The sequence below is a fragment of the Camelus ferus genome, chromosome 3 (genome assembly GCF_009834535.1).
Source record: "Camelus ferus isolate YT-003-E chromosome 3, BCGSAC_Cfer_1.0, whole genome shotgun sequence".
NCBI classification, from domain to species: Eukaryota; Metazoa; Chordata; class Mammalia; order Artiodactyla; family Camelidae; genus Camelus; species Camelus ferus.
Window position 1 is genome coordinate 20,433,105 of NC_045698.1, and position 288,358 is coordinate 20,721,462.

General features: G+C 33.3%; 1 long non-coding RNA gene across 4 annotated transcripts; it reads left to right on the plus strand.

The window, feature by feature from the left end:
- The first annotated feature begins 32,966 nt into the window (after positions 1-32,966).
- Positions 32,967-220,018, plus strand: LOC116660619. 4 transcript variants are annotated; one of them, XR_004316196.1, is made up of 5 exons: positions 32,967-33,083; positions 68,274-68,407; positions 75,641-75,688; positions 213,406-213,519; positions 219,124-220,018. It is a non-coding gene; the product is annotated as an uncharacterized LOC116660619 (long non-coding RNA). The 4 variants fall into 4 exon arrangements; XR_004316193.1 differs by lacking the exon at positions 32,967-33,083 and adding an exon at positions 33,771-33,842; XR_004316192.1 differs by lacking the exons at positions 32,967-33,083; positions 68,274-68,407 and adding an exon at positions 33,779-33,842.
- The last annotated feature ends 68,340 nt before the right edge of the window (positions 220,019-288,358 follow it).

Genomic DNA, 288,358 nt, shown 5'->3' on the forward strand with positions numbered 1-288,358 from the left:
GATCTGGGAATAATAAACAAAAGGGGAAAGGGCTGGTATTGATTCATCTGTGTAATAGCATTTCATGCATTTCTTAAAGTGGAGCAGTTTATTGTCTTTCCACTTTAACAACTTGATGAGGTGATTAGAAACAGAAAAAAAAAATTCACGCTAAAGTGATAGCTAAGTATATTTTTCATCTTCCTCTGACCAGATAATAATACCCTAAGTGAATTTCCTTCTGTTTGTTTCTACATTTAATCTAGAAGAATCTTCTCTTTTTCTAGTCCATGTTAGCTTTTAATTCAACATATTCTAACTTGTTGACTTAATAATATTTATTTTGTAGCTTGTGTCCTCTAAAAGCTTATATTCCTCCAATACCTATAAATCTAGTGGGATGCAAATAATGTAACAAATTGTTTAATATTCAAAACCTTTACTTAAAAGTCCATATACCAAGCTTATGGTGAAGTCCATGTTTTCTTTTGTGAAGCCATAAACTCTAACCAAATCCAATCCCTCAGTGTGAGTCCTTCTTCTTACTTCCAAATAATCCTGGGTCAAGTTTCTGCCATCATCATTTCTGTTTTTCTAAGACACTGTTAAATTTAAAACAAGCTTCATAGGACCCTAATACTGTCCTTGTTATTCCAAGAACTGATTCTTTTTTTATGGAAAGGAGGAAAATTAACCTTTTCACAATTCTTCTACATGAAAATAAATCTTAATTCCCACTTTTTAAACAACGATGTCATAAGAAACCTTAGCATAATCCACTGTGGTTTAGCAAATGATGGTGAGAGGCCTTATGCTAAATATTACTTGGGACACTAAATCTATGGCTTGTTATTTTGAAAATACAAAGAAGATCAAAACTTAGAAAGCTTGTCCATCATGTCAGTGGGAAGGTGCCAGCTACTAGCATTACACTGTACCCAGAATTCATGCTGGTTCATCTGGCTTCTGGGTGGTTACTTTGAGCCAGAGTTATTTGATAATAATGCCTGCTTCCTCTGATGAGGCTTATTTCAGAAGGTGTGGTTAAAGATAACCTTGGTGTTTACTGTTGCCAAACATTTCAACTGGGCCATGTGAAATCATTGGACAACATTCAGTAACCTTAAATTCCAAAGTGAAAATAGAGTCTTGATGATTCTCTTCCCTGGAGACTCCTGGACCTCTATGAAAATGAGCCTTTTGTTTCACAATATCATTCTTGAGCTATAAAAATCAAGGTGTTTGAGAAGTATAACATTTTGCCAAAACAAAAAATAATGTCTTAGATGGAAAAAAAGTAAAACAACGAATGACAACTGAAAAGGATGTTGACAAAAATTTTCTCTGTTAACTAGACTTACTGTGGTGATCCTTTAAAAATATTTGTGAAAATATCTCCCTAGATTTTGAAATTTTTAAGATAGAAGAAAATATATATGCAATCAGTATCAAACTACATATCTAAATCACCTTATTAAAAAACTATCCACCATCCCCCAGAATCTTTATGAGTATTTGGAATTTTGGTCTTAGCAAAACATCACAATAGTATATTATTAATCTAAAAAGAATTATTGTCAATGAACATTTCAGAATTACAGAAAAGTTCGCATATAATTTTCTGCAATTTTCAGGCACACATGTGTAACTTAAGTAAAAGCTTCCCTTTTTTTTCAAATTTATTCAATTCTTATGTGTAAAGTAATTTCTAACATAAGTTTTTTTATTGAGTATATCTTTGTGATTTTAATTTTTATATCTTATTGGAAGGAAAAGCAGCAAGGTAAATGTATCAATTTTCTTGCTCTTGACTTACAAACTACTATATCACTTTAAAACCTATATTAAATAGTTGCTATTATTAATTATAAGTGAAAAATAATTATATTACATATATACTAAGCTCATTAAGAAATTTTTAAAATTTTACTGTAAAATAAATTCCACATAATAATGCCCTCAAAGAAACCTCAGCACACTGAGTTGTTCTGCCAAAAAACTGTGATTTGAATAACAATCCATATCTAATTTTCATATTTCTCAGCAGATTTTGTTTGTATTTATGATCTTCAGAAACTCGATTGTCCTTTGTGTGGTTTTTGTCAACAATTCTAATCTTTATTTTTGGAAGGATAATGTCTTATGTGATGATTTATTTCATGATGCTTATTTTAGGTAATTCTTAATCAGTTGAAACATTTAGAGTCATATAAGCTACATCCAATCAAAAGAACATAATAAAATCCAGAGACATGAGATCACCCCATATCTTGGATTAAAGAGAGAGTGAATGTTTGATCAGGGATGGTATCAAGGAGAGTGTGAAACAAGCTGCAGCCTGTACAGGCTGTCTGCAGGTCTATGGTCATAGGAAGCCCTGGTCTAATAGGCGATTCCAGCTCGCAGAATAGAATTCTTCTGGCACTAAGAACTGTATTCAGTTCAAGCCAATTGATCTATATTTCCATGAAGTTTATAAAATTTAGTTTTAAAAGTAGCATTATTTGGCAGTTAGAACGTGTGGGGAAGACAAAGTAACATGGGGCCATACCTCCATTCTTGTGGACTTAATGCAGTCATACTCTAGAGTTAGCTTTGTTATAGTCTATTGTCAAAACCTTGATGTTCTTCATTAAGTTTCATTCCTAGCTCATTGATGCAGTTAACCCTATTGATTATGATATTGAATTCTTGCATTTGCATAATAGCCATTAACTGTGTTTCCCACTTATGTAATATCTTTATTGAAAATCTAGGTTAAAAATAATAGATGGAAATCAATATTTGGTGTAAAGAAAGTTTATGGAAGTATGAAAGTTGAAAACAAACATATTAATGATTTGTTTCTCTAAGTTGCATTTTTAAAATAATTTTCATTGGCCTATTGTTATTTATTTGATTACATTTTAGCTATTACAAATATTGTAAGAAAAATAGAAATTATCATTTTAAGGAGAATACATTTTAATTTAATTTACATTGTTTGCTAAGCTTGTTCCTAAAAATTAAATCAGGAAATATAATGTAACATAAAAAAATACATTTAACACATGCATGTGAATACACACATACAAGCACACACACACACACATTGAAAACCATATAAAAAGTCATAAAGTCCAGTTTATACAGTAACTCAAAAGGTACCATAAAATGAAAATATAAAATAATGTCAGGTTGGATTAATCAGAGAACTTTTCATAGAGAAGAAGAAACTAAAAAACAAAACAAAACAAAACAAAAAAACTGGACCTTGGAGAAGTAACATAATTTTGAAAGCTGGTTGAAAAAAAAAAAAAAGCAACAATAATAGGTACCTTATGTAGTGTGATAAAGAGCATACTGGTGGAATCTCCAGAAAATTTGGATAGTTAAATTTGTTTTGAGATTTGAATGCATTCAGTGGTTGGCAGTTGCCTTTTCTTGACAATAGTGGAGTTAGGATAATCAGTAGATTATTGTTGAAAGGGCAAGTGGAGAGGTCTTCGTACAGTATAGCAGAATTTTCTACATCACAATAAAGGGAACTGGTGAATCATTACAAATGAAGAAAAATACCCTTTTCCAAGATCTTAATTTCCATAAACAGGATTTTCTCAAAGTATAGTATGAGCCATTGACCTCCTTTGTTATTTATTTCCTTCCTAGTGAGGTAGAATATTATGTCTAAGGGTGTGTAAAGAAAAACTGGATTTTTATGGCACACTCCCACTCCTTCTTAGCTCCTCTTAGCAATTATTGCCCTCAGAAAGTACCAGTTCTCTGTTCCATCATGACTGTTTTAAATGTGCAGATCCCCTGCCTTCAAGCGGACAGGTAAATCAGCCTTATTCTACTGGTTGTATCAGCAGGTACATTTATCTTATATTAACTTAGTCATCCAGTTAAGCTTCTATCTTCAATAAAAGTGAGTTTTAAACTCCATGTTATACTTTCTGTTATATCTCAAATTGTATAGATGGAGAAGTTTTAATAAATGAGAACTCCCAGTTAGACTCCAACAAAAAGCTTACATTCCCAGAAGAGGGTGGATTTGAGCTTTTCAGGTAGTATGAGGTCAGTTAGTAGTGTCTGTGGTTTTGGATGGGAATGATAAAGGATCTGAAGAAACAGGCGTTAAAACCCTTCACATTCTAGAGATATCAGACCTTAAGTGGAATATGAAAGTTAATTTCATATTTCAATATCATCATTGGCTGTTAAAGCCAAGATGTTAGAGATTTGGCTAAAATGCTAGCAGTAAGAAGCAAATTTGTTACAATCTTTTGATAAATTTGGCAGTGTTATATGTAATTGAATTAGTCATATTTCTTTGCAAACTTGTAAGGTGTAACTCTCCAGATTTTCTCCATATCACAGCATCTACTATATCTGAGTGTTCAGCAAGTCACTGAATTCATACATAGCTGCCCTACATCTCATGTTGTTACAGTTTGTTTGACATTCCTTCTTCCTGCTGTATGAATTGTGATGTACTCATCTACACATATCTGATATTTTCTAAGAAATGTATTTCCAATGTCCAGACTATCTAGATTTTCTTCCTTTTGAATTTCTTCTGTTTCTTATTTATATAGCAAATCTTGACATTTAATTTAAAATAGTCTTGCATTTTCATAAAATTATTTAATGGGGACATTTTTCTCTTTCTTAAACTGATGAAAAATGTTCCTAAACTACATTATATAGTATGCTATATTTATAAATATATATTTATAGTAAAGAATGAATATATGTAGATACAAATGGTAGGAGTTACAAAGTTTAGAAAAAATTTTTAGAGAACACTTAATTAGAATATTTTATCCCTAATATTATTGCCTCATCTTTTTTTAGGCTCGTATAATTTGGAGGTTGAAGAGAGCTATCTTCACAAAGCAAAATTTTTACTGTTGTTGGTATTTTGCTTACATACTGAATGAATCACAGTAATAACGCTTGGGAATGTAACAAAAAGTGGTTAATGTGTAAATTTTTACACATTTTGATTTTGTTTCTTTTTTAAAGGGGCCTATATTCAAACAATGCCTCACACATATTTTTAGTTTTTTTCTTTAAATGAAAAATAGTATTCATTAATGTACAAAAGAAACATATTTATTTGCCATGGATCTCTACATGGATATTTCACTCATAACTTTGAATTATAACAAAAATAATATTATTAAGAAAACTAAGTCTTCTATGTTCTATTTAAATATCTAAGGAATAGAACCACTGGGAAAAATGTGCAATTTTACATTTTGATAGTATTTGTCAAATTGTCTTCCCCAGAGCATGAGAGTTAAATTTCCCACAATACATAAATATCCATTAATTGCCCACACTCTTGATAACACAGTGTGCTATCATTATCTATCTGACAAGAGAAAAAGGTATGATCTTTTGAAATTACATATGTCATCCCATGCAAAACTCGTTATTAAGTTTTCATCATTTACTTTTATTTATCTCTCCAGTAAAGCTAAAATACCATTGATTCCTATGTGTCATGCTTTCTCAAACCCTCATAGATAACTGTAATAAAGCCTAAAAGTCAACTCAACAGAATAATCTTTTAGCTATGATTAATATATTTGAATTTTTTCTTTTGAATTCAGTTAGTATAAGATATATACAGGAATAAAAATTACAGTAATTGTCCTGTAAATGTGATATGTACTTATATTCCTCTAGTTGCTTAAAATGTTTTCTTTGATTTTTATTAGTTTTATTATTATTATTTTGTTTCCCAGATTTTTATTGAGGTATAGTTTATGATTATGATTATGATTATTAGTTCTACAAATTCTTTTTGTTTTTATATTTTCTAATTCTTTGCCAAAATTATCAATATTGCACTTCAATTCCTTATACATTTTAAGCATATTTATTTTAAATTCTTGTGTAATATCTATCATTTAAAATCTTTGGGAGTGTTTTTCTATTATCTTTTGACATCACTTGTCAGTGAATAATCAAGTTGTATGTTCATTTGCCTCCTTTTTAAATTAAATTGCATACATATCTATCAACTTACTAAAGATAATTTGAGTATCTGAATATTCTTCTTTTCCTTCAGATTTATTTATTTTTAATTTTAGATGGCTATTGGCATAGGAGGATGTACAAACTGGATCACTGTATTTTAAGGAGGGGTTAATAAGCTTCTATACTGCCCCAAAAATCTTTCAAATATAAAGGTGGAAAATAGACATTTTCAGTCATATAAAAGTTGAAAAATTTCATCACCAGGAGATGAATACCATAAAAAAGCTAAAGAAGTTCCTTGAGGCCAAAGGAAATAATTTTACCAAATATATTAATGGAACTGTTAAATGAATTTTACAGTCTTTCTGAGAATTAAAGAGAAGTGAATGCTTTTTATATATTATGAGGTCAACATTACCATGATTAAAAAAACCCTTACAATATTATAAGTAAATAAAACTACAGATGAGTTCATCTTATCAGTATAGAGGCAAAATATATGTGCACAATTTTATCACAAGTCTAATCCAACAATATATAAAACTAAATTCATTTTGACCAAGTGTGGTTTATCATGAGAATGCAAAATATCAATTTAATATACCATATTAATAAATTTAAAGATAAGAAAGAAAAATCTTAAGATTATTTCAATACATAGAAAAGACATTTGATGGATGTAATTATCTAGCATTAATAATAAAATTCTAGCAGAGTGAAAATAAGAAGAAATATTGTCAACCATATGCAGCATCTATGAAAAACCTACACTCATACACTACTGATAAGAATGTAAGTTGGTGAGTCCATATTGGAAAATAATTGGCAGTATCTTAAAAATTTAAGATGTATTATTATTTTATGTTTCAGATATTTCACTCCTGGATATTTACTCAAGAGAAGTAAAAGCATGTCTATAAAAGATTCATAAATATTCATAGCAGCTTTATTTGTAATAGGCAAAACTAGAAATAAACCAAATGGCCACCAATGAGTGAATGGACAACCAAACTTGGAATATCCATACAATGTACTACTATTCAACAATACAAAAGAGTAAAGGAGTGCAGTGTTGATACCAGCTACAATATGGATGAGTTTCAAACAATTACAGTTGAATGAAAGAAACTGGGCAAAAAAATAGTACATGCTGTAAGTTTCTAATTATATCACTTTATAAAGCCTAACGGTATGAGTGGGAGAGACTACAAAAGTGTATTAGGAAATATTTGGGCACAGTAGTTTTGTTTATTTTCCTGATTGTGGTATGGTTTCACAAGTTCATATGAACTCTTTTGCGTGTTAATTATACTTTAATAAATGTAGTTAAAAAAAGTATCTGTACTGTTGGTAAGTGATATTGAATTTTTAAACACTGATTTTAGAAATATTGTCCAATATTTGAAAGTTCTACGGATGTTTTATAATGAAATGCTATTATATTTTTCAGTTCTTCATAAGAAACATTTATTTTACCATGTTGTAGTTTTTCTTTTCTACTGAGGGCCAGTGAACCTTAAAAAATTAAATATCCATATTTATAAAATGCAGATGTATTTCAGAGAGATATATAAAGTATATGACTCACTTATTCTTTAATAGTAGGATGAACAAATATCTCTTTTTTGCCAAGTAGAGAAAAAAATACAGGCTTATTTTAATTGAAGACAATGGCTAATTATGTAGAAAGAACATGGTTTAGGAAGCTGTAAAAGCAGAAAGAAAAACAGACTGAAGGGGGAGGAGAAAGAGGTTATGATTATAATAGTAAAAATGAATGGAGAGTAAGAGCTAGACTCACAAATGCAAACACAATCACATGCGTGCATATATACAAACATAATAATATACAGCCTCATAAAGAAAAGAAATACACAGAATCCGACACATACACAATGCTTCATCAATGTATGCAAATAAGAAAATAATAGAAAGTTGTTTGAGTCTTCTTTTGGTGCCCATTAGGATCCTAGAGCTCAATATTTTTAAAGCCAGATTTTGTTATCACAACTGCAGGCATGTGGATTATAACCATAATTATTTTCCCTGTGAGCCACAAATATTTTCCTCTCCTTATGTCTCTATTGTTTGGCAAACAGCAAGTTTGCATTTAACTTAAATTTTAGGAAATTTAACATCTACTCACAGGACAGAGAAAAAGATTATATTTTAAGCCATTAAAATGTTCAGATTTTTCTCTATATAACACTGATTTTAATGCTATCTATTATTTGTATATGCCTATATATGTTGTATGTTATTTCAGGTTTTATATAGAAATAACTTTAAAAAATCACTGCTAATGTAAGAAAATACTTAAATTTATCTTATTTAACTGGGAATTAGAATATTTTTGTTTGTGTCTGTATGTTTCACTTTTTAAAAGATGGCTTGTACCATATATTTTACTGACGTGTAACAGAATTGTGACTATCGCAGATCTGTGGAAACAACTTTCTTCTGCTCCCGCAGGTGCCCATGAATTCATTCCCTGTCTCACGTTTTCTCTCAGAATCTGTATACAGAGCTTTTCTAGGTTATGTTTATGCAACCACTTCAAATCAGAAATTGGTTTTTACTTTACGTATTTACCAGTTTGTATTTTATGTAACATATCTTAAACAGTAAATGGAAAAATTTGCCCAGATGACTTGGGACACTCCTTAAAAAATGTTATATTTAAAGGTTTTCTATGGAAATAAGATCTTGTAATACTGTTTCCCATCTTGAAATTTCTCTCTTAACCTATCGATATTAAAATAATCTAGTTTTACACTCAAATCAAGTGTCATTTCCTCTAAGAATTATTTCTGCCCTCAAGCCCAGATAAAAAATACGATTTCTTGTGCTTTTATCCTTATCCCACTTATTCTCATATTGCAAAGACATGTGTCTCTGACCCATTATATGAAAAGCTCTTTTAGAGTAGTGTCTTTCTTGAGATATGTAAATCTCATAAGACAGGGAAAAACTTTTGATGAAAGAATCTTTGAATGAATAAAATTCCCTCAAGTCATTTATACCATTTGGGTTTTCTTTTTGAAGAATGTTTCAAGTGTTGTTCACATAGTTGCATTTTACCTGAAACAGTTATTATGTATAACTGCATATCAAATATGTAGCATCCAGTTTTACAAAGTTAATACCACAAGGAACACTAATATTTTGCTAAGCAATTTTTCCTCAAGTAAGATTTTGAGGGGAGATATTCTAAATTGCTTTAGATAGTGAGTCTATACTCATATGTTTACTTAAATGTTTTAGTTTATGAAGTTAAGATTCAGAAATTCTTATTATGAATATGCTCAATAGGCAGATAGAGTTTTGTTTTTCTCCTCTTTCCAATCTCAGTTGAAAAATGTATACATGTATGCATGTGTATTTGTGTGCCTGTGTATGTGCAGTATCTGTATCTGTGCATGTATATACATATGTTACTATCTATGCATAAAAGTAAATTTTATATTATTATAAAATATATATATAATATATGTTACATAGTTTATAATATGTACATTATATATTTAAAATTGTATGATATAAAAGGAATAGATATGATATTTATGATTATATATAATATATAATGTTACATTAGAGTGGTGAGAGTGGGCAACTTTGTTCCTGATCTTAGCGGAGAAGCTGTCAAACATTCACCACTGAGTATGATGTTAGCTGTGGGCTTAAAATGTGTATCCTTAATCAAGTTGAGGTAGAGTCCTTCTATACCCAGTTTGTTGAGAATGTTATCATGAAAGATAAGCAATTGCTTTTTCTGCATCTGTTGAGATGATCATATGATTTTTTCTTTCATTCTATTAAAGTGGTGTATCACAGTTATTGATCAATGTATGTTGTTAGAATCTAAGGAAAAGTCCTACTGGGTCATAATGTATGATCCTTTAAATGCTCTGTTGAATCTGTCTGCTAATAGTTTTTCAATATTTGTATTTATATACATCAGGGATATTTTCTTGTAGTGTCCTTATCTGGCTTTGGTATCAGGGTAATGCTGGCCTGAAAAATGAGTTTGGGAGTGTCCCTTTCTCTTCATGTTTTTGGAAGAGTTTGTGAAGGGTTGGCTTTAATTCTTTAAGTGTTTGGTATAACTCACCACAGAAACCATCTAGTCCAGGGCTTTTCTGTTTTGGGAGATTTTAAATCACTGATTCAATCTGCTTGCTTGTTATTGGATGGTTCAGCTTTTCTATTTATTCATGACTCCTTTGTGCCTTAAAAATTATTTAGTTAGCCAGTAATTCTACTGTTTTTTTCTGGCTTAGGCTGGACTTGGTAGATAACAGACTATTCACTCATCTATCTGCAGAAACTTGAAAGTTTTACTGGTGAATGGCTTATTCAGATAGTCACTTTCACATGTTGGGCAGTGATGGAAGGTGACTGGGATGTACCACAGACAATTTGAGAATGGTTCAGATAGCAGTTGAATTATAAGAAAGAAAAGTCTGCAAGTCCTTATGAATTGTATGAACTGGCACAGTGTCATTTCTGCTGTGTTCTACTGGTCAAACTAAGTAGCAAAGCCAGTCTTGATTCAAAGGTTGGGAAAATAGATAATCACTTCTTGATGGGAGAAGCTGCAAAGTATGTCATCCTTTTTGAAAGATACTACATTTCATTTCTCTGTGTTTCTAATTCCTGATTCTCCTCATCACCTTTAATATTTTCTCTGGTCCCCTTTATTGTCACAAAACATTAGATACCCCTCTGACCTGTTTGAACATTAAATCACCTCTAAGCCCAACTCAGAACATTGTTATAGTTCCTTCCTTTGTTGCAAGTAAGACTCTCCTGCTGCCAGCTTCGTGGTCCAAAACAGCTCTATAAATTAGACCAGTCATATGAAAGAGGGATATTTGAATTCAAGTGTGATTTTTTTCAGGTCTTTTTACTTGCAATATCATGAAGGGGGTATACAATATTCATATCCTTTTGGAACAATACAGGAAACAAACACATTTCATGGATTTACTTATTTTTATCTCCACTTACGTAACTGCAAAAATTAGACACCCTGTCCCTGCTTCTAGGAAAACTATATATTAAAGTATAAGAACGGAAGCTTATATTCTTATTTAACTCACTAGGCAAAGTTAACTCTATTAAAGGTTGGTAATTTTTCAACATGTACCAAGTGTAAAATTGGCGCCAGTTTTATGTCAAATAAATTTCATGTTAATTTGTTTTTGTTCTTGGGTTTTGTTGTTGTTGTTCTGATTTTTTAGTAGCATTAAATGTATTCCTGTATTCAGAAGTTAACGTAAATCTATGTTTATCCAAGTCAACTATTGACTCTTAGATCATTTCCCAAAGAGTTTTCTTCCCTGTCATTATATTTCCCTAATAAATGCAAATTAAGTAATTATCTAGTTAAATTTTGACTAGGCATTATTCATTTGAGAAATTGTTGCTTTATAGTGCAAAGGAAGCATTTTTACCACCTTTGGCACTTTACAATAAACTCATTCTGATCTAAATTGATTGCTGTGGGATTATCTTGGAGTCATTAAAATATTGCTGTATTGACATTCACTAATGTCTTTAATTAGCTATTTCAAATTCCAGTGTTTGGCATTAAATATAAACAGATACAATTTGTTATATCCCTATAGCTGTTTATTCAGTTTTGTTTGTTTACCCACCGAGTATGTTAAACACTTATTTGACATGCTTTGTGTTATATTTAAGCAGTCAATGTTTATAGTATATTCAGATTAGTCTGTCTTCCTTTACAATAAAGATATAGCTGAGATTCTGAACCTCTCTGAATCTGGATTAAGGTAAAATATATATTTTTATTTTGTTTTATTACTTACAAATAATTCAACAAAATATTGAATTTTTCACAAATTAAAAATCTACACATACACATAAAGCAAGGATGTCTCATTCTTCAGAAATTGTTATGTTTTGAAAGACAGAGAGTTTTGCTCAGAGAGTTGAAATGTTTGAGTTTGCAATCCATGTACACATTGTAAAGTTATTCTCAACTAGCTTGACACTTTCTCTTTTTGGTAACTGTCATATTCACTGCATTGCTTCTAAATTCCTACAGAGGAAAAGCCTGAAAAAGAAAAGCCAGTAACAAAAGTATAAGAGCAATCAATTAATCATTATGAAGAGACAAGAGAACATCATTAGGGTAATGGGATAAGAGTGCCTTTTCTCCCTCTACATCCTCATCGGTTTGAATAATGTAAATTAGAGACTGCATACTTTGTATTACTGCTGAATGTGTGTCTCCACGTGATCACCCCGCCTATCTGTTAACTTGGTCTGTTCCCACTGTAAACCAACTTCCTGGATATAAAACAGGCAAAACAATATTAATTACCTAGTTGTTCTGAGAAATAGACAAAATAAGACCCATAAGGTGATATGGATATACACAGTTGGTGTTCATTACATACAGTTTCTTTCTTTACATTCTGTATATGCTTTCCAGCAAGAATGGCAAAATGCCCCGTATCTCTGTGAAATATTAGAACTTCATAAAAAAGGAAAATTTATCAATTCTTTCAAAAGTGGGTATAACATAAAGTATATGATTACAGGGTATCATTTTACATACCCTTCAGCTCTAAGAAACTTTAGTTTGAATATGTTAAAATTCATTTCTTAATGATTTAATATAACCTGGAAACCACTGTAACTCTGAAATGAACCTAGGGTAAAAGTCCACACTAGTGACCTTGTGGTCTTTATAACCCCTGAGGATTTCAGGTCTCTTCTTAACCAGGGTCCTTTCCTGTTGTGTTCCTTCTGCTTGGAATATTCTTCTTCAAGATATTTTTACTGCTGCCTCCTCATTATTTATCACTTTAATTTCCTGACAACACTAGCTAAAGGAAAAATCCCTACAGTCACTGTTCACCATATCACCATATATTCTTATTCTTAGCGCTCATAAGAACAAGAAACCATCTTGCTTGTCTATGTATGGATGTTTAACATCTCTTTTTAAAATATGCAAAATTTTGGAGGTTAGAACTCTATTTTTTTCTTTTCCACTCCTATATCTTCTGTGTACAGAATAAAGTTTGATAAATAATATTCACTTGGCATGTGTTCATGTATGTTAACTGATGAACAAGTGAGAGTTTTCTACTCTGTAACCTTTTCATTTCTTTATATTCTCTCTGGGTTTTTACTGTCCGTGAACTATTGACAGCTCTAGATGAGTCCGTGTGCCTTTCATCTTGGAACCTGAACTGGCAATTGTTTATAATTTATCTGTGCCCAACAATGAAAACATGCCTTTATCATTCTGGGCCTACCGAGGCTACCTAACCGGTGTGTAAGGAGTCCAGTCCCAAATGAGGAGTAACATGAAGCAACATCAAATACCAGCCGCTTCCATTGCTAAAAGGAAAAGAATATGTGGCATTTTATGGTAAACTCTAATGTATAAAATAGGAAGAATATTTTGAAAGTTTAAAATTGAGGATTATACTTTTTAGAGAGTCAGCCTCAGTGTGCATGATAAAGCATCTATATTCAAACTTCATTTCTACACCGGTAGCTTTGGATATTACATGGATTGATACATTTGAAAAGGAGTTCCTATAGCTATTTTAGTTCTCTGTCCCATTACACTTCATCTTCTTACTGCTTAGTTTTGAGCTCAGAATTTGATACAGGCTCTTCCTGTATGAATATTAGAGGATCTAATAATTATAGTCTAATAAAATGAAACTCAAGGGTGAGATTCATCAACTAGAGAAATGTAGGGTTTTTTTCATGCAATTTAATAACATCAAATGGCCTCAATAATCATTTCCATATAAAGCATCAAAAAATGGCTTAACTGGGCTCATGCAGGTAGTTAAAAATATGCTCAGACAGATCATACGCAAGTATAGCAATTTTATTTAAACCACATTTTATTATTCTTTTGTATATAGTAAAAACTAGATGGGCTGTTTGACATTTGGTATATAACTTTCCTAGGGTTGGACATAGATACTTGAAACAGAGGGATGAGAGGAATGTTTAGGCTATTTATACACACTAGACTTAGGACTGGCAATACCTAACCCTGTGAAGAATAGTTGTTAATACTACAGTTAGAGACCCTTCAGGTAGAAGTGTTAACAGTATTCCATAAAATTTCAGTAAGGTGATCATTATATGTACACGTATGAAGGTATCATTGAGGCAAGTCCTGAGCAAATATAAATTTTGCAAAGTAAAGACTCAAAAGGGGCTGCCCCAGTGGCAGCCTTTAATAGGAAAAACTGACTTTCTGTTAACAGGGGATGTTCAATGAGAATTTTAAAAGGAAATTATACACTGAGAACATTTGAATAAAATGTATTTCCAATTAAACTTGAAATTAAATGGCATGGTAAGAGTAGAAAAAGAAAATCACAAGTATTACAATGAGCTAACTGAGTTTTAGAGCTACTTTGCCCACATAGGAACAGGTTTACTTTGAAGTAGTGAGAATAATTCACCGAGCCTCGTTTTCTCACCTGTAAAATAGCAATAGCACTAATTTCACCTGAACGATATGATCAGGATTAATTTTTCAAGATTATAGATAAACATTCTAGAGTGTTAGTCAATGTTTAGTTTTCAAAAATTTACTGGAGGACTAATCTAGTGAAAAATGAGGTATGAAAAATAAATAAAAGATACAAAGATTGGAAGGAAAATTAACTTATTTTTTGCAGATAATAAAGTTTTATAAATATTAAATTCACCAAACTATTAGAAATAATGAATAAATAGTGAATTAATCAAAGGTAATAGATGCAAAGTTAATATGCAAATATCAAAACAAAACTAAAAAACCTTGTCTTTCTAAACACTAGCAATGATGTAGAAGTGAATTTACATGTAATTCAGAAGGAGAAGAAAACAAAATCCCAGCACTATATCTGATGGTTTATGTACCAAACGTCTCCAGTAAAATAGTAAGAGCATTTTTTGAAAAAAATCCAATCAATTGAGAGACATATGATATTAATTGATTATAGCACTCAGTATTATAAAGATGTCAATTCACTACAAATTAAATTACATCAAGGCAACATCTCTCAAAACAACAGCAGAGTCTTTTGTGGAAAATGAGAAGCTGATTCTAAAATTTATATTGAAATACAAAATACTGGTAAGAGTCATGACAATTTTGAATAAAAAAGTTTGAGTGCCTTTACAATCAGAAATCGACCTACTAGAACTTACCAATAAAATGACCAAGAGATCCTGGTTGAGTGCTAAATAAAATACATTGATGGAAGAGATTAAAGACACTAAAAATACCCTATGGATTTTCCTGCAATCATAATATGAAATGCTATAAAATAATAAAAATGAATTAGATACTCTTATGGCACACTATTTGGAAATTTCTCCAAAATATTTTATTAAAGTATATGAACAATACAGAATTCACCAAGTGTATATTGATCTGACATAAAGAATTGGATTGCCAAGTGAAACTCTTATGAATTAAGGATCTTACCTATATTACTAATAATTTTAAGATTACAAAATGTCAAGAGATAATTGTAAGTCCAACTTAGTTCTCCCCAGGTCTTTCCTTCCATCACTGGATGTGGACTCTCTTGCCTAGAGTGGATAAGATCTCTTATGAAGCACATGAATTATCTGACACATCAAGAAGCGCCTAGGTTATAAGATATCTCTTTTTAATAACTCCAGAAAGTTATGTATCCACTTTTAATGAAGGTATATTCTTCATATCTCTATAGACTGAAGTTTTGCTTACCATCAGCAATCATAAAGCAGGGTGTGATGCTACAAGCATTGCCTAGATTTGAACTCTCCTCTTAGCAATTACCTTTATCCCCTTTACTTGTAGATCAATAATCAACATGCTTACAAGGATATTAATCAGGCTTCCTATCTTCTTTCTTTTCCCAAGAGCAAATTCCAATAATCGAGTGAGGACTGGATCACAAGCCAATTGGGTTGGTTTCTTCATACGTATATACATATATACATACTTAGACTTTGTGCGCATAAAAGTATAATTTCTCTGGAAGGACCCATGAAAAATAGTAATTGTAGTTGCTTCTGAAGAAAATAACTGAACTTGTGGTTGACATATAGGAGAATTTTTTTTTTATGGTATATCCTTTCTTAGCTTTTGTACCATGGGTATTAATATTTAGAAAATAATTTAATCTTTGCGTTTTGAAAAATGTTCTTCTTGAAAGTGAAATTAAAACCAAACAAAAACTATTTGCACAGCAAATTTATGATAATTGTATATGGATTGTGCATTGCTGTGATAACCATAAAGTTATGCTATTCACATCTTGCTTTAAGAAAGAATTTATTTAGCTGCAAAGAATGAAAGTAGTGGATTATCTCTGGTTGCAGTATTTTCAGGCTCTACCTCAGCTTTCCAGGACAGTCCCTAGTTGATGACTGACTAGTTCAAGAGTTTCAGTGCCTGTCTATCTCAGCTGAATACGGGACTTCTCAGAAGAGTCATGTTTACTTTAGAATTCCCCGTTGGTTTTGTGAAGTCTTTGTCAAATATGTGTCACTGTTGGTGGGTCTTCTTGACTAATTTCACTTCCTTCCCACATTCCTTTAAGGTTTCAGATTTAGTCTGAAGCTTAGTCTGAAAGCATTTTCTCATAATTATTTCTCCTGTCCCTTTTATCTTTCATAATAAAATGCTTACGTCCCTAATTCTCTCTCATTTTCTGCTTCCCAAAGAGCCAAACTAATACAGCTGGTATGAGGAATGGTTCAAGTTGGTAAAATGAGGATTTAGGATTGTATATCTCAAGGTCTGGCTGATAGTGAAGACTAGTCATATAAAGTATGTGGAGCATGGATAATCCTTGATAAAAGATTGTAATTCAGTTTTTGAAATTTTCACCTGAGTTGATTTGATTATGTTCCAATGGAGATGAATACCCAGCCTGTTACAATGATTCAGCCATTTGAAAAGTGAAGGGAGAGGAATAAAATATATAAGAACCATGGGATTGATGGGTTGTTATTAAATTTTATTGATGTGATTTAGAGAGATAGTGAAAGGGTAGGGGTGGTTAAGGACTCATTGGCAACTAAATTTGAGGTCCAAGAGGGTCTCTGTGTTAGCTTGCACAGGGTCCTTATCTTTCAAAAGAAAAAGAAAAAAAAAAAATCAAAACAAAGATCAAATCCAGAATTCATTAGTTGGAGTCCTTGAGCTTTAAAGACTATTGCAACTTCAGCCCATGCAGGTCTGCAATGCCAAGTTCGTGCCCTTGTTTGAAAACCTGGAACTTTTATGTTTGGGCCAGGAACATGTAAGTGGATACCCCTGGAGACCAAAAGTGCCATGATCTCCCCACTTGTGCCCCTCCCTTGTTAGAAGAAAATTACATAGGAACAAGGTAATGAATAGAATCTTGGGTAAAGTCATCTTGAGAGTATATCTTCTGGGTTTTCAAATGTATAATTCAGGGTGACAATTGGCACTTGTAGGACTTCTCAACATTTGTCCTTATATTGTGGGGTAAAAGCTATTACAGAGAGAAAGGTAAAGAGGAAGCCTCTGAAACTCACTTCTCCATCTCAATCAATGACCAATATAGCAAATCACAAACAATATTACAACCTGGGTTGAGTAGTGAGGAAGTGCTAGGCTTGGGAATCTTAAGAATGCAGGAATAGAGATGCTTATTATACCTCAAGTTTTATTCAGTGTTCTGGCCACTGAAGAAAAATATCCTGAAACATGATTCAAAGACTAACAGTACATCAGCTAAGTAGTTTTCTGGCTAGCAGCTGCTGTGCAGTAGATAATACACTTGCTAGAACAGATTAATGAGGTTTCAAGGTACAAAGGCATTCACTGCCTAATTCTGCTTCTCTCCACTCCTATCTTTCAAAGGCTTTACCCACTAATATACCCTCTAACATAATAATATACTTCATTTCAGCATCTCCCTACCGAAGGACTCAACAAGCACAATTTTCAAACATGACAACAGTCAAAGAATGACTAACACTATTTTGAGTATGAGAATTTTGAACTGTGTGACCCTGCTGTAGATCAAAAAAGTTAGACGAGGAGTGGAGTTCTCATTGGGTAGAAGTGAACATCTCCAACTAAAAAGATTTGCAACCAAATATTTGAGATTAGTTTTCCAGGGCATGTGGACTAAAGAATATGCTTCTCCTGAGGTTGGGTGTGAGCACCTTTGTTCCTCGTGTTTGATAGTTACAGATCTTTGCTTACTGTGCTGAAGATCCCTGGGAGAACCTTATGAGACTCACAGGTAAAGGTGCTGATCTGAGGTTGTTTTAAGCTGCTGTATTCATGCTAATTTGTTACGAAGCAATAGAAGACTAATATACTCCAGGGTAACTATATAATGAATAATGTCTTGTAAGTGCTTAACTCAATGGCCATCTTTTTACTTTTGTGAATCTGAGAACTAGGAGAGTTTGGCATTTAACATTCCTGTTCACTTACATGTGGGTAGGTATCCATATCTAGTGAAATCTATTTCTGCACCTTGGTAAATACTTGCTATTTTATTTACCTCATTTTTCCATCACTGATCCTGCTCTTTTTTAATTGCAAATATTATATTAGAGCCATCTTAATATTTTTGGTTTATATTTAATTCACCCATTGGCATCTTCTGTTTGATATATTCTAACAATATTACAGAAGCTTCTTTAGTTATAAAAATTCACAGAGATTTTGTTATTCAGGATTAAGTGTTCCAGCAGAGGACACTTAATAATATTAAGCATGCTATTGCTCCATATCCTCATTATTTCCTCTGGATAGACATTGTTTTGGAAACATTATTTGTAATCTTTTAAAAGCAATTCTCCCCCCCAAAATGTATAACATTATGCTGAGATTGTGTGAGGCTGTTGGAATTCATTAGAGGAATAATAACTTAATTTTAAAAAAATCCTCCTGTTAAGTAATAATGTCAAGACTAAATATAACCTCTTTTCTTAATTAACATATTTCTTTTGTTATTAAATGAAAATTTAAGAATGATCACAGTATGCTGAAAAGAATGTTAGAGCTATTCCACATCCACTGTAGGAAATTTGCCCATGACTAGGGAAAGGATGGAGAGGAAAGACATATTTTCAAACCACATAAAGACTTCTTTGAGACTTACAGGTCACAACCACAGAGGCTATCACCATGTAATTAATTGCCCACCACTGAGAATATTTAAGTGAGCTAGCTATCATTTAAAGAGACTTTAGAATTCAATCTGCTGCATTGGGTAGGGTAACATTAATACATCTTTTAACTTTTATACAGCTTATAACACCTTCTAACTCTTATTACATGTAACTCAGTGTAGGACTGCCTTGAGGAATACAAGATGATTCAGGGAATCTCTAGTAGTTAGGTATTGAGAGATGCTTCTGTGAATCTGCATTTTATAACTAAGAATACTAAGGAGTGAAGATTGGGGGGAGAGGCACTGATTTCTAACCAGTTCTAAGAATCACCACCCCTTATACACAGGTGTGTACAATCATTTGTATTTTTAACCCTGGAACAACAGAATATAAGTGTAAACTCTTCATAACTAAGAATGGGAAAATAAAGCATTTTTCTGCAAAGCACACTGCTGAAGTCAGGCAGTCCATGGCACAGATTTCTACCTTTAACCATGACTTGAAAAAGAATTGGTAACTCTACTTCTACCCATAACCTGCCATGACAACTAATGACGACATGTGACTTTTGCTTACATTTTATTGACCAGATTAGCCACATGGCTTATCAAGGGGACTGGGAATAGATGAGAAAATGTAATAGTCCATATGCTCTGTTATCTATCACAAGTATCTTCATAAAACACTGCCACTTAATACATTTCAGAATTTAAAAGATAAAAATTATGTTAACAGAAAAAAAGTTCCTTAAAAATGGGTCCTAAAGGACAATTTTTTAATCATAGAGTAAAGACATCCCAAAATCCACTTCATGTAAAAGCAATGAGAGCACAAAAGGAATTTGTCAAAATCAATGTCTTCAGAACTTAGGAAATTAAATTAGAAGCTTGCAACAATCCTAAGAGTATTTAATCAAGGAAAAAAATGCTTAATCTTTGTAATAATGGTGAGCTTTGCAATACTTAACTTACCCTAATCCCATCCTTTTGATCCTAAATTTGCAGTAGCCTGAAAACCAATAACTTCATAATTATGTCAAATGAAAAAAATGCATAACGTAAAAGTTGAGAATTATGTTTTATTCAGATAATTTTCTGAGCACTTCAAGCCCTGGAGACAGCCTCTCAGAGAGCTCTAAAGACTGCTCTGAAGAGGTAAGGGAGGAGCCAGGATATATGCCTTTTGCAACAAAGAGCAGGTAGTTGGAACATCAAAAGTTCACTTCAATTAAAGAAAACCAGATATCTCAAGTTGGGGATTTAGTGCTCTTCTATGTGTGAGAAGATGCAAGGGCCTGGGCTCATTGAAATTATTCCTTTGATATGCACGTCTAGGTATTTATTTATGTAAGGAATGTCACTGAGAATTAGATAGGGATTGTAGTGAATATGAATATCACTTTGGGTAGTATGGACATTTTAACAATACTAATTCTTCCAATTCATGAGCGTGGATTTTTTTTCTATTTGTCTGTGTTTTATCTAATTTATTTAATCAGTGTTATATAATTTTTAGTGTACTAGACTTTTGCTTCTTTGGTTAAGTTATTCTTAAGTATTTCATTATTTTTGTTGCTATTTGAATGGGATATTTTCTTAATTTCATTTTTGGAAGGTTCATTGTATATAGAAATACAACTGATTTTTGTATGTTGATTTGTATCATGCAACCTTACTGAATTTATTTATTAGTTTTAACAGCTTTTTGTTGTTGAAAAGTCAAGGTTTTCTATGTATATGACCATGTCATCTGCAAATGGAGATAATTTTGCTTCTTCCTTTCCAGTTCTGATGGCTTTTAACTGTTTACTTGTCTAATTGCTCTGAGAGAGACATCCAAGAGAGTGTCCATTCTTGTCTTGTTTCTGATTTTTTAAGAGAATATTTCAACTGTTTACCTTCATGTGTGATGTTAGCTGTGAGCTTACCATTTATGATCTTCATTGTGTTGAGACATGTCTTTTAAATGTATCTCATATTTTGCTGAGAATTTTTTAAAAAATTGTTTTTGAGAAGGAGAGGTAATTAGGTTTCTTCATGTATTTTTTAATTAATTTTTTATTTTATTTTATTTTTTAGTGGAGGTACTGGAGACTGAACTCAGGACCTTGTGCATGCTAATCATGCACTCTACCACCGAGCAATACCCTCCCCCTGTTGAGAATTTTTATCATGAAAGTATGTTGAATTTTATCAGATATTTTGTTTCTGCAGCTGTTGAGATGATAATGGCTTTATCTTTAATTTTGTTAATGTGGTACATCATACTGATTTATTTGCATATGTTAAGCCATTCTTGCATCCCAGGGAATAAATCCCACTTGGTCATAATATATGATACTTTTAATGTGCTGTTGAATTCAATTTCTAGTGTTTTATTGATGATTTTTGTTTCTGTGTTCCTCAAGGATATTAACTTGTAGTTTTATTTTTTCATAGTGTCTTTGGCTTTGGTATCAGTCTGATGCTGGTCCCATAAAATGAGTTTGGATGCATTCCTTCCTTTTTACTTTTTGGAAGGGCTTAAGGGTTATTTTATTAATTCTTCTTTGAATGTTTAGTTGAATTCACCCATGAAGACATCTGGTCCTGAGTTTCTCTTTGGGAGGTTTTTATTACTGATTCAGTCTAGTTATTTGATATTGGTGGGTGTTAAGTTTTTTATTTCATCTAAATTCAGGTTTTTTGATAAGTTGCATATTTCTAGGAATTTATCCATTTCTTCTAGGTTATCCAATTTGTTGATATTTATTTGTTCATAATAGTCCTTTCTGATGTTTATTTTTAAATTTCTGTGGCATTTGTTTTAATATGTCCTGATTTATTTCTGAGTTTATTTATTTGAATAGTATCTCTTTTTGTTTTTTGTTTTTTTTTCTTGGCAAATCTAGCCAAGGGGTTGCTAATTTTGTTTGTCTTTTCAAAAACCGACTCTTGGTTTCTTGTTTTATTTCAATTGTTTTCTATTCTTGATTTATTTATTCTCTAATCTTTAATATTTCTTTTTTCTACTAACTTTGGGCTAACATTTTTCCTTTTTCTAGTTCCTTGAAGTGTAAAATTACACTGTTTATTTGAGATTATCCTTCTATTTGAATGTAGGCACTTACCGTAAACTTTGCTCTTACAGTTTTGCTGGATCATATAAGTTTTGGTATGTTGTGATTTGTTTTCTTTTGCTTTGTGATTTTTTGAAAAATTTCCTTTTGATTTCCTTTTTGATCTGTTGACTGTTCAAGAGAATGTTCTTTGGTTTTTACGTATTTATGAATTTTTCTATTTTCTTAATGTTATTGATTACTAGTTTACTTAATTGTGATTAGAAAAGATAACCACGTGATTTTGATCTTTCTAAATTTGTTAAGGTTTTTTTTGTTACCTAAAATGTGATTTTTTCATTGGAAATATTCCACAAGCGTTTAAGAAGAATGTGTTGTCTTCTGCTGCTGGGTGGAAAGTTCTGAATATGTCAGTAAGGTCAATTTGAACTATGTTGTACACGTCAACTTTTTTTTTTAATTAATTTTTGTCTGGATGTTCTATTCATACTGAAAGTATTTTATCCGTTATTGAAATCTTCAACTATTATGCTATTTCTTTCAAATTTTCACTTCAGATCTGGCAATATGTGCTTATATAATTGGGTGCATACCGATTTATAATTGTTATATCTTTTTGTTGAATTGACCCTTTCTTTTGCCATTATGTAGTAACCTTTCTTCTCTCTACAAAAGCTTTGACCTAAAGTCTAGCTTGTGTGTGTTAAGTATAGACACCCCTGCTTTCTCTTGTTACCATTTCCATAGGATATATTTTTCTCTCTTCACTTTTAGCCTTTGTATATCCTTACATATAAAGTCAGTCTTTTGTGGATGGAATATTACTGGATCTTCATTTTTTAATTCATTCAGCCAGTCTGTGCCTTTTGATTGGAGAGTTTAATGCATTTACATTTAAAATAATGTGTGATTGTTTAGGACTTCCTGTTGACATTTTGTTAACTATTTTCTGTCAGTTTTACAGTTTAATTTCTCTCCTTGCCTCATGCTGTTTTCTTTGTTATTTGAAAATTTTTTGAAGCAATTCCATTTTATTCTCATCTCATTCATATATATATATATATATATATATATATATATATATATAATATAATAGTTCTTTTTTTCTTTTTAGGTAAATTGAGGCTTGTATAAAGTTATCTTACATATCTATTTTAAGTTGAATGCAAAGGCTCTGCACTTTTGCTCCCTGCTCCTAGCACTTTGTGTTCTTGTAGCAATATTTGATTCTTTTTGTATTATGTAACCACCAACAAAATTTTATCTTCTAATTTTATATTAGTGTTAAAATTAATTTATGCCTCAATATTACAAGTGTTACATTGCTCTGTATGTGTCTGTTTATTTATATTTACCAGTGAGATTTATGCTTTCATATGCTTTATATTGCTTTTTTGCAACAAGGCTTTCATTTTAATTTAATGAACTCCCTTAGCTTTTCTTGTAAGGTAGGTCAGTTTTTTTTTTTTTTTTTTTTTTTATCTAGAATAGATTTTATCTCTCATTAATTTTTAGAGGACAGTTTTGTCACATATAATATTCTTGGTTGGCAGGGTTTTTTTGCCTGTTTGTTTGTATCATTACTTTAAGTATATCATTTTAATCTTTCCTGGCTTGCAGTGTTCCTGTTAAGAAATCCACTGATAGTCTTATGGTGGCATGGACGCTTTTAAAATTATCTCTTTTTCCTTGACACTTGACAATGTGATTATAATGTTCCATGTGCTATAGTCTTTTTTGAGCTGATCTTATTTCAGATCTTTAGAACTTCCCGAATCTGGATATTTATTTCCCTCCCAATATTTTGTAAGTTTCTAGGCATTATTTCTCTAAAGAAGTATTCTGCCTCTTCCTTTTCTGTGTCTGTCTGACACTCACATTATATGTGTATTGATTTATTTAATAATGTCGCATAAATCTTTTTAGCTTTCTTCATTATTTTCCATTTTTTTTCCTTTTTCTGCTCTAATTCAATAATTTCAAATGACTTTTCTTCAAATTTGTGTTCTTTCTTCTGTCTCCTTGAATTTTCTATTGAAGTTCTTTACTGCATTTTTCAATAAATTGTATTCTTCAGCACCAGAATTTTTGTTCTTTTCTGTGATTTTTATCTCTTTATTGAAGTTCTATTTTTGTTCAAGTATTGCTTTTTTCATTTTGTTAAATATTCTATCTGTGTTTCTTTGTAGTGCACTGAACTTCTTTAAAATAGTTATTTTGATTTTTTTGTCAGGCAATTTCTACAGTTACTAGAAATGTATTGTACTCCTTTAATGATGTCTAAGTTCCTTGATTTGTCATTTCCTTGGTGCCTTGCATTGGTGTCTGTGCATTTGAATAAGTCACCTCTTTTATACTTACAGGTTGATTTTAGTGGGAAAATACATTATCTATGAGTAGGCATGAAGGCAGCAGTTGATTGGGGCATGTGCAGTGCCAGATCTGGTGTCAGGTCCAGGGACATTGGTTACAAGACTGCCATTAGGAGGGGCACACAGCAGTGCCAGTACCAAGCCAAGTGTGTGGGTATGGAAACTGTGACTCTGAAGGGTTGCAGTGACAGCTCCAGTCTCAGGGGGCTTAGTAAAGGCTTTTTTTCCAGAGGTAGTAATCGTGGCTCTGGCTCAAGGGTTGGTGCAGCAGTGACTCACACTCCAGCAGGCACAGTAGCATGAACTTCAGGCAGCTCTGTCTATGGGTGTAATGTTAGCCAAGAATGCAGGGTTATTTGTGGCAAAGGCCGTGTGTATCCTCTTGTTCCTCTTTTCTCCAATGGGGGAAGCCATGGCCAAGGGTTTCTATCTTGATGCCAAACTATGCTGGCCTGGGGCTCAGGTGACTCAGGTTAAATGCTTCCTAAATATTTCTATGAGGCTGTTGTCATTTTTAATCCTCCACTGAGTTGCTGCATCTTCTTAACTGTGCATCCAGCAGTAGTTGTTAAATCATTGTTTTTTGTTTTCTTGAGGGGGAAGTGAGGGCTAGGATCTCCTAGTCTGCCATCTCGCTGTCACCCTCTCTGACAGCCTTATCCTTTAATAGGGGTAGAATTTTGTATCAGTTGAATACAATTTAAAGTTAAAAACACATCATTATGTTTATAGTTGATCAATTTTTAACAAAGATGTCATGACAATTTAATGGGAAAAGAATAATCATTTTAACAAATAGTACTGGTACCACTGGATCTCCATATATAAAAAGTGAAAAAGAACCCTTACCTCATCCCCTGTACAAAAATTAACTCAAAATCTGTCACATACATAAATGTAAGAGCTACAATAATACAACTCTTAGAAGAAAACATGAGTAAATCTTTATGATCTTGAGTTAAACAATGTTTGTTTTGGATATGATATCCAAAGCACAAACTAAAGCACAGAAGAAACTATTGGACAGACTGGACCTTTTCAAAGTCAAAAAACTGTTTTGCTTTAAGAAAACTATCAAGAAATTAAAAAGACAACTCACAGAATTGGGGTATATATTTCCAAATCTTATATATGGCAAGAGGCCTGTATCTAGTATATGTAAAGAACTCTTAAAACTTAACAATAAAAAAGTAAATAACCCCATTTTAAGAAAAAAGATAAAAAATGTGGACATATATTCTTATAAAAGATGTGTAAAAATAGACAATAAACATGGAAAGATGCTCATCATTATACCTAGAAGAAGTGCAAATCAGTCCTCTATAAAATGTTACTTCACATCTGCTAGGATGGCTAGAAGCAAAAAGGCAGAATAAGTTTTGGCAAAAATGCCAGAAATTAAGACTCATACAATGCTGATAGGAATTTAAAATGGTATAGCCACTTTGGAAAACAATTTGGCTATTTCTGAAAATGTTAAACATGTTCCTATATGATCCGGCAAATCTACTCCTAGGTATATACCCAAGAGAACTGAAAATATGTGTCCACGCTAAAATTGCAACAAATGATGATAGCATTCTTAATAGTAGCCCAAAGTGTAAACAACCCAAATATCCATCACCTGTGAAATAGATTAGAAAATAGAAATGGATTAGAAAAATGTGGTGTATCTATTCAGCAATACAAATGAATAAAGTTCTGATACCATCCACAAATGGGTGAACCATGAGAAAAGCAGGCTCAGTGAAAGAAGTCAGCACAAAAGAAATATATTTTATGAATTCTTTTTTATGAGAGGTCAAAATAAGCAAATTACTAGAGACAGAAGTTTGCTCATGTTTGCCAGGGACTAGGGAGAGTGAGAGCATGCATAAGGACTGCTCATGGGTGTGAGACTTCTCTGTGAGGCTTTGAAAATATTCTGAAATTAGATAGTGATGATTGCCTCATAACACTATGACTATACTAGAAATCACTGATTAGTACATTTTAAAAGTTAAATTTGTGAAATGTGGATTATATCTCTGTATGCTTTTACAAAATTAAAATGGGACCCAGGGTTGAAAATATGTGTAGACAGACAAAAATATGAACTGACAAATTCTTAATTCATAAATTTAAATTGATTTAGGGGTTGCACCTAATAAAATCCTAACCTGTCTGTAAAACACTTTGCAAATATGGACCATTTCAAGTTACTATTAAGTTGAACAACAGTGAATTCCTGAAACTGCAAAAAGTACAATTCTTTCTACACTTCACCATCAGATATAGTTCTGCCTTTGTAATAATTTACTGTGTTTCTCTGGTGAATGATTAAAGTAAAAATCTAGATTTCAATCTTCAAGATGAAATACTTACTTTCCATTAGGCAGCAGAGCCATGTGTTCAGAAAGCAGAGTAAGATGATTGTAGAAATAAGTCTAGCTGGTGAATTTAGAGTGCTTAAAGTTAGGGAAACATTTTCTCCACACCAAATATTTTCATTTGATCATGAAATGGATGATGATTCACTTGCTTCGATACTTTTTATTTATACAGAGAAAGTAAATAGGCATTCATTCCAAGCTTAGTAACATTGTATCTTTTTAAAAATTTAGCTATTTTATGTGAACTATTTTGTGCTTATTGAAACATACTCAGCAAATGACTAGTGTTGCATTTTTTGAGATATTTTTTTTCTCCCTTTAAGTTTTACTCTGTTTTTTGCTTTGAGGTAAAGAAAGTATAAGTCTGCTTACATTGAAGGTAAAAAAATGCCACCTTTCAAATATATCATAAATAACTGTCTGTGCCTTATCTACAGCTGGTCCATAGCCAGAGTACTTTTCTTCAATAAAATGTTTACTAATAACTTATTCTCTACTAAATACAGTTTATTCTGCTAAAGATGAATTTGACTTTTTATCTCTGATAAATTTTAATTTATTCTGAATAAGAGTAAATATATATATATATATATATGTAATGTGTGTGTGTATATATATATATATGTGATTGACCCTTGAGCAACATGGGAGTTTGGGGCTCTGACCTTCCACACAGTCGAAATTCCATGTACTGTTATCTCTGACCCCAAAACAAAGGAATTTCTAAATGTCTCATTCAAAGGCAGTAAGTTCAAACAGTCTGGCTATAATCAGGATTCAAACCCTAGTTCTTTTGATTCCACATATTGTGTTTTCATATGAACACAAACTTTTCCTCATACTTAATTTAAAGATCATTAAATGAAAATATAGGTACTATATTTATTGAAAAAAAAATCCTCATTTGCATATAAGTGGACCTATGCAATTTAAATCCAGATTGTTCTAGAATAAGATGTATATGTAAATGTTAAATCATTCTAAGCCACTCTTTTGGTATAACCATTTTTATTATTGTTTTTATTCACTGTATTTTGACAATAACCTCCACTTATTCAAATGAAAGAACCTACACCTCTTCTATGTTGCCTGTAGTTATTTACATATTATCTCATATTTACATATTTAGGGTTCAGGAAGAAATGCATAAATTAAAAAGTAAGAGTGTGGTCTCTCTGATTGCTAAGAGTTTTGTGTTTATTAATGATTATATTTGCCTGTGAATGTTTTCATGCTTCTACTTTTTTTGTTTAGAAGGAAATGATATTTTTTAATTTCTAGGTATCATGAGAACGGGTTTCCCTGTGAACGTCTGCACTCTTGCTGCAACCCTTATTCCTCTCCACTCCAGTTAGAGAGGTCTCCTGTTTGGGGAGCAACTGCCAGGGGTATCGGTTCTAAATGGGAAACATCTACTGTCTTGAGATAGGACATCTGGTACCTTTACTCCTTCGCTTCTTTCTCCTGCACTGATCCAGTGGGGGAGAGTGATCCAGGCAAAACGTTAAATTTAACGTTTTTCTCAGGTGTGCTGCCGCAAGGCCTGGACTTCAGGGAATTTTGTTAGTGAGTAGATCCAGTCAGTTGTCACACCAGCTGAGTGGCGGGGACTGTTCACCAGAAAGGCCAAGGTATGATTAGAAGCTTGGAATTTCCAGCCCCAACTCCCATTTTCTGAAGAGGGAACAAGGGCTGGAAACTGAGTTTATGATCCATCATGCCTACGTGATGACACCTCCATAAAAATCCCCAAAGTACAATGTTCTGAGAGCTTCCAGGTTGATGAACACACATATTGAGAGGGCCATTACCCCAACTCCCTAGGGACAGTCCTGAGCTCAGGACACTCCCAGACCTCATCCTGTGTATCTCTTCATCTAGCTGTTCTTCTATATCCTTTATCATATCCTTTAATAAACTGGTAAATAGAAGTAACTATTTTCCTCAATTCTGTGAGCCACTCTAGCAAATTAATCAAACCTGACTGGGTGGAGTGGTCATAAGAACCTCAGACTTGTAGCCAGTTGGTCAGAAGCATAGCTGACAACTTGGACTAGAGTGACTGGCACCTGAAGTGGGGTGGGAGCAGTCTTACGGTGCTGAGCCCTTAACCCATGGGGTTTTATGCTGTCTCCACACTAGGCAGTGTCAGAATTGACACCAATGTTGGAAATGATTGCTTGGTAAAAGAAAACCTCCACACATTTCTTGTCAGAAGTGATGTGAGTGTGGTAGTAGTGTGAAATTAAAAAAGAAATGCAGATGGAAAACCTACTTTTCTTAACATAAGGTGGGAGAGATTGTGGGAGAATCAGTCTTTCCCATTATTCCATCCCTTAAGTCTAATAGGGAAGCACAGGGTTATCAAACATCTGTGAACAGTTGAAGGTAATTAAGAAAAAAAAAGCAGAATGACAACAGGAAAATTAAGTATCTATATCTTTATATCAAAATACAAATGTCCTCATAAACATGCAAAGGCAAAAATAAGAAGGAAAAAAAAAAAAAAACGACACTTGCATCTGAGTCCTTTGGAGAAAAACCCCAGTTCTTATCCTTACTCCCCTCTTAGCAAGTTTCTGGTGTCTTTCAGGAGAATTCATTACTCTCAGACCTCAGTGGTACACCCCTCTCTTTTCTGTTCCTTCCCACAGAGACTGGTCTGCTCTAGGATTCATCTTTCCTTCCCCATCTTTAAAATTCCAGAACACCGAAGTTGAATTTCCTCTCAAAATCTGGCAATTCAAGAACAAAAGAAAAATTAGGGGTCAGTTTTGATATCCTAATACATAGTCCCTTTTGAGATTCTTAATAAATGTTACCGTAAAAAATAGAAATGAGTAAATTTTACGATATTTTAGTGAGAAAATATTGAACCAGACCGAAATGCACACATTTATAAATGCACAGCTCCCAAAGACAAATATTGGATCATCGAAGAGTATTTAGATGTATTATTAATGTGTATAATACTGTTTGTGGATGCTTTAAAAGTAGATTTCCAAATCCAACTTTCAGATACTCTTGTTTTTTTTTTCTGTATCAAGATCCAATATTTTGCTTTTTAAGTAAGCCCTCCAAGTATTTATGATGCGAGTACTCTGGATCACACACTTATATCCTAGCCTAACTCTACCCGCAGTGTCCATGGTGCTTGGCATTATTCAAGTGAGTAGTATCAGTCCCCTTCGACTTATATCGTCTAAGTTTAAGTTGTACCCAGATGCCTGTCTACACAAGGATTTTGTTTTAGTTTTGTTTTAACATTTAATTTAATTTGTTTATTTATTGCTTTTGTTTTGTTTTGGGGGGAGGTAATTAAGTGCTTATTTTAACGGAGGTACTAGGGATTGAACCCATGCTAAGCACACACTCTGCCACTGAGCTATACCCTTCCCCTCTACATGAGGATTTTAATAATCCACAGAGGATCAAATGATGACCCAGGAAAGATGTGCAACAATGACAGTTCTAGGCCTCAGGTGAGACTGCATCCTGTGCCATGACAAGGCATCCCCCCAGCTGTACTTAGAATGGAAGCAATATAGTGATTTCTGATTCTCTTATAAAAGTAGTTGCCCTGTTTGTGGAAAGTTTCGGTGACGTACTCTCTCCAGGTATGTGTATTTGTGTGTAGGCAAATGCTTGCGCATACATACCAATAATATTATATGTTGTTAAAAAAATTAAAGTCAGGGCAGAATTTCAGCTTGAATCTGGAATCCCTGGGTTTATTGTTTTAATCTATATTTAATATTTGATACAGATGTAATTTATCAGAAAGTAGATCAGTGTTATTGACTTTTCTTAATTTTGCATGATCTTTAATAAACAGCTTTCTCATCTATTAAATTTCAGCTTTTGAGATAATCCTTCTCTGTTCCATTAAAGCATTAGTGTTTGCACACTAATAGCAAGTTTATTTATTTATTTACTGTCCTAAATGAAGGTAATTTTTATTCCAGTGGCTCACACATTATTTTCTGCTCCAAAACACATGGGCTGAAACAGCACCACATCATTAGTAACACTACCTCAGCAAGGAAACAATCCTTATTGGCAGGGGAAACAAGGGAGTGAAGGCACCCATTGTTTTCAGCAAATGCATGCAGTTTGAAAAGCACCCCATGGATTCAGTTTTCTCATCAATTCAAAACTGAATACTAACAAACATGCTGCCTGGAGATATGGAGGTAGGATGAATGCAGGGTCATACTCAGCATTTGGAGCAAAACTGTAAGAAAACTGCAGGGGATGACATGTTTAGTCTGATGTATAGGAAAAAGAGAAACTGCAAGACCTAGTAAGAGTTAGAAACAGATGTGACTTTACCAAATTTAGGCTATTAGGTCTGTTATTTGCTCTAGCCCTTTCCAAGGACCTTGATGGGACACTAGCAAAGTATTCACATGACCATATGTATAAATTTGCATTAAGTATTCTATGTGCCTCTCTTTTAATTGTATAAGTTTCAGGCTTAGAGGTGGCTTAGGAAAGATGTCTCTAGCTGCATCTCTCTGCCCAGCATTATTACTTAGCAAGATCTTAATTGAGAGCAAATCTGTTACTAAACAGGGTCTGCCTGCTTGCTCCTCAAAAAATCAATACTTGAGAGAGAGAGACTCTTGATAGAAAGGAAAGTTGCTTTTAATCAGAATGCTGGGGAGAATCTGGGGAGATGGTGGACTTAGTGTCTCCCAAAAAACATATCTGAAGATTCTGCTCAGCTCTGAAAGCTTTTAAAGGGAAAAGAGGAGACATAATCTTAGATGATCATTGAGATAAAGGGGGTTGGAGTCCTTGCCACCATCCACTACATGCAAGCTTGTCAACTCCTTGTGAATTTTCCTTAGATGCTTTCACACAGTGTGTTCACGAAATTACTGAAGGGAAAGCTACGGAAAAGATCTGATCGTTTGTTAATTGCTTATTCTCCATGTCTGCTTTTTTGATCTGCAGGAAAAGACCAGCAGTTTAGGTGAGGTACTGTGTGGTCAAAAGATTTGAAAGATGTGCTTAGGCTGGAGATGAGTAGGGCTTGGGAGGGTGTCAGGTTTAAGGTTAGTTACAATATAGTTTTGCTAAAGTAACAAGAAAAGGGGTTTCCTGCTGGGGCGGTTTCTTGCAAAGAGCTGCTTATAATCTTCTTTATTGATATATATTATATCTAACATATATATCAAATATATGATATCCTGAAAAGAGTAAAATGAAAATAGAAATGGCAGAGGAGGTAAATAATGAACTGGGAGGTCAAATTGGAAAACTCATCTAGAAGGTACTGATAAAGTATAGTAATTGCTATCATAGTTAAGATATAGAGAAGTAATATTGAAAACTCCACATTTTAGAAGTCTCAGTTAAAAACTGAAGAAACTGTAGTCAAGAATCTTCAGTAATTAAACTAAAACATAAGTTGACATGCTGAAAAATTACAGTGGGTTGAAACAAAACAAACAAAAGTATCAACAACAAAATACTTCTATATCATTGATATTTGTTAAAATTATTAAAGACAGTAAGGGTAAGCTTTCAGAAAGACAAAAACAATTATAAATGAGTCAGATTCAGATTAACATAAAAATGCAAGGAAACTATGTAATATAACATTAGATATCATATCTAATATATTGGTAATATATTGTATATACATATATATATAAAATATAATATAAGAACAATGTCTTGGTTGTTCCCAAAATACTATAATGCAATGAATTTTCCTATAACTTGTATGTTGGTTAGCCACATTAAATATGGTGGTAAATAAAAGTACTTCTATATTTTCAGATATGTAATGACTCTAAAATAACTCTTGAAAGAAGTTTTTGGATCAAAAGGTAAATAAATCCAGAAGGCATCAATGAAATATACTCTGCCCATTAGCTATGACTGAGTAACAAACCACACCAAAACGTAGCAGCATTAAACAATAATCATTTGCTATTTCTCAGGTTTCTGTGCGTTACCTTGATAGTTCTGCTGATACGAGCTTGACTTGGCTGACCTACAGTGATATGTTAAAGATCTTTACTGAGACTACTGAAATCCGCTCTGTGTTTTCAGTGATCCTTCAACTTACGATGGTGGCAGGGCTGCAAGAAGAAAAGCAGAAAAAAACTCCAAGGCTGTCTGAAGACTAAGCTGTTTGATTCTGAAGTTAGTCAGCATCAAAAGGTAGGGAAAAAAAATGACTCTTTGCTTGTTTGGAAGAAGTGAAAAGTCACAGTACAAAGAGAGTGGATGCAGGGAGTGATGGAGACTTGTTGCCATTTATTACAATCTATCAATAAGATACAGTAAGCCAGAGTGACTAAAGTTATTAGTAAACTAAAACTGTCTTGTAATTGTTACACTCCAATTCTAGGGTTACCTTCTGGACCTACACAGAAAACATTTCTGTAGAATGGCTTCAGAATATCTAAAATAGTTCTTATTCCTCACCGTACTTTCTTTTATCCATACTAAGCCAAGAATCCTCAAATGTTTGCAGACCTTTTGAAATATTGATTTTTAGAATGTTGACATTCCAAAAGAGTTATATACATGCCTTCAGTAAACTCTGAAATGTACTGATTCTCTATAGGTCAAAACATTCATGGATTTTAATATACAAACACATAGGTATTTGAGGGTCTACTGGTAATTAGCAAATCTCTACATTTACAAATTATTCCAGCAATATATTCCGATATTTTTAATAACAGATTTATTGAGATATAATTCATATATCATAAGCTTCACTCTTTTAAAGTGTGCTCTTCAGTGGTTTTGAGAATATGCAGAGTTGTGCAACCATCACAAATATCTAATTTTAGAAAATTTCATAACTGTGTAAAGAAACAAGCACTCATTCTTCATTCCCCCGTCACCCATTTTCTGAGAACTACTAATACACTTTCTATCTTTATGGATTTTCCTACTCTGAACTTTTACGTAAGTGGAATCATGTTGTATGTGGTCTGTTTTGTCTTGCTTCTTTCATTTAGCGTATTTTCAAGGTTCATCAATGTCAGCATGTATCAGTGCTTCATTCTTTGTATTGCTAAATAATATTCAATTGTCTAAATATTACAGTTTCAGTGTTCAATTTCAAATATTTGTCATAAGTTTACACCTGTGAAATTATACCATAATCAAGAAGCTAAACATTTCTACTCCACAACCCAAAGTTTTCTTAGGCCCCTTTGTAACCTCCCCATCACCCTTCCCCCATCAACCCAGGCAATCACAGTTCTGCTTTCTATCACTATAGATTATTATTGCTTTTCTAGAATTTTACATAAATATAATCATACACTATATACTGCTTTTGTCTACTTTTAACCCGAAGAAACTGTTTTGAGACTCACCCATGCTGTTGTGTGTATTACTATTTTATTCATTTTTATTGTTTGATAGTGTTTCAATTTTTGTATGTACAATAGTTTGTTTATATATTCACCTATTTATGAACATCTGGGTAACCTGTAGTTCTCAGATACTATAATATACATATCATGTACAATTCATCATGTGACCATAGTTATTTTCTCTTATACAAATAACCAGGTGTGGAATGGATGGATTATATGATAAATGCATGTTTATCTACTTTTTGAAAAACTATTAATTTTCAGTTAATTGTGGATTCACATGTAGTTGAAAGCAATAATGTCAAGAGGTCCTGCATACAGATTACCTTGGTTGTCCCAATGGTATTATCTTGCAAAACTATATAGTACAATATGAGAACCAGGATATTGACATTGACAGTTAAGATAAAGAACATTTCAATCACTACAAGTATACTTTATTTTGTCATTTGATAGACACACATAGTCATCTCTGACTCTGGAAACCAGAGTTAGAGATATAATTGGTATAATTTTGTTTAATGTTTTAAGAAATTGTTGAAAGTTTTACTATGTATAAGAAAGTGTTTTCCTATTTGTACCATTTTACATTCAGACCAGCAGTGTTCAAGAGTGACAGTTTTCCAAAATTTTCAGCAACATTGGTATGAATAGTTATTTTAATTTTAGTTACTGTAATAGACATATACTGTTACCTTATTGTGGTTTTAATTACAGAATCACTCAAACATTCTTTAAACTTATAATTAAATTATTTTAAAAAAACTGCCAGACTAACAGTGCCTCTATCATTCCAATTTCTGACTGGCGTTTTGTGAGGCTCTGGTTTCTCCATGTCCCAGCTGATGCTTTGTGTTGTTGGTATTGTATCTCTTTTTAATATACATATTCTATTGGGTATGAAGTGTATGTCATTGTGGCATTAATTTGTACTTCCTAATGACTAATGATCTTGAGCAATTTTTAATGTGCTTATTAATTATTCCTGTATCTTTTGGGTAAAATTCAATTTGGTCTATTCAAATCTCTTGCCAAAATTTTAATAGTCTTATTTGTCATTTTATGAGTGGCTTCTAAGATTTCTCTATATATTGTGGCTATAAGTTCTTTTTGAGATATATGTTGTTCAGATATTTCCTTCCAGTGTATGGTTTATCTTTTTATTTTATTAATAGTGTCTTTTGAAACACAATAGTTTTTAATTTTGATGAAGTCCAAATTATTACTTCTCTTTTTATCTTATGGATTGTGCTTTTGGTGTCATAAATAAAATGTTCATATCCAAAGTCATGATTATGACTTGGAATATAATAAGTTGATAGTTGAAATATAATAAATTTACTGAACTCATAGCACTGTTCAATCACTTTAGGTAAACTTTTTGATATAGAAATATATCAAAACAAATTTGTTAAAAACGTATACCTAAGATAAATACTGGCTTCAGTTTCTTAAACTAATGTACATTTCCTCATATCAATAACCATAGTCCTAGTTAATTGTCTTTCTCTTCATTTGTCCCTCTGTAACTGAGTGTGCCGTCCCCAAACTTTGATGTTATAATTCTAGTTTTAAAAACATTTCATAGCACGAAAGTGGAAACAAACACCCCATCACTTGTAAATTAATAAACATTTTGTGGTATATCCACACAGTGAAATACTAATCATCAATAAAAAATGTGCAAACTACTAATGCATCTACCAATCAATAAACATAACATGAGGGAGACCAAAATGTAATTTACTAAGTAAAACAAGGCAGATTTAAAAGTCACATACTTTATCATTTCATTTATATGAAATTCTGGAAAAAACCCAAAATTATAGAAACAGAAATAAGAACAGTGGTTATAACAGACTGTGGAGAAGGAGAAGAAACTGACTAAAATTGGATAAAGGAATTTTCTTAGAGGTGATGAAAAGATTCTTATCTTGATTGTACTGGTGGTTTTATGTATGTACATTAGTAGAACTATACACTTTAAAAGGTAAAATTTACTGTATGTAAAAAATATCTGAGTAAACTTGGCTAAAATTTTTTAAATTCACATTTCTAAATGGCAAAAATAAATGTGTAGAAAACATTTTCTTAAATTACCTTTACTAATATCAAAAAATATTAAGGCCCTACAAATAAACATTAGTTTGTTTATGTATGTATAAGACCTCTGCAAAAACTTTTGCAATAAGATCAATAATAAATAAATGTAAATATATATGATGTTTACATTGTGGAAAACAATATTCTAAAGATGTCAGTCATTACCATATTAATGGTCAAAATTTCATTAGATACAGTTTTCATAATTAGAAGAATGAATTCTCAAATAGATATGAAAAAATCAATTTATAGCCAATATACTCTATTAAAAATATCATAGATAACTTAAAAACAATAAGCTTTATACATTTGCAAAACATAATGTATGATATTGAATACAGACACACCAATGAACTCAAATGATTATCATTAAAATAGACTTACAAATGTATGAAAGTGTGGTTTATAATAAAGAGAATACTGCAGAGCAGTAAGGAAAGAATTCTATTTTCAAAATATTTTCAGACAAGGCATACATGTAGAAAACAATTAATTATATGTAAGTATACCATTATATATATGTAGTATTTCCCTTCTAATTTGGATATATATATGTATATGTGTATATATATAGATAGAGAGAAAGGGAGAGAGAGAACCATAATTTAAAAATTGGATGAAAATGCAGGAAAATATCTTATTGATGTTTGAATAGTGAAATGTTCCTTAATAATAATAAGTGTTGTAATAAGTACAGATAACTGCATTAAAGTTGAAAACATCTGTTTATCAACAATAAGCAAAATAAAATTTTTAAAAGGCACAGATCAGGCTTATAAACAAGAAAAAAAGACAAGAGAGAAAGAAAAAAACCCTCCTACAAATCATTAAGGAAAAAGATAATCCAATAGAAAAATGAGCAAGAGAATTGAACATACAATTTCATGAAAGAAGGACTCTGTATGGTTCATAAGTGCCTAAAAAGATTTAAACTTTATTATTAACAAAAGAAAGGCAAATTCACACTATAATAAGATTTCAGCTTCTTTCTCTAATAGAACTGCTTGTATTAAATTAACCCTCCCACTGAAAATAATTAGGAAAGCTCAATTTCACACCAAAAGAAACAAACACAAAACAGTAGATGAGGTTATAGGAGAATAAGAAAGACAACCAGGATTTTAGGTGTCAAGAGGCAAAAGAGGACAGAGAAAGAGAACAGATTTGCTGTAAAATCCAGGCCAGTAGTTAACAATGGAGTGAGGGAGAAAGGTGATGAATGGGCAGCAAAACTTACCTGAGTCCAGTGTACTAGCAGATTCTATTTTCTGACTTGAGTACTGAGTACTGATCACACAGGTGTTAGCTTGTGATACGTTGTTACACTATACAGTTTTTGTTTGATCTTTTATGTACATAACATCTCAAATATAAAGGATAAAGATAAAGTAAACATTTTCTCTACTCCAAGAGTAATCACTGTCAAGAGATTCAGAATTATCCTTCTAGACATTCCCTGCACATACCCCTACAGGCATATTCATACATTTTTACAACAGCATAACAGCATCTTGCATGTTGAGGTTTTTTTTTTTTTTTCAGTTAATGTAACTTAGTGATGATTGTATATTGGCATATACATAACTTTCTCAGTCTTTTCAATAGGAGTGTGTATTTCATTGGATATAAATGTAATGCATACAACAATGTATGGTAATAGTCTGCAACAACAAGGTATGAAATTAAGCTTAGTTTATTCATGTCACAATAGGTGTACCACATGCAGATTAAAATCAATATGCCATTTCTTTTTAAGTGCATTCTTTGTAACACTGAAAAATAAACAAAAATTATGGAGCAAAAATATATTTAAAAGAAAAAACAATCTCCATTTCTCAGACAAACAGTATACTGATTCCGGGCTGTAGAGACTACCAAGATAAAATGCCAGGGAATTTTTAATGGAGCATAATAAATCAAATAGCTAGTTTATAATTTTGATCAAGGAGAAACTTTGATAACTGCCAAAAAATCAGTTCTTCCTTTCCTTCTCTATATGCTAAAAAAAATCAAAAAAGTATTAAAGCCTTAAATGTATTTACCAAACTAAGAAAGCATGTCTAGAGAACTTCATAATATTTTTGAAAATATAGTATGATAATTCTCTTGGAAAATAGTATTTGGAAAGTTTGATTCAAATTACTAGGAATTTTGCACCTGAAAAATATTTTGTTCACTGAAGATTCAGTTTAGAAAAATATGCCTTTAGCCTTTCTAAATGAAATACATTCAATTTTATTTTGGCAGCCTTGAATCTCAATTTATATGATGCTTCCAAATAGACACTTACATTAGTTAAGATGATGAAATATTAGTTTACACTCATTACCTAAATTATTCCTAAGCACCTCATTATAAAGCATATTTATTGTATCACAAAGTCGTGGGGGATAATTGGGTAATAAGAATCCTCAAATAGTTCTCTTGATAAGGAGTTGAAATTCAAAATTTTGTTTGTTATTTTTGCTAAGGGAGTTCACATCATGTCCTTTAAGAAGTTCGTCTCCTAACTGAAAAGCTTTAATGGTTGGTGCCTCGTCACCAGTGTTGCTAAAAAGTGTTATTGCTAATGGGGCTGCTGCTACTATTCCCCCAGTGAACTAGTAAATATTAGCCAACACCCCAGTCTTTCTACAATGTGAATTCCTGCTTTCTCCAATATTAGCGTTTCACCTGAGAGAATCTACTCCCAGTATGTTTGTCTAATAAAGATACTTTTACTAATATAGTTACCTCCCAAAGTTTGGTATTGCCACTGCTGATGTTGACTGCTAATGTCAACATCATTATTGAGGGAGGACAGACAATACAGGTCATCATCAATATCAGTGTTTTTGCAAGCAGTGTAATTGATGCTTTTATTATTATTGCCATAATCTGGTTTTGCTTCTTAATATTATTTATTTATTTAGCTAGCTGCAATCTCGTTTTAATTAAAAATCATAAATGCACAAGACAGAATACACTTCACATGCCTAAGCAAAAGATAATTCATTTGTCATGCACATGCAGCCTGGGTTAAGTAGTAAAGCAGTGGGAAGGGCTAGGATGCAGGTACCATCAGATATGAGAAGCAGCAGAAGTAAAAAATTTATTAGGCTTTGTCTCAGGTTTTACATTTTCCATATGTTGCAGCTTCCTCATTTTCCATGGCAGTCATATTTTCTTCATGTAGTGGAAGATCCCTGCTTATACTTTCTGAAATGTGTGTATTCAAGCTCTAGCCACTATAGAGAGACTCTCAAGCTTTTTCCATATTAATTTTTTTTCCAAATTAAAATTTTAGAAGATGTACTCATTGGCACACTTGAGTCAACTTCTGGTTCTGCTTTAGTGAATTATGGCTAAATTGGATTAAACATGTCAGTTTAACAGATAATCCCATATTTCCTATAATAGCTATAAATCTAGGTCCTAAACATGAGCACCATAGGGACAATTTGAATTACAGAATTCATGTTGAATATAAAATTATCTCTTCCCTGTGATGCTATTACATTCTTTAAATTGAGATTTACTCCTGTTATGGACTATTTCCTAGCAGATTCCTTATTTCCTCAAAAAAAAAAAAAAACTATGACAAAGTTTTAAAAGTTTTCACATTTCTGTTCTTTTATCTCTTTTGTCATTCTACATTATCTTTCAGAAGAGTGAGTTCCATATAAACAGATTTACTCCTAAAAGCTTGTGGTTTAAATATCTGTAGTTCTAACCTGGACTTTTACACTTAATTCTTGATATCCACTTAGATGTATCCAGTCCTTGCCTGCTGTGAATCTCCAAATGAATGCCCCCACTTAATAAGGTGAAATAAAAATGCATTTCCCAACTTATCTATGCCAGTTAGTGAAACAACAAGAATCAGATGACTATATAAATTATGGAAAGTCAAACTCAAGAGAAAAGAAATCAGTAAGCTATCTATATTCTACCTCCTTCTCAAGTTTGTCTTGCCCATCTTCCTTTTAGACAGATGCATTATTTTTGTCATCATTATTTTTAAATAGAAATTATTTGATTCTTTAAAAGCATTCAAAATCTTGATTTATCTTTTACTTACTCATTCATTCATTCATTTTTTTGGGGAGAAGGTAATTAGGTTTATTTATTTATTTTTAGAGGAGGTACTGGGGATTGAACCCAGAATTTATCTTTTTGAAAGCATAGTACACATTCTGGTTAACTATTGCTAAAGGGTATAAGGAGCAATGATATGTTATTTTACTGTCTTTCCTTCCTTTGCTCTGCACAATTTCAGTCTCTCTACACATGTATGAGATCTAACACGTTCTAGGAAGCAGTTTGACAACACTCTTCTCCTCTTTAACAGATCTGTTCCAATTCAGGTAAGTCCTGTGATAATTTTAGTTTTGTTGCTGCATTCTTGGGAAAAATGTAAAATTTCAGAGCCATGTAATAACTGGAGAATGTAAGAGTTCAAAGAGAGAGACAGAGAGAAGATACGATGGCCAAACCAGATAAGTAAATAAATAAATAAATAAATATTGGATAAAGTCAAGAAAATCTTAGAGAAAATAGCCTCAAAGATAATGAAATGTGAAAAAGGAAAAAAAGTGAAAGAAAAAAACACAAGGGCAACAGTAAAAACATAGTAGATATTATTCCAACTAGATCAATAACTTAAACCTCAATGATCTACATGTATCAATTAAAAGACAGAAACTGTAGAGTAGATAAAAAACAAAAGACAAGTATATATTATCTGCAAAAGACCCACTTTAAACATAAAGACATACATAGATTAAAAGTAAAGGGATGGAGAAAGATATACCATGTCAATACTGATCAAAAGAAAGTAATTACATGAATTTCAGACAAAGCTGACTTAAGGGCAAGGAAAATTATTAGTGTTAAAGGGGAACATTACATAATAATGAAGGGATAATTCTAAAAAAATAAAAGTAGCACCCTTATTATGTAAGTGCCTAACAACAGAATGTCAAATATGTAGGACAAAAACTAATAGAACTGACAGGAAAAATAGATGAACCCACTATTATAGTTAGTGACTTCAGTTGTACTCTATCAGTAATTAAAAGATCCAGCAGGCAGAAAGTCAATAAAGATGTAATTGAACTGAAGAATACTGTCCATCAACTGGATCTAATTGATATTTATAGAACTCTTCACCCAACAACACAGAATATCATCTTTTCAAGCTCACATAGGACAGTCACTGGAATAGACCATGTTCCCAGCCATAATAAAACACACCTTTAGAATTTAAGAGAGTAGAAATAATAAAAAGTGTGTACTCAAACCTCAAAGGAATTAAACTAAAAATAACAGAAAGATAGCTGGAAAACCCCAAAATATTTGGAGATTCAACTGTACATTTCCAAAAAACACATGGCTCAAAGGAAGAAATCTTAAGGGATAGTTTAAAATATTTTGAACCGAATGAAAATAAAAAAATAACTTATCAAACTTTGCAAGATGCAGTAAAAGCCGTGCTTATATAGAAATTTATACTATTGAATGAATGCCTATAAAAGAAGAAAGAAGATAGATCTATAATTAATAACCCATCTTCCACCTTAGGAAACAAGAAAAAGAAGTGCAAGTTAAAACCAAAGTAAACAGAAGTAAAGAAATAATTTTTAAAATTAGAGCAGAAATCAGTGAAATTTAAGCAGCATGTCATGAGAGAAAATCAACAAAACCTAAAGCTGGTTCTTTGACAAGAAGAAAACTGATATGCCTCAAACAGGTAAATTAAGTAAAGATACAAATTACCAATGTCAGAAATGGAAGAGGAGCCATTACTACTGATATCATGGACATTGGAAATAAAGAAATATGCTGAACAATGCTATGGCTCCAAATTTGAAAACCTAAATAAAATGGAATAATTCCTTGAAAAATGCAATAGAACAATACTCACACAATGAGAAGCAGATAACCTGAATAGGACTCTCTATGTTAAAGAATCTGAAACTGAAAGCGCCAGCTGCAAAGGGATTCACTGTATGTATATATGTGAGTATATCTTTAAAGTGTTAACACAGCGATCAATTACTTCCAGTGCTTTGTGAAAAGTGGCAGTGCTTTATTTTTCATTACTATTTGGAGACAACATAAACGTAGTGGGAAAAAAAAAAGAGAATTTTTGGTATCAAAGACCAGGTTTCCCAGCCCAATTGTAGCACTCTCAATTTGTGACTATAAGTAACATAAATTATATGCGCTCACATCACCGTGTATTACTAGCTGGGAGTAATAATTGCTCCTAGCTGAGCCATTTCTGGATCCATCTTTAACTTACAATTCAATGTTTTGCATCTTAATAATATCTAAACTGATAGGTTGAGTTTTGCCCTGAAATTCCTGTTACCATATCCATTGAAGTGTTGATAGGATTTAACACTGTTACTGTGTTGCTCAGAATTCTTATAAATATGAACCAGCATTCCCAAATGAGTTCTCCAGTTGGCCTATGATCCACATAGTTTCACCATGTTTTAGGGCCTATGCCACTTCCATTTAATTTCATAAATTTTCTGGATAAACCAGATGCGACCTCTCCATGGTGGTGACTAAAATCACATGGCTAACTCCACAGTGAAAAATAACATTTTTGACGTAATTTATATTTCAAATCTCTGCGGAAAACACATAGTGTGCATATTGTGCTGAAAACAGATCAATTTCTTCTTTATTTAATGATAACTGGTTTGGATCTGACTGAATGGGTTAAACCTTTAAGTCAGAATTTTCATTGCCAGCCATTTCTTTTACCCATAAACTAGATACTTATAAAACTAATTTTGGAAAAATGAAGCCTTATAAGAAACTATAATTTAATAGGCTTTAGGATATTTCCACTTTATTTTCATTGTTTCTATATTTTAGAGCAAACTAAAAATTGAGCAAAAGTGGACAAATATCTATTTAAATCAAGAAGGCTTTATGTTTACAAATTTAGATTTTGATCTTGTTTAAGAAGCCTAAAGAAGTTATCATTTATACTAACAAAGTTCCTATTTAATGTTTTAAGTAACATTATACTATAAATTTTAGAAAATAATTCTGTAAGTCAAAAACACTTTATTTTATCTGAAGGCGGTAATTTTCACTCAGTGAGGAAAACTCTTCTTAGTACTCAGAGATATACTTTCAGAAATGGTCAAATTAAAGTTACAAATTTACAAATCATTATTTTTATCAGAAAAGGCTATAGAAATCATCGATTTATTGAGGTATTTCATTCCAAACCAGTAATCTAATTTATCACAACATAGATAATACTTTACTGCTAAAAATCTGTCTACATTTGTATAAGCAATAATGTGATTGAAACCACTGAATGTTTCTCTAAACCATAATCTACAGCACATTTCCTCTGAAGCTCACTGCACTTCAGTCACATTGGACTGAGTTCTGCTTACCAAAACCTGGCCAACTCAGTACCACAGCATGGTTTTGCCATTGTTTTTTCCTACTTTTTTAAAAATACCATTTCCATAGTGCATGCAGCTATTGGAAATTATATATATATTTTTATGTATAAAATTACTTCCCTGGTACCAGTCTCATCAAATTTTCCATTTCAAATTGATGCTTTGTCTGTATCCCCTGTTCTATGAACATGACCTACCAAACGGTAGATATTCAGTAAATCATTTTAGACTGACTAGCATTTTTATATCTTGCTCTAATCTCTAAATCTTTTGTTGCTGTTGTTCTTACTTTATCTCAGTAATTGCCAATTCTCTGTGCAATGGGAAATATTTACTTAAAACAACAATAAGAACAACAAAACCAACAAAATAACAAAATTTCCTTGTGTCTCAAGTGACATTTTCTATTCTGTTTTAAGACAGAACTTTCTTGGAGACAAAGAAGGCTTGTTCTATGTGACATCCCTCTAAGAAATCCTGAGCTTTGTTTAAAAAATGACATATTTCAATTTTTCTGCATGTAATTTCATCATCCCATGGAGTTTAGATTGAGTTCCTGAGGTTCTCAGTTATTCCACATGGGTATAATTCCATTACAACTTTAGCCTGTGTCAATTAATTTTCTTTTCTCAGATAATAAATTTACACTTCTATTCCTCTTCTGAGCAGTTAGACATTTTCAGTGTGGAGCATTCTGTTAAAATAAAGTGACAAATTGCCCTGGAGCACATAAATTTTCAAAGGCTGTTTGATCTGATAATATAGTTCATAGTAGTTTCTTCCCAAAGTAATACATGTACACAAAAGACAGTATTAATTTTGTGCATTTACAAACCACACATAATTTAAAAGTGGTGTCACTGTTCCACAAATACATCTAGGTTTCAGGATGATTGATTAAATTCTGTTTAAAAGTTTACACATAAGTACCATATATAATCACATTTTATATTCCTCTGTGCAGGGTCTGGTTTTCTAAATCATACTCTATTGTCATGTGCATGTTCATCTTCCATACAGAACACACTGACTGAAAATAAGATCAAGTCTGCACATTTTGGGATATAAATTTTTGAGATTACTGCAGTTGGTACTATATATCTCTCTTGTACTAGAGCCTCTAAATCTTGCTGTTTTTACCACTTTTGTGTTTGCAAGATTTATGCTGCTCTATACTTTGTTTATATTCAGCAGCTAAGTATTATTTGTCCTATTATCATGACTTATCTGGTAATTTATTTTAAAATACCAGTAAAGTTTTAAGCATAATTATAGTATGATTTTTTTGCTGCCTAGTAATCAGAATGAGAAAAAACAAAATTAAAAATGTGTACACACACACACACACACACATTCTTCAAACATATAAAGTTAGGCAGCATATTGTAATAGATTCATCATTAACTTTGGCTTGAAATTTGGAAATGGAATATGATTCTAATTCTTACATGATTAGTTACAAATATATACTATTCTTACAAGTTACTTAACCATTCAATGTGTTAGCTTCTTTCTAATTCCTAATTATTACAGAAGAAATATTGGATCTTTCGCCTTTAAAGAGTGGTTATATAATCAAAAGTATGTAAAGGCAATTAGTACATTTTGTAAGTTTTAATATTAATTTTTATTATTGTGTTCCAAAAAATACATTCTATGGTAAGTCTAATTTTCACACAAAATTGTTTAATATGAAATAACATAAATGGTAGAAGTTTTGATGTTTTTTTTTAATAAAACTGCTGAAAACCATATAAAACAAAATGTAATGTTCTGTAATATATTACATGAGTCCTCTCTAACTTAGTTATGCACAGTAACTCATTATTTGACACTGTAATTTCTTTTTTTCAACTTCTTTATTTGTAAATGGAAGCTATTGATGTATGAGAGTTCTAGGGTTTCTTCTAACTTGCATTGTCATTTTAAATTTAATTAAATTAAGAAATATGTGGAATTAAGGATGCCAAAAATTAGATTCAAGCTTGAGACTGGAATCTAGACAATCTTTTAAAATGGGAGGAATAAAAATATGGGAGAAGCTGTAAAAAGCAAACAAACAGACAAACGAGGACAGCGTATAATGAAAAAAAGCTGAAGAACATTTAGAAAACAGCTAAGAACTTTAGACATAGAATTATTATAGGTTTAAAAAGAAGACTAGATATTGGTATGAGAGGAATCAGACTCACTGTACAACACAATGTGCAGAATGTCTGCAGAAGAACTCTTGATATCTAAGTTGGCATCTCCAAGAGGGCAGAATGAGAATCATAGCAAGGTGAATCATGGTAAAGAGTCACATGGTTGTTTCTATCTGATTTTGATATTGACATTTTACTATTGCAGCAAAGAAAATCTCTTTTCCTTAATGCTTTATTCCTTCCGGAAAGCAATAAGTTTAATATTTCAGACACAATGGAAAGTTATTAGCCAAATTATTTATTTGGCTACATTTTAATGAGCTTACATTTATTTATAGAATTCCAAAATAGGTGATTATTTAAATTTATTTTAATTGTGGAATATTCAAATATAGATTTATGAATATTCATTGATATTTCCCAAAATTATAGCCAGAATAAGAAAATAAATACTATCGCATTTACTGTCATTATTTTTTATAATTGTAGTTGGTAGTATTGGGAAATTTCCCTAAATATTAAGTTTCAGTTTCCACTTTCAGTTCAATGAAATGACAATTTGAAAAAGCCTCTGGAGACACACAGCACAACATTTTCAACAAGTTATTTAACATTTGTTAACTCATAACCCATGTTTCAAAGACCTCACAGTGACCTCTGAAGGTCTACAGGGTAGTCACTTGATTCAAAAAAATAATATTAGCCTGAATGAGAGAAGATGGGAAATGGCATGTTGAATGAATCACTTCAACTGTATGTGATCAAATAGCACTCGTGATGAAACAACACTGAATTTATATTAGAATTTATATTTCTCAAAATCCAAACCTTGAATTTTGAAAAAAAGTAGAGTAAAAGCCAAGAGTTATCTGTGCTTCCATATTTCATAAAGAAAAACAATAAATAAAAGCTGACAAAATGATTTAATATCTTTGATAACAAAAGATAAACTCAATAAACAAACGTATATGATTCTTCTCTCTGTGCACATATTGTTTTGATCTCTACCTCTAACATCACTTCATCTTTTTAAGACTGAATGAGGAGTAGGTACTAGGTGGATAAGGTCTGAGCACATATTTGCTCCCAAGTGCCTCCAAAAAGATTCTAGAGGAGCTTGTAAAACAGGGTCCGCTTCCTTACTAGAAAACAACCTAGAAGTCTTATGGAGACCTGGAATAATTTAATATGAACCCTGTATTAAGTGATACATTTTTTGGAGATGCTGAACAGTTCTCAAACTCAATTATTAAGTCATGGACTATTTCCATAAAGTTTTTTGGAAGCAGTGAGTGGTTCTTGGCAGTTTATCATTCTCTGATGATGTTTTTCAATGCCAGTTACCTGAGAACTAGTTTCTTGGGAATAACTTGCCAACAATAGCTCATTATCCTTTGAAAGATGTATCAACCAATAGTTCATCTTATTGATGGACAGATGGACACTGGATATGAAAAATAAAAATTAGAAAAAATAAATGGCCAAACATTACCCTCAGGAAAAGCTAGTATTAATAATTTCAGACATACATAGAAAGGTCTCAAAATCTTCCAAAACATTTATACTATGAACAGCTGAGGGGAAATAAAGCTACAGTGAATGAAATATGTAGAGTTTTAGTAAGTTTACTAAATGTTCAACACCTACTATTTACTGGGCAGTATATTAAACTTTAAAACTGATATATATTCTACACATGTGAAGAACCATGAGTTCTGTGCCCATCTGCTCTATTCTCAGTCTTAGTGGACTCCATCACCCAGTTTCTCCTGCCATCACTCTTCTGATTGGGTTTGCTAGTAGGGGGAATGAGAGAGAGATTGATAAACTTCTTCCACATCTTTCCTACTTCAGACACAAAGATCTGCTATTTGCTGCATTCTTCCACAATTATTCTTTCCCTCTTGCTGTTCTCCTCAGTGCCTTTCATCTTTCACTGGACTTCCATAACACCATTTCCTTCCCTTGCCCTGTCATGTCTAGGGTATCTTCCTTCCATTGCTCCTTATTGGGTATTCCTTTGTCTGTCCCCTCACACCTACCCATACCTCTGTAAAAGTCTGTTCATTAAAATTTCCTCATGATCCAAGGTGATTTTTTCCTTCTATCTCTTACCAGAACTGTAGTAAATACAATAGAATTCAAAAATATTTGTGAACAGTGTAATTGGGCAAATTACACTTAATATTAAAAGTTTGCTGAGGAGAGAACAATTTTTTATGAGATGAGAGATGGAGTAGTATTCATTAAATGATGTATCAACTGGGCTTAAGACCTGTATTGGATTTCAACAGCTATTTAAATTTATATTAACTTGTTTGGGATGATAATATGTGATTATTGATTACACTAAGTATCACCTGAATAGATCATTAGAATTTTTCAATATCCTTAAATTGAAATAAATGATGTAGAAAAAATTCATGTAGTCACTACACATGACCACTAGTAGAAGATTTTCAATAATGTAATAAACTATAATTGTTCTTCCCCAGCCACAAATCCTTTTTATGTCCCTCTTTCTGTGTAACTTTTACCCCAGCTCTCGTGGTAATCGTTTTCTTGCAATTCTGTATAGTTTCATTATCTAAGTTTCCGTACAGAAACATGGTGGGGTTTTATTTGGTAGTGGACTTTATATTTGTTTACATATTTTGTTGTATATTATCCCACTGTATGAACCATCTTCAGTTACCAATTTTATTGTTACAGCTGTATTTGTCCCCAAATTTTGCTATTGTTAGTAGTTCTGTGATGGATATTATTATACATGTATTCAGGTAGATGTATAGCTAGGAATGAAATTGCTCCCTTGAAGAATATGTACATTTTTAGCTATATGACTGTATAATACAGTGGTTGTATTGATTTATATGAATGATATTCCACATCATTGTTGGTATCTGGTATTGTCAGACATTTGGTGTTTGCCAAACTAATAAAATGTGTTGATACTTTTTTGGCCCAATATAGTTCTGCTTTTACAAATAGTCCTTGTATTCTCAAGCAAGAATGCATTGAGTATTTATTGGCTGCACTTATTGTGAGATATGTATCTTCACGATTTGGTCTGACTCAGATACGATTCAAATATAAATTAAATAAATAAGGAAAACTATTTTGCTTCTGAAAAAGATATCAAAAGATTCATAAATGTGAAATGAAAAAGGTAGTTAAAAAGGGATCGTCAATAAATATTCATTTTTATTAATAGCAAAATGCTGAAACACAGACCTAAATTATATACATGTGCATTTGTCCATAGAATATACTTTATTATATATAATAGATGAATATTTTAAAATGTGCAAGCCAAATTTTTAAATTTTAATTTTACGTGCAATAAGGGCTTGCACTATTTATCACTTTTTAGTTCATTTTTAATGCAAATCCCTTACCAAGTGTAATTTCATTGACAATATAGATTTTTGATAATTAAGATTTGGTTACAGTGGTCACACCTGTGTTCAAGATTTGAGTGCCACTCACTGATAATTCTCTTTTTCTCTATTCTGGAAATTGAGTTTGCAGTAGTAGAAAAATAAAAACAAGTTGAGGCATTCAGAAAGCAAAAAATATGTTCATTAATGTCACCACTTATAAATGATTTACAATGCATGTGTTTTACAACAGATCTTATTATTTCTCAATAAGTATAAAATACCTCCCTAATTATCACAGTCAGGTGTCTGCAGATGTAAGGTTCTGTGTATATGCCTGATGATTTTAAAATAAATTTAATTTATATTAAATAATGTAAAGGGTTTCCTTGGCACCACCCACATAGGTTCTTTCCTTTATGCACAAAACAAGCCGCGTTAATTTGCATCTGTAGCAGAGAAAAAAGCTACTATAGTAAATGCTATGTAAATGGTTTCATATTCCAAAAAAACCCCTCATTTTATGGCTTTCACCAGCCCACCTTTTGTCTACAAGATCCAACAAGCTGCACTGCTCTCACCTTGCCCCTGGCAGGTCCTTCTACACAGGAAACAGCTGTGCTTGGTGACCTGCAGAAGCTTTGGCTCACATAGTCATCCTGGGAGGTGGTACCCATTTCCCATCATGCTTCTCTTCCTGCAGTTCATCATCCCATCACCTGCAGACCCATACTCACTCACACTGGGACTCTGAGTCAGAGAAGGAACTGGAGGAGCTGGAGGAATTGGCGCCAAAGATATGATGCAGGAAAAATGGATGTGGGGTGTGAGGAGGGCCATGTCCCAGGCTTTGGTTGAGCCCCTGGGACGTGCCCCGCTAAGTGTAGATCCTTGGCTTCATGCAAGAAAGAATTCAAGAGCCAGCCACAGTTGAGTAAATGTAGATTTATTTAGAGAGATACATCAAAAGGCACGAGAAAGGCCATGAGGTGTGAGGGTGCTCAGATTAGAGTAAAAGTAGGTACATACTCCATAGACAGAGTGTGGCAGAAGGGGAGAGAGGGCAGCAGCAGTGAGGCTCCATGTTGACAGTTTTTGTGGGCTCAGTGGCTTCATATGCTAATAAGTGAAAGGATCCAGTCTAACTAGTCTGGGGAAGGGGCTGGGATTCCCAGGAAGTTGGCCATTTCCCACTCTTTGACCTTTTGCACCTAGCCTTGGGACTGCCATGGTGCCTGTGGGCATGTTATTTACCATGTTAATATATTACAATGGGCATATAATGAAGCTCAAGGTCTGCTAGAAGTCAAATCTCCCACCATCTTGAGCCTCAAGGCCTACTGGGGATTGAATCTTCCACCATTTTGATGTTAATTGCTGTATCTTTCCTTGAATGGCTGTGCCCTGCCCTCTTCCTGTCTCATTCCCCCCTCAGGGATTTTACTCCCAGAATTTTATGGGGTTGCAGAGGGGTGAAGGTCAGTCTTCTGAAACTGCTTCCAGGCTGAGCAGGGGCGTTGGCCCTGCCTGTCGGGGAGCAAAAATCTCTGAATGTCTAATCTAGGGCAAAAATCTCTGAATGTCTAATCTAGGGGCCCCAGGGGCAGGACAGCCTTTTGTTTTTACATCCAAGGGCTGAGGGTATGGGCTGGAATCCTCACATAGCCATCATCTGACGTGGAGCTGCTGTAACCCACTGTTTTCATTGACTTCTGATGAATTTTCTTAAAGATGAAGCATTTTGTAACAATAGTTTGACAGTCTGTAATGACAAAAAGACTTAAAAGTCACGGTTAAACATCTGCAATCGACAAAGAGACTTGTTTGTAATTACTAGAATTATGACTGATTATATTTAACTTAACATATTAAATAATCCTAGTTAACTTAATATCTAAGATGTCTCAGTTTTTTTTTTTAAGCATCTCAAATTTAGGTGGAGCTACAAAGAACTTTTAGAATTCGTTAAATATTTAAAATCCCTGATTATCCATTAAATTTTTGTATTTTTTTAATGAAAGTCTTTTACTGAAAACATACATACTTTCCCATTGTATATTAAAATACTTATTTTAGGAGCTTTAATTGGATATATTTAAGCAATTATAAACTGTTGTAATCATTGCTACATGGTGTCGTTTTTCTTAAACAGGTACCTGAGGTCTTGTATTGCCTCGCAAGTGTAGGTTTTTCCTGGTTCCTGTTGGGGCTTATAAGTTACAGGTTTTATTCTGGACAGATGTACCCAACTAGCACTTCCTCGTAGCTTAATGGTAGTTGGGCTGCTTAGTAGAATCACTGGAGTTGTTCAAGTGGCAAAACTGCTACGTGGTGTTGGTCTCGTTTCTGATTGTTAGACAGCAACCATTGGAAGTTTTATTCCAATGATAAAACTGTACAAAATATTTTTATTAATGCCTTTCATTTTTTATTTATTTCTAAGTAAGATGGAAACCTTTGCCAATCACTCTCCCTAGTACTCACATTTAAGTAACTGTACTCCCCATTCAGGATAACTTGGCTGACCTAGTAGGAGCTATTGGCTTGGTGTTCCTAACAACATTCATTGTCATAACAAGAATGGATCCCAAGGTTATAAGAGTTTTTTTTTTACTCAATCCTCAAATAACTATTAACTAGGGACCATATATGTTCCTGACCTTTAGCTAAATCTGGGCCTTCACTCTTAACCAGAATAGACAAAGCACCTTTATTCTATCTGAAAGTTTACAGTTAGACAATAAACAATTAGAAAAATAAGTTAAATGTTTAGTGTATGATAGCAGGTTATTGATAATTGTTGCATAGTCTAATCTGGTTGAAATGACAATGAATTAGTTATTGGTTGATTAGAAAGTCACTCTAAAGAAGAATTATCTTGTAGCAGTGTGTTCCCCACAAATGAAGCACTAAGTATAAAGGCCCTGTACCAAGGAAAGCAAGATGTTGACATAGGGCAGAGTGATCAAGGCAGATGGTGGTAAGAGACAAGGACAGTGAAGCAGCTAGGGGCCAGATTAGATCTTTGGCTTTTGTAAAAGTGTGACAGGGATACTTTGGAGAAATGAGACTACAATCTGAATTATGCTATGAAAGATGACTTAGGTTGCTTTCTGGAAAAGAGATTGAAGGAAGAATAGATAATGGAAGGACATAGATGTACAAAAAAGGTATTTTAGTGATCACATATGAGATGATAGATTTGCAGTCTATCTAAAGGTGAAGTAAAATACATTTTCTAATTGATTAGAGTTGTGTATATGATGGTGTAAATGGGGTAATGATAGAACAAATTACGAAGTGAAAAATCACTGGAATAGAAGCAGAATTGGGAGGATACTTTTACTTGTTAAGTCTGAGATGTATATCTGACATTCAGGGCAGTTGCAAAGCTGAGGTTTCAGAGAGGAGAGATCAGTTATAAATTTGGGAATCATGTGCCCACATGTTAGTTGCAAGAGAGGAGTTTAGCAACTTCTTGTAAGAATGTAAATCAGTACAATCAATTTAGAGGAAAACAAAGATGTACATATGCTCTGTTATCCTGGAACCACCCCCTCCCTCCCACGCAGAGCACAGACTGTGTGAGAAATTTATTTAGGAATGTAATTGTAGAGGAGGAATGGGGAACAGGATGAATGAACCAGGGAAAGAGAGCATGCAATCTAGAATATATTATCAAGTTAGGTAATTGGATACTCTAGGACCATTCACTGCTGAAGTGAAACAAAGGGGAAATATTTATCCATTAGCTCTAGGTGTTCCATTATTCAGGGGCTGCCACATGGATGTTAACTCATCAATATGTCTACATGGAGTATATGTGAGCACAAACAAATTTCCTCCAGCAGTCCACACATCATTGTTCAAGAAGTTCCAAAGCAGAAAGTGAAATGCTCCCAGAGCCTGAAGACTGGAACTACCTGTTGCATCTTTATGAAGCTGAACCAAATCTACACAAAAATGGTAAATAAGGCCATGGCTGAACAAGGGTTGAGGCTGAGAGGATTTGCAGCGGTGTAAGAGGCATCCAGGGCATCCTATGATGTTGAAATTACATTCCTATATGTATATCTGTAATGATACGAACATTTTCTGTCCTCCCAAAACTCATATATTGAAATCTTAACTCCAAAGACGATGGTTTTAGGAGGTTGGGGCCTTTGGGACGTGATTATGAATGGGATTAGTACCCTTATAAAAGAGATGCCAGAGAGACTTCCTACTCCCTGTCAAGTTAAGGTACAAGGAGGAGTTGAAAGTTTGCAACCTGGAAGATGGTTATCATCATACTCAAGTTTATCTCAGACTTCTAGACTCTAGAACTATGAGAAATAAATTTCTGTTGTTTATAGGCCACTGAATCTGTGAAACTTTGTTTTAGCATCCTGAACTGACTGTGACAATATCCTAGAGAAATTCTGACCCATATGTATAAGAATATATGCTCATAGAAGCTATTTTTTAAAATAGCGAAACACTAAACAGATCACATTAATGTAAATAAGCCTTTCAATCTGCTTTTTAAGGGGAGATTTTTAGACAAAATAGAAATGATAAAGTAAAAATGTATGGCAGAAATCAACAAAAGGGTTTTGTTCTTTTTGATAAGTACAGTAGTTTAGTTTCAAGAGAATCATCTCCTGGAAATGAGACCATAGGTATCAGTTGTTGGGTCTCTCCTTATACACAGTATAAAGAAAATCACCTGTCACTGAAAGGCCCTAAGTAGGTCATATGCATCCCCGTGTGAGGTTATCTAAAACAGGCACTGGGATAGAGTATGTGAATAACTCATTTATTCATATGTTTACTGAGAATATCCCTGGCAGCAAGGCATTAGAGGAACAATAGAGACAGCAGGCATGGGCCATGCTTTTATACAATCTAGTAGAGAATAGGCAACTTAAATAATCCAAGGAAGTAAATAAGTATTCAAATTTTGATAAAGACTGTAAACACACAAACAGGAAACTCTAGTAGGGAATGATGGGTTGAAAGCAGGAACTAATTCAAATAAGGGTTTCTCTGAGAAGCAACATTTAAGTAGAGACTGAAAAAAGGGGGAGTCAGCCATTTTGAAAAGACTGATTAAAAATGGTTCAGGCAGAAGACTCAACATCAGTGATGGCTGTAGGCAAGGAAGACCTTAGCCAATTCTGAATTCAACTTGTGTTGCCAGACAAAACTGAACCATGGGTGACACTGCCTGGGAAATGGTAAACTGATAAGTGAGGACCAAAATCACATAGATGTTATAATATGATAAAAGTTAGAATTGTGCATTCAGTCTTGATTGCGTTTAGAAGATCAAAGTCTTTGGGGCTAGAACGAGACAATATTTAGTTTTGTTTGGTTTGGCTTTAACAAATTATTCTGGCTTCGGTCCGTAATATACTGAGAGATAATGGTAGGTAAAAACACATGGTAAGAGGTTATTGCAGAGACACAAGCTTGGAGAACAATTTTGTAATAAATTCAAATCCTCTGGTTAAGAAAAGTTAGTTACTAAATGTCGTCACTCTTCAGAAGCAAGCTGTAGACAAGGGGTGTTCTCTCCACCATACGCAGGTTTCGCTCCTTGGGTTAGAGTGTTGTAAGGATACCATCTAGATTTTTCTTCATTTTTTTCCGGCATATTTTGTGATCTTCATTCCTATTCGATCTTCACTATTTCTAGCAAAAAATATGTTAAATTGTTTATATTTAATAGAAATCATGTATTGACTTTGACAGTATGCTAAACATTGTATTTTATCTTAATATTACTCTTGGCAGTACTCTGAGGCAGATGATATTTCCAACATATGAGGAAGGGAGAGTGTAAATGATTTGTTTAGAGTAGAACAATTGTAATTTTGAAGATGGGATGCAAATTCTAGTATCTGGGACTCTAAAATTCATGCTTTTTTTAAAACCATGATACTATACTGCCTCTCTGATCTGTGAGTCCACCTATTCTTAATTCATTTCTTAGTCAAGTAATTGTCTAGGCTTGAAATACAGCACTAAAAAAGTCAATAGAAATCCCTGTCCTTATGGAACTAATATTCCAGTGAGAAAGCAATATAATAAGCAAAAACGTAAAACTGATAGTATGTAAAATGATAATAATGCCCTGGTAAAAAATTAAGTATGGCAACTGTCTACAGAGCACAGAGGGTTTGAATAGTTTATTAAAATGGCTGCGGAAAGCCTCATGGGGAAGATGGTATCTGATCAAAGTTATCCAGAAGATTTGGGGCAAACCATATCTGTTGCCATGTTCAGTAATAATAAAGAGGCACCTGAAACTGAGTAAGAAAATGACCAAGGATAAGGAAAGAAGTCCATAGAGAAATTGGAGAGTCCATACAATGTAGGACCTGTAAAATATTTGTATTAACTCTGGCTTTTACAATGAGTGAAATGAAAATAAATTGAAGAGTTTTACCCCAAAGAGGCTCACAATCTGATTTTTAAGGTGATTACATCAGTTGCTATTTTGAGAATATGCTGAAGGGTACCTGATGCAGTATCATAGACACCTGTTTGCTAGCCATTGCAATAATCCAGGTAATAAACAATGGCAGGATGCTAGTAACAGAAGTAGCAAAAATGTGGTCAGAATCTCTCTGTATTTTGAAGTTACAATCAATGGCATGTGATAATAGATTCTGAGGTATGGGAGAAAAAGGATTCCATGATTTGGGGATGGAGCAACCTTGTCAATTTATTATTTAAAATTAAGTCATAATTTAAAATCATACAGGAATGTCAATAAAAATATGGCTCAAGAAAAAAAAAATAGCTCCCATTCTGTACCCAGAGATCTCTTCTACTGTTTTGAGATGGTACAATGGACAGAGAAAACAACATATGGGTTTGGGAGACAGTTATCTATCCACAGTTCAGTCTCATTGACAGATTCATTGACTTAAATGTGATAGGGCAATGAAGTGGAAAGAGAAATAGAAAAGAATTCTGGAAGCCAAGACCTTAGATTTATTCTTTCCACAAAAAGGGTAGCTAATATTTATAAAGTGATAAAATGTGCCAGATGCTTTTACTTGCATTATCTCATTCTCCCAGCAAATCTTCCAGGGTTGACACTGTTTTCATTTGTATATATGAGAAAAATCATGACATTGAGAGTTTAAGTAACATTTTTCATGAGACAGCTGATATGTACACTGTAGAAACCTTGGACAAGCCTTTTAAAGTTACTGGAATTAAAGTATCTGATTTTTTTTGAAAACTTCAGAATACATGCTTATATCAAGTTAAAGTTGAAATATTTCACTTATGCTTAGTATGTATATAATTCCAAAATGCGATTTGACTCAAGTTACCTTGATTCTTTCAATGGTCATAAGATGTTTAACAGATATCTGGTATAATGTTACAAGGAAGGACCAACTTTCTCTAAAACTGAAAAGGACTGCTTTCAGAGTATTTCTAATGAGTATACAGAGGAAAAGTATTTTGGCTCCTTTAATTTTATAAAATCTCTCTCTTGTACATAATTCAAATTCCTTTTTTTTTGCCCATAGGAATAGTGAGGCAGGTATGCATTAATTCATGTCATAGTACAAGAATAGGTAGTAATAAAACACTGGCATTTTCCAAATTGCCAGTATAAAGAATTGTCAGAAGAACATGAGTATTATCTTCAGATTCTCCAAGGGGTTAACCTTTATGTTATCTGTTAAATATGAATTATGTATTAGCTCCTCATATTTCCATATATAAAACTTTGTGCCTTGGTCCTGTTCCTTGGGATGACCTTGATGCAATCAAAGATAATAGTGTTCTTTACCAAAGACATTAATCAATAACTTTATAATATGAAGCACTATGAATATTTAATAGCTTCAGCTTGAATAATTCAAATTTTGTATCACTAAAAAATAAAGTCAATTGAGTGATTAAGATTTCTATATCCCCTGTATCCCTGTTCTGTCTACTGCTCCTTACTTGAGAAGGGCATGGAATTATATATGTTGGTGACATAATGCCTCTTGTGCTCACTTTTTGTGTATGTATGATTTTTATTTGTTTTTAGTTTGTTGAATATGAGAAGCCCTTTTGGTGAGTTCACAGTTCAAGCCAAGAGTTCATATGGAAAGCAATAAACTTAATTCATTGAAAGATAGTCTGCTAAAAACATACTTTAAAATTATATATGAGAGCACCAAATAACTATTGTAAAGTAAAAATAGAGAATCATAAATGTCTAATAACATTGAGTTGAAATTTTAAAAAGTGAAAATAAACTGTCATAATTGCAGGTAATATTCAAATTCAGTATATAATTCATCTAACGAAAGGCTTTGTAGAATATTATTGAAATAGAATGCCAATATGAAATATGCAGGAAACTCATTAATAAATGGAAATATATGCATATATATATATATATATTATATGCACATGTATTCATTCTAAGCCATATGCAGCCCTTGTGTTCAGAAAAAACTCTTTTCAAAGGTTCAAGATTAATTGATTTAATTTTTTTTTTACCAAAGCAAATTACCATTGCCCATAGCAGAAGGTAGAAAATAAATGCCAGCTATACATAGGATTTATACATAACCACACAATAACCCTAGTCCCTCCATAATCTATTCCAAATTTTTCAGTAAAACCTTAATAAAACTGGGGATCTATATGTGTTGTAGGAATATGAATATACAAGGAATAGTCATAGTTCACTAAAATGTTTATTTGCATATGAACATTGTGTTTGTGAAGAAGCTCTGAGAATATTAGTTATATACGGGGATCCAGTTGTGCAGACCTCCACTGATAAGCTTCAAGTTCACTAAGATGGATAATAGTACTAATTTAAAAATTAGTACTAACTTACATACATATATCAGTAATTAACTGTCAAAAAGTGGAAATGACCTCCAACATGCTTTTTTCTTCTGAATTGCTTTTGCTACCTAAAGTTGTAATTTTGTTTAAAAAGTTGTTTACTTTTCTATTTCTCCCTAGTAGATTTTATGATTCATTAGAACAGAGTTAATTCTTACTATTATGAGTAGTTTTGTGAACCTATATTGGAGCTTAACTTTGAAAGAGAGCAAATATAATAATAGCATTGCTGTATATTTAAGTATTTGTGCAGTTAAAGAATACTGCATATCTTTGTTTTGGGCAAGAAACACGTAACAAATGACAGAATATTACAAAGGCCTCTTAATGAATGTTAGAAATATGTAACTAAAGAGGATGAAAATAAGTACCTAAGGAAAAGCACTTTGAATATAGAATCACCCAGGAGCATGAGGTCAAAGTGCTCCTTCTTCGTTTTGCGTAATGTATACGTCAGTAAGTACGCGGTGGCTACAAAGTGCCTTTCCTGCTCCAAAATGTCCTGAGCAGCTTATCATTTAATACTGATGAGAGAGAGAGAGAGAGAAGGAAGAGACAGAGATTAGAGTGTGTGTGTAAGTGTGTGTGCACGTGTGTGTGCGTGCGTGCTTGTGAAACAGAACAGCTCAGAAAAGTTCCCTTTTCCAACTTTTTGCTATGCTCTATTTCTATTACTGAAGAGTGAAACAGGACCAAAAAATAGATTATGTGTCATTTTCCGTTTGCTTGTTTTCTTAATTTTCAACACACTGAAAACTTCAAGCTGGAGAAATGAGGAGATCTATATGGGTAGGGAGACACTTGCTAATCTCTACAATATTGTCTTTATAGAGTAGAAGATTAGATCAAACACATGGCTTCCAATAATGAGACTCTATAAAGACAAAAAGTGACCCTTTGTAATGAATAATGATCTAAATATTCAGCTGAGGATTTATCTCTTTGTTACAGGTTTTTGGGATGGGCTATATGGTTTGAATCATAACTGATGTATGTTGCCATAAACAAGAGATTTTTCAAGCTAGCTCCATGTAACCTAAAATTATTTTATTTATTACTAAAAGGAATGCCTTAGACAGGTCCTGTGGTAAAAATAGATTTATTGTCTGTGCTATTCACCTGTGTTATTTCTCCATATATTACCATTGATACATATTATCCATTCTTCACAGCAATGGCTTTGCCGTGGTAAATTAAATATCTCATTGTCCTTCTCTGTCCATTTTACATTATAATGTTTCTGAGCAGACTTTTATAGTTCTCTCACAGAATTATAGCAGGTCTTTAAATAAAAACAAAGTTAAAGCAAAAATCTTAGACTCAGTTGAAAATCCTTTTTATTTTATGGGTGGAATGTTTAAGTAAAATATGCTTTCTTCTATTTTTAAGAAGAAAACAAATATGTAGTATGTCAATGAATTATCTAAAGCTTATTTTGTCTTGAATAAAAGCTAGACTAGAAACAGTCTGAAATAGACCTGATGAATATGAAAACAAAACCAAGAAAAAGGATGCTTTATTTTGCATTTCTTCTATTCTAATATTTTAATCTATTCTATACTATACTAAATTATATAAGATGTGAAAATAAATAAAACCTCATTGAAAATGGTATCAGGAAGTTCTGAAGGGAGCACTCTCATGCACTCACCACTCTTTGCAGCCTGCATAACCAGCAGGAAGAAGGAAGATAAGTGATTTTAACAAGATATCTTTGTATAGAATTCTTTGTATGACATTCTCAAGGTTTCAAGTTCTTATCCATGTTGATAAGAATGTTACTTTTCCTCTGGTACAAAGGAGGACTTTTTTTTTTTCACCTGGGAATTTTATTTCCTGCTTTTAAGAAAGGGAAAGAAGATCCTTCCCTGCCCAGTAACAATGTACTAACTAGCAACCAGTCAGAAACTGCTACAACCTCCAACCCTGTTCTTCTCCAATGACCTTTAATTCAAAACAGCCCTCCCCAATTTCCTCCTAAAAGCTAATGAAAGTTGACCCTCCCTTTGTCTCTTCAGACTTGCCAATGATTCAAGCATAGCTTGCCTGCACCAAATTGCAGTTCTCTGCTATTCCCGCTTATACCCATTTTCCCAGTAAAGTAACTGGCTACGCTGCTTTCTGAGGTTAATGAGAGTAACATTAATCACTTTCAAAGCCGTGCTTTCTGTGGGAAATGAAAACTTTTCACTTTATTGGGAAGGTATCTTAAAATATAAGATTGAGAATGATATTAAAGAGTAAACTGATCCAAATTCTCCCAGATAAATGTGAAATAAACAAGAAATAAAAGAGAAAGGTAGATAGGTTTATTCCTTTATAGAGTATATCTTAGACTCCATTACCATATGCTAGATGGACATATAATTTACAATAATTTGAAACGTATATGAATACATTTTCTTATCACAGCATTCTGATTTCTGATAATTAGAAATCAGGTGATAATTTTATATCAATTATTATATTGACTTTGATATTTTTAAAAAGACCGAAGAGTTTGCCTTCATTTCCCAGCATTTATGTTACCATTTTAATTGTTAGGTACTGGGTGATTTCTAAAGTTGTTTATAGGTGATATATAGCCCTAAAAAAAGTGAAAATAAGTTTACCATCCATTAATAAGGGAATGCACTATTATATTTTGTTGTATTCATACAATAAAAACAATGAGAGCTACTTTGAAAATGAACAACAGTAAAAATGAATGTTGAGTTAGCAAAGGAAAGATAAATACCAAAATTAGAACAGTAACTTTTTCACTGGTTAAAGAAAGAAAAGCTTGTCGTATGAGCCTTGAGCACCTTTCATATTTATTTCTAAACAAAAAACACTTGTAGCAACTATTGTAAAGTATTGATACCTGATAATTATAGATAAGTAGTGCTATATCATTTTATGTACTTTTATGCATATTTGAAATATATAATTAAATTCTTTTAAAAATAACAACTTTGTATTTCAAAGCTTGCTTTGGAAATTTCCAGCTCAAACTGAATTTTAAGGATGATAGTAATGATTTTTCAGTGTGAAAACCTACACACTCCATTAGATAAACAGTAGATATTCCTGGATACATCTGCACCAATAGCATTTCCTGATATGTGTGCAAAGCCTCTTGGCTAGCTTTACCTTTATCTCTAGGGGATGTATAATCATTCTAAATTAAAAAAAAAAAGTACTCGTTCACAATATATACCTCTTCTATATACCATGATGTTAAAATATTTTAAATTTATATACAAAAAAATGAATTGAACTGTAAGTATACAGTTCAATTAATTTCCACATAGTGAAGAACACCTACACGGGTGATAGAATAGTACCTCAAGATATTTCTCCCACTCCTCCCTCCAAATAACCATTATCTTTATTTCTGATAGCTTAGAAAGTTTTGTTTGGTTGTATTTGATCTGTATGTGTGTGTGTGTGTGTGTGCGCGCGCGCATGGCGGGGAAGTTGTTGTGTATGTATGTGTGTGCATGTGAGTATGTGAATGTCTTCTTTAGCCCAATTTTGTGTTAATATTCATCAGGGATTGCTTGTAGCAATAGTTCATTCATTTATATTGATTTATAATTTCATGTTATAGGAATATATTACAATTGATTTCTTTATTATATTGTTGATAGATATTTGGGTTTTTTCCATGTGCTTTTCTTGTTTTGTCTCTTGATGAACATGTGTATGCATTTCTGTTTGGTACAATTGAGGAGAATTGTAGGTTCATGGGTATCAACAATAGATAGTGCCAGTTTTCCATTTTTACCTACCACATTGCAGCTCCATCAGTGATATATGAGTTATTGTCAACCCTATTTATTTTAGCAACCTTATGGGTGTGTAGTTATCCTGTTTATTTATTTATTTTTCTTCACAGTGACTCTGTCTGGTATTGCCCTTGTGATTAATGGGCACATTTTCATACAGTAATGGGCCATTTGGATGTCCTTTCTATTTAATGCCTCATCAACCATTTTATCCACTGCTTATGGGATTCTTTATTTGCTTATTGATTTGTAAGAGTTTATATATTTTTTTCTGGAAATGAGCTTTTGTCAGTTATGTGTGCAAATACTGTTTCTCAGTTTGTGACTTGAATGTTTACTTTAATACATATATACAGTATTATCTTAACTAACATTATTATATAATATATATGTGTATGTGTGTGTGTGTGTGCATGTTTAACAAATTGACAAAACACTATTTATTGAACAGATCATCCTTTCCCTATTGTCATATATCAAGGGTTCATATACATGTGAGTGTTTCTGTACCATTGTACCATTGATTTTTTTTTGGCTTCCTTAATTCAAAACATATCTTCCTAATTTATTTTCCAAAACATGTGATAGTCATTAGAATAATCTACCAACTCTTTAATTCTTTTTAATTAATTGCTTTTGCATTACTTATACTTAATATTTTACTATATATTTTATGATATCCACAAAAAGAGCACAGTTGTCATTTTGCTTGTGATTGTGCTGCACGTTTAGAACAATCTGAGCAGAGTAACATTTATTGAATGTTATTGTTATTGAATGTTATTCAATATTGGATCATTGATCGTGGGAATAAGATATCGTCCTCCATTTACTTAGGTCTTTTCCAATGTATATCAGTAAGTTTATAGTCTTCAGTGCAGAGGACTTGTACGTTTAATATGAATATATTTCATGCTTCTTGGTTTTACTGTCAGTGATATAATTTTCTCTCTTTATGGTTCATATCTGGTGTACAGATACTCAGTCAATACTTGCAAATTACTCTTGCATATATTCAGGAAACTTAATAAGTTCATTTTATAAATCAAATGGCATATCTGTAGCTTATCTGAATATTGTATCAATATTATATTTCTGAATAATAGTTTTATAATTATCCATTTTTGCTTTATTCCATGAGTTCTAAAAAATAAGTCTACTAGAGATTGTGGTAACAGCCTCCTTTGTTTTCTTCCTTTATTCAGAGAGAAAATTTAAAAGATTTTTTTCAGTTTTATTGTGATATTGTTGCTGGATTTTGTAAATGTGCTTTATCAGGTTATGGAAATTCTCCTGTTACTAGTTTTTTTTTTTTTTAATTTAGATTGGTAAATAAGTTTTACCTTATGCTTTCATTGGTGTTTAATGTTATGATCACATATGTTTTCTCCTGATTCAGTCATGATGCAATTATACTGACAAAGTTTTGAATTTCAAAGGACTCTTCATTCATGGACTAAATTCAATGTGTTCATAATGAATTGTTGTTTATATATATTATTCAAAATATTTTATTTAAGATTTAGGCATAGCCATATAAGTGAGAGATTGACCTGAGTTTAACAAGTATTTCTTCTTTTGTCTAATCTTGGCAGAATTTTTATAAGATTCATGTTGTTTTCTTCACTGTAAAGTTTCAAAGAATTCACCAGAGAAATGCATTGGTCTTCTTAAGGAAATTTAATGATATTCAATTTCTTCATTGGTTATAGGACCATATTAAACTTCTGTCCTTTTTCACCACTTTTAATGAGCTGTGGGTTACTTTTTTTTTGAAGTTTTTCAATTTACTGAGATACCTAATTCAAAATCTCCTTAATCTTATTTAGATCTGAATGTGACAAAATTGAAAGAGCTATTGTAATAAAAAGTAGAGCTATATCCAGCGTTAGTCCTAGGAGATGCTTTTTATCCAATTCCTTTAAATTTCCCCACAATTAGTTTTTTTCTGTGCTTTTGTATTTATGCCTCATCATTTAAGTGTGATTTAATATATATATAAAATGCCTCTATCAAAGGTGATCATTATTTCTAGGTTATCAAGGCAAATCACTAATAATTTACAGATATTTGGACGTATGGTTTTGACTCCAGCTTTTACCTAAACTGATTAATTAACACTTTGATAGAAAAAAAGTAAAATAATTATATATTTATTGAAAAAGTATGAAATAATATTTAAAATTAATTTCTCAATTACTTCAAGTGATGATGGAGATCTTTGCTTGCATATCACAGAAAACGGGACAAAGGATGTCATCTATATCATTTGAAGTTAACATCAAAGAGGAATCCTTTGAAATATTAACAGGAACAGAATTAAAGTATATATAGGTAGTTTCTAAAGATTCTGTTGTTCCCTGTAATCTAATAATTGGATAGACATCAGCATTATTATTTCTCCAACATTAAAAAATTAATGATTCAAAATGTAAACAGAGTAACTTCTGAAGTAAAAAGGTCCCATTATGATTGACCACTGAAGGGTAGATTGCATGAGGCACAATGACGTAAGTCCAAGTGCCGACTTACTCCCCCCACTCCCCTTAAAGCAATTTTACAGGGAGTGTTAGTCACACGTATAAGCTGTTGACACATATTTTTCTGCTGACCAATCATTTAATTATAGAGAAGCCCACCATTAATCATCATTCTAATCATAATATAAAATAAAAGCAGGGTGAAAATTCAGTGGCTTCATTCAGAATATGGAAACAATATTCCTTATAATATTAAGGAAACTATAAAGCACACCTAGATCTCATCACACTTACAAGCTGCAACAGTAAATGTAACTGCTCTGTGTCATGGCAATTACTTTAAATCATTTAGCTTTCAGTCCATGTGAGGGTTTGTTTTTTTTTTAAACAGTATCAGACCATTAAATGTGCTGACCAGTGTTGTCACTGCATTTTCCTTTCTTCCTGAAGCTCATGACAATGAAAGCATTTCTGCAGAGTCTATACAAAGTCACAAACAAAGTCACCGGGCTGGAGCTTGTCACCCAATAATAGACTCCGTCATTTATGAGTTCCCACTTCATGGCACTCCTGAAATGCTTTCAGCTGAACCATTACTGAGCAACCTGAATCGTGGGGATAAATCTGCCAGTGTGTTCTGCATACAGTGACAGATCATCTAAGGGTGAAAGAGTCTCCTGAAGAGAGCCACTTCTGTCACTCCTCCCCTCTGCCTATGTATATGCATGCCTGAGTAGGACGAAACTCAGCTTCCTCACAGTATTTATTGGAAGCTGTTACTCCATTGCATTTTTCACTCACAGTTTGACAATTCACAGTGTAGTTGCTGCAGCGAACACATACTTTTCTTCTGTTGTAACTGCCGTCAGTAAAGGAGAGTTAATTTCCTTCTTGCTGAGTCTCAATTTGAGCACCTATGTGCCAGGTATTCTGCCTGCATTCTGCATTCATTATTTCATTTAGTTCTTGTGGCAGCCCTATGAAATGGATATTATTATCTCCCTTTTTAAAAATATCTAGGTCACAAACCTAGTAAGTGGTGTAACAACTGTTCAGCTCTGGTTTTCTCTAATTCCAAACTCTCTGCCCTTTTAATGGGCTGTGTCTCTGGTGTTTGTGCACATAATGTATTATTAGCATTGTATTCTTTTTATTTTTGTAAATCATGAAATATACATCCAACTTCTGTATATAACTTAGATGTACAATTAAATCATCATTGTAAACCAAACAATATATTCAGAAGTCAGCTTAATACTTTAAAAGCCCTGTTTGTTCCCTGTCAACTTCATTCACCCAGGAGTAATAACCACTTATTCCAAATTATGTGTCATTAAATCTGTTTCTTTAGAGTTTTACTATCCATCTAATATATATATATATACACACACACACACACATGCACAATTATTTAGTTTTTATTGCATTTTCAATTTCTTTAAATGAAATTATTGTATATTCTTTTGGGGCTTGCTATTTTCAGTTAATGTTATGCTTTTGAGATTTATCCAATTTGATACATGAAGCTACAGTTTTTTCCACTGTTGATGGACATTTGGGTGGTTTCCAGTGTTTTACTATTATGAACAGGGCTGCTAGGAAAACTCTGATTTCATGTCTCAGAAGCACATGTGCAATATTGTCTCAAGGGTATATAAAGTAGTGGGATTGCTGGGTCCTAAAATATGCATGTGCCCACTTTGTCAAGTACGGCCAAGTTATCTTCCAAACTGGCTGCACCAATTTTCAATAAGATAAGCAGTTGTAGGTAGTTAATTGAAGGTGCCCTTTGCTCCGTATCTTTGCCAGGATTTGGTTTATCCAACTTTGGAATGTTTACCAGATTGCTCACTGTGGTTTGGATTCACATTTCTCTCTAATGTCCTTTCATTATTCATGTTTCATCTAGGAAATCTTTATTTATATATTTTTACCATTTTAAAGTTTTGCTAGTGGTCTTTTTCTTACACACATACACACACACATTTACTCACTCACTTACGTATCATGAATATTCTCTCAGAATAGTAAGTCTTTGTGAGTTATATTTGTGGAAAATATTTTCCACTTTGGCCTATTATTTCATTTCTAATATCTATAGACCAAGAAAAATTCTTAAATTTACTGAATTATTGTGTAGAAAAATTAGCAGTTACTGATTCGGATTCTCTGCAGTTAAATATCCATTTAAATTACATCTTAGTCAAATTATTCAGGGAATTTATCCACTTAATAAGTTTTCAAAACTATTAGCATACTAATATTCAATTTTAGCATCTAGTATTTAATACTTTTGTATTTTTATTTATATCTTATTCCTATTACAGTTCATTTGTATATTCTCTTTTTTGATCTTTATTTATCTGGCCAAAATTTGTCTATTTGTCTCAAATGTAACCCAGGCATTCCTAAGTCAATATATCATTTTAAAATAAAAAGCCTTAGGTATTTAAAATTACTCACCAATAGATATAATAAGAAAAATGTCTAGAAAACTATAATTTATAAGATCCTAGTTTCACATTTAAATTAAAAAAACGAAAAACATAAGTAATTATAAACTTTGGTTTATAATTTCATAAACAAAAAGTTTATACTTCTAAAGATTGAGACATAAATATACAGTAAAAATTAAAGCTTTAGCTTAAAATAGTGAATGCTCAATTGCTATTGTAGGTAAAAGATATTATCACATGGTTTTGCTTTAGAGTGGTACCTCCATCTCAAGGCCTACTTCTTTTTTTACTTGAAGTACAATTACAATGTGTCAGTTTCTGGTGTACAGCACAATGTCCCAGTCATGCATATACATGCATATATTCCTTTTCATATTCTTTTTCATTAAAGATTATTACAAGATAGTGAACATAGTTCCCTGTGCTATACTGAAGCAACTTTTTTTTAAATCTGTTTTTATATATACTGGCTAACATTTGTAAATCTCAAACTCCCAAATTTATCCCTTCCCACCTCCTTTCCCTGGTAAATATGAGATGTGTACTATGTCTACGAGTCTATTTCTGTTTTGTAGATGAGTTCGGAGTGTCCTTTTTTTTTTCAGACTCCACATATGAGTGACAATATATGGTATTTTTCTTTCTCTTTCTGGCTTACTTCACTTAGAATGATGGTCTCCAGATCCATCCATGTTGCTGCAAATGGATTACTCTTATTTTTCTAAGATATTATGAAAAAAGGGGGATACTTATGAGTCAGCCATTCCTTTAAGCTATTGAAACTCATCATGGTGGCAGAAAGTGTAATGTTTACTAATGGAAAATGTCATGACTGCTATAAAGCAAGTCATTTCATTCCAAATTTAAGAGGCATAAATATTGTACCAATACATAGAACCTTTGTTTTTAAACAATGCTTTTATGGTATACATCTTGTAATAAAATTTTGAATCCTTTTTAAAGAAGGAAGAGGCATATGATTTCCATTTTTTTAAGTACAATTTTATAAGTATACTTGCAGGAAATTGCAGTTACTAAATGATAATGAGCAACATGTTGTGGTATAGTAACTCAGGAAATCGTTGCTTCTTCAGGAAAGTATACATGTCTTGAATTATTTAAATATTAGTAGAATAGTGGTGAGTGAGTAAAGATTGAATTGCTTTGAAATGGCAGAAAAAGCTATTTGACATTCATATTGCAAGGGTGAATATTTTGGGTTATTAAAGAAATATTTCATCTTTTGCTATCCTTAGTTAAAAATTGTACATTGACCCCCCCCAGTAAAAATTATACCATAGAGAAACTGAGATCATAGAGTTTCATACATACTGCAGAATTTTTCAATGCCCCTTACATAATATTTCCAATAACCCTTCAATATGTTTGTTGCCATAAGGTGGAAGGAGGATACAGCAAGAAGAAAAACGAGAAAGATGACTGTCCTTTCTGACCTGGAGAAACTGAAGGAGACAGAGTGAACTATGAGAGGTCGTTTCTCATACTTCTGCTACCTCAAAATGAAAGCACAAGGTGGGACTTGGAGTTTTAGGAGAGGCCTCAAACAAGTAGAGAAACCTGAAGCTGCATATCAGGAGCCTGAGTAACAGAGCATCCAGGAGGGCAGATTCAGTGTAGAGAGACGGTAATGTTTGGCAAAGGAAATGATAGCCTGTTGACCTTGAAGCAGCACAATTGTACCATTTGACCTGTACTTTATTTAGTGGATCTAGCATTTTCTTTAATTCCTGTTTGTGGACAAATACCAGAGCCCCAATGAATGGCAAAAGCTAAAATACCGGAATCGAACAGTCACTAGCAATGAAGTCTTTAGTGCAGTGAGCTATAGGTTTTGGTGGTAGCGTTGCACAGCTTAAACCAGGTGGAATTAGTTATAGCAAAAAGCTCCCCCCAATCAAGGGACAAGCACAGATCCTCATCTGAAAGCAGGGAGAATTTAGCGGTTACAGCTCGGATCTCAGGAGTCCTGCCCTCTCCCTACAAAATGGAAGGTCACATAAGCCACAGAGCTTTAATCTCACTTGTATTTGGAACATTATGTAAAAGTAAAATTAGAGGCTAAGCATTAATATAGATGATATTCCAAGATAATCCCACTGAGCTAAATTTATCAGTGTCCAAGATAAACTAATGCCCCACCCAAAGATGTACCTGTCCCAGTTCCCAGAACAGATGGAAATGTTACATTACATGGTAAAGAGGAATTTACGTTGTTGTTGGAATTGTTTACTGTCAGCCGCTGGAGGCTGGAGAGGGATCCGAGGAGGTGAGCTGCCCAACTGGAAGAAGGCGCAAGGAGCCGACATAGAGCAAAACAGCACTTTATTGCAGTACAAGCGGGTGGCGCACGTGCTCAGCTGTGCGCACTTGTCATGTCATTATGCCTGCGCATGCGTATTGTTCATAATGCTGACTCATGCTACTCGCGCACTCGTGCATTTACTTCTTACCTCCTACACGTGCAAGTTATTGTGAACTTTGACCTGGGTCCCATGGCCTACTCACTTAAGACTGCTGACTTTTACTAATCATTGACCTTCAAGTAGGGAGACCGGCTTAAATGATCCACGTGTGTCCGATTAAATCACAAGAGTTTTTAAAAGTGAATGTGGGTGGCAGAAGTCAGAGCAATGTGAGATGGGAAGAGCTCCGTCAGTTAGAAAAAGCCTCTCCTGCAGAATCTCCAGAAAGGAACACAGCCTTGCCAGTCCCTTGGTTTTAGCCCAGGAAAACGTCCAACCTACAGGACAGTAAGAAAGTAAGTTCGTGTTGTGGTAATTTGTTACAGCAGCCATAGAAAACTAAAACAATGAGTTAAACCAAAATTTTGCTGATTTTTTGTTTATTTGCTGCTTTTTTCTCTCTATTCAGTGGTGGAGAGTTTATAGGGGAAAAATCAACTCAGTTATAAAGTAGTAGAAAGAAATGTGGTGTGAATATACTTGCAACTCCACCGAGCAGTTCTCAGAGGTTGAGCAGTGACTGAATTTACATTTTCTGATAACTCCTTTCAAGTGGCTAGTGTAATTTGAGTTTTTTCGTACAACTTTTATAAATGATATATTTCATTTGTTCCCTTCAAAATCTACCCACTCTGTAAGTTTTACTTATATTATCTTTATCTCCAGGCTTTTGTTTTTTTTTAAACCTTAAAAGCAATTTCTTACTGATCTTGGGTATCCAGCTGGTTTCTGAAACTCATTTTCTCTGATACTTAGCGAATTGCATTATTTTCCAACCTGTTTCGCACCTATGTGTACTCCTAATCTTTGTTATTGTCTTCATTATTTACCCAGCCATTGAATTTAAAACTTTGGGGACATCCTTTACTGATAACTTCTTTCATGCCCTCTGGTCTCCAAGCCTTTTGAATCTGGCTTTATTCTTTCTTTCACCTTTGCCACAGTCTTATTTTTATAATTTCTCCCCTAGACTATTGCAATAACATCGTAGTTAGTTAATCTCAACGTTGCCATTCTATTTCCCAACTAGACATTTTCATGCTCCTGTGAAACTCTCCTTTTAAAAAACTGTTTTTGACATTAATTTGTCAGAAGTCGCATTTTATTTCTGCTCCCTATTGACCCCAAGCCACACTCTATAAGTTGTCTAATTGTGATCTACTCATACTAATTTTTTGACTGTCCTGTATAATAAAGAGCTTGGAAAACTTCATGTGCCAAATAATATATATAAACAAATAAATGTCAAAATAGTTGAAGCCAGCAATTTCGGCAGTAATGGATCAGCGAAATTATGTGGTCTTTGCTGGTAATCCACTGACAGAGAGGAAAGGAAAGGAATCTTGTTATCTCCTGGGGCTGAAATTGCTTTAATCACCATCAACTGCTTGATTAGTACATCCAGTTTTTTTGACAAACTCAAATCTGATCTATGCATTAAAAGACTGATATAATTATTTGAAAGGCTGTTGTTAATTAACCTAGGACCAAGGAGATTAAAATTAGTACTAAAAGAATATACCTTCTGTCCAATGACTTCTCTTTATGGATAATTTTTTAGCACTTTAATTGAAAGCACTCAGTTTATTCAATCTTTGAATACAGAGACTGATACGATCTACTGATTATAAAATTATCAAAATTCTTAAATTGATGTTAATTCACCTTTAAAAGAATTTTCCCTAGGGTAAAAATGTATGAAACGTATAAGAACGCAGTTCACCATGTGTTTCGGTCCTTAATCATTGTTCCCCACCTCATTATTCCTAAGGGACCATTATTTTTCCCTCTCCAAATTGACTTTTTTTTTTTTATTTGCTATTACTGCTATTTGTTTCATGTTTGATTAGTGTAACTATTTTTAATTTTAATTATGGCACACTGCCTTGCATGGAACCTGGTCAAACTGGCACTTACTCAGATATTAAATGGATTCTCCCTCAGCTCTTTGTGAGGGCTAGAAAAACACAAGGGTGTTATAAAATTGTTGCCTTGTTACAAAACCTCTCCTTTTATAAATTAGAGTATTTCAAGAAGCATTATACTATCTTTCATATTCCTTTACTAAGCATCGACATTAATATAAAGTAGTATTTAAAAGGCACATGCTGTTGATGAAAAAGCTGAGGTTTATAACGGAAATGTAAGTTTTCTAGGTCATTCTGTGTATGCTCTCTTGAAAATGGAAAAGAGGAGTGTTTCTACTTAGGGAATTTGGAGATTCCACCCTTTTGTGAGGTGCTTGTGAAGATGACAAAAGACATCTACATTTATGTTTAAGTTGGGATGATGGTATGTATCAGTGAAATGAGCTAGTTTGGACTGAAAATATCTAGACCCTTTTAAGGTTCTGTACATTAGGTAAAACCTAACACAATTTAGTTTCCATGGAAAATGCTAATAAAGTAGTAAATTCAAAGGAGAAGAGTTTGAAATTCTGGGTTTTTCATTTTTATTAAGGTGCTTAGCTCTCGTGCATTTTTAAGAAACTTTTTGCTATGCTATCTTATCCTTAGAGAACTCTCTCTTGATTGAGAAATAATGTTTTGTTATTTATAATGTTTTGTTATTTATTTGGCCCTATTATAAGCCAACACCTCTCAAAATGTTAGGTCATTAAGTTGCCAATGAAGATGTAGAAACTAACAAACTTTATTGATTTACCCCAGTCCCCAAATCTAGGAAGGAGCAGAATTAGTCTTCAAGACCAGTTTTCCCAACTACAAATCTGTAATCTTTTCACTACAAAACATGATGCGTTAGTTTCCTAGGGCTGCCAAAACAGAGTGCTACAAACTGTGTGCCTTAAACAAGAGGAATGCTTTCTTCCACAGCTCTGGAGGCTGGAAGTCCAAGATCAAATTGTCAACAGAGTTGGTTCCTTCTGAGGGTTGTGAGGGAAAAACTCTTCCATGCCTCTTTCCTAGATTCTGGTGGTTTGCTGGGAATTTTTGATTCAGGTCCCTGCCCTTATCATCACGTAGCATTCTCCCTGTGTGCATGTATGTCTCTGTGCCCAAATTTCCCCCAGTTAAAGATTCTAATTAAACTGGATTAAAGCTGTTAAATAAAAACTGCACCAGATAAGATGAACAGTCAAAGAAGATTTTATTCAAGAATATCACAAGGTCTCCCGACTATTATAATAAAGAGATTGAACCCAACTCTGCTGAGACAAATGGCAAGAAAATTTTTAAGCTCTGGGGTGAGCTAATGGAAAAGTACTGGAGGATGTTAGTGGGGAGTTTGGCGACTAGGGTTAGGCCAATTTTGTTTGCTAATTAGTTCTTATTGAAGTTGGGCTCCTACCCTTTCACAGAGATTAGGAGAAAGGGACTCTCTTCATGATGACCTTTCAAAGGGATGGCTCCCAGGTCCTTGAGAAAGACGTTTCTGAGTTATAAAACTGGCAACAGTCTGGGAGAAGATTTACATAGTAAAAGGGCAGAGAAAGAATTTACAACTGCAAGTTTTTTTTGATGCTCTAAAGAGAGGGAGATGAGGGGCCCAGAGTCTGGAAGAAGCCTGTTTAAAGCTTAATCAGGCTAAACAGAACTGTTAAGGCCCCTCAGTGAGAGCTCAGCCTAATGACATCTTTTTAACTTTATTCCCAACATAAAGACCCTCTTTCCAAATACCCTCACGTTGAGTTTTTAAGATTAGAACTTCAGCATATTTGGGAAGGAACACTATTCAGCTCAAAACATGTAGATACGTAACTCACCAATAACTGAAAAAAGAGAAATATTTCTAAAATATTTTTGATTCTTGAAGTATGATTGTTTTAATCGGTCAGTCTGAAAAGTTTAATATAAAAGTATAAATTCTATTGTCAAATTAAACGTGATTTTTGAAGCCTTCTGATGTATGTAAGTAGAAGTTTTATGAAAAGAGTAATAACCATGCAATAATGTCAGGTGAGTATTTACCCATTACATCTTAGATATCAAAAATAAGCTGTATAAAAGACAATAATTTAGGAAAAACAAAATGTTGGGTGTATTAAAATAGAAGAATATTCTTCTATAATAAACTTAGCCAAACTTTTTAAGATGAACAAATACAAGCAAAATAAATATAATTAGTTTTTTGTATACTTATATAGTTATGATTGTTAAAAAAATCAACTAAATTATTTCTAAAACCATCAGATTTCTAGGCCTCATATAAATTTCAATTCAAAAGTTATGTGTATAAGATTTGTAATGTGTATGTAATTATATCCCCATGTGATTATTATTGGAGTTTTGAACAAAGCAAAATTCAAAGCCCTTTAAAAAGATAAAAACACATGCAAAAGGAAAACTGTATTTTTTAAATGGTAAGAAAATGGATCAACATTGGGAGAAATTTATTTCTACAAAAAAATCATGAATTCATTCATCTCAAATATTGCTGAAGCTAGCTTGGATATTTGAAAAATAGCTATTTCATGCAGTAGGAAACCATGAGATTTTGTAAAGAATGATGGTCTTTGGGTCTGAGTTAGTGTAACCTTGAAAAATCCTTTGCATCCAATGTATGTATTAAGTACTTAAAATATGATAAGCATGAAAACCCAAGTACTGTCACCTCTTCCTAGCCAGTCTTCTGCATTGCTTGATAGGTAATTTAGAACCTGGCAGCTTTTTCATAGGTAGAAGCAGAGTAGTAATGAGTAATAACTCATATATCTGTGCATAGTTCTAGATTACTGGCTATTATAATTACTGTAAGATATATGTTTGTGGACTTATTTTGGAGTATATATGTATGTAGAATACAAACCTATCCTCTGAAGTTGATAATTCAATGGTACAAACCCAAGGAGTGGTACAAATCACTCAGCTCAGAAAATGAACTTGAGTTGGTGGTCCCTAAACTGGAAACAACATGAAATCAGTGTCCAATTTCTTGGGGGCTAGTTTCACTGTGGTGGTAAGAAGCTGGAGATAGACATATGAAGGATGGACTGAACATTAAGAAATAAGCAAGACAAGGAGCTTGCAAAGTTGTACCACTCCTGAGGCCTCAGCAGGTTAATCATATTTTTTTCTTGGACTTTCAAAGCATAAAATAGCATTGAAAATACAATCCAAGTTATAAGCATATCATTTTTATAATAAAGGCATGCTACCGTAAATTGGGCATTTTATAGTGAAATTCATGAAACAATAAAATAATAAAAAGGACACTGAGGAAAAATTACCTTAATATCAGTGAAAGACTCGTAGAATCATGTAACATATTTAAAGTAAACACATAAATTCCATTTTCATTCCCTGCACACACTTACATTTTTGCTTAACATACTGAGCTCTCAAACATATAATATTTATAATGCCTTTGTCATGTCTTCCCCTCATCTTTATTCTAAAAGTTATATTAAAAGTTTCATCAAATACTGTAGCCTTATGTAACTTATCGTCAATAATAACAGCAAATGCTTATTGAATGCTTATGTAAAAGATAGCATTATAAAGATTTTCCATTTTTTATTGACATATAGTCGGTTTACAGTGTTAATTTTTGTAGTACAGCGTAGTGATTCAGTCACACATATATATTCCTTTTTATATTCTTTTTCATTACAGGCTATTACAAGGTATTGAATATAATTCCCTGTGCTATACAGTAGGACCTCATTATTTGTATTATGTTGTTTAATTTATAATATTTTATATAGCTCCTCATAAATGAATAAAAATGACACATGGAGAATTTGAATGTCTTTCTTAAGGTCAAGCATCTGGTTAATGTCATAAGATTAACAGCCAGGTAATCTGGTTTGTTCTATCAGGGATCCTTAAATTTATGGTGTTTAATGTTCACAAGTATAACACACATACACATACATACGCATACATACATACATATACATATACATATACATATACATATACATGTATATAAACATACATATTGTGAAAAACACAACAGCCCACATTTTAGGCAGGTGAATCAGTAGTACGAAAACTTTTAATCCTGATGATTCTTAACACTATATCAACTTATTACAGGCCTCTAAGCTGTTCTGTGTATAATTCTGATTTACTATTTGCAACTACATATTTCCCTCAATGAGAAATAGTATATATAAAGTATAATAGCAGTATATTAGAAGTACATGGGGGAGGCAATATTTCAGAGGTAATTATATATCACCTGAAAGTTATGTTGAAATATAATTTATTTGCCATACTATGCAAGCAAGATATGTTTTTAGTGTCTCAAGATGATTCCCCATTCTTTATGGAATTCATCAGTAAGACTGATTCTGTTACCTTCTGGCATTTTTTTCTAGTTTTGACCAATGGGGAGCAGCAGATGGCTCTAGGCGGGAATGAGAATGGTAAGTCTGGATATTTATCTACTTGACTTACTGCCTATGGCGTTACCACAGGCAGATTACTGCCTAGATCCAGGAACACAGCTTAGGTCGGTCTGTTGTTTAGATGCAGTTCATTACTGTGTGCCAGTCATGTCTCTCCCACTTGTCTCTTGAGAGCCATGAGTGTTAAAAGCCCTGCTTTTGCTAGCCCCAAACTACTGCACCATCTTTGTGTTTTTTCTACATCCCGGCTTCATCTTTTAAATTTTCCCTTTATTAAACACTTCCAAATTACAAAATTTCCACTTGCCATCTGTTTCCTGTAGGACTCCTGCCCGATACCCACACTATAATTGAAAATAAGTTAATTATGGAACCACTTTTATTTTCCTTCAGTCATACGTTTAAAGCATTCACTCTTCTGCTCCTGTATTATCCATAATTGTATACTTTCATGCATTCCACTGCGTAATAGATTGGATTAATATTAAACAAATGGTCAATCTTCTCCCCTACCACAATAATCCTCCTTTGGGTAACGTCTACCTCCATGCATAGTGTATAGCCTACTACTTGGGCTTAATCATTGTAATAAGATTTAGCCAGTGAAGGATCAACAGATGTGATGAAACCAGAGCTTCTAAATATTTAAGAGGGTTTACCTATTCTCCTGTGTGTGTGTGTTAAGAACATGTCGTAAGTGTTAAGGTGATCTGAATACTATCTAGTACCTACCAAATTGGTTTAGTAATTTAAAATGTTTATTGTATAGTCATTGCCTAAGAGTGTTTATTACTATGCTGTGTTTTTGATCTATAGTGAAGACTAGAAAATGGTCTTTGCTTTGAAGGAGTATCTGATCCATTCTGTAAGAGTTACATGAGTAGTTCTATGTAATTCAGTATAACAGATTTAGTAAATGAATATGAATTATAAAGGCACAGAACAATGCACTAATCCCTTAATATTGGCACAATACTAATCTGATTTGAATGGCATATTTCTTGTTGGACTCAACTTTGCAATCCTTACATCTTTAAAAATGACATCAATAAGTTGCTTTACCTTTGCAACTTCTCAATCTTCCTCAATAGATTTATGTATTCTAAGTTATAATAAAAACTGTGCAGTCAGCTTTGAAATACCTAAGATATAAGTAGACCAATCACAGTCCCTAATGATTTGAACTCTCACCATCTTGGTCTTTAGTTTTAGTGGAATAAATGTATTCTCTCTTGTCTGGGATTAATAAGCATTTATTTTATGACCCCTAGCCCTTTCTCTGTATTTCTTTACAAATCTTACATAAATTTCTTCAGCAAATATTTATTGGTATTACTGTGCTAGACGACAAGTCTATAAAAGTTTACAAAACAGATATAATGCAGTTTATATTCTACTAGGGGAAACCAACGTTAAAATATAAAATAATAATATAATTTGATTACACTTGTGAAAATTAAATAGAAACCAGTTTACTTTTCACATTTCTTTATTCTATTTTCATTGTGTATAGGGTTCCATTTTTTCGTTATACAAGTGTGTTCTTATTTTCTGTCATAAGCAAACTATTCATTTACTGCAAAGGAAAAAAATAAAAAATGAAACAAATGACACTTCACTTTCCTGTCTCTGTGCTTCCCTTCAAACCACTCATCAGACTTGCTGACTCTGATCACCTTCTGTGCCTGATTCATTGGACCTCTTTTTTTCTCCAACGCTCCCTGGAAATCACTCTTACTAAAGCAACCTATGGTCTATGATTTTCTCAGTCTGTGAGCACTGTGATCTTTAGAATTTAGGTTGCATATAATTTCTGCATATTAAATATAATTCCATCTTCTTGTTTCTAACTGAAGAAATCGTAATAGAATCAAAGAGAAAATTATAACAGATAGCTCAAATCAGCTGTAAATTCTATTTGAAAATGAAGTTGCAAAATTACAGTAGAAAAACAATGACTTAAGGAAAAGAATGCATTACCCGTTGCCAAATACTCAGAACACTTCATGAAATAATCTTCCTTTTGAATCCTACTTTAACTATCACTGTCATTTATAACATGTTACCATTAACTCCTGGAAAAAATTCATGCTCATGGTGTGTGTGTGCGCACACGTGCATATTGTGTATCACAGTAGCTGTCACCTTTAATAGTGAATAGGTGCATAAACTTTATTTTTGCATCTCATAATAGCATAGCTACAAATTTATAAAGGATGTTTAACAGTTAATGTTTTTATCTGAGAATGGAAATTAAAATATGTCAGTCACCTCTATTGAAGCAAGGCTAAGAATAAGCTCTCAAAAATGGCGATTTTTTGTACAGTGATTAGGTTTTTGCAATATGATTATGAAGAATATTTTTAAATACCTCTAAACTGATGTTTTTTTCTGGAAATGTTTTGTTTTTATTTCACTGATAGCTTGCCCTCATTTAGAACTTTGACTTCAGGGTTCCAGGGAAAGTTATGCTAGTTGCACTTCAAATAAAAGAAAGAAAATTAACCATTATTTTTAGTAGGGAGTGAAATTGAGAATTGAGGGGATGGTAAATCTTATTTCCCTTAAGGAAACTAATGCGCATCTACTGAGTCCCAGGGACAAGGATGTGGTAAACTACAGATACAGTCAGCCCTCCATATCTGTGGGCTCTGCATCCACAAATTCAACCAAACTCTGATTGAAATTTTTTTTTAATTCAGAAAGTTCCAAAAAGTAAAATTTGAATTTGCTGTATGCTAGACCATTGACATAGCATTTACATTGTGTTAAGTATTATAAGTAATGTAGAGATGATTTAAAGTATACAGACAGGTATGCATAGGTTATATGCAAATATTAAACCATTTTATACAAGGGACTGGAGCATCTGAAGATTTTGATATCTGGGGGTGGGTCCTGGAACTAATCCCTCCTAGGTACATAATACTTAATGCAGAGTAAAGTGAAATCTCAAAAGAGTGAATGCTTTCCCTATTTGCCCTTTAAAACTCTTCAGGGAAATAATGAACCAATATATGTATGTTATGTTTATAAAATAATAAAATGATGGCAAAGCACGTACAGAAGTTAATCACTTGAACTGGCTGTATATCATGTTTAGAAAGAGATGTAGTACGTTTAGGAAGATAAGCAATCAGAAATACTCTTTCTGAACTAACACTTTTTTCCTACATTTTAATTTTTGAAAAAGTTATAATTGACATACATTTCATGTATACAGCATGAATCAATATTGGTATACATTCTGAAATGATCACCACAATAAGTCAGATAACATCTATCACCTTACAGTTACACATTTTTTCCTGTGATGAGAACTTCAAGATCTACTCTTTTTTTAGCAACTTTCAAATATATAACACAGTATTATTAACTATAATCACTAATGTACATTATATCCCATGACTTATTTTATAATTGAAAGTTTGTGTCTTTTGACCTACTTCACTCATTTCTCCCACCTCCATCCCCTGCCTCTAGCAACCACCAATTTGTTCTCATTATTTATAAGCTTAGTTGTTTGTTTTTGTTTGTTAGTATACATATAACTGAGATCATTTGGTATTTGTTTTTCTCTGAGTTACTTTACTTGGCATAATACCCTTGAGGTCCATCCATGTTGTCACAAATGAGAAGATTTTATTCTTCTTTATTACTGAATATATTCCATTGTATAAATATACTACCTGTTTATTCCATTCACCTGTAGGTGAACACAGGTGGCTTCCATATCTTGGCTATTGTAAATATTGCTGCAATGAACATTTCTGTGCATATCTTTTTGAATGAGTGTTTTTGTTTTCTTCAGGTAGATAACCATAAGTGAAATTGCTGGATCACATAGTAACTCTATTTTTGCTTTTTGAGGAACCACCACACTGTTTTCCATAGTGACTGCACCAATTTACAATACCACAAAAAGTGCATATGGGTTCCCTTTTTATACTTCCTCATCAACACTTCTTACTGTCTTTTTGTTGATAGACGTTCTGACAGGTGTGAGGTAGGTATCTCATTGGGGTTTTGATTTGCATTTACCTGATGATTAACGATGATGAGCATTTTTTTTATGTTTCTATTGGACATCTGTATGTCATCTTTGGAAGAATGTCTATTCAAGTCTTGTGCCCATTAAAAAATGTTTATTTGTATAAGTTCATTATATATTTTGGGTGTTAATCCCTTATAGAATGTATCATTTGCAAACACCTTCTATTCAGTAGGGGGAATTTTTATTTTGTTGATAGTTTCCTTCACTACTTAAAAGCTTCCTACTTTGATATGGTCCCATATCTTTATTTTTGTTTTTGTCTCCCTTGCCAGAAGAGATAGATCCAAAAATATTGTTGCTAAGACCAATGTCAAAGAGCACACTGCCTAGAACTTTTTAGTTAGGAGTTCAGTGGTTTCAGGTCTTACATTGAAGTCTTTAATGTATTTTGAAATTATTTTTGGATATAATGGGAGAAACTATTCCAGTTAGATTATTTTTGCATGTAACTGTTCTATTACATGTTGCATGTAGTTTTCCTAGCACCATTAACTAAAGAGGCTATTGTTGCCCATTGTAAAATCTTTCCTCCTTTGTTACAGATTAATTGACCATATAAGAGCGGGTTTATTTTGTTCCATTGATCTATGTGTCTGATTTTGTGTCAGGACCTCACTGTTTCGAATACTGGAGCTTTGTAGTATTGCTTGAAATTAGGGAGCATGATACCTTCCATGTTTGTTCTCCTTAAAATTGCTTTGGCTATTCAGAACTTTTGTGTTTCCATACAAATCTTAGAATTACTTGTTGTAGTTCTGTGAGAAATGCCTTTCATATTTTGAAAGGATTGTATTGAATCTGTAGATGGCCTTGGGGAGTATGGTCACCTTAACAATTTTTTTTTAATCCATGAGCACAGTATATCTTTTCATTTGTTGGTGTCTTCAGTTTCCTTCATCAGTATCATAGTTTTCCAAGTACAAGTCTTTTACCTCTTTGGTTACATTTATTCCGAGGTATTTATATCTTTTTGATGCAATTTCTGATATTTTGCTGTTAGTGTATAAAAATGCATATTGTGTACCTTGCAGTTTTACTGAATTTGTTATGAATTCTAAAAGTTCTTGGATGGAGACTTTAGGGTTTTCTGTATATAAAATCATGTTCAAAGATACTGACAGTTTTACTTCTCCAATTTTACTTTCTTTTTCCTTGGATGCATTTTCTTTTCCTTGTCTAATTGCCTTACCTAGGACTCTCAATACTATGTTGAATAAAAGTGGCAGGAGTGGGCATCCTTGTCTTGTTCCTGATCTTAGAGAAAATGCTTTCAGGTTTTTGCAGTTGAATACGATGTGAACTTGAGTTTGTTATGTGTGGGTTTTCTTATGTTAAGGTATGTTTCTCTGTACCCACTTGTTGTTTTTATCCTAAATGAATAATTTTGTCAAAATCTTTTTACATCTATTGAGATAATTATATAAATATTATCCAATTTGTTAATGTGGTTAATCATTGATTTGCAGATCCTGAATCTTCCTTGAATCCTTGGAATAAATTCTACCTGATTATGGTGTGGATGATCCTTTAAATGTATTGTTGAATTTGGTTTACTAATATTTTATTGAGTATTTTTGCATCTGTGTTCATCAGGGATATTGGCCTGTAGTTTGTGTGTGTGGTGTCTGGTTTTGAGATCATAGTGATGCTGGCATAGCAGAATGACTTTAGAAGTGTTCCTTCCTCTTAGATTTTGAGAAAGACAGGGGTTAAATTTTCTTTAAATGTTTTATAGAAATCACCTGTGAAGTTGTCTGGTCCTGGATTTTTGTTTGTTGGGCTTTTTTAAAATTTTAACTGATTCAATTTCATTTCTAGTAATCAGTTTGTTTATATTATTTTTTCCTGATACAATCTTGGGAGATTTTACATTTCTAGGAATTTACCTATTTCTTCTGGATTCTCCATTTTAGTGGCATATAATTGTTCTTAGTAATCTCTTATAATCATTTGTTTTTCTGTGGTGTTGGTTGTAATTTCTCTTATTTCTAGATTTTATTTACACCTCTTTTTCTTAATGGACTTTTGCTAAAGCTTTATTCCATTTTCAAAGTAACAGTTTGTTCTTTTATTGATTTTTTCCCCCTATTTTATTAAGGCTCTACTTTATTTCCACTCTGATCTTTATTATTTATTTCCTTCTATAAACAGTGGATTTTGTTTGTCCAAATTTTTTTAGTACCTTGGGAGGTAAGATAGGTTGCTTGAGGTTGTTTCCTGAGGTAGGCTTGTGTGACTATAAACTTACCTCTAAGAACTGCTTTTGCTGCATCCCATAGAGTTTGGATCATTGTGTTTTTGTTTTCATTTGTCTCCAGATATTTATTAACTCTTGTATGTCTTCAGTGACCCATTAGTTGTTTAGCAGCACATTATTTAGATACCATGTGTCTGTGATTTTGCAATTGTTTTTCTTGTAGTTAATATTTAGTCTCATACTGTTGTGGTTGGAAGACATGCTTGGTATTTCAATCTTCCCAAATTTATTAAGACATGCTTTGTAGCCTAACATATGATCTACCTTGGAGAATGTTCCATGTGCACTTAAAAATAATGTGTATTCTGCTGTTTTTGGTGAATATGTCTATTAATTTTATCTGTTAATTACATGCCGATTAATTCAGTCTGACCTAATGTGTCATTTAAGGCCAGTGTTTCCTCATTGATTTATCTTTTTTTGTGTGCATGGTATGTCTATTGATGTAAGTGGGATGTTAAAATCCCCTGCTATTATTGTAGTGGTGTCAATTTCTCCGAAGTTTTGCTGCCCAGTTTTCTTTCCATTTCCTTTGGCATGGAATATTCTTTTCTATCCCCTCACTTTCAGTCTCTGTGTTTTTAAATCTGCAGCAATTCTCTTATAAGCAGCATTTATATATCTTGTTTTTTTTTTAATTCATCCTCTCTATCTTTTGATTTGACTTAGGCCATTTACATTTAATTACTGATAAGTATGTACTTATTGCCATTTTTTACATTGTTTTCTGGGGGTTTTTAGTAGGTTATTTTGTACCTTTTCTTCTTGTGATTTAATGGCTACCTTTAGTGTTACATTTGGATTCCTTTTTCATGTTGCATGTATGTATCTATTACAAGTTTTGGATGGTTGTTACCATGAGGTTCATATATAGCTATATACACATATGATTATTTTAAGTTAAGATTTCAAGTTTGAACACATTCTAATCAACCCAAATTTTCATTCCTTCCACTAAGTTTAATCTTTCTGATGTCATATTTTAACATCCTTTTGTGTGTGTATTCCTTAACTACTCAAAGTAAATATAGATGATTTTAAAACTTTTGTTCTTTAACCTTCCTATTAGCTTTATAATTAGTTGATCTTCTACCTTTAATGTATGTTTGCTTTTACCAGTGAGATATTTTTCCTTTCATAATTTTCAATTTCCAAGTGTAGCCTTTTCCACTTAGAGAAGTTATTTTTATCATTTCTTGTAAAGCCTGTTTATTGGTGCTGAACGCTTAGCTTTTGCCTGTCCGTAAAATTGTTTATCTCTACTTCAAATCTGAAAAATAATCTTGCTAGGTAGAATATTCTTGCTTCTAGAATTTTCCCTTTCATCACTTTGAATATATTGTTTCACTCCCTTCTGGCCTGCAAAGTTTCTGCTGAAAAGTCAGCCGATAGCCCAATGGGAGTTCCCTTATATGTAACTCATTATTTTATTCTTGCTGCTTTTAAGATTCTATTTTTAATTTTTGCCACTTTATAATACATCTTGGTGAGGACTACTTTGGGTTCATGTTTGGGACTCTCTGCTTCCTGGACTTAGATATCTCTTTCTTTCTTCAGGTTAGGGAAGTGTTCAGCTCTTATTTCTTCAAATAAGTTATCTTGCCTTTTCTCTCTCTTCCTTCCCCTCATATAATGCAAATGTTATTAGGTTAGATGTTGTCCTAAGTGTCTTTTAAACTCTTCTCATTTTTTAATTTTTTTTTTTCTGTTCAGCTCAAGTGAACAAGATGAGTGAACAGTTTTGAGTGTCTTCCTGGTGACTAACCAGTTCCTCCTTATCATCTAATCTATTATTGATTCCATCTAGTGCGTTTTATTTCAGTTATTGTATTCTTCAGCTCTGTTTAATAGTTCTTTATGTTAAAAAGAAGAATTTTCTCCTTTTTAAAATTCTGCCTGTTTCCATCTATTCTTTTGAGTTCAGTGAGCGTTGTTGTAATGATTACCTTGAACTCTATCAGATAGATTGCTTTTCTCCATTTAATTATTTTTCTGATGTTTTATCTTTCCCTTAGTTTGGAACATATTTTTTCATCTCCTCATTTTGCCCAATTCTGTGTTTATTTGTATGTGTTATGTAGATCAGTTACATTTCCCAATCTTGGAGAATTGGCCTTATGTAGGAAATGTCCTACATTTGTTGACCCTAAAGGAACCAATTAATTCATATAGAAAAAGATAATTATAAAAATATGAATATAGTTTTATTACACTTTAGTAGAAGCTGTATCTGTGAGAAATTTGTGCTATGAAGTTGCTTCACTTACTCATTCAACTTAGGAAACTGCAGCCCATGGTTCTGGAAATAATGTAATAGTTTTTTTCCCCCCCAAGTTTCAACTGTCCCTATCCCATTTTCACTGTGTATGCATGGACATGTATTCACACATATATATGCTAGCACACATACATAACTTACAATAACCCATACAGTTACAAGACAACAGAAGAGAATTATAATCACTCATTTTTCTTTCCAAAATTGGTAAAATTCAAAATTATTGATTTATTTACATATCTAACATGCATTTGGAAGAATTAGTTATTCTTGGAAACTAGTCCAGTAATAACTAGAAAAAAACTGTTTTTGTTTTTCCATTGCCCACTAACTTTGAAGCTTATAACATAATACTTACTGATTGACGACTGGTATACAGTCCCTCCAGTGGTGAACTTACTGACTTTTTATTATCTAATTTTAGAAGGGTATTCTATAATCCTAAGTCACTCTGAAATACGTACTTGGAACAAAATCCCAGAAGTTGTACCCATGACATTGTAATACAAATAACAAAGAATTCAAAATAAAATAACAAATAATTTTAAAATAAGATAGCTAGCAAAGACATAAAATTTCAATACAATATAAGGATTTGGGGTACTTACAAATTGTAGAAGTAATATATTAGGAACCAGGAAGGATTAAACCATATGCAGCTAGAAATATTTGCCTCTAATGATGGAACATTTCATTTACAGTGGGAAATGGCACTTTCCATACCCACAAAAATAATTGATTCAGATCTAAAAACTCTAAGACATATAGAGCTAATTTTTTGACATTGAAAGAAAAAAAATTCTGGAGACATCTGAACAGGAGAAGAAAAAATCTCATAGTATTCAATGCACAAAGGAAATGAACCAGTTCTATAGCTGTTGAAAGAATAAATGTGTTGGCTAAGAAAAATATAAATCACTTTTGCTCAAATAGTGGAGCAATGAATAGAAATTCTAAAGCTGCAAAAACGAAGTACATGCAGCATTTTTGTTCTCCCTAAAAAAATAGACAAGCTAAGATTAAAAAAAAAAAACTCAGGAATGTATAAACTTTGAAACTATAGTGGTATAAATACCATATTTATTTAATTATAGAAAAATCTAAGTTACATTTAAAAATATAAACATTATAGGCATAAGAATACAAAATAATATGAAACAACACTGAGATGTGCAGATGGGATAAGTAGTGAATTATTATATTTCTAATTGTCTTATTTTTCATATTAAGTATCTGATTAAATTTTAAATGTAATTCAAAACCATGATAAAAGATAACTATTTTTTATATTTTGGTATTTTAGAAGAGACAAATTATAGTAAAAATGTTACTAAGTTTTCTCCAATTTTTTTTAGTTCATTCTGTTTGGTAGTTATATTCTGCTACTTTGATCTCTATCAAATATAAATGTATCTTGGGAAATCTTTTGACCTACACATACTTTAAAATTGTTAAATGTTACTATTTCTATCTTCTAAGCCCCTGTGGAATTTGATCTATGAAAGAAATAATCCTGCTTTTTTTCACTCTATTAATTATGCTAGTGTATAATATAGGACACTTTTCATACTGGAGTTTTTCAAACACATTATTGACCCTGGAATAAAAAAGATGATCCATAGTATTTTTACTTCTAAACTCATTTTATTGGCAATTTTTGTCATAAAATGGGTATTGAATCTTGTCAGATGCTTTTTCTGCATCAGTTGAGATGATCAGATTTTTATGTTTCATTTTGTTAATATGGTATACAACATTGATTTGCAGATGTTGAACCATCCTTGCATCCCTGAGATAAATCTCACTTGATCATAGTGTATGATCCTTTTAATGTATTGTTGAATTCAGTTTTTTGTACTTTATTGAGAATTCTGTGTTCATCAGAGATATTGGCCTGTAACGTATGTGTGTTGTTTTTATCTGGTTCTTGTATCAAGATAATTTTGGCCTCATAACATAACTCCTAAAATGAGTTAGGAAGTGTTCCTTCCTCTTTAGAGTTTTGGAAGGTTTTGAGAAGGGTAGTGTTATCCAAAGAAGAGAAGTTAAATTCTTCTTTGAATCTTTGGTAGAATTGAACTGTGTAGCTGTCTCATTCTGGATTTTTGTGTTTTGGAAGGTGTTTGATTACTGTTTCAGTCTCCTTACAAGTGATCAGTCTATTCAGACTATCTACTTTCTCATCTCCTTTTAGTGATTTAGTCTTGAACGATCGTATGATTCTAAGAATTTATCAGTTTCTTCTAGGTTGGCAAATTTGTTGGCTTATAGCTGTTTACAATATTCTTATTATCCTTTGTATTCCTGTGTTATGTGTTATTTCTCCTTTCATTTCTGATTTTATTTATAAAAATCTTCTCTAGTTTTCTTTCCTAATAAGTCTAGCTAAAGCTTGTCAATTGTGTTCATCTTTTCAAAGAACCAGCTAGAAGTTTTATTTATCTTTTCTGTTGTCTCTTCAGTATCTAAATCCACTCTAATCTCTGCTATTTCTTCCCTTCTGCTGACTTTGGTTGGGCTTCATTTCTTCTCTTTCTAGTTCCTTTTGGTTTAAGGTTAGAATGAGACTTTTCTTATTTCTTGAGGCAATCCTGTATTGCTGTTAGCTTCCTTCTTAGTACCATTTTTGATGCATTCCATAGATTTTGATATGTTTTTTCATTTTGTTTTGTCTTCAGATAGTTTTTGATTTCTCCTTTGATTTCTTTCTTAACCCAGTAGTTGTTCAGTCTCACATATTTGTGACTTTTCCAGCTTTCTCCTTGTAATTGATTTTTAGTTAAATACCATATGAGCAGAAGAGATGCTTGATATAATTTAAATCTTCTTAAATTTATTTAGACTTATTTTGCATTCCAGCATATGGTCTATTCCTTGATAATGTTCCATGTGCCCTTGGAAAGAATGTGTATTCTATTGCATTTGGATGGAATGTTCTGTATAAATCTATTAAGTCTCTCTGGTCTAATGTTTCATTTAAGGCCACTATTTTCTTGTGGACTTTTCCCTCTGAATGACCTATCTATTGATGTAAATAGGTCATAAAAAGTCTCCTATGATTATTTGCTGTCAATTTCTCCTTTATTTATGTTCATAATTGATTTATATACTTTGGTGCTCCTCTGGTGCACATATATTAATAACTTATATCTTGATAAATTGTGCCCTTTATTGTTATATAATGTTCATCTTTGTCTCTTGCTATGTTGTTTACTGGAAGTCTAATTTTTATGAGTATGACTACACTCACTTTCTTTTGGCTGCCATTTACTGGAGTATTATCTTCATCCCTTCACCTGGAGCCTATGTTTTTTTTTTCTTCAGAGCTGGTATGAATCTCTTGGAAACAGCATATAGTTGGGTCTTGTTTTTTAATCCATTCAGCCACTTTGTGTCTTTTGATTGGTTAATTCAATCCATTTACATTTAGGGTGACTATTGATAGAAGAGGACTTACTATCTCTTGTTTTCTGATTGCTCTATATCTGCATTGTTCCTTTTTCCTTGTGTTTGTCTGCCATTTTAGTTTGGTCATTTTCTGTTTTTCTGTTTCCTCTTTTTCTAAATGTTTCATATCTTTTCTTTCAATTTGTTTTGTGGTTATCATAAGGTTTGTATAAAATATCTCAGATAAAATTGTTACTTTCTACTGATAGCATCTTATCTTCATTTGCTATATAAGTCCCATATTTTTCCTCTTTCCCTTAGTTTTATCAAATTATCAAATTCTATCTTTTAACATTGTGTGTTTCTTACCAAACTGAAGTAGCTAGTTATTTTTACTGTTTTTTCCCTTAACCTTTTTGTTACAATTAAGTATTTAATAACCTTTTCTGATATAAAGTTGTAATTTTCTGATTCTATCACCTTACTCAAATTTTTTCTGTACTTTTGCCTTTTTTGTTTCAGGTAGAAGAGCTTCTTTTAACATTTTGTATAAGCTAGGTCTAGTGTTGATGAATTCCTAACCACTTGTTTGTCTGGGAAAGACTTTATTTCTCCTTCATATCTGAATAACTTTGCTTAATACAGTTTTCTTGGCTGAAAGTTTTTATCTTTCCATATCTTGAATGTCATCTTGTGCTCTCCTGGCCTGTAGAGTTTCTGCTGAGAAATGTGCTGACAGCCTAATGGGGGTTCCTTTGTAGGTTACCATCCTTTTTTCCCCTACTGTCTAAAATTCTTTGTCATTAACTTTTGACATTTTTAGTATGTGTCTCAGAGAAACTCGTTTTATAGTGAAGTAATTAGGAGTTCTCTTAGCTTCATAGACCTGTAATATCTAGTTTGCACCTCTGATGTGGGACATTCTCATCTGTTGTGTCTTTAAATATACTTTCTGCTCCTTTCTTCCCCTCTCTCTTCTAGGATACCCATTATTCCAGTATTGCCCTTCCTAATAGAGTGAGATAGTCCTCATAGAATTTTTTTTCCACTTTAATTCTGCCTTCTCTTCTACCTGTATCATTTCAAGATTCCCATCTTTGAGCTCACTAATTCTCTCTTCTGTATGTTCCACTCTATTTCCAATGCTTTTTAATACGTTCTTCATCTCATTGAGTTCTTCAGCTCCAGAAATTGGTTCTTTTTTTAGAGTGTCAATATTTTCAGTAAAGGATTTATTTTCTTTCATCATATTTTTGAGCTCATTGAACTGTCTTTCTGAGTTTTCTTTGAGTTTCTTTATGACAGCTATTTTGAATTCTCTATCAGTTATATCACAATATTCCATGATTTTAAGCTTGTTTTCTAGAGAATTATTTTTTGTATAATACCATGTTATTGTGGCTCTTCATGTTTGATGGGTTGTTCCTCTGTTGGCACATTTGAAGTAGCGAACACCTTTCACCTTTCTTCTTTATGTAAAACTTTTTTTTTTTTTATTCTAAGAAATCATCATGCTAGGAATTAGAGGTCTTTCCCTTGTTCTTCAGTAGGTAGTGGTATAATACAGATTTTAAGCTTCTCTTACCTAAGCTGCTTCTGGCTGTATTTTAGAATGGGTACTTTACACCCACCACCATCTGTGTCAGAGATACTGTCTGGAACTCTTGTTGTCATTCCTTTTACCTCTGGAATCACAGTGTCTTGCCGCTGATAGTGTTGCTGGTGTTGCCACCTGGGGCACTGGGATGGTGGGCACCTTTACTGCATCTAGGGTCTCCTGGGTCGTAAGCTCTTTCACTGCAGGGAAAGGGGGAGTGTGGAAGGAAAGCGAGGGTAGGGGCATCTCTTCTGTGACCAGGGTTGTCAGGTTTGTGGACACCACCACTGCAGGTCGGGGAGGTCGGAGTTGCAGCTGCCTCCGTGGCTGGAGAGATGGAATTGTGGGTCCTACTGCCATCTGATTCCCTGTGGCCACAGGCACCTCTGAATCAGGAGGCTGGTATTGTGTACACTACCTCCCCTGATGCTTCCTGTTTCTCTGGAACTGTGACCCACCCACCTTTTAGATGTACAGATGTGTGGAATTCTCTGGTGTCTATGTGCATTGAGCTAAGACACTTTTTGAATTACAGATATTTTATTGCTTGTAGATTGAAGGGAATAAACAAAGGATATCATCATGTTGTTGTCACTCTTGAAAAGCTTTTATTAAAAAGTCATATACATGGCATTTTCTAAATCAAAAACTGTTTTTTCCTTTAGTTGTTTAACTCCAGTTAGTCACTTACTCTTTATTGTTTTCTTACCCCTTTTTTTGAAGTGACTGCATTGAAGTAGGCTTTGGACTTAGGAAAATATTCATGGGAACTAAAATATATATGTATTTAAAATATTCCCTTCATTAATATTTAAAATTTAAAAATGTATCTTTCAGTATTATGAAATATTCAGGAATGATTAAGGTTTGTGTGTTTCAGAGGTAGAATACAGTGATGGATTTAAGGGAAGAAAATTTTCAATTATACTATACCACTCCTCCACCACCACCCATCCTTCCTCATTGAAGGGTAGTGTGTACTGGTATGAATTCTTAAATGAATTCCAAGATATTTCAGGAGCCTGGGTTTTGCCCTCTTGGGATATGTCCCTGGTGTCTACTAGGAAAGGATATTGGATCAAAACAAAATTTTTGTCATTTGGGCATTCCTAGGTCTGTGACTTAACCTCTTAATCATAATCCATTTTGATAAAACTTCATAGGTCAGAAAGGGTGTGTAAGCTAGAGATGGGATAACATTCATAATGTCCCTTGTGGACTTTATTTCTTAATTTAAAAATTCATAAAGAAAGTAACCAGTTCAAAACAACTATTCCAAAATATTGTCTTAACTCATTGTGACTGCCCCTCCTCTCTTTATTGCTGAATAACTTTGTGATTACATGATCTCATCGCATCTTCTCCTTCTCTTAGGTCTAAACATCACTCATTTCTAGCCATGCCACTCCTCTATTTAAAAACCTTCAGTTACTCCTCATGTCCTACAGAATGAATTCTGAAAGACTTAGATTTTCAAAACCATTTGCATTCTGACTCCAGGCTGCCTATATAGTTGATTCTCTGTTAGGATCTCTCTTCCTCAATAGCACTGAACATAGGTGTTCTTTTAGCCCAGTGTAGCTTTTCTGGGCCCATAATTCTATTTTTATTTTCCTTCCTAATGGCATGTACCACCTTCACTAATTCTGTAATATTAAATGTTGTTTATTATGCTAGGTACATATCATATGTGATAACCTATATGAACTTCTAAAAGTCACTTCAACATATTCAATTTTATTTCATGTAGTCTATTTTTATATAGTTTTTGCTATGTGACCTACACATCAAATTCTTCCAGTGATGGTTAGGTGGCTTGTTCCCTTTCACTGAAAATATGTAAGAAGAGAATAGATACTTGATGGAACGCTATGGAAGGAATACAACATTGCCTCTTGCCTGGGGATTTAGATTAAAAGAATAACCATGTGCCTTTTGATTCACTCAGCCCTCTCTGCTTAGATGATTTCACACATTTTTATACAGAGTTCCTATCCATTCCAGGATCTGACTACTTCCCTCCTGGATTTAATTGTGCTTTCTGAAATGTTGATTTAAAACAAAGCAAATAAAAATATGCAAAAAAATCTAGAAAATTAATCCTATAGAAATGTTCTTCATAATCTACTCTTAATTAATTCTGTCTTAGAAAACTGCCTATGATTGATTGCTAAGAATAAACCTGGTACTCTCTGGTATATACTGCTTCCCAGTGCTTCCCCAGTAGTCTTATGAATTACATAGCTGATATGGTTACACCTAAAGCAGCTGGGCATGTGGAAGCAAAGACTGCCTGTATCAATTCCCTGATGTTATTTGTAGAGCTATATAATGCTGATGTCACATATACCTGAAACCCCAAAGTATCTATTTTTCTATGTGGCTGGAAAAGTGACAGTAATCACCTTCTTCTTGTGATAATTCTATTCTTCCAATTACTCCTGTCCTTTTATTAACATCATAGAATCTAGTGACTTGATCTCTTCCCCCTGGTTTTCTAATTCTTTCTGGCCTTCACTTCCTTTATTTATACAAACTAGTTAATTATTTTAATGCTAGCAAACTCTAAACCTTGATCAGTCTATGTGTTATCCTGGTACAAATTTCTAGACTCTGTGGTAGTAGTATAAACTGTCAGTGTGCTCTGCAAGATGAAGGCAACCTACTGAATACCTGTAATCTTTGTCTAACGATATTTTTCTGGCCTGAGAAGTACAGTGGTCCAAATTCAGGGCAAAACACAGTTCTGGAGCATAAGTGCCTCAGAAGAGACCCTCGTCCAATGACATTAGTGATTTGGTGGATAAACATCACATAATTCTTGCTCCTTAGTTGGGAGAACTAAGGCATACATATATTATACTGTCCCCAGACTACCCCAGAGAAACTGACCTTCAGGTGTACACAGTGGTAACTACTTTTATAATGCATACTGTAATGATCCATTTTTTTCCCTTCCCATTGTTACTTCCCTACTCCCCTATCAATGTTTTATCAAATCACTTTCTAAAGAAACAAAGTGTACTCAAATTATTGTTGTCTTATTTTTGCTTATAGGAAAACTCAAATCAAGAGTATTGGAAACAAAAGAGGTCTTAGAAGGTAGATCCTGAGGATGGGGTTGGAAGATTAGATCACTTGCTAGCCAGATGACATTAAAGACTGCGCTAAAGATAGTAAGTGGGGTATTGAAAATCCTTGGCTTTTTGACATACCTCAGTTCCGAAGAATTTATAAAAGTGTAAATTATGATAAGATGCTGGTGGAAAGGTATCAACCAATCTAATAAATAATTTAAGCACATAAGAGATGTAGTGAATGCTGTTATATGAGTCATGATGTTGTCTGGCTACCATTAAAACAATCAAACCTTAGTCACAAAAACAGTTGCTCAGTTGCAGGTAGTACGATTAACTAGAAAAGTTCAGCACAACTTCTAGCACATGGGATACTGCTGTTGATAATTGTAAATACATTCCTTCCAATCCCTGTTTGGAAGCAGGAATATTTCACGTTTATCTGACATGGGCAGTAGTTAATATTTATGACAATGCCCCCATGGACATACTTATTTTCCATGGTACAAATGGACTTTCATTATAGACATTACACAGACGAGTACATTACTCCACTCTGTTGATGATATAATATGAATTGGACCTGGTAAGCAAGAAGGGACAAATAGTTTGGATGCCCTCATAAGAGTTGTGTATATGAGAAAATGGGAGATAAATCTTAAAAGATTCAGAAGGCTATCATTTTGGGTAATTGCAGGGGTAGGGCGGTTATTTGTCTGGAGCATGCTGGAACATCCAAGGTAAAGACACTGCTTTGCATCCTCAACAACAACCAAAAGAACACTTACCAGGCTTCTTTACTTTTTGGAGAGAGGTCATAGCAAATTTTGGAATACAGATTGGACCTATTCAGTAAGTGATTTGGTAACTTCTCAGTTTTAAATGGAGCCAGAACAAAAGAGAGATGTGTAGCAAGTTAATGCCTCAGTGTACATGACCCTCACTGTTAGATTATTTAAGTCATGAGATCCCATGGTGCTGGAAGTACCTATGGTAGGTAAAAATATAGTCTAGAGTTTCTCATAGCCTTAGAGTTTCAGTGGCAACTCTAGCCACCTAGGTTTCTGGCCTTAGATCATGCCTTCTGCAATTGATAATTACTATCTGTAAAGCAGCTTTAAACCTGCCACAAGGCCCTAGTAAAAACTAAACTTTTTATAACATGACTGCAAATGACTACACAATCAGAGGTGCCCATCATGAACTGTGTAGCCAGACCTAACAAGTCATGACATTGATCAAAAATACCACCAGTCTGTTGTGCAATGGAAATAGTTTATTTGGGATAGGCGTGAAAAAGGTCCAGGGGTATCAGTGAGTTACTGTTTCAAAGAGAAATAACCAGAGTCAGATGGGTTACTGAAGTGAACAAGCAAATAGACTGTCTTCTTCAGTGGAGGTCATTTTCTGTCTTCAGCCACCCTAACAGATGTACAATTAACACTTGAAATTAATGAGATAAGGAAGCAATACATGGGACTTCTACTGCCGTATGTTGGACCTGATAGCAGCAGAGACCATCCAACTTAGGACTTAGGAAATTCCAACTTAGGACTCAGAAAGCATTCAACTAGCAACATAGCATCTTGCATAATACCACCAGAAATTCCAACTTGGGACTCAGAAAGCATTCAACTAGCAACATAGCATCTTGCATAATACCACCTCAGAGTAAGGGTGCATGAGATATGACAATGGCACATGTCCATGGGATAGTCTGGTCCTATCATATACTGTATTGCCTTGAAGCTGACAGATAATAGAAAATTAGAATGACCTTAAAACACACCCAAGGTATTAGGAAGACACCCTGAAATGTTTGACTGCTGTCCTCAAATGAAGCATAAACATTTAACTGTTGGCCATTACATGGTTATGTGATCACAATAGGCAATTAATTAATTAATAATGAGCCTAGAATCTAAAGGCTGAAGTAGGAGTTGCTGACGCCACCCTGACTCCATTTACTCACAGGGGAAATTTTCACTTTCCATCCTTGTTAATTTAGGCTCTAAGGTACTAGAGATTCTGGTTCCCAAGAGTGGATGCATCTAGCAGGAGGCAGAAAGTTACCTGTAATCTTATAGATACCCCTACTTTCTGGTCACAATCTGGGTACTTATACCAGCAGATGAGTGGCAGTTACTCACTCTAACTGTCATGAGAAAATAATATGCTGCCACTAATTTGTACTAGAGAGGAAGAATTATATAAAAATCCATAGATTTTTACTGGGATATCTCATGATGCTTAATGCCCAGTAATAACATAAAAGGACAGTTGTAACCATGACCTGACAAGAACATGGTAACTCAGATTTACTACAGAGGTAATGATTGTGTTGTTAATTACAAATGAAAGAAAATAACAAAATGCCCTTTCAAATAAATTTAAACAACTCAGTGGAATGGATACAGTTTAATGCTTTTCTCCCACACTTTACCCTTTGATTTGATTCTTTTTCAAATTATAGAAATAATGCATGTAAATAATGAATATAAAAGTGACATGGGAGCACAAAATGGCAAGTAACAAATTTTCTCCTTTACCTTTGCACCAATGGTGAGAAATAGCCCCCTTGAACTCCATTTCTAGTGCTTCTGGAAAGTATCATTTTAACTTTATAAAATCTATCTGCATAAAAAATTGTTTAACTAAATATCTTAGATTATATCCATTATTTACCATTTATAAATTACGAAAAATTATGCTCATGATTCAGTACCATTCACTGTATTTAAAGAAATATTTAATGAACTAGAGGAGTCTCTTTCTGGTTCCTAGAGCTTGATGGATGCATGGTTAGAGGGTAGATGGGGAGTAGATTAGTGAATGGGTGAATGGGTAGATTGGTAGATGTGTAGATTCCTTAGACATTTTAAGAAACCTTTTATTTCAAAAGGGAGACATATTTAGACATACTATCAGGGCTTCACTTGGAATTAGATTCAGTACTAGTCTTGAACATCTTTCCTCTTATTTAATCTAAGAACTTGTTCTGTCAGTAATTTTTCTCAATATTCTGAATGTCTTTTCCTCCTGGCCTTAATAATCTATCCCACAAATATATTCAAGTTTTTTATGTTAAAATTTCAAAATAGAATCTCCCCCTTTGTTCTAAGTGCTTTCTAGATACTACCCTAAGGCTCTCCCCATCTTACTTAAGTTTCTCAAAAATTAGTCTAGTTCAGATCCTATCACATCTATATTCTTGACCTCCTGATGTTCAGCTCCTGAATTTCATTATGCCTTTTACTCAGCTGTCACTGGAATAATTAATGACCAAATCCAACATTTGCTTGTGAAGTCTTTATTTAATCTTTTTTCAGCATTTGACATAGGAAATTGATTTAACCTTTTAAAAATTCTCTCCACCTTAGCTTCCAGAGTGAAGATAAACATACCCTCCTTGATCAGTTATTTTTATTTGCACTCTTTCCTAACTCCATTGTTCATACCTGCAATTAGTGTTCCCTGGGTTGGCACAAGTCTGCCTCTTTTGACCATCTGAATAGTCATCTTATACAAATTTATACCAAAAATGTATATGACTGACCAAAAGCTGATGAATCTTCATTCTTTGTGTACCTGTATGTATAATTTTCTCCTCTAGTTGGCATAATTCTACAAATTGTCTTCAACCCTTCCAAGATATCTACCCCTTGGTTATTCAGTTAAATAGTAATATAGGTACTGCTGTGAAGGGATTTTTGTGGATATAATTAAATTCCAAAGTCAATCTTAAAATACAGATTAACTGGGTTGGGCTTGTCTAATAACATGAGCCCATGAAAGTAGAGACATTTCTTTGGCCTATAGCAGAAAAGGAAGTCAGATGCAGTAAAAGCAGAAGTCAAACAAATCTGAAACATGAGAAGGACTTGGTGTATATTGCTGGCATTGAATGCAGGGATGACACATAAAAGAAATGCAGACAGCGTCTAAGCAGAGAGGGTTTCCCAGCCAATAGCAAGGAAACAGGGACCTACAACCTACAGCCACAGAAACAGAATTAAACAAACAGAAGGAATGAGCTTATAGTCTGATTCTTCCTCAGATCCTTCAGATAAGAGCCCAGCTGGGTACACCATAATTTTTGACCATATAAGATCCAATCCAACTACTTGGAGCTAGACTTCCGAACCACTTACAGTTGACCCTTGAATGATGCAAGAATTAGAGGTGCAGATCCTCCATGCAGACAAAAACTCACATGTAATTTACAGTGGACCCTTCATGTACCTGGATCCTCCCTAGCCACATTCCTGAATCTGCAGATTTAATCAACCAGAGATCATGTATTACTGCTGTATTTACTACTGAAAAACTTTAGCATATAAGTGGACCAGCGCAATTCAAACTCATGTTGTTCACGGGTTAGCTGTAAGGTAATTTGTTTTAAGCCACTGTTTGAGTTAATTTGCTGTACAGCAGTAGAAAACTAATACACCTGCCATCCCTGCTTCTTTCTATATGGTCCCCCCTTATTTTCTCTGACTAAAGGAGAAAATTTTTTAAAGTAAATAAAATAATGGTTAACAACCTGCACTTCAGATTTATGAGAACTAGAGCTTGAACATTTATAGCCTCTGAGACTTGGCATCAGTAAATTAGCATTAATATTAATAGAAATACCATTATTTAATTATAATATCATATACTCATTCATATAAATTAGAAACTTGTTTCTCCAAATAAATCAAATTTCCCAATTTAACTTAATACAAATATATACACAGACATATATAGTTTTCTCTTTCTCACTGTCTTCATTCTTATTCTTAATTCAGATCATACTGCCTCTCATTTATGGTATTATAAAAATTCCAGATGAGGTATTTCCCAATCTAACTCTCCAAATGCAACCACAACTTCTGTGAGAAATTTCAACCTAATACTTCTGCCATTCTTTTACTGGAAATCCTTATATTCTTTTCTATTGTCTACAGTAAAAGCCTAGTCTCTAAATATTTAATACAAATTTTTCTGCTCTTCTTGTTCAGCTTCATCTCCCTATACTCTGCTTCCCTCCACCACCATGATATGGCAGTACTTGTAAAGTTTCGTGTCTATCTTTTAAGGTGCTTTCCCTCCCATCTGGTTAGAAATTCTCATTTTCTTCATCTGGCTAAATTTTATTTCTCGCACTAGCCACATTTCCAAACTATCTGATGTGAGGTGCTTTTGAAAATCTTCATGCCTGGGACACATCTCAAAATAACCAAATTGTTTAGGTTATGTCTATGTCTCTCCAGGTGATTTTCATACACACAGGGTTGGGAAATACTAGTGTAACTAAACTGAAATATACTTAGGCATCACTCAGATCCATAGGAGTCACTCATTGCTTTTAGTGTCTATATTAGAGTCACTGGATCTGCTTTTTCCAAACTAATTACAGAAAACCTAGGAGCAGGGTTAAAAAAATCACTTTGTTTTAAAATATAAACCATCTTATCAGTATGTTCTGTACTTCCTCATCTGTCCTATTCACAGATCTTTTGACTTCATTGCTTTTTATACAGGTGAAATCTTCTCCTAAATTCAGTCATTGCTTTATACACTAATTTTAAAATGCTTACTAGGTTTGTAGGGGATTTTAGGCATCGGGCCTGGAACTGGCAATATACTATGGGGAAAAATAGAAGTATGTGCCTAATTGTGCATTAGTGAACCATGATGAGTATATTTGATCCTTTTTATATGCAATTAGCCTCAGTAATTCTAAGTGATTTTGACATCTTGATATTACTCGTTATTATGTGATTAACTTAGCCCTGGTAATGAGCAATGAGCACGATTTTGATATTTAGTATTAACTAAATTGAGATGGTCTAATTAGGGACACAGGTGGTATTAACATTGTTATAACTCAGTAAACCACATGTTTCCCAGAGGAATTTTGTCAATAAACTTACAGTGACATAGGCAGAATATTTACAGACCAAACTGAAATAGGACATATTTTCCTTACTATGGTCATACTACTTCCATGAAGCTTGAATTCAACGTGCATGATCTGCCCACATAGTTAAGATTTCAGAATTCAATTATCTTAAAGCTCTTTCCATAATTTCTTTATGAGGCATGCTTAAATAAAGGGTACATTAATTTTATTGAAGTTTCATTTTTAAGTTTTTTTGTAGTCTCTTCCAAATCCAACTTTTTTCTTTCACATTTTCCTTTTTTCCTCTTATTTGTGGTATTACCATGATCACAAAAAACTGGGTAGAGAAGGAAGTGACTCTCAAACCTTGAAGATAACTGATCTTATTTATTTTGACATATTTGTAACTATCGCTGGAAGTAAAGATTTGCCAGTAACAGAATTAAATGATGCTCTCAAAGGATATATCAAAGATTATATTTTCTTTTATTTGCTCTTACTCACAAAGATGAGATTTTCCACAAAGTTCAAGAGAGACTATATTTGTCATGACATTTTGATTATAAGTTGGGCCACTGCAACCAGATGAACAGTGTTTATTCTACAGAATAGATATAATAAATTTATTTTCTCCATATATTAGCTAATCAAGATATTGAGAAAAGAAAGTTTGGTAACTGATAATACACTTTTTTCTTTCTTTCTCTATCTCTCCCACCACAAATTGATAGATACCTCTTTCTCTAGAAATACAATCTCTCTGTACATCTGTATATAGTGATTATATGTAATCTCTATATCTAGGTCTCTCTTTCTATCTACATTTATGTATGGATATATTGATCTCTCTTTATATATGTAGGTAGATATAGACATATAGGTAGATACTTGCATTGAATCAATATATCCAGACAGATAAATAGATAAGGAAATAGGTAGGTAGATAAATAGATAAAATTATAGATACTATTTGTAAGCATAGCAGCAATAATTAAGAGCCTATAAATGCTTATATATCCATAGTGTCCAAAAAAAAGAAATTTGTTGCTAAAATATAAAGGTATATTTTCAAACTTCTACGTATTTCCAACTTTAAGTGAATGGTATTACTAGATGTGTTTTCTCCTGATAGTGTTTTGATCAAATTGAATAGCATTGTTTGCCATGGACGATATTAACCTTAATATTACCAAAGATTGACTTTCGTACAAATATGTATCACTTATTATACTATATTTGGTTTAGAAAGTTTTTTTTAATCATACCATCATTAAAAAATACTTGCTTCTATCTATATGAATTGAATAAAATGTATGAAATACTAATTATTACATATATAAAGTGAATTATCATTCCATTAGACAACATTTGGGATCTCAATATAAAGCTGCCATTTAAATATACATATATATATATATATATATATATATGTATATATATATATGTATATATGTATAAACTCATTCAGTTATCTCAACAATCCAAATTTACAGATCAGGAATCTAAGTACAAATAAATGCTTTCAAGGTCATATACATTAAAAGTGATAAAGTTAGAACTGATGACTCCTAGAACGGTACTTTCCAAGGCAGGCTTATTACTATCAATTTAGAACACCCATGAAGGTTAGACTATCTTTCTTGATAAAAATATTTTAAATAATATATTTTACTACTATTCAGAAAATCTTAATTAAGCAACAAGAAGTTGAATGTGAAAGTATTTTTACTGTAGTATTTTCAAAATATGTATGCCTCCAAATTTTATTAAATTAGTTTAGAAATCTGACATAGGCCAAATAGATTCAACAAATCTGAAGTATTTTACACATATTGTTAAGCAACATTTTATGGAACAATATGTGCATCTTTCTTCTCAGTTTTAACATAAAAATCCTAAATACTTATGTGCCTAACAAAGAGTGCTTCAGCATTTCTGAAAGCAAACTGAACTCATTCCGTGAGGCCATCATCACCCTGATACCTACACCAGATGACGATATCACAGAAAGAAGAAAATTATAGGCCACTATCACTGATAAATGTAGATGCAAAAATCCTCAACAAAATACTAGCAAACCAACTCCAACAATACACTTAAAGGATCACACACCAAGATCAAGCGGGATTTATCCCAGAGATGCAAGGAGTTTTCAGTATCCATGTATCAAGTAATGTGATAAAACACATCAACAAATTGAAGAATAAAAGCTACATGATCATCTCAATAGATGCAGAAAAATCTTCCAATAAATTCCAACATCCATTTACAATAAAAACTCTCCAGAAAGTGGGTTTTGAGGGAATACCTCAACATAATTGGCCATATATGACAAACCCACAGCTAATATCATACTCAATGGTGAAAAGCTGAAAGCAGTCCTTCTAAGATCAGGAACAAAACAAGGATGCCTACTCTTGTCACTTTTATTCAACAAAGGTTTGGAAGCTCATACCAATCAGAAGACAAGGAAGTAAAAGTGATCCAAATTGGAAAGGAAGAAGTAAAATATCACTGTTTGCAGATGACATGATACCACACATAGAAAATCCTAAGGATGCCACCAGAAAACTACTAGAGCTCACCAATAATTCCAGTGAAGTTGCAGGATACAAAATTAATATATAGAATTCTGTTGCATTTCTATACACTGACAACAAAATATCAGAGAAATTAAGGAAACAATCCCATTTACGTTGCATCAAAAAGAATAAAATACCTAGGAATAAACCTACCTAAGATGGCAAAAGACCTGTACTCGAAGTAGACCCATGCACTTAGTCAGTTAGTCTAAAAAAAGGGCAATAAGAATATACAATGGAGAAATGACAGTCTGTTCAGTAAATGTTGTTGGGAAAACCAGATAGCTACATGTAAAAGCATGAAATTAGAACATTTTCTAACACCATATACAAAAATAAACTCAAAATTGATTAAAGACCTAAATGTAAGGCCGGATACTATAAAACTCCTAGAGGGAAGCATAGGCAGGGCACTCTTTGATACAAATCACAGTAACACTTTTTTTGTATCCATCTCCTACAGTAATGGAAACAAAGCAAAAATAAATAAATGGAGCATAATTAAATGTAAAAGTTTTTGTACAGCAATGGAAACCATAAACAAAATGAAAAGACAGCTACAGAATGGGAGAAAATATTTGCAAATGATGAAACCAAAAAGAGCTTAATTTCCAAAATATACAAACAGTTCATACAGCTCAATAAAAAAAAAAAAAAAACTAATCAAAAATGGACAAAAGACTGAAAGACCTAAGTGGACATATTTCCAAAGACATACAAATGGCCAACAGGCACATGAAAAGATGCTCAATATAACTAATTATTACAGAAATGTACATCAAAACTACAATGAGGTCTCACAACAGTCAGAATGGCCATCATGAAAAAGTCTACAAATAATAAATACTGGAGCGGATTTGGAGAAAAATGGAACACTTCTACACTGTGGGAATGTAAGTTGTTGCCCCTACTATGGAGAACAGTTTGGAGGTTCCTTCAAAACCTTAAAATACTGTTACCATATGATCTAGCAATCCCACTCCTGGGCATATATCCAGAGGGAACTCTAATTTGAAAAGATACATGCACCCTAATGTTCATAGCAACACTGTTTACAATAGTCAAAATGTGTATACACACACATACACATTCAATGGAATATTACTCGGTCATAAAAATAAATGAAATAATGCCATTTGCTGCAACATGGATGGATGTAGAGATAGCATTCTACATGAAGTAAGTCAGTCAGAGAAAGAAATATTTCATTTATATGTGGAACCTTAAAATCATTTGCTGGTAATAAAAAAAGCAATGATAGCAATGATAAATGTTTCTACATTAAGAGTGTTTAGAAGAGCAACTTAAATCATAGTAAATACAAGGAAAGAAATAATAATAAAAGCAGTCATAAGTGGAATAGAAGGAAAAATGTTTTAAGGAGAAAACAAAGGCAAAGAGTAGTTATTTGAAAAGGTAAATAAAGTTGATAAACTCCTTACAAGACTACTAGATAAACAAGTGGTCACACAGACACATTGTCAGTAGTAGGAATAAATGAGAGGAAATCATTGCACATCCTCAGAGTTAAAAGGAGAATAATGGGGATTAAAGAACAACATTAAGTCAATAAAATAGATAATAAATTTAATGGGTAATTTATAAAATTTGACAGTTTCAAAACTTTTAGGAAAAGTGTTTCAAAACTAACTCAAAAACCTAGAATTCCAGATTAACCTATGTCTATTAGAGGCATTTAATGTTTATCCATAAACTTTCCCACAAAGAAAATATTAAAATGATTTTACAGATTAAAATCTAAATGAGAGAATACATACTCAATTTTGAAGCTAGCATATCTTTGACACCCAAGTCTGACATAAGTGTTACAAGAAAAAAAAATTACAGACCAATACCAGTTTTGAAACCGATACAATGATCCTCCACAAAACATTACAATTGTATGACAATATATAATTGTTAAGTTGAATTTATACCAAGGGATGCAATATTTCTTCAATATTTGAGAAGCAATATGATTTACCACGTTAACAGAATAAAGGAAAAGTAACTCATAAAGCCATCTCAGCAGGTGCAAAGAAAGCATTTGCAATACTCGAGACCTATTCATGATTGTTAAAAGATCAGTCAACCAAGACTAGGACAAACGTTTTTCAGTTTGGTAAGTCATTTATGAAAAGCCTAGAACTAGTACCATATTTAATGTTGAAGGACCGAACACTTTCATTCTAAGTTTCACAGCAGGACAAAGGTATCCCACTCTGAAACTATCTCTAAACCATATAATAATCTCTGTAAAAAAATAAAAACTGAAAGAAGTCTAAATATATAGAATAAAGTAAAGAAGTGATCGTGACATGATTCAAAATGCAAGGTTAATATATTGTTTAATTGCACTTTTAGACATCATGGACAAAATATTTCAATATAAAATTAAAGACATCACTTACAATAGTATGAAAACCAAAATACTTAGGAATGAATTTGGCAAAATAACTACACTATAAATTATAAAATTTCTTTAAAAATTAAAATTTAAATAGATTATTGAGCGAAATATATAGACTGGTAGACTTCATAACTTCATTTCAATCCCAATCATAACCCCAGCAAGAAATTTTATAAACTCAACAGCAAACTTTACAATCTATTGGAAATGCCATTTACCTAGACTAGTCAAAAGTATTTTGAATAATTTAAAGGTGGTCAGACACTTAACTATTCACTTTCAAGACTTAGATGAAACTGTGGTAATCATAGCATTGGCATGAGAACATTTTATTGTATTTGAACTATATTAAGATGTTTAACTGAAAAATCTTAGGAATAGTGATGTGTAATTACAGCGACAGCTTCTCTCCTATAATATAGCAAATGAACATTCGTTACATTTAAAACATGTCAGAAATACTATGTTTCAGCTGAATTGCATACTCTTGCTGGAATGGGTGTCCTCTAATGCTTCCCTTGAATGACTCTTTTTCCCACCCATTATATTGTGCTTCTCTCATAAAACACTAAAAATGAGACTGCCTTCCTATCCTCCAACATTCATTAGTAGTTTATTCTCCCTTGTATACTCATCCACCAATGATATACTGGTTGGACAAAGAATTAATGGTCCCGAGCACTGCAAGCTGCAAACAGCATATGGAGACTGAAGAGAGCAAAATAGGGCAACTTTCTATAACAGGGCAACTTAGAGAACTGCTGAACCTGTGGCCAGAGCAATAGCCAACTCTTCTTTTTTTTTTTTTTTTTTTTTTTTTTTTTTTTTTGCCTGGAGCTATAGAGAAACAGTTCACTTTTTAAAATAAAATATAAAATTTTACTGTAACTCATATGTTACATCACGATAAAGTAGAAACAGCCAACCTATAAGGCCGTGGAAGATGATTTATCAGGGAAAGACTGAATTGTGAAATTAGTCTAATTTCAGTTCATATTTAACTAATCTTCACGTACTTTTGTGTAGTTTTTTCCCCCTGTGCCTCGGGACCTGGTCCCTCAGATTTCCAAATGTTGCTGCTACCAGATTGTTACAGAAAACCTGTTTTGCCCCAGGTCCCTTCATCCTGTCCTCATTCCACCACTGCAGGTCCTGACCATCTGGGAGGCTGCTTCTAAACAGTGTCAATGTGTCATCTGTCACATCCCACGTCCCCAGGGGATATCTTGAATAATTGCTCATTCTAAGCAATAATCACACCTCTTAAGGCCCAGAAGAAGTTGTTTATGTATCTGCACTGCCCCCGGCATTAAACAAGGCATTTAAACTGAAAAATTAAATAAGCATTCTACAGCTAGCTATTAACTACTACTCGATAGACCAGTAACCTCCAGGTACGTAGGCTGGATAATATTAATGCAGACTGCGAGAGACCACCCCAGATTGTTTTGTTCTGGTGGACACTAATCAAGAAAAGTGATCACTTTGGGTGCAAGGATAAACTATGTGGAAACGCTAGGTCATCTTTGTATAAAAAGTTTCCTCTTCAAATGCCATCTTCTCCTGAGCAATGAGAATGTTCAGTAATGAGCACAGATTTCATGGAATTTTAAGAGAGAAAATTAAATTTAGGAGATAATGGGTCCAAATGTCCTCACCTAGTTCCCTCCTATGTAGTAAAGCAAATCGTTAAATCTGACCTCGTGTGATCTTCTAAGAGTTTTTATAAATTCCCCAAATTGAGAATGAGAAGGTATCCTAGCAAATCTATGAATTCAGAGAATGTATCCTTTAAAGAAGTTTCTTAAACACTAGAAAATGCTGGTGCCATTTTAGACAGGGTTAGTATGTGAGCATATGTGTCAGGCTTGGGAAACCATTGGCTATCGCTGTAAAGTATGTCACCTAAAAGCTGGGACCCCCTTGGTAGAACTAACGGCATATCGTAAAAGAAAGTGAATATGTATGTGCATATGTAATTACGTGTCTGTATGTTGTGCTCTAACACAGACTGTACTTTTCAACAGTGGAACAATGAATTCTTTTCCACTGGATTTACTCATATTTGATTTTAAAACTAAATGCCAACAATTTGCTGCTTGGTTTGCATCCAGTTGCAAAATTTACTACCTGTAAAATGAGTTTCAGGCTGCACAGAGTGGGCTATCCAGTTGTGTCTTCCTTTCACACCTGCACTCCACCCCCCTGCCACACACACACACACGCAGACCCACACCACTGTATTCTTCATCTCCATAAGCTGACAAAAAATTTTTCAGGTAGAATCTCCAATTGCTGAGTGTGAGTTGAACACAGATTTTTTTTTTTTTTAACAGAAGGCAGGACATACATAATTTTAACCCCTCTTAATCGATTTACTCATTATAAAATATTTGGTAATTAGGAATTGAGTAACAAAATATTCTTTTTAGTTTTGCCAATTAATTTAGATATCATTAGCCAGATTATGGGAAAGGAGAATTGTATGTCAAAGCTATTTTGCAACATTAAAATCCTCCCTTTAGAGGTTAATCCTTAATTTTATTAATATTTACTTGGTTTTATAACTCTCCAGCAATGGTATGATCAGAGGTCTTGGTGACAGCATTAGGCAATATGGTTTTGTGAGCAGCCATATTACGATGATCATGCAATGACTACATTGTCTGATCTGCCAGTTTCCTAAATCAATTTATCTTGAATGACTGATTCATTAATTCACAGTAAAATGAATTATTAAAATATTGTATCCTTCTGCAATTTTAATTACATGTTTCCTCAATTGTAAGATGCACAGTTTTCCATATTTTTTTGGTATCTGTAGGTGGAACATATATTAAGTTCAATGCATATTACAATTGTCATTGGCCAGATGGTAGTCACAATGATGCTGGTGTCATAGCCTGCACATGGGTGAATCTTACTATTTTTCTTAGTGTGACTACGTACCCTTAGTCATTTGAAATTTCAGTCAACAATAATTTAAGGATGACATGTAGAAAAAAATATGAGTCTTGCTCACTGTTCTGCAAACTTTCATTGTTACCTTTAGAGGGGGTCAAAACAGCAGGATCTCAAAAGCTGGGGGACAGATGCAAATGTAGTGGGGAAAAAGTTTCAGATATTATTAAAAAAAGACAATTCTTAAATGCCATATCACTAACACTACTGGTGGCACAAAGGAGGATACTGAGTGAAAAACAGACCTTAATCATCTAGGAAAAAAAATTATTTGGAAGAATTGGATTCTGTAAGTGAAAAAATATACAAGAATTACAGAAATCTGTCTAAATACAAATGAGCTCTTTTGTAAAAAAAAAGTCATATTGATAATGTTACCGGGAAAAGGGAAATAAGAATTACCTTGGTTCTTAGTCACCCAAAAAATAAAAGAATTTTTAATGAGAGACAGAAAGCATGATATAAGCAAGATTTTTATTAGTGAAGTGGAAAAAAAAAAAACAAACAGTAAAGGTAGCACACTCCCGAGAACTGGGAGCTGGCCGATCCAAGAGAGGAAAAATGGTGCCACTCCTTTGTTTTTCCATCTTGTATCCTGGCTTAGGGGCGTTTTTGTGATTGATTGATTGATTAATAGCTCAGGTTCTTTGAGTGACCAGGTTGATTGACAGCCCAGGTTCCTTGTGCTCTGGCACGCCCATCCCCTTTGGGGCAGGTTCATTGGGTCAAGTTACGGGGCCTTCTCTTATGTGCAGCTGCAGTTTTTTTTTTTTTTTTTTATTTTAACTGGCTTCTTTTGCTGGCCCTCATTTAGGGAAAGTGAAACTTTCTGGAGTCCCTTTTCCTGACTGTAGACACACTGCCGTTTTCTGGGTTGTTCCGTTCCTCTTCCTCTCCCCCTTCCTGATGCTCATTTCTATCTAAACTGCCTAACAATAAGAAAACACCATGTTATAGCTAATTGTCATTTTTTGCTTTTTTCAATACTCTTGTTGCCAAATAATCAGCCTCTGCACCTCTAAAAGTGAATTCAAATTCGGAGGCAGAGTTTTGGGAGCAAAGAAAAGAGCAGCTTTATTGCTTTGCCCGGCAAAGGGAGTCACAGCAGGCCAGTGCCTTAAAGACTGTGAGCCCATCCTAGGGTTGGGATCTCGAGGTTTTGTAGAAAAACTAGATGAACAGAAAAGATGATAACAATTAGGGGGCTTTACAGGGTGTTACATTCTTTTCATCTTGATAAGAATTTGCTGTTGTTATGGAGGAACTTAGAAGGATCTGCCCATTTTCTTGAGGTTCAGTCCATGACCTTCTTCCAAGACCTCTAGGGTGAAAAAGGATTAAGTTAGTCTAAGAAAAGAGTGCACAGGGAGGGGAGCTTGTTAATCATAAGATCAGTTTAGCTAAAAGTACAGGCCTGAACAACTCAGTAGCCATCTTGTTAGTTTTCTACTCTTTCACTCTTAACCCTACATAAATGTGTGTATTAAAATGATGGTGTCTATGATTTGATAAAATGCTTGTAACAGCCTTGAATTTTTCTCTCAGGAAACTGTTTCAAATTCATATAAGTACAAATACAGCAGTCAGAAAGCAAGAAGAAGAGTGCTGACTAAAGAAAAAAGCACAACCTGAAAATTGCATGTTGAGTTTTATTTGGGGATCTTACTGGTCTATAGCCCAGGAGACAGCCTCTCAGGTGCCTCTTTGTAGCAGTTCCTTAGAGTTAAGGCAAGAGCCAGGATATGTGAGTGTTTTGCTGGGGAAAAAACGTAGTTGAAGATGAAAAGATTATTGCTAATCACAAAGAACAGATATGTCTAAAGTTAATAATTTTAGTGCCTTTCTATGTATGGAAAATGCAAGAGTCTGGACTCATTGAAATTACTCCTTAGATATGCAGTTTAACTATCTAGGGACTGTATGTAAAGTAAAGAATGCTTCCTGTTTGTCCCCATCCTGAATTCCCCTCAGGGAATCCTCATCTCTTTTGTTTGACAATTTTTATTGTACATTTTATTTTCAGAAACACCTAGGTAATTATTACAGGGGAGAAAAATTGCCACCCCAACATGTCTCTTTGGCATGCGTTTTAAGTTGAAAACAGTCACGGCCTAAAAGACTCAGGAAGAGACTTCGACCTTTCCCCTAACGGCCTAAAGAATGTAGATAGAGGGCTTGTTCCAGGGAGAGTGCTATCACCATACGTAAGTATAGGTTGGACTAGGTGTTTAGACAGGGAAGAACCTAGCGAAGTCGGTTTATTAAAATTCAGATGTCCCATTGTCTTTGCATGGCCCACCACTTATTTACCAAATACTTGCTTAACAAACATTTGCTTTTCCATCTCCTTGTCAATTGCCTTCCTCCTCTTTGAAATTCCAAACCACTACCCCCAAATCCTCTTTTGTCTTTAGCTAAAGATGGTATTTAAGGTGAGTGTTTCTGTCATTTTGATGAGTTTTTCTGGGTCGAAAGTGAACTCATGTCCAAAAACCAACTTCAAAGATTCTGCTTGACAATGAAAGTTTTTTAAGGGAAAATCATTTGGGGAGGGGTCAGAGTCTTCGGTACCTTCCATTTTGTGCAGACTTTCTTCTGATTGGTTGGTGGTAAAGTGACAGGGCATGTTCCAGGAGTCATGTGTTCAGCTGGAACTTACCATCCTCCACCTGGACGAGGGCCTTAGTTCCTACAGAAGAACTCAAAGATACTGTTATGTATATTCCTTGAGTAGGAACCAGGACCCTGCCCCATCACTGCACTCTTGTTTCTTGACTGTTCCTTTTTTGTTTCTGCATTCCCTCCCTTCCTTGACAAGCAACTGTTTAAATCTGCCCTTTGGAACTCAGGGAAAGTCAAGGAGGCTGAAACTTTTTTTCCTGCAAATGATAAATAAGGGAAATGGAAAGGATTTGTACCCAGGAATGCCCCACAGACACTGTGGGCATTTTATTTCTTCAACAATTTATTTCTGCTCCATTTTATTTCTTCAACAATTTCAGAACTTTTATTTTTATCTCACTTTCTCTCTTTTAAGAGTATGAAGGGATTGGATAGGACCAAACTTTAGGAAGCCGCACACATAGTGATTTATCTTTTGTTTGCAGCATGTGTGTTCCCAGCCCCAGTGAGGAAGAGAATAAAGCAAGTGATTTGTCAAATTGACTTGATTCACCTGATTGTCTTTTCCTACTTTTCCTAGGGGTTGACCATTCTTAAAGTCAGGTAGGTAATACAGTACAGGAAGCTAATTTTTCAATGTCAATTCAAATTCCTCTGTTGGAAGTTTTAGGCAGTGATTGTATATCCCACATCTGCTGTCATTTCTTTGCTTCCCTGTTTTTATTCCCTTCTTTGCCAATGAATCAAGTAAACAATATGAAAGCAACATGAATTTGTTTTATTCTAGGTTCCCAGCTTGGCCATTCATTTCAATTCAAGGAATGAATAGGTCAAGGTAGTAAAAAGAAATACCTAATTTTACTGAAAGGCTGTCTTAGCAATCATCATATAAAACACACATCAAGAAGATAATGGATGATTGATCCACTAGTTTGGAGTGTCAGAACTACTGTACCATAGTGTATAAGAGAGTTTATATTAGGGTTTTTCTGTTACAGTATCACTGCAGAGAAAATATTTGCATAATTCTTTATGAATTCTTTATGAAGTGTTTCTACACTTCAGTAAATATGAATTTATGCATTCCAAAATTGTGTTTAAAAGTGTTAAAATTCTTTGAACCAATATAAATTGTCATGGCTATTGATTAAAATTTTACTATTAGGATATGCAAGGCCCTTCATGAACTACTGTCTCTTTTTTCCAAGCTGACCTCACCTCACGTTGTATGAAATCTTATCTTTCAAGACATGGCTCAGGTATCCCATCTTTCACATCTTCTGCAAAGTAGAATGGATTGTCAATTTTGACATTTAATCTGTGACCCCTTTGAATTCTTCTCCTGACTTTATACTCTTTAGATGTTTTATAAATGTCTTTTCCTGCTATACAGCCTTTAAACTATTGCATCCTAACCCTCTTTGGTCGTGTGGTTGGCAATGTGTTTATCTGAGATAGCCATCCTTGAAGTGGATGCCTTTTTGAACTGGATGCCTTAGCAATCAAGGCATAAGTCAGGCACTTGAATTACCCACCCTCCCTAAAAAAAAAAATACCCAAAACAAAATCCTGTCAAGGCTTACACTACAACCATGCAATTCTCTTTTGAAAACACGACACTAAAAAGAATCCCAGGGGCAGGAAGTACTGTTTTTCTAAATAAATACTGGAAAAGAAGTTTTGATTTCCACTAATTGACATTTCAAGAACACTGTATGGCCAGTACATAACCAAAATGATTTGAAAAGTTATTTGATTGCTTCAGTTTTACCTTTTACGTAAAAGCTCTCTCAGGAAATGCAACAAACCAAGAGGAACTGGTAATCTAATCTTTAAAGCCTGACTAATGCCTTCTTTGTAGTCTAAATTTCAGAGTCCAGCATGGCAAAGTATTTATTGCCATAGAATGGAAATCAGTATACATGTACTACTTTGCCACAACAGGATTTGAATTTGCCGGCATGTGGCCGTGATTTAGTGACGCCTGCTTCAAACTTACTAATTATTAAGAGTACTTCAGTGAGAATCTCCTCCTATTGAAGGTGAAAGAATCCAGAAGAAAAATTCTCTACATTTTAACAGTGAGAAGAAAGCAGTTAATCTACGGAATCATAAGTTTCCTTGAACCTATGAGAGAACTGATATTTCAAGGCAAACAAGCAAAATTCCAGAGGGTGATGAATGTCCTCAAAGATAAGGCACATAAGCTGTTTCACTTTGGTAGATAACGGGCCTGCCTAAGGCTGGAGAAGGAAAACCAAGGAACCACTCCTGTCTCACCATGAGCCTTCCAACAGGAAACAAGCAACCATTATCCACTGTTGGGGTAGGTACAAGAATGCGGGAGAACGGCTCTAAGCTGCAGGTGTGTCAGACCTGCTGAAAGCTGAGGGTAGAAAAGCAAAAGCGAGAAAATCCTCTGGAACTCTAGAACTCCACAAAACATAATGTAAAGCAGAATTTTAAAATAGCAATTTTCCTTAATATATATATATATAGAGAGAGAGTATTATAATTAGTTTACAATGTTGTGTCTATTTCTGGTGTACAGCATACTGTTTCAGTCATATGAAAACATACATGTATTCATTTTCATATTCTTTTTCACCATAAGTTACTACAAGATATGGAATACAGTTTCCTGTGCCATACAGTATACACCTATGTTTATCTGCATTTATATATATTAGTTAGTATCTGCAAATCTTAAAGCAGTTATAGCCCACACCATCTCCTCCCAATTAAAAAGTTTCCCTACTGACAATATTGACATTGCACTTCATGAAAATGTTCCATCAAAGAAGAGATGTGGGTGCACATCACCAAATATAAACAATATTTTTCTCAGTGTCTAAAAAACTTTTATACACACTTTTGACAATCCAGCAAAACTGAACACTGAAAAAGCAAAAACCAGACATCAGAACTGACTCATTAAGATATAAAGCCATTAACAGTACTAGAGCCATAGAGGACAGGTTTTGGAAGTAACCGACAAGAAAATTAAAATGCCTCTGAGTACCATGTTAAAATAACTAGTAGGAAAGATGGGAGGAAAAAAAGAATGAAGAGAAGGGGAGTTTTTAGTGAAACAGAAATTGTAAATAAAGAACAGAATGAAAACACAATTTTTTTAAAGCACTATATCAGAGACATATCCCTACCATGGATTATTTTGGATACCTCAGAGAAAGTTAGTGTACTTGAAAACAGGACAATAGAAACTCTAAAAACGAACACAAAAGAGAGGGAAAAGAAAAATAAACCAATGAAGAGCATCCAGGAGATGTGGGACATAATCAGATATTAAACAACATGCATGTAATTGAAGTACAAGAAGGTGAGGAATAGGAGCACAAGCAGACTAAGGCAGCAGGCACGTATTTTTGTAGAAACTGCTGAACTATCTCCAGAAGTGCCTGTGCCATTTTGCATTCCCACCAGCAGTGAATGAAAAAGAGTTCTTTTGCTCTGAATCTTTGCTAGCATTTGATGTCAGTGTCCTATATTTGGGCTATTCTAAAAGATGTGTATGGGTATCTCATTGTTTTAATTGGCATTTTTGTAATGACATATGATGTGGAGCATCTTTTCATGTGCTTGTCATCTGTATATCTTCTTTGGTGAGGTGTCTGTTAAAGTACTGGGCCCATTTTTAAATGGGGTAGATTGTTTTCTCATGGTTGGTTTTAAGAGTTTTTATATTTTGAATGAGCTCTTTCTGTAGATACTTTCTCCCAGCCTATGGCTTGTCTTTACATTTTCTTAACATTGTATTTTGTAGAACAGACGCTAAAGGTATAATGAAATTCAGTTTATCTGTTCTTTTTTTTGTGGATTGTACCTTTGGTGTCATATCTAAGAAGTATCTCCATTCCCAAGGTCCTCTAGATTTTCTGTTACCTTCCATGAGTTTTACAGTTTTGCATTTTACATTTAGGTTTCTTTATCCATTTTGAGTTAATTTTTGGAAAGGCTATAAATTCTGTATCTTTATTTTGGAATGTTGATGTCCAGTTGTTTCAGCACAATTTTTGAAAGATTATCTGCACCATTATATTGCCTTTTTTCCTTTGTCAAAGATCAGTTTACTGTGTTAATAGGGGTTTATTTCTGGGCTTTCTATTCTGTGCAGTTGATCTGTTTGTTCTTTTGCTAACACCACAGTGTCTTGATAAGTTTTGCATTTGGGTGCCATTGACTTTCCAACTTTGTTCTTTGTGTTGTCTATTCTGGGTCTTTTGCTTCTTCATATCAACTTTAGAGTCAATTTATCAGTATTCACAAAGTAACTTGATTGGGTTTTTATTGGGATGCACTGATGCTATGGATCAAGCTCAGAAGAACTGACATCTTGACAGCATTGAGACAACATCTAGAGTATCTCTCCAGTTATTTAGTTCTTTTTATTTATTTTGATAGTTTTGAAGTTTTCCTAGAAAAGATCTTATTTTCAATTTTGTTAGATTTTTACATAAGTATTTCATTTGAAGGGAGGTGCTAATACAAATGATATTGTGTTTAAATGTCAGATTGTTTTTGTTCACGTCTCATCTATAGGAAAGTGATTGACTTTTGTAACTTAACCTGGCATCTTGCAATCTTGATATAATTGCTTTTTAATTCTGGAAGTTGTTTGCTGATTCTTTCAAACAGATAATCATTTGTGTTGTGAACAAAGACATTTATTCATTTCTTCCCAATATGTGTAAGTTTTATTCCTTTTCTTTTCTTTCTGCATTAGCTAGTCCTTCCACTATGATGTTGAAGGATAGTAATAAGAAGGGATATCCTTGTCTTGTTCCTGATATTAGTAGGAAAACTTGAAACTTCTCATCATTAAAGGTGATGTCAACTATAAGTCTTTAGTAGGTATTCTTTTCAAGTTAAGGAGTTTACTAAATTTTTCTTCATGAATGAATATTGGATTTTGTCCAATACTGTTTCTCCATCTATTGGTATAATCATGTAATTTTTCTTCTTTAGTGTGTTGATAGGATGTATTACATTAATTGATATTCAAATATTGAGCCAGTCTTGCATACCTGGAATAAACTTCATTTGTTTGTAGTGTATAATTCTTTTTATATATTGTTGCATTCAATTTGCTAATATTTTATTGAGGATTTTGCATCTATGTTAATTTTATTATAACATCTTTGTCAGGTTTGGGTATTAGGATAATATTGGTCTCATCAAATGAGTCAGGGAATATATTATCTGCTTCTATCTTGTTACAGAGGTTATAGGGAATTGGTAAATTTCTTAAAGTGTTTGGTGGGATTATCAGTGAACCCATCTGGACCTGGTGCTTTCTGTTGTGGAAGGTTATTAATTGGTTAAATTTCTTTAACAATTATAGGCCTACTCAGATTGTCTATTTTTATGTGTACTTGTCAGATTGTGTCTTTTAAGAAATTAATCCACTTTACATTATTAAAAAATTTTGGCATGGAATTTTTTATAATATAACTTTATTATCCTTCTAATATCCATAGAATCTGTAGTGATGTCCCCTCTTTCATTTCTGATATTAGTAATTTGTGTCCTTTTTTTTTTTCTTAGTTGCCTGGCTGAAGGCTTACTGATTTTTATTCTTCTTTTCAAAGAGCCAACTTTTGGTTTTATTGATCTTTCTCAACTGATTTCCTTTTTTTCAATTTTATTTATTTCTTGTCTAATTTTATCAGTTCTTCTGCTTATTTTGGATTTAATTTGCTCTTCATTTTCCCGTTGCCTAAGGTAGAAGTTTAGATTATAGATTTCAGATCTCTCTTCTTTTCTAATATATTTTCAATGCTTTCAGTTTCCTACTAAGTACTGACTTTGCTGCATTCCATTTTTCTTGGATTTTTCCAAGGTTCATACAGATGCAAAAGACATTCCATTCCAAAATTAAAAGTTTTTGACTAATTCAGATTACCAATGCAAATTTTGGTTTATCCATGTTAGGAAGTTGAGTACTTTCCTCTTTCCCCACCTCCCAAAAAAATCAAGTACATTTGAATTGAAAAAGGTCTCTCATACCACCATGTGTTCTTTCTGTTACCTGGCATGTCACAAAAATTTGGTCCTGTATCAGCTTTCTACCCTTAAGTTAATGGATATGTTGATTCTTGATGCTTTAGAAAGCCCACTCAAGTTTTTGCCAGTGTTCTCTTATTTATTACATTCATAAAGTTAACTGGGAGGGAAAAGGGTGTCTTGACTGCAGTTTAGTTTGTTTTTTCCAGACTATGCTTTAATGAAATTAATTCACTTGGTGTATTATTTCATTTGCTGTTATAATACATTTTCACAAACTTAGTGTCTGAAAAAAACCACGAATTTATTTTCTTACTGTTCTATAGGTAGTAAGTCTGATGTGAGTCTCACTGGGCTATACTCAAGGTGTCTGTGGGGCTGCATTCTTTCCTAGAGTTTCTGGGGGAAAATCTGTTTCCCTGTCTTTTCCAGTTTCTAGAGTCCCCTTCCTCCACTTTTGAAACCAGAAATGCTGCATCATTCTCTGCCTTTCTCCCACAGTCACATCTTCTGAATCTACTCTTCTGCTTCCCTCTTCCACTTTTAAATAAGCTTGTGATTAAAATAGTTTCATCTGAATAATCTGTGATAATCTCCCTATTTCCAGGTCAACTGATTATCAATCTTAATTTCATTTAAAACCTTAATTATTTTGTCATGTAATGTAAAGTATTCACAATTATAAGGATTAGCAGATAGGCCATTTCAGGAAGCCATTATTCTCACTATCACACTTTAATTTTGAAATATATTTGTGTATAACACACACATATACATACATATATATGTGACTTATATAATCATAATTTGTGTAAAGTAATTATACTGTATTTAAATTGGTTAAAAGTATAGATTTAAAAATTGAAACTATAACATGAATGTATAAGTAGTTAATATTTATGGGCTGGAAAATTATATATTATAAAAAATATCACTAATATAGAGAGTTCAAATTACCTTTCTCAAAATCATAAAATTTTCTCTATAGTTCAGTTTAATCACTCATAATTTTTACTTTATTTCTCTTTGTCAATTTTCCTATTTTTAAATACAGGAAATTAATAAAATAATATTTAAAAGAAATTATTTATAAATAGTCAACTTAGCCTAAAAAATGTAACTTTAATAGTTTATTTTAAAATTTGTAGATAGTTATTGGTAAAAGACTTTTCTTTACTCAAAGCTGATAATTTATAAAAATAAAACATTATGTGCTTACTTTTATTGCTTGACACTTCCTAATTTATGATAAATGGTAAGTCACAAACCATATCAAACATAGCATCAACATTGCAGTTTTTAACAAAATAAAAATATGTAAAAATAACTTTATTTGGCATTGATGTTGTGCTTTCAGCATTTGTTAAGAAAATGTAATTTAAAAGCTCATGAATTACATTGTTAACAAAAGAGCATGTTTAAAGTTTCCCAGGAGTAGCAAATGCAGGTAATATATTGGAGAGAACAACAGCATATATTGAAGAATAATTGGATTATCTTCATTAGCTCATTGGGGTTAGACTAATTATATCTGCTAATTCTGTTGACATTTAAAAAAAAATGAAAACATCAATACTAATTAGATACTTAAAAAAATTGTAAACCTGAAGGAGATAAAGGCCATTACCTCTTTTACATTGCTATTTCCCTAATCCCTTGACTTTCCTATGTGTAACACTGTAGGATTATATGGAGAATTTGAAGTTCAGTGGATGAAAAGAAGAATTTAATAAAACATCCCTCATTATTTAAGAATGTCAACCACAGTTTCAGGTTATTTATAGTTCTAATTTGATCTGTTGGATTTGACACCATTTTGGCAGTATGGCACTGAACTTCTCTCCTATTGTGAATGGCATTCCAAGGAATTACTATGGACATCATTTTGTGTCAGGTGTACTAGTTAGAAATGGGCATCCTGAAAGAAAATGGCAGAAAATAAATGTAATTATGTATCAAAAAATCAGTGAATAGACAGGAAATTTTTATTGATTATCCAAATATTTACACATAATGTGGAATTATTTAAAACTTTAACTTAAGAAAATCTTTTTTTATATATAATAAAATGTTATTATTACCTAATAGGATATATATTATATATTTATTTATTGACCTCAAATTTGATTAGGGAAAATGTTTCTGAAAAATAAATGAAAATCTAGATTGTATGCAGAGGTTCATTTTTTAGCTGACTGTTTTTCGGTTAGTTGGAAGTTAAAGTACCATAAACATTGTAGACTGTAACAATACACCATTCTTAAAACTGAGATATTAATTGACATGTAACATTATACAAGTTTCAGGTGTACAACATGATGATTCAATATTTGTACGTATTGTGAATGATCATCACACTAAGTAGTTAATATCCATCACCTTACATAGTTACGAAAGTTTTTTTTCTTGAGATGAGGACATTTAAGATTTACTCTCTTAGCAACTTTCAATATGCAATACAATATTAGCTATAGTCACTATGCTGTACATTTTCAGGACTTACTTTTTATAACTGGAAGTTTGTAACTTTCATTCCCTTTACTCATTTTACGTATATCCTACCCCCTGCCCCTGGCAACCAGCAATCTATTCTCTGTATCTATAAGCTTATTTTTGTAGTTGTTGTTGTTTGTTCATTTGTTTTAAGTGAAGAATTCAAAGTTATGTCATAAGGATGCTCACTGAACTGGAGACAAGAATAAATGAGAATATCAACAAAGAGATGGGCAATATAAGAAAGAACCAAACAGAAACCACATAGCTAAAGAATACCGTAATATCTCCATTTCATTAAGGTGTTGTTTTTTTTTTTTTTCCTGAATTTTGTCTTGTTCTTTCAGTTGGAACATCTTCCTTTGTTTCTTCATTTTGCTTGAATCTCTGTTTCTGTGTGTTAAGTGGAATAGCTACCTTTCCCAGACTTGGAGTGGCTTTGTGTAGGAGATGAAACTTTTCGTTCAACCTTGCTCTAACTCTTGTTTGTCTCTGAAATCTATGTGATTGTCTAAGCAGCCTAATTTATTCTTCATTAGGTCCCCAATCCTTAAGGATGTGCAAGATGTGACAGTGTTCCAAAAAAAAAAAAAACAAAGGATCTCGGCACCTAATTTCAGTCTGTTTGGGAGCCAGATTTTCAGGCAGCAGCTTCTAAATTATATAAATAGATAAAGTCCCCTGGGGACCTCAGTTGTAAACCCTGCTGAGCTCCAGATCAAGTGATCTGAGAGTGCTTGCTTGGTTATGGTTGCAAAAATCAGGGCTTCATACAAGTGTAAGAGCTCATTTCTGGGAGGTACCAGTGAGATGTATCAAGGCCAAGGGAGAGGGCAAAATGATGTTTCCTGCGCTGTTTCCTAAAGAACAACTCTGTGGCCTCTAGATGTGTAGTAAACCTGAAGATTGTCCCTTAGGCCGAATCTCCAGGACAAGTAAATAGGTCTTTTTCACAGGAAGTCTGGGGTTGTACCTTAGTCTGCTTTCTGTGCTGTGCCCTGGGGTGGTAGCCTGCCAAGGACTGTCTCTTCAATTGTTTTAGTCCTACTGAGTTCAGAAAAGTAAGCTCCCTGGCCACCAATGCCAGGAGCTCAAAGAACACTCCCTGTGTGAACTGTGTGTGCCTGCCAGCTCTAGCACTGCTGCAGAAAAATGTGGAGACAGAGCCTGTCTGCTGGGTTTAGCAAGGCTGCAAGAGAGTGTGGGCACAGGGCAATTCTCTGCTTAAGCAGGGCTGCAGGAGAGTGTGGGCAAGGGCACGCCTGCAGGTGCTAGCAAGGGAGGAGAGTGTGAAAAATGGCACCACCACCACCTCCATTCCCAGAGAGAGTCCCAACAGGCCCCTGCCCCTCCAGCACATACTTTAAGATTAGCAAATGAATCTCCTTCGCATATTGTCTACGTGATTTTCAAATTGCTGTTTTTGCACTAAGTCTTATGACCTTAAGAGTAGAAGCTCAATTCCTTAGGGCTCTTTGGGTCTTCTGGATGTAAGCCCTATTGGTTTTCAAAGCCAGGCAATTTGGGGGCTGATCTCTGCAGTGCAGTTACCAAGGCCTGGGGTGTCTGATGTTAGGTACAAACTCTCAGTCCTCAAGTAAAAGCTCTCTATTTGAGATTTGTCCTGGTTGTAGGTCACTGTGCTGGAGGTGGGGTTTTGGCAAAGCCTCTTTTACCTGTCTCAGTGGGGCATTTTTATCCTTATGGAAAAACTGCTTAGCTAGTTTTTCAGGTTTTAAAGAAGCAATTGTTTTATAAGCAACTGTAGATTTAGCGTTCCCATGGGAGGAGTTCAGGATGTTCTACACTCCCATCTTGAACAGCCACCTCTATGACTGAAAGTTTACTCAGGCATTGTGGAGTATGTGTGTGGGTAGATCACAGTTCATTCTGGGTCTCTGGGTCCCTTCAACCATTGGTGACCTATAATGGACATGTAACATAAGTAAAAAGTAAGTTTTTGGGTCACTGAGATTTTGGGGTTTATCACTCAGCCTACTCTAGCCCATTCTGAGTGCTAAAGTTGGTGATGCTAGTTTGAAATACTAAAGCCAAAATGGCCCCCATATTTCAGAGGCTAGAAGAATTTCACAGTGACAGACATCCATTAGTGAGAACCAACTCTTAGGGATGAAGTGAATGTAGATACCAAGTAGCCAGTAGAGTTTCAGATGGTCATAATAGTCTGAACCAGAAATATTTTGTGGGTATTCACTGACTGTGGAGTCCCCAGGACCAAAAGTTATGAATGGCCAATTAAGTCTCATGGCTGCAAATTTCCATGTGTGCAAGATACATCCTGAGCCACCAAATAGACTCATGACCTGTAAGCCAATTCCTAGCTTGATGTAAGTGGTAATTTCTCAAATGAAGGAGACCACACAATAACACTACAGATATATACTAAGATTATTTCTCTTAATAATTACCAAGGAACTCTAGATAACTATCAATGTCATTGCATATGGGGAAAAAAACCAACACTCTGAGGAAATATTAGATCTGAAGTCTCAGCTATTACAGATTCATGTGAACTAAAGAAAATTTTTAGTTTATAAGGAAGTTTGAGGGCATATGGGAGTTAGGTGATAATTACAGTTTTGACAGAAATGCCTCAGAGTATGTCCAAGTGGATCATTACCTTTATTCTCACTGTTATTTCTGGGATTTTATAAATTTAAACAAACAAAATATATACATTATATATGTATTTTAAATGTATGTGTATGTGTGTATATATGTATATGTGTGTGTGTATATATATATACACATATACAACTTATTTTGGAATCTGAATTTTGTAAGAAGTGTTGGGTAGAAGTCCCTAGAATTTACAGTCTGTTTAAAAGAAAAATAACAAATCAAAACAAAGAACACAAACAACACAAACACAACCATCTACAAATGGATTCTTCTTGGTGAAACTGCGGTGATCTGTCCATATTGAAACCTTGAAATACACAAAAAGTGAGATTGCTGACACATTCTCATTAAATTATCCACTTCAATTGGCTCAATAGACAGATGGGACTTAGATAATGACAGATAATCATCAGTTTAATTGGGTGATGAATCTGGATACAGATGCTATCCAGATGTAGTCTCCCTACTTGAGCAAATTAATAAAGCTACTTGTATCTTGTGTATTTATTGATGAGATCAGTTTTTTCCTCCCTTGTGATGAAAATTAATAAGAGAATGAAATGTTTTCAAGACAGTGACAAAAGTACAAATTTTATTCTAGTCTTACGGAATGAATTGCCACTCTACTTTTGTACCAAAATTGAGCCTCTTGGAAGCATAAGTGCTCATTATCTCAGATACTCTGTTCAACATGTTGATGACATCATCCCTCTTACCACTTGAAGAGCAAGCATCTGAACCTTCTGAGAGAACCATGGTTAAGTCAATTGCCACAAAAGAAAGACGCTCTAGGGATAATTCAATGGTCTACAAGTTCTTCAAAGTTTCTTGTCTAACCAGTGGTGTACAGAGCGTAGAATAGTACCTTTTAATTGAAGAAAAACTGTGTATACTCTATTCCCTCTGGTTCTAAGAGCACTAAGCTTTAGTGGAACTGATTCCTGAAGAGAAATATATTCTATTTAGGTATGATATTTTACCTATGTCGTGAATAACTTAAGTTCCCAGCTCTAAATGCATTCGGAGTGTAAGAAGGGTTTCCATCTTTTCACACAGTGGTGGAAGCATTTGACTCTGGACTATATGGACTAGTTGTGGAAACACGATTAGTTCGGTATCTAAGGCAAATTATAATGCAGCTTGGAACTGATGGCAACGCATACAATTGTGCCTTACTGCTATTGGATAATAATGTTCTCTTTTTTAATTTTTATTACCTGGCTTTCCACTGGCCCTGATGTAAAGTGAAGCTGAAGTGAACATGAAATCCAAGCTGCCTATTTCAAACTCAGTCTGACCCACCTAGCCATTAAATTAGGTAAATCTAATTACAATGCCAGTTAAAGTGTTCAAAGAGATTGGGCCCAAGCATATCTTGAAGCCATATGTATGCTGCATAAACAGATTCTTTACCTTCCTATGGTGACTTCTCTTGCTGAACAATACTATGTGTCTGCTGCAGTGGGATTTATTTTTAACTAGTTGACTGCTGAGGCTAAAAAACAATTGAAGTTTGGTGAACAAAGAGATCAGTTTAATTTACTCATGTTAGCCATAGTGGCCTGCTACAGATTTATAACCCAGCTCATTATATCCCAATTCTGAAGAACACAAAGATGTCAAATACAAAGATTTATCTTCAGGCAGTATATCTCTACTCTGCTTACAATGTTAGATTATGTGTATAAAGAACAAATAATTCCATAGGAGGGTTGAATTTGGGGACATCTCGGAATAATAGATTCTGCCCCTCAAGCCTGCTATAGTGAAGATAGCTTGAATAGAAAGGTTGACAAAATGGCTTTCTTTCTGAATGCTAGTCAGATTTTATCCCAATTCTAGGCAATCTTGCCCAATGACCTCATGATCAAATTGTCATGATGGTAAAAAATGAATACTGAATACTATGTATGGGTTAAGTCCATTTAACTTGGATTTAATTTTACTGCTAAATGTTTCATATGCCAGCAGAAAGACCATTGGCTCCTATATTTCATCAAACCTTGGAAATGCCAGACATTTACCTACCAGCAAATTGACAATATCAAACTCTTCCCATTGTAAAATGGAGTATTATTTGCTCTCATTGAAACAGGTCCTTATTCTGAACTAAGGTATGCTTTCCATGTGTGCATTGATTCTACCATCTATGAACATACTATCACTAGTACAAAATATATTTTTCCATATGACTTTTCCCTGACCAAAGATCTGTAAAGTGGCCAATTAAGGAAACCATTAATTGATGGCTTGGATGTAGTATTTTGTGCAGTTGAGATACACACACAAATGTATGCTAAGCTCTGAACCAACAAACAATACAAGATTTTCTTTCTCCATTATCAGAATATTTAGGTATGGAACAAAGGAGCATAAATAGTGGGAAATCTCATAAGACTACATTTAATGACCCACTTTAAAAAGTGCTTTTGTTTTCCAATACTCTGGAATTTGGTAATTTCAATATTTGAAGTTTTAATAAATGATTAATGTTTTATTAAATAAATGCAAGCATTCAAGGAGAAAAATATTGCCAAGGGTCTAAGAATAGAGATGTATAAAAATTCTTGCCCAGTTTAAAAATTCTGAAGTACTTCAGTATTGATAGATGAGAGTTTCTTTTTTTTTTTTTTTTTTAAATCTTTTTAAAAAAATAGACTTTATTCCTTTGGAGCAGTTTCAGGTTTACAACAGCATTGAGCAGAAAATACAGAGAGTTCGTGCATAGCCCCCCCCCAACATAAACACTCCCCTACCCTCAACATCCTCATCAGTGTGTCATAGAGACCTAGATTATTTCATTCAAAATATGTATTGAATGCATGATCAATGAGAGACACTCTTAGATGTTTAGATGCTTAAAAATTATCACTGAACAAAAGCTATCGAAGAGCCACATCTGTTAGAATAATAAAAATTGTTTTATACCCCTTAAGTTTGGCATGGTTTTTCATGCAGCATTAGAGTTAAATAAAAACTTCATTGAGGTAATGAAAAACCATCATTTATCAAAACACTTATTTTATGTATGGGATAATAGGCAAATTGAATATGGTTGTGATAGAAATCACCACTCTTGCATCTTTCAGGTCCTCGATGGCAGCATTAATCTCTGGAGTCCTTTTCTATAATATTGCCTTTAACTTTTGTGGATAAAGGCATTGGGCTTTCCTGCAGTATAAGTCATCATTCCATGGATTATAAAAACTAATGTGGACTTTCTGCCAGTTGTTGAGTATATCTGTTGAAACTCTACATTCTGGAATTAAGGAAATAACCACAGAGAGATCTGGGGAAGAGCTGGGCCAATTATAAAATAAACCCAAGTCAAAACTCTGTTGATTACCTGATATTCATAAAGCTATATCTAATTGGTGGAATACAATGACATTTTTGGTTTGCAGGTACTAGTTTCAGTTTAAAGCCATTACTTCATAAAGTCTAATTCCCCTTTGCCAACGTGTAATTACCCTGGTAAATGGTCTCAGGTATCTCTTTTGTGGTAAGAACTTTGGACGTGAAATCTATCCTGTTAAAAAATTTAAGTGCCTCATCCAGTGTTGTTAACTGTAGGCACAGTGTTGCACAGCAGTTCTCTAAAACTTCCTCATATTGCATAATTGGAATTTTGTACATGTTGAATAGCAACTGCCCATTTTTACCTCCCCTAGCAACCACTATTCTACTCTCTGCTGCTATGATTTTGATTATTTTAGATACCTCATGTAAATGAGTCATGTAATATTTGTCCCTCTGTGACTGGCTAATTTCACTTAACATAATGCTCTCAGGATTCATCAGTGTTGTCAGCTATGGCTGGGTTTTCTTTTAAGGATTATTAAAGGGGAAAATTGCAGGGTAACACTTGGTTAAGCAGTAGGATACTTCTGTAAGAGGATATAACCTCACCTTTACTTAATTTCTCTGACTCTGTACACTGGCTAGGCCTGGGAGTCGATTAAGGGCTATAATTGTAACTATTAAGGTGATTCCAATCAACTCTGTTCAACAGATATAGCTATTTCCAGAATATGCAAAACAAATACAACTTTTGTAGGTTGCCAGTCTATTTCCATTGATGGGATCTTGATCAACCAGCCACATCAAAAATCTCTGTGACCCAAACAATTCTAATTCTTTGATTCTGCTGCCCATTACAGTAACCATACTTCTCTTACAAATGACATTCAGGTCATGCCATTTGACCACAGCCACCACAGATCCTGACATCTCCATTTAGTTAGTGAGCTGAGTTCCATGGCATCGCTTCCTCTGACATTCTCTGCCTGCAGATAATAACCACCACATTGTTTGAAAATACTAAGACCATCTCGGTCACAGTCTTTATAAAGAAATGTCTTTTTTTTCCTTCCAGAGAATATTGGTAGAGGATAAGTAAACATGTTTTACATAATACATCCACTATAAATTTCTGATCTCTCTCTCCTCTTACCATCTTTTTCTATGGAATACCAAAGAAGTTTAGGAGTTTCAGTTTTATTTTGTTAAATCACCTTTGATTTTATGATTGTATAAACCAACCTAGCAAAATGTTACTCATTCTCAGGCACTTGATTCAACACATGGAAACCAGAACCTCTCCTTACTCTGCACAAATCAGCACATTCAAGCTGATCCAGCACTACATGCATCAGATCCTGCTGCATCTCCTTTAAGACTTATTCCCATACTTTACCCATAGGCTTAGTATTAAAAACATACTCAAAAAAAGGTAAAGACTGAAATAAATTATTGATTGTAATTTCATAAATTTGGATAAATAAGCAAATTACATCCCAGGGAAGTAGAAAAATGGGAAAAATAATTATACAACTAAGAATTAAAAGAATTTTAAAATAAGAGGTAAAGGAAAAATAATCAAAAACATCAAAATGTCTTTAAAATACATTTTAAATTGGAATTTTAAATTAAACTGAAAAAGATGATCAAAATACCAAACTCAGGAATACAAAGTTCATTCCTCCTGATTCTACAGATACTAAAAAGATACAAAATAATAGTAAATAAGTGTAAGCTAATCAACTAAATAAAATTAAATATGAGAAATCCAGAAAAAAAGATGGCTTAAAGCCAACAAAATAACAAATTTAACACATATATGTGCATGCATTTATACTCACACACATGTATACTTCCAGACTAAGTTTTAAATGATTTAAAGGTAAGTTATGTCAAGTATTTAATAAACAAATAACACAACTTAATAATGAAATATAGAAAATGAAGCATTTCCCAAATAATTTTATGAAAAACCAGTAACTTTCCCAAAACTAAACTAAAAATATTAACAAAAAACAAACCTGAAAAAGGCAAACCATTATGATTAATAGTTCAATCCCTGTCATGGACATGATATAAAAATCCTAAACAAAATGCTAACATATGAAACCTATTGATACTTAGGATGCTATTCCATGGCAACACTATTGCCACGAACCTCAAGAAACTTAAAGAACCTCAAGAACCTAACACCATTGAGAATATCTAAGTAAACAGAATATATGAAGTTCATAAAGTTGAAAATTTTAAATGGAAATGTCAGTTCTAATCAAATTCATGAATAATTAGTTTAGTCCCAGTAAAATTCCTGAAAGGGTGTGTGTGTGTGTGTATAAATTCAAAATCCAAATTGTATACTTAATGGCAAGTATCCAGTTATAACCTAAATATTCTCAAATAAAAGAAAAAATTTAAAGATTTAAATAGATATTAGCAATTATTAAAGAGCCAATCTAGTTAAGATAGGGTTGTTATTCCCACAAGAATATCTAATTGGACAAAAGTCACTAAATATAGAGGTTAGTGCACATAAAATGCCACTACAATGCATTATGAAGGGGATGTTTTTTCAAATGGTACTAATAAATTGGATTTCCATATAGAAAAACTAGTATGTCAGAGTTTCTAGAAGGCAATAGAATAGCTTCATGAAGTTAAGATGGGCAAGTATTTCTTTATTTTAAAGGACTCTAGAATTTCTTGCTGTTAAAAAAAAAAAAAAGGACCTTCAAATTCCACTAAAAATTTTTAAAGAATTTTAGTGCATCAAAAGGCATACAGAAAAAAATAAGGGCAAAGTATGAAAGTAGAAGAAACCATATATATGTAATGCTATGTATAGATATATATGTTATGTTATATATGTGTATATATACATACACACACACACACACACACACACACACACACACACACACACAAATGGGGAAAATGATTATTGCTTTAATTTTTTCTCATCCCCACACCCTCCTCTTTCTCGGTTTCCCATCACAAATATGTTGGACAAATTGAAATTTCCTCACGGATTACTGAGGCTCTGGTACTTTTTTTTTTTTTTTTAAGCACTTTTATTTCATTTAATTATCTTGCTATGCCTCCAAACTTGCTGAGACACTTTTTGGAAAATTTTTGCTTCTTGTCACGTTTTGGTAGGATGCTGGTAATTGTATTTTCTTGTTGAGTGACTGGATTGTTTTCTTTCTTAAGGAGTGTTGGAGTTTGTTTTGGCTAACTGCTAAGTTCCTTGCAAGTCACTGAGATACTAGTTTTCTAGTGAATATAAACTGTAACATTTATTCCAGGGATAGTTCAGCCCTATTACTAAGAAGTGAGATTTCTAATATCTCTACTAAATGGCCCAGTTGGTCACTGAAAGCTATTCATTTTGCCTGTACATCCCTCAGATAGCTCTGTGGCCTATGTGATTAATGGATAGTTTTAAGTTTACAATTTTTCACGTTTTCTTTTCCTTGCCTTTTAGAATTATTCTCCACAAGTGCATAGTTTCATACTCAGCAAATATTAATTGGGATGCTATGCATATTTTTTAGATTTATTTTTATTTGTAGTTCCCCTTTTCTAGAACTTAGCTCTGTAAGTTTCAGACATCCCAGCCTCTCCAGATTTCCAGTCTACCTTTTCATCTCAGTAAGGGTTTTAAACCCTGTTTGATTTCCCAAAACTGATTCTACAAGTAAAAAAAATGTAATAGGCATATAATCTGAGCTAATATCAAGGATATCTCATTTGTTTTCTTCATGTCTGTAATCTAAGTCTTAAACTTTTTAGTGTCTAATGTGTGAAACATTTGTTCATCTCTTGCCAAGATTTTTGTTTGCTTGGTTTTTTGTTTTTATTTTAGTTATGTTTATGGCATAAGGATAAGTTTTTCTTCTTACTTCATTGTGATTAGAAGTGGAAAAATAAGTTAACTTAAAATGTAGACAAGTAAAATGGGAATAAAGAGTTTGGTTTCATAATATTTTATACTCTATAAATACAGGTATATGTAGTCATTATTCTCCACATAAATATTATTAATTCTCCTAAAATCTAGCATGGTAGAATTTTGGCAATTGGAATATCACCTAAGTAAATAAATGACACCTGATGCATATTAATTGTTTTGGTTTTTAATGAAAGTAACAAAAAACCTATAAGTAGTTTGGTGGTAAAGAATTTTAAAAGTGAATTATTACTATATTTTATGTGATTTTCATGTGAAGAGAAACTATATCATTTTCTGTTCTATATTATATTTGAATGAGGTCATGAAAAAATAAGAAGCATAACACTGATTAAAGAAGTAATTATTCTTTTAAAAATCTTCAAGTTAATTTATAGATTTTTTACTGGAGTCAAATACAGACATAAATATATTTGAAATGTCAGGATAACCCAGAACAGTACACAGATAGGCAAACTACATTATTCTTATTGTTAAAATATCAGTTTCCTCCTTAATAACATATTTAAGGGTCTTATTTAGTTCCTCATAATTTTGAGCGAATGTATAATTTTTTCTGATGGTTTGATAAACATGATGATTTAAAGTATTTAAACCAACACATTTCTTCTCTTTGGATTAAAATGTCATTTTTTTTCTTAAATTTATTTAACATGCTGGTAAAAGTAAGAAATCATCTTGTGTAGCATGCTGGTAAAAGTAAGAAAAGCTCAGTTTGAAGGAATTATGTTATTTTACATTAATGTTTTCAAGAAGCCAGTTCTATAAAAAGTTGCTAAGCCTTTCAGCTCTGCTACCCGGGGCAGATTGATTCATCTCATTTTAAAGAGCATAATGAGATATTATAAGCATTCCTTTTAAGAAAAGAAGGATAGGCTAGCTTATTTCTCATATGTATGGCATGACTAACAGCAATTTATTATCTTTTAAATATTTGAGTATTAAAATTTATAAAACCCTAACATGATGTAGATTTATGGTAACTTTTATGCCATTGGCACCTAAGTGTGGGTAAAATCTTTGAGGAGAAATAGCCATAGGGTATAGAAGTATAATCCCTTAGGATGTCAAAGAGAAGAGAGGAAAAGTTCAGCAGGACAGAAGCAAAAATTTATTTTACCAACAGGGCATCTTTGTTAAAAATTGAATTGATTTTAAATCTAGAGAATTCTAATTGCTGACTGGAAACTTTAAAGAGAAATAGGGATGTATATAATGAGTCTCATTTAGCTTTGAAATATCTCAAAATTAATCAAAATTATAAAAATTATGAAAAAGGTATTTTTCTACAAATATAATTGTATATTGCTTTCAAACTTTAAAGAACAAATGTGAACCAAAATAATATTTGAACAAAATAAGAAAATAACACAGAAGCCTATAAAAGAAAAACAGGCTACCAATACTAGGCTGTACTAAATATGATTTTTTATTCTGTGAAAAATATGACTTGGATATATTTTAGCCATTTAAAGAGTAGAAAAATGCTTTAAAAGCTCATATAAGCTTTTAGAATAAGCAGTGATACAAATAAAACACTAAGAATAAACATTAACCCTTTGATAGTCTACCAAGGAAATACATTGTTCTATTCTAGATGTTGTGTTCCACTGAATTCTGAGCTAATAGAAAATGCCAGATAAGTGTGTTAAGTGTATGGGTGTGTGTACACACACCCAGAGACTTGCACACATTCATGCACAGAGACCTAAATATAATGTATTTTTTGTAAAATTTTAATATCTTAGTGTGTATTTTTCAAATCATTTTTTCATTTCTAAATGCAAGCTTCTCACATATAGTATAAATATATGGCACAAGAAAATAATTCAACAATTGGCATTCCAAATTTCTCAATAATTAAAATATTTTTTCATAATGAAGTTGTTATATTATTTAAATGTTAATTAGATTAATTCAGTGTTACATGATATTCCAAATATTGTGTGTGTTTATATTTAGCTTTAATATTGGTTATCTATCTCTATCTCTATTTCTGAAGGGCAGCGTATTACTATGATTACATTTTAATGAACATTTTCATGTTTTCATGATTTCATGTTCTTCAATGTCTCAGATTTTTCTTTAGAAATAAATTAGTCATTTGTTTTTATATGTAGTCTAGGACTTTTTCACAAGTAAATCATTTATATTAGAATATTGCTGTTCCCATCAGCATAAAGTAAAGGGGATGCCTTATGATATTTGGCTACTCATTGAATGTTTCACAAAGGTATTGGAATCTATGACATTTTCTCTGTGTCTTGCACCCTTACGAATTGTAGATAATTCTGTCTGTCTGGATAACTGTAATTATAATGGTGATGATTCTGATGGTGATGACAGCATTTATGAATGTACACTGTCTGTCAGATGCTACTCTGCCTGTTTGATATTAATTTAATTTTCAAGACTAAAGTTGATACTACTGTTACCCTCATTTAACATGTATGTCTGATTTTGGGGGGAGGAGGAGAATGGATAAGCAGGTTTCTGACCCTAATGCCAATCCTCCTTAACAAACATAGTTTATTCTTTCTTAATTTATTCATACTCTGATTGCTTTCAGATTTATCCAGCATATGTATATATGTATAATGGCACTTGGATAAAACAATATGAGCCCTGTGCTGTCTAGGTGGCTTATTCTCTGGGAGGAAAGAATTGTGAACAGAAATGATTTTTTCCTTGAATTTTTACAAAAGGAGCATTTCAGAACAAAAAATTTAATGTAATTTAATGGACATATATGGTTATAAAATTTAAAAATCAATACTCATTGAAAAAGAATGATTAAATTAATGGAAGAAAACTCAGAATTAGTTACTGACACTAAAAATAAAATGTATACATACAAATCTTATTATACAAGGCATAAAGGAAAATACATGACTAAATTCTGATTGTAAATATTCTAATGGAAACCTAAATCTCATTTTCCCCAAAGCCTTGTGGTCTTTATGGCATAATTTTGGATGACACATTAATTGTTATCAGCACACATGTCACATTATAGCAAAACTGACTGCAGTTACTATGAATTTGTTAAAATGATGTGAGGAAGGAAAGAAGTTAGAAGGTTAAGAGGTTGAAGCAGAATGGAAAACAGGAGAGACGAATGGAGGGAAATATAGAAACTTCAAGCACTGTGGTAGGGAACTTAGCACATATTAGTGTTTAGAGATGAAGGGATGAATAACTTAAGAATTGATGGATACCTATTGTACACGTAAAGAGTAAAGTGGAGGATGTTTGTGGTAGGTTGAGCATCATGGTGAATATTTGGGAGTAGAAATGAATAGTGTAGAAAGATGAGCTCTCTGATCAACCCACCTTACTCCCAAAGCATGTGATTTATCAAAAAGCAATTATTAAGCTTTGAAAAAATTGTTGATTTAGCTTTGTCTTCCTGTTGAATATAAGCTTTCTGAAGGAGTAACACACTTATTTGAATTTCTGTCTTCAATGGGCAACAGTTCAGTGTCTATGTAAAATCAGTGTCTGATGTATCAATGGATTCATCTTGAGCAAATTCATGGGATAGTCAACATAGGACACCAATGTTGAATAACTTTGAAATGCAAACTGACTTCTAGTTTTGGAGGTGTTTAATTTTAAATGTTTAGCTCAGTCAGTCTATGACAATTGACCAACTGACGTATATTGAGACTCTGATGAATCAAGCACCTGACTACTAGACAAAGTTAAAGAGAAAATAAGATTTTATTCTAGAGTAGAGGGAAAAGAAATAGAGAAGTTTAATAAGCCCCCATATGGGCTATAAGTCATTTATGTACTTCCCACTTTGGGACACTCTTGTAGGTTGTCCTAATCCACAGTATCTGAGAATGTGACTTTATCTGGAGATAAGATCTTTACAGACTTAATCAAATTAAAATGAGGTCATTAGGATGGGCCCATTCAGTATGACCTGTGTCCTTACAAGAAGGAAAAACTTGGGCACAGACACACTTAAAGGGAAGATTCTGTGAGAGAGAGAGGAGACAGCGCTCTACAAGTCAAGGAGAGACAGCTAGAACAGAACCTTCCCTCCCAGCCTGCAGGAGGAGCTAACCCTGCCAACACCTAGATTTTGAACTTCTGGTTTCCAGAACTGTGAGAAAATAAATTTCTGTTGTTTAAGGCCACATGGTCTGCAGTAATTCGTCACACCAGCCCTAGCAAACTAGCACAGGCACTCTGACAGATACAGTACATTGGTCCCAAGTCCTACTCCCACCCTTTCACAGGGGACCTGGGAATCTAGAAACCATGTTGCCTAGATTCCTTCAACAGCTGATTTCTAGTCAGTTGCTGTTTTAGGATTCCATGATGGAAAATTAGCAGGAAATATAAAAGAGGAAAGTTCATTTTGCACTCTGACTGCAGTGGAAGAATCAGTGGCAGATTTGGGCACCTCCAGGTAACTGGGGGCTCCAACGCCATTGGCAGCAGTGCAACGGGGAGGCTTCCAATGCCATCGTAGACTTGTGGGCTCCAGCTAGGGTGGAAGCATCTTTCATGTTTCTGTGAAATCTGTTTTTTTTGTTTGTTTGTTTGTTTGTTTTTGTTTTTTTTTTTTTTTTTTTTTGCAATTTTAGGCCACCTGAAATAATTTGTAACTAAATACGTGCTTGAAACATTCAGAAAGTGTTTTCGTTTTCCTGTCTGTACACTGACTGGTACAGAATAGGCTACAGATATGAGTAGAACAGAGATGCATTAAGATGAAGAGACACCTTCAAAGGGGAAACAGGCACACAGGCTAGGTGGTATGATAGTTCTTAATTGGTTGTGGTAATAGTGTGTAATATAGTAAAATTGCAATAGCCTACTTTGTTTAATAGAATGGGTTTGGAGGTGAGTATTGGTAGCACAGGTGTAGGTGACATTAAACAGGGCAGTGCAAAGAGATGAAGGAGGTTGAATTTCTCCATAATAGTTTGCATTTCTCACTTGTCAATTCCTTTGATGTTACCAAGTCTTTGTAAAGAAGGATAGGCGGACATTATTATCTCCATGTTACACATCAGCAAATTACAGGTCACTTGCTGTTAGCCAATTATACTGCTAGTTTAATATTTGGCTATACTGTAGCTTTTTTTTTTTAATTTAAAAAAAATTAACATTTTTTTTGAGGCATCACAGCTATGTCTTACGTTGATTTGAATATCTGAATACAATCCTCTGTAATGTTACCCATCATGTTTTAACCCAGTTACTTTTCTCAATATTATGTTTTAAGAAGATAACGCAGCTTCTTTCTTATTCACTTGGATAAAGACTCTAAAGAATAATTTCAACATTTTAACCATTTATACTTGACAAGATACACATTAATGTGAGCTAAACTATATGCATATTTTTTTCTCAAGTGCAGGGCCTTCCTTGATGACACAGTATCTCACCTGTAAATCATATAATTTTCCAATCAGAGCAAGGAAGTAAAAATGTAGTTGAAACATGTTAATCTTAAATCTCAATTCTGTATTTTTCTTCAAATTTTATTTAAAAAACTTTTATAAATATGATAAATTAAAATACAACATATTTTAATATTAATAGAATATAGAAGTTTTAGAACAGAGAGGTACTTTTTGCTAATAATGAATGTCTAGGTATTAGTCTGTTCAATAAATAGCTGTATTCCAAATGAATTTATGGTGGCATTCAAGAAACGCTGTGGAAGCTAAAAGTCTTTCTGCTTTACAAACTTCAATCCACCATAGGTAAGCTTACTTGAGAGGATATAGTTTGACAAGGAATATCCTTGAAAATCAGAGACCATAAAATACATACCTGGGGAGAACAACCTCAACAGAATTTCAGGGCATAAGAAGTATATAAAAATGAGCAAGAATTAATTGCATTTCTGTAATTGTGTGTATGACTGCCAACATATACTGCCTCACATTTGAATCTCCTTTATAAATCATGTCAGTGTACATTAGAAAACACATTTGATTTCCTGGGAAGAAGTTAAATCATTAGAAAAAGTAATAATTATATTAGACTTACGCCAATATTTAAAAACATTTAAGAAGGTACATAATTCCTTGATAAAAATGGTCATTAGCTACAGTAGTAAATATTCTTAGGTTAACTGATATGTGCACGAGTTTTCATTTCTCAATAATGAGAATAGGGGGAAAATTTCAGGGGTGTCAGTGGGCCATGCAGCCATTCTCTATCAGAAGGGAATTTTGAATTTATATTCTAGATATATCACTTACTAACTGGATAAACTTGAGACATATAAACTTTGCAAATTGAATTCCTTATTTATAAAAATATGGGATAGAATAGAATCTCATAAGCATTTGTGATGATTAAGATCTTATATTAGCATATTAAGATTTAGCAAATGCTCAATAAATATTTGTTAATAGCATACTTTCAAAATGCTTTTTATCTTTTATGAAAGGAGTTATATATTGTGAAAATTGCTTGGAGAAGAAATAACAGTGAGGCTGATAATGATAATAAAAATGTCAATTGCTAATGTTCATTATATTTATTTTTGCCTCTAAAGTCAGCCTTAGAAAATTTGAAATTTCTATTTTAATATATCCTTAACTTTGAGCTACAAATTCAAATGTATTTTCACTTATCACAGTTTAGAATTGTCAGTAAATATTTCACAATAATCTCAGAATAAGGCAGTACATAAATTGAAGAGTGACTAAGATATATAAAATTTAACTTTCATTATTCCCTAAATCAGTAATTTTATTTTTCCTCTCTGTTCTATATGACACCAAAATAAACTAAGTGCAATTAATTAGGAAGTAAATTTAGAGGGGAGGGGTATAGCTCAGTGGAAGAATGAGTGCTTAGCATGCATGAGGTCTTAGGTCTAATCCCCAGTACCTCCGTCAAAATAAATACGTAAATAAATAAACCTACCTACTTCCCCCAGAAACAACAACAAAAATAAATGAATAAGTAAAATATAAAGCAAAATTCCAAACAAAATTAGGAGGTAAATTTAATGGTAGGTTAGAGACTGATAGGTTTATGGACAAACAGTGAGTGGATCTACAGCAGTGTAAGGCCATGGGGAAGGATGTTTAAATTTTTAGTAAAGGCAGGATATGTCTGAATGAGAAAGTAGTCTTTGACAATCAAATTTCTGGAAGAGTAGAGCTCTAGAGGAAGGGAAGAGCCAGTGCAGAGGGCCTGGTGCCGAATTAATACCTGGAATCTTTGGGGAATATCAGCAAGTTCAGTTTGAACAAAATGGGAGACTAAAAGGAGAAGAAGTAGAGAAGTCAGTGGGAAATAGCAGGGAGAATGGGTACAAAAGTCTTCTTAGATACCTATTGCTGAGAGATAACAGGTTATTGTGGTTAAAAGCACAGACTCTTATAAAAGACTTCTGGCCTCAAATCTTATTCTACCACTGTTAGCCAGATAATATGGGTCAAGAAACGGACCCTTTTGTGCTTTTGTTACTCCGTTTGTAAAATTGTGATAATACTGCCAATATTATAAGATTGCTCCTAGCAATTATTTTATACTAGTGACATGGGGAGCCATAGACTTTTGAGCAGAGCAGCAATATAATCTGACTTACTAAAAATTTACTCTGGATAGAGTATTGATAATGTGTAGTAGGAGGAAAGCATTAAAAAAGTGAAAGTAAGAACACTTAGGGGGCTGTGACAATAATTCATGTGAGAGACAGTTGAATATCTTGTGCTAGTAGTGGTTTGTCAAGAAGTTTTAGATTTTAGACGTATTTTGATGATTTGTCAACAGAAATTAATGACTGATTGGGTTTGGGACTGTGATAGACAAAAGTCAAGGGAAACGTCAGGATTTTTCACCTGAGTAATGGAAAGGATGGGATCACCTAGAATGGGGAAGGCTGGTATAGGAAAAACTGAGAAATAAAACCAGTAAGTTTTGAAAGTGGAAAATTTAGGCTTTCTATGACATACTGATTGGATAGTCGGGTATAAATATTGAATAGACGGTTGGATTTGTGTGAATAGAAAAGGAATGAGGCTTGAAAAAATAAATATTTAAATGTCAGGATATAGATGATGTTTAAACCATAAAACTAGATGAGTTCACCAAAGGAGTAAATAGACATATGCACACATATATATTATTTGTAATATATAATATATATGTATAATTTCATAAGGAGCTATATACACACATATGCACACACTTACTTGAACATAATTGATGAACTGCTGTTTTGTATAATATACACCTGGAAGCAAACCCTTGACAATATAAGGATTCTGTTATGAATCAGAAATGTCATTAAATTACACAAGTTTCTTCTCAGGCAACCTTGTCATGTGGTATATTTGGCAAGTGGTAAATACTTGAAAAACAGAGAGCCAGCATCTATTTCTGAATCATGGCTTATGGCATGAGAGGACAAATTGAGCGAAGGGTCAGTAGAGCAGAGCTGAGCACAAAATCTTTCCTGCTGTGAACACAGACTTGCCATCAATGTCACATTTAGCTTTTTGAGGAGCTTCAAAGTGTCACTGTGAGCCATCTTCATGATCAACTGAAAAACACAGCCTCACAAATCAATCAGACCTCTAATGCTGAATTCCTAAGGAGATGTATGAAAGTAGGAAAAGGTAGCAGTTGTTTCTTAGTTTATTACAAAGAATATGCTTAAGAATAAGCTAGGAGCACAATGTCAAGCAGAAAGATGTAACCTAAGACAAATTAGGAAATTTCCACCTGGCAGGCAGATGAGAAGATAGAAAAAAAGCAGAAAGTTTATTTTGAGGACTGAGAAAATCTTTGCCTAGTGCAGCAAACCAATAACCAATGTAAATATAGGTCTAAAGGATTGACTGGGACATGAACACAACAGTAGCACTGAATGCTTTGAGATTTTTATAAAAGAAAACACTAGAAAAGAAAATACACACACCCCAGTCCTATTTAGTAAGTCCTTTATCTTGATGAACATATATCACTATTAAGAGACATGTATTACAGTTTCTTTATAGCATTACTTAAAATGTGTAGTGAACTTAAGTAATGCAATTGCAATTATTGCATTTCTCCTGAAAAAGAAAAATTAGATTTTAGATAAAATATGATTAACACATTTATGCAGTAGTTTGGGAAGAAAAAAAAAAGAAAATGAAACTAGATGCCAGGAATGAAAAATACACTGAGAACTAGACAGAGAAGTAAAGAATATGATATAGCAATAGTGCTGTGAAGTTATTGAAGCAGTCATGGCTTGAGTATTGCACTTTCAGGCCTGTGAAATTTCTATAGAGTGGGTACCATCAAAGGCCTTTACTATTAGGGATAGGAGAACTAACTAAAGCTGTCACCAGAGAAAATTAAGCTTCCCTTTGTCATGACTCTGTGTGTAGAACAAAAAATTCTTACAAGAAATCAAAAGAATAGCCGTGCAACTTTGGTGTGTTTGAACATGAATTTCACTATACTTATAATATGGGGATATTCCAAGCTGAGAAAGTAGCAATTAAAAAATGATCTTGGTGTGGTGAAAACCCTCGGGAGTCTAGAAATCAAACACAAAATTGCTCTGGAGGGACACATTAGTCCATGTAGAGTTACAAAGGGGAAAATCAAAAAAGGCCAGATTAAGATAAGCTCACAAGCTCAAAATCAGAAATTACAAAGTTCATGATAAGTGAAAAGCAATAGTCAAAAGCACCAGGAGAACTCAAGCTATTGGATTTAAAACCTCAAAGTAAAACCCAAGAGCATGAAATCTTAGGATGATAGAAAAATTAAATATGCATGCATACACACCCATAGCCTAAGTGTATTTAAAAGGATTAAAGAGGTGGCAGTGCCTTCTGGTTACATGCAGTAAGCTTGACAAGACAAAAATCTTAATTTAGCAGTAGGGAAATTTAAGAATGAAGTTAATATATCCCCATAGAGCTTCCAGAAGCCATAGTAATTGGTGGCAGTAAACTTTGAAAGGTGAAAGAAGGTGACCTTTACAGCAGGTGTACTTGTTGAAAGTCTAACTGAGAAGAAATTATTCCCAAGTATCCTCTCTCCACTCCAAGCAGGCAGGAGATTGTAGCTTTTTTACTTAAGAGAAGACTGAGAATTTTACTCTAGAGAGTGTAAAAATACAAATTTTCTTGCCTCAGAGGAAAAGTTGAAGGTTGAGAGATGATACTGATAACATGAGAAGTAAGGGATCCCCAAGGACTTTGCCTACTATGTGGTGTTCTAACTGGGACAAAGGTGTTCATGCTTCAGCAGGAGATGGGCATCTTCTCTATAATGTCTAGGAAGTTCAACCAGATGGAAAAAAAAAAAACAACTAAGAAATATTATCACCAGTGATTTCCACAATAAGTACCAGCAAGATCAATCTACAGTAAAATAGAGAGGGCAAGTATTCCCACGTGCCTGTTCGTTGAACTTGCTTTTTAGTACCCCCATTCTTACACATAAGATCAAGATCACCAAGAAAGCAAGTAATACCAGAACAAACCAGAACAATTTGAGAGAGTCAGTTTATTTACGGGGAAGGAATACTACTCTGACCCTTAAAGATAAGAGAGAACACTGCACCCATCAGAAATCAGATGTAATATACCTTTATATTAATATATATGGCATAAAAATATGTGTATGTATATAGACAAACACTTCTAGAACAATGTTGGATAGAAAAGGTGAAAGCAGAGAGTCTTGTTTTTGAGCTCACGGGGAAAGTATTCAATCTTCCATCATAAGGAAGATACGGTTGTAGCCTTAACAAGGATGTCGTGTATCAGGATAAGGATGTCTCCTTCTGTGGCAGCTATGGGAGTGCTCCACTCAGAACTCTTTCAGGAGAGAATCTGTATTGGAAAGAGTAAAATTAGTCGACAGCCTCCAGTTGCCACAACTTCAGGAACCACCAGAACGTTTTATCAAACCACACTCTTCCCAGACTACTCCCAGCCAGTGACTGCACATAGTGGAGATACTTGAACTAGGATATATATTCCTGCATAATGTGTGGCTCTAATAGGATATCTTTATTCTGAGGCTCCCATTATCCTGGCCAATAATTTGTCAGAGCTGCATTGCAGGCAGAAGCTCTTTCTAGCCAGTTCACCTTCTTTTCCTCTCTCCCTGCATTGTGGTTTGAGGGTCTCCTCACCAATGCTCCCTTTTTCTTCTATGCTTCCCAGAGTAAAATTCTATAACCAGTTAAGATATCATTTAAAATAAAAACAAAATATTGTTATAACATACGAAATATGAGACAACTATCTCCAAAAGACCTGTACTAAAAAAAAAAGTTACATGCAATTTTCCAAACAAAAAATAACAAGCAGGTGGAAATAACAATCCAAAAAATGAATCAAAATTATGTGGAATAAACACAGGTTAGAAAATATACTCTGCTTAACTTAATTTCTACTCTTTTAGAACTGTTTTTATGTTCTGCTTTATGACTTATCTTAGTTAATGTTTGAGAGGACTATTTATGCTTCAGTGGTGGGTTGTATTTGTCCTTTAAATATCAAGTCAGTTAGATCCAAAGAACTTTAGTTGGTTCACAGTATTGATCAAATATCTGTATCTTCACTGATTTTTATAAACTTGCTCTGTCAATTACTGAAAGAGTAATATTGAGATATTTAACATTTATTGTGGATTTGTCTAATTTCTTCAGTTCTGTCAAATTTTTCTTCATGTATCTTGTAGCTCTGTTGATAAGTACACATTTAGGATTGTTAGATCTCCTTGAACAGTTGATCCTTTTTTATTATAAAATGCCCTTTTTAAACTCTGCTAATACATTTGACTTGAAATCTACCTTGTCAGATATTATTTTAGTCATTTCAGCCTACTTTAGCTTACTGTTTGCATAGTATGTAATTTTTCATTTTAATTTCAGCCACTATTTCTTTTTTTTAATGTGTTTCTTACAAGCAACATGTAGTGTGGTCTTACCTGATCATCTAGTCTGACAGTATTTACCTTTTCATTGAGAATCTTAATTCAAGCATATAAAGTTAATAATTCATATGTCATGGTTAAGACTCCCATCTTGATATTTGGTTTTTATTTATCCCATTTGTTCTTTGTCCTCTGTCTGTTTTTGGTGAATGTGCCCTATATTGACTTATTTTCTATATATTTTGGAAAGATTTGTCATAGTAACACAATTCCTTTGATCTTTATTAAACTACCAAATTCTTTAGGAGAGGGTATAGTTCAAGTGGTAGAGTGCATTCTTAGCATACACAAGGTCCTGGGTTCAATCCCCAGTACCTCTTCCAAAAATAAATAAATAAACAAACCTACCTACCTCTCCCCCATCAAAAGAAAAAAGATTTTTTTAATTGTTGATCCAGGAAGTAGTATAAATCTCTGAAAAATAATGTTGCACCAAGCATGCATAAATATTTACGCCTGTGTTAGAAAACAAAAAAAGGTGAAAGGTGAATGCAAAAAAGAAAAAAAAGATAACTTTTTAGAACAAAAGCATAGGTTATTTGTTTTTATCACATTCTTTCAGACTTGAGTCTTCTGAGATAACGTGGAGTTGTATATCTGGTATCAAACAGAATGAAGATGCTGATTGTATAAAGCAAAGTACATGAGACAGTGGGTGGTATCAGATTTCCCTCCTGTCTCCTCAGGGAGCAAACGTTACAATATCATATGAAAGCTAGTGGAATGATTCCAAAGTTGACAGCATTCAAGTAGTTCATGTAAACACGGCACATAATCCTCCTGCCTCCTCTGCCAAAATTGACTTGTCTGACATATATATGTGTGTACATTTTCAGGTTGAGTAGTTTAAGCTGTATTCTCAGAGGCTGTTGCAATAAGCTTTATAGTTAGTGTTTTATGGGGTAGTTACACACCTGGAAAAATAAGATTCCGGATGTGGAAATGCCATCTGTGTACAAAACCCAGAAATTTCAGAGAATTCTTTAGTAGACAAAGTGTAGAATAAGGTATCTGAGGGAATTATTTTTAGACCATACTATTTGACTTTAAAGTATTCAGTAAACAAACAAAATGGGAGCTGTTGCCACCCACAGAGTACAAAAAATACCAAATAACTGTTTACAATTTGTTTTGCCTCTGTGCCTTTTGTGTGCCTTAATCTATCATTTTCAAGTGGATTTAAAATATGTCTTTCACCTCATTTGATTCTTAACCAATGATGTGAGATAAACTGTGTGTTGGTATTACTAGCCACATTTTGCACATTAAATAAAAACAAAACTAAACAAAGACAAGTGAAGCTTTAATAGGCTGCCTTAGTGAAAGAAGGAAAACAGGGTTGCAGACATAATTGCTTCTAGGTAACTTTCCACTGCTGCCTCTCTTTCTTGGGAATAAAATGAGAACAAGTGCTCTTTTTTGAGAAATATTTGGATAAAATATGTAGCCAGATTTTAAAATTTATACTTATTACATCTATTGCTATTGTTATTTTGTTTTTAGTAGGCTACAGTTGAATATATGGGAGAACTGTTTTTATGTATTCTTGTTTCAGTTATTTCATTCAGGATTTCTTCCTTCCAGAGTGTGATCTTAGTCAAAGAGAAATAGTCCATCATCTCAGCACTTAACCCTAATATAATATGCATCATCAGCAAACAAAATATAAAACATGATGCCAGTGTAATGTATACTGGTTGCTATTATGAGAATAATGTCACAGAAAAGGAGAAATGCTGATGTTTTGAGTGCTTACCGTATGCCAGGATATTTCTGTCTTTTATATACATTAGATTGTTAAATTCTAAAAAAAAAAAAGAAAGAGCAAAATAAATTAGAAAGGTACTATTGATTGGTATCGATCCTCTAGAGACGAGGAATCATATTTGGGAGGAAATTAAATAATTTACCCAAGGTCATCCAGCTAGGAACAAGGCTGGAATAAAAACCCATCAGTCTGGCCCCTGTTCCTTTCCTCCTAACCTTCACACTCATCCACATTTCCACATCCAACTCCCAAATGTGCTTCTTTCCAACCTGTCATATAAGCAGGTTGAAATGAGATTCCTCTGTACGCCTATAAAACTCAGCAATTTCCTCTAGCTTACATCAAGATGTGTTATATTTCCTGTTGTTTGACTGCATCACTCTAAGCTCCGTGACCTTATTTATATTTTGTAGCCCTAGCACATACTTAGTTAGGTAAGAATGTCTACTCAATAAACTGTGGTTGAATCATAAATGATAGGATGGACACATTATCAAATTTTATTGACCATCTGCTGTGTGCTAAGTATAATTGAAATACCATGAAAACAGCATTAAACAAAAGCTAGCAAAATATCATGTTGCCATGGAGTGTGTATTTGTTACAAAGATCTAAAACACCTTTATATACTCCCAAAAGACTAAATCTTATTTCAATTTAGTTGAGTTTCTTGGGATCTAAGGTTGAAGTAGACAATATTTTTTATTTTCAGAATGATGTAAATGTCAATCCAACTAATTTTTTTAAAAGTTTAAACATTTGAACTGAACTTCTCAAGAGGGTGCCAACACAAAGCTTTCTCCATAAGTTTAACTAGATTTTGTTAAGTAGAGTCATTTATGATTTACTTACCACTTTTTTCCCAAACTATACAGGGCTACCTACTTTTTCTTTTTGTATTCTGTTTCCACTCTGAATAAATATCTAGTCTTTGACTATTTTAATCTAACCATAGACTGAAATAGTTAAAAATCTTCCTTTGCATGATCAAACCTGTTTGATGTGCAAGAATCAGAAATTATTATCCTGATCAATCTTATAGTTTTTGTCAGAAGTAAATTTACCTGAGAAGGGAGCCAAATGATTCATTGAAATATTATATCGTTGTCTCCTAAGAACTTCAGTATACTTTTGTAATTTAACTCATCATAAAATCATCTATTACTTTAAAAATACATGTACTTACCAAAGAAAATATTTTATTATATAATCTCTGAATAAATTCAGCTTTTACCACACTTAGTGTTGCTAGCATATATGTGAACATTTGCTAATTTATTAACAAAAATACATTTAAAAAGGATGCTTTATTTTAATTTTTCTAGTCTTTGTCATTTTATGTTCTGTAGCAACAGGTTGCTACAAACTACAAGCCAAATTATGAGTCAGAATTTAAAGTTTGTATATTTTCTGTGATAGCATGCATTTTATTTTATTTTTTTTAAGTTTTCTAGATGATCCCCGTTAGTGTATTTGAAAGACTTACCATTCCTCCACTGTATAATTTTAGGTCTTTTAATTAATATCTTAGTGGCTTATCCCCTCCTACCACCTCTAACGTACAGATAATAATACTTTAAAAGGTTATGGAAAATTAGTCATAATATTAAATAATTAAATTGTACAGTACATTACCTGTGCAGTTAAATATTTATTATAAGTCTAATTTTATTTTCATATTCTGATTTCATTCACTCATTTATGAAATCTTTTTGGATAACTTTTTATGCCAAGAACTGCACAAGGATTGGAAATTTTAAAAAATCAGATTTAATAAAACATTCTCTACTTCAAGAGGCTTCTGGAGGTCAGTCATAGGAATTTAGGACGATGACACAATACAGTATGCTGAATGTCAGAATGAGACTGCAGATAATTCCACAAGTATGCAGCTCCACGTGTGTGGGCATACAAAGAAGGGGCGTCAATCCCACTTCAAAAGAGAACTAGAGGGAAAGGAAGGAGAGGAATCGTGGTTGGTAAGAAAGGACAGGAAAAGTAGGTATACAAGGAAGGAGATAATGCAATAACCACTGAAATCACTGATGTAAGTAGAGAAATCTAGAAGACAGTTGAGATCCATGTCAGAATCTAGAGGATTGTCTGAACCGTGAAATAAACTTAGGCATGTTATCAACATCTGGAGTGAATAACAGCATCAAGGGAGGAGGGCCAGTAGAGTGAAACAGCCAGTTAGTGGCTAACGAAAGGAATGCGAGGGAACCCTAGCCTTCAAGGAGCATGGACGGGGGTTACTCTTGAAGACTGAGAAGCCAGAGCTACCTCAAAACTCTGTGCTGGGTATAAAGTCTCCAAATGTGTAAGAACTGAGGAATGAAACATTTTGCAAAGACCTCAATCTGTTTACATAAGGGTTAAAAACCTTTTTGGATTTAGAAGTTCTCCAGAGGTTTCAAAGACAGAAAATTTTAGTAGATTGTTTCAGTAAGATTATTTTATGATTACTTCAGTAGATTTTAGTACAATTTCATGGTACTAAATGTAAACGCCTCTGTCAAAACATAAGATAAAAAGAAAGACAGTATGATGATTGATAACTGCCAGGTCCTTTACTTGGCAATAATAACCCATCCTTCTATACATATAATTATATCATTTTTTCATGAATGCCATATCTTACACTTTCCTCTTTTGACTTATTTTTCCACTACACAGGCCATTCACAGAGTCTCTACACATCTTTTTTCCCAAAGAAATTTGATGCTTTTGTATTTATCATCATGCAATGTGTTTTCCTCATGTAATCCCTTTCTCAGAGACTTTATAATATAGAAAACATATAAGCTCTCAATGTAATCCTTGGAGAACATATAGGTAAATTCTTCCATTTGGATTGGCAGTCACTAAATATTGACTACATACAATTTAAAGGCCTGCCTGTATTATTTTTCCTATTTAATATTTCTGAATATGTAAATTATAAATGTATAAGATGTAAATTTAAAAAACTTGTTATTAAATAATCTAGACATTTTTCTGAAAAATGAGGACATTGCCTTTAAGTTCCATGCTCAAACTCTCCTAATGATAAATTCTCTAGTTGGGTTTTAATTGAATTTTACTTCCAAATATTGCATTATTTTCCTATATAAAATTCAGATCATTGTCTTTCATTTCTGCATTAAATTTCTGAATCTTAGAAAATATTTTCATTTAAAAATTAATAACTGGTCTTCTATATAATATTCACAATCAGTTTTTCAAGATGAATAAAAATTGAAGTATATTAGGACTTCAAATTGTAAAAATTTACATATATACCTTTTTTTGAAGTGTAGTCAGTTGCAGTGTGTCAATTTCTGGTGTACAGCTTAATGTTTCAGTCATACATATACATACACATGATTGTGTTCATATTGTTTTTCATTATAGGTTACTACAAGATATTGAACATAGTTCCCTGTGTTATACAGAAGAAATCTTTTTATCTATTTTATATATAGTAGTTAGTATTTGCACATCTTAAACTCCCAATTTATCACTTCCCTCCCCTTTTCTGTCAGTAACCATAAGTTTGTTTACTATGTGAGTCTGTTTCTGTTTTGTAGGTAAGTCCATTAGTGTCTTCTTTTATCTTTTTTTTTTTTTTTTAAGATTCCACATATAAGTGATATCATATGATATTTTTCTTTCTCTTTCTGACTTACTTCACTTAGAATGACGATCTCCAGGTCTGTCCATGTTGCTGGACATGGCATTATTTTATTCCCTTTTGTGGCTGAGTAGTATTCCATTGTATAGATATACCACTACTTTATCCAGTCATCTGTCCATGGACATTTAGGTTGTTTCCACATCTTGGCTATTGTGTATAGTGCTGCTGTGAACATTGGGGTGCATGTATCTTTTCAAATTTGAGTTCCCTCCAGATATGTGCCCAGCAGTGGGATTGCTGGATCATATGGTAAGTCTATTTGTAGTTTTTTAAAGGAATCTCCATACTGTCTTCCATAACAGCTGCACCAAATTACATTCCCATCAGCAGTGTAGGATGGTTCCATTTTCTTCACACCCTCTCCAGCATTTATCATTTGTGGACTCTTTAATGATGACCACTCTGGCTGATGTGAGGTGTTATTTCATTGTAGTTTTGATTTGCATTTCTCTGATAATTAGTGCCTTTGAGCATTTTTTTTTTCATGTGCCTATTGGCCATTTGTATATCTTCATTGGAGAATTGCTTGTTTAGGTCTTCTGCCCATTTTTGGATTGGGTTGTTTGTTTTTTTATTAAGTTGTATGAGCTGTTTATATATTCTGGAAATTAAACCTTTGTCAGTTGCATCATTTGCACATATTTTCCCCCATTCCATAGGTTGTCTTTTTGTTTTGCTTATGATTTCCTTTGCTGTGCAAAAGCTTATAAGTTTAATTAGATCCCATTTGTTTATTTTTGCTTTTATTTCCATTACCTGGGTGGACTGCCCTAGGAGAACATTGCTAAGATTTATGTCAGATAATGTTTTGCCTAGATTTTCTTCTAGGAGGTTTATAGTGTTTTGTGTTATGTTAAAGTCTTTAAAGCATTTGAGTTTATTTTTGTGTATGGTGTGAGGGAGTGTTCTAACTTCATTGATTTACATGCTGCTGTCCAGTTTTCCCAACACCAATTCCTGAAGAGACTGTCTTTCTTCCATTGCATATTCTTGCCCCCTTTGTTGAAGATTAAGTGACATAGGCCTGTGGGGTTTATTTCTGGGCTCTCTATTCTGTACTTTTGATCCATATGTCTGTTTTTGTGCCAGTACCACACTGTTTTGATTACTGTAGCTCTGTAATTTGTCTGAAGTCTGGGAGGGTTATTCCTTCAGCTTTATTCTTTTCCTTCAGTATTGTTTTGGCAACTCTGGCAATTTTGTGATTCTATATAAATTTTAGGATTATTTGTTATTTTTGCTATGATGTTTTTCATATTGTTTTTTTTTATGCACCCACTCACTTCCTGACCCAGTAATGCATCCATTTTATTTCATAGATAAATGCAGAGAAGAAGGATGAACAAATCTAAAATTCTAATTCTATGTTCTTAAAAAGTCAAAAAGAGTTAAATAATTTTCTGCTCAGATTTCAGCTCTGTGACCCTAATTTTGGCCTTTTAGGCAGTTACTTTCTGTCTTAATGTCAAGTATGCTGAGTTGATAGTCATTGATTTATTAAAATTACAAACCACTCAGATGATTGTTGGCTTCCACACTTATTCTGCAAATATCATTTCTATATTTTACCCTGTCTTAATTTTCTATCTTTAGTTATAAATGATACTCTTTATATCATTTCTATATCACTTCTATCTCCCATGTCTACTTCTAACCCTCCATGTCTTTCTCCATCTGTATTGTCACTCAATTTAAGCCTCTACTTATGTCCTTTCTGTGCTTTTTCTTTCACTTCTACCTGTCTCTTCATGTCAGCCCTTTGCACCAGAACTTTCTAAAATAATGAAAATGACCTCCATCTGCACTGCTCAAAATGGTAATCACTAGCTGTATGTAACTATTGTGCACTTGAAATGAGACTAGCATGGGTGAGAGAGCGAATGTTTGTTTAATTTTAATTAATTGAAATGTGAATAATTTCTTGTGACTAACAGTTACTGTACAGGATAGTGTAATTCTATATCCCTTACTCTTCTCATTTTCTCATTCTCTTTCTCCTCTGCCTTGGTATCTTTTACTTCCTTGTCTCTGTCTCTGTCTCTAATTGCAGCATTTTTTTTTCCTTCAGAACATAAGGTCATTTTCTTAACTCAAATAAAAGGCAGAAGCTATACTTCAAGTAAAACCACAAGGCACTGATCTTACTCATAACATTAACTCCTCTTCCAGCTCCTCTGGGGGCTGCTGACTGGAGCTGTTTGAATCTTTTGCTGGTTCAGCTGTGATAAACTCTGAGGGGGTTTATCATACACACTTTATTTATTTATTTATTTATTTGGTTATTGTTCCTGAACTCCACAAAAATCAGAAGCCTTCAGGGCACTTTCAAGTTCATGATTCTTGAAGTGAGCTGAAGGCAAGGCAATCTTGAAAATGACTTTAAACTTGAGCAATGTAGGCCTTTACTTTTGTCTTCTTTCTTTCTTTCTTTTTTATTTTTACTATTGCCAACATTGTTCTTCACATTATTTGACCTAGTTTAGTCGTCAGTCTTACAAATTTTGCATCTTCTTATCTGTCAGAGACTACATCCATTAAAATGTATCTTCAGTTTGTTCTTACATTACTTAAGCCATGTCCAAAATTTGATATATCCCATATTTTAGAGATTAGGTGAAGCCTTAACTGAAGCAATCACTATTTAGTTTTAATTTTAGAGCATTATTTCTAACAACACTGTGTTACAACGCTGTTTATTTTTCAAATTTTTAGATCCATGGGAAATTATATTCTTAATTATATGCATTGTAGAATTTACTACTTAGGGAAAGAAATAGTTAACCTATTAATCGGGCAGATGAATCAATAAAAGCATTTAAATATTTTATCTAACACTAACAAGAATATGCTAAGGATTTTAAAAGGGCCAGCTAAGCTTGGTCCCAGAAAACTTGTGAACATGTAACAATTTCATGTTGAATTGTGATCTCCGTTAACTGATTCTATCATTTTAAATTGTGTGACTCTGTGCCTCCTAATGATTTTATTTTTCTTCGTGATAAAATGTCCCCTTTTCCCTTTCTATCACACACACACACACACACACACACACACACACACACACACACACACACACACTTGTACAGACACACATATAGATCTTCAAACTCTTGTGTTGGATTGGAAATGCTCTGAAAGCCAACCGAACTAGTTTCACTCCCTTTGAAATAAAATAAGCAACCTATCATCTACTGAGTTTAAAGCACTGTTCCAAGAATTTGTTCAGTATAATTTATATCTTTTAAAGTTTAACTTCTTGTTTTTCTTTTCTTTTTGGCTTTGTTTTGTGGCTTTTAGGTGTGTGTTTTACAAAATAGAGACATTGGTATTTCATGGCTTTGGAGGGAAGAATTTTCAGAAATATTTTAAAGAAGAAACTAAATTTAATTCAAAATTAATTTATCTATACATTTGCATTTATAGACAAGTTTTAAGATTCCTGAGAAGCCCCAATATCCCAAATAAAACTAACACATTATGTTCACCATTAAATGAAATTGATCCTAAAAATGACTTTAATGATTCTATAAAACTCCAGTGTTTATCATCTTATCAACAATGACTGAAACTATATTTGCATTTACAAAAGCTAAAGTGATGTACAGTGTTTTGCTGCTCTAATGTCAGGTTGTGGGTAAATAAGAATGACAATAAAATACAGTGTGTGACAGGATACAGTTGGGTAACAGAAATCTGGTAGATCTTCCTGAAGTCACCATTCATCCTGCTCATACAGGTAACGAAGATCTGTTGACATGCAGTTGATAGATGGCTGGCTCTGTTCACTCACCAAGTGGAATATGTAGATGAATAACCATGATTCAGATTTGTGCCTTAGTTATTTAACAAGTTACTATGTATTCAGGGGTTTCTTATAGGTATCAGAAGAAATAAACAAAAAGGTAAAATCTGCCAATATTAAATATATACATTCTATTTTTTTCTTATCTGGACTATTGTCACTTGTGAATAAGAACATTTTAAAACTGCCAATGGTGGCCGAGAGAGATTCCTATGTACTACTAATCCACACTTATCTGTATTCTACACTTTTTGTGCTCTTATTGCTATTTTAAGATTTTATGATTTTTCTTGCTTCTGTTAAACAACTCAGGCCAATTGGAGCAATTCTTTCTGTAGGCAGTTGGGTCATTGTTTTCAAGTTTATGAACAATTCTATTCAATAAATATTTGTGAGAAATCACTTCCTGTCATGCTCTATGCCAAATGCTGTCAAAATAAAGATAAATGAAGCACAGTTACTGTGATGAAGGAAGTAACTGGATACCACACTAGGTGATGGAGTTTTATAACTTGAATGCAGAAGAGAACTGGAATCTGCCCTACCTCATTACCCACAGAACTAGGAAGGCAGAACACATCAGGGTGGACATTTTGGTGTTTATATTAGATGTCACCTCCAGAGAGAATTTCAGTCTTTATTTATTTTTTTTTCCAGTTTGTCTAGTGCCATTAAGAAAGTACAGGTCCATTGAACTCTGAATATTAATCTTATGACAAAGTACTTTCAAAATGGATGGTAACTATAGGTTTCATTATGTGGGCAGCTTGGCTACAAAGCACTAAGCTAAATGGAGAGCCTAAGTACAGTGACCGTAGGTGGGAAAACTTGTGCTTGGCTGAGAATAGAGCGATAAGTATCCACACAGATCTGCACTGGTATCAAGGAGCCAGACTCACAATCTGATTGATGTCATTGTCCAATTCTTGATTGCAAGTCTGTTTTATAAAAATTATAGGCTGTCTTAGATACATCATATGCTGTGCAGGATATTAACTTTCAATTCCTTTTCCCATAAAGTTGGCATATTTTTATACTATACCATAAAAAATTCTTTGTCTCTAGCAGAAGCCAATCACACATATAGGAAAGAGAAGATATTTAATATTATAAAAAGGATGTAAAGTTAAAGGCAAGGTTGTTGGCAAACAGACTGCTATTTATGCTGAATACTTCCTTTATCTTCAAATTTTGATTTTAGATTTTAAGGATTTTTAGTTTAGCAACATCATATCCAGGTTTTCTCCTATTTTTGTATTTCAACAAGATTTCACACTTCTTAATACTTTATGATTTTAGACATTTGTGTTTTGAGTACCCTCCAAAATAGAATTTGGGTATTGAAATTCTAGGTTTCAAAGTCACAGAATAGAAACAATATCTTATTTTCCTTTGTATCCCCTACAGATTGCTTTATAAATAGCTATTTCTTTACAAAGATACAAGGTTTAATAAATATTATCTGAGTGGTAAGTGAAAAACAAATCAGTATCTTTTTTCTAATTTGTCCATAGAGGAAAAATTCTCACTGACAATTTGTAGCTTAACACCAAATGTAATGTGAAGGGAACCATAATACGTATAAAAAAGCATAGAACATATTTAAATGCTATGTAAGTGGGATTATACATGCATTTTCCATGGAAAGACCACATCTTCCTTAATTTGCAATCTCTAGGTACTTGTTATTTATTATTATTACAATATGAAACATAATGTTCTAACACTTTTTCCAAATAGTCTCAGACTTAGTAGGTAAATTACATTTCATTGGTGCTACTTCCACTGGTCCCAGTCTTTCCTACTTACAACTCACACTTCTGTTTCTTGAATTCAGCGCTGCCCACAGCCCAGGGTTATGCTTTTGTTATTTGATAAAATAATTGCCACATTATTGAGGAATAAATATCTAAGTCCCTAAACTAAGCTCATATTATTCTCCAGTTATCCAAAATCATAACTATTGTATAATGTAATAGAGGCTGAAGAACAGAACATTTCCCACTGACCCTTGCTAAACGACCCCCACTATTCCTTACCACCCCTCTCTTGTTAAACCTCAGTTGACTTGCCAGTGGAGGCTAAGCATGGCACCAGACATGATGTCTCTATATATGACCCTGTGCTTGTCATAACCTCATACAAATACTTGGCACAAAACAAATCTGACCAATCTTCCTCAATCTGAGGTATATACTCTAGTACAGAAAACTATATTATACTATATCTATACTGCACTCAGAAGAATCATCTTGAAATAATCTAATGTTACTGCATTTAATAACACTTAAGCCAATTAATTCTGGATGTTGTTTCTTCTTACACGGTATGTAACTACTCTATATACATATCTTTGTCCTCAAATCAAGAGAGATCAGAAACTTATCCTCAGGTTTTCTACCTTTGTGATTTTTAAAAAATGTCTGTCTATACATTGTAATTATAATCATCACATTATTATTTGGATATAAATTCACAGTAAGAAAGGCATTACTAGGCATAGCAATTTATAAATTTTTAAAAGGCCCAAGTAAAACTTGTCATTGATTCTACTTTAAGTTACTAGTTCTATTTTAGAAATAGAAACACAGGCTATTGGTTTTAAGTAATCTTATTCGCTACAAATTTGTAACATTTTCTCTAAATTTTTATAAGATAAATTATTAGAATAAAAATAAAATAAAAAACAATTTCCCTGTATTTATTAAATCATTTTATCACTTTCTTAATTCCAGGTGGTAAAATAATATATGTTAATTGAGATAATATTAGTTCTGTTTATAAGAAGTTTCAAATATTAATAAAAATATGACATAAAATACAAGGAAAGCCAGGTATTAAAAACTCTAGGACTGCATGCTCCAGGGTGGTGTGGAGGCCAGCCACATAATGATGCCATGAGGCTCTGCTACTCTGTTCAGGATGTCCCCTATGCAGTCGTCCTGAACACCATCAAACTTCATGTCCCAGTAAGAATTATCCTAGTTTTGGAAATGGGAAAATTGAAGTTCACAGAAATGTAGTGATTTTCTCAAAGTTGAGTATCAAGTTAATGATGGGATCAGAAATAGAAAACAATTTTGTACTCCACCCCTCAGTAGATCACTCCTCTTTTTAATAAGGTAGTGACTATATATGGATGATAGCCACATACTTCTTCAAGGAAGGCTAGAATATGAGGTCCATGTTAAATCCCTTTCGTAGCACTGACAATCATGTCCAGTGCCATTTTAGACAACCTTAAGGTAAATCCTCCATCATGGCATGTTGGACTTACTTGGTAAGTGGGGGTATGACATACTCTAGCAATGGTTTAATAAGTACTGTCAGTTCTACACTTTCTGTGAGAGAGTAGTAGATTTAGTCAGGCTATTGCTTCTGCTGATCAAAAAGCACGGAAAATTACAAAACTTATACTTTATAGGCACAGAGAGCTAAAGGAATAAAGAACAGTCATTAGAATAAAATTCCATATTGGAAAGAATCATGTAGAAGTAAATTCACAGTCTCTCTAGATGTCTAACATCCTATGGATACTTGTGTTTTCATAGTCAAAAATAGTTCAAATCAACAGAACTCTGTAGCAAAAAAAACATACATAGTTGCCGGGTCTTGGTTTGTAATACCATTCTCCAAAACAGAACTACAGCTCTTTGGACAAATGGCTGATTCTAGGACTGGGACAGCAAATATGTGAGATAAGCCTGGAATATTTTTTAGTGCCCAGAAGTAAGGAAGTCTTACACATGCACGCACGTACACGCACACACACACACACAAAATGATGAGGAAATACAAAAGTGATACAGGCGTCAACCGAAGGAGCTGGCACAATTTGAGAAACAAAATAAAGTAGGCTTAGATTATAAGTATAAAATATCCATGCATTCATATTGATAAAAAGAAGTGATTGAGTAAATAAATGAAGAATAATAGACAAGTTTCCTGTGCAGGAGATTTAAAGCCAACCATGTAGATACACTACTCTCCAGGAGGTACTGATTAATTCCCCACACCTTGAGTGTGAGCTGTGCGTAGTGACTTTCTTAGAAGTACAGTATGGAAAGGGAAAAAAAGAGTTACCTGACAAAGGAGAAACCTGAAAAATATTACCTCAAGTTACACAATCAGGCTTAGCATCAAAAATGGTGTCGTACTGATAGTATGGACACATGATACAAAGTGCTACGAATGGCATTTTACCTCTGAGGTCTTCCTCCAAAAAACACAAAGCCTCAGTGTAATCAGGGGACAAAAATTAGACAAATCCTAATTGAGAGACATTCTACAAAATGGCGAACAGTAATCAAAATTGTCAAGATCCTCAAAAACAAGTGTGAGAAACTGTCATTGGACTTGGTTTGTCCAATGATCTGTGAGTAGTTTTGGTTCTTGGGTGGTTTGTCTTACACTCTTTTACTCCTGGGCCAACTGTGAAAGTAATATGCCCTGGTTGGTGCTTGCCAAGGAGAATGTGGACACCTGTGGAGTATATCTGAACTCTACTCAAAGCCCAGAGCCAAGTCAAGCTCCCTGATGTCTGATGCAGTGTCACCCAGTTGTTAAACAGAGCATGAGTGAGAAAAATAAATGCTTGCTAGATAGACCACTGAATTTTTTTGGTAGTCTACTTACTGCAACAGTAGCAGAATAATTTAGTGTGTAACTCAAATTTTCATGTAGATGACCACTGCTCTTTGCTTATGTGAGTCTCTGTTTACTAATTTTGTGTGTGTGTTCAGTATCCCCATAAGTCAAACTTCTTTAAAAAAAAAAAAAAGTAGTTCTATAGGAAACTATTATATTGGGAAAATACCAGCTAAGTGTTTAATGCTATTTTAACTAGTATTCAAGAAATCAGTAAAACCATATGTAACTGACACATATTGATTATAATATTTAGGGAATAATTTTAGTTCGTCACAGTTAGGTGTTTTTTTCAAGATTTTGTGAAGCCGACTCAGTCCAATTTCCCAGTCACACCAAAATGGTTAAAAATGGGGTGAGTCAATGAGTTATGAATATTGGAATGACTTCATATATTAGGGGCTCTCTCTGTTATTGTGAATACTGAAACATGTATTTTGCTGATATCAAGTCAATTTTTAAATGGAAATTTAACAGCATCAGCAGTAAATGTAGTACTACTTGAAAATATGTATATGTCTTGATTTTTTTAATACATGGTGTATATTCATGATTTTTTGTATATATACAACATCATGCATATACCACACACACAGATACAACAAAATCTCATGTATACACCCCCATTCACAGACACAAATACATATAAATGGGTAAATACCTAGGCAGTGAGCTAGATGGCGATATAGCATATAAAGATGTAATTTTACTTCAGGGTCCATGGATTATGATCCCATTTAGGTCTTGAGAAACTCTAGCAACAATAATCTGTATGTAATACATTACATATAATTCTTATTTAACATAATTTATTTGTAAATATATGGAATTTAATCTTCCTAAGTCACTTATGAAAGTAGCACTGATAATAAAGGAAACTGTTTTAGCAGAGCACATTTCTATTATGCTCCTTATATGTTGGAACATTTTCAGAAGAGTTTGCATAGCTAAACACTGAACTATCAAAAACGTGTCCCTATTTTTGGTAATGTGCTTTGCTGACTAGGTAGGAATATGTTTATTTTTTAAATATATGTATTTTTTTTAATTTTTATAAGCTCATTTCTTTCTTTGAATAATGAAAAAAATTAGCATAATGTTTCATTTAATATATGATATTACATTGAATAGCAAATAGTTCTTTTAAAAGTTTTTCTTATTGTGGTTATTAGCCATAATTTCAGGTTTCAGTGTCAGATGAGGGTTATTTTAAAAAGCATAGAATGTTTCACAGCTTTTTGTCTATCCTATGTTATCCTCCTAGTAACACATCACGTATCAGGAGATCATTAGGCAAATACAGGTAATTGGCAATTTTGATTAAACATTTAAAAAACTATTTTATTTTGTAAACAAATAAAAACATGTATGACAGTGAAATAAGTACCCTAATAATTGTGACTAGGCTGAAACATACAGTGATTAGAAAATGACTCTAAAATAAGACATCCTGCACACACAAACACACACACACGACAATTAGTTCCATTAATTTTTAAGTTACACCCAGCATCCTGAAGTCAGTAAGTCAGTTCTTGTTTTAGCAAAGATCTGAATGTCTGAGGGACAAACCTTAACAGCAACAGCAATATGCTACATCAAATGCATATGTGCAAAGCATTTCCTGAGCAGAAAGAAAAGAAAAGGCATGTTGAGAATAGATTGGGGGTGGAATAATGCTATTTTATTGAGTATGGGAAAGTTATTTGTGCAATCCTGGGTAAGTGTTCTTAATATTGAATATAATTGTATCAAAACCTCTCTCAGATTTATTTTCTAGCCATCTTTCAAACATGCCACTAAGAATTTAAACTATTCCCAAAGTGATTGTTAACATATTTATTGAGATGCCACAGACCATACAATTTGTGGTCCTTGTTTTCTAGCAATCACTGTCATGGAGAGTAAAGTAGGAGATATAAACCACCCTTCCCCCCACCCCCACCCCCACCTTTTAAAAACCCATTCTATTATCTTGTCTTTCTATCTTACTCTTCAGTTAGCTCCATACTTAGGGCCACACAGAGACGATGTAAGTATGACTTTTAAGCCACTGGTTGCACCCTATTAACAGAGTCTACTGAATTGAGAAGTTGGAGAGTAAGACCAATTAATAATCAATTGCTTTCACTTTTTGTTTTTGTTCTTATTTGCTGTTTTTCTCTGTTGAGAATCTCAGGAGAAGGAGTGCTGTCTTATCTGGTACCAATTCAGTATTCAGGAGTCTTCAGATCATCATATCTTATATTACATTATGTCTAAAGTGTATAATTATGGGCTCTAAAAATAAATCTTTCTGAGATTAAAATGATTGAAGGGAAAAACATTTTTGAATGCCAGAGACAACTTAATTTTCTTAAATGATTTCCTCTAAAAGAGAATAATACTAATGGTTGAAAATGCCATTCATGATCTGGGCAATGCAGTAAAGCAAAAATTTTAAATTGCTTAGAAAATAACAAATTGATTAGAATTAAAACAGTTTTATTTTTTGCTTTTTTAAAAAAATTTTGGTGTTTAGTTTCTTCACTCCTTTATGTGCCTTGCCTACTTCTTTTTTTTTTTTCATCTTAGATTCAACTGTCATCTCTCCTAGTTGAACCAGTCTTGATACGTAAACAAGTTACTCTTAATTAATTAGTTGTAATACCCACATTGTATTAGTGTTACAAGCTGAATTAATGTTCTACCAAATCTGTATGTTCAAGTCCTAACCCCTAGTACCTCAGAATGTGACTATATTTGGTGATACATTCTTTAAAGATGTAATTCAGTTAAAAATGAGGCTGATTTTGTGGATGCTAATCTATTCTGACTGATGTCTTTATAAGAAGAGATTAGGACACACAGAGAGACCCTGGGGGCACATGTGCAGAGAGGGAGGACAGAGAGAAGGTGGCCACCTACAAGCCGAAGAGAGAGACCTCAGAAGAAATAAGACTTGCCCATACATGGATCATGGACTTCTAGCCTCCAGGACTGAAAAACATTAATTAATCTTGTGTAAGCTGCCTAGTCGGTGGTTTGTTGCTATGGCAGCCCTAGCAAGCTAATGCGAAGAGTAAGCATTACACTTAACCTTTTAGAATTCTGGCGAGTATTTTAAGCATTTTAGGAGTCAAAACTCATGTGAAAAGTAGTTTTTCAATCACATAGCACATTTATCTTCTCAGGAAGTAGTAAGATGGGTTGTTTTACACAAGAGTCACAATAATTAAATATGGGTAATCAGGGTCCAGTGACATGGAAGCAAAGGACCTTCAGAGAGCATGGTTCGCATTTGAGCATACTCTTGAGTTTCCTCCAGTTAAATATTATAAAAATATGTATCTTCAACATGAATAATGACATCACTAGTTTATTCCTTTCATATGTCCTGAGATTATAGTTTATAATTTGATTGTATTAGTCAATAAAAATTTATTAATTTCTCTCTTTATATAGATACAGATAGGTAATAGTTTTAATACTTTCAAAGCAAACAAAAACCCTGCCCCCTACACATAAAAAATAATTTGTTTCCTTAGTGAACAATTTATTTTCTGTTTTGTTTACTAAGTTATTAAAATATCACAATAATATGACAGGTCATAGAAAAATTAATTTCTGATACAGCAAAATTAACTTTAGTGTTAAATAAAATCCACCAATATTCATTTATTTGTCAATTCATCCATTTATTCAAAAAATACTCAGCATCTACAAGTACTAAGAACTGTGTCTTACACTGCAAATACAATTTTGAACTGGACAGAAATGGCCCTTAATCCCCTAGAATACAAACTATATTGATTGAATAGAGTATGTAATTTTTTTTTCCTGACACTGGCAAGTAAAAAGTTTTGAAACAGTAACATTGTTCAATAGTCATTTACAGCTAATGATTATCTAATTCATAGATAAATTTTAGAAAACCAAATATTAATAATTTAACCTCAGTTACTATGATTTAATAGGAGAGACTGCAAAATTTAGAATGAAGACATTCCTTAATTTACATCCTAGCTTTGCTGTGTCATAGTTTTCTTATTTTGAGTGGTTTCTTAAACTATGCAAACATGTTTGCTTGTGTGTAAACTCTCATTATTAATATTATTTTGAAGCTTGATTCAAAGTCAGAGATTGTAAAGAACTATATGATACATGGTAGGCATGTAATAATTGCTTATAACCTTTATTTTAATTAAAATTAATAGTATTGGGTTTAATCAGATAAAAATTCTGTCAGAACACATATGTCAGCATTATTTACAAAGCAATCTTGGGTTCCAGATCAAGCTACTTCTTTTTTGAGGATCTGGCTTTTAACCATGGTGCATTTTACTTAGCAAATATACAAAATTTTTATTTTTAAGAAACAAGAAGGCTTTTACTATGTTCACCAGAGTTAAACACAGTATCCCATTTGGCCATGTGGTTCTAGTTTTTGATTTCTAAGTATCATTGGAATAGATTCTAATAGGATAATATTTGTTTGTGAGGTGCTATATAAATTCACTAAGAAGGAATGATTGTGCTGTTTCAGCTTATTTTTTGTCTCACATTATGCCTAAGAATTTTTTTTTTTTTATTCTTATGTGGTGTGTGGTTGTGTGTGTGTATATGTATGTGTTTAAAGTGTCCTGTTCTTTTATCTGATTTCACTACCCTCAGGCTCGCTTTTCCTTTGTAAGGTTTAACATTCCTTAGAAAGAGGACTGCTTTCTACATGCAAATGCTTCTGCGACTTTGCATTTAGTAAAGCAGGTTCAGTTTTAACTTCCTTCCAGCAGTAAGATTGATTGTTTTCGTGAGTTTTGGAATAGGCTGATTGCTTAAAAAGACCCATGTTCATCATGTGCAATTTTACTTTGGGTATTAAGAAGAATATAGAACACATTCAGCAATAAAATCTCAGTCAAGTGATTGAATCTATAAGAAACATAAGCCATAACCTTAAAATGCTTTTAAATTTGTCTTTTTCCTTGTTTAGGGGCATGAGGGAAATGTCCTTGTTACTAGAGAGCTTTAACCAATTCTGACAAATCTGTAAAAGGATGGTTCATTACAAGATTATGCAAATTAACTATCTTAATGGAAATACTTAAAGTTTCTAATTTAGGATAAATGATAATAAAACAAATCACAGCACTCATAGTCATCCCACGTAAAGTTATGCTGTGATCACTAATCTTTCCTCAATCTCCTCTGGAAAGGGATATCAACATCACTGACGCATTAAAAAGGAAAGATTAACCACAAGCACTTGATGAGTTAAAGTGACAACAGCTGGCATCACACTGTTCATTTAAAAGTATTTTGAAAAGCATTAAAAATACTCAGAAACCTAGCCACCCCTATATGAGGCTCCCAAGCTGCCTTTAAGCAAACTGGCTGTGCCTTAAGCGTCACATGAAGCCCCCTTTACCATCATACGACTGTAGGGGCACATACATATAACTACACACTTGGAAAACTCCATCTGAATTTAAGTTTTAAATGACATTAAAATGGTACCAATTTAAATGGTGCCAAGTACAATTCTTGAAAGAATAGGTATAAAATATTTGGGAGGTAATCTGCACTTCTCTAATTTAGGATTATGTTTCTAATTCTTTTTGTATAGTTTCTTGAATAGTCTTGTTTTTCTTATCTTCCAAGCGATGTTTCACTTGTTCTTGTTTTGGATTTTTGTATTACCTTTACTCATTTTAGTGACTCTAATTCTTTTAGAAATAAAAGCTACATACCTTCTAATAAAAAAAAAAAAGGACTTCCCAAAAAAGATAAATGGACACCCTGGATCAAGAATCCTAACTTTGAAAAGCTTTAATAAATTTAGAAAATAATTCATTTGTCTTAATATATTTATTCTAATATTTTCTACAATATACTTTTTGAAACTATATATATATAATATATAATACATAATATATAATTATATATATAATTTCTGAGGTTAAATTTGACCAGCTTCTAAATCTGAGATTTGGAAGATGTTGAATATACTTTTCTCTTTATTTTTTAAAATGAAATTCCCTTTGCAAGCTCTGGATAAATACATAAATCCCAGGCTTTTTAAATACTACATCCCATATAGTAGGATTTACTGATTTATTACAAAATAAAATTTCTACTTCATTGAATGGACATTTATTACTATTTAGCCCTCAAGCCAATTTCAGTGCTATCACTAAGTCTGTTTTAACTTTTTGCACAGAATGTGAGCCTAAATACCTTATTGGATGTCACTGAAGATTCTAAAGGTATAATCTGGCCTTTGAATATGAAAAGAGGTTTGCTTTTCATCCTTTCAGTGCTGTTAAACCAAAACATTTTGCACTTCCATGGTAATTTAACTGTATGTTTTTTACTTGATGTTTTTACTATGATTTTATTAAAAATTGAGCTTCATAATATGTCTGCCATCAGAGTCATCCAAAAACCTATCTCTACCAGACTCAAATGGATACAATTATTTTCCTGGAAAAAATGAGCCTGGAATCTGTCCACCTGCTTCAGCTTGAGTTAATCCAAGGTATTACAGTTTTAAAGTTCTCCATGGTCATTCTCTGGCAAGTGAGAAATCTTTTACCTTTGTTTATCAGTATATGTTGCTGTAAGTTGGTTCTGGTTTGTTAAGCAATTTCAAGAAAGGGAAAGGTTTAAACTCTATAAAGTGAATAAAGAGCATCCTATAAGATAGTAGGCTTGATTGTTATCCATGGTTTGACTTCAGTTTTAACTTTACCTTTCAAGTATTTGTCTATTTATATGAGTGAATTTAACAATATCTGCAGTCAATAATCAGCTCTGGAAGTATACAAAGATGGGTTGAGAACATTAACTGAACATTTTACGACTGTTTGACCAATGTGAAATTGTACTTGGCTAAAGACACTTCATTTTCTGGCTTCTAAATTTTGAACTAAAGAATTTTAAACATAGAAGCATATTTAAAATTGGCTCTTAAATAGGCAGAAGAAGATTGAACACACAATGTAAAATATCTCAATTAATTTAGGCATGATTACAGAAATTCCTGAAAAAAAAAAACAAGTGATTTCACAAGAAAAATAATAGTTGCAGAGTATCTTGGTCTGAATTTCTCTGATCTTTATTTGCATAAGGAAAACAGCTAGGAGTGAATTTTGATATGAAAAAAAGACAGCTTGCTGAAGCACTATTTTTTAAAATACAGTCTTACGCCACCACTCAGTATGGTGTTAAAATAATTGAACTTTTTTATTTAGGTGAATCTCTGAAAAGAATAGATTTCCTGTGTCCTCACCAAGCTCTGCAGTGTCAAGGTTACTTTTCTTAAGAAAGAAAGGAGGTGAAATTTATCCCAAGCATCCCTACCAGTTTTATCTTACTTTGGCTTTCCTGTGTCCAGGGACATCCATTTCTGTCTGCTGTACCCTGCACTGAGTGGCATTATTTTCTATTGATTGTTTATTCTACCTAGAATTATTTCTTTAAATGATACAAAGAAAAAACATTAGATATATTTTATCTTCTGCTTTGCTAACTTCGGTCTGTAAGATTATATTTCGAGTAATCCAACTATTTGTTATTTATGTTAAACTTTGGCAAGTCAGTTTGCCCAAATAAGGGTAACTTGGATGCCTTAGGATCTGGGAAAAAGTATATGAAAAATGTGTTAAGAGTTGGATATGAGCTTAACCAAAAACGTGTGATGTAAAAAAATAAATTTTATTATCAGAAATCCTAAATTCCTACTTTCTTCCAGCCCCGCTATTAAAGCCAAACCTGGCTAATTCAAATCAGACAGGTTTTGATTTTTCCCATGTTGTGGAAAGATGTATGCCTATGAAGTTCAGTAAGAGATTGTGATGCAAAATAAAATCTCACCACATGGTGAGGGATATGAATAAATTGTGTGTTGAATAAGTAGGAAGATATGTTAAGCAAACAGTAAAATAGCACTGCTTGCCTGTGCTCGTTACCTTTGTAATGTGGAAGAGAAGTATAAGTTATCAAATTTTTTGTCTTCAGTATCCTATTCAAAATCAGTGGTTCTAATTGTCTTAGTGGCAGAGTATCTACTCCCATTTACCAAACATAGGTCATAGAAGGGCAATGGTGCCATGCATTTAAACACAGCTGCACAATAATACTTACTAGTTTATGATTCAATATTAGCCACCTGAATGACAGGATTCATTAGGATTACTTAGAAACTCTAATTAGGATTGCTTAAAAACTCTACTTGGTTTTAGCATATATTACACTAAAGGCACAGAGTCAAAATACTGTGTTCTAAAATCATTTGATGTAATTATATTTTGTGTATTTGTTTAGGACCCCAATATTGTATACGGTTGGACTCATTTGCTTTAGTTTTCAATTAGAGAAAGTTGGTTTTGTATTTCATTTGGTTTTTATTTTATTTTTTATTGAAATATATTTGACATACGTTGTTTAAATTTAAGGTATAGTAACATACTGATTTGACACATTTATATATTGTAATATGATTGCCATTGTAGCAGTAATTAGCACTTCTATCACATCATATAATTTTTTTAAGTTGGAATAATTAAGATCTAGTCTATTAGCAAGTTTGATGACTGTAATACAATATTGAGGTCTATATTGACTGTAGTGTGAACTAGATCTCTTCGAGTTATTTATTACTTGTTGCAAGTTTATACCTTTAAGCTACATCTGTCCTATTTCTCCTCCCTCCATCCTTACCCTAATCTTCTGCTAACCACCATTCCATTCTCTGGTTTTACAAGTTTGGCTTTTTTAGATCTCATATATAAGTGATATTACACAGTATTTATCCTTCTCTGTCTGACTTATTTTACTTAGAAAAATGTCCTCAAGATTCATCTATGTCACAAATATTAGGATGTTCTCCTTTCTCATGGCTGAAGTATATGTGCGCACGCATGTGTGTGTGTATATACATATATACATACATATACCACAAAGATGCGGTATTCATACTTCCATTGATGTACACTTAGATTGTTTCCATATCTTTGCTATTGTAAGTAATGCTGCATTCAACATGGGAATGCAGATATATCTTTCATATCATGTTTTCATTTCCTTTGGGTATATACCCAGAAGTGAAACTGCTGGATCATATGGTAGATCTATTTAATTTTTTGATGAACCTCCATATTATTTTCCATAGTGGTTGAATTAGTTTATATTCCCACCAACAGCATAAAAGGGCTTCCTTTTCTCCACATCCTTACCAACATTTGTTATCTCTTGTCATTTTGATGATAGCCATTCTATCAGGTGTGAGGTGATATCATTGTGGTTTTGATTTGCATTTCCCTGATGATTAATGATATTGAACATCTTTTCATGTACCTGTTGGCCATTTGGAGGTCTTCTTTGGGAAATGTCTATTTAGTTCTTCAGCCCATTAAAATTTTTCTTTGTTGTTGTAGAAGCATATGAGTCCTTTATATATTTTGGATATTAATCCATTATCTGATATAGGTTTGCAAATATTTTCTTCCATTATGTAGGCTGCCTTTTCATTTTGTTGATTGTTTCTTTGGCTGTGCAGAAGATTTGAGATTTTATATAGTCCCACCTGTTGATTTTTGCTTTTGTTATTTGTGCTTTTGGCATCATATCCAAAAAATCATAGCCAAGATCAACTCTCTGTATTTTCTTCTAGGAGTTTTATGGTATTAGGTCTTACATTTAAGTATTTGGCATTTTGAGTTAATTTTTGTAAGTGGTGTAATACAGGGGTCCAATTTTATTTTTCTGCATGTTTATCCAGTTTTCCCAGCATCATTTGTTGAAGAGATTAGGTTCCCCACTAGGTTCTTGGTTCTCTCATCAAATATTAGTTGACTATATGTGGGGGTTTAATTCTGGGTTCTCTATTCTGTTTATTTGTCTGTGTGTCTATTTTTATGCCAGTATCATACTGTTCAATTGCTATGTCTTTATAGTATAGCTTGAAATCAGAAAGTATAACAGAATAATTTGGTTTTTAAATATGTAAAATCATTATAATATTCCAAAAGCAGAATTGTAAAGTGACAAATATTTAGGGAAAAAAATCTTACTTCTATTCCTGTTCTTTCCAAACTATACCCTTCACTTCTTAAAAGAAACATTTGTATTATAATTAGTGGTTATTTCAATGTTGCCTTTTGCAAATATGTATTTGCATGTTTTCCTTCATTTTTTTCACAAATTGCAGCAAATAAGTGTGTGTCCATATATACATATTCTCCTGCACCTTTTCCTTGTCTTCAGAATATTTGCATGACTCCGTATCAATTCATAAAACTTTTCCTCATTCATTTTTATGGATTCATTATATTCCTTTGTGCAGATATAACAAAACTTATTCATTCAAGCTTTTCCATTAAATTTTGGGTTGTTTTAAATTTTTGATGTTATAAATGATGCTAAAATCAACACATTTGTGTATAAGTCATTCTTGGGGAGGAAATCAGTATTATCTTCTTTTATAGCTTAAAATTTTTAATTCACTTCAGGTTTGTAAAGAGAAAATAAGATGTATATACTTGGGGCCAGTCTGTATGCACAAAAATGGTTAACAGGCTGATTTTATATCTTACAGTTAAGTTGGAGGACCAGTCTGTAGGTGGACACTGTGATACGATTTTTTTTTTTTTTTGCATTTTACTTATGTCTCCACTGTTACACTATAATATTCACATATTGAGTAGAAGTACTCATATAATTTTCATATATTTAGTATAAGTACCAAAGAATAGCTAGTCTAAGAATAAAAGTTAAGCAGTGTTCAATTGTCAAAGACACTTCTAAAGTAAACATTAAATGTCCTAACATAAAAATGATGAGGTCACGGTGTTGAATCCAGAAATGCCCTATCCATTAAATCATTTACAAGATTATATTTAGCTGATTCTTGCTTTTATAAAAGGAAGTTTTCAAGAAAAGATCAAGAAACCACTGCACAAATATATCTTATTATTAAAAGCAGATCTTAAGCAATGGGTAGAATCTTAGAGTTAAAATTGCTCAAAGAGTAAATGTACATATTCTTGATATTGTCAGATTTCCCTCCATATGAGAATGTAACATTTTCATTTCATTGTGGGAAAATGCCTATTTTCCCATAGTCATATCAGTAAAATATGTTCTTAAGCTTGAATTTTGCCAGTCACATAGGTAAATTACCTCATGGTAGTTTGGGTGATTTGTCTCTTAATTTTTTCTCTTAGTATGAGTTTAATATTTTTAAGTTCCATGTTCAGTTCTAAATATATACTTGATTTAAATAATCTCATTTTCTTTATTGTTATTACAGATTATAAGTGTGTGATATAAATTATAAATGCTCTTCGTTTGTTTCCCATTTGTGATTCCCTTTGAGTTGTATTTGTAATGCATTTAAAATCGATTTGGTTTGTTTATTAGTTTGCTTTTTAAATAAGTTGCATTTATCAATCACTACAATTATTGCTTTCTAGTTTCACAATGGTATTGCCCTTTCCAAGATTATAAAGAAATTTAACCATTTTGCTTAACATCTGTATCATTTTGTTGTTGTTATTTAGATCACTGATCTATCCGGAATTTATCCTTTAATATATAATACAGGTTTGTTTCTATACTCATCCCAATAGCTATTAAATCATTTATTTATTTAAAAAATTAATCTTCCCTCATTATTTGGTGCCAAGTTTATCAGATAGCAAATTTTATTATCTTCTGTGTATATTCCTGGTCTTTTAATTTTGATATATTGCTCTTACATTTGTGCATTAATACCACACTCAATTAATTATAGAGGCTATATTAGAAGTTAAAAATGCTGGAAGAACAACTCTCAATATTCTTTTCTATTTTTTGTTTGTGTATTTATTTTGCTTATTCATGTTTTTCCAAGTGAACATCATAATCAAGTTAGCTGGCTCCATAAAAAGCAATTGTTAGACTTTTTATTTTATATGAATTTAATTAAATTTATAAATTAGTTCATAAAAAATTGACAGTTTATCAAGTTACAGATTCCTATTCAAGAACATGGACATTTCTTTCTATTTGATAATACATACTCTATGCTTTCAAGTTTTGATACTTAGCATTTTTAGCAATAAAGTATTTTTTAATTAAGATATATATATATTTTTTTAGACATAATGCTATTGCCACTTAAAAGACTACATTATTGTAGTGTAAAAATAACTTTTACATGCACTGGGAAATAAAAACAATTGTGGGACTCACTTTATTGTGATACATGCTTTACTGCAGTGGCCTGGAACCAAACCCGCAAGACTTCCAAGGTATGCCTGTACGTGTTCCAGTCACTTTGATCTAAAGACAATCACAAACTCTAAACCATAGAACCGTATATACATTTTTAACTCAAATCTAACTTCCTGAAGGCACTGTTTCCATTTAGGGTCTGGCCGCTGACTGCCTCACCTCCCATTTACAACCTCATCTCCTTCTCCATTTTTCCCATCTCTCTAATGAAGATGTCTCCATCCCTTCCTTCACATAATTACTCCCTCTTGCAATCCTTTCTTCCCTTGATGATTGCAACACTAGAGTCTCTTACTTTTCCTCCAAATGTTATGTCTGAACTTCCTGAGTCCCTAAGTTTGTCTTACAGATCTCCATGGCCTGATTTTGTAAACTGAGCCTCTCATCTCACCAAAAATGGTTCAATGAAGACAGGCTGAAGTATAGTATAGCATCTGGCCCAGTGTAGACAAGAAATACTTGTTGAAATATTTCTTGTGAAAGAAAAAAGGAAGGCAGATAGGAAGACAAGTAAGGGAAGGGAAGAATTAATGAAATTAATTTCTTAATTATCTTATCTAAATAGAAAATGCATTTCCTTTTCTTTTTAGAAAAAGTATGTTTTTTTCCTATTAATTACTGTAATTGAATGTGCATATTGTTATTGCATTGAACCAAACACTAGTGAGGGCCCCAAAATTTATTTCCTTACCATTGACAAATGGAAAATTTTAATTACTAGTGACATGTTTACTGAAGTTGGACATACAGAGTTCATGAATTGTAATTTCCACAAGGAAGGACACGTATCTAGTCATAACAGATGAAGAAATAGCTTATAACCAGTATGCCACATTCCTCTCACATGAATCCTCCCATGATCTAAACCTCATTCTCTCTCAAATAATTATTCTTTTACCAACATAAAATATTTTTACATTTATATAAATCATATCTTATGTGTTCTTTCCTGTCTAGAATCTTCTGTCTAACATTTCATTGGCTATGGTGGTCAGATAGATCCATGTTGTTAAGTTTTGATAATTTGGCTTATGAATTGGCAATCACAATTTTGAGTGAAAAACGGTGCAGGCTCTCAACAATGCACATCCTTCTTTTAGGATTTAGTCCATCAAATCCACTCTAGCTTGTACCTCTCTGATGCCCACAGATAATACTCTTTTAATTTAACCGACTTTCCTATTTTGTTCCAGCAGTTGAGTTAATCTGTTACAAGCTAATCCATTATTATAAAAAGCAGAAAATACCTAAATCGATTTTTGCCTCCACAATTTTGCTATGTATCTTCCTCCCTGAAATGCTTTCTATGCAAGTCCTTAATGTTAACTGCTTTCTGAAATGACATCATTTAGTATGAGAAAAGGAAAGGCTGGTGCAGTTTTATATTAAACACATTCTTAGAAATAATATAATGATGTATTCTTGCCCTTTGAGAAAGAAAAGCACGGCTCATACCAGAGAGGATTCAAACCTGCAGTAGGTTTAAGTTTAGAAAACACAATATATTAGACATAACTTGCCTAGAGAAATGTTGTTTTGTCATTGTCATAATGACTTCTGAGAAACTTTGAACGATTTGAACCAAAGAATAAGCTCTCTCTATTTATAATAGTAATATGATAAAGTTAAAGAGGATATTGTATCCAGCCATTAGAAAAAGGAGGTAAAGATAGAAATACGGCACAATGACTAAGACACATCCCATGAATGCGATTATTCTCTTACTTGTATTGAGCATGCCAGACACTCTTACAAAGATTTTACTTTTATTAACTCCTTTGCATGCGTTTAATCTTCCAAATAATACTATGAATTTGCTACTGTTGTTGTGCCCATTTTGCAGATAGGAAAAAAAATGGTGCAGAGACAGACTTTAAAGTCAGAGCTGGGATTAAAACCAGTTTCAGGGATTGTAACCACTATGACATACTAAAGCTGGCATTGTTTTGAGACAAAATTAAACCAATAAGCTGACCCTTTGAGAGCAGATCTAACAAATGAAGTAGTGAAACCAGCAGAGATAAAATAATGACCCAGTGAGGCCACAACACTGACATACACCTCCAGTAATATCCATCCTAAGGGAGAATTCTGGAAGCATGAAGCTTATCTACCTTGTCATCAAGTGGAAAAGGCATTTTACTTATTTGCTGAATTTAATGGATATCTTTATTTACTAGATCTTCAGTGCCAAGTTTCAGAATACTTAATTCAGTTAAAATATTTGAAAATCTCAAAGGAAATAAAATAACATTTCTCAGTTTATACTATATTAAACTCCCTTCCCTGATCGTTATATCAACTTGCAAGTCAAATTCAAAGTAATTTCTTTCTCAAAATGTCTCCCCTCTTTGCATTGGCCATCGTGGAAATCACTCTATAAAATGTGTCTACATATTTTTGTTCCCATTTGAATGTACATTCCAATCTTATAAAATAATATTCAAATAAATACAAAAGCATTGCTGGTATACTTCATGTACATATTTACCAACTATGAGGTTTTAAAAATTATTAGGATTTTTATGCCTGCAAGGAAAAAGACAAATTAGAGTTAGCAGTTACAGTTTCTTTCATTCCCATGGATATTAGATGTTAAGTACTGTTTTATAATTCCTCTCATTTCTATAAATTTCCATGTTTCTCATCTTATTGGGAGTTCATTCAGATCATTTATATATTATTATTATCATAAATGTATACTGATGTTAATAAATATGAACTAATATTTTCATATATAAAATATGTTAAAATATATAGTAAGCTTCCATTTATTTATAAACTTCACATGAATAATACTTCCTTCTAGAACATGTTTTTCTTTTCGTTATAATATCAAGCTGTGCACATGTTATTTTACATGAGTATATTTTGATTTACTTTTTTTTTTTTTTAAAACAAATGGATATTTGGGTTCTGGCCATTATTTTAAATATATGTCTCAATCATTTCATCATATATGGTTCTTAAAGCTCATGTGCACATCTTCACTACACAGTTATAATTGCAAGTGTTCTGCTGTAGGGAGGGCCTGTGAATCTTCACCTAAATTCTGTTAACAATTGTTCTCCAGCATGTAAGTGATCTATGGGCCCCTGTCTCTTTATCTCCATGGCAGTGCTTTGTATTGGAGAGACTATTAGAACACTGGAGTATTACTGTATATGTATTAATGGGTGTGGCCTGGTTACTTTTTAAACTGCATGTAACAAATTTTGTTTTCATATGTTTAACTAGTGATTAGGTTTTCCTCTTATACAATTTGCATTCACAAGATGTTCTTCACTTGTTTCTCTGTTGAATTTTGAATCATCGTCTATGAGCTTTTGTAAATTCTTTGTATTGCTGGATACTAACCTTCTGTCACATTTATGAGCTATTTGAATTTCTTTCTATTTGCTGCTAGTCTTTTAATAGACGTTTTATTTTTTGGTCAGTTAAAAAAAACTTAACTCTCATAACACCGTTTTCTACATTCTAAATTTTATTGTTCATATTCAAGTATTTAGAGAAAAATATATACTTAACATGAGAAGGATATTTAATTATATTTGTTTGCCATATGGATAACCAATTATCCTATCATGGTTTATCGAAAATTCTGTTTTCTCTACTGATTTGCAATGCCAAATATGTTGTATATCACACATACCATCTGCAGGGTCCATCTGTTTTTGAGTTACACTTTCTTTTCCGTGAGTATCACTATTACATGACAGTTTTACTATTCTAGCTTTTAAAATCCTACTTATTATTTTATATTGTTTTAATTATTCTTGATAATTTATTTTAATAAGAATTTCATTACCACCTTGTCAACTTATAAATAATGCCCCATTGGAGGTTTTAAAATACTGGTATTGCATAATGACTTAAAGAATAAACTCCTTTGTTTGACTCTATCTTTAAATGATTCCTCACATACAAACTTATATGTGCTTTCTGCATTTGTTTTCCAAGTAAGGAAAGTTTCTAGATATAAAAACTTTTATTATTTGATGCGTGTCAACTATATATAAAAATTTCAACTAAATATTTTTAAAAAACAAAGTACCTAATTTTTCAAAAGATGAGCAAAAGATTTGAAAAGACAATTCACAAAAAAGATAAACATAAATAGCACATAAGCGGATGCTCAACATCACGACTCTAGTAACACAATCTAAAACATTAAGCTATTACTACACGTTTTTATAATAACAAAGCAAACAATGCTTAGTATTTACTAGAATTTAGAACAACTAGAACTCTCATAAAACCTTGATAGGAATGTAGAAGGGTATAACTACTTTGAAGAATTGTCTGGCAATCTTTGAAAAAAAGTATAACAGTTGTCTTATGACACAGCCATTCCACTCTTAAGTGTATAAACAAGTGAATCGGCAAGGTATGTTCTCGCAAAGACTTGTACACTTGCCTGCAACAACCGAAATCAAAACTGAAATACCTTTCAAAAGATGAATAGATGAACAAAATGTGTATTGGACAATGGAATAATAGTAAACAATAAAAAGAATAATAAATTACTTATGTACTTGATTACACTGATAAATTATGTTAATGAAAGACAGACATAAATGAATACATGTTGTGTGATTCCATTTATATAAAATTCTAGAATACACAAATTGCCTCTGGTCAGAAAAGCTTACCAGTGGTTGTTCCAGGCATGGAGGGTGGTAGGGATGATCTACGATGTGAGAGTAATGTTCTATACGTGATTGTGTCATAGATTTCAGTGGACATTCGTCAAACTGAAAGAATTGCTGAACATAAAGCCTAGCAGGATATAGGTGTTACCCTTGTTCTGAGATTAAATATCCTAAATATTGAATCTGAGTTTGAACAAATTGCAGTATTTCCTTTGTGTCCTTGTGTCCCTTACTGGCTAAGAGGTTTAGCAGGTAAAATCTGCCTTCTTGTGAGGGGGCTTGAGATTATAAGCAGAGACTGCCTATTATAATATGGTAGAGCCTCCATAAAATTTTGTATCATCTAGGTCAGCTTTTAGATTTTGTGGCAAGTAAGAAGGACTTTTAGTAAAACCCTGGGCCATTTCTGTCCAGGTATATTGTTGTCCTCCCCAGGTAAAGGCCAGAATATATTGGCCATCCTTATCAAACTGGAATACTAAACAATGCACTGCATAAATTGATCACGGTGAAAAATTTGCTTTCAGTATGGATGGATGCTAATAACGTATGGGGATTAGGAACAACAGGATGGTGAGAAACAATAATGTTATTTATTGCTTCAATATCTTCAGCAAACCTTTTTCTGTACCATTAGGTTTTCTTACAGGTAAAACAGGGGTATTACAGGATTAGTGCAAGGGATAAGTTCCTGTGCTTTATAGTCTTCTGTGATGGGTCTTATACCATGTAAAGCTTTTTTGTTTATATGGTATTAATTCTGGAGATGTTTTGAGGGATCAGTTTGTGTCTTAATGTGGGGGGGTATGAATTCTGTCTATGTCTGTGGAGGATTTTTCTCATAGACTAGGGTACACTAAATTTAGTATTGGAGAGGTGTCTGAAATTTGATCTTCTCTGGCTTATAAAGTACATATGAAAAAAATAGTTTGGATTTTCTTGGTGATTCAATTCAAAGGACTTAAATTCAAGGGGTTTTGACTCCAGATTTATTTCTCTCTCAAGAGAAGGAAACAGCAGCATATTTTTCTAGGAAATCTCTTCCTAATAAGTGATCAGGAGTCAAAGCACTAAGGAGAAACAGCTGATTATCTTGCAAAGGTCCCAAGCAAAAGGGTATAGGTTTAGAAACAGAGACACATTGTGGTTTATTTGAGCCCCCCACTGTTTGAATAAATATATTAATCCAAAGAAGGGACTGTTTAATTGTAGTGAAGTTGAGAATCCATAGCGTAGCTCCTGTGTCAATTAATATGTAAGGGATTTGTCCCTGATCTGAAGAGTATTTCCCCCAGCCTATTTAATGGTAGAATAGGAAGTAGTCCCTGTGCTTGTTTGGAGTCCCGTCATTGGGATGAGTTTGAACATTGACTCTTGGAAAACTATAATTGTGTAGACTTAAAAAAAAATAAATGTGGTGGTCTCTCTTCCAGTGGCCAGATTTTTTACAATAATGACAGAATCTGTTAGGAAGAGTTTGCTTGGGAGATTCCATCTGTTGAAGTTGGAGACTTAAATTTTTAGTTGCCCCTCTTTTGGAATCATCTTCTAGGGTGCAGGCTATGTGCGTTAGCTATATTGGCAAGATCAGGGTGGACATTGTTTTTCATTCTATTTGGCTTCTCTTGACTAACAAAGATAGATCTCTAAACTATTTATAAACATTGAATTAAAGTCTACCCTGGTAGATGCAATTTATATAGGGAGTCCAGATTTTCTTTGAAAACAATTTGGAGCCTGCTGCAGTAATCATAAACAGATTCACCAGGCTTTTGGGTGCATGCCTGAATTTTGTCCTCATCTTCTGGTTTAGGGAAAGCCCTCAGACTGGCAAGATGTAGCATTTTGGGTGTGGCAGGAGCTTGGTCCTATCAATGACTTACTTGGAATCCTAATGATTGTTTGTGGCTTTCCCAGTTATCAGTTTTCATTCAATGTTGGGCTTGACCTTCTCCAATAAGCATGTAGATTAATTGATAAAGATCAAAAAAACCAGATAAATTTGAATTACAATATTGAATTCTTTGGCAAATCTATGAGGATCTTCACTTATCTTGGGAAAGTATTTTACTGTAGCTCCAAGTTCAGCTTTGGTCCATAGAACAAAATTAATTAATGTTTTGCAGGATCCTCAGAAGACCTAATTTTAAAAGGAAGAGTTTTAATAGGCTTGATTGGTAAGGTTAGGGCAGTAGAGAAGAGAGAGAGAGTTTAGATATTAAAAAAAGGGGAGGGGGATTGAAGAGGGCAAATGTGGACATAGAGGAGGAGGTGGGACAATGGGGTTAGAGGAAACTGGCTTCTGCCACCAAGGAAGAGGTCTTACCTACCTGTTTATCTCCTTTCAGTTGTTTATTTCCTTCAGTTAACTTAGAAATAGCATTTGTAAAGGTAATTTTAAAACCCTAAATATGTTTAGAAGCCTCTAGGTCCCAATTAAAATAGTTACCCCATTCAGGTTTAGTCCTATTGTTGTAGTCTTCTAAGTCAGTCTAGAGTTAAATATGATTGGGGAGACTGAAAGTTTCTCCTAATGGCCAGTGAAGTTCTCAATTATCTTTAGTAAGATTGGACCATTTAGCCAAAAATATGCATGAGGAGAGACCATAATTATTTAACATAAAACTGGACAGGATCCCTGAAGAAGGCCCACTGTTAGATGACTAGAATCTCGTATTTCAGAGGTTTTCTTGAGAACAAAGAAAAATTCCTCAATAGCCTGATGGGTATGTTCTCAGAGTTGGGAGTTGTGCTTTGTTTTCCTCTGTGCCTTTCATAGGATTTTCTCTCTCTTTTTTTAATCCTGGAAGACAGCCTTTGCCCCAGTTGTCTGACCTGTGACCAGTTGTCCCTTTTGGCATGGAAATTGTCTTGCAGTTGGAAGATGATCTAATGTCTGTCTGGCCTGTGACCAATTTATGCTTTCACCAGGAATCTTTGCTTTAGAGACCAAAGTCTCTAAAGGGAGGTGGCAGGCACTCAGCATTTATTTGCTCAACCTTTGCTCATTGATATATATGTTTTTTAAAATTTTGCTCTCAAAAATTCCAAAGGCATTATACCAAAATTCTAGCATGCTTCCAGTAAGAATACAAGTATTCATGAAAAAGGAAAAAACCTTTAAACAGATCCCAAATAAAGTCAGAAAGCTCACCCAAAGGGAGGAAGACCGGAATCTAAGAGGAGACTCACCGAAGCAAAAGTAGACAATGACTCAGAAGCAATGACTCACGGGCTTCGTTGGGGGTACCTCACTCAGTTCCAAGGGTAGTCACCCTTTGCGGGGTCATCTAATTTGAATCCCACTTCTGATGCCAAAGAATGTCTACCTAAATAAAAAGGTAAAATGAAGCAAGTTCAAAATTGCTAAAAAGCCGAGTTATATTTGGGAATAACAGAGGAATTTCAATTCAGGACACACAAACTGTAGCAAGGAACAGGGGAGTCTGTTGAGGATTTGGGATAGGTCACGGTTATGGACAGGGAATGTAAAGAAGGGAGAGTTCAGTTAGAATCTGTGGAAATAAAAAACGGAGACAAGCTTTGGAATTCCCCAAGGAGACAAAACCAGTCTAGTCCCACAAATAGAGCTCAATCCAGTTTATTTTAGGAGAACAACCTTTCCAGAGTCATTTCTTGTTCGTATGTCTGGAAAACATAAGCAAAATTTCCCAAGGTTCCCTGACCAACTCCCTATCATTTAAGAACATTCCAGTACTATCAGTTTTCTGTAAATCAGGCATTTATGGAAAACCAGTCCCTTAGTCCTTAAATTTTGTTTTCCTGAGGGCACATGCGTAACATTTTCTATTTAATATCCTCTGGTTCCAATTTAGATTGACATTCTTTCACATGGCATATGTAGGATTTTGGGGTGCTTATTAAAAATGGAGAATAATTTTGGAAGGTTATTAAAACATCTTTTTAAGAATGATAAGAAAAATGAGTCACTTTATAACACACATACCATAAAAATGTTTTTAGTGCTCACAATTTTTCTGTTGTATTATTTTGGCATTGCCTTAAAAAGGTGAAAAATATGCTATAAAGATTTTCAAATGGGGAGTTTGAGTGATTTAAGATATTTTAATTGCAATCACATAAAAAAAGACTATAGACAGAGTGACCTTACCATGCCTTCCAGCTTTATGCTTCTTTATAGCTTTGGAATAAATATATTTTGATTATTATTCCCTTACAAATAGCGAGTGGGAGTGTGAATATTGACATTCCATGCATAGTAATCAAGGTAATATCTATTTTATGAGGGTATAGTTCTTAATTAAAGTTGGTTCAAGTGGGTCACCTCAGGAAAATAATGACAAGTCAAAATGCCAGTGCTCAAGGTCATACTACCTTATAAACAGTTTCTTACTGGTTTGTACTCTTTCTATTAGTGTAACTCGTATGGCTATCTTTACACGTTAGCAAAATTTTTATTTTATTCTCATATTCAAGTGGCATTTTTATTGTTGTTGTCAACCCTTATAAAAACACCTAATTATTCAATAGATATTCAGAATAACATCAGATTTTCTTGAGGAAAGAAAAACAGTGGATAAAGGGGAAATATGTGATTTCGATTATCTCCTACCTCGCAACTTTCTTTTCATAGATAATCTCAAACTGTGGACATATTCCCTTAGAATAGACATATTCCTTTATGACTTATGTGTCTAGTGATAAGTTCAGTGTTTTTGCTTGGACTATGCTTGGTTACCTTGGGGCCACTTATTTCTAATGCCTGTTTGTTGGAAGATAAGGAATGAAGTCGGGTGTCACACTGTTACCCAACCAGCAGGCCGTTAAGCCCAATGCTAGGACTAGGGCTCAGTTCTCCCATTGTCCACTGCTTCTTAATACATGTCATTGTTTTGCAAGGTTAGATTTTATAGGTCTATTTGACCAGCCTATGTAGTTGAATAGAAAAGACTATGACAAGTTGTTTTCTTTTTTTTCCAAAGTCCCTCATCAGACCTGTACCTTTAATTGGCTTAGGGTTTAATTAGAGCTGATAGCTATTAATATCTTCATCTTGTTAATGAGTAAACAACTGTTTAGGAATATTAAGCAACTGCCAAATAAGTTACTAAATCAATCCAGCTTTAACTCAGCCTAGGATTCTTTGTCTCAAAGGTGTCAGTGTTTTCATTCAGTCAATTAGTGAGTAAATCATCAACAGATATTAATCAAAAGATACTATTGTAAGGAAGAAAGATGAGAGACATGTAAGATTAAAGAATCCTCTACAAGGATTCAAATGCATGCATATCTTAGAATTAGTTGGGTTTCATCACTAGGTATAAGCCAATTTGGACAACTTTTATTGCTTTACCTTAAAGTGATTTAAATCTAAAGGGTAGAAGAAAATAAACAGAACACCTGTCTCCTTTCCCTCATCTCTCCTTAAACCTGTAATCAGAAACTTTAAACGTCACCTAACAGTTTCACAGAATTTGCTTCAAATGTCCAGAGCGTTGAATTCCAAAGGAAAGTTTTTGATGATTCTTGTAAAACAGCAAAGTTTGGATTGCATAGTTCTGAAATAAGCCTAAGAGAAAGGATGCAATGTCTTTGAGGTTTATGTTTTCACCTTCATGATTTTCATTTGCTTTCAATTTTTAAGATTTCAACTTTAAAAACTTCCTTTAAAAACTTTTGCTCAGGAAGGAATTCAGTAACTGCTTTCTTGACTCTCAAGTTTTTCTACAAATTGTAGACACGCAGAGGTAGAGCAGGGGACAGAATGAGGAAACAGCTTGCTCACACAGTTAATGGAAGGCAGATGGAAGGGGGCCGTGAAGAATAGCAACGCACTGGATGTGGAGTATTGTTAGCCTGCCCATTGACGGTTAGCACTTTCTTTTCGCCTGGATAGGATAAAATGTAGTTGCCATAACACTTTATATACATACAATTTACATGCATGCATTACTTTTGCAGATAAAATTAACTTATTTGGATCCCTCTATACACTGAATTATGTCTTTTTTTTTTTTCTTTCATTTTCTTGTTGTGGAAACAGAAGTTCAGAGAAATTTAGCTACTTATCCCAGGAGGCACAGCTGGGAAAATACAGAGTTTGCCTCATTCCAGGTGTCTCTTTATAATTCCTGAAGGTTTTAAACATACTGCACTCTCTGTTCAAACATTCATGCATGAACTGCACCTGAAAAGTTCTTGTTTCATAGAAGAAAACACAGTGAGATGGAGGAATGTTGGGAAGAAAGCAAATGCTGTTGTAAAGTTTTATTTTATAAACACCTGTGAAGGATAGAGGAAACTCCTTATTACAAATGTTAACTTCCCAAGGAAAAAAAAAATACAATATATGCTTTCAAATACAGGAATAAACATAAGACCCTATTTCCAGAAGAACCTGACTTTGCACTGAATATGTTGTATACTTATCAGAAACAGTTCTCATTTGCAATACAAAAAAGATGCTATTATTTTAGTTCATATATAACACACGACAGAAGGAGTGATGCTGTGACTGATTTGGGCCTCATGGTTCTTTTTCCCACCCAAACAAATTCATATGTTAGGCCATTTAATTTTTGCAAATCTACTGTTTCAAATTTCACAGTTCATTTTCAAGTTAGAAAAAAAAAATGCTGATGGGTTTCCTTTCTGTTTCTTCCTGAATCTATTTGTGTTGTTATCTTTTTCTGCAATAATGAATCATTTTTGACACATTCCAATATTTCTTTCTCACATGCCTTTCCTTTTTTCAGCTCCAAGTAATGAAATCATCACTGACCCCACTGGCAATCATTTCCACTCTGATTTGTGTGAAGAACTCTTAGATTGAAGTTTTACACTGTCAACAACTAGAGGGGTTTGCTATGATCTTGTCACAGTCTATTTGTTTTACTCTGTTTCTCTTTTCCCTCCACACATTTCTTCAATGTAATTTCATGTGAAAATACGGTTTAGTGGGCTGCTTTATTCATTTTTGTAGATAATCAATGGAAATATTAACTCTGACAGGAATAAATATAGAGCTCTACACCACCCAACGAGATACTTGCTATCATGAGTTTATTATTTTTTGTCAAGCATTTTAAAACTCTTCCAGTTGCTTTTATGAAATGTGCGTTCATTTTACTGTAAGACCCTCCTATTAAGTTTGCTATTAAAATTTAGGCTCGTCTATAATTTGACACATTTATAAGAAGTGAAGAAAAGTAGCTGTTGCTCTTCAAAATCAGACTCAACTTCTAGAACTGAGAAGCAGTTTTCTTTACCACATGATACAGGCTTTGCTGGGTAACTTTAGAAAGGCACAGATAGTTATATGTGTGTCAAATGTATTTGTTATCACAATATTCCATTTTTATAGTTAGGTATTATTTACCTCAGAGAAAGCTCAAATGTTTTTAAACACTTAAAAATTTAAGATTAGTATAAAACACCAATAGATTTTTCTTTCCAAAAAGATCTTCAGAAGTCATTGTTGGCAAACTTCCAAATACAAATTAAATAGTGGATTTTTATGACACTTTTATCATATTAATTATATATTTATTGCTCTTTTGGTGCACGCTATTTTGTACATTATATGTCTGTTGCTGGTGTCTGTGGATGGTATAAAGTTACAGAAAAGTGGTAAATGCCAAGTTTTAATGGGGCTCTGAAAGTTATAGGAAATGACCATTGAGAATCATTCTCTGAATATTTACTAATCAAAAAGTAATAGAATGTTGGATTTGGACGTAAAGATTTAATTTAGGACAGTGTTGTTTTTTCTTTTGCAGAAGAGAAAATTGATTTACAACAGTGAAGTGCGTAGATTAAAAAAAGATTTAAACGCTACACCTCAGACTAGAACTCAGCTCTGTAGATCTCTGATGTGCACCATCCACATTGTTTAAGTGGAAAAGCCTGTTTATTTCTCTGTTGCTGTGTTACAGATGAGCACAGACTTGGTGATTTTAAACAATCTAAACTTACTATCTCACAGTATTTGTGGGTCAGGATTCTGGATGTGGCTTCACCTGCTACTCTGCTGAGGGTTTCAAAAGGTTACCAGCAGGCTGTTGGCCAGATAACACTCTCATCTGGAGGCTCATCTAGGAAAGAGTCCACTTCCAAGGTCATTTTCTTGTGACTGTGTAACTGAGGGCATTGGCTTTCTGCTGGTCCAAGGCTGGAGACCACGCTTTAAGTCTTTGAGGCTAATAAATGTTCCAAGAGGCCACCCACAAGTGGCCAGAGGTCTTCCTTGGTGTGACTACCTACTTCATCAAGCCAGCAAGGGCAGTATCTCACCTCAAGGAGGTCCTGGCCCTTCTTTTAAATTAACAGCTTTTACCTGATTAATTTTACTAGACTTATTGGGGAATTTAATTTCTTTGACAAAAATCTCTCCACCTTTATTATACTCTGTTAGCTAGAAGCAAGTCACAGATCCCACCCACACCAAAGGAAGTTATCATAAAAGGTGTGAACACTAGGGCATGGGAATCATGAGGGACCATCCTAGGATATGTCCACCACACCCCACATCTTGGATCCAAACCATATAAAAGCAACCCACTGAAACACTGGTGCATATATCACACACAGAATGCATACATAAACCTTTGACTTTCCCCCAGTAATTCAACAAGCCTTCTTGTATCTATATGCATTCTCTACCTTCTCTCAAAAGATTGAATCCAATCAACTTTCTTAATAACCTCATCTTCTCTTTGTCTTGAGAATTTGAGAGAAACTATTTTCCTCTTCCTTTCCTATCCTCCCACTGAGTCAGGCATTCAGATATATTCTACATCATCTCTGTCCAGTATCATGCAAGCCACATATGTAACCACATTAAAAAGTAAAAACAACATGTAAAACTAATTTTCTTAATATATTTAATTCAGTATGTTAAAGATATTATCACCTTGATATGTACTCAGAATAAAATATGTGTAAGAAACAATTTATATTACTTTCTTCCTACCCAGTCTGCAAAATTGTGTGTGCATTTTATACTTATGGCACATCTCAATTTGGACTTTTTCCAGTCCTTAAAAGTCATGTGTGAACAGTTCTTACCTAATTGACCAGGGTAGTTCTCTCTTATTAGAAACATTATTATAAAAAAAAATCCTCCTCTAGCCATGGCCCTATTGATTGGCTCTATTTTACTATTCTAAAAAAATGTTTTTCTACAAATACTTTCTACTTCCTAATCTATTGCTTACTCTTCTACCCTTTCTCAGCTGGCTTCCACCCTTACAAATCCATCATCACTACTGTTGCTCATATCTCCATGTTGCTAAACCAAATAGAAACATTTCTAACTAGAATTCTCATTACCTTATTAACACAGCTGATGTCTTATGTCCTTATAATTTCTTCCTCTTTAAATAACGTGCCAGCAGTCATGCCTAGTTTTATCCCTCCATCTCTGATATTTTCTTAATCCTATCCTTAGTTATACTTAACAAACCAGATCCAAAACAAAGCTCTTACTCTTGCCTTAAAACCTGGTCCTCTTCCACCATCTCCCGTGGCAACAAACAACACAGCTGTTATCCCAGGTGAAGAGCAAGAGAGAAAATAATTTTATATGTATATAAAAAATGATTAACATATCATGATGATATAGATATAATTATATAATTTCATATAGAAAAATAAATAAAACATGATATCATTATGAGAATGACTATAACTTAGAATTACAGTGTGTGTTTTGGTCAAATATTCCAAATTATCTTTGTATGTGTGTACCACAGATAGCAAATCTGTACATAAATATTCATATATGAATAGACATATCTTTCATGTATATACACACATGAATATGTGCATATATATGCATGTATAAATATACTGATTTAATTCTCATACTAATCATATGAGAAAAAATCCCCCAATTACAGAAAGTTAAATAATATCGCTCCCACAGTCATATTGTTGTAAATGACAGAGCCTGGATTTGAGCCGCACTCCTACTCAGTGGCTTAAAAAAAGGCAAGATACTGGGGCAGAGGTCCTATGATGGGAGCAGTGCAGAAACTAAGGGGATGCATCTTCTGTACACAATGTAAAAACAGCATAAAGTCAAATAAAGCTGGTCTACTTTTTGTTATCAGCATTACTGGTAAATCTAAATAAAGTTATTATCAGTGGTAGAATACTATCTCCTGCAAGAAAACTTTTGGTATCCTAACTTCTAAACAATTGTCAGTAATGTTGATTTTAGTAATATATCATACAGGCAAGTTATAGTAATACATTTTACTTATCCCTTAATAAATATTGTAATCTATGTGAAAACTGATTTAGAGAACTCCCAGTTATAAACCTACCCCCAAAATTACCATTTTTAGCTACAGACCTTTGTTTTCAGAGCCAGTATATAATAATTTTATACTATTCCACTTGGTTTCAGTCATCTGAAGTTCTTGTCCCCACACCCTATAGTGTGATATTTAAACATGCTTAAGCAGTAGTTTTCAAAGAAAGGATAATAGCTCAGTGTTTATGAAGATGAAGAAACAATTTGATTTGCACTAAAGCTGTCAGTGTATGTGCAAATCATTTTCTGAGCTTTGTGGAGGTTATTCTTTAAAAAACACTTGTTCATGTTTGTTTAAACCCTGTTATTGATATTTGATTTATATACAAAAGCTGTACATATTCAATGTATACACATTGGTGAGTTTGGTGACAGGTACGCATCTCTGAAACCATAACCACAGTCTGTGACATAAACATATCCATTACTTCCAAAAGGTTCCTCACCAGATCTTTATTATTACTATCATTGTTTTGTGATAAGAACATTTAACATAAGATCTACCCTCTTAGAAATTGTAAAGTGTGCAATACAGTAGTTAACTACAGGCTCTATGATGTACAGTGGATCTCTAGGACTCATACAACTGAAATGTTGTATCCTTTACCTAATGCTTCCTATTTCCCGTCTCCCTCCAGCCTCTGGCAATCCTTATTCTACTCTCAGCTTCTGTGAGTTGACTATCTTAGAATCCTCACCTAAGTGGTATAAAGTATATTTGTCCTTCTGTTTCTGGCTTACCTAACTTAGCATAATGTCCTTCAGGATCATCCACGCTGATGCAAGTGACAGGATTTCCTTCTTTGTTAAAGCTGACTAATATACTATTGTATGTACATACTCCATTTCCTTTATACATTCATCTACCTATAGGTGCTTAGGTTGTTTCCCTATCTTGGCTACAGTGAATAGTGCCGAAATGAACAAGGGAGTTCAGATATCTTTTCAAAATTCTGATTTCAATTCCTTTGAATACCAGAAGTGAGATTGCTATATTAGGTGGTAGTTCCAATGCATAAACACAGAATACTTCTCCACTTACTTGTGTCTGCTTAGATTTCTCTTATCAGGTAGTTTGCTCTTAGTGTGTAGAAATGAAACTGGATTTTCCGTGTTGGTTTTGTATAAAGAAACTATACTGAATTCATTTATTTTGGTCTTTTTTTTTTTTTTTTGGTGGTCTTAAGGGTTTTCTGTATATAAGATCATGTCACATACAAAGAGAAATAATTTTACTTCTTCCTTTCCAATTCTGATTTTTATTTTCTTACATAATCACTCTGGCTAGTTCTTCTAGTACTGTGTTGAATAGAAGTGGTGAGAGTGGGTATACTTCAGTTGTTCTAGATCTTAAAGGAAAAGCCTTCAGTTTTTCACCATTGAGTATAAGGTTAGCTGTAAGCTTTTTATATATGACCTTAATTATGTTGAGATAAGTTCCTTCTATACCTAATTTGCTGAGTTTTTTTTTTTTTAATCATGAAAAGGTGTGGAATTTTTTCAGATGCTTTTTCTACATCTATCAAGATAATTATCTGATTTTCTGGTAATGTGGTATATCACATTGATTGCTTTGTGTATGTTGAACCATTCTTGCATCCTAGAGATAAATCCCACTTGGTCATGGTGTATGTTAATGCACTGTTGAATTCAGTTTGCTAGTATTTTGTTGAAGAATTTTTGAATGCATGTTTATCAGGGATATTGGTTTACAGTTTTATTTTCTTATAATGTACATTAGTATCAGTTATATATAGTGTGTGTGTATATATATGTATTTTTTTATCTTCCTGTTGATTTATCTTATTATAGTCACTCTTACCCCCTTTTGATTACCATTTACCTGCAATATCTTTTTCCATCTATTCACTTTCAGCCTATTTGTGTCATTAAATCCAAATTGAGTTTTTGCACAGTTTATTTATTTTTAATCCTTTAAAGTATTCTTTATCTTCTGTTTGGCCATTTTAATCCATTTATGTTTCAAGTAATTGTTGATAGATAATTAAAAGGACTTACTATTGTCATTTTGTTATTTTCTGTTTGGTTTGTAGTTCTGATGTTCCTCTTACTGTCTCCCTTTGTGCAGATCTGAGTAAGAGCAATAGAGACAATACGGCCAACAAAGCCTCAGACATTTCCTATCTGGCCATTTACAGGAGAAGAAAAGCCAATGCTTGATATAGAAAAAAAAATTAAAGCCAAAATTTGGTTATTTGGAAGAATTAATATATTAACAATACCTTAGCAAGACTGATCACAAACAAAATAGAAAACACAGATTAAAAATACTAGGAATGAAAAAATGGACTTACCAATAAAAACACAAACATTAGAAAATATGTTGATAATATGATCACTTTTTGAGAAAAAAATTGACATCTGGAATGAAATTAACAAATCTGTCAAAAAAAAAAATACCAAGGAAGAAAACTTATTTCTGAATATTCATATATTAGAAATAAATGTTATTTATTACCCTTCCTTAAATAAAAAGAAAATAAAAATAAGGTCCAGATAGCTTTGGAGAGTAAGAATTCAAGGTGTACTTCCAAAGCCTTTTTAAGAGGACAGGATAAGATTTAAAAAAAAAAAAAAAAAAACCTTACATGGACACTACCGAACACATATGCACCCCAGAGTATCATTTGTGAGCTGGTAGCAATTCCATTGCGTGGTAACTGAGTACAAGAATATGTTTGCCAGATGTGTCTTACTTAGTTCATCAACACCCAGGTATATTGTCTACTATTTTTCATTATCTATTTGTAAAATACTAACTTATATTTTTGTTAAACTGACTTGAAAAAGAATAATCTTTCTCAAATGTGATTTTAACCTCTAATCATTCACTATTATATTATTCAATTCTTAGCAAGGCATTACTAACACCAGATATTCTAGACTTCTCTCCTCTCTGAATTACTAAAATCGCCCTTAGTGCAGAGAGCATTTATTATGTTTATTAGTAGACGTTATTGAATGCAGCCTACGTTTGAGAACGGAGTTATAACTTAAGCTTTTCTCAGTATCATTTATAGTAATCCATCCTTATTGGAAATTTGTGAATCTAATATAGTGTTGTCAATGGATTTAATAAATGCTCAAATTTTACATGCTTAAGAATTAACACCAAGAAACGAAGAAGATTATGGTAACTCTTTTACTATTTTATTATTAAGTGGTTCTAGTTACTGGTAGTTACACTGACCTCTCTGACAGGAATGTCATGAGAAATGTTTTATTAATGATTGAAGATCATTGTGAAAATGTGAAGTGCCACATAAATACTAAATTATTCCTGACATAAGGAACTAGACTATACCAGCTGTCCCAGCAATAAATGTCAGATCATGGGATTATTTCTGGAAAGTAGCTATTATTTAATCTCTGTCCCTTCAAGCTTTTGAAGAAGCTAAGGGTACATGTTTTACTGTTAGTGAAAATGAATAAACTCTACAGGCTCTGTTAGTGAAAATGAATAAACTCTACAGGCTTTCTGTGACCTTAGACTACTTAATAAGATCACAACAATATTAGATTCTAACAATCAGAGAAGAAAGACCACCAGGGTTATAAAATGGAAAGATGTGAAATTCCAAAAGTAGAACAAAAGTGTATGTAAAATATTATAATATGAAGACACTGAGAATTCTGTTCAGAGAAGTGCATACTTAATTACGACAAGGATAAGGGAAAGACAGGCATTGTGTTCTATATGATACATCCACAGGTGGATATCTCTCGAAATAAAAAGGACTCTGTGCAATAGGTGTTGGTAACAATGAAACTGTTGTAAACATGAAAATGTGTTAAAGGCATACTATTCATATTTCCATTAACAGAAAACAGGGCAAAGAAATGTCCATAAGGGGAAAAAAAAAACAATCAACCAAACAAAAAAATGAATATAAATCACTGCATTATAATTTAGAATGGTTTTAAGAAATTATTTGAATGTAAGAAAAGAATCCATTTGTTGCTGATGCTAAAAAACATTCTCTTCAAGTGTCCTAGAGCTACTTTTAAAATACTAATATGGAAAGAAAGAAAGTAGGACACGGCAAAGTTACTATAAATCAGTTTAAGTCAGGTTTATGGTTTTCTAACATTTTGAAGAATCATACTTAGAAAAGTGACAAAAGTATTGAAACTTCAGTACAGGATATAAATGTTAGTGTAAAGTTAAGGATGTTGCTGAATTGAGTAACGTGGAAGATAAGGCAAAAATGAAAGAAAATACAAGAATATCATATATTGAAGTTTAAAATGTTACAAGTTAAAATGTTATAAAAGATATCAGACTTTCATGGCAGACTGAACACTCATTAACCTGCACTAACTCACAAAATCCTCCTAGTACAACAATGGAATAAGCTTTAAGGACTAAATTTAAAAGGAAATAGGGGAGGAGAAATCAGAAACAATGTTTTGGAAACTATATAAATAGTGTGCTGAGGAGCAATCTGATTTGTGGGTTTGAACTCCCATAATTTTCTGGGATTGGCTATAATAATATGGACATGGTGGTAAACTTGATATGAAAACATGAAGATTGATTCAAAGTATATCTAAATGGAAGTTATACCCACACTTCACATGCCCCATCCCCTGCAACCTGGGGATTATTCCACTTCTGTATAGCAGAAGACTAAGCATTATTCTCTGAAGAGGGTAATAAAAGGTCCTGGACTGACAGATAACAGATACAGTTTAAACAACAGTTTACATACCAAATATTATAAATGTTGGAACCATCAGTGTCTTTTCCTGCTAGAATTCTATAATTTTTGAGAGCAGTTAACCAGGCATATATTCATCCAAGCTGGAATACCTTACCAGCTCAAAAGAATGACTAAAAATTCTGACACTGAGGATTCCTCATTGAAATGGCTCGGCCACATAATACCTGAGTAATGGCCATAGAAAAGAAGTCCCATCTATATGTGTAGCATTTTCAAACAGTATTTTTAATTACCCTGCTTTTAAAGATAAGAATAAAACCAAAGATCACTAGAACTTTGCTTTAAGAAACAAACAAAAAGAAAAAGCCCTATTGTAATAGATTGAGACTTAAACAAACAAAAAGGGAGGAAAAAAATAAAAACAGTTGGTAAAGATCAGAAACTGTTCAGGAAGATAATATTAAAATGGATAGCTTCTGAGCATTAAAAAGAGTTTCAACATTAATTGATCAAGTGGATACTATTAAAAGCAATATTCAAAGGACAAAAATAATTTTAATAGACATTAAATAAATAACAGAATAAACATATCTAATAAAGTAGAATAAAAACAAATGAAATGGAAATTAGAAGGTAACTAAAAAAAAAAATCAGCAACTCATCTGCACAGTATACACAAAAATAAAAACATTTAGAAAGAAGGGAGGACATGGAGGGGAGGAGTTCACAGAGCCAGAGAAAGGAAGACTGAAAGGCTGAGAGAATGCCAACAAACGAATCAAGAGACCTACCACAAAGCATATCAACATAGCATTTAGAAAACTAGCAGCATAACTTGATATTTTATCACTCTCTCCCTCCATACATTTTCCTCTCCTGCTTCCAGGACAGATCACTCTCGATTATTTCTACTCTCCAAAAACTCATCTTAGTCTCGTTTTTCTGGTTCTTCCTCTTTCTCCACTTATTTTAAGTTTAAGTGTACCAGGGCCTAATACTAAGACCTTTTCACTTTTCTATTTCATTTCCTTGGTGTTCCATTCCAGTCACCTGGATTTAATCTATATTCCAGCTTCCAAAATTACATTTGCAGTATCAATTAGCCTTTGTCTCAGTTTCAGCTTGCACGTTTATTCAGCATCTCAAATCAACATGTGTAACAATACACTCCTAGTTTTCTTCATCGCCTCAATCTGCTCCTCCTGAGGCCATCCCTATCTCCTCTGGTGGTGACTCCATCTTTCTAAGCATTCGGCAAAAACTGCGACGTCATGCTTAAACCCTCACTTCGTTTTTCACTTTGAATCACTTGGAAAATCCTATTTTGTTCACATTTAAAATGTACCCAAATCTGAGCCATTCTCACCATCTCAACTGCTACCTCCAAATCTGTTCTACCGTCATCTCTTGTTTGCTGTGATCTTATCGCTGTTCCTTCTGCCCCTTCACCTGCTGCCCAACATTTTATGTTTAACAGCTGCCGGATTGACTTTTTAAAACTCTGATCATTGATCCGCTCACAGTGTCACAGTGGTTTCCTGTTCTACTCATAGGAGAAACTGAAGTTCTGACATTAGTTCACAAGACCTTTCATGATCTAGCCATTCATTTTCTCCCTCACCACACCTGCTGCTAACCGGTTCGCTAAATCCTCAGATTTAATCCAGACATGTTCCAGCCAAAGGGACTTCATGCTCACCATTTTCTCTGCCTAGAATGATTTGGCTAATGGGTTTGCAGGGCCAAGCCATCTATTTCATTCACGTCTTTGCTCAAATGTCACTTTCACTGCCTGGCTCCCTATTTCAGGTGTAGCCTACCTTTCCTAAGAGCAATTCCAAATAGCTTTTTTTTCTGCTCCACTTTTTAATTTCGCCGTAATATCGCCTTCCAATACTCTTTTTAATCTACTTATTGTGTTTATTGTTTATGTTCTTCTCTTTAATGTGAACTCCATAAGGTGAAATATTTTAATTTATCTTTACTTTCTAGTGGATCTTAAATGCTTAGAAGGTGGTCTAGCATATAAGAGGCATTCACTGAATATTGTAAAATGAAACAGGGGAGGACTGCTGGACATATTCATGTGGTCATAACAATATAATGACTGGATAGTGACCTAACAACATTTACAATATATCATCTTTCAGAGGCTCAATGGATGAAAAACTAGAGAAATGGGAAAGATAGACTAAACTCATATATTTCACAGATGAAAGTAATTAGTGACTAAATGCCAAAGAATCAGCTAAAAGTGTTGGAAGTTATAGGCTGTAGGCAATGGGAAGTAATTTGGTTCTGGGGCAGGCTGATATTTTTTTTATCACAAGCCTTACAGAACTAAATAATTTCCTCCATGCAAAGGTAACTTAGATAAAAATGAACATTAATTTTAAGATATATTTCCATTAAATACAATAATTGGAATTAATGGTATAACCTTCAAATGTATGAGGCCAGCAATGGAAAGATGCCAAGCAAGTTAAACTTTCCATCTTCCACAGTATTCTCTTATAAAATAAAAAAGTAGTGGTATGATATTATGTAAGGTTATAGAGCTAATTCTCAAACAACCTAAAGTAGAAACTTAAAACATATGTATGTATATGTACACCTTGAAGAAAAGGACGGACAATTGGATTGTCATATGTGCTGCTGTTTGTTGCTCCTAACCTGCTCTGTGCTGTTTGATACTGACATTTTATTAAAAAGTATGGGCCCTGCGTTAAAACAGAAGTATCGTTATCTCACTTTATCATTTTTTCAGCCATTTTATATCAGACCACCCTTCCTATATCTTAATTTTCAAGTAAGAAAAATCTTTATTTTCATTCCTCACACTCAACAGAGCCATAGGAAAAGTCAAAAGGACTCACCACTGTGATGATTTTCCTTTATCAAGTGAATTCCAGTCTTCTGACTGTATAGATTATCCAGTCTCCTCTGATTGTATAGACAGCATGGGGAGAAAGAAGTGATGTCAGGGAGTCAGTGTGTTTCTTTCTCAACAAGGCTACGAGGGTGACACTGGCGGCTTCTGGGTTGCGCTCAAGAGCTCCTATTATCCTCAACTTTAAGAGCTAAGTCAAAAGTCTGAGAGAAAAATCCTCATGATTTTTACTACACGTGTGTACCATACGTAAGGAGGGAGAGAATGAAGAGATATTGTGACCCACAACCATTACTCTTGGCTTCTAATACGTATCTTTTTACCTATGTACTTTTGGGGGAAAAAGAGGTGAGAAGGATAATGGAAATTGACAAATATCATGAATTTACATTCTAGGACACACCTTCTATAACATTTATGTCACTTTTTACAGAAGCTGCTCCTATACAATTTTTCCTTCTGTGGAAAGGTACACGTTCAAAATTTTCCTAGCTCTGGAGATGACTTTGAAATACTGACGAATATACTCTTATGCTTTGATGGAACAATTTGATATCTATATACTGTGATGGTTTTGAAGCAGACCTAGATTTCCTCATCTACATGCTTTGCCTTTTTTAATGTCTTTCATAAATCACATATCATTTATGAAAATGGTAGAGGATGTAAATGCTTATCAAGCACTCATATTCTAAAGGGATATAGGTGTGCAAAACATCCAAATTATTTAACCTCTGTGGGATAGTAACTGTACCTATCTAATAGAAATACTGTGAGGATTGATGAGTTAAAATATGTAGGATGTTTAGAACAATATCTGGGTCACTGTTAGAACTATAAGAATTTCTCATTATTATTTTTACGTGGCTTTATTCCTTTGAGGATGTGTTTTGGCTCTCTGAATCTTAGTTAATCCCTAAGTCTGAACTGTCAGATCTATCTGTGTATCTTTTACCTGGCATCTTACACACTGAGAAAAGAAAATGTTTTCTACAATGAATCAACTAAGTGTAGTAATGGCATTATTACTACATTTTTCTTTTAGAAAAATAATCCAAGGAACTATGTAGAAGAAAAATTGGTAATTTGTAAACTGGAGAGAGAAACTTTATGAAAATTTTAAATAAATAGATATAAACTGGAAGAAGATTTTCAACTAAGGATTCCACTAAGGGAATATAAAGAAGAGGTCAGATTCTAAAAACATTTCAAGCAAAATGGATAGATCTTTAGAGGAGATATGACTCTGAATCTCTATTTCCATTAACCTGAGGAAGTAATACAGGAAAAAAATGGGCATGGTGAAGGAGAGTAAATTTTACTTAAGTTTGAAGTGCCTGAGGAAGTTCTTCGTAGAGAAATCCAAAATAGTTTAGGCATATCAAGATAATGATTGTAGTTCAAGTTATGACAGAATCCTGGGTAACAAATTTTAAGCAGATGCCAGAGATGGGCCAGGCCAGGTGCAGGCATATTTTAGCTGGTGTAAGGCATTACATTTGCTGGAATGGATAGATAACTGGGTATAATGGCCTGCTCCAGTTGTCTATTGCTATATAACACAGCACCAAACTTTATGGCTTAAAGCAAAAAATATGTTGTTTTCTATCACATTTCATGAATTGACTAGGATCAGCTGGGCAGTTCTTGCTTGATGCCTCTCATAGTGAATGCAGTTGAAAAGCTGGAAACAAAGTCATTTTAAGTTCCACATGGCAGGTTATCCAAGATGTGTCACTCACATTGCTGAGAACTGATCCTGTTTCTTGGCTGAGAGCTCAGCTAAGGTTGTAGAATGCACGGCCCTTGCATGGCTCCTCTTGTGTCCTGGGCTTCTCACTGCATGACAGTTGAGTTCTAAGGACATGTGTTTTAAGAGACAGAAAGTGAAAGCAGCCTGGGCCCAGAAGATGGAACCACATCATTTCCTCCATATTCTATGGGTGCAGGCAGTCACAGAGTTCACCCATATTCAAGGAGAAGGCTCTCTTCACTGTGAGAGTGTCAAAGAATTCATAATACTTTAATTCATCATATAACCCCAAAGTGAAAATGATTACAAAATACTTAGCTTGGACTTACCCTCTTTCCCCTACATTTTCAGGGTTGTTTTTTTTTTTTCCCCCATAGATTCACTGTTAGCTATTTTTATTTACTCAAGGAAAGAAGAAGGTGAGGTGGCATTGGCTCTTGTGGATGGAGAGACAGTCTGGAGCAGGGAGCAACAGCATGACCTCCGTAGTGGGCACCAGAGTGGATGGCCCTGACCAGTGAGGATAAAGACAGAGTTAGGTCACTTCTGGGAACATTTTGAGATGACTTAATTATTTTGAATTTTCTTTTCTCCAATACTTGACCCCTACATTATCAGTTTGGAGCAAGTATAATGTTGTGTAAGAGGTTAAGCTTGTGGGCTGTGTATGTTATCCAGTGGTCTGGTGTTAAATCCTCATCCTCCCAATTACTAACTTGTACAAAATACTGGATTTCTTTAAGCCTGTTTTCCCATCTGTATATAATACCTAACTATAATTGCATTTTATGGTAGGTCCTATTCTCCTATTTCATATTTTAAATAAAAACCTCTGTAAGTAAATTCTGACAGGTAAATGTATTTCTCTCCAAAGTTTCAAGGTAAAGAACTTGGCCTAGTTCTGGGTCTTCTGGTTCCTAGGTTGGGTTACTGCTTATACATTGCCTTTATTCATATTTTTAAAAAATACTCATATTGTCACCTTTAATTTGCTAATTCATTTGCAAAATATGTGGCTTAAAGACACTGTCTCCAACCAAGTTGTTTTGGTGATCAGTATCAAGACTCAAGCTAGAGCCTTGTACTTGGCCTTCACTGACACTCTCTTGGCCGACACCACTGACATTCATAAGTAGATGCTGTGCCTTTGGCAGAAATTCTGCATGTATTTAGATGTCAGGCAGCATGTTTACTACTTCAAGGCAATGTAATCAGGTTACCATGGAGCTGGAAGAGCACCGTCAGCATTAAATCACTGAAAGATTTCAAACTGACAGGCCTATAATCCTGGGTGTAGTGTATTGCCATCTTGGATAAATGGCTAAATAAAATTTTATAATGGTTCTCATTTTCAGCAGAAAGAGAAATTCATTGCAAATTGTAAGCTCTTTCCTCACAGCTTCCACAGCTTATGAAAGTACTGGCAATAAGACATGGCAAAATAACAAGGACAATTGGCAGAGAAGTTTTAATTAAATTAACATACCAGTCTTCCAGAGCTTAATTATTTAAATTACTAACAGCACTCTATGGAGGTGACAAAGTGGCAACTAAGACCCTGAGTGAAACAGGATGGTTTAACAGCAGTTATTTTGCCTTTTAAAATGCATTCTCAGTGAATATTTAAACAGAGAATCCAATTATTTGAAGAGGTCAATAGGTGACATTTTAGTAATCAATGCCTAGCCACGTAAACTGACCTTGAGTTTATCCTAATTTAGTTTTTCTCTGTTATTTGACAGCTGCATGGAAGTATATAACTTTTTTTTTTTTTTAAAGGCCAAACACTTAATGACTCAGTTGTTTTTCTTCTCTCTTTTTTCCCCTCTATTGCTCTGGGCTAAATCCTAGTGAAGGAATCTTAACAATCACAGAGGTGAGAGTGGAGGTCCCTTGTGTGTACTGGTATTTCCCAGTTTGATAAAGATGAGTTATTTTTTTTCTTAATTCATTTTATAAACATAGAGAATTTAGAGTCTGTATAACTGAAACAGGAAATTAATTAGCAGAAAATTCAGATTTTGTGATAGTTTTACATATACCTTGGAATTTGAAGTGCACATTGTTGCTTCCTTCTGGAGAGGGATCAAAGACAAACGCAGGGAATGAATTTACTAAAGAAAAAGTGATTGTGAGTAAAGGGCAATTCAAAGAAAGGTAAGCCAGGCTGCAGGGGAGCTCATCTTCTACTTGTGCATCTGAAAAGCCGGAAGAGAGCCTTGCAGGTCACTCTCGGCTAGCTTCAGTGTGCTTGCGGTTTGCCAGTCCTGCGTCTTAACAGAGGTCAGTAAAATTTCCTTTAACCTGACAGCACTTGAGTAGAACCTTGCTGGGACACATAACCCATTACCACTGAAGCATCTTTTTGTGGTTATACAAGAATATATTGGACTGAGAAAGAGCTGATTGGAAAATAAGTATCTTTCTTTTAGCTGTGATCGCCTCTTCTTCCTTAATTGCAAATGATTAAAAGGCCCACTTTCGTACACTTAATATAGCCACTCATTCGTTTCAAGATTACTTGGCTCCTAGTGTAATAGTCATCAACCAAATATGGAAAAATATTAATCTATACTTAATTTTTTAGTTCAGGAAAACTAAACTAAAAAACTAAGAGTTGCTAAAATGTACAGGTAACAGTCTTAATGCAATAATATGACACATTTTGTCTGTTCATGAAGAGTGCAGATCACTTGATAAATGTATGTGATGTCATTAAAAATAATTCTCCTTTTCCTAACTTTGCCTTACACATTTCCTGAGAAAAAGAGGTGAAATAAGAAACTTACTTTACCAGTAAGAAAGTAAACACTTTCATATTCATCCAACAATTCAATCTTTAAAAGAAGGCATGTTCAAGATGACAGCTAATCAGGAAATTAGAACATAAACATAACAGAAAAGAACAACAATCACGTTCCAGCCAGGCCTGCTATCATAGAAGACTAGTCTATGCCAGTGTTTTCTCCAGGACAATGTACTTCCTTTTCCTACTGATGCAGGTAAACAGATGTAGGGCGTGAGGAGGGCCGTGTCCCAAGCTTCCGTTGAGCCCCTGGGACATGCCCCGCCAAGTGTGAATCCTTGGCTTCACGCAGGAAAGAATTCAAGAGCGAGCCACTTTTGAGTAAAGGTACATTTATTCAGAGAGATACATTGAAAGGCAAGAGAAAGGCCACGAGGTGTGGGGGTTGGGTGCTCAGATTAGAGTAAAAGTAGGTATACACTCCATAGACAGAGTGTGGGCTGTCTCCAAACGGGGAGAGAGAGAGAGGCGGCGGCATCAAGGCGGCACCGTGTTGCCAGTTTTCATGGGCTCCGTGGCTTCATATGCTAATAAGTGAAAGGATCAGTCCAACTAGTCTGCGGAAGGGGCTGGGATTCCCAGGAAGCTGGTCATTTCCCACTCTGACCTTTTGCAGCTAGCCTTGGGGCTGCCATGGGCCTGTGGGCGTGTTATTCGCCATGTTAATATATTATAATGATGCTCAAGATCTGCTAGAAGTCAAATCTCCCACCCTCAAGGCCTACTGGAGGTTGAATCTTCCACCATATTGATGTTAATTGCTGTAGCAGTCCTTGAATGGCTGTGCCCTGCCCCCTTCCTGTCTCATTACCATTATTTTCAGTACTACTGCCTAAAGCTGGGCCTGTTTTAATACAGTCAGGGCTCAGACATGCCTCAAAAAAAGACATGGCGTGGGCAAATGCATTAACCTTTTCCTGTAAAGGCTGGTGATGGTTTGTTTCTGCTCTCTATTTTGATAGGCTCATTTCTTTATCTCTCTGGTAGGACAAATTAAGTCCAGGCAGACAAAAATTTATGACCAAATACACAAAAACACAATAAGAAAAAGTAATACTTGAGAAAACAATAACTGAAAACACAGTGGTAAAAGGGAGAGTGAATAACTAGGTAATGTTTTTGTTATAAAAGAAAGCAGAGTTTTCAAATTTAGTGCCAAAATTTAAGCTTTGAGATTATATTTTTCTTTTTAAAAATAAAACTGTAGCACACATTATTTAAAACAGACAAACCAAAATCTATACAAATGACAAGATTAGAGTATGTATGGATGTGTGTATCAAGTTCTAATAATGGTTATCTCTAGGTTTTTGAGTTAAACAGACATTTTGATTTCCTTGATTTCCCATTATTTCTCCAATAAACTTACAAAAAATTGGAATTCTGAAATATTATCTTTATTTAAATATATACATTTTTAATTTTAGTAGGCTATCTGCACACTATGGATTTACCAACGTATTTGACATCATTGCTTGTCGTTTCTTCCTCTCTTCAGTCTACTCACATCCTGATAAAAGGCTATATTCATCTCTATGGGAACCTGTCTATCCCTCATTTTACTTCCGTTTGGATGAGCTTAGCCTGTCCTCAATTTCACAAGTAGGCAATTTTTTTTCCCTAAAGGAATAAAATCATCCTATCCACTTGGCCACAGCTCATCCTGTTTTCATTAGCATACGAGGTCAGACTCAGGACACTTACTTACTCTCCTACTAGGCATGAGGCTAAAGTGACATTACATTTGACATTGCTGTAGCTGCATTATGACTAAGGAAAGAAACCTGCTGAGAATGCCAACACCAGGGAAAGAACATAAACAAGCTAAGAAATATAAAAACTGCCTAGGGATGGAGTAGCCTCACTGTTAACAAGAAACTTGAGCAAATCCCTGAGTAAAACAATGTCGTACTGCAAGTAGGTATCAGAGAGAAGATAATTCCGGGTAGAGGAAGCAGAAACACACTGATGCGGGTGGGAGTGGGCTTAATGTCAAAAAAGTAAAGGTTATTGTATTTCTAGAATAGTGGGAAGGTAATAAAATCAGAATCATAAGGAAGTGCAGATAACATCCATGCTTGTAGCCAATGGAAAGATTTTGACTTTTATTCAAGAATGGGAAGTGACTAGAGGATTTGAAGTAGTGGAATGACAGCATCCTATTAACATCTGTAAATAGATAGTCGGAATCCTAAATGGAGAAGAGTTCTGAAGAACTGCAAGCAAACAGAAGCAGGAAACCCATTTGGAGTTTAGTGCAGCTTTCCTATTGAAAGAAAGGGTGCCTTATTTAAATAAATAAATATTCAGAATAAGATTTAGATTGTGAAGATTCTAGAAATGTGATGGCAATTGTGAAGTCTTGTTTTAGCTCCCCTGCCATCGCAACCAAACATCAGCTACATTAATGTGAAAACACAGAGGTACTGTTTAGGAGCTGATGAACACTTTATGTACTATAACCTGTGGGAGGTGCAAGATATTTAATAATAAAAAATATTCCCTTCACAGTACTCTAATTACACTTGCAACATTTTGATTAAATTGCTTGTATTAAATATGAGCTAGAAAATTGCTGATATAATGTGAAACTTGAAAGTATGATCTAAAATGCATTTAACCTGCAGAAAATTAATGAAGCAGTGACAATAAGATGGAATAATTTGGTATTTACATAGTTGCAAGTGGGCAGCTTCTGGACATTAAATTAAGAGAATTAGAACACTAAGTGCTCTCTTTAAAACAGATTTTCTAACATGGGAAATTTAAACAGTGTAAAGAAATTCAGATTGAATTATTTTTTAGAAATCACATAAGGACATGGCTATTGACACTGTCTATAGCCCTCTAAAATTAACCCATTAAATGCATGCTTATGAATTTATTGTTATTTTGTAAGCTTTATAAACTGTTTATCTCTGGAATGAAATCAAAATATATTTGTGTAGGTGCAACGCTTAAGACATTTTTTAAGAAAACATTAAAATTTATTTTCCTCTAGTAGATGAGGGGAATGTTTGATTTAGGATTAAAATGAAAAAAAATCCTCCTCTAATCCAGTTCAGTCTCAGAGAAAGATGAGTAATGGGCATTTGTGTGTTTTTACACAAGGAAGTTATTCTCCTATATCTTCCCTCATATAAGAACATCATCAACTCCGATATATGTACTAGAGAAGGCAGGTAGCTAGATACGAGCAAAGGGGAACATGGGCCAACTGGCAGGAAACCATACACCTTGTAAACAACAGGGGTCCTTGGGCAGACCAAGAAAAGCCAGAACCTCCAGACTGATAAGAAACCATACATTTTGGATTGACAAGTGTCCTAGAGGCAAAGAAAGGTGTGACAAGACAGAAATCTCCACCATCCGAATGTAACCTTTTGCTCATTATGCCCTCATCCAACTTCCTGATCAAAACTAAATAAAGACAAAAAGAAATCCCTTTTCCCCTTCAGAATGTGGAGCGAGGATGAAGATCCGGAAAGACAACCCCGAACCCCTCCCAGACAATGAATATCCTTCCCATTCATTTTTACATCCCATATAATCAGCTTGCCAAAGAAACGTGGGGCAGCTACTCACCTGGGTCTGCCCGCTCTCCCCTTGAGAGCATACTCTATTCCTCAATAAATCTTTGCTTTGCTTTTGACCTCCGTGTCTTGTTTCTGAATTCCTTCTGCAACGAGACAAGAACCTGCCCTCCAGTAACATATGTACATCATCAGCTTTGTAAGAATATAAAGCCAATCATACCTCACATCTTGACATCTTAGAATGGCAATCATCCTTGTTACCTTGTTTGTTAACACTGAATACAGAACACAAAAATTCTCATGGTTAGGACCATATTGATTATGTAGGATTAGTGGCCATTTGGGATATGCAACCTCTCTCTCAACTTTACAAAGGGGTAAAATATATCAATACTTAATTAGTTTGTGTTTATATTTATCTATATGTGTGTGTATATATATGAAATAGACATATTTTGTTTCATATATATTTTATTTATATATATAAACTTTTCTCCACACCCTCTCCAGCATTTATTATTTGTAAATATTCAGCCATTCTGACTGGTGTGAGGTGATACTTCCTTGTAGATTTGACTTGCATTTCTATAATAATTTGCAATGTTAAGCATCTTTTCACGTGCCTGTTGGCCATCTGTATGTCTTCTTTGGAAAAATGTCTATTTAGGTCTTCTGCTCATTTTTGATTGGTTGGTTGGTTCATTTTAATATTGAGCTGTTTGAGCTATTTTTGTATTTTGAAAATTAAGTCCTTGTTGGTCACATCTTTGCAAATATTTTCTCCCATCGCTTATTTTGTCTTTTACTCTCCATTCTGACACTGTCCAGTCTAAGAATTTGGGCCATCATCATTAAGGCCAGAGTAAACCTGAGAAATGAAGAATGGTAGCAGGTTTGCACACTCTGTTCTCTTATCAAAGTTGTGAAAATTCTCCCTTCAAGCACTCCCTTGTTTGCTGTAAATGTCTGATTGGTTCTAGAGTTCCAAAATAGTTGATTCTTATAATTTTTTTCACCTTAATTGCTGTTTTGGTGGAGAGACCAACTCCTAGAGCTTTCTAATCTGCCACTGTTTGTGATGCTCACCCACATTTTAGTTTTGATTTGTATTTCACTAATGACAAAAATATTGAGCATTCTTTCATGTGATTAGTGATCATTTATAAGTTTTCTTTGGAAGAAAGTCCATTCAAATTTTCAGCTCAATTTCACTTGGGTTGTCTTTTTACTGTTGATTTATATGAGTTCTTTATATAGTTTGAACACTATCCCCTTATCAGATATATAAATGCAAATATCATCTTCTGTTCTGTGGATTATGGTTTCACCTTCCTGATAGTGTTTTTGAAGGACAACTTAAACATTTATTCTTAATCTTTGTTATTGTATAGCTGATGTACAATATTATTTAAGTTTCAGGTGTACAACATAGTGATTCACAATTTTTAAAGGCTATATTCCATTTATAGTTATTATAAAATATTGGCTATGTTCCCTGTGCTATATATCTTTGTAGCTTATTTATTTTATACATAGTAGTTTGCAGCTCCTAACACCCTACTCCCATTATGCCCTTCCCCACTTCCTTCTCCCCACTGGTAATCACTAGTTTGTTCTCTATATCTTTGAGTCTGTTTCTTTTTTGTTATAGCCACTAGTTTTATTGTTTAGCTTCCACACATAAATGATATACCATATTTGTCTTTCTCTAACTTATTTCAGTTAGCATAATACTCTAAGTCCATCCATGTTGCAAATGACAAAATGTCATTCTTTTTTGTGGCTGAGTAGTATTGCATAGTGTGTATATGTGTGTGTGTGTGTGTGTGTGTGTGTACTGCTCCTTCTTTATCAATTCATCTGTTGATGGAAACTTGGGTTGTTTTATATCTTGGCTATTGTAAGTAATGCTGCTATGAACATTGATGTGCATGTATCTTTTTGAATTAGTGTATTTATTTTGGATTTATACCCAGGAGTGGAATTGCTGAGTCATATGGTAGTTCTATTTTTAGTTCTTTGAGAAACCACCATACTTTTTTCCATAGTGGCTACACCAATTTACATTCCCACCAACAGTGTATGAGGGTTCCTTTTTCTCCACATCCTCACCAACATTTGTTATGTATGGTCTTTTTGATGATAGCCGTTCTGTCAGGTGTGAGGTGGTATCTCATTGTGGTTTTGATTTGCATATCTGATAAATAATGACGTTGAGCATCATTTCATGTGCCTGTTGGCCATATGTATATCTTCCTTGAAACATGTTTATTTAGATCTTCTGCCCATTTTTTAAAATCAGGTTGTTTGTTTTTTGATGAATTGTGTAAGCTGTTTATGTATTTGGATATTAACCCCTTATTGGTCATATTTGCAAATATTCTCTCCATCCCATAAGTTGTCTTTTTGTTTTGTTGATGGTTTCCTTTGCTGTGCAAAAGCTTTTAAGTTTAACTAGATCCCATCATTTATTTTTGCTTTTATTTCCTTTGCTTTAAGAGAGATAAAAAATTTTGCTATAATTTATGTCAAAGAAGATTCTGCGTATGTTCTCTTCTAAGAGTTTTATATTTTCTGGTCCTACATTTAGCTTTTCAATCCATTATGAGTTTATTTTTGTATATGGTGTTAGGAATATTCTGATTTCATTCTTTTGCATGTAGCTGTCCAGTTTTCCCAGCATTACTTATTAAAGAGACTGTCTTTTTTTTCCCATTGTATATTCTTGCTTCTTTTGCCATAGATTAACTGACCATAAATACGTGGGTTTATTTCTGGGTCTCAATTCTGTTCCATTGTTTTATGTATTTGTGTGTGTGTGTGTGTGTGTGCCAGTACCATCCTATTTACTGTAGCTTTGTAGTATAGTGTGAAGTAAGGGAGCATGATTCCTCCAGTTTTGTTCTTTCTCAAGATTGTTTTGGCTATTTGGGATCTCTTGTGTTTCCATATAGATTGTAAAATTATTTGTTATAGTTCTGTGAAAAATGCCCTTGGTGTTTTAATAGGAATTGCACTGAATCAGTAGATTGCCTTGAGTAGTTTTGACATTTTAACAGTATTAATTTCTCCAATCCATAAATATAGTATATCTTTCCATCTGTTTGTGTCATCTTCAGTTTCTTTCATTAGTCTAGTATAGTTTCCAAGTACAGATCTTTTTACTCCTTAGGTAGGTTTGTTCCTAGCTATTTTATTATTTTTGGTGTGATTGTAAATGGGATTGTTTCCTCAATTTATCTTTCTGATAGTTCATTGTTAGTACATAGAAATGTAAGAGATTTCTGTATATTCATTTTGTATCCTGCAACTTTACCAGATTCACTGAGCTCTAGTAGTTTTGTTTTGTTTTGTTTTTTGGTATGTGTGGCATCTTTAGGGTTTTCTAGGTATATTATCATGTCATCTGCAAACAGTGATAGTTGTACTTCTTCCATTACAATTTGAATTCATTTTATTTCTTATTCTTGTCTGACTGCTGTAGCTAGGACTTCAAAAACTATGTTGAATAAAAGTGGTGAGAATGAGCATCCTTGTCTTGTTCCTCCTAATCTTAGAGGATATGTTCTCAGTTTTTCACTGTTGAGTATGATGTTACCTGTGGGCTTGTCATAAATAGCATTTATTATGTTATATTCCTTTTAAAGTCATTTTCTGGAGAGTGTATATCATAAATGGATGTCAAATTTTATTAAAAGATATTTTCTGTGTCTATTGGGATGATATGATTTTTAATATTCAACTTGTTAATGTGTATCAGATTGCTTTGCAAATATTGAAAAATTTTGATGCAGCTAAATTTATTAATTTTTCTTTGGTTGATCATGTTTTGATGTATAAAAGAAACCATCATGTTATCTAATGACAAAGATTTAGGTATATTTTCTAAAGATTTTATGATCTTAGTTCTTACACTTCGGCCTTAGATTCATTTAGAGTTACATATTTTTTTTTGTATATTGTGTAAGTTAGAGGTTCAACATTATAATTTACATATATATATATCCAATTCCTCAGCACCATTTGTTAGACACTATTATTCCCTGTTTAATTGTCTTGACATCCTTGTAAAAATTAAACATAAATCATCCAGTTTGCTTCTGTACTCAAAATTTTATTCCATTGTTGTACATGTTTATCCTTATGCTAATCCACGAAGCCTTGAGTTCTATGGCTCTTTTTTGTACATTTTAAAATCAAGAAGTGAGTCTTAAGTATTATTTTTTAAATTTGTTTCTCAAGTATTTCTGGCTATTCTGCATCTTCTGCAATTCCATGTCAATTTTAATATCAGATTATAAATTTATGAGAAAATTTATGCAAAAAATTAGCTGGAATTTTAATAGAGTTTGTGTTACATCTGTAGATTAATTAAGGAATTTGCCATCTTAACAATGCTGTCTTCCAATCCATGAATGTAATATATCCTTGCATTTATTTCAGCCTTTAATGTTTAACAATATTTTGTAGTTTTCCACATGAAAATCATGTACTACTTTTATGTCTAAATATTTTATTTTTTGATATTATAAGTGAAAATATTAACTCACTTTTATTTTGTGTTATTTTCTTGCCAGTGAATATAAATGTGATTGATTTTTGTTAATCTTGTATTATGAAGCTTTGACAAATTCATTTACTGGTCTAATAATTTTTTGAGGATCCTTAGGATTTCAAATATATAGTATCATGTTATCTCTGAATAGAGAGAGTTTTGGTTCTTTCTTTTCAACTTAGCTCATTTTATTCTTATTCTTTTTAATTGCCTTGGCCAGAACCTGTATTATAAGATTGAACAGAATAGATGCACTGAGATCATACATTCTTTTTCCTTGATCTTAGGGAAAACAAGTCCAAACTCATATTATTAAGTATGATTTTTAGCAGTGTGTTTTTTTCTTTTTCTTATTTTTTCCTAATTTCCCTGCCTCGAACCTACAGAATAATTTTGAATTGAAGTAGTGAGAGAGGACATTCTTATTTTGTTCCTAATTTTAGGAAGAAAGCTTCTGGTCTTTTATTGTTAAGTATGATGTTTACTGTGAGTTTGTCAGATTTTTTCCTTTGTTTAAGACCATTTTCATGTCTTCTGCTCTATTAACGTGGTATTTTACATTGATTTATTTGCATATGTTGAAACAGTCTTGTATTTCCTGGATGAGTCCCATTTTGTCATAGTGTGTAATCAGTCCTTTTAATATTGTTCTGGATTTGGCTAATACATTTTATTGAGGATTGTTAAATTAATATTCATAAGAGGTATTATTCTATAACTTTCTGTTCTTGTTGTATCTTTAGTTTTATTATCAGGGTAATAGAATGAGATATGTTTCTTATATCTATGAGATAACTCATAGGATGAGATATGTTTCTTCCTCTTCTATTTTTTTGCAAGAGGTTAAGTATCAGTATTAATTCATCTTAAACGTTTTGTAGTATTTTCCAGTAATTACCTTGTCTAAGAGTTTTCATTGTAGACTATTTTTTGATTACTAATTAAGTCTCACTACTTTTTATAGGCATACTCAGATTGTCTATTTCTTGTTGAGTTAGTTTTTGTTGTTTGTATTCATCTAGAAATTTCCCCATTTCATTTAGATTATTTTTGGCATAGAATTATTCATAGTACTCCCATGTAATACATTTTATTTCTATAATGTCAGTAGTATTATCTCCTCTTTCATGCCTGATTAATAATTTGAGTTTTCTCTCTTTTCATCTTGGTTAATTTATCTAAAGGTTCATTGATTTAGCTGATCTTCTCAAAGAACCAACATTTAGTTCTGCTGCATTCATCTTTTCTTTACTCTTGTTTTATATATTTTTCTTTGCTTTGGGATTAGTTTACTCATTTTTCTAGTTCTTAATTGAGACTAGGTTTTTGATTTAAGAAAGATTTCTTTTAAGATAACATTTATAACCATAAATTTCTCATACATAATGTTTTATTAGCCAACCATAAGTTTTGGTGTGCTGTGTCTTCCTTTTTCATTCCTCTCAAATTATTTCATTATTTCACTTATTATTTCTTATTTTACCCAGTAGTTATTTTAGAGAACATTATTCAATTTCTCATAATTTCTTCAATTATCAGAACATTTATGATTTAATATTTTTAAATTTGTTGAGAATTATTTTGTGACCTGACATATTACCTATCCTAGAGAATATTCTGTATGCACTTGAGATGAATGTGTGTTCTCCTGATTTTGATAGTGTTCTGTAGATATGTTTATGTCTATTTAGTCTATAGTGTAGATCAAGTCTTCCATATCTTTATTGTTCCTTTTCATATATATTTAATCCATTATTGAAAATGAGGAATTTATATGTCTAGATATGATTGTTAAATTATTTCTCTTTAAGTTTCATATTTTTGGTACCATGGGGATCAATATTAGGTACATATATGTTTACAAATCTTATATAATTTAATGAACTGACTCCATTAACATTTAAAAATACCTTTATTTGTACCTAGTTACAATTTCTGTGCTAAAGTCTTTTCTGATATTAGTCACTCAGGTTTTTTTAAATTACTGTTGCCTGGAATATTTTTCCTATCATTTTATTTTCATACTATTTTTGTCTTTAAGTTTAAAATTTGTCTCCTAAAAGCAACATACTGTTAGATTTTTGTATTTTTATTCATTCTTCAGGTCTTTGCTTTTTGACTGTAACGTTTAATCCATTAAAATTTAACATAATTACTAATGAGGTAGGATTTATGTTCTCTATTTTATTATTTGCTTACTACATGTCTTATGTTTATTTGTTCCTTTGTCCTTCACTTCATTACTGCCTTCTCTTGTAACAAATAGGTTTTTCTCTAGTGTACCATTTTCATTCAATTGTTAATTCACTATGTTTTGAGATATTTTCTCAATGGTCATCTTAGTGCTTATAATTTACATCTTAAATTATAACAATCTTCAATTAATACTAACATTTTCAACAGTATACAGAAATGTTATTTCTTTATATTCATTATTTTTTCTTTGTGTGGTTATTGTCATACAGATTACATCTTTATACACTATATGCCAGTCAACAAAGATTTATAGGTACTTCTTTTTGTAGTTGTCATTTAATTCATATAGGAGAAAACAAGAGCTACAAATAATATGTATGTAGTTACCTTTACTGGTAATTTTATGTCTGCTAGTAGCTTCTGCTAATATTCTTTCTGTGCCATTCTCTCTCCTTTCCTTCTGTTAATCACATTAAGTCTATGCTGGTGTACGTCATAGTTCACCACAGATTTCAGAGCCTCTTATTTTTTCTTAATTTTTTTAACTTTCCATTTTTCACAGTAAGATAATTGAGACTGAGTAATATAATTTATTAATCAATCAACTTAGATAATTTAGATTATCTCAGCTGAGCTCTCAAGTTTGCTGTTTCTTTCCTCTGCCAAGTAAAAATTTCTTTGGAGGCCTTCCTTTGAATTTTATATGCTATTTATTGTGCTTTTCAACTGTTGAATTTCTATCTGGTTTTTTTTTATGATATCTATCTCTTTATTGATATTCTATACTTAATAAACATTATTCTTTGCTATTTTAGATATATTTTCCTTAAGTTCTTTGAACATATTTAAAAAACTGATTTACTATCTCTGTCTAGTGATTCCTACATCTGGTGTTGTAGGGGCAGTTTTTATTGACTGCTTATTTTTCTTTTATGGGCCACACTTTCTTGTCTCTTTTTATATGTTGTGTTTTTAAAATATACTTATTAAATAATATAATATGCCAATTCTGGAAATCAGATATTACCCCCTCTAGCATTTGTTGTTGTTGCTTTGTTTAGTGACTTTTCTGAATTAATTATGTAAAGAATGTATTATTTTCTTGATTGCATTGCCACTTAAATTTCTGCTTGGTTAGCTTTTTGGGCAACTAATGATTTTATAGATATTCCCTTAAATACCTGTGATTAATAGGGCTTCTGTTCTTTGCCAGTGATTTCTGTCCATGGACTGTGGCTTGCATGCATCTCTCAGCCAAGCAACCAGAACTTCACTTAATCAAAGCCTTCTAGAAATATGTCAAAGCTATTCAAAGCCCTCTATGAACATCTCATTTCCCCAGCTACTCCATTTTAGTCTTTTTGGTAGCCTAGTGTTTCTATTGTTTGTCCCAATAGTTACTCACTGCTTCAGGTATCTGTAATGTTAAGCAACTGCCACTGATTGTTTTCTACAAATGCCCACCAAGAAAATTTAACCGGCAATTGGTAAAATCTAATTTAGGTCAAATAAATAAAAGCCTTTTAAGTGCATTTTTCAGGGAATTACCAGACAGGTAAAATATTGACAAGTGTAAATGAGGCTTTGAAAAAGCTCTGTCCCACTTGAAGCTTTAATGCCATCATACTGCCGCTTTTTGCTGTAATTTCAGGCTGTTGGTTTTTCAGTCTAGGACATAGAGGGATGACAATAGAGCAAGTTAAAAATGCCATTATGCTCAATGCCCTGGTGCATTCATTGCTCGGTTTCTTTACTTGGGGTCCTTAGTCAAGGTCTTCCTCGCACCTCTTCTCCCATCACCTCCTTATCCAGGAGGGAGAATATATCTCAAAGACACTTCTCCTAACTCTGACTTGGTACTTTTTCACTTGTAGCCCTGTCTTTTCTCTCTACCATCTTATCTTCCCCAACCCCTAGCCCCAGAGTCCACAAATCTGCAGGAACTTTTTGTTCAAGGATTCCCTCTATAGTGAGAGGATCCCTCCGTGTCTCTGCTGAGCCACCTGACTATTCATTGTGGAAAATTAAATGGGGGTACTTTATCCTATTTACACTCTTGCTTTTATCATGGCAGTAAATAATTAAAGCCTTAACTCTTTCATTTTGGCTTTTTGTCTTTAGCCAGTTACTCCAACACTGTCAGGTTTGCTCCAAATAACACAATTCTCTGTATGTAGAGGTCTATAGATATTTCTAAATGGTATCCATATTAATTTAAGCATGAATTAATACTGATACCTCTAACTCCAATCCATTACAACATGTATCATTCTACTATCCTTCTGCTCTTTATCTGTAAATTCCCTTTCCAAAAGTGAGAAAATTGATTTCTACCATCCTCCATCCATTTACTGAATTCTTGAATTCTAGTGTACATATATTGTAGTGTCAGAATTATTTAACTTATATCCCATGAGAAATGATTTTATCAACTAGGTATAGTTCTTACGTGCAGTTGCCTTTACCTTTAGTCTTACAGATTACACTCATTTCCACAGTTACTTAGATTGCCAATCTCCTGTTACCTTCCAGAGGGGTTGTTTAATGCATTTGTAATAGTTTTTTTAAAATTTCTATCCTGTAATCCCCTGATCTTCTAAAGGACTCTAATATTTTTTCATACATTAATGTTCAATCTTTATGCTTCGAAATTCTGAGTATTTACACATCTGTAGTTTCATGTAACCACCGTTACTGTCTCATACACAGTCTCACCACTGTAAAATTCTCCTGTGTTTACCTATTCAGCCTCTCCCCATCTACTCTTGGACCACTTGCAGCCACTGATTTGTGCAACATCTTTATAGTTTTACCTTTTCCAGAATATCATGTAATAAGAATAATAGATACCACTGCTCCACACTGTTACCAGCAATTGGTATTATTAGTCATAGTGTGTATATATGCTGTATTATTTCTCTGTTTTACAAATCCCTAGTGAGAAATAATTTTAAGCATAATTTTATATTATTAGTTGCCACTGAGTATCTTCTTTGGAGAAGTATCTATTAGCATATTTTGCATGTTTCAGTTGAATTTTTTGGTTTCTTATTGGTGAGTTTTAAGAGTTCTTTGTGTATAGATACAAGTACTCTATCAGGAATGTTTTGCAAACATTTTCTCCCAATATGTGGCTAGTTTTTTCATCCTCTTAATAGTGCCTTTGAAAAGTAGTAGATCTTAAATTCATTAAATTGAATTTATGAGTTCTTCTTTCATGTTTTATAATTATGATGTTGCATCTAAAAACTTATTTACAAAAGCAAATGTCTCAGATTTTTTCTCTTTCTCTCTCTCTTTTTAGAAGTTTTATAGTTTTGCATTTTACTTTTGGGTCTATAAACCATTTTGAGTTAGTTTTTGTGAATGGTGTAAAGTCTGTTCCGAGATTTATTGTTTTGCTTATGGACATCCAATTTTTCTATAATGATTTGTTGAAATAAACTATCCTTACTCCACTGAATTGCTTTTATTCCTATACAAAGATTAGTTCACTGTTTTAGTGTCTTTGGCTATGAATGTGTATGTCAATTATTTTATGTTGATTACTGCAACTTTATAATAACTCTTGACACTGGATAAGGTGAGTACTCCAGATTTGTTCTTCTTGAGCATTGTGTTGACACTTTAAGATCTTTTGCTTTTTAATGTCAACTTTAAAATCATTATCTATAGTAATGAATGATCTATTTAGATGATCTATTTCTTCTTTTGTGTTAGTATTTTTGTCATTCAAGGAATTAGTGCATTTTATCTAAGTTATCAAGTAAGTTTGTATACAGTGTACATAGCATTCTGTATTTCCTTTTAATACCCATGGGAACAGCATAGATGCCTCCAGTTCATTATTCATTTCTGATACAGGTAATTTGTTCTTTGTCTCTCTCTCTCCCTGACTAGGTTTTACTATCAATTTTACTGAACTTTTCAAAGAGCCAACTTTTGGTTCCCTTTATTGTTTTCAGTTTCATTAATTTATCCTTTATTTTTTATTATTCCTTTTCTACTCAGTTTAGGCCTAGATTTCTGGATTTTTTTTTTTTTTTGTAGTTTCCTATGATCATTTAGGTTATTGATTTTAGCTCTATCCTGTTTTCTAATATATATTTTATGGTAAAATTTTCCCTCTTAGCACTGCTTTTGCTACATCCTACAAATTTTGATGTTCTATATTCATTTTAATTTGGTTCTCATTTTAAAAATTTCTTTGGAGATTTCTGCTTTGAAGTTCAAGGCTTTTTGGACATGCTTTATTTAAATCACACATACATATATAATATTTTTAACAATGATCTACTTCTTCACCTGTACTGTAGATATAGCAGGTTAATTTCTGTCTCTCCCTTATCTCCTTTATTACCTTGAGATAATTCATTCCACATATTCTTATGCTACAGTCATCTAATACATTATTACAATTACATTAAAATGTTATCTTTTAGACCAATTAAGAATAAGTTTCTCTTCACTTAGTCCCTTGTACACAATTACCTTTTAATGTAGATCTAAGTTTCTGATGTAATTATTTTCATTCCTGAAGAATTATTAGAAATATTTTTTCCAGACAAATTTTTTGTCAGTGAATTGCCTCAGTTTATTTATGTTACTGTCCAATAAAGTCTTTATTTCTTCTTCAATCTTGAAGGATAATTTTACTTGTTATAGAAGTATAGGTTTTTTCAAATACTTTGAGTATTTTATTTATTATCTTGATTGTATGGTTTTGGTGAAGAAGCTCAATGTGTTTCTTATTTATGTTACTCTAAATATATGTATTTGTTTTCTGCTTTCCTACACTTTGAACATGATAATCCTAGTTCTTTATTGTTGTTGTTATTTATTTATTCTGATCCTGCTTTTTGAAGGTTCACTGTCTCACTGTCTGTCCTTACTTTTGGAATATTCTCAATCAGCATTAATTTAATTCTTCTATGTCCTTGTTTTCTCCTTTACCAGTTATGATTGTTACACCTTTGAAATTATTCCACTGTTTTGGACATTGTATTCTTTGATTTTCATTTTTTTCTATTTGCTATAGCTTGGGAAGTTTCTGTTGACCACGATCACTGATTATTTCTTTAATCATGTTCATTTTACTGATGAGTTTATCAAAGTCATAGATATAATATATTTTCTTAAATTATTTTTGATTCTGTTTTTAGAGTTTTCATGGTTTGGTTTATAGGATTCAGCTATCCTTGCATTTGATCTACTTTTTCATTAGAACCTTAAACAAGTTAATCATTGTCATTTTATGTCTCTATCTGGTAACTTCAACATCTATATCATATCTAAGTCTGATTCTTATATTTGTTTTCCCTTGAATATTGATTTTTCTAGTACTTGAGAATGTATTTTAATATTTTCTTGAAAGTCGAACATGATATTATCAGGCAACAGGAACTAAGTTACATAGGCCACTAAGTGAGGATTTAATGTTAATCTGGCTAGAATTTGGAACCTTTAATATTTTTTGTAACTATAGCTTCCAGAGCCTTTAATTTACTTTCATGTACTTGTTTTTAATCTTAGTTTGGGGCTTCTCTAATTACTTCTCTTCAATAAGCTTGCATCTCTGAATGTTTCAGCTATAACCCACTGGTACTGTACTAGAGCTTGGTGTGGTGGTATAGCATGACGGAAGGGACAGGTTCTATAATCTTATGATTAAACCTCAGTATTTCTGAGGGCCTGTGTCCCTAAGCTGTGACTTTTACAAGTGTTTCTTTATTTGTACAGGGTTTTTTTTTTTCCATTTATATGAGACAGGAAAACTAAATGGGATTTGTTTGGGGTAAATACTCTTCCCCAGGTGGGATAAGACTATAGTAAAGACTTTTCTCATGCATTAGCTTATTGTTATAGATGCTGTTTGGTGCATATTTCAAAATGCCCAGTGTTGTAGTAAAATAATGGCCACCCAAATATGTCAGGTCTTAATTCATGGAACCTGTAAATGTTACCTTATAAGGAAAAATGCTTTTTGCAGATATGATTAAGTTAAGGATATTGACATTGGGAAGATTATCCTGGATTTCCCAGATAGGTCCTACATTCCACCCTATATGTCATTATAAGAGAGGCACATAAAAGAAGAGGATACATGGCAAGAGGAGCAGAGATTGGAATGATGTGGCCATAAGTCAAAGACAACAGCAGCCACCAGCAGGTGGAAAAGGCAAGAAATGAATTCTCCCCTGGAGTCTCCTGAGGGAGCACGGCCTTTAATTTTAGGTCAGTGAAACTATTTTCAGTGTTTAGACTTCAGAGCTGTAGGAGAATACATTTCTGTTGTTTTAAGCCATCATATTTGTAATGATTCGTTACAGCAGCCGTAAGGACTGAATATGGTTACTTTTCCCACTCCTACTCCTAGAGCCAGGAAGGAATCCATCTTGACTCTTTACTGTGAGAATCTGGTGATATTTTTGTAGGTAAAATACACAGAATTGGGGGTTTCCCTTAAGACTGTAGTATCCAGGAATTTTTCACTCACATTAGTTCACCAATATTCAGCAATTCATCAGTATTACGATTAACAAAGGCCCTACCATCTTTGGCTCCTGTAACTTTTCCCTTCAGATAAGCATCGTTGCTGTGGCTATGTTGGTTCACCTGCTTCTAACTTTGAGGTGGTTGATTTGCCCTGCAAGCTCTATCCCATATTGAGTACAAAACGATACATTAATTTTCAGGTTTTCAGGGGGAGTTTTGTTGTTTTTGTGCATATTAAAGGTTTGACTTCACTGTTCTTTATGTGTTAGGGCTGAAACCAGAAGTCCTGTTAGATATGTGTTTAAATTATAAATGAAATGAGTGATGAAGTAAAAGCAAAAATGGTAACATTCATAATTTAGAAAAAATTCAGATTGTTTAAAGCAAAAGGAATAGAGCTAAGAAACGATTGTATTTTGTTAAAATTATTAAACAATGTTTTATAATTATATACATTATTTAACTTACAAATATTTATCAAATTTCAGTCCAGTAAATTACCTTCATTTTGCCATTTGATCAAGTCACTTATTGTTTGATTTTAAAACTAATAGTTTTAGATTTCTCCTGAAATTGTTTTTGTAAGTATATTGATATTATTCAGAGATCAGTAGTTGATACTGTATAATTAAAACGTGGGTTTACACTCATTAAGCACTTTGAATGCACTGTGATGTGCTCCTTTAAACTATGTGAAGAAAATGAGCACTTAAATATTTGAAAATTTCAAGTGAGTTTTATTTCTGCAAAGAGAATATAATACAGTTAATCCATTATTTTCTTATTTATTTTTAAGTCTATCTTTAATGAGCTTGCTTTTATTTTGTATATTTATTTTTCACAATCATAACTGATAATGAGATGCAATTTGTTAGCAAAATTTATTTACAAAGGAATCTCCCTTAATATTAGTCAAAATTTATTATATTTTGCACTTGGTATAATTTCTATTTTAATGACAAGTTAATTTTAATATTCATATTATTTTGATATGTACTTTATATCATTGCCAATGTTATTCTTGTCACAAGTAAGGACAACAGTGGACAAAAATTATTCTTTCACTTATAAATTATAACGATTTGTTTCATCAAAACTAAAATGTTTTACTCAATTTAATGGTCCTTTTCAATAGAACAGCATAGTATCTTGATTAGGTAACACTTTGACAGGTACATTCATATGTCAAAACTCAGCAAAGTGTACTCTTTGTATGTTTAGACTGTTGCACAATAACTGTACCACAATCAAATAGTTATTCTCTGTAGGTTTTTTTTTTTTTTGACTTTGTTCTTAGTGACAGGAGACTTTCTAGGTGCTAGTGTTGCAAAGAATAAGATATTTGTCAGCTTGAGGCACACTAGAGTAGTAGATACCTGAAAGATCTCTGTCAACAAAGTAATGTATTTAGTGATGTGAATGACAATGCAAAGGGCAAATTGAGAAGTACTATGGAGAGACACTTAGCTTGGTGACTGTTAGAAAAGGCTCATCGAGGACATTCCATGTTAGATGAAACCAGAGGGGTGAACAGTGTGATAGTTTCCCAGAGCTGCCATAACAGTGTGCAACAAACTAGATGGCTTCAAACAACAGAAGTTTGTCCTCTCACAGTTCTGGAGGCTAGAAGTCTGAAATGAAAGTGTCAGCAGCACTAGGCTCTTTCTGAAGTTTCCAGGGAAGAATCCTTCTTGTCTCTTTTTAGCTTCTGGCAGTTCGCAAACAATCCTTGGCATTCCTTGGCTCATAGCTATATCATTACAATTTTTGCTTGCAGCTTCACATGGCCATCTTTCCTCTGTATGGTTTTGTGTCTTTGCATTCACATATCCTCCTTATCTTACATAGGCACACATCATTGGATTTATCAAGAATGTACTCACTCATCACTTGATTACATCCACAAAAATCCTATTTTCAAATACTGTCACATCTGCAGGATTGAGATGGACATGAATCTGGGGGAGAATTATTCAACCCAGAACAGTTCTTCTACTATTCCCTCCGAATTTTCATTCTTTCCACATACAAAGTATATTCATACTATTCCAACATCCCCAAAAGTCTTAATCCATTCTAGTATCAACTTTAAGTTCAAAATATCATCTCAATGTAATCAACTCAAAAAATCTCAAATCATATCTTCTAAATCTTTTAAATCAGGTGTGGGTGAAACTCTAGTATGATCCATTATGGGGCAAAACTGCTTTCTATCTGTGGACCTGTCAACTTAGGAAAAAGTTATCTGCTTTCAAAATACAATGGGACATATGCATAGGGTAGATTTCCTATCCTAAAAGGGATAAATAGGAGCGAAAAAAGTCAAGGATCCCAAGCAAGTCCACAACTCAGTATAGCACTTCGTTAGGGATAACCCTCTGTGACCCAGTGCTCTGTCTTCTCACTGCCAGCGGGGCCAGTGGCTCCACCCTCTTGACCCTATGCAGTGGCACACCTACCCATTCAAATATTTTCATTAAGATTAATTTTTTGGGACTCAGGTTTATTATAATATTGATTCCTTACTTCCATTTTATATGCTAGGATTTGACAAGAGACAGCTCTAGGAACCTTGCAAGAAGACTTTGTTTTTCTCAAATTGTTTATTTCACTTTGTCATTTTTAATTTCAGGGACAGTTACTTTATTCATGTTTTGTAATTGCTTTCTCCTTTCCTGAATTAAGGTCTGTGCTACAAGATACTGTTATGTGCATTATAGAAGAAAAACATTCTATTGTCAAATAGAAGGGAAAAATGTAGAATAATAAACTAATCTACCTTTTCTTCTCTAGGCCTTTGTATGTGGTAAACAACAAATCAGGTTTACAAGAAGTATTTTCTTCATAGAGATACTTTTAAAATTACATACACCACTGTCTTGTGAGATTATTTTTTTATTCACTTTGTTGCTTCCAGTATGATTATATCTAATTTATACTAATATGTTTATCATGGAATGGAAAATATCAAATGACAAATGTTAAACTATTCTTCTTTTTACAAAGTTGTAATCACCAAAGTTTTATCCAAAATTAAATTGTCTTCAGTCTCCTAATTATCTTTACTAAATATGCAAAACATTCTGACTTAGTACATAATAAATTATTTATAAGTGTCATTAAAATCAGAAACAGAGACCAACCTTGAAAATTCCCTGAGCAGACAATACCAGTTTAGTCATACAAACAAAGCTTAATTACTAAGTTGACCTGTGTCATTTCTTGTTTATGCTTCTGCATATCATAAGCAAAACTTAACCTGTTTCTCAAGCTTGATAGGAGGTATTACTAACCAATTCCCTATCATTTAAGAAAATTCTATTATAACCAATCACTGTAAAGAATAAGTAGTCACTGCTTTCTCACTACTTAAATTGCTTTATAACAGTATACCTCTGAGCCTCATTCTATGTTTTGAGTGCTCTTGGCTTACAAACTTTTTGGTATGTGCACAATAAAATTTTACTAATTGCTACTTCAGTGATTCATTGATTTTATTTGTTAGTTTTGAGCTTTTGACATTATACCTAAGCACTGTTTTAATTCTCTTAGGATCTTTTTGAGAAAAGTATACAGGAAGTGTCATTGTTACTCCATAAACTAGATTGTTACTGTTACTTTTAAATTTTAAGGTAAGACTCATTAACAATCATACTAAAACAGGGGTTTGGTATAGGTACGTTAAAAAAGATCTGCACTGGGTAATAGTATTTCTAAGTTACAGAAACACGATCTTCCTTATAAAATAAGAGTAAGATAAATAATTGATTAATATGTTAAAATAGTGAATGGTTACATGAAGTCAAAGCAATGATACTTCCTAATTAATTCAGCTGCAGTTGAGAAATCTCCCGAATCTTCAATTTATTATTCTATTTATTTTTTCTGAATAAACTTACTATTTAAAGTCTTATAGTAGGGAAGGGGAGATGGGGAAGAGAAAAAGAAACTTCCATTAGTTTTCAAGTGTACCCCCAGATTATTGCTTAAAAGAATCTTGAAAATTAGTTCTAAAGTATCCTATGAATGGATCTTTCCATTTTTACAACCTTGCAACTTTAGTCTAATCAAATTTTCATGAAAAGCTGTAAGACATACCTTGCTCTAAGTTCTGCCTTACTTTCCTTGCTTTATTTAGTTCTGGGTGAAAGTTACTCTCACTTAAAAACAAATTTCTTAGGGTTCTGTTTGGAAGATTTTTAACCACTTTTCTTTTCATAATGGATTGATATAAATCCAGGACTCCTGGGCACCAAACGTCTACATCAAAGGAATTTTGGACAAAGAATAGAGAAGATAGAGGAACTATAAATCAATGGTGAAGATAAAACATGCTGGTTGGAGGCACAAGGAGGTGAGATTTCAAATGTTTCATGTGAAAGTAATGGTAGTCTTCATATCTTAAACCAAGTTATTATAAATTGTGACCTTCCCCCTCAAAAAAGTTGGAGTCCTAATCTCCAGTACAATAGAATTTGACCTTATGTAGAGATAAGAGTTTTTACAGAGGTAACTAGGTTAAAATACGGTTGATAGGGCAAGCCCTAATCCAGTATGTATAGTGTCCTTATACAAAGTAAAAATTTGTACACAGAGATGGGCAAGTATAGAAGGAAGATGATGTGAAAAGACACAGGGAGGAGATGGCCATTTGTAATGTAAGGAGAGAGGCCCTAGAAGTAACTAACCCCGTTTACACCTGGATCTTGAACTTCTAGCCTCCGGAACTTTGAGACAATGAACTTCAGTTGTTCAAGCCACTCAGTTCATGACATTTTGTTACGGCAGCTCTAGCAATCTATAATACAAGTGCTCCATACTTTAGAAAGAAAATTTCCTTTTGAAGCTTCTTTACTTTTTTTTTTTTTCCTTTTTACAGGGATACAAATGTTGGTACAAGTACCCTTAGCCTCTAAAGCCAGCTGATTAGTACTTACACACTCTGTTGTCATTAGATTCCTTTACAAATTACATTATAACATCCAACAAAGAATTCATTAACCAAGATAACACCCAAAGTCATGGTATGAAAAAAATTTTAACCTAGGGTAAGTTTTTATAACCAAATTTCTTCTAATTATGTTTATTGTGAGGATTAAATGAGTTATTTCACATAATATGCTTAGAATAAGTGGCCAAAATATGGTAAGTGCAATGTAAGCATTTGCTATTAGCTACTTCCTAACTGGGATCCTGAATTTACTTATACTAATATACTGGTTCGAGTAATCCAACTAAAATTTGAAATTACTGAGGAGATTAAGATGGTGGAGTAGGAGTATGTGTAACTTACCTTCTCCTATAACACATCAAAAATATATCTACATGTGGAACAATTCTAACTGAAAACTAACTGGAGACTTGCAGAAAGACCCTATACAACCAAGGCTATACAACAGATCCATACAGAACTGGGTAGGAAGGAAAACAAGCCATCAGTTTGGGACTTGTGCCCCTGGGCAGGGACTCAGAAGAGGTGATTACACAGGTGGAGTTCCTACCTGGGCAATTATTAGTTCAAGTCACATAGTGGGCACCCCAGGCCTGGGTTCTGACACCTGGAAGACAAGTCCCCTTGGCTGGTTGGAAGGCTGGTGTCTAACAAGAGAGCTGTGGGAAGCCTTGATTCTGCTCATGAGAGATACATAAAAACTAAAGAATAAGGAACACAAGCATACCACTAAAAAAATTACCAAGCCCAAAGAGAAGAAACTAAAAAAAGAAGAAAAAACAGAACTACAAAAACCAGGAAACAAGAAACAAAATAGCAATAAATAGATACATATTAATTACTTTAAATGTCAAGAGACTAAATTTTTTTCAAAGGACGAAAGGTGACCTTGGATAAAAAGCCAAGACCCATCTATTTGCTGCCTTCAAGAGACCACTTTAGAGCTAAAGATACACAGACTGAAAGTTGAGGGGATGGGAAAAGATATTTTATGTAACTGTACACAAGAAAGCAAGGATAAACTACAGGCAAAATGACTTTAAAACAAAAGCTATAACAAAAGACAAAGAAGGCATTCTATGTGATAACAAGTATATATTCTTTTCTTGATCCTTTTTAACATATATGCACCTAATACAGGAGCATCTAAATATATAAAGCAAATATTAACAGCTATAAAGGGAGAAATTGACAATAATGTAATAATAGTAGGGGACTTTAATACAACATATATATCAATGGATAGATCATCCAGACTAAAAAAAATCAATAAGGGAACAGTGATCATATATGACACATTAGACAACTTGGACTTAATAGAAAACCTATAGGAAATTCCATACAAAAACACCATAATACACATTCTTTTCAAGCATATGTGAAATGTTTGCCAGGATAGATCACATGTTGGCCATGAAACATGTCTCAACAAATTTAAGAGGACAGAAATTATATCCAACATCCTTTCTACCCACAACAGTGTAAGACTTAAATCAGGAAGGAAAACGGGAAAAGAACACAAACTTAGAGACTAAACAACATGTGACTAAAAAACCAATAGGTTAAAGTAGAATTCATTGAGGAAGTCAGAAAACACCTTGAGACTAATGAGAATGGAAACACAAACTTACAAAATCAATGTGATGCATCAAAAGCAGGGAAGTTTATAGTAATATATGCCTACGGCAAGAAACAAGAAAAATCTTATAAACAACGTAAATTACTATCTAAAGGAATTAAAAAAAGAACAAAGCCCACAGTCAGCAGATAGAGAGAAATAATAAAGATCAGAAGGAAAGTAAATAAAATAGAGACAAAACGATTAGAAAAGATTAATAAATGAAGAGCTGTTTTTCTCAAAAGATGAACAAAGGTGAGAAACATTTAGCCAGGCTAACCCAGAAAAAAGAACACATATAAACAAAATAAGAAATGAAAGAGGAGAAATAATAACCAATATCATAGATACAAAAAAATCATACTACTATGAACATTTATATATCAACAAATTAAACAACCTAAAAGAAATGGATATATTTCTAGAAACATACAACCCTTCAAGACTGTATCAGGAAGAAACAGACAATCTGAAGAGACTGATCATTAGTGAAACTGAATTTGTAATAAAAAACAAAACAAAACATAAAACTACCAGCAATCATAAGTCGAAGACTGGATGGCTTTACAAGAGAATCTATCTATCAGACATATAAAGAAGACCTTATCTGTCTCAAAATAACCAAAAAATTAGAGGATGGAACACTCCCAAATTCATTCTACAAGGCCACCATTACCCTGATACCAAAACCAGAGAAAGACATTACAAAAAAGAAAACTACAAATATATCTGATGAATATAGATGCAAAAATCCTCAACAAAATATTAGCAAACCGAACCTAACAGTATATAAAAAGAATCATACACCACGATCAAGTAGGATTTATTATAGGGTCACAGAATGGTTTGACATTTGCAAACCAATCAATGTGATACACCACATTAACAAAAGGAAGGATAAAAATCACATGGTAGTTTCAATAGATCCAGAAAAAGCATTTGAGAAAATTCAACTCCATTCATGATAAAAGCTCTCATCAAAGTGTGTATAGAGGGAACATGTCTCAACATAATAAAGAGCAATTTTGACAAACCCACAGCTAGTATCATGTTTACTTCTGGAAAGCTGGAAGCTTTTCCCTAAAATCAGGAACAAGACAAGGATGCCCATTCTTGACACTTCTATTTAACACAGTATTGGAAGTCCTAGCCACAGCAAGGAGAAAAGAGAAGAAAAAAAAAAAACTACAAGGCACCTAAATTGGCAGAAGTAAAACTCTCACTATTTGCAGATCACATAATACTATATGTGGAAAACTCAAGTCTCCACCAAAAAACTATTAGAATAAATGTATTCAGTGAAGTTGCAAGATACAAGATTAATATACAGAAGTCAGTTGCTTTTCTATGCGCTGATAATAAAGAGAAAGAAAAAATAATCTTGTTTAAAGTTATCAAAAAGAATAAAATACCTAGGAATGAACTTAAGCAAGATGGTGAAGATCTATACTCTGAAAACTACAAAACACTGATTAAGGTAACTGAAGATGATACAAGGAAATGGAAAGACGCTGTATTCTTGGATTGGAAGAATTACTATTGTCAAAATGTCCAGACTACACCAAGAAATGTACATGTTTAATACAATCCCTATCAAAATAGACACAACACTTTTCACCAAACAAGACCTAATAATTCTAAGACTTATATGGAACAGCAAAAGACCTCAAATTGCCAAAGCAATCTTGAGAAAAAAGTACAAAGCTCAAGTTATCATGCTTTCTGATTTCGGACTATACTTCAAAGCCACAGTAGTCAAAACAGCTTTGACCTGGCACAAAAACAGACACAAAGATCAATGGAAAGAAAGGAGAGCCCAGAAATGAACCCATGCACCCATGCATCTATGGTCAATCTACAACAAAAGAGGCAAGAATATCCATGGGAAAAGAAAATCACTTCAATAAATAGTGCTGGGAAAACTTAACAGCTGCATGTAAAAGAAAGAAATTAGAACATTTTCTCATGCTATATATCAAAATAAACTAAAAACGGATTAAAGACCTACATGTAAGACTAGAAACCATAAAACTCCTAGAAGAGAACATAGGCAGAACACTCTGACATAAATCATAGCAGTATATCTTTTCGGATCTATCTCAAGGCAAAAGAAACAAAAGCAAAAATAAACAAATGAGGCCCAATTAAACTTAAAAGTTATTGCACAGCAAAGGAAGACATCAACAAAACAAAAAGACAACCTATTGAGTGGGAGAAAATATTTGCAAATTATATGAGCAATAAGGGATTAATATCTAAAATATATAAGCCACTCATACAACTCAATTATAAAAAAAAAAGTCCCATTAATAAATGGGCAGAAGATCTGAATAGACATTTGTCCAAAGGAGATATACAGATAGCTAGCAGGTACATGAAAAGATGCTCAGCATAGCCAGTCATCAAAGAAATGCAAATCAAAACTGCAATGAGGTATCACTTCACACATGTCAAAATGTCTATCATCAAAAAGTCTCCAAATAACAAATGCTGAGAATGTGGAGAAAAGGGAATCCTCATACACAATTGATGCCAATGTATCTTAGTGCAGCTACAATGGAAAACAGAATGGAAGTTTCTCAAAAAACTAAAAACAGAACTACCATATGATCCAGCAATTACCATCCTGAGTATATAGTCAAAGAAAATGAAAACACTAATTTGAAAGGATACATGTAACTCAGTGTTCACAGCAGCATTACTTACAATAACCAAAATATGGAAGCAGCCTATGTATCCAACAGATTAATGGATAGACAAGATGTAGTATATAAATACAAATGGAATATTACTCAGCCATAAAAATGAATGGAATTCTGCCATTTGCAACAATGTGGATGGACATAGTGTATGTTATGCTTAGTGAAATATGTCAGACAAAGAAAGACAAATACTCTATATGATAACTTATGTGTGGAATCTAAAAAAATAAAACAAAGGAATGTATATAACAAAACAAACAGACTCACAGATATAGAGAACAAACTAATTGTTACCAGTGGGGAGAGAGAAGGGGAGGCCAGGACAGAGACAGGGGATTAAGAAATAAACTGCTTAGTATAAAATGAGGATATACTGTACAGCCCTGGGAAATACTGCTGTTATTTTGTAATAACTTTAGTCTATAAAAATATTGAGTCACTATGTTATATACCTGAAACTAATATTGTAAATCAAATATACTTCATTAAAAATAAAAATTTAATTATTGAAAAAGAAACGTAAATCTTAATTTGAGAACTCCAATATTTTTACAAGCATATCTCCTTAATTTAGTTCATTTAGTCCCATTCTTTTTTTTTTTCCCCCACAGAAAATTCTTTGTTTTTGACTTAAGTTTAGCTATGAGTTATCTAACTTGTTTATCACTTTCGTTTTTGTCCTTACAGGCACTGGTAGAGGCCAAAGACATGTGATGTCCCTTGTTATGCAATTCCAAGTACTGTGCATTCAGTGCCTTCTAGTGGCTCTTTTAATTCAGAATTACCTTGTTTTCTAAAGTTAAGCCTTCACTGAGCATCACTTCTTATTCACACTCCCTTGTCACCTTATACAGCCGTGAACGACTCCCGTTGACAAGTAACGTGGTGTCAATTCTTTGTCTTGTGATAACAACTATAAAAGGCAAATTCTGAATGTGTGCTTTTTGAAGTTTATCCTTTTTCCATTCTTTATGCTGTTGACACTTCATGATTCTCAAAGCATAGGGTTTTTTTTAGCCTTGTAAAGCAAATTAAATGATCCCTAAGTAAATACTGACAGAATTTTACCACTGATGAAGACATGGAAATATCTACAAATTCAGGTGCCAGCATATCGATACAGAAAATTATCAGACAGTATAAAAGTGAAACAAAGTTCGTTATTCTGATCTCAGAAGCATTTTGCATCACTCATCATTTTAGATATTACAGTAAAGTAGCCCTTTCTGGCAATGTGGTTATCACCTTTCCGTATTAGGTTGATGGGCTTCTATCCACTTCCAAAATATGAAATGGCCTTTTTACTAAATGTACTCTTATCTATGCTGTTGTTCATTCCCCCTCTTGTATCCTGTTAAATGTGATATTTCTCAGTTAACTTTTCAGACTTGCATTTTAAATGACATCGTACCGTCTATTCAACATCAGCACACTTCAGCTCTGCTAAAATGAGAGCAGTGAAATTTAATATTGTTTTCCTTGTACATGTGTCATCCCTAGCATCTGACAGAGTTCAACATGTTATGAGCATTTGTAACTGTCCAATACTGACAAAGAGATTAAATATAATTTCTTAAAAAAATCTGAAGACTTTATTGTGTGGAAGAAGAATCATGATCAGCTGGCTTCTTAATAAGAAAGTAATTAAACAGAATAATTGCTTGTTTAGAGAATTAACATGTCTTCTCTTATAAAATATATATCCAAGCTATAAAGGCCTCTGAAATAAAAAAAGTAATAAGTTACTTTCTTTCAAAATGGCAAAGAGCAGTCATGGCATGTACTTGCTGCAGTGTTAGTCTGAAAGTCTTCCTAGAACTCACTTGTGAGCCACTCTTCTTCTGTACCTCATGCTTTAATTTGTAAATAATACCAATCTGGCTGTTACAATAGGAGGAAAAACCAAAAATTGGAGTGTTTTGTTCCCTACTTTGAAAGGCATGCAATAAATTATGTGATATAAATTCTTCAATGAGTTTCATAATTAAAGAAAATTTTTTTGTGTTTTTTGTTGAGGGGGAAGTAATTAGATTTATTTATTATTTTTTTAATATAGTTACTGGGGATTGAACCCAGGACCTTGTGCATGCTAAGCATGTACTCTAACACTGAGCTATACCTTCTCCCCTGTTTAATAATTTTAAAAAGATTCTGAATTTTAGATTTGAGAAGGATAGTATATAGATTTTTATCTCCTATCCAATACTGATGTTTATATTCAATTTCATTTATTAGCAATCCACTATGCATAACAGAAAACATTCTATTTTTGAATACTTATATTATCTAAATGTTTTCCATTAAAATGGAAATACTATCTGTGAAATACCTCATTTGGGTCCTGGAATATAGTTGAAGCCAGAACAATTTTAAGAAGATCAAATAACTTAGATTTATAAAATATATTAAGAATTCTCAATAATAATGCAAAGCATGAAAATCTGATGTAGTGGGCATTGTCAGTACCCCACTCAGATTACTTGGATTCTTTTTGTTATCTGTAAGCTCACACCCCAACTCTGTATGCATTTTCTTCTAATATCCTGTGTCCAATACTGTCTTTGGAGGCCTGTCCTTGGCTACTGGGCCTGCTTTACCTCTATATACACAGAACTTGGAGCTCCTAGTAGTTTATGGCCTCCGACTCTCAATGGTGAGCCTTAGTCAGTGAGGAAATATAAAAGCCTGAATTGTTTTCTTGAGTTTGGAACTAACTCTGAAGTTAGCTCACACTAGAGCTCTCCTGCAGACCCAGGCTAATGCTGACACTTTACATGGTATTCACCGTCTATTTGGCTTCTCCTGGAACATACTGTTCATAAATCATTTGTACATGTGTTGGCGTCACAAGACCTGCTTCTGAAGAATTCCATCTAAGACATTCTACTGTTAGCAGACCAGAAATTCAGAAGAATATAAGTATAGAGAAAATAGATGGAAACATATTAATGAAAAATGAAGAATAGAAGATATTCACAGAAGAAAACTCCAATAACTTAAAAACATTTTAATAGACTTCCCAATCTTGGAAGTCCACATTACAAATTCATATGTAAGAGAGGTATTTCTGTTAATAGTTGGGGTAATTATTTTAAATACTATTTGAATAAATAAATATAGAAAAACTGGATCTGATTAGTCAAATTCCCCTTGTCCCATAAGTACTGAACAACTAAAAGTCACTTGGTTTAGCAAGTAGAGACTGATAGAGGAGGACCTTCACCAATGACCCAGGGAAATGTTGTATTTAACATGCTACCTGCAAGGGTACTGAGTACAGCACCTCACATCAGGTGTACTCCGCCTGAACTCCCCAAATAACTATAGCATAGCTTAGCATTTAATATAGGCACAAAAAAAGTAGTTTTAGTCAAGCTATGTCTCAGAAAGTTATTCTCAAAAGACTAGGAATAGAAGCAAATACCTGTCTAACACATTCTTAATAGTGAACAACTGCTTTTCTTCTATAATAATTATTCCTCTATAACAATTTTCTCTAGTAACAATTGTTATTATAAATCCAATTAAATTAAAAATAATCTCCATTGTTAAAGGAAAGCAAAACTTACTTTATTCTCAGAAGACACGATCCTATTTGCAGAAAATTATAAGAAATACATGCAAAAACATAAAAATACCAGTGCTAAAAGCTAAAATGATACGAGCCTAATGAAAAAAAGTTAAATATTTGTAACACTGACTTAGGCAAAAAGATCTCAGAAATGACACCAAAGCATGAACTAGAACTTTTTTTAAATGATAACTTGGAATTCATTTTTTAAAAGAAAACCACCACCACCAGCAACAAAACACTGTGCCTCAAAACATATCATTAAAGACATGGAAACAAGTCACAGATTGGAAGAGTATATTTGCAAATTATATGTCTGACAAAGGACTTGTATCCAGAATATACTACTTACAACTGAAAAATAAGAAACTCAATTGAAAAATGGACAAAATGCCAAATGTGCTTTTCACCAAGGAAGACATATATATGGCTAATATATGCTGGAGAAGGTCAACAATCTCATTACTTGTTAGGAGGATGAAAATTAAGCCCATAATGACAGACTCACTCTTATGGCTACAATGAGGAAGGCAGACAATACCAAGGGCTGGTAAATATGTGAAAGTGGATTCCTAGACATTGCTGATGGAAATCTAAAATGCTACAGACATTTTGGTAAATAGTCTAACAATTTATTTAAAAGTTAAACAAACTTACCCAGTAATTACATTCTGAGGAATCTATCCATGAGAATTGAAAACACATGTCCAAACTTATACTCAGATTTCCTAGCAGCATTATTCATAATAGCCCCAAATTGAAATAATCTGAGTGCCCATCAGTTTGTGAATACACAGATATAATGTGATGTATCCATAAAATGGAATACCATACAGAAGTAAAAAATGATGTAGGCTACAACATGGATATATCTCAAAATACTTTTGCTCAACAGACTAAGCCATTTGCAAAAGAATATATATACTCTATGATTCGAAACTTGTGGTTACCAGGGAGGAGAGGGTGGGAGGGGATAAACTGGGAGTTCAAGATTTGCAGATACTAACTAATATATATATATAAAATAGATGAACAACAAGTTCATACTATATAGTGTAGGGAACTGTATTCAATATCTTGTAGTAACTCATGGTGAAAAAGAATATATATATATGTTCATGTATGACTGAAGCACTGTGCTGGACACCAGAAATTGACATTGTAAACTGACTATAATTCAATAAAAATATATCTATACAAAAAATAAAAGAAATGAATAAATTCCTAGAAATATACAAGCTACCCAGATTGAATTTTGATGAAGTAGAAAATGTGAACAAATTGAATACTCATGAGGAGATTGCATCAATAATGAAAAAGTCCCCAACAAACAAAGGTCTAGGTCAAGACTGCTTCACTGGTGAATTCTAACAAACATTCAAATAAGAACTAATTCAAATCCTTCTTTAACTCTTCCAAAAAAAAAAAAAACAGGAGAGAAGGAAACTCCTTCAAAGTAATTTCTATAAGGCAGCACTACCTTGATACCAAAACCAGACAAAGATACCACAGAAAACGAAAGTTACAGATCAATATCCTTGATGAACAGAGGTGCAAAAAATCTTCAACAAAATATTAGCAAACCAAATTCAACAATACATTATAATAAAGATAATTTATTATGATCAATTAGGATTTATTCCAGAGATATAAGGACGGCTCAACATCCATAGATCAGTCAGTGTGATATACCACATTAATAAAATAAAAGGATAAAATTCATATGATCACCTCTATAGACACAGAAAGCATTTGATAAGATTTAACATCCGTCTATAGAGGGAACATACCTCAAAATATTAAAGGCCATGTATGCCAAGCCCACAGCTAACATCATAATGGTGAAAGGTTGAACGTTTTCTTAGTAAGATCAGGAACAGGATAAGAATGCTCGCTCTTGTCACTTTTATTCAAGACAGTATTGAAGGTCTTACCAGAGCAATTAAGCAAGGCATCCCAATTGGAAGGGAAGTAAAACTGTCACTTAGATGATGTATTATATATTAAAGATTCCTTTAAAAACCTATTAAAGCTAATAAATGAATTCAGTAAACTTGCAGAATATCAAATCAATACACAAAAATCTGCACAATAATAAACTATCAGAAAGAAAAATGAAGAAAGCAATCCATTTATAATTGCATTAAAAAGAACAGAATATCTATGAATAAATTTAACCAGGGAGATGAAATACCTGTATATTGGAAACAATAAAACATCAATGATATAAATTGAAGAAGATATAGATACATGGAAAAATATTCCATGATCATGGATTGAAAAATCAGTATTTTTAGTATGTCCATACTACCCAAAGAAATCTATAGATTCAATGCATTCACCATCAAAATTCCAAAGGCATTTCTCACAGAAGTACAACAGGGAATCCTAAAATTTGTATGGAACCACGAGAGACCCCAAATAGCCAAATCAATCTAGAGAAAGGACAAAGCTGGAGGAATCACACTCCCTGATTTCAAATTATATTACAAAACTACAGTAATTTTAAAAATATAGTATTGGCATAAAAACATACACACAGATCAATGGAACAGAATAGAAAGCCCAGAAATAAACCCACACATACATGGTGAATTAATTTATGAAAAAGGAGCCAAGAATATACAATGGGGAAAGGACAATCTCTTCAATAAATGGTGCTGGGAAAACTGGACAGTCACATGCAAAAGAATGAAATTGACCACTATCTTACACTATACAAGGAAATTAACTCAAAATGAATTAAAGACTTAAGCATAAGACCTGAAACCAGAAAGCTTCTAGAAGAAAACATAGGCAGTAAGCTCCTTGACATAGCTCTTGGTGATTTTTGGATTTGACACCAAAGCAAAGAGAACAAAAGCAAAAATAAACAAGTGGGGCTACATCATTCTAAAAAGCTTCTGCACAGCAAAGGAAACTATTAACAGAATGAAAAGGCAACATACTGAATGAGAGAAAATATTTGCAATTCATATACCTGATAAGAGGCTAATATCTAAAATATATAAAGAATTCATACAACTCAATAGCAAACAAACAATTTGATTTAAAAATGGGCAGAGGATCTGAATAGATGTTTTTTCCAAAGACGACATAGATATGGCCAACAGGTATGCAAAAAAGGTGTTCAACATCACTAATCATCAGGGAAACACAAATCAAAACTACAGTGAGTTATCACCTAATATCTGTTAGAATGGCCATTATTAGAAAGGCAAGAAATAACAAGTGTTGGTGAGAATATGGAGAAAAGGAAACATTTGTGCACTGTTGGTGGGAATGTAAATTGGTTTTGCCAATATGGAAAACAGTATGGAGTTCCTCGAAAAATTAAAAATAGAACTACCATAATGATTCAGCTATTCTGCTTCAGGTTATATACCTGAAAAACACAAAAACACGTATTTGAAAAGACATATACTCCCCTATTTTAACTGCAGTGTTATTTACAATAGCCAAGATACAGAAACAACATAAGTGTCTATTGATGGATGAATGGATAAAGAAGTGTAATGAATATATATAAGTGTAATGAATATATAATGAATATATAAAGTGGAACAAATATAGTGGAATATTATTCAGTCATAAAAATGAATGAAGCCTTGCTATTTCCAACTTCATGGATAGACCTCAAAGGCATTATGCTAGGTGAAATAAGTCAGAGAAAGACAAATACTGTATAATCTCTCTTATATGTTGAATCTAAAACACACACACACACACAGAGCCCTTAGATACAAAGAACAGACTAGTGCTTACCAGAGGCAAGGAGTGAGGAGTGGATAGAATGGGTGAAAAGGGTTGAAGTAAAAAAGATAAGAAAAAGAGTATATACCATTTTATTGTTCCCAGCATATAATTATGAAAATGGATAAAACTAACCCATGAAAGTCAGATCAGTGTTTAATCTTTGGTGACATGGGAGTGACTTCCAAGATGCTGTAATGTTCAGTTTCTTGATTTGAGTGCTGTATATATGAGTGTATTAAGTGAATATACCTCAAGCTCTATAATTACGGTATGCTAATTTCAATTTATTGTATTTCAATAAAATTGGGATAATTGTAAAAAAAAATGAAAGCTTAAGACACTTTAAATGACAAGTTATAGAAAAATTCAAAACAAATATTGAAACCATTAAAAATAGAACAAGAGGGAATTATCCATAAATGACCTGTTTACAAAGTTAAATACATCTGTATGAAAATGATAAATGGACTCATAGACAAATGGATAGGTGGATAAATGCAGGCAAAGACTGATAGACAGAAAGATACACATACACTGGGTCATGAGGTAAGATGTATTTCTTAGTGTGAGTATGTGGGGTTTAGCTAAAACAAATCTATATACTCTTCATTTACATTATTCCTCTTCAATCTTTATCATTTTCTCTTTGGGTTTAATTTGTACTTGTCTTATACTTTCTTAAGGTGGTATGCTAAGTTATTGATGTAGGGGTATTTTATTCATTCTTAACATAGGCATTTGTGGTCATAAAATTTTGTATAACCTTGTAAATTTTGGTATGCAGTTTTAAGCGACAATGTTTACAACTGTATTGCTAATTAATAGAAAGTGAACAAAAAGTATATGCATTAAATGAAAATTATTCATCATATTTAAATTGTTGAATCATTAAAGAAAAAAGTACCCAAAATGATAAAAAAAAAAAAGAAAGGTAAAGGCATAAATAAAAATGATAAACCAGTCAGACATTATTCATGAGGCTGCCAGGTATACAAAAAAGATGAATAACAAAGGTGGCTACACACATACACACACACACTGAATATCAATCACATCAGTTCTAATATTTTTTAAAAGAGTATATATAGTTAGGCTAAAATATAAGTTGATTACTTACTAGTTAAGTCCTGACCTGTGACTGAAAAGTACTATATATATCTGTATTTTATCAAAAGAAACAATCTGATACAGTTTATCCTGGCTTAAACACTTTAAAAATGTGCCCAATTTTCTGAGATTTTAGAGTAAATCAAATGAATTCTCAGGACATTAGTTCTGTGGCTGAAATTCTTATATCTCTACAGGAAGTAGATTTTTCTACAGCAAATTCAAGTGATAAATAATTTCTAAAAACTGGTTGCTTAGTGTTTTTGGCCTTTGCTGTTTCTAATAGTTTTTCATTTTCCCTGAAGGAAGCATCATATTGTTGCATTTTCCCCCTCAAAATACGATACTGTTTTCTCTTTTCAATATTATATAAGCATTTGGAGAGGTTTATGAGGTATTTCACGAGCTGAAGAGTGCACATTTACTTCCATAGTTTTTCTTTTTTTTTAAATCAATAATAGATACATAATTATAATAGACTTTAGGATGTGTTATTTCAAGCTAAAGGTCAAAATAAAGATTATCATTCATGCAATCAAGTGAATTATGAACATAACATGTCAAAGAGATACAGACAAAAACTCCTTTCCTCTGGCTTTTTGGGCTCTCAATCCTTCTTTATTCAATTTATCTTAGTTGAAGAAAAGCGAATTTTCTCTTTAGTAAGTTTGGGGTTAGGAGCTTTGAACTTCTCTCTCTCTCCCTTCTGAATAAGTCGACACACAGAGAATATGTGCCCTGATCTGTCCTAAGCTTGATGGTAAAAGCAGTTCCTTTATCCAGAGTGAAGCATGAGGTGTTCCAGTGTGACCTGCCAATGGGGGGTTGTGTCTAACATGAGGATTCCACATTAGACACCTCATTCTTGTCATGCATCTAAGCCCTATTTTCTTAAGTCTCTTCTATGAGAAAACTGATATTTTTGTCTCCCATTGACTGACTCTTTTGGCTGACCCTCAATTGATTTAGAACTGAGTTGGGGAACAGAGCCGTAATTTATTGGGAACATTTTCAAAGCACCATCTGCTAACTCAACTGGAATCTTGAGAAATAGTAAACTGAAGATGCAAATATAATTAACAGAACTAGTCTCTGGCATAACCAAGGTAGGTGACTTTATTTTTTTATTTTTTGAGCAGCATAGCCACGTGACTTTAAACTTTAATGCTATAGTACTAGAACCAGGAGATTTGTTGGTTTACTGGTTTTAGTTCTGATTGTTTACTTTTACCTCCACAATTTACCATGACTGATATCGTGTCTGGTTGGGTGTAGAATGGGTATGTGGCATTCGCCTTTGATACTGCACGAAAATTATAATCTTGGCAATAACTTTAGTGTGTCTCTATTTAAGGCTGGCTCTCCTTTTTTTTTTTTTTCCTTAACTTCAGGCAGAGCAGCAGGTGCTAGCTCTAGCTGATCTGTAATGTCCTAAATAAAGTTGCAGACTGTGTGTTTCTTGGCTGTGACACAGCTTGACATTGAGCTACACATGTTCAATTTAGCTTAGGCAAGGCTGAGATGTGATCGGATCCTGTTTGGCATTGGTGGGCAGAGAAAGATCTCCTTGCTTTCTCTATTTTCTCTCCCCTAGAAGGGGGAGTAACTAATCTGATCGTGATTTTGGTTAAATCAAAAAATGAACACAAAACCAGCAACTGTATAGTCTTAACTCAGACTTCTCTTCCTTCCATTTGCTCTCCAGATGCACACAGTCTGATGGTCCCCCCAACCCCCTCGCTGGGAGAGAACTGTGGTTGTTCAGTGCTGCCTGAGGCAGAAAGAATCCAATATTAGGATTCTCTATGAGGTGGAGCATTGTTTTCCCACGGCTAAGTCTCTTAGCATCTGCTCTATCAATGATAAAGCTGATGTGTTTATATTTGTATTTCTGACTCTCATCTTTCTTTTATAATTTATGATTGGAAGAAAAAGATTGATTTTATGAAAGAAAGACAATAAGAAAATAAAAATATTTAGTATTTTTTAATCAGCTTTTAATTGTTTGAAGTTTTCCTTTCTAAACCACTTGCAACTTTCCGAAAAGAAATGCTGACTTTAAGTGATACCAACAAAAATGTACTGGAACTGACAGCTTGTATTTAATGGTAACACTTAAAAGTTTGGTGTGGTGGATATCATTTACTTGTGCTCAGTTTGCTCAAACTCTTAAATTAGTGCATGTAGCTGGTTTAGCAAATAACTATTTTCTCTCTCTCTTTTTTTTTGGTAGTGTACTTACTGCCAGAGATACTTTATGTCTGTGCCATGTATCATTATGTGCCAAGTAGCACTACTTTGTACAGTTGTCAAGATTTTAGATAATGTATAAAAAGCAGCTCATGTTTTCAAGCCCACAGACAGTTACTGTTCATGTTTTATTCCTATCATTATTTTCTCATTGCCTTTGAAGAAAGCAAATAATAAAAAATACATCAATGAATAAACAAAATAGTGAACTTGGGCTCTTTGACATTGAACTCCCATGTGACTATAAAATCTTTAGAAAAGCAGCACAAAAGACATTCACTGCAGGGAAGGTGGCAACAACATGGAGGTATGACTATTACTTAATGTGACTTTGTACCCATGAAAGCAAATGAAAGAAACAGAAATCTCTCACATTCTCTTATAGATTTGGCCCACAAATTTAGCTTCAGTGTATTTTTGACAATTTAAGTATTTAATTTCTTTCTTTCCTTTTACTTTCAATTCAAAATGTACTATAAGCGTAACAGACATAAAATGAATAAAGGAGAGCGATGTGGCAGAGGAGTTAATTTTGTACATCTAATTTTACATGTTGGCTCTTTCATTTACTGCCTATATGTCATAGCAAGCTATATCAAGTCTCATATATATGAGAATATATTGAGTGTATTCTCTATATGAATATACAATTTATGTGTATTGTTTACATTCTGAATTAATTCTTATTCTAATGGCTACTGTGTCTTTCACAAAAAAAAAAAAAAAAAGAAGATAAAGGGAAGGGTGTGTGTGTGTGTCTGGCAAAGAGTGTTAATCACTTTATGGCCAGTAATCCTTTTTAAAGTATCAAGTCAATTTTAATTTTTCTAGAGCTATATAATTAGTACTCATATTATACATATTGCTACTCATATAATTTATGCAATATTGTACTGCTCAGAATTTTAAAATTTTTAGTTTGTCTATATTGTTATCAATATTTCACTCCCTAATATTTGAATTTACATTCATTATTATTATACACTTGAAATTTAGTTTTAAGGTCTGTATAGTACCAGTACTACCACTTCAAAATTTTCTTTGTGAATTATAGTATTCATTCTCTTATTTACCAATATTGAGAAAATAATGGCCAATTCAGACAGAGAAAGTAAAACTGCCCAGGCATTCCTCAAGCTGTAATAACAGGCACATAAAGCCAGCTACACTCTTACAGGAAGTATTTCTCCCACAGATGCTGCAGCTCAAAGTATTGTAGCATCCTCACTACCTTTTCTTTCTTTTTGTCTTTGAGAAAATACTGCTTTTTAAGTCACTGGGAAATTCTGTTGTCTAAAACTACAGAATATCATAAAAATTGATATTTGAGATTATACCCTTAAGAATGAGAGCCCAGAAATGAACCTACAAACTTTTGGTCAATTAATCTTTGACAAAGGAGGCAAGAACATACAGTGGAATAAAGACAGTCTCTTCAGCAAAAATGGTGTTGGGAAAACTGGACAGCAGCATGTAAATCAGTGAAGCTAGAACACTCCCTTACACCATACACAAAATTAAACTAAAAAATGGACTAAAGACTTCAACATAAGACAAGACACAATAAACCTCCTAGAAGAAAATATAGGCAAAACATTATCTCACATACATCTCATCAATGTTCTTCTAGGGCAGTCTACCCAAGACATAGAAATAAAAGCAAAAATAAACAATGGGACCTAATTAAACTACAAGCTTTTGCACATCAAAGGAAACCATAAGCAAAACAAAATGACATGGGAGAAAATATTTGCAAAAGATGAGACTAACAAAGGCTTTATCTCCAGAATATATAAACAGCTAATACAACTTAATAGGAAAAAAGCAAACAACCCAATCCAAAAATGGGCAGAAGACCTAAACAAGCAATTCTCCAGTGAAGATATACGAATGATCAATAGGCACATGAAAAAATGCTCAGTATTACTAATTATCAGAGAAATGCAAATCAAAACTACAATGAGGTATCACCTCACACCAGTCAGAATGTCCATCATTCAAAAGTCCACAAATGACAAATGCTGGAGAGGCTGTGGAGAAAAGGGAAACTTCCTACACTGTTGGTGGGAATGCAGTTTGGTGCAGCCATTGTGGAAAACAGTATGGCCGATTCCTCAAAAGACTAGGAATAGACTTACCATATGACCCAGTAATCCCACTCCTCGGCACATATCCAGAAGGAACCCTAATTCAAAAAGACACCTGCACCCCAATGTTCATAGCATCACTATTTACAATAGCCAAGACATGGAAACAACCTAAATGTCCATCACAGATGACCGGATAAAGATGTGGTATATTTATACAATGGAATACTATTCAGCCATAAAAACGACAACATAATGCCCTTTGCAGCAGCATGGATGTCCCTGGAGAATGTCATTCTAAGTGAAGTTAGCCAGAAAGAGAAAGAAAAATACCATATGATATCACTCATATGTGGAATCTAAAAAAACAAACAAAAAACCCAGAAGACAAATGAACTTAAATATAAAACAGAAACAGACTCAGAGACATAGAATACAAATTTGTAGTTGCCAGAGGGGAGGGAAGTATGTCGGGACAGACTGGGAGTTTGAGATTTATAGATACTGACAGATATATACAGAATAGATAAACAAATTTATACCGTATAGCCCAGAGAAATATAGCCAAGATTTTGTAGCTCACAGTGAGAAAGAATATGAAAACGATATATGTATATTCATGTAGGACTGAAAAACTGTCCTGTACACCAGAAATTGACAGAACATTGTAAACTGACTATAATGCAATTAAAAAAAAAAACTATGAACCTGAATATGTAAATTGCTTTAGTGTCACTAATAGAATAAGCTCTAAATAAACATTAGCTACTGGTGAAAAAAAAAAAGAAAAGAAACATCCCAATCTTGACTGGAAGACCAAAATAAGTTTGAAAAGAAGTTGTCTTGATTTACCACCAAGGATCAGAGCTTAAGATAAGGGGTTTTTGGACTCAGAATCCCAAATCAATCTTCATATAGCAGTTTTCAAGAAAACAGGATTTTGAGTTAACTTTTCAGTACAACTGAGGCTGTTGTCACTCTTATAAATAATCGCACTTTTCTTTGAGTCATATTAAAGTCTGCTCTATTACATGACTCTTAAAAGCCAGTGTTTCCCAAAATAATATAATCCATTTTTTCTTTGTTTGGTGAGTTGTCTCATGGTTGTTTCGGTGGGCAGTCTCCCTCAATGCAATAAGATGGTCAAGCATTTTCTGCCACTGATTTGGCTAAGGCAATGTTGTCCAAAATTTCAAGATAAATGTGAATGAGCCAGGGACGTCCCTAGGTATTAGGGCTACAAAAGTGAATATGGAAGTTTTCCTCGTAGAAATTACCTTCTGGTAGGGAATGCAAGCAATAATAAGAAAAAATAATGCACAATTTAATTTGAATAATAAAAATGTATCATAACATGATGAGACATTTGAAAAGAATGGCTGAGAAGAGGAAGAAGCTTGATCAGGTAGCTGGGAACGGTCTTTCTGTGGAGGAGGTAATTGAAATGAGTGCAAAATGACCACAAGGTTTCAACACTGGGTTATGTCCAGACAACCATTCCATGCAGAAGTACACCGAGGGCAGTTGGAGATTATGGAATAGGGGCAAGAATTGGCAAACATTGGCTAGGAAAGCTAGACTGGGGCTAAATCATGTAAATTTCATGAATAAATTTTATCTAATCCTAGATCTAGTAGGAAGTTTTGAGAAGAGTGCAAAATGGACTTAGGGAAGCCAGAGTGGAGAAAAGGCCATTTTGGAAGCTGCTGAGAGGTACAGGCAAAAGGTAGAACTGGAGGTATGTAGAAAGAGGATATTCAAAACAGTGACCAAAGTTTTAGCAACTGGAAGCATGGCAGTGACCCTGAAAATCTAAGACAAAGAAATATTTTAAAAAGAAGGTGAATTTTAATGGAGTTGTCCTCCTATGGTAAACAACTTCAAGGACTGAGTATATTAAATAACCATTTCCATATTTTGGACTACAAGCAACTCAAGATTGTGACCAGTGAGAGAAGGAAAACAAATGAGGAGAACCCAGTAATTACCCCCAGTGTCCCGCCTGAAGGCAGTTTCCAGGCCACAGCTCAGAGGGGTCAAAAAAGAGACTCACTGAGTTAAGGAAGGAGGTTGGACTTCAAACTGGGAAGGACACCAGAAATGGAGTTGCATGGAAAAAAAAAATGTTGCACATGAGTGGGAGAAAACTTCCTAAGACTTACCACTGAGGAACTAACTCCTTGAAAGAAGTAGGACGAAGATCAGAATTCACAGGAGGCTTTGAATAGATGTGTTTCACAGTAGACCAAGCAAAGAGATGTTGTCATGCATCCATTTGGAGTCTCCAGAATTGCTTATTGTAAGACAAAGAGAAATTAACTCAAGAATAAGAACTGTTTGGAACCTGTCATAGCACAGCTTAAAGCAAGCCACAAGGGTGTGGAAATGAACTTCCAGGCATAAAAAAAATACAATACACTTTGAGGAAATACAGCAAAATTCAATACGCCAATAATGTAAAACTTAGAATTTCTAGTTTCCGGTTAAATTTTACTCAGCACACAAAAAGACAGGAAAATGGGATTCATAAGCAAGAAAATTAAGATCATAGAAAGATACAGAAATAACAGTCATGAAACTAGAACAGAACAGGATCTTATAACAATGATCTTTTAAATATATTCAATATACAAAGGAAATTATATATATAATGAGGAAAGAAATGGAAGATATAAAAATAAATAGAATTTCTAGAGATTAAAAATACAATATCTGAAATTTAAAAAATGATCAGATAAAAGCAGATTAGATACTGCAAAAAAAAATCAAAAATAGAAAAAGACTGAAAATAATTAAAAGATCTTTAAATTGCCCTGGGACAAAAAAAAAAGTGGCAGGGCAGAAAAGCACCTGAAGATATCTTGGCAGAAAATTTTCCAAATTTAATAAAATTTATAAAGCCACAGATTCGAGAAATTCGATGAAGCCCAAACAAAAGAAATATAAGGTAAATATCATAATCTAATTATAAATATCCATTCATAAAGATCAAATTCATAAAGGTAGCCAGAAAAAGAATGATATATTACATACAAGGAGCAAAGATAACTGTAACATATTTCTCATACAAATCAAATTGATGAGAGAAAAAAATTAAATACCATCTTTAAGTCACTGAAAGAAGGAAAGAAAATCTGTTAACCCATTATTCAATACTTATCAAATATATTATTCAAAAATAAAGTTGAAGTAAGACTATTTGAGTAACAGAATCTGAGCTAATTAATCATTATAGACATGAATTAAAAGAAGTTAAAGCAAATCCTTTGAAAAAGGAGATAAAATATCCCAGATAAAATTTGTATTTGCATTAAACAATTAAGAGCATAAGGAATGTAAACAAATAGGTGTATGTGGGCAAATACAAAAAAAAATTCTCATTTTTAATCTATTTATATAAGATTATTGTTTGAAAGCAAAGAGTTATAATATGTTTCTTAATTTATAACATATGTAGTAATACTATCTATGACTGTGATAAGTAAACCTTGGAGTAAGTAATAAAAATGTAGACAAGGAAATATAGCTATTAAGGGGATTGCAGAAGAAAAATTAAAGCAGGGAGAAACAGACAATAGCCAGCAAGAATCTAGATTTAAGCCAAACCCTAATGATTTTTATATTTAACATAAATTGTCTAAACACTCTAAAAAGGTTTGTGAGACTAAATGTATAGGTCAGATACAACTATAAGCTATTTAAATAAACCTATTTTAAATAAGACATAGCTAAAAGTAATAGAATATAAAAAGATAACCATACAGATACAATCCAAGGAAATGTGGAGAGGTTGAACAAACATCAAGCAAACAAGATTTCAGGACAGTAAATATAACCAGAACTAAAGAGTAATATATGATAAAGGGCTTAGTTCAGCCAGAAGACATGAAAAATTCTGAATATGTATGCACCAAAAAGAAAGTTTAAAAGTACATGAAAGAAAAACTGATTGGACTGAAAAGAGAAATAGATAAGGCCATAAATAGTTAGAGACTTTCAATATTCCTCTCACATTAATTGATAAAACAAACAGACAAAAAAATTTAAGTATGATTTGAACAATACCAACTAACAGCACTCTAGCAAAAGCTGATTGCACATTTGTTTTGTATACACATAGATCACAGACCATCTTCTGAGCCTTAACCTATATTTCAGTAAATATGAAAGGCATGAAATAGAATATTCCTGTTACCACAGTGAAAATAAATTAGGAATCAATAGAAGATATTGAAAAATCCCCGAAATTTGGCTATTAAATAGCATGCTTCTAAATACAGATTGGGAATGACGGCATATTGGAATGCATTTTAATGAAATTGAAAATGAAAACAGAAATCAAAATGTGTGGGAAGAAGTTAATGTTGTCATTTAAAAAATATATAGCATCATTATATGATACCACTCATATGTGGAATCAAAAAAAAGAAAAAAAGAAGATACTAATGAATTTATCTACAAAAAGACACAGACTCACAGACATAGTAAATAATCTTATGGTTATCAGGGGGAAAGAAGGGTGGGAAGGTATAAATTGGAAGTCTGACATTTTCAAATACTAACTAGTATATATAAAATAGATAAACAAGTTCCTTCTATATAACACAGGGAACTATATTCAACATCTTGTAGTAACCTATAATAAAGAATATGAAAATGAATATATGTATGTATAAGTATGACTGAAACATTATGCTGTACACCAGAAATCGACACATTGTAAACTAACTATACTTCAATTAAAAACAAAAGCATGGTAAGACAAAAACTCTTGAAAAAAAAAAAAGAGTCAATATGGGAAAAAACAAACAATTGTAGCAAGTAAAATATATATATATATGTAATATATATATCCTTAATTATATTATAGCATCAAATATGTATATTTAAAAAGGAAAATACATATAAAATCAGTATCTTAATCTAAGACACTAAAAATAATAATTTAAGCAATAAGTAAATGTAGAAAAATAAAACCAAATATAAATGAAAGGAAAATAGAAAAAATGACAAAAAAATTAATATCCATTTATGATAAAAATATTCAGCAAGCTAAGAATTAAAGGGAATATCCTCTACCTGCTAACACCTATAGCTAATATCATTTCTACTGATAAAAGATGAAGTCTCTCCACTAAGATCAGGAACAAGCAAAGAATGTTTTTCTTAATGCTTCTATATAATATTGTACATAATTTTCTAACCAGTGCAAGAAAAAAAAGAAATAAAAGCTTATAGCTTTGGAAGAAAGAAATTAAACTCTCCTTATGTGCAGAGAGCATTATCTTTTATGTAGAATGACATCAATGATACTCAAAAATGTTATCTGAACTAATAAATAAATGTATCAAGGTAGAAGTTTACTAAGTGAACAAAAATGTATTTTTATAAACCTATAACAAAATATGTAAAATTTAAATAACCATTTGCAATTGCATCAAAAACATGAAACAGTCATAAATTTAAAACATGGCAAAGCTTTGTACATAAAAGTTATGTAACATTGCTGCAGACACTAAGGAGGACCTAAATGAGAAAATATATAATACTAATAGATCAGAAGATCTAATATTATTAAAATATCAATTATCAACAAATAATTCCATCAGTTCATTTTAATTCCAATCCAAATGTCAAGAAATTTCTTTTGTAAGGATTAATAAGATGATTTTATAATGCATATGGATTATGGAAGGAACTTACAAAAAAGCCAAGCTCTTTTGAAAATAAACATCACATTTACAGGACTCACAACATCTAATTTCAAGAGTTATCATAATAAATTTTAGTTTTATAAAACTATAAAGATATAATTATACATCAAAATTGACAGCTCAGAAATAGGTATACACGTATATGTTTAATTGATTTTTTAACAAAACATATAGTGTAGTCAAATCATGAAACAATTCTTTTTTTCGCTTTGGAACTGTTGGATATCCGTGTTTAAAAAAAATGAAACTGAGTCAATCCATGTCTTATATAATATACAAAAATTTATCTCTAATAGGATCATAGAATCAGTAAAATTTAAAACTAAAAAACTTCTAAAACATAGGAAGAATATTTTTGTGCTCAATGGTCGGGCAGAATTTTCTTAGGATATATAAAACATTAACCATAAAAAGATAAAGTGTAAAGATACTTTTCAAAAGACACCAGTAAGAAGATGAGATGATAACCCTTCATAAACTAGAGAAAGCACTTGCAAAACATGTATCTGATGAGGGACTTGTATTTAGAGAATATTTTAAAAAATGAATACCACTGTGAGGTGCTTGTCTTTTTTATTAAAAAAAAAAAAAGATCTTTTACTTCAATCCAGCAATATCAGGATTTACATTTAAACTACTCTTACATTTGCAAGCATACATACACATGTAGCTACATGAATTACACTTCAGAAACTTTTATTTCTGTGGCATTTCTTCATAAAGTGATTTGAACTCTAACCTTGTAAACAATGGCTAATGTGGTTTAGTCACAAAATAAGTATAGTTAACTCCAATTAAAGATTCCTGAAATATGAATGCCAATGGCATTTCAATAAAAAGCTCCCTTTACTTTGCGTTCAGAAGACTAGCGACACTTTTACTTGTACACATTACAAAACAGTTTATGTGTTTGTCTTGCATATTTTCAATTTTAAGATTCTCTCTGCTGTGGTTTTATTTTGCATTTATCTATGTCTTCTAACTAATAGATTATTTCAACTACCAATCCCTCTCTATGTATGTAATGGTGTAATGGTTACTGAAATCTTTCCATTTAAAGAGCAGGAATGTCAATATTACATTGTCATTTATCCACATCAGAAGAATAACTTTAAAAAAAGACTACACAATTACACAATGTTTCCTTTGATTGGCAACAAATAAAGATTAAAAGTTATACTATATACATTTATATATACACACACACACTATGTACATGTGTATACTATATGCTACATATATATATGAATGAAAATTGATACATTTCAACTCACAGGAAAGTAACATTTTGACAAAAGATAAAGGCATGCATATAAAACTACAGTAAGATAAGAATGTGATAAACAAGATCAAAATTTTTAAAGTGCTAAGAGATACAAAGGAAACAAATTAATGTCTGACTGAGGAGACAATTATGACATTTTCTGCAGGGAAGGGAGTATGTTGAAAGGGATATTTCTGCCAGAGGTAACAAGCATGGACAAAGGCAGAGGGTAGGATGAGTAAAAAATACAGAGGTTGACTTGGCTGAAAAACACAATCTGCACAAAAAAACATGAGCAAAAGCTGGAGAGGAAGGTTCAGTTATATTTTAAAGAAACTTGAATTCTATGGTTAGTTGACAGTAGTATATTTTATATACCAATACAAATATTTCAGGTTTCTTGGTACCGAAGAGTGTTTTCAGAAGAAAATTTCATGAAATATATTTACCAGTAATTGATAAGAGAGATTGAGAGTTAAAAAAACAAAATAAAACAAAACACTAATTTCGAAGAAATTGCACTAGGACAGATGGAATGAGTAAAGACCAAAGAAGAGTGATGAAGAAATGAGAAGCCAACAGTAAGTAAAGCTGATGATAAATTTTGACTCTGAGCATGAGGAAAAAGAGAGTGAATGTTTAAAAACTTCTTTAAGATTTCCAACCTGAGTGATCAATAATAGAAAATCAATTTGCATAATTATACAAGCCAGTTTGACAATTTTATTTGGGGTTTGGAAAGACTATGAATGAATTTTCAATGTGCTTAGCTTGTAAAAAAGAGTAGAAGTTATTTTAGTCAATTAAGTGTAAGAGTATAAAGTCTTCTAGTTAATTAACTATAAGATCTTTTAGCCAATTAAAAGCTGGGTCCCTCAAATTAAAAATATTAATTTTTTTAAAGGATGACTAAGAATTAATTAACACATAAAACTTAATTGCATTATTCATTAAAAATGCAAATGATACAATTTTACCTACAGTATTTACATATATAAGGTGATAATAAGTTATGCTAAAGAGGATGCTATACAATTATTCTCCACAAAAAATTGGGAGGCCAGATTAATGCTCAACTATGGGGCCTGGAAATGGTTTGATATGTGTCTCATTCACATACAGTAGATCATCTGCTAATACTGAAACTCTCATTCTCTCAAGTGCTGGGATTAATACCTGCTGACAGTAGTATCTGGGCCCCTACCCAGGAACTGCCCTTAGCCAAAAGGAACTACCTTTCCCATGGTTATACCTTATCCCAGGAAGCAGCTAGTAGGCAATGATTTGTTGAAGCATCACAGTCCTTTTTCTTGCCTGTAAATGGCCATCCTGGTCTCAGAGATCCATTTAGGATTCGCGGAGAACTCCGTATATCCCAGTTCTCAACCTCTTCCCATGCACAGTCCTACCCTGTACAATCCTACCTCTGTCAGGTGTCTACAAAATGAACCACCTTCACACAAATCTCCATTTCTGAGTCTGTTGCCAAGGGAAACTGACCTACAACAATTGGTAAAAGAAGTCATCCTAGGAAGCAGCTTCTAAAATGAGATTTGTGATCTGGATCATCTTTAGGTTTGGGGACACTTAGGGCCCTATCAGGGGTGGTGGTTGGACTCATTTTGGTCTGTCTTAAGCATCAAAGGATTAATGGCACCCATCATATCCCTACTTAATTCACAAGTCGCACCTCTACAAACAACAACTGCTACCACTACTACGACGACTAGACAATGAGGGTGGACCACATGGTGAACCAGCAGGAGCCTCAACTGGAGACCCTGAGCCAGGTATGGCGTCTAGGCTAGAACAGACTGACATGGTCTTGGTGACAAGGTCTGTGGACACTGACACTGTCCGCTCATTAGTTCCTAATCACTACAAAGACAGAGGGCAAGGCACTGCATTCATGTGGGGAATATGAATTCCCAAAATTTTAAAGAGAAGTATTATAACTCTAAATATCCCTGTGTTTGTTAAAAGAGTTGAACTTCTATGGAAAAAAAAGAAAACTTTCTAACAAGAAAGCCTTAGGCTTACATGGTTTCAGGTGAATTTTTATTAAATATTTAAAGATGAGTCATACCAATCTCACAAAATCTTTTAAAAAATAGAGGAGGCATATACTTCTCAGTTCATTTTAATACCAATATCAATTCGGGAGTCTCTTGTTTGTTTGTTTTTCTGGTATAGGTTTCTTTGATGGGGGGAAAACCCATTCTTCCACCAAAGACATTTTCTGTGTGCTCATTTGTTTTGGATGGTCCATCAGTACAAATAATATTTATAGTTTGATTTGATTTATTCTCATCATATACATATACAGCCTAATTTTTAAAAATCTGACCTTATTTATTTCAAGTGTTGATGCCTAAGCCATTGGAAACACAATCATGTCCATGGTTAAAGTTGATTCAACTGATACTGAACTAAGCCAGAATTTTAAGCTCTATGATAAGGATAAGGAAACTAAAATGTATGTACCAAGTTAAGAAATTTTAATGCACATGAATTGCTAACAATATGTACATTTTGCTGTACATTATTCAGAGATAATCATGACATGGAAAATATAATCAGCAATACTTTTAAAAAGAAAAATATCATAGTCTTCATATAAATATTGTATCATTCAAGAGAAATATAATAATGTTCAGTAGTTATCATTTTGATCGGTCCATCAGACTTTTGGGGGCTTAGAATTCTCCATGATTAATTTAGTCAGTGGTATTTTAGACTTAAAAATACAACAATAAAATTTTTGATGCTTAGTTTCTTCCTGAATTCTACTGGAATATTTCAGTGTGAGGAAGTAAGTACCAGGTATTAGTGTCAGTCAATATTACATTCCCTCACAAGTAGGTAAAGCCATCCACGTAATTTATATAAAATCAAACAGTGACCTGGTAAACAGGGAATCAGAATAAATACAGATTAAATCAATAAAGGAATTGAAGGTATTTAACTTGGAGAAGAAAAGACTTAGCAGAAAACATAGCTATAATTCAATATTTGACAGTGTCATACAGAAATAAAATATGATAATATTTTCATGTACCTTCAGAAGACAATCATAAAACCACTGAACAAAAATTTTAGGAAGAAAAGTAATCTAATCTCAAATTATTGGTTAAATTTCGAATAATTGCAGCTGACCAACAATGGAACAGATTCTGTTGCAAACTATTAAACTCCCTATTATTATTACCTGTCAAGTTATTACAGAGGGGATTCCCATGCTGGATAAACAATAAACACTAAGGTCTCCTATTCCCGAATGTAGACTTTTCAAGTCTAATTCTTCATTTTTCTTTGCATCGTGCCTTGATCTATTGGGGGCATTCTTCCACTTTACTACTTTTCTACGCTTCCCAAAAGGACTTCACATATTCTTGTGTTAAGTAAAACCAACCTCTGACCTGACTGTGACTTGACTTCTAATGACTCCTTTAGAGATACATTTTACCTACTGGCCTCAATCTGCTGGAATAAAAAGAGAGATCAGCATGTTTCCTAATTCTGCAAACTGCTTTAAAACCTTTGTTCAACTACTCCTTCTCATCTCACACCAATTTCCTTACTTTTTCCTTCCCATTTTATTTGACCTCTCGATATTCTCATATAGTGTACTGCCAACTTCTTTAATAACTTTAGCATTTCCTCCTCAAATATATTTTTCCTCTCTTCTCCAGCTAATATCCTTTAAAACACCAAACTCCACGCCAAACTCCACACTAGTTTTCACCCTGGTCTAACAATTTAAAAAATTAATTGACCCCAGTGACAGTCGGCCAAAACCTAGTGTAATTATTCATTAACTCTGTGGCACCACACAGGTCTTCATCACCTGGAACTGTTCCATCAATGACAACCTAAGTATCCTTAATTCTGAAAACAGTATCTCAACTAATGAATCTAGTTTTTGCATTTGTTGGGAAATGTAAAGCTCAGTCCCCTCCTACATTCTCAGACATTATCCAGATCTAATTTCACTTCTTCCTCTTAAGGAGTCAGGACTTGCATGAGTCTTTCTTTGCTTCCTTCCTTCCTTGCTTCCTTCCTCCTTCCCTCTCCACTTCCCTTCCTTCCATGACTTGACATATATATATTGCAAAATGATTACCACAATAATTTAACATCCATCACTTCATACAATCACAAATTTTTTTTTCTTGTGATGTGACCTTTTAGGATCTACTCTCTTAGCAGCTTCCGAATATACCACACAGCAGTGTTAACTATAGCCATCATGTTGTACATTATACCCCTCGTTCGTATTTGTCTTATAACTGGAAGTTTGCACCTTTTGACAACTTTCACTCAATTCTCTCACCACCTACCCTCTCCTCTGGCAACCACAGATCTGATCTCCTTTTCTGTAAGTTTAGCTATTTTGAGATTTCACATATAAGTGAAATCCTACAGTACTTGTCTTTCTCTGTCTGACTTATTTCACTTAGCCTAATGCCTTCAAGGTCCATCTCTGTGGTTGCAAATGTCAGGATTTCCTTGCTTTTTTATGACTAAATAATATCCCATTCCCTGTATATGTGTATGTATATATCTCACATTTTCTTTATCCATTCATCTTTCAATGGACAGCTGAGTTGTTTATCAGTCTTGGATACTGCAAAGCTGCAATGAACATGGGAGTGCAGATACATCTTTGACATAGTGATTTTGTTTCTTTCAGATATATACTCAGAAGTGGAATTGCTGGATCATATGATAGTTCTCTTTTTAGTTTTTTGAGAAACCTCTATACTGTTTTCTATAGTGGCTTCACCAATTTACATTCCCACCAACAGTTCACAGGGGTTCCCTTTTCTCTACATCCTTGCTAGCATTTGCTATCATCTTTTTGATGATCGCCATACTAACAGGTGTGAGGTGATATCTCATTGCAGTTTTGATTTGCATTCCTTAATGATTAATGATGTTGAGTACCTTTTCATGTACCTGTTGGCCATTTGAATATCTTCTTTGGGAAAATGTCTATTCAGGTTCTTTGCCCATAATATTTGACAAGGGAGCCAAGAATACTCAATGGAGAATAGACAGTATGTTCAATAAATGATGCTGGGAAAATTGTATATTCACATGTAAAAGAATATAACTTGACCCATATCTTACATACTCACAAAAATTAATTCTAGTGGATTAAAGACTTAATCATAAGACCTGATACCTTAAAATTCTTAGAAGAATATATAGGGAAGAAGTCCTTGATAGAGTCTAGAGAATGATTTTTTGTTTGATATGACACCTAAAGCACAATCAATGAAATAAAAAAAATAAATAAACAAGTGTGACTACAAACTAAAAAGCTTCTACAGAGTAAAAGAAATCATCAACAAAATGAAAAGGCAACCTACAGAATGGGAGAAAATATTTGCAAAAAATATACCTGATAAGGGGTCATTATCCAAAATACGTAAGGAACTCATACAACTAAACAGCAAAAAATCCCCAAATAATCCAATTAAAAAATGGGTGTTCCTTTCAATGCTGACTAATACCACAACAGAATCACAATCACTTGCAAACCCTGTAAAAAATGCACCTGATTCTGTGTCATCCATTCTGTCTGCTTTCACCAGTCATGTTCTTAAACTGTAAAACATTTTTTGAGGAACTGGATTAAGTAAATCAAATGCCTCATCTTTTCTTGTTTCACCTGTACTCTTCTCTCTTCTTTAATTTATATCTTGTAAAAAAATACCTTGCATTTCACAGGAGTTCTTAATCCTCAGTCTTCTTCGTTCTCAATTAGTGATATAATCATCTTTCTTAAAAGGACTGAAGCTTTGATCATCGTATTTTCAGAGGTTTTTATGTCAAATTCTTTGAAGATACACTGTCTTTTTGAAAACGTCAATATATCCTCAGAAGTAACATCATATACATTGGTTCTCAAAATTAAGGAAAAAAACAAACACCTGGAGGGTTTGTAAAACACAGATTCTCAGGTACCCCCCGCCCCAACTCCACTGCTAGAAGCAATTAGGAAGCAATTAACCAGGGAAAAGATTCACATTAAGAACTTGCTCATGCTGGCACCCTGATCTTGAACTTCTAGCCTCCAGAACTGTGAGAAATAAATATTTGTGGTCTAAGCCATCTAGTCTACAGAAATTTGTTTTCGCCATCCAAGCTAAGACAGAGCCCAAGAATTTGTATTTCAAACTAGTCCCCAGGTGACAGTGAGGCTGCTGAGCAAGTGGTCACATATGAGAACACCTGATCTAGCCTGGTGTCTCTCTGCCTCAGAGAAGGCACCATCCAACAGCCTTTCCAAGGACAGACACCTTCGAGACCCTTGATCTACAAATTAGTAGAGGCGAGAGGCCTTTATAGGTATTACTGTCTTTTTCTCCAACCCCTTGATACTACCAAACACAATACAATTTTATTACAATGCTTTCTCCATAGTATTACTGTTTTTGAGATGCCTCATGCATTTATTGTTACTCGAATCTCTATTCAACATTTCATTTCCTCACTGTCCACTGACATTTATCTCAGTGACAGTAGAGGTTATACATTCTTGCAAGGAAGCCTTCTTCTCATCAAGTAACTTTTTTTTCCCACTCAGTCTTTCATTTTTCTTTTCAAAATACATGAAATGTCTATGCACTTCCTTCCAATTAGATGAATTTGACCATTTTCCCAACTTCTTCTACCTCCATCTTGAAGCCTTCTAACATCATCCCAGTCTTTCTCTAACTGCAGTGCTTGTAACCTGAAACTGTTTCCCTGAGATTAAAAAAAAAAAAATGTGAGGGAGGAAACAGTGGTACTATACCAATCTGAATTGGAGGTACACTGCATATTATATTAACTTCCAAGTGATACACCATCCAGAGTTTGCATACTAAATGCTCTGAAATATCCAGCAAGAGTTTGTAAATGTGTTTAATTCAGTGTTTCCCAAATTTATTTAGATGTAGAATGCCTCTTTAAGTGATATATGTTGATATCCTTAATGAATACTATCTTGGTACAATGTGAAAATACTTTCTATGTAATTGGTTTGTTTTTAGCAAAAAGATAACTTTTATTTTTAGTTTTATGCAGAGTGCCTAGTACTTTTTTTTTTTTTTTTTTTTTGCCGCATCTCCTGTGGGTATAGTCATTCCTTGTATATTTAATGATAGTAAAAAAAACCCATCATTTTAGATGCTCAGTGAATTTGTGCTGATTAAAATTACTTTCATTGACAGATGCATATTGAAATCATTTCGCATACACCATCACTATTTCATTTGGCAATGTTTGTTGCAGAGAACTAAGTTATATTACACAGGATTTATAATGACATAGCTAGAATACGAGTTTGACTCTGTACACTAATTCTTGTGTGATTTAAAGCAAACTATAAAAGTTGCAGGTCTCCTGAAAAGCATCAAAAGACCAACTATATACTAATCCCTAGCACAAAGCATGGAAGCTAATAAGTTCTCAACACGTCACAGTTTAGCAGTCAATTGTGTAATGGCTTCCAAAAGCATAAGTATGAAAAGAAAAAGCTGTTATAACAATTATGAGGCCCACCCATTAATCTACAATCTACTCCTGTTGTAAAAATAACCATCAGAAAGCAGCAAAGATATTGCCATTAACTTCTATTTAGGGGTGTGATGAAAAACTGTGTTTGGAAACCTTCCATTCTGTTTGCATGAGGATACCATTTGCTATGTGGTTCATTTTATTACACCATTTTTTTGTTTAAGAATTTGCAAAATTACTTTAAGTACAAGGATTTTTTTTGTGTGTCTCTTTTAAGTAATTTTTATGCTATATTTTTGTGAATCTCATACGTTGTAATATATCCCTTTTGAAATACCAATTAGAAAGTAATATATAAGTCTTCATGTATTCATTTTCACTTACAGTAAAAACACTATGCCTGGATCTACTGTATTTTCAACTATCTTGGAAGAGAAGGTAAAAATAAATGTGTGTGTACAAAATACACACACACACACACACACAAGTTGCAGGACTAGTACAACTGTCCTTTGTCCAAATTCACCATTCCTCTGAAGTTAGATACAGTATGCTCTGTTAGAACTAAATAATTAGTATGTATATCCCAAGAAGAGAAATATTCTATTACTTAACCATGAAACAATTATCAAAATCAGGACATCTGATACCAATACAATACTATTATCTAATATAAATTCCAAATTGTCCCAGATTTGCTCAGTGAAAGCCTCTTCAAGCTAGCCCACATTTCCTTTCCCTATGTCTCCATTGTTTTTTGACTATTTCCTTCATTTCTAGCACTATGAGATATTCCAAGTTTGCCTTAGTCTTTCTTAGCATATCCAGGAAAATGACTTTCCTCTAGTGATCCCTGGATTTTTTCAGGGGAAAATGGTATTTAAAACTTAAAATATGGGAACAAGGTAAAGGATCCCATTTTCACCTCTCCTAATCAACATTGTAATGGAAGTCCTAGCTAATGCAATAAGACAAGAAAAGAACTTATAAAATGTACATAGATTAGGAAGGAAGAAATAAAATTGTATTCATTTGCAGATTACAAGATTGTCTACGTTGAAAATCCCAAAAAGTCAACAACAACAACAAAAAAACCTCCTGATAACTAGTGAGCAGTTATTGGAAGATTGCAGGATACAAGTTTAAAACATGAGTCATTTACTTTCTTATATAACAGCAACAAACAATTGAATTTGAAATTTGAAAACCATACTGTTTAAATTAACACCAAAAATATTTAAGTACAAATCTAACAAGCAAGATTTGTATATAAAGAAAACTACAAATCTCTGGTGAAAGAAATCAAAGATCTCAATAAATGAAAAGATGTTATACGTATATGGATAGAAAGACTCAATATTGTCAAGATGTCAGTTCCTCCCAAACTGACATATAGGTTCAATGAAATCTCCATCAATATCCCAACAACTTATTTTGTGGATATTGACAAACTGATTCTGAAGTATATATGGAAAAGCAAAAGACCCAGCAGAGTCTTTTCTCAAAGGAGGACAAAGTCATAGGACTGACACTATCTAATTTCAAGAGTAACTACAAAGCTACAGTAATCAAGATAATCTGGTATTGGCAGAACAGACAAATAAATCAATAAAACAGAATAGAGAGACCAGAAATAGACCTAAATACGTATAGTCAACTGATCTTTGACAAAGTAGAAAAGGCATTCAGTAGAGAAGGATAATCTTTTGAACAAATGTGTTATCAGAACTAGACATCCACATGCAAAAATAAGAAATAAAAATTAAGCCCAAACAGAGACCTTATACATCCTACAAAAAAAACCCCTCAAAACTGATTATAGACTTATATGTAAGCAAAACTATAGAATTCCTAGAAGATAATGTAGGTTATACAGGGTTTGGGAATGACTTTTTAGTTATAATGCCTAAGGCACCATCCATGAAAGGAAAAAACATGGTAAGTTGGAATTCATTAAAATTAAAAACTTCTGCTCTGTGAAAGACATTATTAAGAGAATAAATACACAAGTCATGTTGGGAGAAATTTCAAAAGATTTATCTGATACAGGACTATAATCTAAAATATATTAAGAACTCTTAAAATTCAACAAAAAGAAAATAAAACAATTAAAAGAGGGAAAATATGTGAACAGGAAGCTCACCAAAAATATACACAAGCGGCCAGTAAACACATGAAAAAATGACATTATATTTCATTAGAAAATTGCAAATTAAAATAATGAGATGCCACTACACACCTATTAGAATGGCTAAAATCAAAAACACTGACAACACTAAATGCTGGTGAGGATAGGGACCAGCAGGAATTCTCATTTATTGCTTGTGGGAATGCAAAACAGAGCATCCACTTTGGATATTTCTTACAAAACTAAACTTAGTCTTACCATATGACCCAGTAATCATGTTCCAAGGTATTTATCCAAATGAGCTCAAAACTTATGTCTATGCAAAAACCTGCACACAAGTGTTTATAGCAACTTTATTCAAGGTTGCCAAAATTTGGAAGCAACCAAGATGTTCTTCAGTGAATGGATAAACAAACTGTGGTAAATCCATTCAATATTATGTCATTCAGCAATAAAAATAAATTAGTTCTCAAGCCATGGAAAGATATGGAGGAATGTCAAATCCATATTGCTAAGTGAAAGAAACCAATCTAAAAAGGTTACATATTGCATGATTCCAATTATATGACACTCTGTAAAAGGCAAAATTATGGACACAGTAAAAAGATCAGTGATTCTCCAAGAGGTCAAGGTAGGGGTGGAGAGAAAGAAAGAGGAATAAATAGTAGAGCAGGGCAGTGAAACTATTTAGTTTGACACTGTAATGGTGGGTCTGTGTCATTATACATTCGCCAAAACCCATAGACTGTACAACACAAGTAATGATTCTTGATGTAAAATGAATTTTTATTAATAACAATGTATCAGTATTGGCTATCAGTGCAGCAAAGTTATCACCCAAGATAATAGGGGAAACTGGGGGAGGGAAGATGAATAGGTATATGGGGATTATCTGGACTCTGTTCAATTTTACTGCAAACCTAGAACTGCTTAGAGAAGAAAGTGTACCAATTTGTTTAAAAAGATACGGATGCTGTGAGCTCACTGGTATTGGCGTGTCATTTCTTCTGGGTGTCCTCAGAAAGCAGAATGAGAAAAAAAATACAAACATACATGTATAACACACATACATATACATACATTTATCTTTGGCCTTTAGGTTCATATATAAATACCTATACACAAATATATAAAACTATTTAGACACTGTATAAAAATACATATATAAAGGCTTATATATAAATCTATACTTATAGTCATGAATTTATACTGATAGTTGCAATTCGAATTCAACCTACAATGAGTGGGCATTCTAGTCTGGTCTCTCCGTGTTTGTAACCCTCTGCTTCATCTGTAATAAAAGAAACTGAGTAAGATTACTATTTTTTTTTCAAATCTAGAACTCACAGAAAATATTTTAGAAATGCTGACTCAAACCACTACGGAAAACAAACCTATTAAGTGTATTTCTGTATTTAAATTTGATACTTCACCCATGTAACCTACACCTTTATCAATGTATAGAACATTTTTCTTAGGCTAGAAACTGTTTTCCTTCTCTTAGTTTCCTCATCTGGAAGCAATCAAATTTCTGCAGTATTTTCCCCCACAAAACTTGTCAAAAACACACACAGACACACACATACCCTCTTACTTATATGGATTTTCTTTGTCTTGTTTCTTATACTCTGCATACCATTTGAGATCCATACGTGCTGTTGAGTGTAAGAATTATTCACTATGTTTTAATGCTGAGTAAAATTCCTTTTCCCTCTTCTCTTTTTGTGGATTAATCAAGCATTTTTCAATATTGTATTTTATTTTCTCTATTGGCATTACAGATAGCTATACTTTCTTAGTAGTGTTTAGGTTTATTTCTTTGAATTAATGTATGAACATTTAATTTTCACATTCTACCTAGCACTAATAATTTATTACTTATATAAGAATTTTATGCTATTATAGATACATTATGTAATATACATATAACATGTCATACACATACCTGTGATATATATAATACTTATCTTACACAGAGCTAGACTGAATGTCTTTTAAGCTGTCCTGAATCTTTTATGAGAAGTAACATCAATGTTATACATTAAGTGAAAAAGAGATATTCTGTGCTAATTATTAGCTTTAAATATTATCACTATTGAATGGATATGGACATCTTAATAAAGCAAAAGCAGCTTATAATCTTTAAAAAAAGTTACAGCAAAAATATTTTTAAAAGCAAAAGTTTCCGTTGCTACAGGCAAAATTTAACCTTCATCAATCACAATCACCTATTGTTCCTTACTCTTGAAAAGTTTTTTTGTGAATGGTGCTGTAGAAGTCAATTAGTTTTAAGTGCGTTTTTGAAAGCAAAGGAGCTTTCAAAGTTTTAAAAAAGAGAAATGAACAAAGATTCTAAATCAGGAGTAACCTCTTTGTTCTGCTTCCATTTAGATAAGTTTAAAGTATTATTCATTCCAGGAGTTATTTTTAAATATGCTCCAAAAATACATTTAAGAAAAACTTAAAGTAATCCATTTCTATATTTATTTTTTCTTTCTTTAAGCCTCATTTAAGTTTTTTTTTTATAAAAGCTATTGTCCCTGAAAGGTGTTTGAACTGTTAATCTGACAACATGCATACCACTATTTTGTCCAGTTAAATTCTGCATTATAGTAAAACTAGTGGTTTCTAAAAATGAGAAAATCAATTCACTCATACACAATGAATTTTGGAATTCTATTTTCTTGTCAAAAGTCCAAACTGTATATAAGGCCTTAGTCCTAACATGGATTTTGGAGCACACTCTGTGATGTAATAACTTTAAAGTAGAATAATGGGGGTCTGAGGAATTCTTGTTTCATTTTCTCTAAATTTCTTCAAGCTGTCCTAGAATGAGACCTGTAAAAATTGTAATGTGTGTGACCATCAACATCTAAAATAATCATTTTATCTCATTTTCAGTTAAGATGAAGTAACCCTGCCTGACTCTCTAAAAAGACCCTTTTAAAATCAAACTTGTTTTTATGCTGATTAAATTACCTTTGCTCAGTACAGTAATAATTATGTACTAATTTTTAAAGGGAAATTTTTCTTCTCTGTTACTGGTATTTTTATACTGTGAAGGGATATACATTAGTAACCATAAGCCTCTTACTGTTTTACCTCACTCCACTATCTTCTTGTCTGATTGCTAAATTTGGACAGAATGACTAGGTGTGTGTTCGAGTGGCAGTTGAGGGGTAGTAATTATCCTCAGGTACTGCTCTCTCCCTGTATTGGAATTATACAGTCACACTTTGCCACATGAGCTTCTAATGCCCCAGAGGGTTTATTTTATATAATTTTCATTCCCACTGATTTATCTGAATTCACATGACTTGCTTTGGGCAAGAAAATATGCACAGAATTACCAGGACAGTTTTGAGCCAGGGCTTTAAGGGGCATTGTTTGTTTCTAGTTTGTGCTTCAGTGACCTGTTATGAGAAGAGCATGCTTAGCTAGATGCTGGTACAAAGAGAATGTGGAGACCTAGGGAAAGATCTGAGATCCACTGCAGCCTGAAGCCAAGTCAAGTTGGCCACTAGCCTAAAGCAGAGCCACCCTACTGATAACACAGACCTGTAAAAGAATAAAGCATGTGTTGTTTGAAAGTACTGAGCTTGGGGGTGTTTGTTACAAAGCACTGTTGTGGCATTGATGAAGCAATGCAAGATTATCTTATGTATGTGCTATTTCCACTTGGGAGTAGCTTGCTCAAAGATAGCACCAGTCAGCTCTTCTCTACGCTGTGTCCTATCCTGTCCAGAGTGCTGACTGATGAACTTCCACTAACAGGTCTGATGGAAGATATTTTCACATACTGAGGTATGAGTAAGTCATTCCGGCTTATATATGATTTAACTTAAACTTTATGTTGACTAAGAACAGCCTGTTTTGTGGCCCATTAAACATATATTATACATGTACTTTAACTATTAAAAAAAATGCATTTAAAAATCAAATAGCATAACTGTGGTTGAGGTAATCAAAGTAGAGCTGTGAGGCAATTTTGGTTGTGGTTTTAAACACATTCCTGCATTACTGAGAACTTGAATCTTCTGAATTGTATCAGACTCAAGGACACAACCAGCCATTCTCAAACAATACTTACCAGCAGCTGCCAGCTGCAACCTTACTGGCCTCAAGGATCCCCTTGTAACTATGCAACCATTTTGGACCTCAACCAGTCCTTTCTTAACAAGCACCTTTACTTCTTGCCAGCTCCAATCCTAATTCTTGGCATACAATTTATGTTAAATGTTGTGGTTTTTGCCTTTATACACCTCACCTACTTTCCAGCAAAACAAAATTCAAGTGTTTCTTGAATCTGTGTTTCAAGGGCTATAGTCCTCAGTTTGGCTTAGATAAAAATCTTTTGTATTCATATTATAGATTGTTTACTGATTATTTCAATCATCAGGTCCATTTAGCTGTCAAGCTAAGTCAAATTCTCCGATTTATTTTCTAAGGATGATATTTGTCTTCTGTATTTACTCTGAATTTATTTTACTATTTTCAGAACAAAAGAAGGAGGGTACTATGTATTAAAGACATTGGAAACACAAATAAAATGAGCGTATTTGTGAAACTTCTGTTTCCCACACATATCAAATGATCTCAGAGAGACTTTTTTTCTGTTGCACAGTAATTATTCTGGTCTGGGACACACATTGAAAAAATTAAAATGCAGCACAGAAAAAAAAGTTTTATAGTAGGTTTCTCAGCATTTAATGAATTTCCTAGAAATCCATTTACATAATAATTCATCATTTGTTTAGCTATATAAATTAATTAACATGGATTTCTTCTTTTTAAACAGTTGATTCATCCATTTAAGAGCCAAAAACATCTTTTAAATGTTTTTTGGGGGGGCAGCATTGAAGGATTAGGCTTTAAAATTTGCCAAAAAGTCAGTAATCCACATCCTCTCAACTGTCAAATATGTGACTCACTATTGACTATCACTTGAAATGTTGGCTGTTTATCTATAATCCAAATAAATCAAATTGCACAATGATGGTTAAAGATGACTCATACTTCCTTGCAGAAATCTTAAATCACCTAGATAATCACTAAGGAATGTCCTTTTGCAACATTACATCCAACATGCATAAAATATGCATCTTTTCAAGAATACATGGAATATTTGCCATAACATACCAAACATACTTTATATGAAGAACCATAAAACAAATCATATCAAATACCCACGGTTTAAAACCATACATGGTATACTCTTTGATTATAGTAAAATTAAACTAGAAACTAATAATATAACAAAATTCACAAATGTGTGAAATCAAGCCACACAAAATGAAGAAAATTGCAATGGAAATTACATTTTTGGAATAAGAGGTAATGAAACAGCATATCAATTTTGGGGGGCTTGCAGCTAAGCAAAGTTTAGAGGAAAATGTAATTTAAATAAAATATTAAAAAAATATATAAAAAATAATTTATACTTCCTTTGTAGAAAAGTAAACCCAAAGGAAACAGTAGGAAAGACATAATTAGGAATGAATAAAAATAAAATATTAAGCATAGGTTCAAGAAGAAAACCAATAAAGTATAAGGTTGACATTTAAATTTTAATAAAATCTATAAACACTGAAAACCAGATCAAGAAAAGACAAAAAACAGAAATTAAACATACGACACTATAGATCCTTCAGTCCTAAATCATAATAAGATGGTAATATAAACAACTTTGTGGCAATAAATTTGACAACTTGGGTGAAATATGTAAAATATTTGAGGCTAAAAAACACACTTAGCAAAACAAAAAAGAAGAAATAGAAAAATCAATTATTTCTATAGACTGAATAAATAATTAAGACTACATATTATGAGTCTAGAAAAACCATATACCAAAATCTGACAGGAAAACACATGTGAAGGCAATATGTTCTATTACCATAAACATAAAAATTCTAAATGAACTATGATGTAACATAATCCAGAAATACACAAAACAATACTATTTCATGACTCTATAGAGTTTACTGCAGAAGTTCAAATTAGTTAACACTCAAAAATCATTCAAAGTAATCCAGCATATTAATAGAATAAAGGTAAAAATCAATAAGATCTTTTTGCTAAATAAATATATTGAAATAGTTGATAAAAATTAAACATAGATAATGATTAAAAGAAATTAAAAAAAATTGAGATATATAGAAGGAATTTCTTCAGTCTGGAAAGATAAAAATATGCAACTAATATTCTACTTAAGAAAAATCAGTTTTCCCCTAAGTTTGAAAACAGAAAATAATTTCCATTATCTTCACTTTTTAATATAGTGTATTAAAGGTCACCTATGCAAATAAAACGAAACTAAAAGAAATTAAATTAAGTTTGGTAAAGAATTAAAATTCATTATTCTTGAATGACAAGATTGTACACAAATGATACTCTATGGGAACTACAAACAAACAAACAAAAATGAGAAGAACTAATTTGTAAATTTTGTAGCTGTGCTGGAAAAAAATCAACATAAAATTTCCATTTTATTTGTAAACATTAGCAAACTGGTACTAAGCCTTCTGAATTATTCAGGTTGTAGAACAGACATTTCAGACGTTAAAGTCATTCACATATTTGACACTTGAACAGAAGTAGATCTCTGTGCCCTTAATAAAACTTTGAGAGGCTTAGAAGTATATCTAAGAAAAACTATGCAAAACCAGCATCCTAAAAACTACAAAACACTGTGGAGTGAAAGTAAGAAAGACCTTAGTAAATGTAGAAATATTCAAAGTTCATGGATTGTAAGATCCTATAAGAATAAGATATCAAGTCTTACTAAATTGATTTAGAAATCCAAATGAGCTAAAGAGAAATCTCAGTAGTTTTACATGGAATTCCTTTCTTAATGTTGGTTCTAAAATACATAGGGAAATACAAAGTGCCTAGAATATCCAAGACAAGTTTAAGTGGAAGAAAAAAACAGTATTTATACTACCAGAATTAAAGACATACTCTAAAGCTGCTCTAATCAGGAGAATATTGAGAATATTGTCTCAAAGAAAAATGGAACTGAACAGAGATTCCACAAACCAGAAATAAACAAACCTCACTGTATTTATAACTTTGAATAACAATTATACTGAAGAGGAAACTAACTATGATAACCATGTAACAGTGTCTCACCATATACGCCCATACTGATGACAGAAGAACTGCAAATGAGTATTGAATTCTCCTCAGTAGAAATGTTTTTTCTCAGTGATATGAGTGAGAAATTCAGAAACAGTTTTCTGTTTTATTGTATGATTAAGCAAAGGAGAAGTATATTGATAGAACTGGGAGATATATTTCTAATTACTGAAGAAAAGGAAAAAGAAACGTAAAACAAAAGAAGATAAGGGGAAGTATCAGGCTTGTGTAACAACTGAAGTCATCAGTATGTACTTACAATTTGAATATAGATATATTACTGATACATGATTGATGACATATGATAGATGAAAGAGAGATCAAATATAGCATTTAGATGATAGGTAATTGAGAGATAATGGATAAAAATGATTGACAGCTGATAGATGATACAGGGGTTACCCAGGCTCTCTCATCAGCTTGTCCAGAGATGGAGAGAAGGGAAAGAAGGTAAGGTGATGCTAAAAACTATTAACAGTCAGATATCAAAAACTGGTCAGATACTCTATAGATACACACCTTGATAGTCTAGAAGAGATAATTCACCAAATTCCACATTTCTTCTCTAACATCATTCTTATAAAGTATCCTTGAAGCATGACATAGGTAAATTAGGTGACTTTTGTATTTTTAAAATTCTAAAGAGGAGCCATCATGATTACATTGTGAACTTCTAGGATTTAACCAATGAAAAACACTTTGAATAAAGTTTTGATGGGTTCTGACACATTCAATGTTGTATTTGGTTTCACGATACAACTGAGATAAAATACTTCATTACAAATGGTATATATTCCCTAAACTTGTTTACACTATGAATAAATGTTTTAAGTTGGTTAAATAAAACTATATTTTCATGATTTTTTATAATAAAAATATATCTCATTTTATGTGACTTTCTCTTTCCCCCATGAAGCAACGTAAAACAACATTGTATCAAATGACAGACTTTTTAGAACTGGGAGCAAATTATATTAGAAGCCTTTAATAGTATTTGCAAAGCTGTTGTTTTGCCTATAAATCTCTTCTAAATACTTGAAAGTGGTTTAAAAGAATAACAAAATTGGAAAAAAACTAGGGAATATAAAATAAGTAACAATTTTAGTAATGTACAAAATCTATCAAACTGACATACCATAAGGCTGCTTAATCATACTAGTGTATGAATGGAGAAATAGTAATTCTAAGTCATAGCCTTAATAGAGTATCATGTCATGATATTTACTATGAAGCTGCTCAGGAAGAACTCAAATATAGTTATGTAAATATGTGTAGACACACATACACAAGTATTGTGTCTTAAACATTTGCGTGTGACTGTGCACTGTGTTTCTTCACCACTACCCTCCAACCAGTCAAGTACATACACACAGGATGGAGCCACAGACACTGGGAGAAATGAATTGGGTTTGCAGTGAGGTTGAGGTGCATGTGAATAAAAGGAATGTACTGCAACAGTATTTATTTACAGAGTCATTGACATTGACTTTGTTTCTTTACTAGTCTCTGTATGAAGCCCTTTAAATGAATTAAATCATTAAAAACTCATAACAATCCTTGGGGAGTGAAATAAGTAATATTCCCATTTTAAATATAAACACAACAATGTGTAGTGAAATTAGCCCCTAAGAAATGTATTAAGTAGTAGAACTGGGCTTTAAACCCACAGTCACCCCAAACCTTGTTGTGTTAGTCAATCCTCTCCTCCTCATCTGTTTTCTTATCATGAACTTTATAGAGTATGTATGACTTCATGTATGCCACCTCTTTTAGTCTTCACAGTAATTCTATGAAAGATGGCCATTTATTGGAATCATGGACCCTATATTATGGATTAAATAAAAATATACAGATTTAGAAATGTAAGAAATCTGCTTCAGTTTACATAGTGAATTAAGTGGCAAAACAGAATTTACTCAGACATTTTCACTTAGAAAACTATATCCTTAACCACTGGACCATAAAAATATTACACTTGAATGTTTTCAGTGTTTACTTTAATCACAATATATTTTAAGGGGAAAAAAAAGCAAGATGAAAGAAAATGAGTATATTACATTTCTTAATGGCCCATGAGTTTTTAACCAAAAAACAAAAACTCAGTATTCAGTATTTCTTTATCAAAATGAAAGGAAACAAGTGACTGAGGAAAATATTTTCAGTGTATTCTCTTGGCTACCACTTACTATTTCCTTTGGAAATTTTAGTATTCCATTGGATTATAATAACATACCTTCATACAATTTAAATGTAGCTCTATCATTTTATCAAAAAGGAATTTTGAGACAATTCAGTAGAGATGTGAAAAATCCACAAAGCTATACATTTTAAAATTCCTTGCTTTGAAACATACACTCTGATAAAATAGTAGTAAAAAGTAGGGAATATTTGAAGAACACAATTAAAAGCTTGCATACAAATACACGTAGATAGAATGTTCTTTTCCAAAAACATTTACAAAACCTAGATCACCTAAGTAGACCTACCTCCCCAACTCTATTCCAGCTGAAATTAAAAGAAAGAAGTCTACATTTTAATAAATCAAAGAAAAAAATGGAATGGAAGCACTAAATCTAGTAGAAAGAATAATATTCTAGGGAAGAAGGGAGAGGAGGGGAGAAGGGGCAGAGAGAGAACAAGGGACAATGAAGACCAAAGGAGTGTTAATACATTAGAGATTAAAAAACACTCTATATTCCTCTACCTCTTTCATAGTTTAATTTAGGTCCTGATTAAATATAATGAGGTTCTAATAAGAAGGAGGAAAGAGGAGATGAGAAGAACGAGGGGGAAAAGAACAAGATAATGAGAGGACAATCAAAAAGCAAAGGGAGTAGAAAGACTGACAAGCTGCAGGACTTACAGATGACAAAGTTTTCAGCACAGTAACTTCAAGGGAATCTACTGACAAAGTGTCAGAATTAATAAGTGAGTTTATCAGTTTTACCAGAAGTCAGACAAATATACAAAAATCAGTATTTCTACTTGTCAACAATTAACTTCAGAAAATTTAAGAATAAAAGGTTATATTCATAAAAGCACCAAGATAAATGATGCTTAGGAATTTCTCTCACAAATTACGTATAATATTTTTATGCACAGAGCAAATAAAAAGAAAAGGAAGATACACAATTTGTGTGAGTTGATAGATTCAAATTGTTTAGATGCCAATTTCTACTAAATTCATTTGCAAATTTAACATAATTTTAATAAAATATAATAAAAATGTTGTAAGTATTGAATTAGTAATTTTAAATTTCACAAGGAATTGTAAAGGTACATGAATAGTGAAAATAATTCTGAAAAAACGAACTAAGACAGGCATACCCTATATAATATCAAGACATACAGAGTATGGTAATTTAGAAGGATACATTATTAATAAAATAGAAATTGTCATATGCAATTTGTTCATATTTAAGTATGACATACTGGGGAAAGTCGATATTATTAATTATATTTTGTGTATTGGCTTTTACTGTGAAAACATAATTGGACTCAAAACATATAGAAGCCAAGTTAATTAAAAAACCTAAAAGTAAAAAAAAAAATTCAGAAATAATATAGAATATTAAATTTATGCCTGGTATAAGAATGAATTAAATGATACTCAATAAATGCATACGCAAACATAAGTAGATTTTCCAAATTAAACAGAATGATATTTTTAGTGATAAAAGATACCCTACCTATTTAATATATGGTAGAAAATATTTTCAAACATAAAATGGTAAAACATTACCATCCAATAATTATTTTAAAAATATTTATATCAAGAAAAAAAACTGCAGGTAAAAATTAACAAATAATTTTTTAAAAACTACATAAGACAAATCAAAATGACCAAAAGATATGAAAATTTTTTAAAAAGTAAATTTGAAATAAATAACAGTACCAACTCAGGATGAATTGAATATACATCAAAAGAACAAACATTTAAATATACTATATAAAGTCTGCACTGACATTGTAGATAGAAATTTTTATATATATATACACACACACACAGTTTATATATAGAGAGATAGAACTATAGGTAGATGATACAAAAAGGCATATATAGAAATATAAGATACAGTTATAGACATAGAGATAGATGACAGAAAATGATAGACAGATAGATATATAGATGATAGATGGAGAATAGGAAATAAAAGACTCAAGCCCAAGGCATATAAATGGTTGCCTTTGGAAGTTAAGAAAATGACTGAGATGGGAAGAAATAAAGTCCTTCACTTTATCAGTAATGTGTTGTATATTTTATGAAAACAACTGAAATAAACATGAAAAAGCATAAACTTTTTGAACATATATTGATTTTGAATATCCAAAGTACTATTAATTTTCTGTCTTTAACATTTTAATGATAATAACAATTTCATTAATAAATAATACTATCCTCAGTCAAGGAGCAGAGAAATCAGTAGTAAACACAAAATATAGATCCCTAAAGAGGGTAAGTGTAAACAATCTTGAAATTTGGAAAAATTATAAGAAAACTAATGAATGGAAGAATAACAATGGAGTCTAGATAATACAAAACCTGGCAGAACTGAATTTATACCTTTACAAGTTGGCCTTCCTTTCTAACTACATTTTTCCTAATTAATGTATGTAAATTACTCATTTATCCTTCAAAATTGCAAATATGTTTCCACACTCTATATAAAATATATCTGGTAACTAGTTTTCTATTTATAGGACTGAACATTTCCTGTAAAGTTTAAGAAAAATCTCAACTGAATGTTTTATTCTAATATTTACACATAGAGAGTAAATGTATCTTAGCTTATAAAGGCATCCAATTATAATTCAATTATTACTTTCTTCAGTTCAAAAGTTTCTCCTTAGCAAAGGATTTAAAACATTTTATGAAAATATATTACAGCTTTAGTTAGTTTCTTCACATGAACACACTGAAAATATACTTAGTTCCTGGCTTCTTAAAGCATTTTGATACAATATTTCTCCTTTCCTCAGTATGTTACATAGCATCAAAGTCACAAAGTATATATCAATAGTACTTTTAGAAAACATAACCAGTAGTTATTATAGAGTATGAGATCAAATTTTTTAATTTGTGATATTGGCTTAAAAGTTTTGAATTATTTTCCAACATGAACTTAATGAGAAATCTAGACCTGTACTTTAATTTTAATCATTCAAAATACTTTAGCATTCTCATTTACTGTATTTGCTCCTCCAAAGCAGTGAGTCCAAGCTAAAACTCTCATGAAATATCATAGATTTTATATATTTGATTCTTGCACTAAATACTAATAAGTGGTATTCATTATTTGCAATTCTTGTACAGTTTTCAGGAAATAGACAAAATATACATGTGTATTAAGACTTGAAGTTTTGAGAGAATGTTTGTGAATGACAGCTATATTAATCAGAATTCTCTAGAGAAACAAACCAATAGGATATATAAATATATAAGAAGAGATTTATTATAGGGACTGGCTCATGCAATTTGGGAGATTCAGACGTATGACTTTATAGGGTCTGCAAGCTGGAGACCCAGGAAAGCTGGTGGTATAATTCAGGCAAGCCCAAAGGCACAAAAACCAGGAGCTCTGCTCTCCAAGGACAGAGAATGGATGTCACATCGTAAGAGGGTGAGAATTGCCCTTTCTCTGCCTTTTAGTTCTATTTGGGCCCTCAGTGGATTGGATAATGTCTCCAACTCACCACCACATTGGTGAGACAGATTTTCCTTATTCAGTCTACTGATTTAAATACTAATCTCTTCCTGAGACATCTTCACAGATACACCCAGAAATAATGTCTCACTAGCTATCCGGACATCCCTTAGACCATTCAAGTTGAGACATTAAATTAACCATTACAGCACCCATAACATGTGTACCACAGTATATCACACAGAGTTGGTGTAATTGGCAATCACTGGAAAGATGATTTGCTTCTTATATTCATTGATATTAAACTGATAATTGATTATTATTTATATACAAGCAATATGATCATGTTAAGAGACACAGGTACTGATATTTTAAAGTCTTGGACCCATAAAACAAAGTCACCAGAGGATAAAGACCTTGGCACAGAGTATAGATATTTGACAAGATCTGTTAAAATGAAAATTATTCTTATGCATGTGGTATCATTGTAGCATGAGAACTTAAATTTCTAAGATATTTAAAATTATTTTTGAGGAAAATATTTCTAGAATGAGTACATCTTTTCTTTGTATTTTTCATTATTAGCAAAGTAATACACATCCCTGTAAAAATACCTAGAAAATACAGATTCTTTGTATAAATTTTATTAAAATATTAAAGTAATATGATAAACTCAAATAAATAATGTATGACATTAAACTTCTCAACCTGTCATTTATGGTCTGTGATGGGAATCTAATCTGGCTTTAACCTTAATCACACCTTGACCCCCAATTATGCATATTCTGTACATAATATTGTTGACATATGTGATTTTTCATCTAACCTTGAGAGTGTCAGATATGAAGATTCCAATGCAGCTACGTAAAGATGACAAATTGATGTGTGTGCACAACTACTTCCCTCATGCCTGACTAAGCACAGTGATTGTGCCCCGTCCTGCCCGTCCTGTACTACATCTATAGATTTACTTGGGAGATTCAGGCATCTCCATGCATGTGCTTATGTATTTGACCAGTTTAGGATTATTTATTAAAGAAAAAGTGATTTCTTCTCTACCAAGGTACATTATTTTGTTGAGATGAATTAAGGTTTAACTCTTACTTAAAATAAATGTTTTTATAATGTTTATGATATGGCTTAGTATTTCACAAAGCGCAGTCCTCGGACCACTAATTACCGTTGGTATTTATAAATATAAAAAGGACTCCATCATAGTGGGATGTGAACAATCCTGAGAGCCCTGTCTGCAGAACTCTCCGTGGTCTTTCATGTGAATCATAAATTTTGTCTTGTGAATCTGAGGGAGAGATACCTTTAAGATTTAATTTATTAATTTATATAGGTAAATTATGCATATTGCATTTGAGAATGAAAATGTTGAAAAAAAAATCACAAAAAGTCATGTGAAATCCTGACACTAGTAGATTTTACAAAGCTTCTTCAATTTACCCTTACTCATATGAGTAAACCAATTTGCATGATATCTGTTATACATTGTTTAATGTTGAACACAAAAACACACATGTGAGACAATAAATTCAAAGTAAATTTTCAAAAATAGAATTAATAGGGAAAGGGTATGTATTCCAAAAATACTGTACCAACTTAAATTTTCAACCTAAATACTTGGAAGAGCCCAAAGTGACACTAAATTTTGTCCTTGTTTTAGTTTTCATCAATCTCGCCAGAGACAACCATCTTTTCTGATTTTATGTCTTTGATAATATCTGAGAATTAAGTTCTTTTAATAAAATGCTTCTTTCAAAATTTTTGATTTTTCTGAAATCACTATTCTGTCTTTGCCAGTGTTTTGTGAATGTGTCCATAACAGATGTAAAGGAAACAGACTTCCCTATATTTCTATATTTGGTGTTTTTTTTTAAATCTATTTTCACTTCTGTGCATTCCTTAAAGAATAAATATTGTTGAAAGGAAGCCACTCTGGGCTTTAAGTTATTTATGTTAAAAACCTGTTACATTTATCTCTGGAGTTAATAATCAGAATGATATCTGTTTAAACATATTCAAATGTTTTGTCCCATCTTTCCTTTTTTTTAAAAAAAAAATTGACAGTAATATTCTTAACCATTAAAACTGTCAAAAGTACTGCTATTACTAATTTTTGTTTAGAGACTTATTAGTGCTCATGTGTTATGTCATATATTGTGTCTAATTTATGGACATGGACATTTTCCCTGTTTTATATGAATCTACTTACTCCTAAGTGATTAATTCTATATTTTTATTCTCATGGTGAACTGTAATCATGCTCTAAATTCATGTTAGATGTCTCAACTGCAGTTTTCTGACTTTTATCCAATATCAATAATTTGCCTTTTCTTTCTTAATATTTCTGTTGCACTTTCCATAATTATTCTGCATGGCAAACAACACATTGCTTTTTTTTTTAAATCCATTTATATGTCTGAGTCTCCAATTATACAGTTCCCAGAGGAGAGGAGCTATATTTTATTCATTATTGCATAGAAAATTGTATTAAAAACATAAAATATACTTAATATGTTATAATAAAAATATAAAACTAATAAAAAGAAAATTCTTGAGAATTTTAAGATGTGCTAAAATTTAATTGGTTGCATTAAAATAATGTTTTGATAAATTTTGTTAATTTTATGTTGATAATAAGGTAAAATTTGTTCAGAGAAAATTTGCAGACTTTAAAGTCAGCATAAGAACACTAAAGTTAATTCTTTGTCTTAAAAGCACGGGTGAACACGGCATTTGATAAGCCTTAAATTTTTCCTATATCACCATTTAAACATTTAAAAAGTTACATTTCCATGTAATGGAACTACATAGAAAAAAATGTTATTTTAGCTTTAGATATTATACTATATCCTATAAAATGAAATATTTTAACAACAAATAAAGAAACCTATTTTGTTCCTCCCAAGTTTTACATAATTTTTGATAGTTACTGACAGACCCCAATGCAAATTCCTATTGATATTACAAATTGAAGATTTATAAATGGGGTAAATTTCTATTGCTAGTGGGAAGTATTAAATAAAGCCTGTTGACCATGAATTCAGAAAGCCTAGATTTAATTTTCAGATTAAACAAGTATGAGAATGGAAATTTAGAAATGTACATAATATCCTTGTGTCCAATTTCTTCTTCTATAAATGGAAATGAATGAAAGTAAATTAGTTATTTGATTATTAAATGTATGAATCTCTTAAGTGATTAATTGTACAAATAAAGATACCAAAATAATAGTTAATTTTTATAATGATAGTGATATTGGTGATACATAGAGAAAAGTATTTAGAATTATTGAAGTGACAGCAATATTAGAATATGAAATTTTGAACTGGAAAATTTTGGAGATGATCAGTCTATGTAGTAGACTTCATCAGAATTTTATTAGCACCCAAGAGGACTGATGATGGATATAATATCATATTTCCTTATTCTCAGCACATACACTTGGTGTGAATGGCTGAAAAACTAACAAACTGTTTCTTAAAAACACTTAAAACCTTTGATCATCATGCAAGGTAAGTTTAAAATGATAACACTATATTGTAATGATTCAAATTTAAGTTTTATATCATAAAAACCATAAACTTAATATATGACAATCTGCAAAGTTGTGTTTTGAATAAGTTGCATATGTTTAAAGAAATTATTAAACAATAAACATGGAGCCCTACAATTTTGTTGAGTTTCAATAACAGAGATCAAAATGTGAGGGAAAAAAGTTGCTAAAATTTGAAAAGAAACGTATCCAAATGGAGGAAGATAAGAGGGGAAAGAGTTCCCAATGTCTTTACAGAAGTCTTTTTGAATTTTCAGCTGAGTGTCTATACAAAGATGACTTAGGTGAGTACACAAGCCAGGAAAGATAATTTACAGCAAAAGAGAAACTAAATGTAGATATCACACAAACACAAAAATTGTTTGATTTCCCTGGACTAAAGCAGAGCAATCTTATGAAATACATAGGGCATTCAACAGTGAATCTACAAGTATCACACCTTAGAGGTGGGGTATATTAGCTCAAAGGTAAAGAGTACTCTAGACTTGCAAGAAAATTTCTTAGAAGCAAGAAAGACTTCATATAGTCAATATGTTTTGTAAATAAGTTAACAGCTGATCAGAAAAGAAGTCTACAATTCTTTGACATAATATAGTAAAAGTCCATAATGTCATATAAATTGCTTGACATCCAAAAAAAATTACTAGACATGCAAAGAAGCAGGGAAATGTGACATATAACCAAGGTAAAAATCAGTGAGTAGAAACAGGTAAGAAATAACATAAATGAAGAAATTAGAGAAAAGACTTTAAAATAGCATTGTAAACATACTCCATATCCATAAGGATATAAAGAAAATCAGGGACATAATGAAGAGAGAAATGGAAGGGATAAAAAGAACCAGGAGAAATTAATAGTGATAAAAAATAAAATAACTGAAATTTTAATGTGATGTGATTTTTACATGATTTGAATTGATATAGCAACAAAAACTATCCCAGTTGAAGCCCAGAAAGCCCCAAAATAAAGAAGCCTAACTGATCTGTGGGAAAACATAAAGCAATATAACATACAACTGAAGACCAAGAAAACAGTGGCAAGGGCAGAAAAATTACAAACATACATAAAGAAATAATGGTCATTTTTTTTCAAATTTGAGGGGAACTTCACTGTGTCAAAATGTTTAGTTAACTCAAATCAGAGGAAAATCAATGAAAATTATCAATCATAATGAAGAAATTAGTTTATACTGATAATAAAAAAATCTTAAAAACAGCCAGAAAATGAATTAAAGCCACATTATATACAAAGATAATAGTATTCCCAGAATTTAGTCAGAAACTCTACAAGACAGATGTCAAAGAAAAATATATCTTTAAAGCGCTGCTGGAAAAAAGAAAATCTAAAACCTATGATTACATGTCCAGGGAGGAAAAATGTCTGAAAGTGAAGGAAAGATAAACATATTTTATGAAAATTAAATGCAAGAAAGAGGTGTTTTGGATTACAAGAAACAGGAAAATCTTATGCAGAAGGCAATGACAATAAACGGAGACTTAACATTTATACAAGAATTCCTCAAATGTTAATTATTTTGTCCTACTTGCTTTGTCATTCATTGCATCCATAACTGTATCTGCACACCTATCCTATTGTTCTATTGATTATCTATCCATCCATCCACCCACCTATCTTTTCTGTAATATTTGAAGAATTTATAAATGGAGCTCCTTTACTTCTAAAGTATTATTAAAAAAGGAAGCATTCTCTTTGGTAAGCATAATATGATATATGATTAAATTCAGTAAATTAACATTGCTCTAATAGTACTATCTAAACTCCAGACCTTATTCAAATTCCATCAATAAGAGACATATACATATATATGTGCTTCTCAAACTTCTTTATAACTGAGATGATTGTATTTTCAGAGATGGTCTTGCTATTATAAAAATGTTTATTTTTCTTTATTCTAAACTTGTAAATTAGTCCCGGTGTTTGAAATGAGGTTATTTTAAAGAGGAAAAACTCATGTTTACAGAAAGAGAAGCTTTAATTTAAAGTGGCTTTTCCGTTATTCCATTATTCATTAGCTCTTTTCAGAGAGAAGACTGCATTTGTGTGGAAGACATTCACTGATTAGCCGTTTCAGCAGAAGATGTAGGCTCCAGGAAACGTTCAAGTAGCAAAGATAAAGTCTAATACTCTCAGTGAAGATGGGTACAAAATATGAAATTCTGCAAGATAAATGTAGGAGAATGATAGGGTCTTAGCGAAAGTCACTCTGAAGTTTGGGGGAAAGAGGAGAGTCATGGAGGAGATGGATGGATGGATGGATTGATGGAGAGAGAGAGAATTGTTAAAATTACATAAAACATACTTTCCACCTTTATTAGGAAGGACTATAAGGTATGGTATGTCTATGTGCATCCCGTCCTGCCATGAAATCTCTGACTATGCAAAGTACTCTTGAGGAAGACTCCTGGGTGCGCTGGAAATGTATCAGTAAAAGCAAAGAGCAGGTAAGGTAAAGACACTCAGAGGATGTACCTGCGTGTCACTGACATCTCAGAGCTTTAAAGAGTGGGATTCTTTCCTGCAAGTGGACAAAGTGATTGGAAAGTCCTCCAAACAGAGTGAAAATCCCGTGTTAAGATCTATTAAGGAGGCTTTTTATCCCAAGGAAAATCTTCCCCCCCCCTCACTTTCAGCCTGCATGTGTCTCTAGCTCTGAAGTGTGCCTCTTGTAGACAGCATACATATGGGCCTTGCTTTTGTATCCATTCAGCCAGTCTGTCTTTTGGTTGGAACGTTTAATCCATTTACATTTAAGGTAATTATCGATAGGTATGTTCTTATTGCCATTTTGTTAATTGTTTCAGGTTTGTTTTTGTAGGTCTTTTTTTTTTTTTTTTTCTCTTTCTTCTTTAGAGAGCTATGCTAAGGGTTTATATATAGCTAAGCATTTTCCATGCCATAGATACAGATTTTATTCAAATATCAATGGTAAAACAGAAGATTCCAAGCATGGAATCACATGATCTGATTTGTATTTCTAAAGATCACTTTAGTTATGATGTGTGGAGCTGATTCCAGGAACAAAAACGAATGTGGAGAAAGTTTGTGTTAGGTCAATGAATCTATCCAAGTGTGGATAAAAAATACTAGATACAACTTGACCATACAGAAAAGTTTTTAGAAAGAAGAGTTAGTGATAAATTGGCAAAAGGATGTGCAGGAGTGATTGAAGGACAACTATGAGATGTATAGTTTAAACACATGGGTAAATGGCTGCCCATTCATTGAGACTGAAGAATCTGGGTGAAAAAAAAATTTGGGAAGTGACAGTTGATTAATTTGGGGATGTATTTTTAGGTATCTAATGGGACCTATTACATATGAAGTTGATTATAAATAAAACAACACAAGAATTGTCTGGGCTAGAGATTTTGATCAGGAAGTTGTTTCATATACATAGGAATAAAGCCAGGATAGAAAAGAGAACCTAGTCGAGACTCCTGTGTGACAGTGGGAGTTAATACATGAAGGAGCCCACAAAGAAGAGAATTCAGGGAGCTGAAATCCATGAGTGTATTGTGACCAAAAAAAGTGACAACGGGCATATTGCAAAAGGAACATGTGCTGGGCTGTGTGGAACACTGATGCTAAATCAAAAAGTTTGGTTTAAAATTGCTGATCAGATTTATTAGATAGAAATCACTGGTGTGGTCCTTTGGGATACTAACCACAAAATCCAGAACAGTTTGGAAATGAAAGGAGTTGAGGAAAAAACTTCTTCACAAAGTTTATCTATGAAGAAGAGTGGAGAATACGTCTATTTTGGGTAAGAGGAGGTAAAATTCTAGGGTCTTCTTTTCAACTTTTTTGTTGTGAAATAATTTGACTTAGAAAATAATTGCAAAGACAGTACAGAAGGTATCCATATATATTTTTAGGGTTTTTTTTTTTAATCATGCTCTTTATGAGAGATGCGTAAGAGCATTTGTAAAAGCTGTTGAAGGTGTGTAGTAGACAGGAGAGTTCGGGAATTCATGTAACATAATGAGTAACGGATATTACAAGCTTCCTGAAAATACTGTCACATTCAGGGCATGAGTAGAGAAGATGGCCTTCAATGTGTAATTATGAGAGAGGAGGAAAAAACATAGGTTTCTTTGTAAGAATATTTAGAAATTTGGTCTGCCAAACAACTGGAGGCAGTAAGTTCACAAGTCTAGCCCCTTGCCTGGATCTATGATTTTCTCTCTGTAACCCCACAGCTGGCACAGGCCTGGGGAAGGCAACTTAAAGAATATGGCCAGAAACAAGGGTAACTGGGCCAAGGCTGTGAACGAAAAACAGGCAAAACGACTTCTCAAGCATTAGGAAAAGAGAGATTGGAATCAGAAGCCAAGGGATTTAGGAGAAACAGAAAAAAACGACTTCTCAAGCATTAGGAAAAGAGAGATTGGAATCAGAAGCCAAGGGATTTAGGAGAAACAGAAATAATAATAAGAAAAGCCCTATTGATGGAGGGAAGTGGAAATGTCAATGGACTGGAAATCCCCATAAAAAAAAAACACAGGTATGGGGGAGCTTTGAACTCCAAAAGGCGGAAGTATGGTCAGTGTTCCTAAACTTCTCTCCAGACTAATTTTTAAACTATTTAATTAAGTATAAAAATACCCATTGAGAGTTTTACTGAATTATGTATTACACATGTTGTTATTATTAATACAATGTTATTATGTATATACATCTACATGGAAAAGCAACGTATTTACAGTGATGGGCATCCTTGGTCAATAGCATGTTAAATATCTCTGTTCATGCAAACTGTATTTTATGTCACTTTGCAGTGTTTGGTTGTTTGCAATACAAATTGCAATTGCATGTACAATTCTCATTCCGCTGGTGTTCACTCTGATGTCTTTAGAAAATTAAATGTTTAAGTCACCAAATTGATGACTGCTTCTTTAGCTATTGAGCAGAATTCAATAACAGGGACTCCACGGCCTGCCAGTGAAAATGCTTTAACACTGCTTGTGTGGGTGAATCTGTCTACTTGAGCCTATAATTAAATCTTATGCAGGCTGATTCTGACATATTTACGTTTGACAACTTAAGAAGCCAGTATTATCCATTATTATGTATGTTATTGGTCTTTTGAATTTTAGTTTTCAATTCCATATCACGGATTAAAAAAAAATAGAACTTTATTCTAAAAGAAAAGTTTATCTTCCTTATTTCCTTTTGGCCAGCCTACTGTGAGGCTAAAAAAGTCGAAATCAAATATAATCAAACATTATACAGCATAAATTATCATGACATGTAATAAATTAACACTAATATCTATGAATATTTACATTATTTATCAATATTGAATATGCATACCAAATTTGGATTTAAATATCTGTGGGTTTAAATACGTGTATGTTTAAAAGTCAGCACCTTTTGTTTACTAACTATGTCATCTAGAGCAACTGCTCACATAAGTCCTCATATGCACTGGCATGTAATAATAATAATACAGGCCCAGAGAAGAGTTGTATGTATTTGTCAGTTATTAGTAATTGATCATTATTGATGTGGAACTGTTTAGACCATGTATTCTACAAGAAAGATTGATATATCATATCTTTATAAATGTTGCATGATTGAGCTGAGAATTCTAAAGATATATTCATCTTCAGTTTGCATTTTTTATGCAACAACGTGGGTAACTTACATGAATAATTTTTTTTCATGTTAAACTGAGAACTTCAAACAATGCCTCAGGAAACCACTCTAACAGCACAATGATGGATTTCTTGAAGTGCTTTGTTTCTCATCAGAGGAAGAAACAAAGTGAGACCCAAGGAGATAAAAAGAAATACGTAATCAGTTTAAGAACAAAAAAACAGCACTATGTTGGAACATAATGTGCCAGAAAAATGGATTCGAAATGATACAGAATCTAGGTGTACACAGAGAAGAGGAAAAAAAAAATAGATGTGCCATAATGGAAGAGGACTGCGCAAAAGGCAGTTCAGAAAGCATGTTTCTATGTTGTTACTCCACTTTGCTTTTCCTCTTTTAGAAGTAATACCTCTACCACTTAATTTCCATCCATGCACATAGTCACTGTGTATTCCTTAGAAAAGAATCAGCTCCAAATTTTAAGAAGGGATGACATTATAAAAGGTGGGAAGTATAATGAGGTGGAAGATTGGAAGGGAAAAAAAGGGGAAATAAGATTAGATAAAGAGAAATGGTAAAGAAACCATATAGTTGTATTATATGTTAACTGAACAATTTTGTGGCAAAAAACAAAAACTGGCTAGGCCAAAATTTAATGACTGGTGGCTTTATGTAAAACGTTTTCTAGCAAGTACAAGTTTATGAAATTCTGAGATTGTTCAGTAGATTAGGAAGTGATTTATCTGCTGATCATTATCAATCAAGTTGAAACCTCTTCTCTGCAATATGTATTTTATGAGTATTATTAAAAAACTAATTCACCCACATGAGACATGAAAATAGCTCTTCTCTTTACTTAGTAACACTGACAAATAAATATACACGTATAGAAAAAAAAAATAACACATAAAACTTCTTCCCTGCATAACCCAGTTGAGCACATGATTCAATGTCCTTCCTGTATGCTCTTGTGTTTTCCTGGAGACAGTAATTACTTCAGTGCTTCCTTTGTCTTGTTTTTTATAACTATTTTAACTTTCCCCTAAATGATGTAGCAGGTCTGTTCTGCTCCTATAATCAGACTCTTTCCTAACTGTAGTTTTTTCTTATAGATGTTTTTTGTTCCAGTTTGGATGGGTTGCTTCAGTCTTCTTCCTTGAACTTCCAATCATCTTCAACCGAGGACTTCCTCCACTATGTCACCTCCCTTGTTTCTTGATCTTCATGCTTTCCTGTTTTTGTTTTACTTATTAATTTTGTTGGAGCCCACCCATCAGTAATTAATTACCTTGGGTCTTGGTCTTGAATCTTTCTTGGATTCTGTATCAGACTGACTTGGTGATGGCCAGGGTGCCTTGAACAGTCACTCTGGGTGGTATCTTCTCTCACCAGCTACAACAGTTATTACTCTCTCATTGTATTTCTACTTTCTGAACATGTATTCAAATATATCATGTACCATTCTCTTCTCTGTCAAAGAGCTGGGGGTGGGGGTGCTGGAATTGGTATTTCTCCTCTGACAGGTTAGGATCAGATACATTTCAAACAGTGAGGTTCTGATAAAATAGTTTCCCTTGAGGGAGGCTTTCTTAAGAACAGGGACATATGGACATATTTTGAAATAGTGACTTTCCCCTCCCCCTGCCAGAGTATGATAGAATTTTTCTCCACTCTTCACAGAGAAGACATAATGGGGCTCCTAGAGGTAAAACATGTAAAAGATTAGGGCCACATGGAGATTTTAACTCTCAAGCTAGTGCTAGTGAGCCTCCAGCAATCTGTCAGTACCGTTTGCGTTCCTACCGGGATGCACCAGTGACGGAATTCTGTTCCACTTGTGGGTTTGTACTCCCAATAAGCTGCGATTCCCTGTTTACTTATCTCCCCATCTTTAGGCGCAGCATTTGCCTTGGGGCTTTAGCCCGCTGATGGCTCTAAAAACAGTTATTGATTTTTAGTTTATTCATTGTTTTTCTTGTGAGGAAGGGAGTAACGAACTTCTAAGCTCATTACAATTTGAACTGAAAACTGGAAGTACGATCAACATAATACACAAAAATCCTGTCACTGATTCTTCTTAGATTGTTAATTCATCTGATTTGCCAATCAGCTATTTATTATATGACCTTTTAATTTTTCAGTGTAAAAATGAATGTTTCATTTTATCCTTTCCCCCAAAGATATATCTAGATAATTGTTCAACCCTGCTGACTTTTCACCAAATCAGCATTCTTAAACCACTGTATTTAGAGACTGTATCCAAAATAATTCTCTCACTGATGGTGGCATTTATTCATCCATTTAGCAATTTTCTTCTGGCCCTTGCTATGTGTAAAGACTTGTGCTAAGTACTGAGTTCTACACAAGAGGAGTAACATGTGATCTCCACTTTCAGGGTCTTAACAGTCTACCCTGTAAGACTGCCCAAACACACTTGGAATATTCAAAGAGATAAAATGGCAATGCCTTAGTTTCCTGTGGTTCCAATTTAAAAAAATGTACAGACTGGTACCTTTAAATCTATAGAAAAATACTCTCTCAGTTATAGAGGCCCAAGTCCTAAGTCAAGGTGTTGGCAGGGCAGCACGCCTCCAGAAGTTACAATGGAGCATCTGTTTTTGCCACTTCCCACTTCTGGTGACTCCACGTGTTCCTTGGCTTGTGGCTACAGCCCCAGCTTCTCAGGGTCACATAGCCTCCTCTTGTGGTTTCTCCTTTTCTGTCTGCCTCAGAACTGTTTCTCTCTCATAAAGATAAATGTGATTGCATGTAGGGCCTTCCTGGATAATTCAGGATAAATTCTTTCTCTCAAGACCCTTAACTAAATCACACTGTTTGCCATACCAGATGATAATTCAGACATTCTGAACATTTGGACATGGTCATATCTTTTGGGGGCCATGATTCAATTCATTATGGTCAACAAAACACCAAAATCTATAGGAATAGATAAAGAAGTCAGGGAACTACTTTTGAGGTAGGTATATTTAACCTGGCAGAGAGAAAGTTAAGGATTCTTTCCTTTTAAAGACAAAAAGCAATCCATGCTGAGTGATGACTTCTGTGTCTATCGTGAACCTAAACACATGTTATTTAAACATCACAAAACCTTAATCGGCATATGATTATCCCAATTAATTTGTAGCTGAGGTCAAGAATTTCAAGGGGGTTATAGGATTATTCTAATTTCTCCAGTCATAATGCTCATAGTTGTTGAAGTCAAAATTTCCACTCCCCATTTTTCTGACCCAAAGCTCATGAGCTTTTAAGAATACAATACTAATCACAACATTAATAATAATATAAATATAACTAGTGTGAACCAGAAGAATACAATATTTTCTCTTATCTTCAGAGTAAGATGCATTTACTCTCCCAAGTTTGTTTCCTTTTTTATTAACCCAGAATTTGAGGACAGGACTCTAGCTTATTTTACTGGCTCCCCCGACTTATCCTTAGAACTGCTACTGCACTGAACTGGTGAGCCAGTAAAAGCAGGCTTGAAAAGCAAGAAACTTTCTGTCATGTGCCTCAGAGGCTTGCTGTCAAAGCAATCCTGACGCATCCCATAGAGATGAGAAGATGGAGCCAGAGGTAACATCAGCAGAACCGTCGAAATAAGAAGCAGTGCTCACAGGCTTTAGCAGCGGCGTCATTTCTTCCTACTTATTGATATATTCCTACCGAGGATAAGAAGAGAAAAGACTTTTTGAGCAGGCTTGCCATCGATCAGTTCCAGAATGCTCGGAGGTGAGGGAAGCTTGGCTGACACATGCAGGGCAAAGAATCTACATTCCGTGAAGCTGAGCATCACATAGACTGTTTTGCCTTAGAGCGTAAATGAAGATCAAAGCAGAGAATGAGATTTAGTGGCACGATTTGCTAGATCCTTGCTTTTTTGGAAAATAAATCATATGATAAACTAATAATAGAAGACAAGAGACTTGAAAACTCAAAGGGAACTGGGCTGTTTATCTCCAGTTATTACATTGTTTTGATGAAATTATTTTGGAGTTTTAGTAAGCTTTAGGCTTTGAGAGATCAAGCTATAATCCTGATAGATTGGCCTTTTCTAATCTGTAGTTTTGTTTTCTTGTTCTTCACTTTGTGATGGCATGAGTACTGCTAAGCCACCAGTTGATAAAAATGGAAAGATAAAGAAATAATTTTAGTAAAGTGAAACCTGAGCTAAAGTATGTACACTTACTAAAAATAGAGAAAGAGTTTAATTTGTGGCCCAAGAGTTATCAAAGATGGTCATTCTTTTCATGGCTTTGTTTAGCCTCATTCTGTAGCCTTACTGTCTGGAATATAATAACTTAATAAAGAAAAATGTGGAGAGTCTAAGAACACTGCATTTCTAGGATCTTTGATTTGAAACCTGCAACCACAAGATCTTCTCTGTATTCTCGGCCTCTCCTCCCCAGACTTCAGCCTAAGCAGAGGCACAGCTTGTTAAAGGGAATTTGTTTTCTTTTGGTCACCTCTGCTCACAGCTGATCCTCATTAGGGAAAACAAACCTCACTTTAAAAGGAACTATTGGGAGCTAAGGAAGAGGTCAATGTAAATTAGTTCAAAAAGTGAGACTTCAATAGTTACCCAGTGCAGAGGCAGGAAGCCACATAAATAGAGACATCAATTTGAAAGAAAAGGCCTAGGGCCTGTTTTGTTCAAAGCTAAGCCTTTAAGTGAGTCTCGCTGTGTCTCTCACGCTTTCTTTTCGCTCTCTCACAGATGTTTACCTGTCTAGGAATAAGCATCTAACATCCTTTTTGAAGTTTGTTTCCATGCAACATCTGTGAGAATTTTGGCTTTAGGTCTGACTTCAAAGCTTTTGTACCTAATGATAGCACAGACAGATGATTCAACGGTAACCGCACACCCTCCCAGGCAGGCATTTCCATGTGACACAATTTTTGATGTTTAATAGCAGCATAAATTTTCAAAAGGCAAACAAGGTATGTTAGGTGCATGTTAGGAAAGAATCAACTTTTCTGTGCTGAAGAAATGATACCAAAACAGTAAAATGAAAGCTGCCGATACTATCACTTCAGCAAATCTCAATTTGATTTTTTTTTTTTTTTAGCTCTAAAAAATAACAGCTTTGAGTGCTATTTGGTAATTGTCTTCATCCTGGAAGGAAAAACACGGCTAATGTCCTGAACAAGCCCACAAACTGGTTACTATTTATTGTGTGTTTTCCATACACTTAGATTTGTTCTAATAATCTTACATACTCAACCATATTTAAACTTCACAATAGTGCAAGAATTGAGTACTAGATTTACTCAGCTTTATAGATGAAGAAGCTGATATTTTAAGAAGTCACGTGATTTTGCCAAGATGACATATCTAATAATGGGTGAAACCAAAATTTAAACTCAGTAGATTGACTCAAGTACATGAAAGCATGGACCCACACTGCTTCAAGCAGTTTCCTGGAGGAGTGCGTGCTTTTACCTGCCTTATGTATAGCCACTTTTAATATTTTCAAGAAGAACAGAAGACTGAATATGAAATACTTATCAAGGACATATGGATTTATACTGTGGGATATAGGATTCAGGCTCACTGTAATAATGACTTCCACTGAGGACATTGTTAGAATTTAAACTGGATAAATGGGTGGACTGTTAATTTCTCCCCAATGTAGATCCGGTTAATATAAACACATGTTTAAGGGATTATGCCTCCTGTAGTAAAATGATGAGAAATTATTAGACCTTCTTTATACACATAAAAGTAAGATTCTTGGGTCCACAAGTATTCTATATAGATTTTTTTCCAGTAAAACAATATTACTTGGTATCTAAAATTATCATTATAGGTCCTGGATAGTTTTTATTTTTCTGTTCATAATATTTTTAACAAAATAAAAGTTATTTCAGTATGACACCACGTAAGTAAACTTTTGAATCCACCAAGTTAATATCACCCAACTGATTTCCAGGAAGAATAATGAATATAGGATTTTGTGAGGGTGTTTTAGCATATCTGTTGGCTAGTCAGTAGATAGGTGTTGCTTTAAGATGAGAGTTGATTACTCTGAGTTTGTAAATGTAAGTTTTGTTAAGTTGTTTGTCACTTTTGAGAGCATTTATAATATAAACCTTAATGGTAAACAAGAAAATCTACCTTTGTCTTAAAGCATTTTATGATCTCCTAAAACTCAAGAAAGCCAAAAAAACTGCCTGAAGACGAAAAAAATGTCAGTTATTCTATAATTACCCCAAGCTATTTATGTTGTGATAGTGATAGGTACAAAAGACCAGTTTTAGAGAAATACATTGCAGAGACTGTTTACACAGTTAAGAAGTATGAAGTGATCATCTTAAACCATGGAAGAAAGCCCAGAAATTTTAATAGTAGCACTGAAAAACTGAACAGATCTAATCTGAAGCACGAATCCTTAGACACATGTATAATATTTCTCTTGTGTACTATTGAGGGACAAAAAAATAAGACACTGATGTGAAACACAGACGATGGGACTCTACCCAAAAGACAAAGTCAACCACAATACTGAGTGGCAAGCACCTCTGACGTACTCCTGTGACCAAGGCTGTCCTGACTCATGGATTTTGTAGGAGGGATTGTTTGGAGATTTGATGCCGTCCTCTTTTGCAAGTGTCCCATTGTAAATTCACTATTCTGAATGACTTGTGTAGCAATATAATTTATTTCCCACTTATATCTAAAATAAAAATCCACCAGGAGAGGTCACACAGTACCTTGTGTTCACACTGAGGATGCACAGCACCTATTTATAGACAACAAATTTCACATACAAAAGCCAACAGCCATTGTCTTGGCCCTTGAAAGTTCATTCTTTTTCAGATACTTCTGTGGATTCTAGAATGGTTTGTGCAGTCATACAAAGCACCAAGTCGATTAGGAAGAGAGAAGGTGAATGGAGGTTTGCATATGGATGTTTACTGTCCTCTTCCTACGCAGCTGTCACAATTTGTCAGAAAGTGTTTTCTTTAGTGAGGCCTAGATTCATTTCTCTCTGGTGACAGCACTGGAAAAAGAGCAGAGGGGCAGCTAACCAGGGAAATCCGTGCCACCTGTCAATTGACTCCTGCCCAGACGCCACAGAAACAGAAAATTGATTGCTTGGAAGAAATGGGCAGGAAAGTCAAATAAATTGTTGAAAATGTGCTAGGATTTTTCCTCCAAGAATGAGAAAGACTTGTCCAGAGATGTTTTTATATGCCAGTTTCAAAAGTACTTGTACTAAAAATTGCAAACACTTTCAAGATAGTTCTATTTGTAAACATTTCTTTCAAACATTCTGGATTAGAATAATCTGGTGTGATGCTGGGGAAAAAACAGCCATCAGATTGTGGGGAACAACAGAGCTAGAAAGTCTCATCTGATAGATACTTTCAAACATAGGAACGAACATATAAACACAGTGATATGAAGTGTGATCTCCACAGCAAAAAATTTAATACAGACTATAGGATTTAAGGGACTGATTTACTGTACATGTATTTGTACATTGAGAAAAAATATTAGTAATCAATAAGAAGAAAATAAAAACAAGATTTTTTTTTCCTATCAAATCTCATCTCCCCCAAACTCTACTACATTAAGGAAGCTTCTGCTAATGTGTTACAAATTTATTGGTTGTAGGATGATAACCAGGAAAGAAGTATTTCAGTATCTAAATTAAATATTTATGTTCTACGACCTCCCCAAAATATATTTAAAGTGAAATTTTGGAGAGAACTAAGAGTCAAAGTTGCTGTTCTACTTATCTTAGCAAGTAAAGGTGCAAAAAATTGCTTTACAAAAGGTTACTTTTTGATTTTTTTGATTTCATGTACTATTTTTAGAAACTCTTCAGGAAATTCACTCGTATATAAGAATGATTAAATATCATGAACATATATACAAAGTCAATTCCACTATGGGGATTTGTATATGGAATTTGAATATTTACTTGTCTGTAATATGTTTTGATTGTGTTCCCTGTAATGTTTTTATTACTCATTTTCCAGCACATGTTTGCTTGATTTTGTGGATAGATTCTCAGGTTTGGGTTGACAGTTGAAAAAAGTGATGTTAAAGTAGTAAAATGCTCCAAATTCGAACTGTAACACTTTTTACATTATATTTTTTTTACTGCTAATACATATCAAGTATTATTTTTAGTTACTCGTGTTACAGAGATTCATAAAATATAATTTCAATTCTCATATAGCTTATGTCCCAAAGAGGGAGAGACTGCAGAAATTAAATATGTTACATTATCATAAGGTCAACAAAAAGTGTACTATTAGAAATTATTAATCATATTTAACTTATTTAATGTAGGTTGTGTGTGAAATGTATGATGAATGAGGCATATTATATAATGCATAACTAATGTGTGACAATATATCAATATATGATATATGCCTAAGTTTATCATCTATATAAATCTATAATAAATTTAATGGACTTTCTAAAGTGAATAAATAACTTTAATATTATGAATAGAGATCAAAAATTTCTAAGTGAATACCATTAGGATCATGACTGCCCCAATTTCTTTAAATCTCCCCAGATCTTCTTATAAAAATCAGATAGACCAAAAGAGATAGAAAAATAAGTAATTCACAGATGACATATTCACTGAAGTTATATGGCTGGAAATCCTCCAGAACATCTGAGGGTGAGGTCCCTCTGATGTCAGGTCTATGCTGGGTCAGAACCTCTAACATCAGGTCCATGCTGGGTCAGCTGCTGCCCAGCAGTTCAGAGAAGAGATAGGTGAACACTGAGGGACCATACAGGTCATGGGACCCAGGGTTAACAGACAAAAACTTGATTTCAAAAGTATCTAGAAAAATTTGCAATACTGTAAGAACTCGCAGGCTCCAGGTTTCAGATATAGATATAAAAAAGACCCAGGGAAGCATGCTGGAGTGAAGAGGAGATCAGACTATGATAGCCTAATCCCCAGGCATCACTCAATATTCCACAAATAGACTTTCACAGAAAGACAAAGACTTACCCTGAAGGAAAACTGTTGGAGACAGAATCCACGCTGAGAAGATAGGAGCACTGAGAATCCCAAAGAAAGACTGCTTAGATGCCAGGAGTAAACCAATCCATAGTAAATAGATCTTAAAAAACAATATTTCAAAATAGCATAGCATCAAAAGTGAACCGTTACTTTAGAAGGCAAGGCTTATGGCATGTAGGACAACAAAGTTAGAGTCACACTAACTCTGCGATGTAGCACCATGGCCACACGGAGGCCATGTTTTGAATACCAAACAGTAACAGAAGAGGACATCCTTGAGCACGAAGCTCATCACGACCCCTACAAAAGAAGCTACTACAAAAACCTACATTATTCAGGGTTCTCCAGAGGAATAGAATCAATAGGAGATCCATCGACTGATCGATCAGTCTGTCTGTCTGTCTGTCTACCTACCCACCCACCTACCCACCCATCCATCCACCTACCTACCTATTTATCTATATACTTATCTAAAGAGATTTATTGTAAGAAATTGACTCATTTAATTATGAAGGCTGAGAATCTGCAGCCAGCAAGCTGGAGACCAAGAACAGCTGATGATATATTCCAGTTTGAGTGTGAAGGCCTGAGCACCAGGAGAGCCAATGGTGTAAGTTCCAGCAGAAAGCCTGCAGGCTTGAGACCCAAGAACACTTGATATTTCAATTTGAATCTGAAGGCAGGAAGAGACCAATGCCTCAACTAGGAGGCAACAGTCAGGAAGTGTTTCCTCTCAGTCAGCACTTTTTTTGCTCTTTTCAGGGCTTCAGTTGATTGGATGAGACCTACCTACATAAGGGAGGGCAATCTGCCTTACTTAGTCTTCTGATTCAAGTGTTACTCTCTCCTCCAGAAACACCCTCACAGACACACCCAGAATGATGTTTGACCAAATGTCTGAGGACCCTGTGGCCCAGTCAAGTTGAGGTGTAAAATTAACCATCTCACCTTCCATGAAACTAATTTCTTTGAGACACAAGCAGCAGAACACGGAATACTTTTGAAACCCATTTATACTGGCAGAAAAATATAATAATAATCTATTCCAGTGAGAAAACCCCTGATGTTCTCAGGACAGAAGAGGTTCAAAGTAGTTAACTTGCTACCAAATGGATAGTAAATCTCAAGAAACTATATAACTTGGGAGCTTGGCTTTGGTCTGTCTTACAGGTTGGACGTTTGGCAGCAGCAGTGACTACATCACTTTAGTAAGTGAGAATCTTTGATGTTGGCCTCCATCTCTGCCATCATGACCACTCCATCCTCTAAATATAGTCTTACAAAAGCCTTCATAATTCTGGCTGTTTGAATAGATTAACACGTTATCCTCAATGCGATGGATTCACTGGTCTCTGCAATGTTTAGACAGTCCAGATCCCTTTGGATTACACTATAGCAGAGGAAAAGTGGTTCCATCCCAAGGGCAAAATTTGCAATTGCTTATTACACATTTGAAGTGAACAAAAACTCTCCCTGATCCTCTTTTCTTATTTTAAAAGAACGCATATGCCAAAACAATGTCCTCATACCAGGAACCTGAGGCTGTATCTGTTCTAACAAAGCTACGACATCTGTCATGGCAGCTTCAATCAGGGCAACCACTGGCTTGCACTTGCAGTGGTCTACAGTCATCTTCCAGGATCCATCTGGTTTCTATGGGGAGAATGTTAGGTAACATACTAGGGGTGTGATAAGGACCAATATCTTTGCATCTGTTAGAAACTTACGGCTGATCAGAATCTCCTAAACTCTACTGATAGGTACATTTACAATTTTTATTTTTTTTATTTTTACTAACTTTGTTGTGACAGGAATAGTTTCAGAGGTTTCCACTTGGCTTTCCCCATTTTGGTGGTTATCCAAACCAAGGACCAAATTTGGAAGTTGTGCTAACTTTCAAGTGTGTTAATACCAATTAAACATTCAGGGTCCAGGGAAATGACCACCAAGATGATCTATGGAAGCTATTTATTACTTGTCTCCTATATGCCCCCACACCTATAGAAAGGCCACAATAATGTGTCAAAGTATTCATAGTTCAATGTCACAGAGACCCTATACCAACAGTGCTAGAAATATATAAGTGGTCCCATTTCCCAATTTTATAGTCAGCTTAGCAAATGGTCATAATTTCCTTTGGTGAAAGACTCAGGAAATCAGTGACATGTGTTGCAGTTGTTTCACTTGGAACTAGTGTTCAGTGGGTTTTGATTCTGAACGACAGACTCAGGTCTGACAAGCATGCAAGGAATCATGACGTTTTTATCAGGGTGGCCAGCCTTAGATGTCCAGTCACCAAAGCTTGACTCCTTTTGCTGGTTCAAGCCAAGTGGTGAGACTGTCAGCCATCAATCTATTTTGCCCCTAGGGAGGCCCTATTCCATTAACCATCCTTCGAAGTCTCTGTGTGTCTTGTTCCCAGGGCTACTACTTGAACTTTCCTAGTCATCACATATCTGTAAAGTACCACCTGGTTGCTGGCAGTTAACTGCTGCCACCCTGACTCTTCTGTTTCAGAATCCATTGATAGACAATGTTTCCAGCCAGACAAATTCTGTAACAGTATTTCCCGTCACCAGCCCAAAACTGAAAAGTAGAGCCACTACTGAACTTTTTAATGCTGCTGCTTCCTTCTTCACTGGGCCATTCATGTGGCGTTGATAAACTGTGTGTCCTTTGAGCCTTCCTAATGAACATAACCATCATGTTCATCTTCGGACTGTACACATTACATCCATTCTTGCATGTCTACATCCCTGAATTTTTAAATTTCTTTATCTGTCATCTGACAAGGTGGTTCATGCATTTCAATTTTGCTCAGTTTGGTCAGTGTGTATCATGCCAGTGGGAGCCACCTTAGTTATTTTGTAAAATCTCCTGAGGTTCTTTCCAGGATGCTAACTCCATCTTCAGGAAGTATTCTCAAGTAAATAAACTTTTCCCTTTCCAATTCTGTGTTCAGCCCCTTTGATAAAGAATCTTCTTACTCAGTGTTACTCAGACTTCCCAGGTGGTTACCGATACAAGCCAGATAGATTTACACTGTCTTTAAATTACAGTACTTTCTTTCCTCATGAAGCCTAGTGTGTCCTCGGTTGTTGTTGTAACTTAAAACCTAGGTATAGGCAGAGTGGACAGGAGGGAAAATTAGGGCAGATATTGAGTATTATGTCTGCTGCCTTTCAGGATTATTGAGATGATTTCTCTTAATAGAGAGGAGTGAAACATTTCTTCAGGCTTAGAAGGTTCAGAAGAGTCAGAGGAATCAAAATCTTCTGGGACAATCATCCACATGTCTAGATTCCAGGTGTTGGAGACCCAGATTTTCCCAATGGGGGCACTGTCCTTGATATAACAAATCTGCCTTCCTTGAGAGTTTAATTTCCTTTGAAGACAGTCACACAGACTAGCTAATCTCAGCCCTCATGCTTGGCTTTCTCCGCACTCCCAGTGCAAAACATGAGGGTCCCTTTGCCTCTACCAAGGAGTCTCCTTGGCTTTCACATCTCATTTTTAATTGATGCTTATTTTCTTTATCATTCTGTAGAGAAATTACCACCCATAAGAGTGTGCCAGAGAGGGGACTGGGATTACAGAAATTGAGGAAGTTCTTAATTGTCTCCTTGCTCTTGGATGAATTCATGTCCACATTCCAGTGTAGTCTAACTTGTGAATTCCATCATTTCACTCCCTTCCCCAAATCTGTTTAGGATAAACCACATACACATTTATAACTAGACTGTCCCCTACCTAAATATTAAACTCATTTCCTGCTGCTCCCTTTTGTGGCATTTTAAATTCTCAAAAAATATGTAAATATAGAGAAGACCAATAATTATCAGCGTATGTCCAATCGTGTCTTGGCTCTACCCCTGTAACTCCCTCAGTTTCCTTTAACCCTGAATAGTATAGATCAAAATCTTAAGACATAATACTTAATTTCAAAAATTAGCATAAGGACTGAAAAAATACAAAACAAGACAAAACCTTTTTCCAGCTATCTACCCACAAATTTAATGACAAATCTTTAATATTACAAAAATCTACTCAGTGTATATATTTCCATTGTCTCATAATTTCAAAGTTGTTTCATTGAAATCAGGATCCCAACAGGGCACAGAGTACACAGAGCATTGATAGCTTGGTTGATGATCCTCCTGTCTTTAAATCTATAGGTTTCCCCTCTCTCCTTTTTCCATGAAGTTTATTTTTCCTTGTGGATGGTCATTTGCCTTGTAGAATTAACAAAATTCTGGATTTTTCTATGTGTATTCGTATAGGATTTACTGTTAACATATTTCTTTGATTTTCATGTTTTTCTAACAAACTGGTGATTGGAGATTAGGGTTTTGTTTCAGATTTGATTGGTAAGAGTTACTCCTTGTTGATGTGTGGTACTTCTTATTTCTTTACATTAGGTAGCACATAGTATCTGTTTTGTGTTCTTAAAATTGATCACTAGGTTCATTTACGTAAAATCCTCCTAGACATGCTATGATTCTTAAACACTAATACATTCAGATGTACTGTTTTCTCTGGTTTTGAATGCCCGCAGCGTATGTCCTTATATGGCATTATAATGATTATTTATTTTAAAGAAATAGAGCAATTGACAAGGATTAATGTACAAGAATGTTTATTATAGAAAGTTTGGGGATAAAAGAAATTAGAAACACATTTAATATCAAGTAATAAAAGTATAGATAAATTAATGTGGTACTTGCACAAGATGGAATGTTTTATAGGTATTTACTTGCTTTGAAAAATATTCAATAACACAGAAAATGTTCTTAATGTAATAGCAAATAGTGCTAAAGACAAAACATCATTCCTTAAAACACAAAAGCTTATCAGATGTAATTTCATGAGCAAAGAACTAATACGTAATTTTAATTTCCTAGTGTTTCTGAGTCTGTAAATATACTATATTTTAAGTTATATAATGTATAATAAAAACCGATATTACTAAATATAAACAAACTGATTTATAATTATATATGGCTGAGTAAAGTTATTTCTTTTGCCCTTCTCAGTAATTTGGTACCAACAACAAAAGTAAAAGTAATGAAAAATAAGTAGTAAGTGCATCTTTAGTAAAAATAAAAAGTATTTTTTACCCCAAAAAACTCCATTCTGTTAGTATAAGGCAATATGACCAAGTTGAGGAAGAATCATGAGATCACAAAAGTAACACTACAGATCTCCATTACACAAAACAAAGTTCTAAAACTAAGTGACAAACCTTGTGATTACTGAATTAAAGTTTGGGAAAAGGGGCAAGTTTTCCCAGGAGAATTAATGGGTGCCTAAGAAAACACATATCCAAACCAAATTGTATGGACAATGGACAAGGTTGTCTTCTATGGAACTGTCTGAATAGCAACCAAGCGAGGACAACTCAGTCCCCATAAGAATGACACATTACGAAGCAGACATGGAAAAAAGTCTCTAACTCTTATTATCAAATAGAAAGCAAGATCCAAAACAATAAGAGCATTAGTCCAATGTTTATATGTCCACCAACTTCAGTACCTTACATTTAGCAACTTTCCTGAATTACATGTATAAACAAAACATTCATATTTTTTAATTTTAAATTTTGCTTTGTTGAATGCTGAGTAGTCTGAACATTTCGTTGTATTTATCAGCCTTTTTACATTTGCTTTTCTGAATTGCTTCTTCCTGGCATTTATTCAATGTAGTATTTATCTTCTATTTGTCCCATGAAATCTCTTGGCCCTATATTGATGATTTTACAGAAGGTACTTCTATATTTTGCAGAAGGAGTTTCTATATTCTGAGATTTATTTTCACTTTCTGAAGCTTTCGGTATTTAATCAAATCTATCAGTACGTCTGCTTTTATGGTGTAGTTCAGAGTTTCAGTTATCTCCTATATTATTTCAGTAATGTTATGCTCTATACATGTAAGTTCTTATTACATCTGGATTTTATTTTGATTTATATTTTGAGATCTATATAAGGAAACCAACCATCTGCTAATTAAAATGCACATATGTATTTTGCATTATCATATTATGATATTTGTGCCCTACAGAAATCATAGAATAAAGTATATTGCTATAGTTGATGGGAGTGGCAAGGGGAACAGCATGTCTTCTAAAGGGAATAATTTACCATCAAGAGAAAAGTAGGTCCTCAAAGAGAAAACAGAAACTTAACAGAAAATGTTAATTTGCTGGACAAGAGAAAACACATTTCGACTTTCTAGTTTCTTTCTATTTAACCACTATTCTACAGAATGTCAAACACTTGAGAGTTTCATTTTTGATAGCAGTAGGGGATGGGGTGTATTAAATAATTCTGTTTCCCATTAGCTGGTCCCATGAAGATGAGCTGCTGCTTAGGTTGCTTTGGAAAACCATAAATGTGTATTTAAAACTCAGTTTGTTAATATCTGTGGTTAAGCAAATATGTTATCTTCATTGTTTCATGCATTCTCAATCGCATGAGGTGAAAATTTGCTTTGCTTTTTCCCCCTCAGCTCACCTCCATCTACTCACTCACCAGAGGAAATTTCTCCTTTGTTTGTGACATTGTATTTTTACCAGATCAAATGTTGGGTAATTATCAGCTTCATCTTTTTTTTTTTTTTTAACATTTTTTATTGATTTATAATCATTTTACAATGTTGTGTCAAATTCCAGTGTTCAGCACAATTTCTCAGTCATACATGGACATATACACACTCATTGTCTCATTTTTTTCTCTGTGAGCTACCATAACACTTTGTGTATATTTCCCTGTGCTATACAGTATAATCTTGTTTATCTATTCTACAATTTTGAAATCCCAGTCTATCCCTTCCCACCCTCTGCCCCCCTATCAGCTTCATCTTGACTTGTGTCTTTGTAAGTATTGAAAGGACTCTGAAACTAGTAACAGCTAAAGCACTGTGTCACTTTCTGGATTAAAAATACATATATTATAATTTGTAAAAGTAGCCAGAGTGATAATTTCTAATTTTACCATGTGTTTTTGGAGCTCTACAGTTTTTTTTTTTTTTAAATTTGAAAATTTTTAAAAACTTGTCAATTGGGATTTCCTTTCACATTAACAAGGTATTTTTTCCATTCAATATTTTATCAGTTCTGACTGTTTCATGAAGTTGCAATTTTCTGTAGATTGGATTTTATTTTCTACTTTTCTCTCCCTTAACTTTTCTCTCATCACACCTAGTTTCTATTATTTTTTTTCTGAATTTTGATAAAAATTGCAGAGTGTGTATTTCATTGCATTGATTTTTTTAAGGACATTCAATAAATGCATTAACAATCAATATATAATTACTTTGTATTTGTTAATTAATAATTCAATTCTAGGAGCATTAGAGTTTAGGCGCATAGCTGTTTGTGCCATTGCTGGAAAAGTAGAGACACAAACATTGTATTAGTGGGGAAAAAAATTTAAGTTTTAAAAAAAAACCTAGGGGAAAAATCATCAGAGCTATGGAATCAAACAATTATTATTAAAATGAATCATTCAGTTTAGTGGATGTTCCATGGAGGAAAGGGTAGGAAGAAGAAATTAAAATGCTTTGAAAAGCTCCACCATATTCCTAGGAATTGAGGAGAACATGTTCATGCACAGACCCAGAAAACACCTGCAAAATTGCTCTGACCTATGCCTACCTTGAGGCTTAACACAAGCTGTAACTGAAGTTTATAATACCATTTTAAACTACTGGCTAGAGCATTAAAGATGTACCCCATCCCACACACACAGAGTCCCTTGGCAATGGCCCAGAAACTTGTTAGTTCAAGGCATTTAAATATATCTCTCTTCTGTGAGATTAACCAAGTAACGACTTCAGAAGATACGTACAACAAAGAATACATGCATTATCAAATGAGTCCAGAAAAGTCCTAAACAAACAGCCATGACAACAAAAACAGCAGTAAATAGCAACAATAACAAAATGAGAGGAAGGAAAAACATGATTTCCAGAGTTGACACACTACGTAATTTTAAATATCCTGTTTTGTAATAGGGAAGAACAAATCTGACCCCACGGTGGATATGTTTCTTTTCATTTAACCTTTGTATGCTACTGCTTTTACTAGAACACCCCAAAGGTATGTTCCCTCTAAGCTTAAATTATACATAATGGCCTATCTCTGGGAACCTTGCCTCCCAGGTAACGAGTGTTAAGCTAAAATACCTTTGTTTCGCTCACAGGAAACATTTAGAACCAGGCTCACTTGTGAATGACCGCAGGCATGAAGAATTTAACACATTCCCTCTATAGGCTGACCAGAAACAGGAAATGTTTGACTTTACTCCCTCTCCTTTTAAAGTAGCCTAAATTCTAATTTAGGCAAGATGGCTCTTTGGGACACTAATTCACCATCTTCTTGGTCTGTTGGCTTTCCAAATAAAGTTGCTATTCCTTGCCACAACAACTCATCTCTCAATTTACTGACCTATAGTGTAGTGAGCAGTACAAGCTTAGACTCCACAACATTTTTAACAACAACAAAATTTACGAAACACAAAAAGAAGCAGTTTTTGAACCATACATAGGCCAAAGACAGTCAATAAAACTGTCCATAATGAAGCTCAAGCATTGGTTTTACTAGACAAATACCTTTATCAGCTATTTTAGATACATTCAAAAAACCAAAGGAAACTGTGACTAAAGAACTAAAAGGAAAAATAAGAGAAATGCATTACCAAAGAGATTATCAAAAGACAGAATTCTTTAAAAAAAATGCACTCTTAATTGAAAAGTTTAATAACTGACATAAAAATTTCACTAGAGGGGGCTCAATATCAGTCATGAAATGGCAGAAGAAAGAATCAATGTGTTTGAAGACAGGTAAACGGTTATCACCAGTTTGAGGAACAAGAAAAAAAAATTTAATGACAGAGTGTTAGAAAAATGTGGACTAGAACTTAGTACACCACATGCACAATGGGAAGACCATAAGAAGAAACGATAGAGAAATGGAAAGAAAGAATATTTGAAGAAATAATGGCCAAAATCTTCTCAAATTTGATGAGAAACTTTAACCTGCTGGTGCATTTTGAAATAACATCTTGAAATATGCTGAAAGGAGAAGCAACCATGTTGAAATGCTCTTGGTATCCTGTTTTATATAACTTCCCTCAAAAGAAAGTAGTTTACCAGAACCTAACCTACTTGGGGGAAAGAAAATATCCAACTTTACCTGTCCTCCTGTTTTACCTAAATGGAGGCATTAGGGGATGGGGGAAAGCTGAGAAACAGTCAGTGGCACACACTCGTTAAAAGAAATGACAATGTATTACAGCACGACTAACTGCAAAGCTAAACCTCCAGTTAAGAAGAAATTTATAGGAAAAACTGCGATGGTTCACATTATATGTCAACTTGACTAGGCTATGACACCCAGTTGCTTGGTCAAACCCCAGTCTAGATAGATGTGATTATCAATAGACTTTGAAAAGCAAATCACCCTCCCCCTCCACAATGATAGTGGGCCACATACAATCAGTTGAAAGCCTTACAAGCTAAGATGCTAAGACTAGGGCCTCCAAAGAAGGGATTCTGTCTC